At 45.8% G+C, this 221,980-nt stretch overlaps 6 protein-coding genes and 1 long non-coding RNA gene across 17 annotated transcripts; 5 read left to right on the forward strand and 2 right to left on the reverse strand.

Annotated features, from left to right (window-relative positions):
- The first annotated feature begins 31,613 nt into the window (after positions 1–31,613).
- On the forward strand, positions 31,614–63,506 carry FAM20B (FAM20B glycosaminoglycan xylosylkinase). 2 transcript variants are annotated; one of them, XM_068141412.1, is made up of 8 exons: positions 31,614–31,660; positions 40,718–41,244; positions 44,146–44,232; positions 47,376–47,485; positions 50,672–50,843; positions 54,879–55,070; positions 57,966–58,025; positions 59,732–63,506. In XM_068141412.1, the coding sequence occupies exons 2-8, from the start codon at positions 40,868–40,870 to the stop codon at positions 59,961–59,963; spliced, it is 1,230 nt and encodes a 409-aa protein (XP_067997513.1). In that variant the 5' UTR covers positions 31,614–31,660; positions 40,718–40,867; the 3' UTR covers positions 59,964–63,506. The 2 variants fall into 2 exon arrangements, with proteins under 2 accessions (XP_067997513.1, XP_067997514.1); XM_068141413.1 differs by lacking the exon at positions 31,614–31,660 and having other exon boundaries at positions 40,551–41,244.
- Positions 63,507–64,507: 1,001 nt separating this feature from the next.
- On the forward strand, positions 64,508–67,036 carry LOC137442177 (uncharacterized). The gene is made up of 3 exons (XR_010987605.1): positions 64,508–64,684; positions 65,631–65,931; positions 66,696–67,036. It is a non-coding gene; the product is annotated as an uncharacterized lncRNA (long non-coding RNA).
- A 1,248-nt stretch (positions 67,037–68,284) lies between these two features.
- Positions 68,285–75,910, forward strand: TOR3A (torsin family 3 member A). The gene is made up of 6 exons (XM_068141420.1): positions 68,285–68,861; positions 69,328–69,441; positions 70,386–70,651; positions 71,232–71,404; positions 73,045–73,169; positions 73,704–75,910. Exons 1-6 carry the CDS (start codon positions 68,537–68,539, stop codon positions 73,952–73,954), a joined length of 1,254 nt encoding a protein of 417 aa, XP_067997521.1. The 5' UTR covers positions 68,285–68,536; the 3' UTR covers positions 73,955–75,910.
- On the reverse strand, positions 71,289–127,353 carry ABL2 (ABL proto-oncogene 2, non-receptor tyrosine kinase). Of its 6 annotated transcripts, none has more exons than XM_068141415.1 (12): positions 126,980–127,353; positions 91,879–92,049; positions 90,374–90,669; positions 89,488–89,760; positions 88,601–88,685; positions 86,224–86,401; positions 85,479–85,663; positions 85,115–85,267; positions 84,915–85,004; positions 83,495–83,668; positions 81,257–82,965; positions 71,289–71,418 (listed from the first exon to the last, which is right to left on the reverse strand). In XM_068141415.1, the coding sequence occupies exons 1-11, from the start codon at positions 127,164–127,166 to the stop codon at positions 81,272–81,274; spliced, it is 3,486 nt and encodes a 1,161-aa protein (XP_067997516.1). In that variant the 5' UTR covers positions 127,167–127,353; the 3' UTR covers positions 71,289–71,418; positions 81,257–81,271. The 6 variants fall into 6 exon arrangements, with proteins under 6 accessions (XP_067997516.1, XP_067997518.1, XP_067997519.1 ...); XM_068141417.1 differs by lacking the exon at positions 71,289–71,418 and having other exon boundaries at positions 76,127–82,416; positions 82,732–82,965; XM_068141418.1 differs by lacking the exons at positions 71,289–71,418; positions 126,980–127,353 and adding an exon at positions 95,695–95,966 and having other exon boundaries at positions 76,127–82,416; positions 82,732–82,965.
- Positions 127,354–143,688: 16,335 nt separating this feature from the next.
- Positions 143,689–175,171, forward strand: SOAT1 (sterol O-acyltransferase 1). 3 transcript variants are annotated; one of them, XM_068141422.1, is made up of 16 exons: positions 143,689–143,779; positions 147,049–147,182; positions 155,536–155,594; positions 160,719–160,867; positions 160,971–161,030; positions 161,456–161,563; positions 163,627–163,909; positions 165,093–165,171; positions 165,746–165,827; positions 166,521–166,566; positions 167,536–167,665; positions 168,101–168,198; positions 168,656–168,754; positions 169,558–169,693; positions 170,511–170,656; positions 171,665–175,171. In XM_068141422.1, the coding sequence occupies exons 2-16, from the start codon at positions 147,059–147,061 to the stop codon at positions 171,719–171,721; spliced, it is 1,656 nt and encodes a 551-aa protein (XP_067997523.1). In that variant the 5' UTR covers positions 143,689–143,779; positions 147,049–147,058; the 3' UTR covers positions 171,722–175,171. The 3 variants fall into 3 exon arrangements, with proteins under 3 accessions (XP_067997523.1, XP_067997525.1, XP_067997524.1); XM_068141424.1 differs by lacking the exon at positions 143,689–143,779 and adding an exon at positions 144,906–144,960; XM_068141423.1 differs by lacking the exon at positions 143,689–143,779 and adding an exon at positions 145,453–145,639.
- On the forward strand, positions 174,969–188,743 carry AXDND1 (axonemal dynein light chain domain containing 1). The gene is made up of 12 exons (XM_068141653.1): positions 174,969–174,995; positions 178,817–178,846; positions 179,210–179,292; positions 180,008–180,010; positions 180,347–180,403; positions 180,525–180,630; positions 181,318–181,434; positions 181,914–182,059; positions 183,203–183,307; positions 185,247–185,367; positions 185,538–185,646; positions 188,538–188,743. Exons 1-11 carry the CDS (start codon positions 174,969–174,971, stop codon positions 185,550–185,552), a joined length of 810 nt encoding a protein of 269 aa, XP_067997754.1. The 3' UTR covers positions 185,553–185,646; positions 188,538–188,743.
- A 10,377-nt stretch (positions 188,744–199,120) lies between these two features.
- Positions 199,121–207,669, reverse strand: NPHS2 (NPHS2 stomatin family member, podocin). 3 transcript variants are annotated; one of them, XM_068141425.1, is made up of 8 exons: positions 207,387–207,669; positions 205,701–205,804; positions 204,765–204,837; positions 204,353–204,435; positions 203,292–203,530; positions 202,381–202,440; positions 201,305–201,383; positions 199,121–200,607 (listed from the first exon to the last, which is right to left on the reverse strand). In XM_068141425.1, the coding sequence occupies exons 1-8, from the start codon at positions 207,655–207,657 to the stop codon at positions 200,329–200,331; spliced, it is 1,188 nt and encodes a 395-aa protein (XP_067997526.1). In that variant the 5' UTR covers positions 207,658–207,669; the 3' UTR covers positions 199,121–200,328. The 3 variants fall into 3 exon arrangements, with proteins under 3 accessions (XP_067997526.1, XP_067997527.1, XP_067997528.1); XM_068141426.1 differs by having other exon boundaries at positions 199,122–200,607; positions 202,385–202,440; positions 203,327–203,530; XM_068141427.1 differs by having other exon boundaries at positions 200,345–200,607; positions 202,385–202,440.
- Positions 207,670–221,980: the final 14,311 nt, after the last annotated feature.

The following is a 221,980-nucleotide window of genomic DNA, read 5'->3' on the forward strand; positions in this document are numbered from 1 at the left end:
GGTTTCTCTGCCTCTCTCCACCACCCCCCCACCCCCGCGTTCTTTTTTCCCCTCCGTAATGGAACAATGTATTCAAGTGTATTTACAAAGAGAAAAAGAATGAAGTAGAATTTTGTACCTTCCTTTCTTCTTATTTACGGACTACTGATTTTTGAGGAAACATTTTGTTCTCAATAGCATAAAAAGAAACAATGAATTAACTGGTGATTTCTGGTTTCAGTTTTTGTTGTTGTTTGTTTTTAAAACTTCTTGTTAATCATCAGTTTCAGGCAAACAGGTTTTCTGGTGATCTGCTTTGTTACCTCAGACCCTGACTCCATTCTCTCAGGAAGGAGCCTGAGGCTGCAAGTTGAGAGGCAGAGTGAAGTGATTCTTGCTTCAGATGTCTCTCCTCAGAAAAGACTTTCTCTCCACTGTTTCAGTTGCATCTCTGTCTACAATAATGCTTCTGATTCCAGGTCTGGTGCTCGCCTCTCTTGGCGACATCATTAATCTGTGATTTTATCCTATACCTACTTAAGTGTTTAAGGACTGTAATACCTTCTTATCAAATCAAGCAACATATCAAGGACTACTTTGGCTTCTTCACTTATGACCTTGTTTCTTGGACCTCTGCTTACAGGAGAGGGCCACCAGTCTACAGAGTGAGCAGACAGGTGGGGGCAGGCACCTAATCTTACTTCCCAGCTGGAATGATTGTCATTGTCCTGCTGTCTTTCACCAGGTGCACATGCTAGTGAGTCCATCAGCTGAATGGTCTTGTTGAAATTGTAAGAAGCCTGAACTGCTGCCTTGGTTTTATTACTTCATCTATGTTCTTTTTTCTTTCTGCATGTGAAGGAACAAAAATGGGAGGAGAGGAGGGGGGCTTCACATCTGAGGGGGAAACAGAGAAACCAAACCAAAGATGCATAAAGTCAGCAAGCTGAAGAGGTGATCTTTTCCCATTTTTGTGTTAAGCTTAGTTTTTATAAGTGAGAACAGTGGGTAACAAAAATGCAAGTGAATGATATCCAGATGTAAGCAATATCATTTTGGCATGAACTGTGTGCATTGCTTGAACAGTGGGGAGATGGGTTTTGTAACAGCAAATAAATTGAATGCAGAAGACTGAATCCATGCTTCTAACTTGTAAGTAATTTTGCTAGTTTTCACCCAGCCTTATTACTGAAACATACATCCCTACACAGGTAACATTCCTTTTGCATGGGTTTTTACACCTTTCAGTTCCCTGTTTTTAGTTCAATTTGGTGCTTAAGGATGAAATGCAGATCCAGAGTAAACCCCACTGCTTGAGTCCCTGGACTGATGGAAGGCAGTGTTAGCTGCTGCCATGCACAACTAGCCTTTACTAAATGCCTTTACCTTGCTCTTTAGAAGAAACTGTTTGTATGCATGTGTGTAACATGACAGAAGAACATGTTGAGGACCTGATGAGAAGTTCCAGCATGTAAGATGTTGCAGTCTTTATTCTGAAACATTGAAGAAGTCCTGCTCAAAGGAAATCTGCAAAGGGAAAAATGAAAACTTCTTCTTTTTTTGTCTTTACAGATTCAAAAGGTGATTCTTTTCATGTGTAACAAAACACAAAAGGAGTCTATGCAATTTTTTCTTAAGTTAAAGAGAGACCTAGTACAAGAATACAACTAGCAGCAATGTAGTTATACATTTCTTTTTTTTTTTTTCAGGTAGGAAAATGTTTTGTTACGGAAAAGGAATAAGGAGCTGAACTGTTCTAAGGTCAAAGAATATAGCTAAACATTTCAATAATTCATTGTGTGTTGTTGATGGCATGTTACAGCCAAGGGTAAACTAAATTCTGACTTGTGTTGCTCAATGCCTGACTGTGCAGAATTCCCTTAATGTTTTAGAACTGTCTGGAATACAGAAAGCAGCTCATTCTGTAGGCAATATGTATGGAAATACAGTGAGCAGGCATGACAAGAGGGAGCCATTGCCTCATGCAGGAGAACTCCCAAAGTAGTGGCTTAGAATAAAATTTATGGCGTTGTGAATTGCTCAGTAGCATTGTGTGATGTAACTGGGAAGAGCCTATGCAAATGCTGAGTTCCCAACCACAGTGTGCTCTTTAAGAAGTATAAATAGGTATCTAAGATTTACTCAAAATGGGATAATTGTGATCTTTGTATTTCTTGATTTGGGGATATTTGCTATTAGCAAGATTTTATGAACTTTTGACCTGTGCTGCATATCCAAAATGAAGTGTATAGGCAGCTACTAAACCTCAGTCCCTCTCACCTCAGTAATCTGTTCCCCGTCAGTGTGGCATCTATCATGTTCCACCAGTGCTGCTTTTGTTTTAATACCTTGACTCTGATACTTAAGTCAGGGGTGTCAGAAGAAAGAGTACACCTACAGCATGCACATGGGGAGTGAACTTTTAGCAAGATATCTTCAGGCACTTAATGACTGGCTCATGATTAGCAAGTTTTATAGTTTCTTTATTTCATCCAATATGCTAATGGCTGTAATAATTGTCTCTGCTCATCTTTTTGTTTCCTGATGTAATCCATCAAAATGTATGTTAATGAAAATTAGAAGCCTTGTAATAATAAAAATACTTGAGATCACTGTTGAAAAAATATGTTTAACCCTTCTCCAGAAGCTTCCTTTTTAGTGTTGATTATTTCAGTAATCTGGATTACTGAACAGGCCCACAGTCAACACAGGTGAGAGCTGTAGGGACTTCTCAGGTAAGATTAAATTATAATTAAGAAAGTAAAATATACCATTGCCATTTCTAATGGTGTTTTGACCCAGAAGCCTTTGCTTGATAGCATGTGGGGATAACATGGGAGCTCTCAACAGCCCCACCTCCCATCACAGTATTAATGTTTTAAAGAGTGTGTAGCAGCTGAATGGCTCAGGAATTGCCTTGGTTGTTCTAGAAAGGATCCAGTTTTTGCATATTTGTCAGGAGTCATACACATCAATACACTCTGTAGCCAGCATGTTGCGTGCCCTGAAATGTATTGGGTGTAATGGCTTGGAGAGAGCAGATTCCACTGCACCTCTGGCATTCTTCAGTACTGAACCTCTTTGACACTCACTAGAAAAGTGCCAGATAGAAAATAAGTGTCATGTTCTCTAGAAAATTCTTTAGTGTAAGGGTTGTCAAGCCCTGTACAAGATGCCCAGGGAAGTGGTAGAATCATCATCCCAGGAAGGATTTCAAAGCTGTGTAGATGTGATGCTGAGGAACATGGTTTAGTGGTGACCTGGCAGTGCTGGGTCAATGGTTGTGCTTGATCTTAAAGGTCTCTTCCAGAATAAATGATAATATGATTCTATGATAGACTTGCTCTGTTTCAATTCAACCTAGAGTCTTCCCCTTTGTAGTCTCAGAATACTGCAGCTGCAGGGAAACAAGAATCCATTCTTGATGCCTCTTGCCTGCATCAAAGCTGCAGGAGAGTTGTGACTGTCAGTTGGAAGCAAGGTTGTACATAGAGCCTTTTGTATGAAGCTTGGATTTTTTTTATAAATCCCAAAATATTTGGGGAGCAGTCAGAGGGAGGGGAAATGTGCTACTTTCAGTCCTGTCCTAGAAAAATGTTTTTCAGAAGGGGGTCGAAGCTGTGCACGTAAGATGATACAAAGCAGAATCAATGTGGCATGAACACATGAGCTTAGAGCCAATGTGAAACATGCCCCAGGCTTTGAGTTAAATCTTGGTTTACATCTTGTCAGAAACATCTGCATATTATTACTTATTTTTGGGATTCAAAACACTTCATGTCATGTCTATACATGAGTTTATTGCACACAGCTTTGCCTTTAATTTGTGAGGTGTCAGAGTAAGGGAACTATTTCAGGGTAAGTGTATTTGCCATTTGCTTATCTGAGAATAGCTGCTAGGCATTGTGCAGAGACACAGCTTGCTTGCCACTATGCTGCCTAACAAATAGTCACTAAACAGCATCTTGCTTAAATCACATTCCTTGTGCTGCTGTTCTTCCAGTCACATCTGGCCAAAAGAGAGCTGTCAAATTAAGTGACTTGACGGTTTTAAGATTTCAGGGGAAAATGTTGCTCAGGAGTGTGGTGATGCCTCACTGCCCAGTTCTTAACATCAACAAGCAGGTAATTATATCTGCTCTCACCATGGGATTCATCAGTCGTTCTCAGAGCGCCTTACAAAGGAGACTGGACCCATCATACTGTCCTTGTGCTACAGATGGCAGAGAGGTAGTAAGTGTTATGTTGAGTGTGCAGTAGCAACAGTGCCAGGCTGGAGGTTAAACCAGATCTGAGGAGGCTATGTGCAGTGCACTTTCCAAGGGGTCATAAATGCATCAAGTAAGAACATGTCAGAGCACATCTGCCTCACTGTTTCTGGCAAAAGTATATGTATCTGCTATCCTAATTTCAATCATAGTTTCTGACACTGATGATGTGTGCAGGTAAAACCCATCGGTGGCCTAGCTGTGTTTGTTGGACAGTGAGACCAAGAAAAATGCTGGGCAAGCTAAATCACTTAAATCCTGGTACTGCCAGGGCTGTGGAGGGGTATGTGTGGAAGTGGAACCCCAGGGATTTCAGTGGGGCTCTGTGCAGACAAAACGGTCTCTTGCACTCAGGGAAGCTTAAAATATCAAATCCACTCCAAGAAGTCTCTAGACAATGGTTACTGAGCTAAAGATTTTCCAATAGCATCTTGGGGGAGGGGTGTCCCAAGAAGTGGTTTACTTAAGATTTGGATGACTGTGAGATAGCCTACTGGTCCTGTTAAGTCTTCTGCCAGCTTCCATAGGGGTAAGCTATCAATTCTCTTGCCATTTTGTTAGCATGGATGAAATGGTTCCCTCAAATTAAAAGCATAAGGAAAAAATGATTGATTAGGTCCAAGAATAAAAAGGAAAGTACACAAACCTCATCACTGAGACCCATATTAGCATCCCTTTCAAGAGTAAAAGGAGGTAAATCCTTCAAGTCTTACACATTTATTATTTTCTTACACATTTGTTATTTTCTGTAACTCAGTGCTTTGTGTTGCTTTTTGACCCCCTGAAGTGCTTCTTTTTCAGTAAACAAACAAATACAGTGTGGGGTTGTTTTTTCCTCCTGCTGTGCATGTATCAAGAGTTTCCAAAGGAGGCTTTTGGACTGGTTCAGCTTGACCTCACTGAGTTCTTCAATTAAGCTTGAGTTCCTTAATATATTGTTCTGCCTGTCAGATAATGGCATTGAATACTCTTACGATATCGACCTGGTTCCTTCTGTGTCAAGGATATGCAATGAAAATGTAAAGTAAGAATACAGTGCTGGCAAGCAGATGTTAGTTAGAGGGTAGAAAGGGTCTGCAGAGGGACCTCGACTGACTGGACAGATGGGCAGAGTCCAATGGGATGGCATTCAACAAGTCCAAGTGCCAGGTGCTGAACTTTGGCCACGGCAATCCCATGCAGAGCTACAGGCTGGGGTCGGAGTGGCTGGAGAGCTCCCAAACAGAGAGGGACCTGGGTGTGCTGATCGACAGCCGCCTGAATATGAGCCAGCAGTGTGCCCTGGTGGCCAAGAGGGCCAATGGCATCCTGGCCTGCATTAGGAATAGTGTGGCCAGCAGGAGCAGGGAAGTCATTGTGCCCCTGTACTCTGCTCTGGTTAGGCCGCACCTTGAGTACTGTGTCCAGTTCTGGGCCCCTCAGTTTAAGAAGGACATTGAAACACTTGAACGTGTCCAGAGAAGGGCAACAAGGCTGGGGAGAGGCCTTGAACACAAGCCCTATGAGGAGAGGCTGAGGGAGCTGGGATTGCTTAGCCTGGAGAAGAAGAGGCTCAGGGGTGACCTCATTGCCCTCTACAACTACCTGAGGGGTGGTTGTGGCCAGGAAGGGGTTGGTCTCTTCTCTCAGGCAACCAGCACCAGAACAAGGGGACACAGTCTCAAGCTGTGCCAGGGCAAGTTTAGACTCGAGGTGAGGAGAAAGTTCTTCACGGAGCGAGTCGTTCGTCATTGGAACGGGTTGCCCAGGGAGGTGGTTGAGTCACCATCCCTGGAGGTGTTCAAGAGGAGATTGGACGTGGCACTTGGTGCCATGGTCTAGTCATGGGGTCTGTGTTGATATGTTGGACTCGATGATCCTCGAGATCCTTTCCAACCTAAGTTATACTGTGATACTGTGAAGTAACAAATTGGATTAAGTCAATGCTGGTTTGCTTGTTAGTAACTAGATGAATTTTCACTTCTTATGGTTCATTTTATGAACCATACACTTCAGGCATCCAACACTTCATGTTTTCATGTCATGTTTACATCTACTTCATAATTCATTTTAGTATTTAAAAAATGTGTTATTCCCACCTTGTGAAATGGGAAGATGCTCTTTTACCTATATCTTGGAACTCAAAAAGTGGAAAAGAAACATCTAAAGAAAGAGGAAAATTGTCATGAGCAAACATGCATAAACTGGCTATAGATAAAAGACAGGCTTTGCGCCATCAAGGAGGGAAAGTTTCTGCTACAGCTTCTCAGAGGAACAGTGGGGAACCAGCCCCTAACTGGGGTGGGGGGAAGTTATGGGTGTTGATCAGATCATGAAAGAAATTATAATCCCACTTAAAACATGTCTGTAATACCATGAGACAGCACTTAGCAATGTAGGAAATCTCTTCTGGGCTGCAATCTCTTAGGAGCAGTCTCAGAGACTTAAGGTGCTTTAAAAAGGGGGGGCAGGGAAGAAAAAGTATGAATTCTAGTTTGTAAGCAGTACAAAATACTAATTTGAGCCCTGTTGTAGTGCAGGGACAACTATGTCTGAACATCAAAGAATGTGAGAGTTCAAATTCATAGAATACCAGGGTGGAGGATCATGAAGTCCAACCTGTCACCACAGATCTCATGACTAGACCATGGCACCAAGTGCCATGTCCAGTCTCCTCTTGAACGCCTCCAGGGATAGTGACTCCACCACCTCCCTGGGCAAGGTAAAGAAAGAAATAGGGAAGAGGTGAGGAGCATTTCAAACTTCAAGCTTGTAGGCTTTGCTCACAAAGACACAACTAAAATGTAGTGATGGTAATCAGAGGTCTCTTCCAACCTTAGTGATACTGTGAAGTGACCTCAAAAGATCATCCAATTCCAACGCCCCTGCCATGGACAGGGACACCTCACACTACATCAGGTTGCTCAGAGCCCCATCCAGCCTGGCCTTAAAAACTTCCAGAGGGGCTTCCACCACATCCCTAGGCAACCTGTTCCAGTGTCTCACTACCCTCGTGGTGATCCATCATCAACCTCTCAGGGTAAGAATATAGTTTAAATGACATAGCCAAGCACCCTGTCAAGCTGGGCCTTGAAGCTGTCTAATGCAGGGAAATCCACCACCTCCCTTGGGAGTTTATTCCAGTATGTAATAGTTCATTTAAATTGGAGTCTCAGCTACTCTGAAAATGCAAGTTTTAAAAATACAAGTTTCTCTGAGGTAGCTTCCCCAAAGATGGGCTCTGCTCCCTTTGGTCCCTTCGTTAGCATTAGGAGGTGGATCAGAACAACAGACAAACAGGGATTTTGGGGGTACATAAGTAATCACAGTATCACTTAGGTTGGAAAGGACCTCGAGGATCATCGAGTCACAAGCTAGGGAAAAATCTTCTTCTCATTTTCCCTAGAAGATCAAACTAAAGCTTTGAAATCATAACACGTTTTTTGTGGAAGCCCAAATTGAAGTCATATGAATCCAGGACTGTAAGGGCTCCATTAGCATGCATGGAAAGTGGGATTGGATCTCCAAAAGTATTGACTCTATGTCCCTTGCCCAAGGAATTTTTTATATTATTATTTTTTTTAGTTGAAAATTAAAGAAAACCCTGAAGTGGCTTTACAGTTAGCTGACAGTAACAGAACACTTTAATTTCCATTAAAGCTGACGCTGCCACACTCTTCACTTTAACTGGAAATAGTGTTCTGCTGATGTCACTGGTGTGCTTTATTTTCTCCAGTAAAAATATGTTTGTATTAGGGTGATTTTTGACAGGAAATCCCTGTGAATATGTTTGTCTTGGTGATCTGCTGCTGCTTTAGATGGAAATTGCTCTACCAGGCAGCTTGTGGGAGGATAAAACTTATTTTTTTCTTTTTTTGTTTAAATTCTGTCAGTTTAAATCCAATGTGCCCTGCTAGATAGTGGGATAAATGTGGTTTGTTTCTGCTTGGAAGCCTGTTCTGGGAAGAGGTGTCCCGTCCCAGTGCACAAAGGCTGTTTCTCATTTTGGTGGGGTTTTTTGGGGGGTGCTCTGGGGGTTTGGTTGTTTGGGGATTTTCTGTTTTGGTTTGTTATGGTTTTTTTTGACAGCAGTATCTATCTCTTCTGCTGGAACATGTCCATTAATGTGTATGAACAAATTTGGGATATCCTCTCTCCTACCTCGGACTTCTGATTCTCTTGTTTCCTTCCCCAGCCCTCAAAGAAGCCACACGGCTGTGCCAGGCTACCCCTCAGGACTGCTCTTGGGGATCCTTTTGGTCCCCATTTTATGCTCCATATTAGCAGTTACTGGATTAACATACACATTGTCCTCTATTTTTATGAGCCTTTCAGCAGAGGCCCTGTCATAGTCTGCTTCAAACCCTGCCCCTTCCATCTGCCTTGCAGCAGCTCTTTAGGCAAACCTCCCCCAGGCATTCAGGGAATAGGACAAAGTTATTTTTTCTGTTGCCATGAGAGTGAATACTGTTCCAGTATTTAAAGGGTGGCTACAAAGAAGGTGGAGACTCCATCTTTACAAGAATTCAAGTGGAAGAGAGGAGAGGTAATGAGTACAAGTTGCTTCTGGGGAGATCCCAATTGGACGTGAGAGGAAGCTTTTACACAATGAAAACAATCATTGGAATCAGCTCTCCTGGGAAGTGGTGGAGTCCTCAGCAATGGACACTTAAGATTCATCTGGACAGGGTGCTGGGCCATCTTGTCTAGACTGTGCTTTTGCCAAGAAAGGTTGGAAGCCTTGAAGTCTCTTCCGTCTTGGGATTCTATGATTCTAAATGTTTCATCAACGTGCAGTGGTCCTTAGTAGGACTATTCAGCAAAATGTTGGTACCTGTGTTTTGCAGCATTGTAAGAAATGTTACTAATCCTAACTTGGGGGGGGGGAGTAATTAAAAATAATCAAGTGGAGCACTTTCTTGAGAACAGTGATTTTAATGTTTGTTTGTTTTCATTGATACAACTGTCATCCAAAATGGGAATGCTGAGTGCTTTACAGATCATACATACTGTGTCCAGTTCTGGGCCCCTCAGTTTAGGAAAGATGTTGACTTGCTGGAATGTGCCCAGAGAAGGGCAACAAAGCTGGGGAGGGGTCTGGAGCGCAAGCCCTATGAGGAGAGGCTGAGGGAGTTGGGGTTGCTTAGCCTGGAGAAGAAGAGGCTCAGGGGAGACCTTATTGCTCTCTACAACTACCTGAAGGGAGGTTGTAGCCAGGCAGAGGTTGGTCTCTTCTCCCAGGCAACCAGCACCAGAACAAGAGGACGCAGTCTCAAGCTGTGCCAGGGGACGTTTAGGCTGGATGTTAGGAAGAAATTCTTCATAGAGAGAGTGATTGGGCATTGGAATGGGCTGCCCAGGAAGGTGGTGGAGTCGTCATCCCTGGAGGTGTTTAGGAAGAGACTTGATGGGGTGCTTGGTGCCATGGTTTAGTTGATTAGATGGTGTTGGGTGATGGGGTGGACATGATCTCAAAGGTCTCTTCCCACCTGATTTGGTCTATTCTATTCTGAGAAAGAGAAATAATTTTGGGCAGCTATCACGTCAGCCAACAGTAATCAACCAGTTTAACCAACACTGAGCAACCAGTCTACCCAACTCATAAAATACAGAACTTTGGGGTTTTAGAACATGCAAATCTTTCTGCCATAAAACAAAAAGCCCCATCCTGTTTAACCTGCTACTTCCTTTGTTTCTGCAAAGATGCCCTGTGGTTTTGGGTGATTTCAGTAGGCTTGACTTAGTTGCTCATCTTTCTGCTGAAAAGTGGTAGTTCCTGTGGTGGTAGTGTCCATAGCACAGCGTCAGAATTCAGTACTGATTGTGCCTTTCTGTCAGTGATTCAGAAGGTACCTCTCAATACTGTAGTGTTTGGAAGAGAGGCATATTTCTAAGAAGGGATTTTTTTCCCCATGCACTGGAAGCACTGTAAGAGCTGGGAAGTGTGAACTCCAGAAACATGTTTCTATAATAGCCTGTTGGTACTTGTCTCTAAATTAAAATTCAGGTGTTTTTTCTAGAGCTGCACTTCTGTTGCAGATGGCAAAATGACCTCCTTTTCTTCTTAATTTGAACTCTAGGAAAAGTGGAGGTGTACTTCCAAATGGGGTTTGTGCCAGTGCAGTATAGTTTCTGTGGGATCTCCTAGCTCTTCTCCAGGGGAACACTTTCTTTACTGCCCTCTATTTGATCACTGTTTCTGTTCCACTTTAAGTTCACAGTGACCAAACACAGCTTGCCACGTGCAGGTGGTGAGCTGGTGCAGGGTGATTGCATAAGGTGGGCTGTGAAGGCCCTGAAAATCCCATGCTGAAGACAGTTGTTTTTATTTATGTTTTGGTTTTTTATTGGGGGGGGAGTGGTTGGTTGTTCTGCTTACTGATCTCTTTCCTCTATTTTTTTGTTTGTTTGTTTTTGTTTGGTATTTTAAGGCTGGCTGTTCCATCATTTCAGATTGACATGATTAAGCAAAATCCCTCTTGAGATTCCTGATGATCCCCCTTCTGTTTTGTATTAACACTGAGAATATGTTTCTCTTTTGTTTGTGGTTCAGAGGCTTGCTTTTTTCCCCATTCCTGCCTGGGATTGTTCAAGAAATGTTGAACGGGGTGCTTAATGATTTCCAGTGCTTTCTCTTGACATTTTAGTTTTGGAGAATGAGCAATGCCTCCACTGGGGACTTCCCTTGCAGATCCACGTCTGAACAGCCAGGGCTGGCTTCCAAGAACATTAAATTCCAGCTGCTTTTCCATCCAAGGCAAGGTTAGTTTAGTATCCCCCTTCCTCCCTGTGACTTTACAGCAGGAGATATTCTAGCCAACGTATTCGTCATGTTTCTGAGCCTCCCTGCTGCTTGATTTATGCAGAGAAGAGTAGAGGGAGAGATTCCAGAGCTGTAGGCCGAGTGTGAGCTACCTGCAGGTGTGCAGCAGGGCATGGCAGCCTGGACACAACTACACTGGTTGGTCCCCACATGCAGACAAACAGAGCTGAGGTTGTACGCTGCGTGTTCTAAACACACAAACGTAGCAGTATCAGTGCTGTTTGAGTTGTGCAGATGAATGTAGTGATATGCATGGGAGCAGCATGGAGAGGCTGAGATGGAGTGAGGGATGCTGAAACCGAGTTGATTCTCACATCCCATAGTGTTTTCCCTGTTAATGAAAAGCAGCAGTGAAACTCTGGTGAGATACTGGATTCAGCTGCAGATAACAGTATGTAAAGCTTCAAGAAAACTCACATGACCTCTCTTCCTCGTTCCTCTGACTTCCATGTTGAGCACTTAATGCACTGTGAGGTGAAGTAAGTGACTTAGGTCTGTTTTCCTTTAAAAATAGGTTGTGCATACTCGGTGCCTGGCTTAACACTTCAAGAGACATGATTTTCTGTGGCATAATGGACTAAGTCTCTCGTGTCAACTGGGAGTTTGAGTATGTGGCACACTTGGAAACTGAGCCCATCCTGACCTATGCACTGGCAAAAGAGTAAATCCCAGCCTATCATTTGCTGCTTAAGCCTGAGATTTCTGCTTGCCTTTGTCCCCTGTGAGCAGGGTAAGACAGACCTCGTGTGCTCTTTTGGGGCTGGCTTCCCGTGTGCAGTTGCACGATGAAAGGCACCGCAGTGTTTTCAGAAGCCCCGAATGCAGGCAGTCTCCAGCTGGTAAAATTGTCATCCTTCACAGCCTCATTGAGCTGCGGAAATTTACCCAAGCAGAGGATCAGGTCCAGTGTACACAGCTGGGAACCAAGCTGAGCTCAGTAACTATCTGTGCTCAGTACTAAGCCCAAGCCAACTGGGTTGCACACAGATATTTCTCCTAGGTAGCAGCACAGGGATCAATGTCCTCTTGTTCACTGGTATCCATGTTGTCCCCTGTTCGCCTTTCCTTTCTAACCAAGCGATGCCTCACTGACCCCAAAAGGCATCTCAGATCAAAGCTGATCAACTTTTTCTGATGATTCAGAATAAAACCTTATTCCCTTACACTTCAACTTCTCCAACAGTGGTTAGAATTTGTTACATACCTTCTTCTTGTTTGTGAAAGATGTGTGGTGCTTGGTGTGAGTAGAGAACAGCAGATGATGTTTAGGGGTGGATATTCTTCATTGGTAGCACTACTGTAGGTGAGAAAATTTAGAGGGGGGTTTTGTTCAAGTCTTTTATTTTTCTGTGACTTGGTCGTGATTTTTCCCAAAGCTTGTCAACAGATGCATGGTTAAGAACCAAACCACTAAAATGCTTTAAAGTTGATCCTTTTACACCCCTGTGTATTCAGCTAGTATGGTAAAATGTTTTGGTTTTCTTTTTTTTCCTCCTTTTTTTTTTTTTTCTTCCTTTCCAGAGTCTATGAGATCACTCAAGTATGGAGACTTGGCAGCTTCTCTCTACATACAAAGACGGCTGTTTGAATGTCAGACTGAGTGTCTTTCTGGCTAAGGATAAATTATTTGGTGTGTTAAATGAGGATTTCTTGCTTTCTCTGGCATGAGCAGGGTTTGTATATTATCAGTGTCCCAGCATGATTTACACTGGGCTGCAGTTTTCTAACTTCTGGGGTTATTTTCATGCTATATTGCATAAAAGGACAGGTATTCCTTTTAAACAATTTGGTAATAGGAAGGATTGTAGTAGTGAGTGCATATGGTTGTAAGGCCAAGAAAAGGCACTGGAAACCAGAAAATAAACAGGAGTAAATCCAAAAGTAATGGTGGAATTTGAAAGACAAGGTGAATGATTGCTTGGGCTCAGCAGTCAGTATAGAACTGAACAGTCACCACAAACAATGTAATCAATGGAAAAATGTGAATAGAGAATTTCCTAAGCCTGAAAAAAACATTGGTGAAGACAGAATTTACATAAAGAAATGAATGAATGATGGTGGGCTGGTGGTAGGTTGATGGTAGGCTGAACATGAGCCTGCAGTGTGCCCAGGCAGCCAGGAGGGCCAATGGCATCCTGGCCTGCATCAAGAACAGTGTGGCCAGCAGGAGCAGGGAGGTCATTCTGCCCCTGTACACTGCACTGGTTAGGCCACACCTCGAGTACTGTGTCCAGTTCTGGGCCCCTCAGTTTAGGAAGGATGTTGACTTGCTGGAGCGTGTCCAGAGAAGGGCAACAAAGTTGGTGAGGGGCTTGGAACACAAGCCCTATGAGGAGAGGCTGAGGGAGCTGGGGCTGCTTAGCCTGGAGAAGAGGAGGCTCAGAGGTGACCTTATTGCTGTCTATAACTACCTGAAGGGGGCTTGTAGACAGGCAGAAGTTGGTCTCTTCTCCCAGGCAGCCAGCACCTAGCAGCCAGAACAAGAGGACACAGTCTCAGGCTGCGCCAGGGGAGGTTCAGGCTGGAGGTCAGGAGGAAGTTTTACACAGAGAGAGAATGGGAATGGGCTGCCTGGGGAGGTGGTGGAATCGCCGTCACTGGAGGTGTTCAGGAGGAGACTTGACAGGGTGCTTGGTTGCATGGGTTAGTTGATCAGGTGGTGTTGGATGATAGGTTGGACATGATGATCTTGAAGGTCTCTTCCAACCTAGTTTATTCTATTCTATTCTATTCTAAAAAAAATTGTTACTATACTTCTTAAATTCAGTTTTTGTATCCGAGTTGCATTAGGGAGAAAAGACAAACCCAACTGCTTCTAAAAGGAACTATCTACAGGGTTTGGTACTTGTGGCTATTGCCAGCTCAGAACATTGGTGCATTTTTTACCAGTGCATCCTGTTTCAGAGAGGCAATAGTATCACTGGTCTGGAAGTCTCTCTCTTGGCCAGAGGAGGCGCCATTTACAGGGTGATCTGCTGCTTGAAGCGTGTTGGGTTGCCAGGGTCAAGCGTGCCATCATCTGCACTCTGCAGAGGGTGAGTGCTCTGCCCTGCCGAACTGCTTGAAATGTCAAAGGGATGGAATAAATGCTTTGCTTTGCCCTTTTTTTTCCCTTTTTCTTATTTAATGACCATTACAGCTTGATTTATAACATCTGGGTCTAACTTGCAATAGTGTTACAAAAAGTAAAACATCTGTACATACAAGCCAGAAAAGATTAATAGAGGTTTAGTTGCTTCTAAATCCTCCGATATAGATTAACAGCATACACCACCTCTCTCTCTCTCTCTCTCTCCCTCTCTCTCTCTGTTCCTGTGTAAGTTAAAAAAGCAGCTAGTCCATCTCAACTGACATTTGTGATGCTATAAAACATAACTGCTCTGGTTTGGGCCCCTTTATTTGCACAGAGTGCAAATGACTGTCAGGAGATGTTCACCTATGTTTCTTAAACTGGCAAATCGCTTTGTCTTTCACAGAGATTGTACGTGTGCCACTCATGGTGCAGGGCTGGGCTTTTGTTGGGGGCAGTACTTGACAAATGCCAAAAGCAGAAGAATACAGCAAATACATATAGTTTCCTTATGCTGTTTGACTGATGTCTGGTTTCATTCTTCATATCAAAAGAAACCAAGATATTACTGTTAATTGCGAAGAGAGACACGTTGTTAAAGTCCTGTCCTTACCAAAGGAAAAAGTGTTCATCCTTTGGCTGTGTCAAAATCTGTGCACAAGAGCCTTCTGCCTTTTCTGATAGCTCAAGAGACTGGCAGAGCTCACTTCAGGCAAAGGACAGGACACTGTTCTGAACAGAGGAAATAGAACAGCATCTGGGTTAAGGTTAAAAAGGAATACAGCTCATGGGTTTGTGGTCATCCTCATGTTCTGCGGGGGGAGTTTCTTGACTGGGTTGGTCAACCAAAGGGTCTTTGGTTCCTATTTTGTCTCGCTGAAGCCCTTGTGTGGGCAGGACAGACTCAAAAAGAGGTGCTACTGAGCTGAGTGGCCTTGGCTTGGGATTACTGAGAGCCCTGAAGTTCAAGCCCAGGATTTCATTTTCTGATTGCATAACCAGCGTTGTGATAAAGTGCTGGAGTAGTATCTTGGCTTGTGTGTGTCAGTAGCTTGAACTGCTGCCTTTTCTTTTATTTCTTTTTTAGTAGCTGAAATTTCTTTAGCAGTTGTGTGGATTAATATCCACCATACAGTGTGTTGCAATTAAGTCAGTGTTGGAGGTTGAGAGATGAAAGATAAGCGAATGGGAAGGGAAAGAAAAATAGAGCAATGACCAAGAGCACTGCCAATAAGAACTTAAGAAACAACACCAAATGGCTGGCAAAGTACCTTGTGGCTTCTTTGATAGTCCCTCATCACAAGTAATAAAACACCTCTTGAGTTGTTCTTCACCTACTGGTTGTAAATCCTAATGTAAAGCTGCCTGTGTTTCCCAGAGTCCTGGGGACCTCACAAAAGCCTCTGCTCTCCCACAGTCCAGCTTGCCCAACACGTGGAGGAGCAAAACTGAAGGTGAGAAGAGTGGGAATCACTGAATTTCTGTCTCCTTCAAGGGAAAGAAGGGGAGATTTCAGTGTCATAGAGGTCTCCTGCCCAAATGTGTAGTCTGTGTTCCCTATTCTAAAACAAAAACACTAGCACATTCAGCTTTCCTTTACTTTTGCTCCAAATCATTGCAGCTGTGGTATGTATGAAGCTGTTACTGTTGTGTCTTTTTTAATGCGTTTTAAAATGTGCCTGGAGGTTTGGGGAATGTCTTATTTCTTTTATTTGTATTTTTTAATGCCTGCTGAAATGCTCTGCTGTTTATATTTAAGCAAAACCTCCAGCAGGAATGAATAAAATCAAAGAGCATCATAATCTTGAAAGGCAGATTGGAGCCTGACAGATAGGTCTGGCTGAAGGAGCCTTTTCACGAGGGACGGGGCAGGCAGGGGTTTCAGGAACAGAGAGCCCCTTTCCCTCCCTATCTCTCTGTGCACTCTTTTTCCCTGTCATCTCTCCTGCCTCACATCTATCTCCTCTGCGTGAAGCCCATATCAAAGCCAGGGTTTCAGCAACAGTGGCAAGTTTCACCAGCATCCAAAAAAAGTGAGTCTTGTTCAGCTGGGCAAGTTTGTCCAGCCCCTTGGCTGCTCTCTCCCTCTGGCTCTCCAAGAGCTGTCTTGCACTTGGAGAAGCTGCTCCTTCTGTTTTCCAGTGGAATATCTGATGAGATTTCAGTTTCCACACTATAATGCTCTTTAATTCCAGTGCAATTTTTAGCAGCCTGTTTTCACTCAAGAGTATGAGTAAACTCTGAGGGTGTTTTTTCCTTTTGTTAAACTCCTCGCATCAAGTTGACCTTGGTGTCACATCCTTGGCCAGGGGAATGCTTTTGGCTGCAAGCACCTGGGGTTTGGTAGGATTTCCTACCTTTATCCAGGACAGAATCCAACAAAGGAAGGCTCATTTCTCACTGTGCTTTCTCTATGCCCCTAGATTCCAAAAAAACTTGTGTAGCAGGGCCAGTCTTGCAGTGCATGTGATGGAAACGGTGTGGAAAAAGGAGATTCAATGCAAGGAAAAGTAGCTGGCAAGGGTGGAAGAATGAGTTTGTGTTTTATTTTGCTTTCTTGTGTCCTGCAGTGAAGACCCATGTGAATTTTGGAGAGAGGAAATTACAGGGATGGGGGGGTTGGTTTTTGTTTGTTTGGTGTTTTGGTTTGGGCTTTTGGTGGGTTGGTTTGTTTGGGTTTTGTTGTTGTGTGTGTGTGTTTGTTGTTTGTGTGTGTGTTTGTTGTCTTTTGGGGTAAGGTCCAAGGCTTTCTTGCCTCTTTTTTTTTTTTTTTTAATCCTGGAAATTTAGAGTCCTGGCTATCTGAGAGAACTCTGTAAAAGTTTCCAGCTACTGTTACCATGGGTTAGTGGTGGTGTTAGCATTAGCAGCAGCAGGGAGTCTGAGCTTAGATGAGACCACCAGTTTCTGGCATGTATTTACCATCATGTCAAATAGTTTTAACTGATTATAGAACAACCTATTGGGAGCTGTTAGGGCCTTGTTTATTATTAAGGTCATCTGCTGGTGTTGATCTACCAAGTGATATTTTTGGGTGTTTTTTTTTTCTTGCAGCAGGCATTTTATTCTGCTCAAATTTACTGTGGTAAATGAAGGATGCGGGTGATTTAATAACAGGCTTTAATTCAGGGGCTGGAAAGATGCCCCTTCACTGCTTTGCTCTGCAAAGCTTCTTACAAGGACAGTGGAAGAAAGAAGTCTTGATAGTCCTGCCAGCATGGGTTTAGATGGGGAGAGGAGAATATGAGCTTGTGTACTTCAACACACTTAATTTTTAACATCAGCCTGCTTATGGTCTCTGCTCCTGTCCCAGACCAGGCTGAAACCATCTAGCTGAAATCTTTCTTCTATGAGCTTTGCTTACATGACTCTTGGCCAAAGTTCAAGCCATTTCCCAAAAGCCTATCTTCCAGGAACAGCTTAGTGTTGGCTTTCAGGCAGGTGTAGAGATGTGTAGCAGAAGAGCAGTGTCTTCTGATTTACATGGTCTTTGTAGCGGGCCTGCAAAATGGTATTCGGTTGCATTTCAGACATCTCTTAATGCTAGGAGATTAAGCACAGCTGGAGCCATATTTTTGAATCTTGTCCATGGTATTTGCATCTGGTAGTTTCAGCTGATGGAGTCCTACTTACGGAACTGCTGAGGATCGAGATTATTTCCCTCATCTTTAAGCTAGCCTGTAATATTCTGATATGTTTTCAAAATCACAGAATCACCCAGGTTGGAAGAGACCTCAAAGATCATCAAGTCCAACCTGTCACCACAGACCTCATGACTAAACCATGGCACAAGTGCTACATCCAATCCCCTTTTGAACACCTCCAGGGATGGTGACTCCTCCACCTCCCTGGGCAGCACATTCCAATGGCGAACTCTCACGTTAGCTTGTGACATTTTCAGTTTCAGGTGGCTCATGTGTTGTTACTTCCACTTTTTTGAACATCAAACAAAACTAAGTGCACTACTCAAAAGTATTCTATGAAAGGTGGTTGTAGCCGGGAAGGGGTTGGTCTCTTCTCCCAAGCAACCAGCACCAGAACAAGGGGACACAGTCTCAAGCTGCACCAGGGGAGGTTTAGACTCAAGGTGAGGAGGAAGTTCTTCACTGAGAGAGTCATTTGTCATTGGAATGTGCTGCCCAAGGAGGTGGTGGAGTCACCATCCCTGGAGGTGTTCAAGAGGGGATTGGATGTGGCACTTGGTGCCATGGTCTCGTCATGGGGTCTGTGTTGATAGGTTGGACTCGATGATCCTCGAGGTCCTTTCCAACCTAAGTTATACTGTGATCTCAGGGCAGATGTGAGGACAGGAGGCAGTGACCCAGGGCAGCCTTTCCAGACTCTTCTATCATGTATTGAAGTAAAGAATAATCATTATCCAAATATCCTGCTTTTTTTGTATATATATAAAATAAACCAACAATCTCTGAACTGGTTTCATTAGTACACTGAAGTGGAAGGCATTTCTAGCTAAACATTTTAGTTCTTTTTTTATACTGCATTCTATGTCTTCCTTTTCTAGAGAATTATAAAACTCTAACAGTTCTCCAAGTGGTGAACTGTTTTGTCCTGTGACTGAATGCCTTTTCTCCAAGTACCTCTTGCTCTCCATGTTTCTGGCCATTAAACAAGATGTGTCCATTATGCTTCTATTTTTGTCATTCATTTTGAAAGTAAAGTGTATATATATATGAACAGCTGGTTTTACTGGCCTGAAGTTCTAAGCTGCCAAGGAACTTTCCAACTGATTTTAACTCTTGCATGCTTTAGTTATATCAAGAGTTCTTATTCAGTCGGGCTTGTCTGCTTGGTTTTTTTTCAGGCCAAACCCTTGGACTTGGAGCATCTCCTTTAGCTGAAGCAGCAAAACCAAATGGGAATGTCTGGGTTATTTCTGAGCTCCACTAAGGTGGATCCTTGTTCATGAAAGAAACAGACTGATGTCATGTTCAGCAGTGCAGGAGATGGGAGCACATTCTTACCACCTCAGCATACCCCAAGGGTAATATGGGCTAATGCCTCATTGCTTACTTCTGTTGTGAATAACTATGTGCATGTATATGTGCATATGGTGGGTGTGTGTGTGTGTGTTTGAAGAACTGCTTTTACAGGCTCCTAGAAGTAAAGAATTTTTAAAGGGAGTTTTTGTTTCTTCTGAATTTCTTTTTCAGTCTTTAATGAGTTCCCTTTGTGTTTTGCTGCAGAAGGTGAGGCTTTGGTCACAGACTTGTTCTGGAAGCTTTTGCTGTGCTTTACTTTGTGTTACTAGTGTTTCAAGATATTACCAAAGCTGGTAATATCTTTTGCTTGTTTATTTGTATGTTTTCCTTCCTTTTTACCTTTTCATACTGAAGAAACAGTGTAAAACATTCAGCATTTGTTTCCAGGTGATCTGTTCTTTTTCACCCTTCTCTTTCTCTCCCTCAAGATGGAGGCTCCTGCCATCCTTTGAGATGTCAGGAATTTTAGAAGAAGATTTATGCAGCAGCATAAAAAGGCATTAGACCCTGTAGTGAGGGTCAGACATCTGGTAGCAATGATTGTACACCTCAGTAAAGCAGCTTCCCTGAATGTATTTGAACATAGGAGAAATCTTTTGTGGCTAGCAAAGTGCTTAAAGATACACCCTGTATTCTGATCTTACCAGGTATACACTCTGTAAAACATGTATGGGAACAAACAAAGAAGTGAAATACAATTCTGTGTGGAAATGGGATTGAAGTCCTCATTTTCTCTCTGTCTTGACTCTAGCTGTAGAGAATAGCAGCCCCTCAGGTCTCTGGTAATGTAGTCTTCACCTCAAATAAGGGATTCTAAAATATTCAAGCTTCTCTCTCGTGAGGCTTCTCGTTTCCTATTTGTTTTTTGTTGCTAAGCAATGCATTTCTACCCCCAAACTTAAAATTTACAGCTCTCAAATTGTCATTCAGCCTTATTCTCCAAACCTCACATCTGTAATGGGTTTTCCATCTGCCAGTTTTCCCAGATTGCCCTATCCATCCTCAAGTCTGCAGAGGAAAAAGCCTTGTGGTTGAGGTTCTTTTATTTTTCCTTTTTTTTTAGCCTCCATCTGTAATTAATTTCTTGTAAAGCCACATCTGTCTGTTTGGGGCAGGGGAAGCAGGGATGGGGAGGTAAAAAGTGAAGTCACTCTCTCCCTTTCCCAGTAAAATGCAGAATTTGGCAAGTGTGATTGTAGTTCCTTGGGGCATTTTAGCCTCTCCTTCCACCCTCCAGCCCTCACCACCCCCTGCTCCAGCAGACAGTCAAACATCTTACGGGAGGGTGAAGTGCTGCTGTTGCTCACTGGTAGTCCTCCCACCTGTGTGGATCTTGTGGGTTTGGTCTAAGCTACAGCCCACATCTGACACCGCAGTGCTACTACTGGGGTTTGCTGCAAAAGCTGCTGGCATCCCTTGGAAAACTTCCTTCTGTCAATATTTGAATTTTCAAACCCCATACTAAATAGCTGCCATGATGTTTCTCTTTTAAAGACTTGAGAAACAGCCACAGCAGTCCCAGTCAATATTCCTTCCCCATCATCATCTAGTGCAGCTGTTCCATAAATGTTTTCATGTTCTGCAGACCACCAGGTAGCTTCAAGCAGGAGCAGGGCTTGCTGGGAGGTTCGTGGCCTACATGGTGCCCTGCTCTGCTGTGGTAGGGGAAAGCAGAAAGAACCAGCTGTCTCAGTCCAGCCACAAGAAACCCAAAGTGCAGCTATTACTGTGGACAGTCTTGGTGAAGGTCTGCAGGATGCTGTCTTGTTCTAGAGTTTCTCTGGGACATACAGTCTTGCTCCCTTTCCCCTCGAGAACTGCAGCTAGAGAAAATAGCCTCTTCCCCTGCCTCTGTGCTGGAAATAATTGGTGTTGATCTCAGAGCTTGGCCTTACACAAGGTCTTTATCACAGAATGGTGGGGGTTGGAAGGGACTTGTGAGGGTCATCTGGAACAGGAACAGGTTGTCCAGGGAGGTTGTGGAGTTCCCTTCTCTGGAGATTTTCAAGACCTGTCTGGATGCAATCTTGTGTTATCTGCCCTAGGTGATCCTGCTTTGGCAGAGGGGTTGGACTCGATCTTCAGAGGTCCCTTCCAACCTCTACCATTCTATGAATCTATGACAAAGGATGTCTTTTGCAGATACAAGTACACAATATGCTCCCCGTTTGTTGCCTGTCATTATAGTATCATAGTATCAGTCAGGGTTGGAAGGGACCACAAGGAACATCTAGTTCCAACCCCCCTGCCATGGGCAGGGACACCCCACACTAGATCAGGCTGGACAGAGCCTCATCCAGCCTGGTCTTAAACACCTCCAGGGATCGGGCCTCAACCACCTCCCTGGACAACCCATTCCAGGGCTTCACCACTCTCATGGGGAAGAACCTCCTCCTCACATCCAGCCTGAATCTCCCCACCTCCAGCTTCATTCCATTCCCCCTAGTCCTATCACTACCTGATATCCTGAGAAGTCCCTCCCCAGCCTTCCTGTAGGCTCCCTTCAGATACTGGAAGGCCACAATTAGGTCACCTGGGAGCCTTCTCTTCTGCAGACTGAACAGCCCCAACTCCTTCAGTCTGTCCTCATAGGAGAGGTGCTCCAGCCCTCTGCTCATCCTCGTGGCCCTTATCTGGACACCTTCCAGCACGTCCATATCCCTCTTGTAACAGGGGCTTCAGAACTGGAGGCAGTACTCCAGCTGGGGTCTCAGCAGAGTAGAGGGGGAGAATCACCTCCCTTGACCTGTTGGCCACACTTCTCTTGATGCAGCCCAGGATCTGATTGGCTTTCTGGGCTGCAAGTGCATCCTGAGAGCTCATGTTGAGCTTATAGAAGAACACACTTTTGAATATTGCTTTCAGGACAAGTTCCCTGGGATGACATCCTTAAAATGGGTAAGGAACTTCAGAATAACATGGTAAAGAGCTGAGATGCTGAGTAGTTAATAATCACAGAAACTTCTTGACCTAGGATTGAACCTAGGCTGAACATACAAGTGAGGTGTGCCTCCAGTCATTCTCCCAAAAATCCCAGGTTAGAAGGGGAGCTGTTGTATGAGTAGAAGTATTGTAGGAGGTAGGCTGGGCCAGTGGAAATTGAAGAAAGCTGTGGAGAATGGGAGCGTTGGTGCAGAGGAGTTCTGAGCAGAGCCCCTGCAGAAGAACTGAAGCTGGCTTGTGCGGTCACTTGGAGTACACAGGTCGGTGGGGATATTGTGTGTCGCACCACACAGCTGCCAGAGTACAGTGGGACCTTGTTTCAGCACAGCCATATTACTAACGTGTCTGGAAAATCATTTTTGGCAAGGGTCAACTTAAACAGCTTTATTTTGCCTCAGAGTCAGCTCTCCAATGGCTTTAAAACAGAATGGGTTGTAGCAGTCTCTGGAAGTGCTGGAGATGCTTGCTGGGGTGATGTATCTGTGGGGAAAGGACATACAGCCCTGCAGAGGTGCATGTGAAAGAGCTCTGGATCAGCTACTGAGAGAGCATCACCCAGTAAGACCTGGGAATTCTACCATCAGACTGGGGGCAGATTTGGAGTGGTGGATGTCAACCCAGTCTCAAATCTCTCTGAAAAGGTCTTGTTGTCCCCAGACCACCATCACTCTGTGTTTCTGTCTCCCATGTTAAGAAATTTAATTTTCATGCTGCTTATGGGGGGGAAAGGAAGATCTGTGCTACAGGCAGGCTACCGTGGCAGCAGCTTTCTGAGGAGCAGCCTCATCAAAATAATGTGAGAAAATTACTGATTCCAGTGTGAAATGACCCAAATTTGAAATAACACTGACACCCTGTGGAGATGTGTGGAGGGACAGTCTGCAGAGCTTGTTGATCCTTGTCCTGATAGTATCATAGTATCAGTCAGGGTTGGAAGGGACCACAAGGATCATCTAGTTCCAACCCCCCTGCCATGAGCAGGGACACCCCACACTAGATCAGGCTGGCCAGAGCCTCATCCAGCCTGGTCTTAAACACCTCCAGGGATGGGGCCTCAACCACCTCCTTGGACAACCCATTCCAGGGCTTCACCACTCTCATGGTGAAGAACTTCCTCCTCATGTCCAGGCTGAATCTCCCCACCTCCAGCTTCATTCCATTCCCCCTGATAACCACAGGCCAGTAATTAGATTCCTTCATGTCCTCTCTTAGAGAAAGCTAACTCTTTATTTCCCCATGAAGTGTTCATTCTTTTTTGAAGTCCAATTAAAGAATACAAATCCTTTATAACTTTTGTATTGCAAATATTATTATTTTATTTAATCTTGTAGCTAAACCCACAGAAGCTCATTTGCCAAAAAGAGGATGGAGAACATTCTACAAGATCTGAAGAATGTAGCTGTTATGGGTTGAGTTTCTCCCACAGAGCTTTCTTCTGCACAGCTAGAACCATTGGAGGGAGCTGCCCCATGCTGAGGTGAAGTCAGGATGCTAATCATTTCCCTTCCAGTCTGGACTATTGTTTCAAAAGGCAAGAGCAGAAAGGTTTGTTTGATTGCACATTTGCATTTTGAATATGCAGAACAACAGCTTTGTGGTTTGCCGGCTCTTGCTGCAAGACAATTAGTTGACAGGACTTAAAGGGGGCTTGTAAAAAAAGATGGGGACAGACATTTTAGCAGGGCCTGTTGTGACAGGAGAAGGGGTGATGGGTTTAAACTAAAAGAAGGAGATTTAGACTCGAGATAAGGAGATTTTACACCCAAGGGTGGTGAAACATTGGCATAGGCTGCCCAGAGTTGGTAGATGCATCATGCCTGGAACCATTCCAGGTCAGGTTGGACGGGGCTCTGAGCAACCTGATGTAGTTGACAATGTCCCTGCTCACGGCCAAAGGTTTGGACTAGATGACCTTTAAAGGTCCTTTCCAACCCAAACCATTCTCTGTTTCGATGATGACCATCAGGCTCTCAGAAGTGTGCCGTGAGATTTCTTACTCTGTGTCTCTCTCCTGTATTTACTTCTGGGTGGGAGAGCATCCCAGTTGAGAAGGGATGAGTTTCCCTTTTCATTCCAGTTGAGCACAAGGTTCCCATTTGCATGCAGTATTAAAGACCATAAAGAAGAGGTTGGTTATGGGGGAGGCTCCTGGTGATGTGAGTGCAGCCAGGCATTGCACAGGAGATTATAGCAGTCTGAGAGAACTCCTGTCTCTTCTATGCTGTCTGAAACACAGTGACCCCAAGCTTCAGAAGTGCACTGTTCACCTGGAGAATTGCCTGGTGTAATTAATTGTCTCTAAGAATGCTACCATGCTTAACTTTCTCATGTTTGTACTGCCTGCAGAGGGGAAAACTGAGCTGGATGCCTGAGCAGGGACAAAAATTAGTAGAAATGAGTTGTCATGTTGCTAGAGCTGTTTGCAAGGAGGACTTGTTTGGTTTTGTGGATCAGCAAGGCTGGATATGCTTAGTGCTATGTTGTGTTAAAGAATCAGTTCCCCACTGAAACAGTGATATTGGTATATCAGCCTTGTTGCTAGACCCAAGCTCTGCCTTTGGAGATTTTGCTTTCCAGCCTAAAGGATTCTTTACCATAGCATAACACTATCCAGCCTTGCTGACTCACAAAACCAGAGATGAATTCCTTGCAAACCATGTGACAACTCATTTCTACTCAGTTTTCTAGTTGTAACATGAACTAGAGGACTTCCTCTAGGATGGAAGCTCCAGTGCATCAAGGGCTTTTAAGTTACCATCTCACTTCTCCAAGTAATGGATATTTCAGGACATTGGCCAAATTGCAGCATGGTTTTACTTAACTAGCCAAGTTAACCCTCCCTGGAGCTCCATCCTTTCTGCTGAGATCAATATTTAACATGCTCTGCGAAGCTGCTGCGTGGGGGAGCAGTCAGCTGGCCGAGCAGTCACTTTGCTTTCAAGCAGGAGCCCTATCTCTGCCCTTGGTGAAGGGATTTCTGCACAGATCCAGCACCTCTCTTTGTAAAAAGCTTTCTGATGAAAAGTATTTATAGACACTTCAAAAATTCTTATGGATGGATCCAGTTTCCAGGAATGGAAATGCTCATGAAAATAGGATTGGATTAGATTTGACATGTGAATAGTTTAGCCCCAAAATAGCTGGGCTTGCTCTCTCACTGTCCCCGCCCCCAGAACCCCTCCTGGTTTTGCTCCAGATGCAGTAACTGCAGCCCTGCCAGCTGCATGTGGGTTAACATCTTACTGGTGCCATAGCTAAGCCAACTGAATCACTGCGTGGCAAGGGGTTGGAAGGGACCTCCAGCGATCATCTTGTCCAGCTCCTGCCTTGAGGGCTGCCATTCACCAAGGTTTATTTCCTTTTGGTTGTCTTCTGAATTTACTGCCACCAAACAGTACTACAGCCACCTTCTGTACAAATTCACCTTGTGTTCTGCCACAGGTATCTACAGCCCTGAAGGGAAACCATCAGGAGGATTATCTGTAAGGAAGTGTGTCAACTCTTGGCCATAGAGGACAAATTGCTCCTTTGAAATAGAAGTTAGGTAAGTTTGGGTGATGTCCCCCCTCAGCAGGAGAGGAATTGGAAGCCTTTTTCATGAAAGCTACTCTCTTTCAACCTATAGCTGTTGTGTAAGCAACCAAGCTGGGGTCAAGATTAAATATCTTAGGGAAAAGCTCCCCAGATTGGTTCTCAAGCCTGTTTAGGATGCTTGCTCTCTGACCCCTCCCAGAATGGCTGAGCACACCTTCAAATGGCTCACACGGAGAATGAAGGACTTCCATATTAGGAATCAGATAAAACAGTCACACAGATAAATACCTTTGTGATTCTGCTAACAGCCTGAAAAAGCAAGAGGAAGAATCATCCCTGCACAACTTGCTTGGTTTGCTCTAAAGTCAGCTAGCTATGATTTAAATAACTTCAATTATTTCAGGTTATTACACACAAAAGCCTGGCTGGCATGTTCTTGTGGTACAATGACTGGTTTCAGCCTCTCAGTTGAACAGGGTTTGGTTTGTTATGAGAAGCTTGAAAACATCATTGCTCTTAATCCAGTATCTCTAACACTTCCATTTTTCCTAGTAAGAAAGGGAAAATCTCTGTGCTTGGAGGTATTGCTCCTTTTCTTTGGCACCATCTTGCTCTGTGGGGTTTGTTTTCCAAGCAAAGCAGCCCCTCTCCTCCCTTTCATTTTCCCAGGCTGTGCTGAGCCCTCATCTTTTAACGAAGGCTCAGAATCATGCACACAGCTTTTATTCACTGGATTCTGCCTTCCAAAAATTGATTTTGGCCGTTGATGCTTCACAAAACAACTAAACCAGATTTGCAGTTTAGGTCAAAATTACTCTGAGTTTTCAGTCTTTCATTCCTGGCATGCAAAATGTGAGAGTATGGGAAACTGCCTTTAACTCCCTGGATTTTGTTTTTGCAGTGACTGGACTGACCATCTTGAAATGGCAGCTCCAATGAGATTTTAATGATCTCAAAATTCTCCATCTTCTCCTCACACAGCCTCTGGTGGGAGGGATGCAGAGGGTAGTACTTGATAATCCTACCCCAACCAATGTCTGGGCTTCATTTAACTGCCTTTTGGTTTGCTCTTCCAAGGGACCAGGACTCCTTCCCCTCACCACAATGAGGTTTGATCTGTAGTAAGCTGGCTGCTGCTCCACCCAGGGATGAGGCTGGAATTCAGTAGCTCCTGCACAGAAAAACAGGCAGCAGCAGGCATGGGACCATCAAAGGTAAATACACAGAGAGTGGCTGGTAGGGTGGCAGGGAGAATAAAATCAGCTGGTGCAATGCAAATGTGTACTGCTGTGCTGTTCCCTCAGCAGGCTTCCTGCTCAGGAGGAGAGGTGATGTCTCAGTGTTGCTGTCAGTGATGCTGTTTAACTTAGAGTGACATTTAAGAGCAATTAAGGAAGTTTAAATGTTAAATGTATGCCTTTGTCTTTCTTCTTACACACTGCTTAGGAGGAAAAAAATAACCCCACCAAATATTTAATTAGAAAAATTACAATCTAATTGTATAAATAAGACTGCCACTGCTATAAAAAGATTTTTAATCTCTTGGCTAACTGCTTTAACTTTATGCTTCAGGCTGTGGAGCTCTGTTAAAACACAAACACGTGTAGTTCCTTATTGTGACTCTTCTGCCCAGTGTTGTCTGGGGAACACTTGGGGGGAGTGTTTCCTAACCTGCCTCAGGCAAAATCACCCAGGGTAGCTCAAAGCACTAGTACCAACTAACCCTGCTGATTTTTCCCTGGAGCAGATTAGTGATGATGCAGAGCTGCTCAGAAATTTGGTGCTTGTGACTTACCAGGAGCCAGAGGATGTAGTAGATCTGGCTGGGTCTTGAAAAGGAGGTCTGTTGCTGTCCTTCCCTCTGGAAGGAGAGAGGAGAAAAGCACTGTTTGGCCTATCTGCTCCTTAGGTGCTATCAAACCTTTAGTCAACTGATTAGGTCACCTTGACTGGTTCATCATATGTCACACTTGCTTGGGAAACACATTGTTGAAAGCCCAGATCCCATCCTGATCATGGTAATAAGGAATCTGGCCTTTCTGATGATATACTGAGGGACTACTTTTCCACTCTCTAGTCACAGTGAAAGCTTACTTGTGGCACATTTCCACACAAGGTCACATTTCTTGTGACCTTGTGCCACAAGAAAGACATTGGGAGGAGGGGGGCCACTAGGTTGCGTTAGCCACCATACCGATGTGATGGGATGCAGCCAAGCCTGGCAAGACGGAGAAAACTCTGTGCTCCTCCACCCACTTGCCTCATCCTTCCCTGGGCTCTCATCTCTGCTGGTTCTGTTATTTCAGGTTCTTTCACCATTCCCTTTTCACAATATCCAAAAACTCCTCTTCAGAGGTAGGTCAAGCCTTTGATACTTGTCCTTCTCACCACTGCCTAGCAAGGAGAAATACAGCTCAGGGGAGCACTTATTTAGTTAAAGAGTTTCCATGTGAGAGCCTGTGCTTGATACCTGACCTTAGCATCACTCTGTCTGAAATGATTTCTGTAACCTTAGCTTGTTGTTTCCATTGGCACATGGTAATATTTTATATAGATACCTTCTGCAAAGAAATACTGCACATGCTTTGTTGGGTCTAAGTGGTGTTCTTGACTCAGGAATTCCTTTCTGTACTGTATAAATCTGCTTTCAGTCTGTCACCAGGATCACACACCTCTTGGAAAAGGAAGATCTGTGCAGCATCTGGTGACAGTGTGCATGCTGATTTAGAGCTTTCTCCTTCTGAGCACGCAGAGATTTTCCTGAAGCAGACAGAATCATTTAACAGCCTCTCTGGCTTGCTTCCCACACCAGTCCCAGCTTTTGAGACGGCCCTTTGACTGCTGTTCCCCAGTCAGACCTTGTTCTCCAGCCTGAGCTAGTCCTTGTTCCCATGACCTGCAGGTTTTTGTAGGCAGTTCCAGCTCCATCATCTCTCTTTCTTGATCTTCCTGGAGTCATTTGTCTCCTTGGCAAGGGTTAATGGAGCTCTTTTGCCTGTTGCCTTCTGAAGGTGATGGTACACCGTGACTAGCCTGCCTCCTTCTGGTCCCTTTACCATTCACCATCCCCAGCTCCTTAGCTTGTCTATAACCTAATCCACTTGGCTGCTTGCAGCTCTTACTGTTTCTACAGCTGTAGTCAAGTCCTCAGCATTTAAATATTAATGTGCTAATTAATAATGAAAACTATAATTGTAGTTAAGTTTAAAATTTAATTGGGTGAGAAGTTAGCAAAGCTGCAGTCCATAACAATGAAATGGAGCTATTAATACATATATATTTAAATACCTTTCCCTCTAGCAATAACATTGCACAAGAAAAGTATCCTGTGTGTGGATGTCTGTGAAGATGTTTGCTTAAAATCAGTCACTGTAGTTGGAAAAGACCTTTAAGATCATTGAGTCCACCTAACTCTACCAAGTCTGGTGCTAAACCATGTCCCTCAGCATGACATCTCTGCATCTTGGAAGCACCACTGGGGATAGGGATTCAATCACCTCCCTGGGGAGTCTGTTCCAGTGTTTGAGAGCCCTTTCAGTGAAGAAATTTCTTCTAATATCCACCCTAAACCTCCTCTGGTGCAACTTGAGGCCATTTCCTCTTGTTATATCACTTGTTACTAGGGAGAAGATACCACCACCCACCTTGCTCCAGCCTGGCTTAGGTAGTAGAGAGCGATAAGGCCTCCATTCAGCCTCCTTTACTCCAAAAACTTGGGCATGCCTGGAAGCTTGGAGCAGGAAGGCACAAAGTACTAGGCATGATTTTCATTTTTATTTTCAAAGGGGCTTTAAAAAGTCTCATTTAAAAAAAAAAGGTTTCATTCTGAGGCTTGAAAATTGAGGAAGGGAAAATTCCTGGAAAGAAATATATTTATTTTCCACTCCAGACAGGCCAGTCTGCAAATGCAGGATTTGTTGTAGTCTAAAGCAACTGAAGATATTTCATTCAACTACAGTTCTAAAGTCATAGCAAGCCAATGGTGGTAAAAATAGTGTTGTTAGGATGCCCAGTACCACACAAATCTGGGATGCTCCACACAGGAAATGTTAGATCCATGTGCAAGGTGAAAAATTCCCCACCAGACTCTGCCTTTTCCTCTTCAAGGGATGCCTTTCCACCACCACGGGAAGAAACTTTGACTTAGGGAGGAGTTTGTGGAAGCTGGACGGATGGATCAGGATGTAACAGTGGCATGTTTCACAACAAGCTCTCTGCTTTCCTAGAATTATAAAATCATTACAGTTGGAAAAGGTCTTTAAGATCATTGAGTCCAACCATTCCTGATCCAGGTACTCCCACCATACCTGTGATGAATGGAGCACCAGAGGAGGACAGCTGAGGGATGAAGCTGCTGCGTAGCAGCCTGCTTCCTCCACCATCAACTTCTGCATTGGAAATCTTGTGCTCTTCCTCATTGGAAGGGGGTAACAGAGGTCTTGTGCTTACTGCAGCTGAGTTGGCCTTTAGACCTATCTCATTTGCATCTCTCACCCTCGTGGGTAGGGAGTGCTTGGTGTAGGGACCATCTTCCAACTCTATATGCAAGAGACTCCTCTTCTGTTTCCCCCTAATAATAATAATGATGATGTTTAGTCTTCTGCAGCAGTGCAAAAAACCACAAGATGCAGTAGAGGGAGACCCAGATGGTGGGTAGAGTGTTGGCAAAGAACCACAGGATATGCACTCAAAAGATCTGATGAAGGGGGAAGGAGTGATCTTCCATGGAGAAGAGAAGGCTCTAGGGAGACCTTATACAGGCCTTCCCGTACCTGATGGGGGCCTGCAAGAAAGCTGCAGAGGGACTGTTTAAAGCTTGTAACACTAGGATAAGAAGCAATGGTTTTAAACTAGAGCAGGATAGCTTTAGATTGGACATTAAGAAGTTATTTACAATGAGAGTGATGGAACACTGGAACAGGCTGGAGGCATCCAAGGTCAGGCTTGATGGGACTCTAAGCAGCCAGACATATTTGGGGATGTCCCTGCTTTTACTGCAGAGGGGGCTTAGACCAAATGACCTCTAGAGAGCCCTTTTCAACCCAAACCATTTTATGGTTTGATAGACTAATTCTGGGCAGAAGTGGAAATAGGATGGAAAATTATCAGGATCAGCAAGTGGAGCAGAAATGATGGAGAAAGTGTTCTGGACAGAGAGGAGCTGTGAAGCAAGGGGATGTATAGTTTGTAGTTACAGAGTGTGTATATGGTGCCTGCACTAGCTCTGCTCTGTCAGCCACCACCTTTCTCACTGTAATATTTTTCTGAGAAAATTTCTGTGGTGACTCCTGCAGAGAGAAGTTGGAGAGGCACCAGCTGCACCTTTGCTGCCAGACTCCCAGTGCTGCCTGTTGAATTTTGTTGACAGCAGAGGACTAGTTTTGATTGGGAATGTGTGAAGGGCGAGGAGAGGGAAATAATAGATTATTTGATAATGAGCAAATTATTTTCATGCTATGGATCAATTTTTTGTGGTGGTACGTTGTTTAGGACTCTGATATATGTAGTATATTAGGTCTCTATGGTATATAGGGGGTATATATGGTATTTTAGGGCTATATGTTTTAATTTTCAGAAGCCAAATACCCCTGCCTCCTGTGGCCATAAGAGCCTTTCCCACAGACTCCTGTGCTGTACGCACCCAGAGCTGAGTATGTTTTACATACATTAAGAAACAATCCCCTGTCTCCTGATTTCACCCGCAACCCTTCGCTCCTTGCCCGCAGTACTACAGCACAACCCACGCGGTTGTTCGCCGGGCAGGATGGGGTTAAGGCCCGCTCCCCCACCCCTATTGGCCGCCTGGGGGAGGCGCTCCCTCCGCCGCTCTTATTGGAGGCTTGGGGCCGAGGGCGGCAGGAGGCAGCCTATGGGAGGGCGCGCCGCTCACCGTTGGGGAGGGCAAGCTTGCCGGCTGATTGGTGGCTGAGTGAAGCGGGGGAGGCGGGGCGGGCGGCAATTGGCCGCGGGGCGGGGGCAGGATGCCGGGCGGCACCATGTTGGGGAGCTGGCGGGGGCTGGCAGCGGCGCCGGCTGGGGCTATGGAGCTCGGGCAGCGGGTGGGGTGAGTGCGGCGCGGCGCGGGGGACGGGCCGGTGCAGACGGCGGCGGCGCTCCGGGGGGCGGTGGAGGACGAGGGAGGCCGCTCCTGCGCCTGCCTGCGTGGCTCGGCGGGGCGGCGGCACCTGAGGGGCGGGCACGCCCCTGCCGCCTCACCCTGCCCGGGGTACCGGCCTGGGGCGCTGGGAGACAGCCCGCCGCAAACAGCCCGACGCCTCCGTAGGGCACGGCGGCTGCGGGCCGGGCTCGCCTCCCGGGGTGGCTGTCGGGAGCCGGGCGTCCGCCGCCGCAGGGGCCGGGTCCTGCCTGAGGACACTCAAGGAGCGAAGCAGGGAGAGAGGGAAGAGCCGTTAGAACCGTTGCGACTCTTGGGCAGGAGCGCGGCTAGCCGCGCAGGTGCGCAGCTGCTCTGCCGGGCCCGGGCCTGGCGTGGCGGGAGCGGCGGCCTCCCGCCAGGCTGCCCCGCGGGAGGAGGAGCAGCAGGAGGCGGCGGGGGCGGGCTGCGCCCCTCGGAGGGCTCCCGCAGGTCTGGCCCCGATCCGGCCTGCGCGATGCTTCGCTCGACGGTAGCAAAGCAGGCAGAGATCCGGTGGCACGTAGGACAGAGTGGGTCCGAGCGGGTCTGCCTCACTGGCTTCCCTGTGTGGAAGGTCAGGTTCCTCAAATAACCTCCCGATTCATTCGTGGTCATTTCACGGTCATGGCTGTGGCAGATCTGAGTGTTTATTTGGGCTCTTAATTTCCTTCTCCTCCTGGACCCTTGCTTTCGGATGGGAGAACACCCCTGCACAGCTGTGAAGCCTCCTGCCTTTCTAACCATCTACTCGCACTCATGAATAGCTGTCTGCACAGCTCGCTAGCTCACAGAGCACCACTTGCAGCTTAGCAAAGGTCAATGTCTGGTTGTGTAAAATAAGATCTGTATTGTTGAGCAGAAGTGCTGACCACAGTTGCCAGAGCCATGGGTCTAACCATTTCTAAAGGATACCTGTATTCAGATCCTTTCTGGGTACAGATGTGTACAAGCAGTGCAGCTGGTTTGGTTTATGCTGGCTGAGACTCCAATCCCACAATATACATGCAAGCTTTAGGGTCTGAGCAGACAGCAAAAACTGTAAAATATAGAGTCTAGTCTTGGAGGGAGTTCCATATGAATAGACCCCACATGGTACTTATTTCAGAGCAGAGTGTTAGTGCTGTGGTCTTATTTTAAATTAAAATATGAGTCCATGCACCCCTTATGTCCTTAAGTCTGATCTACATAGTTGCAACAAGATTTGTCTCCTTTTGCAGCACAAAAATCTCAGGAGGGTGCAGTGGATTTTGTTTCCTTGCACACTAACAACATTGGCAGCTCAATTCTGATACCAAAATCTCTTGTCCCCTGGCTTAGTGTCTACTGCCTCTCTCCTTGGGAGTAGGGGAAATTGATTGGTGCTGTCTTACAACAGAGACAAACTCGTCATTGCTGCATGTTGGATGGGTATGGGGACCCTGTTTAGATTTCAGATGCTTGTATTGGGTATGAACTGGACAAACATAGGAGCATCAAGTCAAGAAGGAGCACTACAGAATTTTCTCCCTGCTTTAACTTCAAGTTGAACAGGGCTCCCATTTCTACCTTGCTTTTTTGTTGTTGTTTATCTGCCCTGCATAATCAAGTGGAACTAGAGTAACCAAGGAGGACAAGGAGGAGTTGTGCCCTCAGTAGTGAAACAAGTATGGGTTTGTTGTTTCTTGAGCAGATACCAGCAGCCTTCCCCTCAGTACCCCTGACTCTTGCCTGTGTCCCATACCATTCCACTTCATGGCAGGTTCAGTTCCTTCCTCCTTGCACAGTGCTTCTGGCTCCCTCTGTGTGCCAGCTGTGCTCATGCTGGTTGCCCAGATGGCCAAGGCGAGCAGACAACTGTTGAGCTAATGCTGCAGCCTTCCCCTCAGTGCTCCCCAGCTGCCCATACCCAATAAACACATAACTTCTTTCTTCAAAACATCTACTGTTCTCTCGGATGGGTTTAAAATTAGCCAAGGGATCCAGAAGCTTGCTGGTGAAAAGTGCGATTTATATGAACTTTGTTTCCACAAGAAACTGTGCTTGAAAGAAAGTCGTTCTGTGAGGAGAATTAACGAGACCTGGTTTCCTGACGACTTGTGTGCCACATCCTGCCTGTCTCCTACCACCCTCAGCTCCCCCATAGCTTCTCTCTTGCCAGTACTGCCCCCAGGTGCTGCCAGTGTCCTGATCTGCCACGTCTTTATGTGAGCAGCCAGCTGAGTCAGGTGTTCCTGTTTGCTGAGTGGTTGCAGCTGCTGGTAAAGATTGAGGACATACACTGAGTTGTCCTTGGCTTCTTGAGGCTTCTGTCCTCCAATTTGGCCAGTTGATTTTGTAAAGCTCATGGTAACAGATCTGGGAGAAATGAAGGTAATAGAGTCTAAAGTGAGTGTGGAATATAATGGGGCAAGGTGGACAGACAGCTATTTCATTTCTCTCCAGAAGATGTGTGAGAATATATCAGGTGACTTTCAGTTGCAGGCATAGATAATACGGTGCTTAAAATGTTTGTGATCTTTCGTATTTTATCTATACTGCAGCTCTCAAACAGGGATGCAGTTGTGCATATTGAAATGAAAGTTTGAGCACAGACACACAGATTCTGCCTGTAGATAGCTGGGGTTCAGCAGAAAAAGGGATGGGGAAGCAGCAGACAAATTTGCATGCAGCTTTGTGCACTGGGTTACTAAACTCTTACCCAAAGCAGGCAGCATACAGAGAGTGGAAGTGACAGAATGAGTCTGAAAAAGGTAGGCAGAGGTCTGTGGGAGCCTGCCTGTGAAAACTGAAGTAACAAGGCTTATGCAGAGAGGGGAAAAAGCATGAGCTACTGAGGAGCTGGCCAGAGAGGAGAGAACAGGGAGAAAGATTGATCTGCTGAGACTGAAGCACGTTTTGGAAAGAGAAAAATGTCATTACTGCAAATGCTGTTTCTCCAAGGCATCTTCCAGGATTTACTGGAAAACTTTTAAAGATCTTTTGATAAGAGATCCCCCAAAGGCACAGTGTATTTAGGAAGAGAAAAATGTGCTTTTAAACAGGAATTAGAGCATACTTAAGCATATTTATTTCAGATTGGCATTTGTTTGAGCTGTGACTTGTTTTCTGTACTTGTGCTGACGAACTAAACATTTGCCTGCCCTCAGACCTTATTTGTCATTTGGAGCATGACAAAATCCATGCAAATTGTGCACAAGTACTTTTGAGATTGTAGCTCTCTCTCTCTCTTTATGCTGCAAAAGTAAGATCATGATATGTGGCAGAGGGTTGATCTTGTGACTCCCAATAAAAGTTGTTTTCTAGGGTGTGGTTTTCTGCTAACCTTGTAGGCTGCTTATGGTCGCTGTCTTTTTCCTGCTGTTTGCACCAGGCATGCTTTTTGAACTGAGGTGGTGTTGTGTAGGTATGTAGTGCCAGTAAGTGTGCTTTAGTTAGGGTGTTTGTGTGCACAGTGACCCCACTGTCCTATTTGGAAGGCACTGTTATTTGAATATTGACTTGGAAAACCTGCTGAGAGTTCAGACCCAGCTGTAATGAGAGACAACATTGATTGGGACATAATCAGGTGGGAAAACCAAGAAGCATTTCTTATGCAAACTTGCCAGTTGACTACACAATGTAAAAGCTGGTCTAGATATTTCTTTCTGACTGTTTTATTTGCCACATTTATCGAGAGTAAGGTGAAATGGTAGACAAGGAACTGAGTTTTTTCTGTACTTTGTTGGCATAGAGACAGAGTTTTGGTGGTAAAGCAGCAAAACTCTTTGAATTATGACTTCTGCTTTGTAATAGGATCTGGAGATAATGCAAAGCAGAAGCTCAGGGGAAAAAAAGAAAAAAGGTAGAAGCCCAAACTCTTTTAGAGTTACCTGATTGTGGTAAGGGAACAGCAGCTGCTGCCCAGCAGCAGGGGGAAATGTGTATTGTTGTGGGACTGTAGGTATGCAGGGATTACTCTGTAATTGTATCACGTTACCCCTGGTCAGGTGCTTAAAATAAACTTGACTTCTGAAAACTTTATTTGGATTTTACTCCTCTGCTGCCTTCTGCTTCAAAGAGCATCTTCTGTTGTTTTGTGCACCCTGTATTTCCATGACTCTTCTGTATAAGTAAGTAGCAGTTCTGCCTCTTTGCCCCTTTTTGTAAAATATGAAGACCCTTACCCCGCCAGTTCTGCAACTACTTTTATTTTTGGGGTCTCCTGCCATTATTCCTGGGTTTATTTTTGTCATTTCCCTTTTGTTCCACAGAGTTCTGTTTACAGCTCACCCTAGTTTTGCCCTTTTAAAATTTCACAGAATCACCAAGGTTGGAAAAGACCTCAAAGATCATCGAGTCCAACCTGTCACCACAGACTTTATGAGTAGACCATGGCACCAAGTGCCACGTCCAATCTCCTCTTGAACACCTCCAGGGACGGTGACTCCACCACCTCCCTGGGCAGCACATTCCAATGGCTAACAACTGTCTCAGTGAAGAACTTTCTCCTCACCTCAAGCCTGAACTTCCCCTGGCACAGGTTGAGACTGTGTCCTCTTGTTCTGGTGCTGGTTGACTGGGAGATGAGACCAACCCCTTCCTGGCTACATCCAGCCTTCAGGTAGTTGTAGGCAGCAGTAAGGTCTCCCCTGAGCCTGCTCTTCTCCAGGCTGAACAATCCCTGGAGTTATTATTTTCTTTGTTTCTGTGGCCACCTTTCCCATTTCTGTCCTTGTTCCAGGACCAGCTTCATGCTTCCTAGTCCTCTTTTCCAGAAACTTGTCCTGTTCTTCAAATTACTCTCTTCCAAAACTGTGTAAGCGCTTTCTCAGAACACCTCAGCACTGTCACTTGTGCCATCTTCAGTTTAAAGCAATAAAGTTGAAGTTTTTGCTCTCCATGGTAGACTTCTTGATGAAGAGAATCATTTTTGTTGGCTCATGCAGCAAGGAGCAGAACGTTGGCACCTAAGGAGCAATGTGCAGGCACTGCAGCCAGCCTGTGAAATCGATTGCATAGCAACCTCAAGGGTGTTGTGGTGTTTGTTGGAGAGAAGCAGCTGATGACTCATTTTGCTAGATGTCAGTAAAAAGTCAGAGCCGACTCACCTGCTTAAAGCTGCAGAGAGCAAAAATCGGGGAGGAATGGGATGATTTGAGGAGAAATGTTTGGTGTGCATCGGTTGTTCGCTCGAGGGAATTACTGAAATGTCTCCCAGCAAATATTTACCTTTTTTTTTTTGTAAATTCCATCTACATCATTGCAGCTTTTCAGCCAAAGTTAGTTTCAGAGCTGTCAGAAAAGATTAAGTAAATGACCTTTAATTTAAGTGGTGGCTCTAGTTACACTCTCCCTTTCTCACCCCCATGAAGAATACTCGTGGAGAAAGTCAACATTCCTGAAAATCGGTGCAGGAAAGTGAGTGCCCAGCTTGAACTCCAAAGGTGTGAAATGTTTTTTTGTCGCATGTTGGCCAGCACTGGGCTGTGGGGCTTCCTTAGAATCTGTCTCACAATGAGCATTCTGAGATGAGCTGTGTTCTTCTGTGTAACCTCTTACTAACCCTGAGGGATTTTAAAAATGAGTGGCAGCAAATCTGCACAGCAGCAATGTCTAAGATGATTTAGAACTACTAGTTGTGAAGAGCTGCAATTCTGAAGTTACAGCATAAGGGTACAGTTTGGTACAGCCTGGTCTGCTTGGCTTGCTTGCTCAGATTTAAGAATAGTGATTACTCTTTATGGGTCTCCTTCTGGGTCTGCATTTGCAAGAGCAAGAGCTTTCAGGCCAGGTGAATCTGTGTCTTCTCTGTGTCTTCATTTCCATATGAACGTGTGATTTGTTGTCTTCAGCTATTAGCACAAGCACTTACTTTCCAGTAGATTCAAATCAGTGTCACATAGCTAACAGGGGACCGTGAAGCATCCCTGAAACCCGATAGCCTTCTTTCACTCCACCCTCTACCCTGGCTGGGGGGTTTATGTTGCTATCAGTGGTCGCTATTGAATCACATTTCAGTGTTAATTCACTGTCATTAGGAGACTTTCATTTTCAGTAGACAGGTTTTATAGGAAGTATTTAGGAGGCAAAATGGGTTTGGGTTTGTTGGTTTTTTGCGGTTGGGGTTTTGTTGGTTTGGGTTTGGTTTTTTTTTGTTTTGAGGGAAGGGCAAAACTTAGCTGTGAGTGGAGGTGAGACAATGACAGCAAAACTGTTCAGGTGGTAAACTGGGCTAAAAGCCCATTACCAGAGCGTGCAGCCTGTAAATTGAATGGTGCTGAACTTGATCACTGTGCTGAAAAGAGTGGTTTTGAAAATAGGGAGATATGACAGCAAATTTCCTTGTTCCACTTAGCGGGGCCTGTGTGGCTGTTTCTGAGTGGTTCAGCTGCTCATTTTTTGTTGGGCTGGCCTAGGCTGTAGTTTTACCTGCCTGTATAATCACTGATGCTGCTGCTAAGAGGAACACTTGTTCTTGACCTCATGGTGTACACACTTTTGAGATGCTTGTAGAACTGCTGAAGCTGCTGTGCTGCTACTGCAGATGTTAGGCAGAGGGTAGAAGGGCTCTGCAGAGGGACCTCGGCCGACTGGGCAGATGGGCAGAGTCCAGTGGGATGGCATTCAACACGTCCAAGTGCCAGGTGCTGCACTTTGGCCACGGCAATCCCATGCAGAGCTACAGACTGGGATCAGAATGGCTGGAGAGCTCCCAGACAGAGAGGGACCTGGGGGTGCTGGTTGACAGCCGCCTAAAAATGAGCCAGCAGTGTGCCCAGGTGGCCAAGAGGGCCAATGGCATCCTGGCCTGCATCAAGAATAGTGTGGCCAGCAGGAGCAGGGAGGTCATTGTGCCCCTGTACTCTGCTTTGGTTAGGCCACACCTTGAGTCCTGTGTCCAGTTCTGGGCCCCTCAGTTTAAGAAGGACATCGAAACACTTGAACGTGTCCAGAGAAGGGCAACAAGGCTGGGGAGAGGCCTTGAGCACAAGCCCTATGAGGAGAGGCTGAGGGAGCTGGGATTGTTTAGCCTGGAGAAGAGGAGGCTCAGGGGTGACCTCATTGCCCTCTACAACTACCCGAAAGGTGGTTGTAGCCAGGAAGGGGTTGGCCTCTTCTCCCAGGCAACCAGCACCAGACCAAGAGAACGCAGTCTCAAGCTGTGCCAGGGGAGGTTTATTTAGGCTTGAGGTGAGGAGAAAGTTCTTCACGGAGCGAGTCATTCGTCATTGGAATGGGTTGCCCAGGGAGGTGGTGGAGTCACCATCCCTGGAGGTGTTCAAGAGGAGATTGGACGTGGCACTTGGTGCCATGGTCTAGTCATGAGGTCTGTGGTGACAGGTTGGACTCGATGATCCTTGAGGTGTCTTCCAACCTTAGCGATACTGTGATACTGTGCAAGTCAGAGAGACAAGAGAGGGCAGTGTTCTGTACTCAGATGATACACTGTACCTTGGCTCAAACACTAATGATAGTAGGTAGTTCACACACAAACCAAAGGTGGTGGTTGATGTTTGGGTGGGTGGACAACCTGGATCTTTGAACTCCCTTGTAGCTGGGTTGTATGAACGGTAACACTGATAAGGAAAGGTGGGAGAGCCACGTAGCTAGGAGTCTGCTATAGATCTAATATAAATTTATTTAAGGGGCTGTGGAGTCATTCACAGGCTTGCACATGCTTTTTACCACTACTCTTACGCTCTGCCAAACCCGATTCTGCACTGATGACTTGCTCCAAGGATGAGCTGTACTGTCATCTATTCTGTGCCATGATTTTCATCTTCGGTGGAGAGGTACCTCAGTGATATGCTCAGGCCCCTCAGAACCACTGTGTTACCACCGTGACTTCTATAGGCAGGGTGCAAAGTTCACACAGGTGCTAAAGATGGCTGTGATCTGTGTTTGGCCAGCAAGTCCTAGTCTGGCAGTCCTTGGGTTGCTGCTGGTAAATTAGCTTAGCCTGTGCAGCTTGTTTTTCCCGTGACATAATTAATAATGACTGGTTAAATTGCATGAGAAGGCTCTTCTGTATTAGTCCTGCCGCAGCTCAGGGTGCCGTTTGTGATTTGCATGATTAGCGTAGCTTGTGCAAAGAGAAATCAGTTGGCTCTGTTTCTTGAGAGACATGCCTTAGTATCCATTTCCATTTTGGGTGTTGACTTGTTGAACTAATATTCTGAAGATGATTTCTGTCCACAAAATTGGAATGCACTTGATTAATTGTGTGTTATGTGCTCCTTATGCTCCCACTGTACCCAGGCTTGTCTTGCAGCCTGTTGTAAGCATAGAAACACAGCTGTGCTTTAACGGTGGTGTAGGTGAGGTTTCTGGGAAGAGGCAGTATTAGCATTTGGGTTGTTTTTCCCTTGTTAATTTGATGATGAGTTTACAGGTACTGTGCATATTGTTTGTGGTTTATCAAGTTGACTGCAGAGGAGACATACTTAACCACAAGGATGTCAGCATGTGCCACCCTTTGATTTCTCCTCCTCTTTTCTTTCTTGTTTCTTAAGAATGGGATAAAAAGATGGGTATATTATAATGGCAGCAATAAACAAATTTAAGTCTCTTTTGTCCTTATGTCTTGTCTCTTCAGGAAACGAGGCTGTGCAGCTCTTCACACCGCTTGTCAGATGTCAGGAAATCTACCTGGGAGCTCTCTCTTGAGGGACAGACACTTCCTTAAGAAACCAGAGGTCATGGGTTGTCTTGCTAATGGAGCAGTGTTAGTGAAATGAGAGCCATCAACTGAAGCTGCAGATTGCTGTAGAAGCCTTGCCCATGGTAGTTGGCAGCTGTGAGGATTTCAGTTGCAGAGAGATGCTATCAGGCAGTTTCCCTTTTCATGCAGAGCACTGAGAAGCTATAGGAGGACAGCGAACTCCATGAGTTTTCACAGCGGTGTTTGCGCTTTAGGGTACCAATGTACATAAATGCAGGCCTGTGTTCCAAGAATACACTTGGGTTTGAGTTTGGTGGGATGTGCAGGAATGCAGTTTCTAAGTTTGTGGTTTTGTTTGTTTGTAGGGGTACCAGAAGATGTTTCAGTGGTGACACCTCGCAATGCAAGTTATGAATGAAATTCATTAACTAACATCCCCTTGCTCACCCTGATCTCCAATAGACTTCCTGTAACGCTTGGAAGAAAGGGTCAGGGGAGAAGGGTTGAAGGGCACCATGAAGCTGAAGCAGCGAGTTGTGCTGTTGGCCATCCTCCTTGTCATCTTCATTTTCACAAAAGTTTTCCTCATTGACAACCTGGACACCTCGGCTGCCAACCGAGAGGACCAGCGCGCCTTCCACCGCATGATGGCAAGCCTCCACGTGGAACTGGATCCTCGGCTTGACCATACCCTGCAGTCCCCTTGGGAGATTGCAGCCCAGTGGGTGGTGCCCCGGGAGGTGTATCCCGAGGAGACACCTGAGCTAGGGGCTGTTATGCACGCCATGACAACCAAGAAGATAATAAAAGCTGATGTGGGATACAAAGGGACCCAACTGAAAGCTTTGCTAATACTTGAAGGAGGACAGAAGGTTGTCTTCAAACCCAAGAGGTGAGTATTCCCTTCAGTGACTGAAATAATAACTGCTTTGTGTGTTTATATTTTATCTCCATGTTGTTGCATTAATGTTGAAGTTACAAATCTACACATATATGGGAAGTCCACTTTGTTGTCTGAGAGACAAGACAGTATAGAGCCATGCTGTCCTCTAGTAACATGAGGTTGCTGTGCCAACTGTCTCTCAGGCTGTATAACTTTGATGCTCAAAACAGCCTGTCTTTAGGTGAAGAGAATAACCTCTGTGTTCAGTCCTGAGGGAATGTTGGTTGAACCTGAGGTTCATTCCAGATTGTGGAAGTGCAGGTTCTGGCAGTGTGGAGACAAGTCTTGCCTACTCTTTCTGTGTAAGGGTAACATCAAACTGTCATGAGAGAATGCTGTTCAAGAACAGGGAAGGACTGGAAGTTGACAGTGGTTTTAAAAGTAGATCTGTGTGTCTGACATAGCTGTGTGAAGATTGTAAAAGTGACTTGGTAGGTCAGAGTGGAAAGCCCCCGAGTTTACCATCTTCCAACAGTGAATGCTGGAGGAGCAACGTAAGAATGAGCAGATAGTAATACTTCCTTGGTGTGGCCTCTGTTTACAGAGATCTGCAGGGAAATTTGGCATGATGGAACATTTATGAAGAGTCTTGTGCACATCTGTAAAGCTTTTTGAACTGTTTGCCTTTGGGGAAAAGGAGAAGAAAGAAAGATGTCAAAAAGTAAGGCAGGTGTGTTTTGTGGAAGTGCATTGCAAATGTGAAGCATTGTCATCACATCTTTCTCCAAAGGATACCGGGTGGAGCGAGCATGAAGTTTTTCTGTCATGGTAATGAATGATTAGAGAATAAGGAGGAAAACACAGTCTTCCACTTCTTGAATTCTTGTTTCTGTATGGTCAATTACTGGTCTGACTGGAGCTTTGCTGTGGGGCTAGGCTGTGTTTAAGCACCGTGACCCTTTTACACAGAAGTGGTGGTATGACAGGCAGCTCGTCCAATAAAGGCAGTAACAAGGCATGGCATTTCTATAGTGCTTTCTGCATAAGTGAGGGCTGTAAAGTGTTTCACCAAGCATTAAATTGTGTGCCCATAATGGAATGTCTCTGTGCAGGCAAATGCAGTGACTCTGCTCCATCAAGGACATGTGAAGCTGGGAACATTTATGGGAGTGCTAGACAGTGTGGCCCTAGCCATACTGTAGACCTGTGTGACTACAGGGTAGCCAGGTTTGTAGGCAGGGTCTTGTTGTGTCATTCAAAGATAGCTTTTGACCTGGAAGATATGTCAAAGTTACTATTAAAGACCATTTGGAGAAAACTTACTGCTTGGGGAAGGATGGATTCTCTTGTTACCTTTTGCTCTAGAAAAGACTTTGGTTGCCTCTTGTGCATGGGAGCAAGAATTCAGTTGTGTTTGATCAGTAAGTTTTAGCTCTGCAGCTTTCAAAATGTGACCATGTTTTCAAAAGCCTCCTGTAAGTACATATAAAAAAGATCTGCCTTTGATGGTTCTGAGGGTCAACTGTCTCATTTCATAATGACTTGAAATTCTTTACAGTAAGAGTGGTGACACACTGAGACAGGTTGCCCAGGGAGGTTGTGGATGCTCCCACCCTGGAGGTGTTCAAGGCCAGGTTGGAGGAGTTCTTGAGCAACCTGGTCTAGTGGAAGGTGTCCCTGTCAATGCTGGGTGTTGGAACTGGATGATCTTTAAGGTCCCTTCCAACCCAACCCATTCTATGAATCTGTGAAATCCAGCCTTAGGTTACTAATGATTGGTAGTTGCTGCTATCACATACCAGTGCTATATGTGAAATACAGTGCTTGTTTGGTGTCAGTTCCAGTTTGGCAGGAATCTGTCACATCCTCCCCCTAAAAAACACTCCACACCATTCTGCCCTGGTTAATTCTCTTTTGAGCTGCCTTGCAAAGAAGTGAAAGCATTTACTCAGGCTGATGCAGTATCATCTTGCCCCGTATCTTCTCTGAGCAGGGTTAAAACATTGAATAAGAACACTGTGGCTTCTCTTGCAGTGTTGCTACTGCTACTTGAACCCTGAGCCCATTGGAAATGATTGAGTTTACAGAATTTGATGGGAATTACACACATAGATGGGAATGAGAAAATAGATAATCTAATTTGGCCTTACTTTATCTGAAAGTGTATGGCATTTCACACATTTGCTTGGTATTGATTGTGGTATTTTGTGCTCATTTGAAGCGTGCTTCTTGAGCAGTATCTAGACCTGATTCAAATGTCATGTATCTTGGAAATTTATGTTTGCCTTGAGTGTTCAAGAAACATCTATTATGAAAGGAAAAAAGAAAAAAGCAGCCCATCACTTCAATAAAATCTACCATTGTTGTTGTAAGGAGTGACTGATTTCTATTTCTTGCTCTTCATTGTAGCTTTTCTTCACCAGAATAAAAGCTCTTTTTGTACCCAGTATTGTCCTCAGGTTCATGCTGACTGATCTTCTAGCTACTAAAGGCTACATTTGGCATTTCTCCCACAATATCTGATGGTTATTTTCATGTTAAACCCCAAAATCAGTTGTGGAGTTGCTGCTTTCCAGCATAATTAATCCCCTGTTCTGTAGCTGGGTCTGTGCTCTGTTCTTGGATGTGCCTTGGTGAATGGTTGACTTAAAACTCATTAGTTTGAATGGCTGCTGCTTCCCAAGCTTTCGATGCCACTCTACAGTACTGACCTTTCCTCCTTATTTACCACTTCAACAGTCTGGATGCTGGCTTAATCTCATTAATACTTCTCTCTGTCCCATTGACAGTCATTTCTGAAGTGACCCAGGGTCTGGCTAACATAGCAGTGTTACTGCACTCGTTACTCTGCCCAGCAAAATGAATGGAAATCCTGCATAAATTGCTTCATTTGGCTTGTTTCCATTGCAGATATGCCAGGGATTATGTAGTGGAAGGAGAACCATACGCTGGCTACGACAGGCACAACGCAGAAGTGGCAGCCTTTCACTTGGACAGGTATGGAATTACTGAGTTGCCTGGTTTTGTTGTCTCTGCTCAGTGCTTTTTCCAGTTGGGGGAAAATTAATTCCTTGAAGAAGAGTCTTCAGATCTGAGCAATCTCTAACACCCCAATGCACCACATGGAAGCCAAAAAGAAAAGTCAGCTCTTTGGTGAAATTGCACCTCAAAGATCTGGGCAAGATTCTAGCATTTAAGAGTTTTGTGAGAAGCATGAAAAGGAGAATGAGCACTGAACTCACTGGTAGTTCATATCCTGTGGAAGGAGGAGCTCAGGCAGATCCTGCGGAGGAGTCTGAAATGCTGACTGTATGTGCTAAGTACATGTCCAGCACATGTCTAGCCTAACAGTTTAGTCTAGACTAAATATGGATCAGTGCATCCTGGAGGAAAAGCAGCTATTCATATATTAATTGTTCTGGGGAGTCCCCAGGTGGTTTTGTGGTCCTGAGCTGGTGGTGCAATTTGTAGAAGAAAAACAAAGCTCTACAGGATGTACAAAGAACAGGACAGAAAATTCAAACACAGAATGCTGAGAGTTACAAAACAGTCCTAGAGGTGTGGTTTCATCTAGATTAAACAAGCACAACCTTGGTCTCCTCATTGGAAGAGGAATGTGTTGTCAGGTAGGAGATTTCTGGAGATATTCAAAGATGAGCAACATTCTTGCATTTAGAGACTTAAAATGTTGGGAAAGGGAATAGGGAGGGACAAAGCTAAGGATAGAATGGTTGAATTGAAAATGAAGTTTCTCAATGGCTCATCATGGTGACTGAATCCATAGGTTGTAAGAGAGAGATGTTTGTAGTCCTGATTCATCTGTGGAACTCATTGCACAGGCAATGGAAATTAGTAATTTTAGGAAGGTTGTTGATAGAGGCTTCTCAAACACTGGAACAGGCTCCTTGGGGAGGTGGTTGAATCACCATCCCTGGAGGTGACACAGAGATGTGGTACTGAGGGACCTGGTTTAGCACTAGACTTGGTAGAGTTAGATGGTGGTTGCACTTCATGATCTTAAAGATATTTTCCAACCCAAACATTCTGTGATTCTGTAACTACTCGTGTCTATGCCCATTGCTGCTGTTGCAATCTTGAGGTGATGGGCCAAAATCAAGATATTTTAAGACCAATGAAAGATGATGCTGTTGTCCATTTGTGCTTTCAAGAAACACTTAGACTTCAGCTTCCCTGAAAAAGCAGTGATCAGTTACTGTGAAGCAACAATTCAGAGCCTCTTTTCAGTGTCCAAACTCCTCTTTCTTTCTGCTGTCTGCCTGCTTGTGGGTTTGTGCTTGTTTCTCTGGCCTTCCTCCTCTCTGTGTTCTTCAAGAATACCTAGCAGAAGCTACCTGCCCAGGTAACTTTACCATTTTTCTTTGTTTTGAATGGTGACAGTTACATATTTTGTCTGAGGATGCCATTGTTTCAAGAAGCATCTGAATCAGATGGGGAGACTGCACTGCCCAGGAGAGTGGCCTTTCACCTGTGGGCCTGAAAATACAGAGACAGGCTTTCCAGGTCTTAACTTCCTACTTATCTATTCAAGACAGCTGTGTTTTTCTAAGCTTTACATATCTCTCTGTTGGCTCTGAATTTTGTCTCTATGCATACATAATTTGTTCAGGCAGATATTTTGTGCTACCCTTTCTTAGATGTATTTTATACTTATGGAAGGGACATCACTGAATACCTAAAATAAATGCTATGCAGCTGTTAGAGTGGCTCTCCCTGTGGAATGTAGACTGTCCCATTTTTGGAAGGGACACTCTCTGCTCAGTCTCTTCTTCTAAAGACTACCAAAATGGTATCAAAAGTACATTAAGAGAGCTGAGGCTGATAGTGTATTTAAGGTTGTCCTCTTCCTTTAAGCACTTTAAAAATTCCTATTAGAATAGAATAGAATTAGACTAGAATAGCATTAACCAGGTTGGAAAAGACCTGCGAGATCGAGTCCAACCTATCATCCATCACTATCTAATCAACTAAACCCTGGCACCAAGCACCCCATCCAGTCTCTTCCTAAACACCTCCAATGATGGTGACTCCACCACCTCCCTGGGCAACCCATTCCAATGGGCAATCTCTCTTTCTATGAAGAACTTCTTCCTAACATCCAGCCTAAACCTCCCCTGGCACAGCTTGAGACTGTGTCCTCTTGTTCTGGTGCTGGTTGCCTGGGAGAAGAGACCAACCTCTGCCTGTCTACAACCTCCCTTCAGGTAGTTGTAGAGAGCAATAAGGTCTGCCCTGAGCCTCCTCTTCTCCAGGTTAAGCAACCCCAGCTCCCTCAGCCTCTCCTCTTATATAAGGGTTTGTGCTCCAAACCCCTCCCCAGCTTTGTTGCCCTTCTCTGGACATGTTCCAGCGACTCAACATCTTTCCTAAACTGAGGGGCCCAGAACTTAACACAGGACTCAAGGTGTGGCCTAACCAGTGCTGAGTATAGGGGCAGAATAACTTCCCTAAATTACAAATGCACAAGTAACTTTTTGGTCCCAGAGCAAAGGCTGTGGGAGTGGAACCTGGACCCTGTGACTGCAAGTTCTATGATTATTCTTCCCACCCTTTTTTTTTTCCTTCCCTTTCCCAGGCACTCGAGGCATTCAGTTTGCTTCTATCATTCTCTCTTCCCTTCTTTTGCCTCATGCCAAAGAAAATACCTCCTGGATTTGTTTACTTCCAAGTATAATTGAATTGTGCTTAAACATAACTTTTTAAGAAATAGTAATTCCCAGAAATTATAAATGATCTTTCCAGGTGACCAGCCCAAAGGAAGGCCATATGGTTACCCTTTCAGCCTGCATCCAAGACAGATGATGGATATTTCTGGTGTGAGCTCTCATTTCTGAGAGTTGGAGCATGGTGCATCCTGTGTTGCTCTGCTGCAAGTGCTCTAATGAATGAGCTAATGGCCAGTAAAGAAGTTTAACATCCAAGCACTTAAGAAAAATTCATTTCTTTACTTTGCCCTGGAGAAGAGAGGAGGTTGGTGCAGGATTTCAACTTCATTCTTGCTTCTCAACCGCCTCCATTTCAGACAGTGGCACAGGGAGAGTGGTTTTGCTTTGTTCTGGTTTAGCTCAGAGCTGTTGCCCGTGCTGCAAATTCTCCTGTTGTGTTTTCTCACCCCAAATTAGGATTCTGGGTTTCCGACGAGCTCCGCTGGTGGTTGGCAGGTTTGTGAATCTACGTACAGAGATCAGACCAGTAGCCACAGAGCAGCTTCTGGGTACCTTCATGACTGTGGGTAAGTGGATCCCATGGACTGTACAGCCCAGTGAAGAAAAAAGTTCATTTAATGAGGGGAGAAAGAGCTGTGGGAATCTGACAGGGTTATGGAACAGTTAACTGTGAGCAAAGCCCTTCTGCTTCTCCACTCCTTTTATTTATTATTATCATTATTTGAAATACTGAAATTACAGAATACAGAATTAACCAGGTTGGAAAGGACCTTCGAGATCATCGAGTCCAACCTAGCACCCAGCACCTGCTAAGCATAAAATATATATGAACTGTATATGGCCTGGATCAGGAACAGTCTGGCCAGCAGGAGCAGGGAGGTCATTCTGCCCCTGTACTCAGCACTGGTTAGGCCACACCTTGAGTCCTGTGTCCAGTTCTGGGCCCCTCAGTTTAGGAAAGATGATGAGTTGCTGGAAGGTGTCCAGAGAAGAGCAACAAAGCTGGGGAAGGGTTTGGAGCACAGCCCTGTGAGGAGAGGCTGAGGGAGCTGGGATTGCTTAGCCTGGAGAAGAGGAGGCTCAGGGGAGACCTTATTGCTGTCTACAACTACCTGAAGGGAGGTTGTAGCCAGGTGGGGGTTGGTCTCTTCTCCCAGGCAACCAGCACCAGAACAAGAGGACACAGTCTCAAGCTGCACCAGGGGAAGTTAGGCTGGATGTTAGGAAGAAATTCTTCCTAGAAAGAGAGATTGGCCATTGGAATGCACTGCCCAGGGAGGTGGTGGAGTCACCATCATTGGAGGTGTTTAAGAAGAGACTGGATGAGGCAGTTGGTGCTATGGTTTAGTTGATCAGATGGTGTTGGATGATAGGTTGGACTTGATGACCTCAAAGGTGTTTTCCAACCTGGTCTGGTCTGGTCTATTCTATTCTATGATACAGGAAGCTGGTAAGTCTCTTTCAGTGCCAAGAGGCCTCTTAATGCTTGTATAACCCGATTTGATGGGGGAGGAGGAGTTGCTTTTCTCCTCATTTTCCCTCCCTAAATCCTCTGTCTTCCCTCATGCTGCTGTTGGAGATGGGAATTCTGTATTTTGCTTTTAAAGTAAGACTTTTGTCATTGCTGTCAGAGGTGGTTAGAAAAATCTGTGATTAGACCTGAAAGGAAGAAAATGGAATTTTAGTTAACATGAACACAGTGGTGATTCGGGATAATACACAGGGCTGATGTATTGGTTGGTATTAGAGGTTATTTGTGCTCCATCAGAGTCTGCTGAGCATTCATAACAAAATGTGTCAGAACTTCTGCCTGTCGTTTATGGTAATAAAGCTGTGAAGGACACTTAAGGGGAATTAGTAATTTGAATTCCTACCAGGTGGTCATTAAGCACCAAGAAATGACTTATGCTGCAGCCTTAACTCCTTCAGGCTTTCATAAAATATCCAATTATTACCCTTTTTTGTTTTTGTTTTAAAGACTCTAGGGATGGTTGTTCATTATAGCTGATAAATATATGTGCCTGTGTTATATTTGTATTACAGGCACTGTTGGTAGCCTCACCTACTTAACACTTTCAGTTACAAGGTTTAACTTTCAGGTGAGAGTGGCCCTGGCTTGCCAAACTCCTTTTGCATTCAGGTTGGGTCTCTGCCTCAGGCAGACTTGGCTTTCTCTCATTTCAGCCAAGGTAACTAAGCAGTTTTTCTAGCAGAAATGCTGACTTGAAAAGTGTGGCTCCAGAAACGTTCACTGGAACCGCCTGTCCTGCAGAATGTGAATCAGAGAAGTGGCTGGGGCTGGGAAGAAGATTGTGGTCTCTTGTCAACCCCAAATTGGACCACATTTCTGGGGGTTTAAAGAAAAGATAATTGGTGCATACTCAGTGCACATTTGCACCAAGAATCTCAAAGACTTTTAGAATAGAATAGAATAGACCAGATCAGACCAGGTTGGAAGAGACCTTCAAGATCATCGTGTCCAACCTATCATCCAACACCACCTAATCAACTAACCCATGCAACCAAGCACCCTGTCAAGTCTCCTCCTGAACACCTCCAATGATGGTGATTCCACCACCTCCCCAGGCAGCCCATTCCAATGGGCAATCACTCTCTCTGAGTAAAACTTCCTCCTGACCTCCAGCCTGAACCTCCCCTGGCACAGCCTGAGAGTGTGTCCTCTTGTTCTGGTGCTGGCTGCCTGGGAGAAGAGACCAACCTCATCTAGACCTGTTTCACGCCATGGAAGAGAGACTTGCAGGACTTTCCACGTGTCTTAATGATCCTCACTGATGTCTTCCAGTTGTCTGATGGGTAGTGGGAGCACAGGAGCTGGGGCTGGATGGAGGACTGCAGATGAGTGCTGGTTGGCTATGGGATTGTGATGTGTAAGGGTGGAAAGTGATAAATACCTTTTTCAGGTGAGGCTCAGCCTGGTTTGAGGAGGATTTTTGGATGCAGAGCCAAAGGAAGAAAGGACAAAGAGCAAGTGGAATCATAAGGAAATGAGACATAGTTGAGGAATATTTTGGGAGAGCATCTCTTGAGTGCAGAACTGGAATTAACTAGGCTAGGGTCAAGCAAGGCAGGTTAGAAGTATGAAATAAGGTTAAGCTAAAAATGTTAATTTAGGCTGCTCATATCACTTTGTGCTATGGGTTAGATGGACCTCAATGGACTAAAGACTGCAGGGTTTCATTGTCCTCTGTGAGGAGAGACTCATGAAACTTCTGACAGATCTGGATTCCTAGATCACATAATGACAGCTTGTTTGTGTTTCCCCTGCCAAGTCAACTCAAGTAACTGAGACGTGTGTGGCAGGTCTCCAGACTCCAAATCCATTTTGGGTTCTGCTGAGTCTTTTTTAACTTGTCTCATTTTGGCCAACTTTTGAAAAAGAGTGGGAAATCTGACACATGAAATGTGGGATTTATCAAAACAGCAGTGCTAAGGTTGCACAGGCCTGGTCCTAAAGGCAGGGAAGGGACCACAGACTTGCTGATGGTACAAAGTGTTAATAAAACATTACAAAACATAATTACTCTCCTTTGAATATTGGTCTGTAATGTTACTTTGAATGAGTAGATACCTGTTTAATCTCTTGTGAGCCTCTCAGATGGGAAGCACGAGGTCAGGTAGAGTGAAATCCAATAGCCAGAAAGGCTCTGCTGCAACATGTTCCTGAGCTTCAGCTGGCATCCCTTGGATCAAGTTCTGCTCTTTTGATAGCTCTCTTTTATTTGCTTTTTAAGGTAATAACACCTGTTTCTATGGGAAGTGCTACTATTGTCGGGAAACAGAACCAGCTTGTGCAGATGGGGACATCATGGAAGGATCAGTGACTCTGTGGCTGCCAGATGTCTGGCCTCTTCAGAAACATCGGCACCCGTGGGGCAGGACCTACCGTGAAGGCAAACTTGCGAGGTATGAGGACGTGGTAGAGTTGTTACTTATCCTTGCTAATTTGTACTAGAATAACCCCTGCAATTCCATGCCTAGTTAAGGAGCAGCTGTTCTCAAAACCCAGGGTTTTGCCAGCAGCTTTCTTGATACAAGAGTAGAAGTCAAGAGGTCTAGGATGAGATTTAAATTAAAATGGGCAAGAAAGAAGTCTTCATGGTTCTCCATTATACAAAGTGCTGTCCTTTTCCTGTGTCTTGACTGAAACAGAACTCCACCTTGTAGTCACTCCAAGCTCTGGAAATCTTGGCTCTGGGTAAAGTAACTCTTCTCTTGTGGCACTAGACCTCCTTTTGATACTCTGCCTCTCTGTGGGCCACTGAAACAGGGTTGCACTGTGCTGTCTTTCACCAGACCAGATTTCATGGTCCCTGTAGAGGGTTTCAGGAGTTGTGGAACTTCTTTAGCTTAAGGAGGTAGGCAGTGAAAAGTTGTTCTTTGCCCTGAATACTATCACTATTTTGTGACCATGCACAGCATCTAAAGGATGCCTTTAGAGAAGGAGAAACATGTGATCTAGCAATCTTGTATGATGGATGTAACATCTCTTCAGGTTGGAGATCTTTTTCCACAGCTGGAGCAAATGTTTTTGAGCTCAGTAAATTTTTCCAAGTCTGTGTCTTGGAAAATAGATTAGAAAGAGATTCTTATTCCTTGATGTAAAATACCCATTGATTTCCAATGACATGATTGTTCTCAGAATCTCATCCAAAAAGTTTCATTGACTTGGTTCAGAGTATGAAATGTACAGTCTGAATTTTGAGCAGCAGATGTTCTCTCCTTTCCAACAGCTCAAAACCAGCTGTATTTAGTATGTGCTAATTTGCAGTAATTAATTTCTTGGGGATGTTTTGGGGTTTTTTTGACACTTTTTCATTCTGAACTGCCCACTTATGCAGGAGTTTATCCTGATACCTGTGCTGATCCCATAGTTGGTGTATTTTCATAGTATCATTCAGGGCTGGAAGGGACCACAAGGATCATCTAGTTCCAACTCCCCTGCCATGGGCAGGGACACCCCACACTAGATCAGGCTGGCCAGAGACTCATCCAGCCTGGGCTTAAACACCTTCAGGGATGGGGCCTCAGCCACCAACCTGAACAACCCATTCCAGGGCTTCACCACTCTCATGGGGAAGAACCTCCTCCTCACATCCAGCCTGAATCTCCCCACCTCCAGCTTCATTCCATTCCCCCTAGTCCTATCACTACCTGAGATCCTGAGAAGTCCTTCCCCAGCCTTCTTGTAGGCCCCCTTCAGATACTGGAAGGCCACAATGAGGTCACCTCGGTGCCTTCTCTTCTGCAGACTGAACAGCCCCAACTCCTTCAGTCTGTCCTCATAGGAGAGGTGCTCCAGCCCTCTGATCATCCTTGTGGCCCTTCTCTGGACACGTTCCAGCACGTCCATATCCCTCTTCTAATAGGGGCTCCAGAAGTGGATGCAGTACTCCAGGTGGGGTCTCACCAGAGCTGAGCAGAGGGGGAGGATCACCTCCCTTGACCTGCTAGCCACACTTCTCTTGATGCAGCCCAGGATCTGATTGGCTTTCCAGGCTGCAAGTGCAAACTGAGAGCTCATGCTGAGCTTCTCGTCCACCAGCACCCCCAAGTCTCTCCTCAGGGCTGCTTTCCAGCCAGTCACTGCCCAGCCTGGATTTGTGCCTAGGGTTGCCTCAACCCAGATGTAGGACCCTGCACTTGGTCTTGTTGAACCTCATGAGGTTGGCTTGTGCCCACCTCTCCAACCTGTCCAGGTCCTTCTGAATGGCCTCCCTTCCCTCCAGCCTGTCTGCTGCACCACACAGCTTGGTGTCATTTTACATCTGCACTTGTCTTTCCCTTGCTCTTGCCTCGTTCAGATGGGCTTACATGGCTCTGATTTACACCTTGCCACGTTGCGCTTTTCCCTTCGAGAGCACCAGGAGAATTAAATGTTCTGGGTGTCATGCTCTCCTTTTTCTGTGTCTGGTAATTACAGAAGAAATAACTCTGTAGCAAATATTTTATCCTGACCTAGCTGCTTCTACTATATCCCGAGTTGGCCTTGGGAACATAATTCATCTAGGCACATTAGTGTACGTAATTTTTAATGGCCATGTAACAGATTTAATCACTGACCTCTGACGTCCTTTGCTAACACAATATAAATTATCAGAAATAAATGTCAGAGAAAGGTCTATCTTGAAAGACTGAATGGGAAATGAGAAGAGAGAGCAGAGTGAATCTGGGAAATGGTTGCAAGGAGATTAAGTACTGATCTAAAGTAAAATGAGAGAAGGAGAAGCACTTGAGGGAGAGAGGGATGTAGCCTGAAAGAATTGTCTGGTGCAAGGAGTAGTAAGTACGTTCTTGAGGCTTTTGCCTTGTGGAGTTGTGCTGTGTATTGAATGTGAGTTGGGCCTTGATGCAAAATGCAAAGGGAAATAGAGACAGCATTGAGGAGTGTGACATAGTATCATAGTATCATTCAGGGTTGGAAGGGACCACAAGGATCATCTGGTTCCAACCCCCCTGCCATGGGCAGGGACACCTCACACTAGAGCAGGCTGGCCAGAGCCTCATCCAGCCTGGGCTTAAACACCTCCAGGGACGGGGCCTCGACCACCTCCCTGGACAACCTATTCCAGGGTTTCACCACTCTCATGGTGAAGAACCTCCTCCTCACATCCAGCCTGAATCTCCCCACCTCCAGCTTCATTCCATTCCCCCTAGTCCTATCACTACCTGAGATCCTGAGCAGTCCCTCCCCAGCCTTCCTGTAGGCCCCCTTCAGATACTGGAAGGCGACAATTAGGTCACCTCGGAGCCTTCTCTTCTGCAGACTGAACAGCCCCAACTCCTTCAGTCTGTCCTCATAGGAGAGGTGCTCCAGTAACAAACATGGTAACAAAAACATTTCAAAGGTAAATCTTTGACCACTCTGATTTGGATAACTGGAGAAAAGATGGGTATTGGGAGCCTAGGCCCCCGACCTCTAGAAGAGGAGGTGGGGTATGTGGCAGTTTAAATTCCTATCCTCTCCCTGCTTTTATGACTCTCTGCACTTTTGATCATGTCAAGTGAGTCTCTCCGGCTTGTGTTTCCTTCATTTCTGTTTCCCAGTCACAGATGGCTTAAGGCATTTCCAACTTAACTGCTGCTTTGTGAAAGATTGTTACAGTCCTTACGTGGAAGATATAATAGATGTATTTGTTATTTAGGCTGACAGATGGAAAGGATGTACACCAGAGATTTTGCTGTTTTGGTGGCAGTGTTGAATAGCTTTGAAAACTATAAAGAAGGAAATGAGTAAATGTAAAAGCCTAGCTTTAGAGAATTGAGACATGACATCCCATCCATGTTACCAGACCAGAAGTACAGGCCTAAGTTATGTGTAGGAGGAGAGGAGAAAGAGAAAAGAGAAGCTTGAAATCTTGCTGTGGAGAGGAATGTAAGATACTCTACAACTGTAGGGAGGAAGGAGACAACTGTGAGTGAAGAAGAATGAACACATGCAAGGCCCTGGTCCTCAAGACAGAGGAATTGGTTAGTAATCCTGATGACAGTGTTTGCAATAGAAAGAAAAAATGAAGAGGGTGGCTAGAAATCAAGACTGATGGAAGCAGGTCAAGGGGATAGAAATAGGCACAGTACTTGAAGTCCTCAGGAAGTTAAGGGAGGCGAGTCGTGACAGTAATCTTGCCGTGAGGCAGCTGAACCACTGCTGAGCTGTGAGCAGCAAGGAAGCAAACTCTGACCTTGTTTTCTGTGGGAGGATGATGCGCAACCTTGCACTGAAACTATAGCTTGCTCCATATGCCAGTGTGTTAATACAGGACTCACTCTTTCAGTAAAACACTTTTGGCTAGCTCGCTCTTCTTCATAGAGCCTCAAGTGCTGCACTTGATTTTTCTCTATGCACTCAGGAGTGATGAAGGGGCAGCTGTAAGTACTATTAGTATGCAATGATGGAGTATTCTTTGAAGATTTGATTAGGCTTCTCTTGATGACCCTCAGGTGGGAGTATGATGAAAGCTACTGTGATGCTGTGAAGAAGACTTCACCATATGACTCGGGCCCTCGTCTCCTCGATATCATTGACACCGCCATCTTTGACTATTTGATTGGGAACGCTGACCGGCACCACTATGAGAGTTTCCAGGATGATGAAGGAGCCAGCATGCTCATCCTCCTGGATAATGCCAAAAGGTGAGGATAGGGGAAATCCTGCTGGCCAGGCAGTGGTGAGCACAAGGGCACACATTTACATGCTCTGTGTCTCTCTGGTTTCCTTCTCTCACTGATTTTTTCATTAACACCTTTCGTGCTTAAAATCTAAAGCTTTCCTTCTTACCAAAAGTTACTCACCAAATATTAGGATCCTTCAAAGGCTGTGTGCTTACTTTGTGCTCTAGATACTATGAGTGCTTCAGGCAAAGTCTTACTCCCACTGCAGAAACTCCTAAATTAGCACAGCACAACCTTTTTACCCCAGGCAACTTTCGAAGGTTTGCTTGTGTCTCTCCTGCTATGCCCAGGAAAGGCTCTCCCTTTATGCTTTCAATTAATGGAAGTTTTGAAAGTAAGATTTAGTTATTTACCAGTGAGTATTGGTGAATATCAAAGTAAAAGCAGGTAAGTTCAAAGTGTGTTTCTGAGCACCTTGGCATTCCCTGCCTTCTAGATATGTCTCTGGCTTTAAAAGGTGGCGGGTTTAAATTGGAGATAGAAATCATACTGAAAGCAAAATAAGATGATTTCCTGAGTGTGGATGTTAACTCTTACTGAAACAAATCAAGCAGTAGTAACTGGGAGGAAATGATGAGAGGTTCTTGAGGCCAAGATTTACTATATGTGTTTAAAATGTGTGTTGTTCTGTCTTTGCTGTAGCTTTTGTTTGTTGACTGGTATAGTCAGTTAAAATATCTTAGTGAAGATACAGCCTTGATTAAATCATAATTCTAATTAATTCCAGTTAAATCCAATTCTGTGTCCCCCACTGCAAGAAGGACATTGAACTTTTGGAGTGTGTCCAGAGGGCGCCACAAAGATGATCAGAGGGCTGGAGAACCTCCCTTATAAGGACAGGCTGCAAGACTTGGGGCTGTTCAGCCTGGAGAAGTGAAGGCTCCAGGGGGACCTTGTTGCAGCTTTCCAGTACATGGCTGGGGCCTACAAGAAACTGGGGAGGGACTGTTCACAAAAGCTTGGTTGTGATAGAATGAGAGGAAATGAGTTGAAGCTTGAGAAGGGCAAATTTAGACTGGAGATTAGGAAGAAATTCTTTACAGTGAGGGTGGCGAGGCACTGGAATGGGTTTGCCAGGGAGGTTGTCAGTGCTTCCTCCCTGGAAGTGTTCAAGGCCAGGCTGGACAGGTGTTGGAGGTGAAGCTAGATGATCTTTAAGGTCCCTTCCAGCTCAAACCATTCTGTGATTCCATGATAACAATTGGCTTAACTTTTCTTAAAAGCAGAGGTGACCTATTTTATTTTCTTATGGTTTAGTCCAAAGATTGCCAAGTTTTTATTTTCTGAAGGGCACTGCCAACTGCAATGGCAAAGAGCTTCCCCTTCTATGGGTGGAGCAGCTTCAGATGGTTATCTCTGGCCATTGCCGTGCAAGCTTCACTCTGCAGCAGCTTTGCCTACCACTTGTGCAAAGTGTACACACCAGGTGACACCTCTCATCTAGACAGATCCTTGGAAGGCTCCAAGTTACCATTTCTTCCTCTGTTTGCCTTCTGTATAGTGGATTCCTTCCTCCTTTTGTTTCTAATTCATCTGCAGTGGCCAAGCTGAGTCTTTTGTCTTTATGCATCATCCTGCTCCTTCAGCTATGTCCGCAGGATGCCTTCCACCTTGGGACTGCTTCATTATTGCTGCTTTAGGTGAATTTGGCTGAAATTGCCTCTATAATGCTTTGGCAGTGTGCTAGGAGGAAGCTAATGTCTTAGTCACTGGAAGTGAGTATGAAGTTGAAGGTCATGTCAGACCTCTCACAGAATCACAGAAGCATTATGGTACGTGCTTAGGACATTATGAAAACATCCCGAGGGGGCTTTGCAGGCCAAGAGGAAAATTGTTTTCCTGAAAACTTCAGTAAAGTTCTTCTAGCTCATTTGAGAGCAGGGACAGCTTTTTCATAGAATCCTAGAATATCTCAAGTTGGAAGAGGGGGATTCATAAGGATTGAGTCCAATTCCCTACTCCTCACAGGACAATCTAAAACTAAACCATATGACTGTCATCCAGACTCTCCTTGGTGCTGTGACCACTTTCCTGGGGAGCTTAGTCCAGTTTTAAAGCTACTGGTAACAGAATTTTTTGAGCAGAGTAGTGCCAGACTCCTTGGGTAAGTTATCTTTATGGAGGAGAAAGTTCTTTGTGGAAAACACTGGAGATGTTTAAGAAGAGACTGGATGGGGCACTTGGTGCCATGGTTGAGTTGATTAGGTGGTGTTGGATGATAGGTTGGACTCGATGATCTCAAAGATCTTTTCCAACCTGATTAATTCTAATAACTTCTAATAAGGGGGATGAAACTGTAAAAAAAGCCAACCAAACAAACCAAAAAATCCAACCCAAACCAACACATGTTTAGATGAACCTTGAAATACTGTGAAATCCTTTTGGTAGACCTCCCTTGGAAAGAGTGAGCATGTTGTTCACTTGTGTCACCTGCTGATCACCTTAATTGTTGAAAGGAAGCTTGGCCATTTAAACCAGCACGTGGCTTCCCTGTCCAGCTGTGTCAGACAGGCACAAATCCTGCTCTCTTGTGTCTAGAATTCCAGTGATTCCTTTCCCCTGCTTCAGAACATGAGCTCAGTTCCTCTGAAGTCCATTTGTAAGGTGCCTTGGTCTGATAAAGAACTGACTACACTGGTGGTGTTTCCATTTACCTGGTACGTTAACTGATGCTGTTGAGAGTGATATCTGTAACTGGTCATGGCCTGTTTGTATTTTACTTGAGATAATGCCATCTGTTGGAGCATGAAATTGCCTAGTATTGATTATCTTTTTTACTCTTTACAAATCTGTTTAATGTTGAGATGAACAAGAGGAGTTCAACTGGTTCACTTGGGTTTAATTTTGCTTTTCCAGTTTTGGAAACCCTGCCCTGGATGAAAGAAGCATCTTGGCTCCTCTGTATCAGTGCTGCATGTAAGTGAAACGCAGGGATGCTGTTCACTTTACTTCAAGCATTTGCTGCCCTGCAGTTTGCTGTATAATTAAGTTTGAAGCAAGCTGAAAATGCTCGCTTGGGTACCTAGTACTTTACTTTTTTTGAGGTACTTTGTCTGGTTGATGTATTGTCACTGCTCAAGAAGCTGAGAAACACATTTTCATTAAGGTAGTAAATGAAATGGTAGGCTGTGGGAAACAGTCTGGCCTCCAGGTCACTGGTTCAATCTATCCTTAGTCAGTATGACAGGTACTTTGCATCTGCAGCTGTCTCCATCCAGCTCCTGCCGAACAAAAGTTCACATCACAGTTTGAGTTCTCCCTGACAAACTCAGGGCTCAACGTGTCTGGCAACTTAACTACCTTCATTTCCAAATGTTCTCTCTGAGCAAGAGTGCAACACTGCTCAGGGTGCTGCTTTCTAAGAGAAGTTTTGTAGGTTTTTGCAGGGTTTTGTTTCTGCTTAGGACTTATGAGCTGTGTTTTTGTTTGGTTTATTTTTAGAGGCTGTGGCTTAGTGATGTCTGTTTTCTGTGGCCTCTCCCTTGCAAGCCTTTGGTATTTCTTATTAGCAAACAGATAAAGGTACCAGGAAGGAAAACACTGACATATCCATTTCCTGCCTCTGTTACTTCAGGATACCATTAACTCCTTCAACCCTTCCAAATGAACCATTTAGCTGAGAGTTCCTTGAGTCTGTCCTTGGAGGGTTCTGTCTCCTGAGTTGTTTGGTGCCTGTGAAACGTGGGAGCTTGGCAGCAAGCCTGAGCTCTGTGCTGAACAAGGCTCGATGCATGACACCGGGCACTTGGCCTACATCCTGCAAGATTCTTGCAGATTCCATCTGGAGAACAATGAAAATAAATGATTTTCAAATGCCTTAGCTTTCCTACATTAATTTAAAATGTGTTTCTTGAGTTCCTGTTTTATGAGAATCTTTTAGAGCCTTTCTCATCTAGATTCTCCCAAGTGCAGACAGAAGAGGTTATGGAAGAGACTGCAGTTCCTGCTTTTCAGATACCCTTTTCTTTTCCCTGATACCAGCAAATGCCATGCAAGAATTTGTATGGGGAATTCTTTTAGCTATAGGTCTGTGACAAGACTTGCTTGTGTTGCTGGATTCTTTGGAGGCCATCAAAACTGAAGAGTTTAGACAAGTGGTGCTAAAACGAGAAAGATTGAGGGAGACTCTTAAGAGGCTTCACAGAACAAGACAGTTTAGATGGGCTGACATGATCAAATTCAGTGGCCAGTGAAGCAGAAAGGTTACTGCTGTATTCACTTCCTGGGAATTTCAGTCAGCTGACTGCTGTCTTTTTTGATTGATTATTGGTCAGTGATGCTCTTCCAGAGGGGATGTTTTTGCATTTAACAGCCAGGCTTCATTTTCTTTCCTTTTCAAACTGTGTGCTGGAGGCCTCAAGGCTGAACTTGCTGGCAGTTGAAAGTGTTCCTGTGTAACATAAGAATTTCATCACTGTGGATTCTTCTTTTCACCTTCAGTTGTCAGCTTTCACTTAGATACTGCATGTAATGCAGTTAAACCTGGACCATCCCCAGCCCACTTTCGCGGTGTGACTCCGTTCGTGATGGAACAGGCTCCCTCACGAGGGTGGCTTTGGTACTGCTGATGGCACTTCGGCCGGGCAGGCACGTGATGATGTGTTTGTTTGTTTCTTCTGCAGCATCCGGGTTTCCACCTGGAACAGGCTCAATTATCTGAAGAATGGAGTACTGAAGTCTGCCTTAAAAACTGCTATGTCGCATGACCCCATCTCACCAGTGCTTTCTGACCCTCATCTGGATGCTCTAGACCAGCGGCTTCTCAGCATTCTGGCTACAGTGAAGCAGTGCACAGACCAGTTTGGGCCAGATGTTGTGCTGGTGGAAGACAGGATGACACTGTCTCATTTGTAATGGTAGTGGAACACAGCTGGAACTCCTTTTTTACAAAGAAACAAACAAGTGATAGAGAAACAGCACAATCGGTTCAGAAAGGCTGTGGCCAAGATGGACTGAGATGAACAGGAAAGCTTTTGAGCCAGAGGAGCAGAGGTGACACTGGCTTTTCCCTTGGGCTGGCAGCAGTGAGAGGTGGGAAGCTGGAGTGTTGGATGGCTCAGTACCTCTAATGGCATCTTGGCCGTTGTGGTGTGTCCATTGCCGGCAGTGGACGCCGCACCAGATAAAGATGGCTGTTGGTGTTGGTGGAAGTGTGTGGAATACAGACACTAACTTGTGGACAGGGGGCGCAACAGGATGATCCTCTCCCCTTCTCTTTCCCCACACACTCCTGCGAGTTGTTGTCTGATTCAGGGTTGTAGATAATCAGCTGTGAGCTGGTTAGGTGTCTTACTGCTTCTTTAGAGGAAGAGGAAGTGGTGAATAAAATAATTATTAGACTTGAAGCGTTGTGCCACCCCCAGCCCAGGGGTGGGATCTTCTTCTGAATGCCATTAAGGGTGGGAGAGGGAAGCTCTGCTGCTCGCTTGTCTTTCCCGCCATAAAAGACTGGGGAAAGGGGTTTGCCTCTCATGAGATGCTTCAGTGTTTTTGCTGAAGTCCTATCAAAGATTTATCCACAGGGTTGGAGATTTAGGGGAGGACGTGGTGGTTATATAGCACTTGGTATACAATTGAGGGGTTAAAGTAAGTTTCCACACATCCTGTCACTGTTTTCCATTTATAAGGAATGTGACAAGGTCTGAGTAGAGAAAATAGCCTTGCAGTCCTGTGTCCGTGTTAACCAAATTTGTATTACATTTTAGTTGAGGAGGAGGAGAAGGACAGAGTCTGTCCTTCAGCAAGGTCATGCTGCTTACTGTATGTCCTATTTGAAGTGAGGCATCTGGGTGAATGGCACTGGGGAAGGAGGTGGTGTTTCGGAGCTTCCCCAGTAATCAACAGCTATGGCCAAGGCCCTGAGGACTGGAGAGAACCCTGGGCTGTGCTCATTCTTCTTCATCTCGTATGGAGAGAGCTTCCTGCTGCTTGATGTTATAACTACAGCTCAGTGCTGCTGTTTTGTGGACACCAGCAGGTTTTCAGTCCCATTGTCTGCCTGGCCTGGCTTGTGGCTGAGCTCTGACACTGTAAGCACTTCCAGTAAGTTTTATTCCTTCCCCAGCTGCTTCCTGCAACCCCCGCTGCAACGTTCTGACCGGGGTGGCCATTCTGGGGTCCTCACTCTTACTGGTATTGCCATAGATAAGAAAGAGGTCGAGTAAGCTGGCTTTTCAGGGGAGACCTGTAGCACTCATCTTGTGCTTGTCCTCTCATTCTTCAGCACTGTGCCCTCCTGCACTGGGGCTAAGCTTGTGGCCAAAAATCTTGTCCCGCTTGTGGTAGGTCTGAATCTGCCTTCAGAAGGGAAGCAGCTTCGTCGTTACGGTTCCAGATGAACAGCTTTGTATTGGTTTTCAGTGCAGACAGCATGGGCCTTAGAAGTAAGGCAAGAGCCCTCTTCCCAGAGGGGCTGTGTGTTACTAGACTGAGCAAGAGCAGCAAAATGTCAGTTTAAGATCTTTTCCTTGACTTGTCTGTCAAAACCTTTGCAGCTCTGCATCACTGTGACGGGAAGATGAAGAGCTGCTTCCTGTTCTTGCAGCTGCTGCCACACCTGATCAAAGAGGTGTTGCTGGGAGAGTTTCTTCTTTAAAATGCAGTTTTGTTTTGTTCAAGTCTTTTCTTGAAGACACTGCATGAGCAGAATATCTTGAAAGCAGAATGCAATTGTTTACCTGAAAGTGAATTTTGTGTTCTCCTAGGTCTCTTCTGGACTTGGCTACATCACAGAGTCTGGATGAAGTCTGGAGTTAAATTATTTGTGTTAGTAGTCAGGGCTGTAACTCCTAGCCAGCTTTTAGGACATTGGTGTTAAGCTAGCACCTGTTCATTGCTGCAGCTGGTAGTGCAACACAGGCTTTGGAAGCCATGGTCCTTCAGTGAGGTCATCCCACCAGCCTGGATTGTGCCTTGTGGGTTCCCTTTGGGCAGATGTGAATGTGCTCAGCTGAAGGGTGAGCATGAGCAAGAGCCACGCAAGGGCTGGTTGCCCTGGCCCCTCGCTGCCTGGCCTGGCCTGTCCCTTGGCTGGCAGTGGGATTGCATCAGCTGAGTGAGGTGTTGTTGGGAAGTAGCATGGCAGCAGCTGGGGTGGGCAGTGAACTCTTCCCTTCTGAAGCAGGAAAGGTTCACACTGAAGCACTCTGGCATAAACTGCTTGCCAGGAAATCAGAGAAGGGTTTAAGACAGAGGGGAGAGGGTGAAGCACATGGCAGCAACTTGCAGCATGTTTAAAAGGATGTTCTTCTCTTTGAGCTTAATCATGAGCACTTAATAGTTGGAGAAGGACCTACTGATCTTTGAAGCTTTGATTTGTGTTTGATGGCTCTTGATCATTTATGTTTGCTTTAGTAACAGATTCCAAAAAGAGTCTTTATGAATTTAAGTTAATGTTGAGGACTTGATCACAGGGCTCTAAGCTGAAGCTTGTGCCATCAGGTGGAACCTGGGGTAAGTTTTCCCCTGATATGAATGTCAAAAGATTTAAAGCAATGTATTGGTTTACTTGTGAACAAAGGGCATGAAGTCCTGCACCGTGAGTAGGAGGAAGAAAGAAACTGTTGCACTCTTCTGTCTTTTCTTCTTCTTTTGTTTTGTTTTGTTTGTTTGTTGTTTTGGTTTTTATGTTGTATTGATACTTCTGGTGACTGTAAACACCTCTGGAACGTGGTGTTTTGCAGCAGAGTAAGTTCCTCTCTTACCCACAATCAGGAAGACGTGATAATCTCTGGCATTTTGGCAGTGATTGTGGTTTTGCTTGACTACAGGACCCCGTGGAATTTCAAATGGTGTCTGCTGCAAAGGAAAGAAGCAGCAGCAGCCAGATGCAGACAGGGCCTGCCTGCCTCTGAAAGCAGTGTTACTTGTGAGGCAGGTGCTGTGCTCTGTCCATCAGGTCTTCATGACACCTTCTAATTCTCGTTCACTGTGCAGGCTGTAATGCTCTGGCTCCAGATGTTCCAGGAGGGTTGCGTTGTGGATGTTAGTGATATCAGAGCGCTCGAAGCACAGAAATCAAGAGCTAATTAAAAAAAGAGAGCATCATCAGCCATCTGCTATTTATCTCCTCCTTCCCAAGTCAGCAGTCAGGCTGGAGGAAGCACTGAAGTAGGCTCCCCTTCCAGCAGCTAATGAACTGGAGTGTCTTGCCAAACAAACTTCAACTGAAAATTACTAATTTATTGCGAAGGTAATTTATTTGCTGTGGCAGCTGGAGCAAGACGCTTGAAACAGACACCCCTCTTGGAGCTGTCAGAGCATTGCCCCTGGGAGCAGCTGCACAAATGGAGGTTGCTAATACAAAACCAGAACCCAATCATGACTTTCTCCTTGTATCCCCCAGGGTCAGGTTCTGCATAAAGCAACGTTGTGTGAATAAAAATTTTAATAAAGCAACACTGATGGATTGTTTAAGTCTTTCTCTCTCTCTCTCCTCTCTCTCTACTGTTCCAACATGTGGTGGGCTGGATGTTTAAAAGCTGCTTGATGTTTCACTGTTCTTCCTTTGCTAATAGTTGTCAATGGCTTTTTATTCCAGTCGTGTATCCAAGAATGGAGTCAAGTCTGCAGGCTGGTTGCAAGAGCCTTGCTGCTAAAGAAAGATGTGTTTCAGAAGTGTTGCAAAGAGGTGCAGAAGAGCAGACCTAGCTTGAAGTGGCCTTCAGAGAACAAATAGGTTTTGGTTTTCAAAGTTCATCTGCCAAGCCTCTAGGCTGTTTTCTTGATTGTGTCCCAGTAGGTTGGCTTTGTCCCACCAAGCAGGGGATGTATATTGGGTTGGCAGGAGAGGTATACAGAGTTGGCAGGTGTTTGTGGTTGGCTTTTATAAGCTTTTATTGAAGCTCTTTTATGGAGGTGGGGCAAGCAAACAGCCATCAAACTCTGTCTGCTTAGAGTGCAGGGTTTAATCTGGCTGTACCAGAGCTTCTTTTCCTAATAACCCACCTCACTGAATTTCAGAGGTGGTGCTCACAGTTCTCAATGTCAGGTATGTGGAAGCCAAGGAAGCCACCAGAAGCTGCTGCATACTTCTGAGGACATCATGAACTGCCTCATTTGACCTCATTGCCCTCTACAACTACCTGAAAGGTGGTTGTAGCCAGGAAGGGATTGGCCTCTTCTCCCAGGCAACCAGCACCAGAACAAGGGGACACAGTCTCAAGCTGTGCCAGGGGAGGTTTAGACTCGAGGTGAGGAGGAAGTTCTTCACCAAGCGAGTCGTTCGTCATTGGAACAGGCTGCCCAGGGAGGTGGTGGAGTCACCATCCCTGGAGGTGTTCAAGAGGAGATTGGACGTGGCACTTGGTGCCATGGTCTAGTCATGGGGTCTGTGTTGATAGGTTGGACTCGATGATCCTCGAGGTCCTTTCCAACCTAAGTGATACTGTGATACTGTGATATTCCCTACACAGCTCCTGGGGCCAGGACACCACCAAACCACTGTGCTGCTTCTGGAAGTGCAGAAGACTCTTTGACCTAACCTGTACCATCAGCATGTTGGTGTGAAGCACCTGCTGGTTTTATAAACTGGAGTCTCTCAGCTGAACCTTCGGACTTCAGCATTGCTGAATTTTGTAAGAGCTGGGTTTGGGAGTTTATTTTGGGTTTTTTTAGGGGGGAGGATGTTCTGGGGGTGGGGTTGTTTTTTTTTGGTCTCCTACCATTGTGTGGTGACAATAACATTTCATATCTTCCATCTCTATTTTTGAGGTGCCAATCTGCTCAGGAGCAGGGTGGGATTCTTGCTAGTGTATAAGCAGCTGAAGAACTTAGAGCAGCTACAGATGCTGTTAAGTTTGGAAAGGCTGAAATAGCCAGTTTGGAAAGCTGTTTTTGCAAGCACTCAGTTGTATTACTGCTGGGTAATTTTGGAGTGGTTTGCCTTAGTAACAGGGTGAGAATTCATGTGAATGGAAGATTCTAAAGTTTCTGATTATGTAATGAAGATAGTTTTACAGAAGAATGAACAGAAAGGGCTTTGAGCCAGTGGACACCCAGAGGGGTCTGAAAATCAGCACTTTCTCCAATTTCCTACACGTTTTTACTGATTTTTAAACATTGGCAATGAAAATAAGTTCTCAGTTCATAGATCCCAAGTGTGAGACTGATGCTGTGTTGAGTTTTTCTCTTTGGAGTCTCTCAGTATTTCTAAGAGATTGGGGATAGGACTTTGGGGGGTGGGACGGGAACTAAAGGAAGGAAGGTTAAGGATTCCTCTTACATTGTTTATTCCAGACCTTCCTTTTACTGAGTGGTTTAATCCATAGCTGTGTTACACTGAAGTGCTGGAGAGTCTCTGTCCTTCTGCCTTCTGTCAGAGTTCATTGATGGATGTGCAGAAGGAATTGCTATATGGAAACAGGGAAAATCACAGAAGGATGGATGTGTGGCATTGTCCTGCCCAGCGAATCATCTTGGCTGTAAAATCCTGGGCTAAAGGTTCCCCTGTACCAGGCTGTGTTGGGGTGCTGAATAAGCCAGGCTTAAACACATTTTCTTGGTCCTTTTTCTTCATTTTAGATGATCCCTGCACTGTAGGACCTGACTTGACCTAAAATCATGGATTTTTAATCAGATGGTTGCAGCTTACCAGGACTGCTTCAGAATAGCTAGCCACAAAGGTGAAAAGCCATGCAACCAGTATCATCACTGGGTCCTTCCAGCTACCTCTTCTGCAAGACTGTCAGCTGAAGATGAGCAAATACCATAGTGAGGGTTCGAGATCCCCCAGAGGAAGCAAAACCAGAGTGGGATATAATCCCAGAAAGATCTACCAGAGTATTGACTGCTGTGCTTCTCAGTTCCATCCTCCCCAAGTCAGGTATGAGCAGTTCTCAGTGTAGTGCACTAGGATCTCTTCCTGGAGCAGGGAGGTCGTTGTGCCCCTGTACTCAGCAGTGGTTAGGCCTCACCGCGAGTACTGTGTCCAGTTCTGGGCCCCTCAGTTTAGGAAGGATGTTGACTTGCTGGAACGAGTCCAGAGAAGAGCAACAAAGTTGGTGAGGGGCTTGGAACACAAGTCCTGTGAGGAGAGGCTGAGGGAGCTGGGGTTGCTTAGCCTGGAGAAGGAGGAGACTCAGGGGTGACCTTATTGCTCTCTACAACTACCTGAAGGGAGGTTGTAGACAGGCAGAGGATGGTCTCTTCTCCCAGGCAGCCATCACCAGAACAAGAGGACACAGTCTCAGGCTGCGCCAGGGGAGGTTCAGGCTGGAGGTCAGGAGGAAGTTTTACACAGAGAGAGTGATTGCCCATTGGAATGGACTGCCCAGGGAGGTGGTGGAATCCCCATCACTGGAGGTGTTCAGGAGGAGACTGGACAGGGTGCTTGGTTGCATGGTTTAGTTGATTAGGTGGTGGATGATAGGTTGGACATGATGATCTTGAAGGTCTCTTCCAACCCGGTCTGGTCTATTCTATTCTATTCCCTTTAATCTGTGGAGATGATGTCCTCCCTGGGGCCCACAATGGGAACTGAATTAAAGGGGAGTGATTCCTGCCCCACTTCAGTGCTTTGTTAACCTTAGAGCCAGGTCAGAGTAGTTGGCAGACTACTAAACAACCATTCTTGGTTTCCCCCTGCAGCTCTGAGGATGTGCTGCTGCCCTTGAGCAAAGTTGAGATGCCAGGAATCACACCACAGTTCCAGGGAGCTGCTGTTGGCCCACCAGTTGTTTTATCTCTCTGAATCTGCTTTATTTGAAACAGGGAAGCATCTGGTTTTTTGTACCAAGTCTTCCATTTTGATAAGCTGTCTTCAGTGAAAGCTCTTAGCCCAGGAGAGTGGAGTTTAAATATTGCAGCTATGAATGGTTTTTTATAAACGTCTACAAATGCTTCAATTCAGATGTTTCAGCTACTTTGCAGAAGGGCCAGCAGCAGTTTCATCTGCTGTGGCCACAGTCTGATTTTTAATTGGGTTTGGGGGAGGGTTGTTTGTTTGAGTGGGGTGGGTTGGGTTGATTTTGGTTTGTTGTGGGTTTTTTGTTAGGTTGGGGGGGTGGGGTTAGATTTGGTTCTCTCTAACTTACTGCAACTGGTGTTAAGGTATTAGCCCCACTGATTAGTCAGGAGTTGGTGAAGTCTATACCAGTACCTTAAAAGCCAATATGTAATATCTATAGCCACCTGTAGATGGTGATGCCCTCCACTCCATGCCTTGGCAGTGCTGGATCCCACTCTTCATCCACCTGGATGAGTGAATTGCCAGGCTGGATTTAGTATTTGTTGGTTTGTCTGTGAGTGGATCTGTCCTAATGCTCAGTAACTCGCAGAGGTTATTGCAGAGGTGTTAGTCTCCTGCAGTAAGCCAACAGCGGCTGCAGCTCAAAGTAAAATGCAAGTTGTAAGGGACTGACTTCTCATTTTCCCTTCCCTCCCCCCAGCAGAGTTGGTGTGCTCAGCAGGGCAGCACTTAGTGCTTTGGAGGGTTGAAGAGTTTCCCAAATCAAAGACGGGGTTGGCATAGGATCCCAGAATCTCCTGCCAAAGCAAAGCCGGGCACTGTGCTCACTGCTTCCCTGCACAGGAGGGGTTTATAGCATGCTGGAGAACCTGGGTGGTGGTGGTGGTGAGCTTAGTGGTGGTAAGGAGTCGTACCTCGTTTCTCATACACGATTTCGTGGTGGTTCTGTGCTAATCTAAACCTTTTTCTTGGCCTCTTGGGCAGAGCCCACCCTCCTGTGGTGCTGCTGGCTGTGCCGGTGCACGGAGGTGCACTTGTGTCCAAGAGTAGCACCTCTGGGGGCAGGTAAGTTGTGACACAGCCAGCCTGTCCCAGAGCCAGCAGCAAAACCGTTTCTCCTAGAGCTTTGGTTTAGTTGCTACACCACACAGCAGGCAGCAAGCAGGTGCTCAGGGCACGGCTCGGTGCAGATCCCGGCGCTGCCTCCTGCTCCCTTGTTTGTGCCTGTTTACTTTGTGTCCCTTCCGAAACGAGCCCTGAGCGCTGCGCCTGCCGGCGCTTCCTGCATTTCTGGCTGAGCCGCTGGGCTGCTTAACTCGTTGCTGTGCCGTGGTGGAGCAGAAGCTGCCTTGGGCAGCTCTCCATCCCGGCTGGAGCAAAAGGGCTGCTTTGCCTCTCTCCCCTTCCAGGGAGGGTTGGCGGGACATGAGGACAGGACAAGGTCCAGGTTTGTGCAGGGCAGAGGCCAGGCGGGTGCCGATGCCTGTTCTTCGGAACTAGGTCAGGTTTTGCAACGTGTTACCGGCAGGAGCCGTGCTGCGAGTCCGGTGGAGTCTGCTCGTGGGACAGGCGGGCGTGAGGCCGTCTCTAGCCTGGCTGTCACACCCACGCCACGACTCTTTCCTCGGCAACTCCAATCGTGGGCGGTCAGGAAGTGAGGTCACGGCTTGGGCCCTTTAAGGGGGGCCGGGAGCCGCGGACACCCAGAGGTGCCGGGGCAAGGGCTGCTCACCCTGCCGCCATGGGCCAGGACGCGCTGTGGCTCCCTCTGGGGCTGGCCTCCTGCCTGCTACTGCTGCTCCTGGGGGACTCTGGGGGCTTGGGGAGCCGAGGGACCCCACCAACACCACCGACTCCACAGACACGGGGGCCCTGGGAAGAGGAAAGGGGCCCCGTGACGGAGGTGGGACCGTGGGGCAGGGTGAGGTACGAAGCTGTGAAGAAGCACTTGGGAGCCGTGGGTGCTCTCTCCAAGCAGTACTGGCAGTATGTGGCATGCAAGGTGTGGCAGGAGGGCTGCAAAGAGGAGGAAGAAGAGGAAGAACGAGAGTCTAGTCATAGCCCAGGTAAGCAGCTTCCTCTCCCCCTCCTATTCTCCCATGCCCCAGAAACAGCAGAGAATCCCAATGCTCTGTGACCTCCAGCACAAGGCACTGTGCCCCCAGCTCGTTCCTGAGGGGCACTGCCCTGGGCATCTCCCTCCTTACTTGCAGGGTGCCCCTTACTTACAGGGGACTGTGCCCCCAGTTCCTTCCTGAGGGGCACTGCCCTGGGCATCTTCCTCCTTACTTACAGGGTACCCCTTACTACTCCAAGCATGTATGTGGGTGAGGGGAGTGTTCTTGCACCAGCCATGACTCTCCATGCCCACTTCAGCCAGCTGCTGCCTGTTAGGTGATTATTCCCCTCTGCAGCTGCCTGTGTCCCTGCACCTGCCAGGAGGGCAGCCCATAACTGGGCTCAGCTGTGCAGCTTCACAAAATAAAAAAGCCACTTGCTGCACTTCTCTGCTCAGACCACTGCCTTTTCCAGGCTGGAGCTTGCCTCTGGTGGGCCAGGATTACCTGGAGATCCTCTCTGCCTGGTACTGCAGCTTTGGCAAGTGCTGCGAGACAGGAGACTGCAGGATAGTCAACAACGTCACGGGTAGGTTCTGTGCTGTATCTGGGAGCCTCCAGCAGTGCTTGTCTCTGCTGCCTCTTGCTGTTGGTTTGTTTGAAGGGGGTTTTCTTTTTTCAAAACGTGGTTTAGCAAGGGATGTAAGCAGAGGGCATCTCTGAGCAGGGTGCTGAGCTGCTGAGAGGTCAAGGGGCTGAAACAAGTCCTGTTTTCCCTTATTCATTTGTAGCTCTGGACTGCAGAAGTTTGTTCCTCACTATACAGCATGTCTGTTCTGCTTTGCCACCAGTCCTGCTTTCATCCAGTAGCTCCCAGGCATAGGCAGTGGGATTCAAACTGGCCCAGTATCCAGCCTCAGGTCAGGAGGCTACACTGGGACCTGTCTGTATGCCCTGTGCAGATGTCTCTGCATTTTACTGGCTCTGAGACTTCTGCTATCCATACCCTCTGCTGGGAGCTCCTGAGGGCATTTGGGCTTCAGTGCTCTCCACAGTCACCAAACACCTCCTCCACTTCCCAAAGGAAAAAAGGAGTCAGTGGAAGGTGTGTGTCATCTGGTGCAGGCAGGGTGCAGGCAGACTCCCAGAATGGTGGGGTGGTGGGAAGGGACCTCTGGAGACCATCCAGTCCAACCTTCCTGCTAAAGCAGGGTCACCCACAGCAGGTTGCTCAGGATTGCCATGGGTTTGGAATCTCTTCAGAGGAGACTCCACAATCTCTCTGGGCAGCCTGTTCCAGGACTCCAGCACCCCCACAGTACAAAAGTTTTCCCTCCTGCCTGCCTCCTTCACTGGTACAGGCAGCCTGCCTCATTGACTTGAGGCTTTAATGCCACTTCAGACAGGCAGCCTCAACAGCAGGGGCCTATGGTCTTAGTGCCCTACCACATTTTCTCCTCTTATTCACATCTGCAGCAGCAGCTGAGCCTGCAAGTTCAAGGTGAGCAAGTTAGAGCTCTCCCTTTCCTACAGGGCTAGAAGCAGACCTCAATGGGCAGCTCCATGGGCAGCATTTGGCCAAAGAAATTGTGATCCGGGCAGTGCGAGGGCTCCTGCGCAGCCAGCGGCCGGAGAAGGCTCTGGTCCTCTCCTTCCATGGCTGGTCTGGCACAGGCAAGAACTTTGTGTCTCGGCTGGTGGCCAGCCACCTGTTCCAGGACGGGCTGAGGAGCGACTGTGTCAGGCTGTTCATCTCCCTCTTCCACTTCCCCCACCAGAAGTATGTGGACTCCTACAAGGTGAGAACCAACGACACAGCATTGTGCTGGGGATGCTCGCTGCGCTGGCTCTGGCTGGGACGGGGTTCCCTTCCCTCACAGCAGCCTGCAGGGGTTTGTGTTTTGGCTCTGTGATTGACACCCTCTTGGTACCACGCTGGTGCCTGGGCTGCTGCTGAGCAGTGCTTGCACAGCCGTAAGGCCTTCTCCCGCCATGCCCCTGCAAGAAGTTGGAAAGGGGACACACCAGGCAGCTGGCCTGACTGACCAGAGGCACATCCCATGCCACTTACCACCCTGCTCAGCAGTAAAGGCTGAGTGAGGTGGGTTTGGGGTAGGAAGCCATTGCTGGGCATCAGGCTGTGGGAGGTCACCTTTGTATCACTTGCTTTGATTTCTTCTTGCTCTTTCCTTCACTTATTAAACTGCCTTCATCTTGGCGCATTGTTTTTTCTTCCTTTTGCTCTTCCTATTCTCTGTCCCACAGGGTGGTTGGGGGCTGTGTGCTGCTTAGCTGTCAGCCAGGGTTAACCTGTGGGATCCGTGCTCTGGTGGAGTGACTGCTGCTGGCCTCCTCACACTCCTCTGTGCTGTCCTGCAGGCTCAGCTGAGGAAGCAGATAAGCGAGACTCTGCAGCTCTGCAAGCAGTCCCTGTTCATCTTTGATGAGGCAGAGAAACTTCATTTTGGCCTCCTGGATGCCATCAAGCCCTTCATGGCTCACGCTGACCCGGGCCAGGTGGATTACCGGAGATCCATCTTCCTCTTCCTCAGGTGATTTCTGGGCCCTGAAAGGGATGGGGAGGAACAGAGTGATGGGATTTATCCTGGGATGTAGAATATGAGTAGCTCAGGCTGCAGGGGAGGGTGAAGAGATGTCTCACTCCTCCAAGAGGTGATTGCCTGTCAGCTTTGCTTATGGATGTTGAATATCTTCCCTGGGTACAGGGCATTTGGAGAAGAAGTTGAGATGTAGCTTAGCTGGGCCACCTGAGCCAGAATCTAGGCTGTGAGACAAGGAACCAGTGAGAATCTGAGCTAATGTGGGGCCACACTGCACAGCTGAGCAGAGAGATCCTGTACTCCAGGGAGCAAAGCTGAAGGGGCAGGTCACGGTATGGAAAGTTCCTGTGTGATGTGGCATTGTTAGCTGGGCGTGGAAGGTGGGGAGTGGCTGCACACAGATGGGTCTGCTGTGCTGGGAGGGCTGATCCTGGCATCGGCTTATCCTGTGGTTTGGTTGGTTCCTTTCCCACCCAAAGGGAGGAAGGACATTTGCATGTGCACACCCCAGGAGCAGAGGGGAGCAGGGTGCACTCAGCTGCAGCAGTGTGTAATCCTGGGGATTTCATCATACTCTGTGGCAGTGTGACACTGACCTGCTGGAGCAGGGCTGGCTCTGCCCCAGGGCTCCTTTGGACACCTGGCTGATCCTGCCAGGTTTGGGGGATGGGGACGTGGTGGGGCTGGCTGCCTGTCCTCAGTCAGTGGCTCCTGTGGTCTGGGTTGGAGCAGAGTCAGGACAAGTTGTTTCCCTAGCCCCAAAAGGCAGCAGATGGGCAGCAGGCAGTGGTGGTGGCTTTTTAATTTTGCCTCCCATGAAGAGAAGGGAAAAGATGGGTGTGAGATCTGTGCCTCCCTGCCTCCCACCAACATGAGCTCTGCAGCCAGCTGCTTCCCCATATCACCACTTCACTGGCACTGGGGCACGATCTTGGACTATGTTCAAAGGTAAGGGGCTGCCCTGGGAGCCTCAAAGGCTATCAGGACCTCATGTTCCCCCACCATGGAGGGTGACCAGAGAAGTCCTTGTGTGGGAACTGCACTGTGTTGTCCCTTAGGCAGGGGATGCTTTGCCAGGTCCTGGGTTGCCACTTGCACCCCTGCCCTGGACCTTTACTTCTGATGGGACTCATGCCATGTGCTCTGCCCTCTGACTCGGACTTTCAGTGGTGGCTTGTTTGGAGTATAGCCAAGTGTCACCTGAGAGGCTGATGGCATCTCAACCAAGACAGGGACTAACATAGCTGCAGGATTCTGGCTCCTGGTCCCAGGGTTTGAGTTGGCAGGATGGAAGATGGCCTTTATAGATGCCTACAGAAAGTGCCTCTTTGGGAAGGAAACTGATTCCTGTGTGTGCTAATTCTGGTTCAATCCCATTCCCTGGAGCTGTTTAAAAGACAGAGATGGGATGCTGAGGGATGTGGTTTAGCACCATCCTTGGTAGAGTTAGGGAATGGTTGGATTCAATGATCTTAAAGGACTTTTCCAACCAGAACAATTGTACAGTTTGAGTGCTCCAAATGCTGATCCTGTGCAACAGATCCACTGCTGCTGTTGAAGCTGCTGTAGGGGAGGCTGCTGGCACCTACCTCTGGAGGCATGGTTGAGTGACTTCCTCTCTGTGCCCACAGCAATCTCGGTGGCAACACCATCAATGAGGTAGCCCTGGACTTCTGGAGAGCTGGCCGGGCACGGGAGGAGATCTCCATGGAATTCCTGGAGCCACGGCTGAAGCTGGAGCTGCAGGAAGCTGAAGGTAAGAGCTGGGCTTGCTTGTGGGATGTTGGGGGCAGCCTGCCCACACACCTGTCCCTCTGTGCCAGCTTGGGGCCTTGCTTACACAAGTCCCTTCCACCTTGTGTTGCACAAGGGTGTGCTATGGGACAAAGCTTCATTCCAACCCCACCCCTGACAGGTTATTTGCAATGTCAGCCCCTCCCTTCACCCACATGAGCAAGGCACCACAGGTGAGGGGGAGCTGGGAGTCCTCCATGTCCCTTTCAGCCCTGAAAATGGCCAGATTGTGAGAGGCCACCTGACACTGTAGGAAAGTATTGGGGCTTCTCTTGGCCTAGCTGAACAAGCCCTACTCATGCTCTGTGTTCAGACTTGGTGCTGGCCAGGTCTTTATGGTGGTCTCAGCCATCCTGAGACCCTTGTGTGTGTCTCCCACCACATGTGGCTGGATAGCCAGTGTGGCCCCCTCAGAGACACAAGCCTTGGCTCTTAGAAGGGAGAGTGGCTCTCAGATGAAGCTTCTGAAGGCACTTTGTCCTGTGCTTCGCCACAGAGAGCGGTTATGCCCGCAGCCACCTCCTGGAAGAGAACCTCATTGACTTCTTCGTGCCCTTCCTGCCCCTGGAGTACCACCACGTGAAGCTCTGCGCGCGAGACGCCTTCCTGGCCCGCAGGCTTCCGTACACCGAGGCGGCCCTCGATGAGGTGGCCAGGATGATGGTGTATGTGCCCAAAGAGGAGAAGCTTTTCTCTGCACAGGGCTGCAAATCGGTGTCCCAGCGCATCAACTACTTCCTTCCCTGAACACCCTGTGGGACACCGCCAGCGGTGAAGATGGTTCTGCACGCTTAGGAGCTGCTCTCCTTGCAGAGGGGTGGGTAAGCAGGTTACCCAGCCATGTGCTTGCCCCGGGACAGAGACTGAAGCCCCTGTTCATCTGAGGGCTGCTTGGAGGGAAGGAGGGGCACCCAGCCTGGCCATGCTGCTGGGACATGGGGACAGCCTGCATTTGGCCATGTTAAAAGCCAGCCTGGTGGCTTTTAAGTCCCTTCTTTTAGCAGGTAGTAACCTGAAGTAGTGATTGGGTTGTGCTGAGGGGGACTTTGTGTGACAGGAGTGAGGATGCCCAAGGCCTTGGTTTGTTAGTGTGTAGTGAAGGCCTTGGACAGACTGGTCCTGTGGAGACAGTCCAGCAGAAGCCATGTCCTCCTCATCCCTGTCCCCAGCTTTCTCAGAACTTTTGCTGGAATTTTTGTTTTCTCTCTGTTGCTCTCCTGCATTCACAAGGCCTCTGGTGCTTGGGGATGTGCACACCAGGATCATGGCAGGTGCAGGGAGGTCCCTGCACAGAGAAAGTGACTGACTGATCTCTTCTGGAGATGTCAAATCCATAGCCCTTCTCTTTGGAGCATCCCTCTCTCATGGGAGTCTTCCGTTGTATGGAAGCAGCTGCAGGGATGAGGTCAGCTTCTGCTGATAGTATGTTTTTATGCAGTTTGGCTAAGCATCACAGGAGGGTTTGGGATGGAAAGGACCTTGAATATCATCTAGCTCCAACCCCCCCAGTTTGGTGAAGAGCTTGTTTGCTTCACTGCAGAAAGAAAAAGGGGAGACTTAGTCCCCTTTCAAGGGCAAAAGGCAGGTGGGGGGGAGATGGCAGCTGAAGGAACAGGCTGTGGCTGAAGTTGGGGGTTCATGGGTGCAGTACACTTCAGAGGTTTTTCACTTTCTTCCAGTGAGTTTCATGCTGTGGGGCTTTTTTTGCCTGGCCTCAGCATTACTACAGCAAGGGGCTGTTTGCTGTCTGGGTACCTGCCAGGTGATAAAGTTATGTTACAGCAGGACCAAAAAATTTCAACAGTGTTGGAGGGACAGGTTTGTGACCTGTAGGTCCAAACTCCCTTCCAACACAGCTGGCCTGGGGGGGCGAGGGTGAAACGGCACACGCCAAGGACAGGGCTTAGCTGCCTGGACAGCCCACACATGGACCTTTGCTCTATTTTAAGCTCTGAACCTTGGTGCCAGCAATGAGCAGCACAACCTCTGGGAAAAGATTGACCAGATAGTCACTAGTCATGCAGACGTTGAGTTGGCGTTTCCCTCCGGGCACGCTGGCCATGTTATCTAATAAGGCTTCATAGTCCAAGGCAGGAGGATGAGCCAGCTGCTTTCTCACTGCTCATCTGATGCAAAGCCAGGTTAAACCTACCTCTTGTCTCTAGACTGGACCTTTGGGCCTGTGCCAGCACACACTGTTGTCAGGGCTGCCTGAAACTTGGTTTGTTGCTAATCTCTTCAGGGCAAGTGTTGAGCCTGAAGCTTTAGCCCAGGAAACATCACTCTGGGGACACGCCCGGGGAAAGGAGGATGCAGCCCCAAGCAGGACACCGCTTGGGCTGTGTTTTGTAACCAGGGCAGAGAGTTGAGGAAGTTGTTAGTTAGTTAACTGAGTGAGTTAAGTGGTTAGGATTTTTTCAAATAGAAAAGAATCTCCAGCTGTCCAGGTCAGACCATTGCTGCTTGGAGAGGGAGAGAGGGGGTCCTCGGGCTGGTGTCAGGCAGTTCTGTTCTCTAACAGAATAAGAAGCAGTGTTACCAACAAGGGCAACTATCACACCGATGCTACCAGCTCCTGTATGCTTGAAAAGCTTTTGGTTACAGAATCCCAGCAGCCAGAACTGCTCCCCTCACACCACCCCGGGGCAACACTGTGTGACTTCAAAGGCATAAATAAAGACCTTGCTCTTGTGTACAATCTGACACAGCTGAATGGTTTCCTTTTCAACAGGTGTATAATAATCTCTGGTTTTTTCACCCAAACGAACCAGTGAGTTAGTACTGAGCCCCTTCAGCTGTTCCTTGAGAGGGGGTGGGGGGAAAGCAGCAGGTACACAAACAGAGGTGGTGGTTTTGTTTTGTTTGGGTTGGGTGGTGGGGTGGTTTGGTTTTTTTTTTTGCCAATAAAATATTGCAACCTTTATTTAAAACAAAATGCAAATTGGCAAAACTTGGTGGAAGGACAGGCCACGAGGCCCTCCCCAGGGCCTTATTTACATCAAGTTTAACACTGTTCGCAGTTCACAGTCAGACAATAGTGAGAGAATTAAATTAGAAAAACAACCAAAATGTATTACAATAACAATTAAAACCCAAAAACAGTCAACAACACTGGTAGAGAGTGATTGGTGATTAACATGTTTCACTTGACTCCATTCCTGCCCCCACCCCCCCTCCCCGCCCCAAGGAGCTCACTACCGACACAAGCAGCGTGCCAAGCCGACTGGGCTTCACCCCACCGTGCACAACAGAGGTGTGGAAGAAAAGCCTCCTTTGGTACAGACAGTGCTCACTGTGTGGGTATCACAAATAACTCAGGTGTCCCACAGCTTCGGGCTTCCCACCACTAGGGAACAGGCTGAAGGGTCTGCTCTACACTATAGGGAGCTGGGGTACAAACCCAGTTGCTAGATGGAGCCACTTGCTGAAGGAGGAGGTTTCTGATCATGCTGTAGTCACTTCCTGCCAGCTACTGGTCAGCAGCAGGGCTGGGTTGAGTGTTTTAGAAGATAGCAGCCTGTGAGGTTTGCAGAAACAAGCTTTTGGATTCCTTAGCAATTGTCACAGCTGCTGCTGCCCCAAGAGCACTGACAAGCAGGCTGTGGAGCACCTTGCCAGGGCAGCCTGGCCTCAGGTAGGTGGAACAGATACCAGGGTCTGGATTTCCCTGTGGCTGTGTGGCACAACCCATCCCACCTGCTCACACCTGCTGCCCTTCAGGGGCTGCTCTGGTGACAGCACTTTCCATGAGGTTTAGTTCCTGCTGCTTCCAGAGCTGCGTCCATAAAACTTTGGCACGAGCACAGCTGATAGGCTGTCAGCGTGCCTGTACTTGTCTCACTGACCCAAGGCCAGTGGTGCTCAGGAGAAATGATCCACGTGAGGATGGGAGCAGACATTCTTCCCCTTCCCCACTGTCTTCTGCACCACTAAGACTGCTCCTTTCTGCTCTTCCAGTTGCTAAATTTGATGCAGTTCCAGGACCTAATGTACTAATTCAGCTTCCCCCTTGTCCACACTCATGATCCATGCGATTAAATGGAAGTGCTGCCCCTCAGAGGGCAGAGACACAACAATGGGGCTGGAAGAGTGGGTGGTGCAGGAAGGAGAAAGGATTGTCCCTGTGAGCCAGCCAACCCCACAGCAGCAGGGAACAAAGTGCCCCAACCTCAGCTCGCCCATGGGAGTGCATGCTTTGTGCTTGGCATTACCAGGCCCCACCCAATGCCAGCCCATGGTGAAGATGTCAGCTTCAAATTCCAGCCCATACTAGTGAAGTGAGAGAGCCTGGCCATAACTGCATCCTCTCCCCACATGGTCTTCTGCTGGTGGTGAGGAAACAACAGGAATTCATGCCTTGTCCCCTACCCTCAACAGTGGTGCCAGAGGTGCTCTTCACTGGGACAAATAAGGGGGCTCCACCAGCCTTATGTCACTTGGAACATACAATGCAAGGCTGAAAGCAAAGATGCTAAAGTAGAGACCTTTAAGGCTGAACAGAAAGACAAACCTAGAAAAAGGGAGAAGAAACAAAGGCAACTGTGGGAGAGTAGCTGTGGAAGGAAGAACAGCTCAACAATGACTGGCAGCCTTCCTTGGTACCATCCTTTTGCTATCCTGCCAGTTTGGGAATAAAACTGTTGGGCAGCAGAAGCAGCAGCAATTCTGCAGCCTCCTATTTAAGGGGGAGAAAAACCAGTGCAAAGTCAGCACCACCTACCATCCACCCACCTGATGAGACATGGGGTAAGAGCAGAGGAAACACTCCCCACAGGAGTGATGACAGGAAACCCCCAACTTCCACTGTTCTCTAGTTTTCCACCATAGGAGGGATCTGAACTGAATGTGCCTCTGTTGCCTACAGAGGTTGTGGAGTCTCCATCCCTGAAGAGCCTCACAAGCCTTTTAGACACAGTCCTGGGCAATGATTGTAGATGTCCCTGCTTGATCAGGGGAGTTGGACCAGATGACCTCCAGAGGTCCTGCCCTACCTTGGCCACCCTGTGTCTGTAGAATTAGATGGCTGCTCCAGCTGCATTAATATCCACTGCCCTGTCCCCCACTGCTCATCACCTCTGCCCTGGGTGAGGAGAAACCAGGTGGCATTTGAAAGGAAGTGGGGATGGCCTGTGGAGAGGAACCAGCCCTTTGCTGGGGCACAGTTAGTTTCTTCAGACAGGGCTGGAAGAGGGAACATGGAGTAGTTAGATGTTCCAGGAATCTCTTGCTTTTCAGTCCTTTTGCTGGAGCTTTTCCAGAAGACTGGCAGTCAGGAACAAAGGGGCTCCTTTCAAAATGCTCCACAGAACTGGAGTTACAGCCTTAAAATTGCCTGCTTACACCACCCTTCCCCTGACAGTCGCTTTGGTCTCCATCTGCTTGTCCTAGGCTGAGTGGTAGTAGGGTGATGAAACCAGGCAATTGTCTGCCAGGACAAACAGGACCTGCCCTCCTGCCCTGAAGAAAGCTCCCACACTGTTCAAATCCTGCTGGCTGTTTGACAAAGCCACGTGAAGCAACACTGCCAGCTGCCTTCCCTTTGCAGGTCACCTTTCCACAGGCAGCTCGTTCGGCAGGCAGCAATTCACACCTTCAATAAAAATGACTGCAGGAGATAAGGTTAAACCCTACAAGCCCTTGGTAAAGTCTACAAGATAATAGTTTGGAGCTCTGCCTCATGGCTGAGTGCTGCTGTGGAGGAGCCTCAGCACAGCTCTTCCCCTGAGAGCTATGGGAGAGCCAGGGCAAGCTGAAGGTCCTACTGCAGAACTTTGTTGGGTTGGCTGGGTACTGCTCAGGCTGTACTTGATGGGGTGCCTGGTTGCATGGTTTAGTTGATTAGGTGGTGTTGGATGATAGGTTGGATGCGATGATCTTGAAGGTCTCTTCCAACCTGGTTTATTCTATTCTATTCTACTTCCATTTCTCTCCACTCAGGTAGCAGCTCACTGGAGTAAAAGTGACTGGTGGGAATAATTAACTCTCTTTCCTGCCTGTCCGGTGGGGTGGAGGCACTGCTTGGCCTTCTCATTGCTTCACCTACTCAGGCAGTGAAGCTTATGTGGTCCACTCCACCTCGTGTACTGCTCACTGGTGCATGTTCCTGCATCGTGACACAGCTCTGTTTACCACAGACCTCAATGAAAATGAGGTTGCTCAGACACCAGCCTGTTCCTAAAGCTTCTCCAGGCTCCTGTCTCACTCCATGGAACAACCAAGGACTCTCACTGAGGCAGCCCTGCCAATTTCCAAGCACTAACAGGGCAATGCTCCTAGACAGCAAAGGAAGTGCCCATCTTCTAAGTTCACACCTGTGCCCCAGCTCACGTCTAAATGCTCCAACTAAAACCAGCACAGTTGCACTCAGACTGAGTTAAAAAGCATTTTAGTGAAAAAAAGAAAGATTTAAGGTGCAAAGCAAGTGAGATCCTCTATCATCACCAACAGTAAAGTGAGCAGCAGCATGCAGGGTAATGTGTGTTTGGATCAGGCCTCTTCCTCTCCTTAAGCAACAACTACTTGAGGTCTTCCTCCCTGCCAGTGCGTTTACACCTCAGGCGCTGTGCATACACACAGCAGACCAGCTTTTGGAGGCCACAACAGTCTGCAAACAGTGCTGGCACCAAGGAAGACAACTTCAGTGACACACCTGCTTTCATTCTGGGATTGTCAGTAGGCACCAGCCATCAGAGACCACAACCCAGCAGGAGCTCTCTGAGGCAGAGCCACCACATTTGTTGTCACATCTCGGGCCAAGGAGCCCACAGTTTATGTGCCTGTTCCCTACTCCACAGCACGAGATTCTGCCCTAGCCTTTAAAATGCATGAAAAGATGATGGCTGTGGCTGCAACCTCCCTGTGCTTACAGAGCTAGTCCAGCTTCCAGGGAAGCTGGAAGCCTGCAGGACCAGTAAGCACCAGAACAAACCCTAGGAAGCCATCAGTGAGGTTAGCGCTACACCGTGAGTGGGACAGGTCCAGGGAGCCCTACAGCAGTGAAGGCACGTGGCCGTACTTTGGTTCTCCAGCTGGCCCTGCAGCACTGTGACTGCTAGAGGAATGTGGAGAACAGCCAGAAGCTCTGCCTATCCTACCATGAGTCCTCCCAAGGATGAAACTGAACTGGGAAGTCAACCTGGTAACAAGTTAAAAACGATTTAGAGCTTAAAAAAGAGAAAACAACCAACCCACCCACCCCAATAACAAGACTGGCAAGTTGTGCAAGAGCCCCAAACTACTCACAAAAGACCATCAAGCAGCACCCATGCTAGACCACTAGGAACTGGTGTCAGCTGAGTGAAGGCTGTGTGGCGGGGAAAGGGTATTCCAGTGGTAAGTCTGCCCAGCATCCCTGACGCTTCCGCTACGACTACGATGAGAACGTGTGGTGGATGAGTGGGACAGGAGGGACAAAGGGACAGTTCATATATTAACTCATTTTGCAGTTCTCTTACAGCAGCAGCAGCGCTGTGGAAGTCAGCACCGTCTGGGCTAGTGCATCCGCTTCCAGCAGCTCTGAATGCTGTCAGTGCATTAGACCTTCCCCCAGCTGCACACTGCCTGCCCTCTCAGAGCTCCGAGAGCTCGGCAGTGGGCACCAGCGGAGCACCAGCGGAGCCCCAGGGCTTCTCCTTTGCCTTCTCAGAGGCCAAAGCATGCATTGGTGCAGCCAGGGGAGGATCAGTACAGCCAAGGGGCCTGCAGCCACTCCAGTACTCCAGCTATCACACATCAGAACACACTTCCCAGAGCAAGAACCTGCCACCGATTCTCCTGCCTCTCCAAGGGAGGAGCAAGGGCCTTTCTTCTCTTGCCACACCAAGCAGATCATCCTGACTAGGTAGGGACAAATCCTTGATGTTCTGCCCCTTACATCTTAACTCTACCCTCTCCATCCCCTTTTGTTTTTTATTGAGATGAACCTGTAAACGTGAGGAGAACTCAGTGATCTGAGGTACTTCACATACTCAAGTATCAGTCTTTCCTTTTGAAAGCATCAGTACGGAAAAAAGCCCCCCCCTCCCCTCTCCCCATGTGTGTTTCTCTTACCCAGATTGACAGTAGCTACCTTTGCACCACGTCGCTGATTTCTTGGACACAGGACAATAAGTTATTAAGGACGGGGTTTGCCCCAGGGACGCTAGCAGCTGTTGAGGACACCTGCAGCTCCTGCAGGCTGAGTTCCAGTTTGCTCACGGCTTCCCGGAAAGCAAATTTGTTGCGTGTATGCGGGATGCAGTCCACGTAGCCTGAGCAGTAATCCAGCAGCTGGTGCCCTGTGTCCACCAGCTGGCTGTTTGGTGTGGGCTCGGCGATGGCGCTGGAGAGAAGATCTGCGCACTCCAGCAGAGCCTCCTTGCTGATTTTGTCTGCGGAGATCTTCTCAGCTGCCTGTTTGGTCTTTCTTAGAGCTACTTTCGTGCCCGCCGTGCCGTTGGCCATTTTCACCGGGGAGGTGGAAGACGATGACAGAGGCACTTGAGGTGGAGGCATCACGGGCCTCCCAGATTTTCCACCAACAGGTGCTGCTGCTGCTGCCTTCTTACTCCCTTCGCTCGATTCCAGTCCGTGCTGTGCTCCCGCCGCATTGCTCAGCTCTTCTGCTGCATCTGAGCAGGCAGCAGGCTGTTGTAGGAGCCTCATCACTGGTGGTGGAGGTGGAGCACACTTTGGTTTTACCCGTCTGGGCCGGTCCCTGTCGCCGGAAGAAGTGACCTGATGCTCAGATAAGAGCTTAAATTTATTACCCTGAGAGTCTGTGCCAATGAGCTGCACGTCTGCTGGAGTGTGTTTGAGAGTGGGTGAGATTAGGACTGGCACTTTGTGGTTATGAGTGGTTGGAAGTATTGCTGCAGCCTTTACTGGAGATGACCACCCCAGTCTCTCGCCGTCGTCAAGAGCCCCTTGCCGTGAGCCACTGTTTTTTTCTTTGCCCTTAGGAGCTGCTACTAGCCCTGGACCCTCCTTCTCTTCCGAGCCAGAGGGGGTTCGGAAAGGGAGGGCTGTGGCACCCCTTGGCAAGAGTTTTGCTTTTGGTCTCTCTCTGGTCAAAGCAGGGCCTTCTTCAAACCTTTTGGGAAGCAGGTCATTGGCCCTCCCTGTGCTCTCATCAGGCTGAGAGGAGGTGGACACTGTCCGTTCCAGCTGGATTTTTGACCTCTGGGAATTTCTGGGAAGGGTCATTGCCATCCTATCCTGCTCTGGAAGCCCTGAGGACATGGAAGATGTAGAGTTTGACCTTGGAAAAGGCTTTGAAGCTTCTTCACTGCCAGCGGGTTTTCCTGCTCGTAACCCCAGTGTCTTTTTAATCAAGCGCGGTGTAAAGAAACCAGTGATGCCCGACCACCCACCGCCGGTGCTCACGCCCCCACCGCTGCTGCTACCAGTGCCATCATCAGTGTAGAAGGTCCTCTGCACAGCTCCCCCACCGTAGCATTTGGGTGACGCCAGGCTTGCGTCCTGCTGTGTGGGAGCAAAAGAGAACCCATCCACGTGCTGCAAGGAAGCAACAGATGAGAAGTTACCCGTGAGCTCGTATTTCTTATGGGGCTGGTTCTCCATCTCCCGGAAGGAGCTGCTGCGCTTGGGAGGTGTGGGAGCATTCCTCTTCTTCATGAAGGAGCTGAAGAAGCCACCTTTTCTGTCCCTGGTGAAAGTGGTCTCTTTGGCATCCTCCAACAGGCTGCTGGGAGACTTGTCCCTCTGCTTGCGAGGCAGCGCTGGGGACCCGCTTGTTGGCTGTGTGCTTCTGATAAAACCTAGACAGAAGAGACAAGTGTGAAGCTACAAAGCCAGGCTCCATTTCCACCTGTGTGTCCTGCAGTGGGCTTTACGGGCCTGCTCTATTTAGCTGCCCAGGTGCTGCAGAGAGAGCCTGAGAGAGGAAGTCAGCGCTTCCATTTTTCTGTAAGGCTGGTGTGCTTTTGAAGTCTTTTTACTTTTATTCCACTTCCGTATGCCTGATTTTTCTGTTGGCTGCACTCAGGAGGTCACTTAAGAGACTGCTGAGGGGAAAGTGAAGTTGCTCTGGCATTAAAAAACAAGCAGCAAAACTAAATTTTAAAGAAAAAATACAACAGGATTTGCTAGAGGAAGACTGAGCAAGCTGCAGTGTTTGCAACCTGCTAGTAAATAACCAGGCTGCTGCAGAGGCCAACAGGGACACAGCAGCACAAAGCACCTTCCTGTGTCACCTTGTGCTGTCCTCTTGTTCCTCTGGCCACTTACACCTGCAGCAAGCCTGTCCCAGAGCATGTGGCCTCACCGCAGCTGTCCCAGAGCCCATACCTGGTGCTGAGCTGGAGGCTGAGTGTTCCACAGTATCCTGCGTTCCTTCAATGTTCTCCTTGTTCTCTGCCTGCTTCTTCAGTGTTCTAGTCTTGGAGGGAAGCATGGGTAACCGGGGCAAGTAAGGAACTATGGATGAGGAGGAGGCTGTTCTTCCAAGCTCCTCTGCTACCTCTGTAAGGAAAGAAAAACACAAAGGGAGCAGTTAGAATAGAGAACAGCAGAGGAACAGAAAATCTGTGTCTTCACTGCAAACCCAAACTGGCAAGAAGAGATAGATAACTGAGAAATATGCAGGCTATGGATTTAGCTCCTCCTCAAATCCAGAGGCATTCAGGGCAAGATTTTCATAATGTTTTCAAACCCATGTACACCTTCATAAATGCAGCAAAAAACCCAGTGGTAGGATCTGTACAGGAGATCTCCTATGAACTCTGCTCTCTGCTGGGTTAAGGGTTGCTCACAAGCTAAATCCAGCACTTAATGTATTTGCCTCTCTTTTTAGTTAAGTTTCTTCCTGCTGCTGCTCCTGGCATCTCCCAAAAGTTGTGTCCTCCCTGGATCTGGATCTAAGCTGCTTTGCTGAGGCACAGTACTGCACCTCCCCATCAGAAATGAAGACTGTGTTTCCTTCCCAATGTCAACACAAGGTATGTGACTGAAAAAACAACAAGCCAGAAAAAACCTAACAGCCTCCTGCCCACACCCAGGTTGGCAGCTGTGCAAGGGCACTTGATGTGCCTGCTACAGATCCTCCTTGGTAGAGTTTGTTCTGGTGTGTTTTTAAATGTATCAGGGAAGTGGAAGGATCAGCTTCATATTTAACAAATTTAACAAAATTAAAATTAACAAATTTAGAAGCTTAGATATTTCTGCTTGTCTGCTGTCTAGTGTCACACTTCTCACCAGTATTGACCTCCTAAGTTGGTTACACTGGAGAGCTGAGTTGCACAGATTCCCTCCTAGAAGTAGCTAAGTAGAAAATCCAGAGATTAAGGCATGCTTTTTAAAAAATGAGGGCTGGCAGAATAATATTTCATTACTGAATTGCTGCAGTCAGCAAGGGATCATGACATGCATAATCTTTCTCTCAGCATCACTGACTTTTCTTGCTCTTCAGTCTGGGAAACAAGAGGCTTCCTCTACTAGAGGAGGCCATATTCTTTAGACTAACTCTCTGGCATCTTAGTGCTCCAATGAAACTCCACTGTCTCCTGCACTGCTTTACTGAAGTTTGAGTATTTGTGCAGCAAGAAAGAGAACATAACATTTACCCACTCATAGTCAAGAAACTGAGGAATGAAGCTTCCCAAGACTCTCCACTGCTGGCAGATGAGCCTTAAGGGCCTGTCCATAAGACACAGCACTCTGGGGATAACCTCCAGTACTGTTTCAGAAAGAAAGCAATAGTGACTCTCACCCTCTGAGATGCTTGAGTCATGGAACATAGTTTCAAAAGCCTGATGGGTCTCAGCAAAGGAAGGTCTGTCTGGTGGGTTCCACTTCCAGCCTGCAAGGTGAGAGAGCAGAGTAAATCTCAGTGCCTGAAACTGGTAGGAGATAAATTTTGATTCTGTCCAAGGAGGCAGCAAACACCCCAAACTGAAAGGAGATACTCACATGCCCTCATCAGTTCATAAACCTTTGGAGGGCACCCCTCTGGCTGTTCCATCCGATAGCCCTTTTCCAGCAGATCATACACCTGAGAGAGGTCAATGCCTGGGTATGGTGACATCCCATAGGTAGCAATTTCCCATAACAGCACCCCAAAGGCTGCAAAATGAGGAAAACACAATTGCTGGTCATAAGTCTTGCAGATATTTCAGGCCAGTCCAGGCGAAGATATCACAGGCTGTCAGTCTATGAAGTTGTGACCATCTCCTCCCCACATGTTTCTGCTCAGGCCAGAAAGCAAATTACTGTCTAGGCTGGCAAAGCACAGCAAAATGAAAAAGAGAAGGGCACTGAAGTGTAGCTTTCTTACCCCACACATCTGATTTGATTGAAAAGGTGTTATAGGCCAGGCTCTCAGGAGCTGTCCATTTGATTGGGAACTTGGCTCCAGCGTGAGCTGTGTAGGTATCTCCAGTCATAAGTCGACTTAAGCCAAAGTCAGCCACCTTCACCACATGATTTTCCCCAACTAAGCAGTTCCGTGCTGCCAGGTCCCTGTGCAAAAGGGAAAAGCACACTCCTTTAGTGGAGCACAAGCAGAGCTTTAAATGCAGTCTTGTGGTTGCATAGCCTGTCCCTCTCTTTTGGATCAGGAAGAACTCTAGTTTTACAGCAGACAAAAGCAGTATGAGCTTTGCTTTCAACAGTATCAAAAACTGAGTGGACTTATCTTAGAAGCAATAAGGTGAGAAGTTTGTTTCCTGAGAAAAGGATGAGATCAGCAGCTCATCACACATTGGTAACAGCTCTATGGTATGGCTTTACCTGACTGGATTAAAAGAGGGACTTGGATTTGACCACATCCTGCACATACATCAGGACAACACTAACCTTCAGAGCTGGCAGGCAGTTGTGCATGAGCTTTTAAGGTTGTTATGAAAATCATGGTATTGTAAGACAGTAGTGAAATCAGCACAGCCCATGGATAAGAAATCAGCACAGCCCATGGATAAGCTAGTGTGAGCTCTGGACGAAACCACCCTAAAAGGAGGAATTCCTAGGCCTATTCATCATGGCCATCTGAAACTGTACCAGCTCAATGTGGCTTCACCTACCTATGAATAAAGTTCTTCTTCTCCAGGTATTCCATAGCAGAGGATATCTGAGTGGCCATGTAGAGCAGCACAACAGCACTCACTTCCTCTCGGTTGCACTCCCGCAGATAGTCTAGCAGGTTCCCAAACGGCATGTACTCTGTCACGATGTAAAAGGGTGGCTCCAGGGTACAGACACCTAGGAGTGTGGAGGACAGGACATGTGAATAAAGCTTCTTTTCCTTCCCTGCCTTACCATTACTCCTCATTTAATATCAATTTGTTGCATTTCATACTGTGAGCTTTCCTCTGAGCAGTGAAGACCCAGATCTATGCAGCCCAACTTTCAGTACTTCTGTCTGTCTCTTCATCCACTTTACAGACAGAGAGAAACATGTCTGTAGGGGTGACAGAGCACTAGAACAGGCTGTCCAGAGAGGTTGCGTAGTCTCCTCCTCTGGAAGCTTTCAAGACCAGTCTGGATGTGTTCCTGTGTGACTTGACCTAGGTGATCCTTCCTTGGCAGGGAGGTTGGACTAGATGATATCTGGAGATCCCTTCCAACCCTTACCATTCTATAATCTTATGTTGTTATGGGTTGAGTTTAACCTGCTGCTGATATTCAATACCATGCTGCCATCAGGCCAGCTTCAAAATTAAAAGTGCTGGCTGGAGCAGTCTCATGGGGCTTGAAGTTCAGTCTCCTGTTTGCGTTGCTGCTATCAGATTCAAGGTTTGGGGTGTTGGTCTTTTCTGCTGGGTGGGCTGTGGGTCAGGGGGTGAGGGAGTGCATTGGCTTCTGCTGCTGCTTCTGCATTTTGCTGTACTATTCTGCAAACAGGCTAAGGTAATTGTGCATCTTATCACCTCATTAAATTCTCTTTATCTCAGCCCAGAGGTTTTTTGAGTTAATTTCCCTCCTGTCTGTAGAGATAGTGGCTTGTGGGAGCAGGCTCTGTTAACCCAGGACATGTCTATTAAGGAACTGCTATTCGTATGTAATATACACGAAGGGCCAGTTCTGTTCTTCAGAGGGTTACAGAACGAAATAGGAATTACTTTCAACACATGATTTGCTTTTCTTCCCTTTCCTTCCTTCACAAAGCTAAGGAGTGGCCAACTGGAGGTAGGTACCAGTCAACTGGCAAGACTGAAACGTCACGACAGAGCAATGCAAAGCACTCCCATGTGTGCTAGCTGGGTAAGTGATCAGCACGGTGGGACCTGCTCCTAAGGCCATGTTCTTACACATTCCTCACATGACTACTTGCTACAGTCATTGTAAGTACGTACAAAGTATGTAGTAGTGGAGAAGAAGTGCAACAGGACACTCGTGCCACAGCTCTGTGAGCATCCACTGCAGTGCTGCTGAAAGCCTGTTGGTACTTTTACACAGAGTAAAACACAGCGACACTGTGCATCAGAGAGAGCAAAAAAGCATCTCTCTGATGAGAAATCTTGCAGCCTCTGCTCCTGGAACCAGACAGGGCTGGGCAGACACTTCACCTGTGCCCAGTTTTTAAATGGGTACAGAATGGTTGCCATTATTAAAAGTCTTCACATTCTTCTCGTTTCTCCTTTCATCCTAGGCTTTGCTCCTGAAAGCAGCCAAAGTCCAGAGGCAATTAAACACCAGTAAAGGTTTAGGGTGCCACCTCCAGAAGCTTTGTAAATGTAGAACTAACAGCTATGCAGACTATTCAGCAGTGGTCACCATATCATGCATTTGTCAGGGCCCAGCCAAGCTGGAGAGCCTGAAGATGTCTGCCATCCATGTGCTGTTTGATCTGACTTGCATCTCCACTGTCTGAAGCTCATGTGCTTATTTGGTGATATACAGGGTCCTTTACAGCAGCAGCTATCTGGTTGTCATCTGCTTCATTAGGGACTGATTTGTTCTGTTCAGTGCAGCTTTTTCTGCCAGTGTCTCTGATTTGAGAATTGTGAAGATCAGTCTTTATTTTGCTTCCAATCAAACCTTTTTCTTTCAATTTCCTTATACTTTTTTTTTTTTCCCTAAAATGAGTCACCAAAATAATTCTGTAAATCTGAATTAACACAGCAGAGAAGGCATCTGACCCTGGAAACTGAACCCTGGAGCACATCTAAGGCCAAGGGCACAAACTAAGAGGAGGCTGGTCTTGCAGACTTTTATATAATGCCTTAACAGCAAAGCTGTCTACTAATGGAAGTGACTACATTTGATGTTTTATTTAAAATGTCTCTTAGCTCCAATACCACATAAAGGAGTAAGCTGTCAAAAATCCCACCCCATAACCTGACCTGATTCCAAAAGTTATATAAATACAGGAAAATCTGCCATTGCTTTTGGAATAAGACAGATTTCATTTTGGTGGAAACCCAAGCAAGAACAGAAAAAGCAAGGAATTTCACTGACCTAACAGCTGTACTAGATTTGGGTGCTTGATCTCCTTCATCACAGCAGCTTCTTTCAAGAACTCTTCCACCTCCATGGTATCTTCCTAGATAAAGAGAGAGGCAAAAGAAGGGAAAAACTTATTCTCACACCCAAGGTCTGCTTAACACCACATATTCTCATCTCCATTCTGTTGATTTGTTGTTTTTTACCAAAACAAGCTCTAACAGCCCTGAAAAGCTGTCTGGCTGACCTGCAGCATGACCAAGTAGATGTGTAGTACCCAGAAAGCATGAGGCTCTCCTATTTGGTAGCCAGTGTGGCTACATCAGAGCAGTTGTAGCTGGTGAGAGGAAGAGAAGCTGATTTTTTTTTTCCCCCCCAGGAGTAGGGGAGAGGTTGTGGAAGATATTTCCAGCACCTTTGATTTGGTAAAGCTTCCACAAGCTTTCTGAGGGAAGGGAAGTGGGCTTGGTAACCATTTCTAGAGATCTGACCAGGATATTCCTGCAGGAGCTTGCTGGACCAAAACTCCAGGATGTTCCTAAACCACATGCACTGCTGCAAGTTTGATGTTTCAAAAGCAAACATTGTTTGCTACTCTTAAGCTGCTTAGGTTGCCCAGGGAAGTGGTGGAATCCTTATCCCCAGAAGGATTCAAAAGATGTGTAGATGTGGTGCTAAGGACATTATTTAGTGATGGACTTGTCAGTGCTGGATTAATGACTTGACCTCACAGGTCTCTTCCAACCCAGTTTTGTGATTCAAGCATGGATTTTATGCAGATCAGCACACTCCACTTTCTGATACTCATATCATCAGGTGCTATAACTGAGAGTGTTACCACTTCCTTACCCTCATCATAAATGGTGACTAAATGAACTGCAAGTAACAATCTGAAATCTCACCTTTAATGTCTTCACAGCTACCGTGAGGTTGTATCTCTTCCAGACACCAACGTACACTTCGCCATACTGCCCTCCCCCAAGTTTGTGCTTCATGGTGATGTCAGTCCGCTCCATCTCCCACTTGTCATGGATGGGGGACACTCCATAGACAGTGGGCTTATTGCACTTGGGTGCTGGGTAATGCAAAGTTGTCACCAGTCCATCTGCTACCGTTGAGTGATGGTGCACTAGCTCTGCTAGCGTGCTGAAACGGCTTTCTGCAGTCACATATACCTGTGGGGAACAAGCCAGGAACCTGCTTAAATGAAGGCAGCTGGAAGCTCTCAGTAACACTGGAAAACTGCTACAGCAAAAGCATTCTAGCAGGTTTAAAAAACCCAAAAGGTAAAAGAAAGACTTTGGAGTCTTTGTTCTCATGTTGCTGGGCAAATTAATATTAATCTGTGGAATTTTTATCTACAGAAAGCAGTTAGATCTAAGCCATTGCTTGAGAGCAGAGCTGGCTCCTGCCTTCTGCTTTTTACAAGACCAAAAACTGGGACTCTTGTAGCTAAGCACAGGCCAGCTTCAACACCTCACACTGCTATTTGATCAAGGTTTCAAAATGTTGATCAAAACTGCTAGCTTACAGAGCTCTCCTTGCTCCAAGTGGATGAATGGGAAGCAGCTTTGCTCCCTAGCTGCTTTCAGTAGTGTCTGCACTTCTTCCCAAGTGGTGCTCAGTGAGTTCCCACCCAACTCTTGGCATACATGTTCCTTTTTCACATTAGTCAACCAGCGGACCTCTCCTCTCTCACATACACCCCTCAGTCTGCAACTTGGGATTCTGTACCACCTCTTAACACCTTCATTGCTTCCCTCCACAGCATTATCCAGAGATCCTTACCTTTCCATCTGAGGTGGTATTGATCCTGTAGTGGTAAACACGCCCTTCGTACCTGAGCGAGATGGACAGCTGCCCTGGGCTGCTCTCGCTCTCACGAACCAGGAAGCTGCCATTGATGAGACTGCTCAACAGATACTCTGCTGCACTGCGTGACACCGGCCCATGGTACCACGAGTGCTTTTCCAGGCTGTTCACTGGTGTGATGTAGTTGCTTGGGACCCAGCCCTGCCCGTTCTTTGAGCGTACCTCACTCCATTCACCATTCTGGTTGTAACCCAGGACTCGCAACTTCTCACCTGGCACCAGATAGAAAAGAACAGCAAAATAAGCACTACTTAACAACACAAATCTGCAGAGGCAAGCTCATAACTGAACTGCTACATATGAAACAGGAGTAGAGAAGGGATCATGCCCCTGTACTTGGCACTGGTGAGGCCACAACTGGAATACTGGGTTCAGGTTTCGGCCCTTCACTACAAGAAAGGTATTATAGGTGCTGGAATGTGTGCAGAGAAGGGCAACAAAGCTGGTGACGGGTCTAGAGAACAGGTCTGGTGAGGAGTGGCTGAGAGAATTGGGATTGTTTAGTCTGGAGAAGAGGAGGCTGAGGGGAGACCTCATTGCTCTCTACAACTATATGAAAGGAGGCTGGAATGAGGTGGGTGTCAGTCTCTTCTCTCTACTATCAAGTGATAGGATGAGAGAAAACAGCCTGAAATTGTGCCAGGGGAGGGTTAGATTGGATATCAACAAAAATTTATTTATGAAAAGTCAGGCATTGGAACAGGCTGCCCAGGGAAGTGGTGGAGTCACCATTCCTGGAGATGTTCATGAAATATGTAGACATGGCACTTTGGGACATGGTTTAATGGCTATGGGGTGTTAAATTGATAGTGGGACTCAATTATCTTAAAGGTCTTTTCCAACCAACACAATTCTATGATTCTGTAAGTATTTATGACAAAAGACTGAGGACACCATTCCCTAATTCACTGCACTGTGACTGATAAACTCAAAAAGCTTTCTGTAGTCCAGCTTTTTAGACTGGAAAGACCTTTTTGCCTTGGAGGGATGAGATTTGTGTCCCTGAAGCCTTAAATGACACACGACTGAAAACGCTTCTGCAGCAGGTCGTATCTGCTAAATGTACTAAACAGAGACAAAACCATCTTGGGGCAATTTTTAATTGCTGATTTGACCCAGTTGAAAGTGCTGAATTCTGTTATCATCAATAATGTTTTTCCTCTGCCCCTTTCCAAAATAGGGGTGATGATTTGGAGAGCCTAGGATGGGAACAGCCAGTGTTGCAAAAACTGATGTCTGTACGGGGAGAACTGCCCAGCAGGTGTCTCTCCAACACAAGCGAGAGAGCAAACGGCTGCTTATCATCACCAGTTTAGGGAATCATCTTCTTTCATTGCTCCCACAGGACCAGCAGAAGGATTCTGCTGCTTGCTGCAACTCAGTTTTCACTCCAGTAGCTGCTTTGCAATTCCCAGCCTTACCTTTGGTGATGCTGAGCGTGTTGTCACCGCTCGCTACAAAATCGTAAAGTGCAACAAAGAGATTGGGATCGCTCTCAGTGGCTCCGAGCAGGTTCTCCTTGGAGCTCCATCTGATGGCTTCATTCAGTGCCTGGGGTTCAACGTCGCAACCATAGGGGCGGTGCAAGGCCTCTGAAAGAGCAGAAGAGGAAATAACCTTTTGTACCACTGCAAGCAGATCAAAACCCACCACAGAGCAGAAGGAAGCTCTTACTGCACAATGTGCAGGAAAGGGAACATCAGGTCTGTACATCCTAGATCAGTGCTTTTCAATCCCTGCTTTGCTGACTCTTACTTCTACAGGTTACTTCTAACAGGGCCTGGAGAAGGTGACTAATTGCCTATATATCAAGTAGCATGCTATGTATATAACATTTATTATATTGTAGATACTGCTATTTATGTAAACCTTTATTTGAAGGCATTTAAGCATAGAGAAGATATGCTTGGTGAGAGCAGTAGATAAAAGCACAGATCAAAAAAGAGTGAGAAACTAAAAGTGCTTTTTAATTAGGTGAAGTACTGAAGGAAACCTTTTGACACTTAAGTGTTCTGGGTTATGTCTTTATTGCTTTTGTGGCTGCAGCAGACAGGCTGGATCTGAAACTGATGTTAGAAACATAGGTGAGACAGACTAAACTGTGACACAAATGAGACCTACTGGCTTGGACAGTAACTGATGCAGTGTTAGCAGGAATGGTGGTGACTTGTAAACCATTTCAAGATTGTGTGAATAAGAGTTTGGAGACTGTCACGGACAGACAGCAGTAAGGGTGATGCTGAGTATCTAGCAGCAGTGTTTCTGAATACCCAGGCAGTTCTATTTTTCTGTTTCAAATGACAACTGATGCAAACTTCATAGTACAAGAGAGTGGGAGGAGAAATCAGACTTCATTTATAGACAAAAGAAAGAAGTCTCCATAGTTCCTGTGATGATGAAAAACAAACCTAAATACACTGGTGTTTTGGAAAGAACTGTAATAAAGAGCAGAAATGTCTGACAACTTCATAGTGGTGCTATGCCAAGACTTTCTAACCCATAGAGAGGTTGCCCAGAAACAGACTTCAATAGTAAGATAAGAGAAAGAGTGATGATGTGGTTTCACACGTGGGCTGCTCAAGGGGGTAAATAAATATGAAGGCATAAATATTTTTTCTGCTGACACAACTGACTCCAGTTCCCATCCCAAGATATATACTTCTGAATTCTCTTGCAGAACTTACATATGGAAGTGTACACTGTAAAAACATTTCATCAAACGCACTAAGCATGTAAAGTCCTCTTTAAATGATCTTTGCTTTTGGCCCACTTCTGACAGGCTGAGAAGTCAGGCTCAGGATGTCTTTAAGCAGACCACTGCCAAAGAATGTGTGCATGGAACTATCCCCTTCTCCACACTCTCATGAGATTGACATTTGAGAGGAGAACTAGTCTGTGAGGCACTTTCAGAGTAAACAAAGAGCTGAAATGCAGTAGAGGATGGGAAAACTGGGAAGTCACCGAGACACAAAACAGGAAGAGGCCTGTGCCAAGTAATAGGCAAACGTATGCCAAATCCGTGTCACAGGACAGAGCTGGAGCCTGGAAGAGGAGGATGTAACGGGGGTTCCCAGCATCCACATGGAATTTTTCAACTGTATTGTAGGTACATGAGAAAGTGAATGGTTGAGGTTTGCCCTGTTTTGGTTTTAAATGTGTGGCCTAGTGGGGTTTGTTTGCATTTCTGGTAATTATTCAGTTATCCTGCTTGCATAACCAGCTCATCTTGCAGTTACTGAAGAGCCTGCCTCCTGACTCTTGCCAAAGGAGCCCTCCAAGCAGTAACAGAAGTGACTAGAGATGAATCTACCAAGATGTCACTTCTTTGAATTCATTGTCTGCAGATGCAGTATTTGCATACACTTCTTGTTCCTAACTAACAACTGCCATTAGTTTTGCAATACACTAACCCATCAGACTGGGTGCTGCCATGGAAAAGAGGAGAAACCTCGGTGCCTGCTCAGCTACCTACATTAGAGCATGGCCAACATCCCACTGCCATTTTTTTAGGGCTGGGTGGGGGCATATCCATGTCCAGTTGTTCAGCAGCACAAAGGACCACCAGTTCCATCTCTCTTTATGGAGTAAAAATACATATTTAATTAAATAACACATCTTTATACTCCTATGGTGACTTGTGTTAGAGAAATGTTTCAGTGCCTTGAGCAAAGTCACTCAGCAAATGTGCTATACAAGAAATATGACTTACACATCTCTGCTGAGGAGCAAACCTAAAAGCAAGGCAGTGTTTCCCATAAATGTCACACCTTTCAGCTCCAAAATACCTTAATGGTGCTTAAGCAACTTCCTACTTCTAATTACCTATCTGCCAAAATGTGAAAGGTTTTAAACAAAACTAGATGCATTTGTTGTAAATCAAAGCATATTTGAAGTTTCTTTCTCATGCCAGAGCAGCTCTTGAACTGAAAATACAGACAGCACAGGGTGAAGCATTTAGCAGGTACTTGCTGGGTAAGCCTGAAGCAGCCCAGTACCGGCTCAGCCTTAGAACTGCTGCAGCAAATGCTATGACCAGCCAACCCTGACCAGGCTGAGCCCAGCAGCAGGCACTTTGGCCAAGGCAAAACCAGCAGAAATGCCACCTGCTGCTGAGTGCTGAGCAGCTCTGCCCACACAAAACCATTTGTGGTGTGGTGCTGGATCACCAGCAAGGACTAGAAAGAAGATGTGGGACTACCACCAGTTCCTCAGGAATGCCTGGGAGGCTGGCACATGTTCTTAACACACACTTTATGAAAAAAAAGGGAAAAAAAAAAAAAGCCAGCAGAAGTTAATGTTTGATGAGAAGCTTCAATCACTTAGCTACAGTGCTTACCTAAAAATCACATTACCTAAAAATCAACTGCTTTTAAGAGTTCAAGTCTCACTAACTTCCTTCACTTTCATCTTTAGAGTGACTTGGATGCTTAAGTAACTGTAAAGCTTACCTGATCTCTACCAAAAGAGAATTTATCAGGATACAAAAGTACTTATTGCAGATTATTATTGCATAACAACCTATGCTGCTCAGTCTGGTGTGGGATCTATAGCATACAATATGTAAGGATATGGAAAGTCAGTGAAACATGATTGCATACAATTCAGTAGGATAACCACAGCATATCACAAATAATACTCCTCCAACTGAATAGGCTGCAAGCTCTATTCACACCAAGAGTAAGGAAATGAGTTGGGAAATTCAGGTTTGTATCAGCTCCTTTTAAGGGCTAACCACAAATCATGTATCACTACCACAATTTCCTATACAATGGAAAAGTTACATCATCATGTAGTGTACAAGTAATCCACGGTCAGGAGAAGAGGTTATGCTTCATCCATCTCCTTCCTTTGCTTTATTCCCACAATACAATTTGCTTCTCTCCGGATATGAATGCTTTTCCTACTCAGCAACACATAAGGGGTGTTTTGTCTCCCACCCTCTGCTGCCAACACTGCAATTACTAAGTTCTCTGGTCCAAGAGCTTAAATTTGAGAGTCACCTCAAGTGCTGAAGTGGTCTCTACTTCTGAAACATATATCTATGTAACTGCTCATTAAAATGAAACATTTCAATAGTACAAAATCCCAGATAAAAGCAGCCAGTCTCAGTCCTGCCCCTGGCTGGACTCGTACTACAAGACAAACACAGACCTGAAAGGATCCACATCCTCCTTGAAGCACTCAGAGAAGAAAAAGAGGAAAGGTCTAGCACAGCATTACATCCCTGAACACCGTACCTGTGAAACTCACACCAGGCTCAGAGGTTTCCTCGCCAAGGCAGCAGAGCAGCTTGCCCTCTTTGCCATAGCTGCTAGACTGGAAGAGGACCGTCCCCATCATCATCCTGTGCTTTGCAGCAAGCAGAAGAGGCTGCTTGACCCAAGAAGTCCTGAGATGCTCCTACCAGCACAAATGCCACCACGTGCAGACGACCCCCACTCCCAAGTCTGGTGGCCAATGAAAACGTAAGTGCTGCTGAGCAGATGAAGGAGAGACTGGGAAAAATCAAGCTGTGGGTTAATGTGGTCATTAGCTGGAAGTGAGGGTGGAGCTTCCCAGGGAGTGCTGAACAAACAGAGGATGTGGGGACTGGATTGCAAGTTGAAACAATTTTGAGATGAGCTATAAAGACAGAGTTTTATTCCACTAACAGTTAGGCAACAAAGTGTTTGGGAAGAAAGCAAACAGTTTCCTTGGAGAAATTCCTCTCTACAAATTGCACAACAGATCACCCATTAAGAGGCCGCCCAGCCTGATTCATTTTTCCACTCCACATACCATTGCTGGTGCCATTGCTACGTGAATCACCAGGAAACGTGTTAGTGAAAATACACATCCAAGAGATGTGCAAGCACTGAGCAAGGAACCACTCCTGGATGTCCCAGGACTTCAGAAAGAAACAGAAAGTAAGGGCAGTGCAGTCTCTCAGGCTGACCTGTGTGATTTATTAAGATTCATGGCAGCTCTCTGAAAGGACACTGTCAAATTACCCTTTAAATAAATACAGGATTTGTTTGATGAATTCCTCAAAGCCCTACTTTTCTAGCAAAGGCTGCATGGTTTATAGCAGAGCAGGTTTCTCCTAACGTGGCCAAGGAAGGGTTAAGGAACAAGGCATCAGCATGGCAGCCTCACACCTGGGAAGGCGGTGGGCCTGCAGAGGGGTATAAAAGGGAGCAGGGAAAGGGAAGTCAGTGAGTTGGTCTTTGCAGGGAGAGAGAAGCTGCTGCAGAAGCCCACCAAGACAAGCCACCAGCATTTCTACAATCCGTAAACTCCACTGTCCTGAGAGAAAGGCAGCTGCCCCAGGTGATGAAGATCACACTAAAGGTAAGGAAGGAATGAGCAACCTGGCTTATTCCAAATATTTGTATTTTTAAAGGCTATGGCTGTGGAAATTATATAACTGTGGAGATGTTGTGGTAATGAGGAGCTCCCCATGGGGCCTGTGATGTGAGTTCCTCTGTTACCATCACCTAACAGGTAGAAAGAGTAACTAGACAAAGAAAATGCCTTTAGATACCTACACACTGTTGTCTTCCCAAGCTTTTGACAAGTAGGTGACCTTCTTTCCTTCTCCAAAACCAAGCTCAGTCAATACTGCAGCCTACCACCCAGCAGTCAAGAATTGAGATGCTTTTACTGAAGAGCTCCTAGGCTTTTATTTATTTTTTGGTTTTGCCTCTTGCAGATTGTTGGTTTTTTCCCTCTATTATGTGCTCTGAGTACTCCTAACTACACTGGTACTAACCTTTGTCTACCAATTAATACCTAAAGCACAAGCAGAATTTGTAGTGAAAGCACAGCTTCATATTCAGAAACAGGTAGAAAACAAACTTTTCAGGTGGGTCTGAAATAGTACCAGAAAATGGCCAGCTAGGTATGTATTTGTGACCATTAGCCTGAGCTGTAATAGTAAAGGTAGTTAACAACCAAGTGACTTTTTAGTTAAAGCACAACAGATTAGTAATTGTTGTCTCTGGAATGAAGAAGCATCAACAGAAAGTCAGGTTAGATTAATAATGTAACCTGCAAATAGCTCTCCTGACCCTTTCAATTTTAGCCTCTGTGAGAAGAGATCCTTAGCCAAAGCCTAAAGGCTGGTCTGTTAACGAGCTCCTGACAGCAACCCACTAAGGCCAGCACTGCATTATGGACAAGGAACCGTTTGGCTGTAAGCTTCCTGCAACAGGCAATTCTCTGCCTCAATCCTTCCAGCTGCTCATCTGGAGGTGTTTCTCATTGGGAAGGACCTGGGGTATCCCCCCACAGTGTGTCGTAAGGTCCTGTCAAGTGCAGACAGGCAGAATAAAATCAGGCATCTTTCTAGCTTCTTTTACAACTGCTTTTCCTAGACAGTTTTTTCACACTGGGTCACCACCTTGACACCTGCATCCTGTTCCTATTCCCTTCACAATAACTGCACACTATAAAAATCTTCATTCTGCTCTACTCAGCTTCCTCGGTGGAAGAATCCACCTTGCAGGCACAGCAGCTCTTCCCTGCTCTTTGGATCATTCCCTGTGGTACCCTTCAAAGTTGCTTCCTGAGAGTGATTACCCCTCCTGTACAACTTAAGATTGTTCATTGAGAAGCATTTCTTGACTTCTTCCAGTGGTGGGGAAAAGTGGAAGGCAAGGAAATCTTGCTGACTGTGCTGCTTTGAAATGCACAGACCAGGGAACAATAGAAAAAATATTACCCTCTGAATTTATGAACCAACTGACGAAACAAAAGCATGTGTACGTGGAAATACAGCTCTGCAAAGGATTTGGTATTGCTGGCAGCAGGCCAAAGTAACTTGTTTGTCAAGGGAAGGGAGACAAAGAAGGGGTTATAGGGTAAATGCTGGTCACTGCATACATTCTCCACCTGGTGTCTTAGCATTTTACATCAAAAAATCACAGGCTGCAACTCTGTGTATACAGAGTTGTATACAGCCTCCTGTCTTCTGCCTTTACACATGCCCCCCCGTTCACAAAGGGACACCTTTGTGCAAGGCCACCAAGATCCCTGCATCTGCCACAATCTTTCACCTTGATTTTCAAACTATAAATATCCATACACAGACTCATTCCATATGCTTGCTTTTAAGATTACCAAATAATAGCCATTGGTCAACTGAGAGCACAGAAGACAGCCCACAAGTAGCTAATGGCTGTTAGTACAACTGGTATTTTCCACTGTATCTTTACATTACTAGACTTCAACATCTTTAACCAGCTTGCCAGTGGGAGGATTTCTCCCTTAATGAATACAAGGAAACAAAATTGATAACACAGCAGCAAGTTGGTTTCCTATTTTGCTGACATGATTGGAACAGTATCAACTTCTACAGTAGCTTTGTTTCTGAAGCCAAGTCTCAGCACTTCCTACTAACCCAAAAATACTCAAGGCAAACTACATACTGAAAAGCAAACCAAGGCTGAACAGACCAAGTTCCCGCTGTCTAATAATGTGGTAGCATGGAAGCAGGCCTATGAACTTTCTTAACCCTTTACCAGACTTCAGCCCTTACCTAAATGGACCACCTAGTCTTTCTGCTGACATGTGTGGCCATGAAAAACACCAGTGTAAAAGGGTCAGACAGCTCACAGATGGCTTTGGTAAAACGCAGGCAACCTAACCAAATGCCATTCTAAGGTGTTCCTCTCCTGCAAGCAACCAGATGCTTAATGAAGTGGTTTGCTTGAGCTAAGCACAGATCCCTGCTTAGTCTTTGGGCCTCCCACAGAGTGGTGCAAGGTTTAAGCACTGTAAACAACCCACTGGGTAAAGCCAAGAAACACAGCTCCGAGCCAAGAACTCGGGATGGGCAAGGAATAGGTTTCTATTTATGGTACCAGACTGGGTGAGACAGAGTAGGAGGAGACTTCAGTCAGTGACAAAATTGCATCATGAACAGCTCATATCATATAAAAAGAAACGTGTCAAGCCAAGCTGGTAGCACTGTCTTGCTTCAATTATTAAAATCTGAAATCTAATAAAAGTGATCTTTGGTATCAAAGATAGACAGAGAGAGAAAAAACTAAAAGCTCTCCACACCTCACCCCTTCAGAGCAGATTTATTTTGCAACATGATAAACTGCTGCATATGATATTCCCATGCACTTGTTTATTGGTTCAAGTGGTTGGTCTTCACTTAGAAGATGTGCTTTCTGGCTAACTTTATATAAAAATCAAAGGGAAGACATGGTTTAGGGTTGTGCTGTTGCTCATTTTAATTGCTAGGGCAGACAAACTGACCTCAACAGATTTAGTTACAGCACTGTATGAAGTATTTGATGCTTTGTCTACCTGAACATTACGAGAGGTGAGGTTTGTTAAGAATTAATGAAAAACCCAAATAAATCAATGCTGATAGAAGGAACTGCCTGTCCTGTTTTCAGTGGCTCTAGCTATCCTCCCCTTTTGTTATCAGTGCTATCACACAGAGGTGTCTCTCATTTCTCTGCTCAGGTGTCAGTGACACGTATACCATTTCCCAATCTAATGCAGCACTTCTCAACTCAGTTCTGGTGAAGAAGTATCTTTTTGGTGCAGAATCCAGTGTGAATAAAATCAAGCTTAATTTAAGTATCAATCTGAAAGTCTGCATTCATTCCTTGTTGAATGCAAGATGCTGAAATCTCTTCACAGATCAACAGCTGTATGGGCTGTAAGTAAAAAACCTTCTACCAAAGCACTTGGTAGCACTGCTGTTCTAAGAGAGAATGTCAAAGCAGATGAATTATTGATGATCTGCAGTACAAACTGGCACACTACCTCTTAAGATTTTTCTGTCCTTACAGAACTTTGGCAGGGAAGTGATTCTGGGATAATTGCAGCTAGCAAAATGATGTGGGTTTTTAGATGTTCATGGGTGGGTTTTTTTTGGGGGGGTTGTTTGGTTGGTTTAGAAAAACCCAAAACACTTTAAGGTGAGGAATTCACATGAGCACAGAAGACCTGGACCTAACAGTTAAAAGGCACGACAGGATGTTTCCTGGCACAGGTACTGCAAATAGTCAGAAGCATCAGAATCCAACTACCAATTTGATTTCTTTTTTCAATTGTGCTTTAATTGTGAAAACCCAAAAGCCAACAGCACAACAGTTAATTCCTCAAGTGCATGAGATTTTAATGCAATTTAAAAACAAACAGGTATAACTATAACCTCTGAAAATTCCTGAGTATCAAAGTGTTTGCTCTCTTAATTACTAAGGATTTGCTCAGCTCCTATCTAGCCAGTCAGCTTTGCAAGGCAATTGCTGTTACTTAGAAACAAGCAGAGAGACCACCAGCTCTAGATGCTATTACCTACCTCTTTCCATTGAGTACTGAGGTGATGAAGTTCCAGTCTTTGTTCCTCTGAATTCTGCCTATAGTGGACAGTAACTACTCCCACAATGAGTTTTAGGGAAAGGAAGGGTCACTTGGATTTTAGGTTATTAGGAAACTGCATACATTTAGATCAAAAGTCTGTTTGACATTCTTCCTCTGTTGAGGTAAGTTCCAGTAAGCCTCTCCAGTATGAAGAGTACGGAGGATTAGGTCACCCAGTCCTTCTCCAGGAAAGGAGGGATGGCCAAACATTGTGACAGCTTACAGCAAGTCATTAAACACTTTTTTTAATCAGTACTTTGGGAAAGAAGTTGCTTGATGTGGATTACACTTCACTCCAACCAAATTCCTGAGGAGTCATTAATGTTAGCCAGATCAAAGTCAAGATATTATCTACTCCTGAGCAAATCAAATGAAAACCTGTTTACTCACAGGGTTAAGACAAATATTTGAAGTAAGAGCTCTTCTGCAAAAAGACTACTTGAAAAATAGTGGCTCAACCAAGTCCTAGGCAAGCCAGAAACATCTACAATAACGCAGTTGAGCTGATGAGAGGTTTGCTTTGCAGGCATAAAGCACTAACTGATCAGACCTTTGAGCTGACGTTGACATAAATGTCCAAGCTGCCTTTCAGGTGACATAATCACATCTTATTAGAAGCCTTACAGTATTAGGCACCCTCCTTAGACTCAGCACCTGGAACAATGACCACATTAAACTGTTTCTCAGCTGGCTTGCTGAGATTTATTTTTAGCCTGTCTAGTTAAGAGGGAAAACACGGAAAGAGAGGTTAGAGACTAACTCACTGACTTGTAATCTCAGAGGTGAAAGAAAATGTCAATCTAACAGCCCAAGTATGAGCTGATGCCACATCTTGAGGCTCAAGTAATTATTTTTGCATGTGCCTTGGCCAGGCAGCACTACTTACCTTTTGGAGGATATTCAGAGGGCAGAGCTCCCCAGGTGAGCTGGTACAGCTTCACTTTCCAGTACATGAGTTTAATCTTTTAACAGAATCCCAAAATGCCTGTTAGTGCAGATGTGGCTTCTCAGTTCCATCCACCTACACTGAACATGTAGCAATTGCCAAAGCTACACTGTAGTTCTGGTTTAAAAAAAAAATTATAATAAAATGATTCTCTAGCTAAAAATAGATCCAAACTGTCAACCTCACTTGTCAGTAACCAATATGCTGTTCACGCCACCGTTCACAGCCATTTTCTTCTCTTGAACAAAGAAGGGGTTTCCTTTTAAAAAATATTTACTTCATTTGACTAAAACACTCTTGTGATCTTGCCTCCTTTGAAATATATTTGTCCTAGAAAATAAACCAGCATTTCCTTTCCTCCAAGAAAAGCCAAGCCTTAGCATGAACGCTTGCCCAAAAATTGCATGCTGGCTTGTTAACTTCAGAACCAGGGAAAACTCTTACTGTGGATGCTTGTCAGGAGATCCCCAGCTAGCCCTGGCTGAAGGAGCTTTAGTTGTCTTGCTCCCTCCCAGTCCTATGGGCTGGTGGATTTTTTGGGGGGGGCAGTGTGAGCACACACGTATGAAGTCAGAGAAGCAAATCCATGGCACTAAACTTAGCTGCTGGCTGCTGCGCCACTTCCCGTTGGCAAAACCCAGACACTTGTAATTGGCTCTGCTGCCCAGACAAGGGGCTCCATTCACCAGCGCCACTTCCAACAGCTGCTGAACAACCAGGGTAACCTGAACCCCAGCCTCAGCAGCAGGAGAATTCCTAGCTCAGCACCCACTGCTCTGCAGTTTCAGCCTGTGTTACTGCATTTGCCTTTTCATATCTGTTCAGCCCTTGTGTGCCTAACTCCAGCATTAAGACAAGAATGGACTCACTGAAACAACACTTTTGGAAAATCCTTTCTGGGTTATGACAGAATTAATCCAGCTTTGAAGGAAAAGACATTACACTAAGACTGGGCAAGTTCAATATTGCTGTTCCAGAAGTAATTAAAGCTTACAAAAAAAAGTCACTGTTTGACATGTTGGTGTCATATAAAATCAGCTTTCTTACAAAGGAGGAGAACTGTAAATGAACGGATTAAGAGGTTGAGTAAGTGATGCTGATCCGGATTGAAAATGCTTATAAAGCTTAGGTTTGTGGTGGGTATTGTTTAGCAGATCTGGTATTTTTGGACTGAAGAAAAAGTGTTTTAAAAATAATTAACTGAAGAGAGGTAAGAGTAGCCAATATGTTCAGTGTGAAGGAAGTGTATGCAGATAAGATACAAACATGCCTTTTATGTACATCCACAACAGCAGTGGTGGCACCTAGGTTCAAATTAGGCACCGAGATTATTTTGTCTTAAGAAGTACTTCTTGATAGTTAACATCAAAACTACAGAACATTTAAAGGAAGTGTGATAGGAAAAACAAGTCCTGCCTCTCTGATTTAGCAAAACACTTAAGAATGTCAAAAGCAAGTCAGCAGCTAGTTGACAACTGGCATTCCTCTGGCCTGTAACCAACAACCAGACTGGGCCACTCGCCGTCCGGCATCCTGTTGTCACCGGTGCCAGCAGAGGCTGTCTGGGGAAAGGGTAATCATATTATTCCAGAATCCTTCCCAAAGCTCCAACATGTTAAAGCTCAAGGTCCTTCTGAGACAGAGCCAGTGGCTTCTTCCCTGACTTTGTGTAGTTGCTGTCTGAGGGAACACAGACTGAACTCCCCACACAAACAACATCCTGCTGCGATGTGATCAACAGCTCAACTGCACCTTGTAGAACGAAGAATAGGCTTTTGCTTCTTTAGAACACGGTATCTGCTGGTTTCATTGGATGCTTCTCAGCCTTTACAGTGGCAAAACCTGAATGGCCACTACCTGTTGGTGCTTTCCCTGCCACTTGTGACTTTATCTTGTTCTAACTCAGTCACCACTCTTCCAGGCTGAATTTTCACTTGGGCAGTCTGATGATGTCCTTTAATAGTCTTCCTCTGAGCTTTTTCTAGCTCTACCATGCACGCCTCCAGACGACAGATCAGGATTACATGCAGTATTCAAACCATAGCTTTTCACAGGGACAGAACTATCGATTTTTCTTTTCTTAATACTCTGCTTCTTGGACTAGAATTCTAAGTTCTCTCACAATACTCTCTTATTACAGGACAAATATTTATTTCTATAGTTGCAGCAGTCAGCTCAGAGCTAAATACCTCATGGGAAAATAAACCATTTTCATCTAAGTGCCACCTTCCATGTGTTTCCACTAAGTGTGGTACCACTCCAACGGGCAACCTCCTGCAATTCTTGAGTCAGCTGCTGTCTCTGCCGCCTTTAACTCAGTTAGCAACATTACCATTTTGCTGTTTATAGAATAGAATTAACCAGGTTGGAAAAGACCCTTGAGTCCAATCTATTGCCCAACACTATCTAATCAACTAAACCATGGCACCAAGCAACCCATCCAGTCTCTTCTTAAACACCTCCAGTGATGGTGACTCCGCCACATCCCCAGGCAGCCAATTCCAATGGCCAATCACTCTTTCTGTGAAGAATTTCTTCCTAACATCCAGCCTAAACCTCCCCTGGTGCAGCTTGAGACTGTGTCCTCTTGTTCTGGTGCTGGTTGCCTGGGAGAAGAGACCAAGCCCCTCCTGGCTACAACCTTCCTTCAGGTAATTGTAGATAGCAATAAGGTCTCCCCTGAGCCTCCTCTTCTCCAGGCTAAGCAACCCCAGCTCCCTCAGTCTCGCCTCATAGGGCTTGCGCTCCAAACCCCTCCCCAGCTTTGTTGCCCTTCTCTGGACACATTTCTTCTTCACATCATTTGGCACAGCCTGAGAGCAGCTTTTCACTAAACAGGTGAACTGAAGGTTAGAGAGTAAAAGACATTTCCTTTACTCCTATTTGAGCTGCTTCATTTTTTAGCACCTTTTTGATAAAGAAAAGCATTAATGAGTTCCATGAAGTCATATACTATGAGTGCTTAGTGAAGTGTATGATCAGATATTGATATGGTGAGGAGCATTTAGGGGAAAAAAAGACCAAAATGACTTTGCAAAGGAAACTGTTGAACTATAAGGGTAGTTAAAGAAGGTATAATTGCCTCCAGGGAGAAACACTGCAGGAGATGGAAAACCTGAATATGCCTGGATGCAAACAGAGCAGAAACATCCTGTAGATGATGGAATTTTTTTTTCTACTCATTTGTTTTCAGAGCAGTAAAGAAAAGCAAACAAAGTACAAAGGTGTGGAATTTAGTGACTTCATTCCCCAGAAATATCAAATCAGATTTTTTTGGTATTTCAAATGCAAAGAAAAGGCTTTGATTTGCCTTAGGGTAGCAGTGACAGAATCTAATCCATAGACAAATAAACACCATAAAGGAGGTAACTACAATTCCAGATTTATCTAACAATTTCATAGACTTACACAATTGTTTGGGTTGGAAAAGACCTTTAAGATCATGGAGTTGTATGGATTTATCTCGGACCAGAAAGGGTTGTGAGGCAATCTTGACTAAATCAAATCCTGTTTTACTGAACTGGTACCACAAAACCTATTCTGGAATAAGGAGACAGAGACACAAGCTATACTATAAGAGTAAGGCAGGCTTTCCAAGACTGGATGATGCCCAGCAACTTAAAAGCATGCTAAGATCAGCAGTGAAAGGAGAAGAAACAAATGCTGCCTCCAAACCCTTAAAGTGCAGATGCTGTAAAAACAAAGTATAGACAAGTGTTCTTTTGGTCTGCTTCAATTAAGTTCATTTGAGTGCTAGTCCTTCCATTTTAATCAAATGTAGTCCTCTTGTGATCTGATTTTCATCATGTGCTCAGAAGTTTTTGAACAGAAAACGACAAGGAAAGTATGCATTCCCTTCTAAAACAGATCCAGCAATTCATTCTTGTCAATTGCTCACCACACAATTACTTGACTAATTTTTCCTCTTCAGAGGGTGAGGCAATAACTCAATGTTGACGCAGTCAGGGAGTAAGACCCACTGCTGGTTATTTAAAGAGCCTTCCTCCCACTTAATTCTGACATAGCTGTCTGAGACATCTCTCCTGCTGCCAGTATTTGTGGTGGTACAACTGGGATGCTCAGAGGATTGGTCAGTATATTGTCAGCTGTTTCAAACTGAAGGCTGCTTGAGCCTCTATTACTGTTTCTGCCTTTGGGTGCCACCACCCCCAGTGCTTAATTTACTCTGTATACTATATATATTCTGAGGGAGGAAGGAAGAGGGAAAGTAGTGGAAATTCCCAGTGGGAGGTCTAACACTGCAGCTCACTCAGCAGTGTGTTTCCTCTCTTTCTGTAAAGTACTGGTTAGCTCCTAAATTGCAACTATCTTCAGCATCAGTTTCCGTGGATGTAGACATGCACAGAAACTGCCATTCAAGGTGATGAGTTATCACTGATACATCTATGCACAAGACAAAAATATCTTTAAAATATATAAGTCGGAGAAATCAAGCCATTCATATAGGTCACAGAACTTGCAGCCCATGGGAGGTATTGCAGAGGCTGGAAAAGACCTCTAAGATAGAGTCTGGCCATCAACCTAACACCACCATGGCCATTAAACCATGTCCCAAAGTGCCATCTCTTGAATGTCTACAGGGACAGTGATTCCACCACCTCCCTGGGCAGCCTATTCCAATGCCTGACCCCTCTTTCAGGAAAGAAATTTTTCCTCTGGTGAAATTTTAGGCCATTTCCTCTCATTCTATCACCTGATACCAGGGAGAAGAGAGCAGCTTGCACCTCACTGCAACCTCCTCTCAGGGATTTGTAGAGAGCAAAAAGAATGGGGAAATCAGTGAAGTACAAAATGCCTTAACCTAAACTAGAAATTAAGCTCTCTAACAAAAGACATCAGCTGCATCCAGTTTCATGGCAAGATTTTTGTCAGCTGTGCCACTGTACTTGCTTTGAGGAAGGTGCATAAAACTGCTGCTTAATTTAGGAGTGCTGGTTTATGGAATGTAATTTTGAACTGGAGACTGAAGTCTAACCGTTCCATCCAATCTCATTCTTGGAACATTCCCACATCTTCTGGTTCAAAAGTCTTATGAAATTAAGGGGTTCTTTTGTAATTTGCCAGAGTTCCACCTCATTCCTCTTTCCTCCCACTCCACAGAACAACATTCCCAGTTGTTGCTGGCCTGTATAGGCTGTCAGGACAGCTGACTGCTTGGATTACACAAGGCTATATTGTATCTCCTTAAGAACCACCCAACTAAGTGCTTCCTTTGGGACCAGGGCTCACGACTGGGCTTTACCAGCACACCAGGTGCCCTCTTGAAGCTGGGAATTCCAAACCAACAGGCAGTCCTGCAAATGCTCCTCTCAAAATCATCCTCTTGAGCCCTTAAGGTATCAACATACTTCAAATCAGATATTTGAGTAACTAAAGGTATGGTGAACTTGCATTCAGTTCAGACACTGACCCTTAAGCAAAGGGACAGAACACTGTCTTGTGCCTTTTGTCCAGGTACTGGAAACTAAAGCAGCTCTGGCTTAGGAGAGGATTTTTCAGTTAAATCTCTACTATTTACAGGAGTTACCTGTGCCAGTCCTGTATTTAAATGTTTCAAAAGTAACTAACTCTCCTCAAAGCAGCAGTTAGGAAGTAAAACATTTACCATGCCATGTAGCTACTGTTTTTAGCCAAGTGCTTCTCTGTCTCATCCTTAGGGAGACACTTTACTTACAGTAACTCTAAGACAGTTGCTGCCAGCTTCTTGAGATGCCACTAAAACCCTGCCTTTAAGGGAATTTCTCTATTGAAATTCCATGCTGTTGTGACATGGGTACTTTTTCAGAGGAATCTGAGGGTTAAGTAACTGGAGGGAAAGTACAAGACATGCCCTAGCTCAAGAGCTGTTACTTGGCTAGCAGCAGAGTATCCACAAGTGGATACAGTTAGCTTCAGATGTCGATTTAAAATGGGTCTTTCAGCTCAGAAGGACTTCATAGAATCAGAAGGTAATTAATATTTGGAAGTTTATTTGAAGGGTCTTTAGAGTTAATGACATGTTTCCTGCTCATCTACATCACTGCCAGAAAGTCTTCCCACTCCTTTCAAGCTACTTTAAGCACTTAAAGCCAGTATCACTGTGTGCTACATGGACTGCTTAGAAGTAACAACTTCCTGGATAGGTTATACAACTCAGTAGATGCCAAAACTATCAAGAAGTGAGGCAAGGAAAGATGCTTATATGGATGCACTACTGCTTTGAGATCTAAGGCTCTTGCAGTCTCAGATGAACCATGCAAACACAATGTTAATTTCTTTGTAAAACACAATGTTAATGTGGAAAAACTGAAACAAGAACTGAATGTTAGAAACCTGTAAGAATTCAGCACATACAAGTTTGTCCAGCAAGGATCAGGAAGGTTCAGCAGAGATTCTGGGGCAAACCATCCCTTAAGGTTATGCTTTCATTAATAATGGTAGATTGCCTGTGCACCCAAAAAAGAAACCCCCTGAAGCACCCACAAAGACAAAGTACTGGTGAGGATGAACAGCACACAAATCCATGAGTGGAATATAAAGGTGAAAGGTGAGTGAATACCTAGTGGAGATATGCACTGAGTACAAAAATCTTTTTCACTAATACCAGTAAATTAAACACAAAGTCACACCTCAGGTTCTGGAGCCAGAAAAGCTGGGTAAAGGCAAACACCACATTGTCACAGTGAAATACACCACACAGAGATCATTCCGTCAAAGGACTGACTAATACAGGTTGGCATGTTCTCTTATTAGTAACAGCAAAAGTGACTGTTTAGTAAAACTTCCATGTTGAGCATCATGTCTTATTAAAATGCAGCAAGAGATTACCAGTGTAAAAACTTAATGCCTAACTGCTAGAGAAACTGGCTAGCAGTTTTATTCACGGAACAGAGACTCTTCTGGCAAAATACCGGTCAAATAATCCATTTGTTGATCCAACTTTAAGTTCACACCTTGTTCAACTTGAAGGACAGCCAGCCTTTTCCTTTAGCTGTTGGTCTCACCAACTCAATGACAGAGATAAAGAGCTGCTATTCACAGGCACTGTTTATAACCAGCTTTTAATTCAAGGCATACATGTGTAGCGTGGTAGAAAGACAGTAAGTAAGGCCAAGAACTCAACAAGCACTTACATAAGCTGTATGTTAAAAAACACTACCCTCAAACTAGGTAAGAGGTGATTCTATTCTTAGAAACTTGGGGAAGCAACATCTTCTGAAGAGATAGTGCCTTTGAGTTAACTCACTTCTTAATGTCAGATATTCTGAAAGGACAGATTTCAGGGGCTCATTTCAGACAGCAGCCTTGCTAAAGAGATACAACACTGAGTGTCTGTATAGCCTATTTGAGTTGGGGTGGGGTTCTTGCTTGTTTGGGTTTTTTTTCAGTAGTCTTAAACCAGGCTAATCAAAGTGCTGTCCCTGGCACAAGAGACAACCACTGAACTATTTTACTAAGGTTTTGAAGGTGCAGACCAAGCATGTGGCTAAGTGAACCCATCAGGCAGCTGCTGCCAGATGGGAGGTTGTTTTCCCCCACTTGCAGCTGCCTCCTTTGCTTCTTGTATTATCACACCCACATTCATCTCATGTCAGGAAACCAAACAAGCACTTCAAAGTCTTCAGTTGGGTTATCTCCCTGGGCTGGCTCACCACAGGACTAGAAGAGAACCACTACTGGTAAAGGACCATGGTGGGAGGGACAAGCTTCTCTCTTGACAAGTTTTCATCAATTCAGGTGTAATCATATTGTAACTCAGATGACCAGGATTCATCATTCTCTTGCAGCTGTTACCCTGTAAGGGTTTCTTTTGAGATTAGGTATTTTCTACTCATAACCCTCTCCATCTAGGCAAAAACACTAATGCAAGTACTGTTACTCTGAAAATCCCCGGTGAATCCCTTGGGAGTTGTTTTGTAATTATTTGTAACGGATTTCAGGCTCCTGGCACTGCTTCTGCTGGCCCATTAAGGGGAAATTGCAACTGACCCAACAGGCACACGCTCCAGCAGCAGGACTGAAACTACATGACTCACCCAGTCAAAACACATGGAATGCAATGATTTTACATCTAAAGGGCAGGGCTTCTTAGGTAATAACAGGTACAAGGGCATTATGGAGAAACTGACAATCTTGGCTTTGTTCTCAACACGACAGCAGCTGCTGTAATCTAAGACAAATACATAAAATGCAGGTCATTCCTTTAAACTGGGGAGGAAAAATACTCAGATCTGGGTGTGGAGGTCTCAAACCCATTTTATTGGGCACTCTGCCAATGTTATGGAAGCAGTATATCATGTGAGGGTGGTAGCTCAGTGCTAGGGAAGTAGTATATCATGTAAGGGTGGTAGCTCAGGGTACCACTGAGCCACTTCTCAAGCCAATAATACAACTGGAAAACCAGCATGTCCAGAAAAAAAAGTGCAACCTGGGCAGGAGAAAGAGGAAGGAGAACTAAGAGCGTGCTGGCAGTGCATAGAAAAACACTATGGTCTATATGAGCACTATTTACATTTAGAGGGACATGGCATCCACACAGTTTCAGAACACCAGAACGCCACCTCTAATAAAAAAGAGGTTAGCATTATCTTGACAGTTTGAATGGGGATATGAAGCCCTCACAATCATCATTACAGGCTTAGGGAAAGAAACACTTCAAAGAGCTCTTTGCCCTAAATGAGACTCACTAACTGAGCACTCTGCAGCTGTTGAGATTCGTCTCCTGGGTTTTGTCTGGAGATTTGGGGTGGGGATCACTGTTGAGAACACGGACCCTGGCAGACATGAATGCTAACTGAGCAGCTGTCTTTAGAGGCATGCTGCTGAAAGGACTCAGAATTCCTTCTCAGAGGCAAGGCCTGAGATGGGCAGTCATATTTTTTTCACTTTTAAAATTGCATGTGTGCTAACATACAAAGTTGAGAGTGAACACATGATGTTTGGTGACGTGCCTGACACCAGGGTGAATATTTCATCCCAAACAGTAGTGTATTTCCAAATCTAGATAACTGCTCTCCAGACCTCTGACAAGATGCAAAGTTGGGTTTTTTTTTTCCCAATGAGGATCCAAATTCTAATAAGATATATTTCCAAGCCCTCTAACAGGTAACCATCCAGCCTACTCAGACATACATAACTAAACAAAACCCACAATTTTTGCTGAAACACTGTTAGTAATTTAAGTAGAAGAGAGAAGAACAATGCACTGGATCCCATGTTTCTGCTGAGGGCATACCTGCTTTATGGGTGACTGCCCTCACTAGTGCTAACCATGCTGTACTCTTCACCAGCAGCAAATGCTTATTCTTGCATGTATTAAATTCACAGCCTACAGAACATTCACAGTCAGGGCATGCTAATGGTATGAGTTGATACTACAGGAGCTATTTTTGTAGCACTTGATATATCAAGTGCCTCCACTGTTTTGATATTTTATTCTCTTCACAGTCCCCCAGAGTTGGGTAAAATTTGTACTATGCAGAAGAAGGTCTGAAGCAAAGAAACAATGTCATTTGCTCAGTATTAGACTGGAAGCTATGGCAGAGCAGAAATCAAACTTGTGTTGATGATGAGCCTTCCTTCCTGAATTGCAATACTTGCAGCTCCCCTCACAAAAATCCTTAAAGTATCTAACTAATGGCTAAATTTCCAATATAAAGACCTATAATAGTCTCAAGCTGTGCCAGGGCAAGTTTAGGCTCAAGGTGAGGAGAAAGTTCTTCACAGAGAGAGTTGTTAGCCATTGGAATGTGCTGCCCAGGGAGGTGGTGGAGTCACCATCCCTGGAGCTGTTCAAAAAGGGACTGGATGTGGCACTTGAAGCCATGGTTTAGTAGTTGTGAGGTCTTGGGTGACAGGTTGGACTTGATGATCTTTGAGGTCTTTTCCAACCTTACTGATTCTATGATTCTATGTTCTATAACACTCTGAAAACAGCTGCTGTCTCAACTACTGATGTTCTCTAAGCAAACAACTAGCTTCCTCACACTAATGAAGTAGGATCAAAACAAGTAGCTTTAAGTTCATCCATCGAAAAAAGGAAGGAAATCTGTCATAGTGCACAGCATAATAGAGAGCCTCGACAGTCAAACTCAGGGAAGAGGCATGTCCCTGTGGAAGGGGACCTGTGACAGTAGCTCTGCTAGAGACCTGCTGCATAAACCACCCTGTGTATTCATGTCTCTTGCTTATCTGTCTGATAAAACACTGTCTTCCTTTTCTAAACTTACTGCTCCCCCAGTGGGGAAAAAATGACTAAATAGCTAACTACTACAGAAAATATGTTGTTTGGTTTTTTTAACTGCAGGGATTTTTACTCATGCCAACACCTCATCTTTGTAATACTTTAAAGATGGTACCTTCATGGGGAGAAACCACCTTTCACAACTCCTGCATGTCTGTATTTCTAGTTTTAGAGCTGACTTACTTTGCCTATCAAAGGCAAAGAATTTAGGAATAAAATGTTTCCCTGATAGCCAAGTCAGATAGGTGATGCACAATGGCTTTCTATCTCATAGTCAGAACAGATATGACTCCAAATAAAAATACAGGCAGCTGAGTAAGCATGCTAAATGCTCACAGGAAATGAAATAGTTCTTATTCATCACCACCATCAATTCCTGGACATCCAATTCTGTTTCCCTTATAGCCTCAGTCAACTTCATCTCACACAGTATCCACCATGGAATGACAACACTCAGGATCACTATCTGATTTCTAAGAGCACACTGAGCAATCCCCAGAAGGGGAACTTTCAGTTTGATATAAACCACTGTACCACACCAGTTCACTCTATATACTAAAGGCTGCTTCTGTAATAGCTTTTATGGTTCAAAAATTGCAAGCCCACCTCCCCATAGGCTCAGGGGGTGGAGCTCAGGGGGTAACCGTGTGATGGAGTGTTTTAATCAATCTGTAGGAGGAAATAATGGATGGATGGATGTAACAAAGCCAGGTGCCAAGCCCTGAAATGGACATAAGATCTCAATCTCTTAAATAAGGAAAGTGCAGGGGAGAAAAAGGACAGCTACAACATACCAGAAGTCATGCCTTTGCTTTTGAACAGATTTTCCTATCTCCTTCTAGAAGTCTGTCACTTGTTTCTTTCATGTGGCTATTCTCTAGTATTAATGGGAATGAGAAGTGACCCTCAGAACAACACGAATGCATCCCAATTAGTACAGCAAGCCCACAGCTGAGCAGTCAGTGAGGAACACCACAGGAGTGTCAGGTGATCTTATTTTCAGGTTTGGGATCTCTGCAGAGATCCTATCTCTCAGCCAACAACCCTACTGCATGAACACTTATTGTAATTCACTTTGTATTGCTCCTCTACTGCGAACAACCAAAGACAGTACACAAGTTTGCTGTAGCTTCAACCTCTTTATGGATGCTTGATAGATAACATTCAGCAAATCATAGTGCTTTGAGCTTCCATTTCAAGGCAAGTTAAACACTTAAAAGCTAACCTTCTTTCAGACCTATTACCATGCCACAAGTGTTTTACAACACAGGCTAGAACCACAACAAACACGTTTCTCCAACAGCCTGCAGGATGAGACAAGAGTGCATGACTGAACATTTAGCCTGCAGATAGCTTTGCTGGGTGTGTTTATGCAAAAGTTAAGTCTAAACATCTCCATAAAACAAGCAAGCATCACTGTCACTTTACAGATGAGAAGTGTCCAGAAGCCATGAGAAGTGACTTCTACTTTGAGGGCTCAGATTACCTCACAGATGTATCAGATTTAATGCCTCTTCATGCACACTCATACACCAACAAGCTGCAAAACCTCTTACTGGCAGATAACCTTATCTAGGATAAATCCCAACAGGAACAAAACTACTAAATAGAAAGCACTTCAGCTCTTAAAGGCAAAAGCAGCATAAATGTATATTCCCTTTAAGACTGCTAGATATGTCTTTTGATGTGCAGATCTTGCCTGCCTTCGTACTCCAAAAGTTACTTAAAACACTCCTCACTGTAGCAGTAATGCTGGAAAAACAACCACCAAAACCCGTCTACTTTCCCTAACAGAACGACCTTTTATTAGCAATGGATAAAGTCAAAGCATTGTAGCACCCTCTCGTGGTAGCCTACAAATAATGTTCTCTATGTGCAATTCCAATTGATCCTTTTCCCTTCTTACTTTAAAACTCAGTTTCCTGTGTGCTCCCAGGCTCCTCAGCTCACAGCAGTTGTTCAGCCCAGCATGAGGCTGTGCTCTTTCATACTCGCCTGCTCCCCGCCGACAGCATGCCGCATGTTTCAAAGCCTTGCTTCCCTGATCCAACATCACATGGTGAGCTTTGTGTCGAGAGGGGAAGGCAGAAGAAAGCAGAAAGGCTGGCTGAGAGGTTTCTCCTAGTCAAGTGCTGCTCTTGTTGGAGAACGCAATACTCAGTGGCAATGCCACATGTATACCAGCTGCAGGGTAGCTCTGGAACAGCTGATGCACAGCAGAAATGTGCTCATAATCAGCACCTGGGGAAGTACTTCCTCCATGTGTAAAGTAAGAAAACTGGCCCAGCTCACCTGAGTCTAACCAGCCTGTAATTCTGTCACCTTCAGGCATGCCAGTCTCCACAGCCCACAGCACAAGTGAGTGTAATAGCAGAGCTAAGGCCATCCACCTGTGGTGAGGCTGGTGTGAAAGGCCAGCTGAGCATTATCCTAGAGCTAGGCAGCACCTAAAGCAGTGACATACTTTTCTTCCAACCCCTAAAATGAGGAAGACTTTTTATTTAGCAGCAACACTATCAAGGCACACAGAAAATGTTGCTGCACCTGCACCACCATGGTACAAGCTTGTGTGCTAATGGAAAGACACATACTGTGCATCTTATTCAAATTTAGCTTAACCACTTGACAGAGAAAAGAGATGGAAGCCACAGAGGCTTAGTCACATCAAAATAAAAAAGAATTAGAACTTCTGTAGAAGGCCACAGACAAGCTTAGCTCTGACAGGCTTAAGCATGTGGCCTATTTCAGCTTCTCAAAGCATATCTATGCTTCAAACTAGGTGCCAAAGTGCAAGAATTACAAAGCAACTAAATGACTGATGTAGAAGGCAGTGCCCCTATTTAAACATTTTTGGCCTCTAAGAAGTTGAATGTATTTAATCATGACAACCCCCCCAAAAAGAAACCCAAACAAAAACAACAAAAAACTTTCTGACCAAACAGATTTAATACTGCTATGTCAAAAGCGAGAATTAAAGCTGCCAAATTTCTCTTTCACAGGATACCTACAGCAGGCTACTCAAGTCTTCATTTAAACATTTTTGCACATCATCCTAAGCCATTTAATTTGGGGGGAAAAATATTAAAAGTGGGCCAGTTTTTCTTTCATACTTCAGATCAGACTCAAATTTATTAGATTAGCTCAGAAAAACTACATCTCAGTTTCTTCTAATATGAAAAATCATCTCCTTCCTCACAGCTATTTTGCAAACCTTAATATACGCCATTTGGGGTTTTTTTGAGATACTGAATAACTATAACTTGAAATATTGCACTGCAAGACACTATATACCACTTTCCTATTTATTCTAAGGATTTTTTTGTAGACAAAGCCTTTTTTAGTTGATAAAACACCTCTGCTTTCTCTGTTTACCCTTGGATCTTCAAAAAGAAGCCATAAATCAAAACTAAGTAAACCAAACAAATGCCATCCTGAATAACAAGCATTTATGATTAGTGGAGAAGTATTCTGCTGTGCTTCACTGGGTAACTGGGCCAGAGCACAGGTTTCACACTGCTATCAATTATAAAAGTGCTGCTCATCCCTCACCAAGTTGTACATAGCTCCCTGCCTTAAAAAGAATCAAAAAGACAAACCCTACTCACCTTCCTAGTCAGGAGAAAGCACTAAAAGGATCTGCAGAGAGCTGGCTCTCGCTGTTACACATGCTACTGCCACAAATGATAATGCTCATCATGGCTTACTTGACAGTAACAATTCAGTCAGTAACACACACAAAAGAAGACAGGCTTGAAAACAAAGCAGAACTGAGTGACATCACCATAAACTGATCAAAGAAACTACTTTCAGAGCATTTGTTCAAGGGCTCGCCTGTGCCACAGAATTAGCTTTCATCAAGGTGTGATTCTAAGAGTAACTTTACCAAGGCTTGGCTCTATTAATATCAATAGTAGTCTAAACAGCATATATAGTACATACAGCAACTTAAAGCTAAGGTTTAAAGAACCTGTTATTTTAACTTTGGTATCTTAAATTGGAGCCCAAGAGCTGCCAATTTTCAGACTGAATTTAATTTGCTGGTCTGTAGATGAAAAATAAATAAACAAATAAAAAATCAATTTATAGGAAAAGAGTAACCACAAATGGGCTCCCAGACAAAGGATGATGCTACTCTTCCACTTGTACTGAAGTGGATGGTGGGCATAAAGAGAGCTTTACAATCCAAACCTATAATCTAATTAAAAACTGCACTGAACACAAGCAGTGAGAAAATCCATGCTCATGCAGTCCAGCTCTGGCTAGTGAAAGCTTGAGTTATGTGTAATGGAGGAAGGAAACTATGCCACTATTTCAAAAGCTCTTCAAGGCTATTCAGATCTCTAAGTGGAGCCTATTCCACTCTTCCTAGAGAGGTAACTTGTATCCCTTTTGAAAAATTGTGCACAGACAGACTTTCTTTTTATTGCTAAACAGTCACCACAGTTTCATTAATCGGCAAGTTCTGACATGTTAGATTGCTGCGCCGGTTGTAACCCTTAAAAAAATATTTCTTTTCAGATGCCTTCAAGGCTAATCTAAATAATTATTAAGTAAAGTAAATTTCAGAGGTATTAGAATAGCTCTATCTTGTCTCCACTTCTGCTCTTGGCTTTTCTAGGCAGCAACACAAAATTGATATTCTCATCAGTTGCGCAGCCTCCCACAGGCTTCTGAATAGCAGCAGTAAAACTGAACAGTCTCATCAGCTCCCTGGCAGTGCTGGTTAGCAAAATGAACCCTGAGCAGCACGGGCTTTGAAATCATCTTGATGATCTGAGCTGACTCTCTAAGCTAAGGAAGGGCTCATTGTATTAAGTGACACTCCAGCTTGGGGTTGAAACTGGAACATACAAATGCTTTTGGGTTTTGTCTAGAAAACAGATCCATGCTCTGCAAACACCTTTTAAAGCCCTGATGTTAAGGGTAAAGGTGGGAGGTAACACTAATCTTCTTGGATGTAACAATATGTAAACAAGGTTCTAGGCTTGGCCCTTTTGGAGGGTATACAGATTTGTCACAAGGAAGTGTTTCTCCATATAATTCCTTTGTTTTGGTATGCCTACTGTATGGTCACTTCATCACTGGAGGTGTTTATAAAGAGACTGGATAAGGCACTTAGTGCCATGGTTTAGTTGATTAGGTGGTGTTGGATGATAGGTTGGACTCGATCTTGAAGGTCTTTTCCAACCTGATTAATTCTGTATTCTGTCACCTTGGAATGTGAAAACCAGAGACATTTCATGCTACACACCACCACAATTCTAGACATTGGTATCATTCCTTAGAACGAGAAGCAAGCCTGACACCTGTTTAAAAATTAGCCATGGTGCTGAGCACATTTAACCCACAACAAAAGTAATTAATGGTGTCTTAAGTCAACCCACAGTAAATCCCCCATGTGAACTCTAAAGAGTACATATGTGCATTCACTATTCAATTGTACTCGATTCTACCTCTGGTAAGAATAGAGCAAGAGGAGGAAATATTGGTGCTGGGTTTTTCCTTCCACTTGTTTGTGCTCCAGGAGCTTGGGACTCATCTTTTTGTGTCTAGTATCAGTCATTTGCTGCATCAGCTCTGAAGCAGTCAGGCAGGTGGACTAGGTGATTATTATAAGCTCCTTCCAACTGAAGCAATCTATTCTATGTGGAGAAGCCCCCCAACCAGTATGCTGCCCATTATAGGGACATTGGTCAATAAGCTGCTTCTAACATATCATCAATCAGTTTGGAAGGTCCACCTGTCTCATTCAACAATCATTAGATATACCCAAGACTGTACTTCTAAAACATCATCTCCAAAGCTGACCAGTCAAAATACAATTTCCAGAGTACAGAAATGCACTACTAGAGAGAAGATGCAAGATAATATTTTACTCTTTTCTTTTCTTCCAGTCTTTCCCTATTCCTGTTGTCTTCTCTCCAGCATTAGCTGCCTTTCTGGAGCTACTGTCTCCATAGTTGTTCATCCTACATATACTAATTGAGATGACAACAAATAGGAAGAGCAGAGACAAACCTGACACTTTGAAATTGGGATTCTCATAAGAAAAAGGAAGAAGACTGAGAGGAGCATAGGGTCACAAATCCAGACTGTTCTCATCCTCCTATCCTCTAATTTGATCCCAACAAGAGCAGAAGATTCCTTTACCATGCCCTATGCAGCTTATGACAAGAATGAGATAGAATCATTTAATTTGGAAAAGACCTGTAGGATCATTGGGTCTGAACATCAACCTAACACCACCATTGCCATTCAACCATGTCCAAGACCCTGCTTCACACTATAATTTTACCTCCATTTCACTGATTTAAGATGTTTCACTTTAAATAACAAACACTAGACAAACCAGGGAAGCACCCTAAATCCTAACCAGTAACATTAAGTTAAAGGAGGAAGGGATGCAGAACTGTCCCGTTGAAAATGGGGGTTTCCTCATTGAAGAGCTACTTTTCTTACTTAACTGTAGTCCAAATTCTCACATCACTGTTGTCACAGAATATTAGGGGTTGGAAAGGATCTTCAGAGTTCATCAGGTCTAATCCCTCTGCCAAAGAATACTTTCAAATCAACATAAATGAAACTCCAAGTTTTTTATCACACACAATTCTTTTTAATGGAAGTATTGTAGTAGGATTAAGATCCAAAGCGCAACATTTTGGAAGGAAGGACAAGGGGGAAGGAATTTCTTGAAGTTCAGTTTTAAAAGACACGTGCTCCAGCAGGAGTAGGGAAGTGATTGTACCCCTGTACTCTGCATTGGTCAGGCTGCACCTTGAGTACTGTGTCCAGTTCTGGGCCTCTCAGTTTAGGAAGGACATCGAGACACTTGAACGCGTCCAGAGAAGGGCAACAAGGCTGGGAAGAGGCCTTGAGCACAAGCCCTATGAGGAGAGGCTGAGGGAGCTGGGATTGTTTAGCCTGGAGAAGAGGAGGCTCAGGGGTGACCTTATTGCCCTCTACAACTACCTGAGGGGTGGTTGTAGCCAGGAAGGGGTTGGTCTCTTGAGGTGAGGAGAAAGTTCTTCACCGAGCGAGTCATTCGTCATTGGAATGGGCTGCCCAGGGAGGTGGTGGAGTCACCATCCCTGGAGGTGTTCAAGAGGGGATTGGACATGGCACTTGGTGCCAGGGTCTAGTCATGAGGTCTGTGGAGACAGGATGGACTCTATGATCCTCGAGGTCTCTTCCAACCTTAGTGAAACTGTGATATTGTGTTTAAATAGCCTTAAAAGAGCACTAGAAGATTGAAATGAAAACAATTCCTGGTGAAGCATTTCTGAGCATAGTACCATAGTATCTCTCAGGGTTGGAAGGGACCACAAGGATCATCTACTTCCAACCCCCCTGCCATGGGCAGGGACACCTCACACTAGATCAGGCTGGCCAGAGCCTCATCCAGCCTGGCTTAAACACCTCTAGGGAGGGGGCCTCAACCACCTCCCTGGACAACCCATTCCAGGGCTTCACCACTCTCATGGTGAAGAACTTCCTCCTCACATCCAGCCTGAATCTCCCCACCTCCAGCTTCATTCCATTCCCCCTAGTCCTATCACTACCTGAGATCCTGGTCTTCCCCTCAAAAAACACCACCTAAATTATTTTTGAACTGTTTTTTGCAATTCCTGTGCGGATACTGGAAGCCACCTATTAGCAAGTTAATTTATACACAGCTGCAGACCAACAATCATACAGGGAGATGCACATGTCTTCCTAGAAAGCCCACAAAGTGCATGAAACTTCCTGAGCAGATATGGGTAACACAAATAAGCTTTGTTGTGGTTTATAGTGTTACCAACAGGAAGCCTCAATGGTTTTGTAAATCACTTATTCTAGAGAGAGAAATCTCAATGGATAACACCAAGACCGACCTTTAAAATAAAGTATTTCATAACCACGGGACCAGAGGAATGTCAGGGATGATGATGCAGTAGTGGTGAGAGAACCATTACTTCAGCCCAGTAGGTCAACTCTGTTACCCCATTTGGCCCAAGCTTTTGCTTCTTTCCTGCTCTGTTGAGGGACAGAGAGATTGCTAGTGGTCTGAACAACTAGAAGAAGTAGTTCTTTACCAGTAACTACTTTTCTGAATGCTTCCAAGATGGCTACTTTGCAGAGCCACCTGCAAAGCCAGTCACACTACACCTCCTCAGCTTTGTGTCATCCCTGATTACACACTGTAGAAAGAACTACTAACGGTTTGGCAGGCAGTGATTTAGAATATCAAACTCAGAAACTTTAGTCTGTGGTCATCCATCCTTGGGTGAAAACAAACTCACCAAGACACTAAGCAAAACCTAAATGTATTACTTCTAATAATTCTGACCTGCATCCCTGCTGGAACAAGTACAAACTGCTGTTTCTTGTTTTATATTAGTTGGACTTGAACATAGTTTCCTACGAGCCCGAACGAGTCAGCTGTCAGCAGTATTGACAAGACAGTTTACACATAATAAGTATATGGAAACATTAAGTTGTGACAACCAGGAGAAATGGGCCAGAATAAATCACCCTAGGGCTGGTCTAGCTTTATCCATGAAACAAAGATCTCTAAAGTATCATTTGACTTCACTAGACTGGCCTGCTTTAAGAACAAACAAATGTAACATATGCTGAAGTAAGTGGGTCACAGAACGGGTCACTTCTCCAGAACACCAGTGCAAACACCATCTCAAGCCTACTGTCCCAGAATCTGTAAGCAGTACCAGCCATAAAATATTCCTGAAGCCAACTCTGCTACAGCATCTTTAGGAGACAATCCAACGATCTTCCAGCTCCAATCATGCGAGCTGTCAGTCTTGCTAGATTAAAAGCTACTAAAAAGGTAGATTTAAGCCACTTGTGAGAATTCGCTTTTGTGTCCAACAACTTACACGTTCCCTTTCCACCAATTTGTTCACTTGGCTATGTCCCTGTTTAAAAAAAAAATAAAATAAAAATAAAAATCCCACTTTTTTTTTTTTCCCCCCTCCAAACACTGCACTTGGGAGCAAGAGCAAGTTTGTGAAATATTGCTAGAACAACTTGTACTACACCATCTGCTACATGTGGAGACTGAGAAACCAAGGATCTGTCTGGGCTCTGAAATTTAAGTTAGTTCTGACTAATATCTTTTGAGGTAACTTCATTTCAGTCTTCTCTTCCTCATGCTGTGTTCACAGCCTGTGTGAACTGCATGCTGCATGGGGGTAGGAACTGGCTGGACGGCTGAGCCCAGAGATTGGTGGTGAATGGTGCCGCATCCAGCTGGTGTCCAGTCACTAGTGGTGTGTCCCAAGGATCAGTGCTGGGGCTCATGCTCTTTAATATAGTTGTTGATGATCTGGATGAGGGCATTGAGTCCATCATCAGTAAATTTGCAGATGACACCAAGCTGGGGGCAGGAGTTGATCTGCTGGAGGGTAGAGAGGCTCTGCAGAGGGACCTCAACAAGCTGGACAGATGGGCAGAATCCAAGGGCATGAGATTTAACATATCCAAGTGCTGGGTTCTGCACATTGGCCACAACAACCCCATGAAGTGCTACAGGCTGGGGTCAGAGAGGCTGGAGAGCAGCCAGGCAGAGAGGGACCTGGGGGTACTGGTCAATGGTAGGCTAAACACGGGCCTGCAGTGTGCCCAGGTGGCCAAGAAGGCAAATGGCATCCTGGCCTGCATCAGGAACAGTGTGGCCAGCAGGAGCAGAGAGGTCATTCTGCCCCTGTACACTGCACTAGTTAGGCTGCACCTTGAGTAGTGTCCAGTTCTGGGCCTCTCAGTTTAGGAAAGATGTTGAGTTGCTGGACCATGTCCAGAGAAGGGCAACAAAGTTGGTGAGGGGCTTGGAACACAAGCCCTGTGAGGAGAGACTGAGGGAGCTGGGGTTGCTTAACCTGGAGAAGAGGAGGCTCAGGGGAGACCTTATTGCTGCCTACAACTACCTGAAGGGAGGTTGTAGCCAGGTGGGGGTTGGTCTCTTCTCCCAGGCAACCAGCACCAGAACAAGAGGACACAGTCTCAAGCTGCACCAGGGGAGGTTTAGGCTGGATGTTAGGAAGAAATTCTTCACAGAGAGAGTGATTGCCCATTGGAATGTGCTGCCTGGGGAGGTGGTGGAGTCACCATCATTGGAGGTGTTTAGGAGGAGACTTGATAGGGTGCTTGGTTGCATGGGTTAGTTGATTAGGTGGTGTTGGATGATGGGTTGGACATGATGATTGAAGGTCTCTTCCAATCTGGCTTATTCTATTCTAAAAGTACATAGGAAATGATAAACCAGGAATTAAAACAGATGAATACAGATAGTCTATTGTCCCATCCATTGAGCTGGTAGAGCCCTCTCATTTGTGAAATCCAGTATGCAAAAATCCCAACTTAAAACAAGGTATAAAAACAAATACAGAATGTAACTGGATCTGCATGAATAATTTAGATATCATGAAGAATGATGTCATACAGAACACACCTCTAATTTCATATTCTGCAGATGTTCCCCTAGACACTTAGCTGAACTAGCCTTTATTCCCCAAATAATTAGTTAAAGTTATTTATACATTGTGGTCCCACAAGATTTCTGATTTACAGTACAAAGAGCCAGGCACTGAATACAGTGATTATATTCCATCTGCATAGGGCATTTACTGACAGGAAAGTCTGCAGGCAAGTAGCTCTGGCCCGAGCTCCCTGCATTTCACTGGGATGAAAAATAAAGAGCATTTTAGGCAGCCCACAAAGTGCAGTTGTTAAACTGACCCTATATTCTCTCCTTCTTTCCATTTTCCTGCTCCAGCCCTCCAGTTTCCCTGAATTTCAAAGGGATAGTGTTATTTACGCTTCTTCCTATTTTAGAATGTTTTTATCATGTGGCATAGCACTCCAGCTGCCCTAGGGGAGCTTTAATGATAATTTTATTTTTAAAAGTATAGGCTTATCTTGCTTGACCTTGATGCACATAGCAAAAGGTTGCTAAACTCCTCCTCTAGAAAACAAAACAGGGAACAAATGTCCTGTGCCTGTTGGATCAAAAGCTCAAGAGTGGCAGAGCCTTCCAATACCCCGAAATATATCACCAAGGCAACTGCAGCAGTACTGCAAACAGGTATCTCAGAGGCTTCCCAGCCAGGATTTAAATAATCTGACTTCCCTGCAGTATGCTTTCTACAACACTCAGCAAGTCTTTCTGGAGATGAAAGGCATGCTCACGCCATTCCAAAGAGTATCTTGGTACGGGAGGCAGTTATCGCTGCTCTTCAGAATGAAAATTAGCACACGTCACTGCTGAGAGGTCGTACGAGGAGCCGAGTAGAGCCTGTGCAACTTGCATGTAAATTGTTGGTTGTCATCAGTTGTACCCCATCCCTCAGACTAAGAAGGTATCTTACTTCTCTGTCCCTTCTCTGAAAGGGAAAGCATGCTCATCCTGAAAAGGCACCAAGTATTTCTTCTCATTTCTGATCACACTGAACTGTAAGACTTTGATCCTAACCAGTGTTTACTACAGCTTCTCCCTCTTGAGCTGTTGTCCCTGCAGTACCAGTCAATTCTGACACTGTGTACGTGGGAACACTAGTGTCCAAAAGAGCCTTCTATTTACATTCTTCCTTTCTAGTACACTGCTAGCAACCAACATGCTTCACGATCCATTGCTTGAATTTATACATCACAGATTATGTGCTAGGAACCCTCACAACACGGTCATTTGAAGGGCTGATTTCAAAAGGCTGCAAAATACACAAAGCTCTTGCACCTTACAGGGCTCTGCTCCAAATAACACCAGTATGCCAACTTGCTTACAACTCCTCTGCCCAGCTTCACAGCAGTGCTCACAGAGTTCAATACCACAGTGAGCTGAATCCCTGAGGAGTCTAGGTGTCCTCATGATGGAATAGTGAGGTGCCATGATACAGCTTTCCTTGTTCTTTGCATAACCCAGAAAACATCTCCAAACTCCTTGCCTCTTTCAAAAGTTGATCCTAAGGTAGGTAGTGCCTGTGTGTCTATAGTGCTTCTCCTACACCACTGTAACACAGCAAACACACTTGTGACAAACTGGTGCAACTCAATCTCTCAAATTTTGAAGGGTAATTTCACTTCAAGTTTGTTGTGTGAAAGTGCTTGACTGAATTTTGGTAGCCTAGCACAAGAGATTTTACATTTTATCAATTTGTCACAAGCTGTTCTTCAAAATCCTGTAGCAAAGTGTGTCTGAGGCTGAAAACCTTGGTTACTTCCATCCTTTCCATGAAGAATCCCTCAAAACTAACTTGTCAGGAGTTAGTAAATGTTGATCCCCCAGCACAGTGTAGTATGAAATCTGACAATGTGAGCTGAGGCAGGGACTCATACCTGCTAAGATCTAGTACATACAATAGGTTGTATTCCTCACATCAATGAATATATCAAGGAGAGACAAGGAAGGGAGATAAAGTCACTCATCCTTAGACTGGCTTGGTATAGTCACTGATCCAGGAGTGCTCTCCCCATCAGTTTTCACACACTGTGAATACATGTCCTAGAGACAGGATGGAAGGCTCAGGTTCAGAAAGGCCTAAAAAAGAGAAATCTGGATCAAGTAATATCAGAAGCAACCAAAATGTCTCAGCGAAAGCTAGCAGAATGCCAGGTAAAGTAAAACAGGGTAAGAAGGTTAGTAAACGAAAAATAACAGTAGAAGCTGAGACAAAAAGTCTCTTGGACAAGGGGAGTCAGGATAGCCCTTCCCTTCTCTGAGAAGGGAACTCTTTGTTACTGACCAAGCCAAGCATTAAATGCGTACCAAACTTTGGCATTTGGTACAAATTATTAAGAGTGAGTTGTTCACCAAGTTCTAGTACAATGTTCTGGGGAACAGTTTAACACACCTGAGGTATTCACTAAGATGGGATAGGAGTCTGAAACCTACCCTGAAAACTCTCAAAAACTAGATTGCCAAATAACCCCACTCCTTTTACATAAGCTAAAGGAATAAAAAGCCGTATCTTATTTTCAATAGACACATCTGCCTTTGCAGTCTGCAAAGAAAGTAACAAAGGCAACAAAAACCTAAGCAAAACAATAGCCATTAGTTTCACCACTGAAGCAGATAACCTAAGCAATACAAATAGCCATTATTCTAAAAGATACAATTACTAGTATCACAGAGAAATGTCCTTCTGATATGTCACTGAACAGTTTAATTTAGAGTGTGTTGACTTTCCAGGCTCATTCTTGTTCCCAGGTCTAGGGAAGACAGAGCAGAAGGTCTGGCTGAGCACATAATTTGTCTATTTGCTGTGCATGCATGCTTAAGAAAGCCTTTTCTCTCCACTTCCCTGCTACAGTTTAGTAGGGAGGAGCCAAAAGGATTTCTTCAGGATGTTGTACTAAATTACTACTAAAATATGCAGTAATATATGAAAAGATACACTTGAGTCATTCCCAGCTGTGTTTTTCTGAAGCTATTACACGTCCTCATACACTATACTGTACTTCCCACAAATGTCCTTTCTGTCCTTGCCTTGTGATAGTCATCTTGGTACCAAAACATGAAAAGACTGACAGTTTGTCATCAGCAGGAGTGTTCTTGCCTGCTAAGTCATGCTGATCAGTCTACACAGCAGTTTTGCTCTACTGCTAAAGACTTAAGACTTCAGCATGCCAGAAGGAGGCTTGGAGCGTAACTTCAGAGATCTGATCCTGACACTGTGAACTTACAGTATTAAGTCTATTTCGTACTAATTTTTCTGCCAAAGTGCCATTTAAAGTACAAGAGCATAACATGAAGTTGATGATAGTTTGGTTGAAAGATGCATTAGGATAGTAATCCTTGGGTTTAATTCTACTAATAGCAGCTCAGGCATTTCAGCAAGCATGGAGTTCTGTTTTGGCTTTAAAGTTGATACTGCTCCCTGAACTTAAAAGCTGTGATAACACTGAGATTTTTAAGAACCAGATTTAGTCCTGCACTCTTGTTTTGATAGATACTTATGTGTCAGCAGTTACAGCAGATGATATTTACATTTAGACTGCTGTTTGCATGTTTCTTAATCTTTTTTGCCTATGCTCATTCTGTTGAGCACAGAAAAAAAATACATATAGTCAGAGGCAGCTTTGCTCTATAAACACCAACATTTCTCTTCACCTAGAGCCAAACTACACAAGCTCTCCATAGCATACTCAGTACTGGAGGATCAATGATGTATCTATTCTCAATGTGCTTGTTAAGGCAAGACAGGTTTCTGTTGATCATACCTTCCAAAACTTGTGCATTAAGATGTTGCCAAATAAGATACAATTAAAAAAATAAACAAGAAAACCCCACCATAGTCATTAGGGGGGAGTTGAAGTTGTGGGGGTCCCTCTAGGAGTGATTTCAGAAACTAATCATGTTGCATTAAGCAGTTCTGGAATCACTGTGCAGAAAGAATAGAAATGGACAGGCAAAAACTTAACCAAGAATCATATGGCAGCTGTGACAGTCTAGTCAAAATCATTTACTCTGCCAGGAGCTATACAGCCAACAGAGATTTCTAGATCTAGAAGGGCAAGTTATAAGCGCCTCAGTAAACAGAAAGACAAAGCACATGTAAGGTTTACCTTTGTAAACAAAACCAGGGCTTAGGAACCGCTGCAGTGACAGCTACCAAGCGCTGTAAGTTTTGATTCTCGGCGGTGCCACCTCCCTCCCGCTGTGGATGGCAGGGATTCCCGGTCCCCAGCTCCGGGGGAAGTTTCTCCGGCCCCGACCTCGCTGCCAGGCTCCAGGCTGGGCCGAGGCCACCATCCCCGGGGACGTGGCAGCAGCGGCGGGGACTGCCCCGCTCTCCATCGACTCCCGCAGCTCTCCCCTCCCCCAGTTAAGCCAACAACAACAAAAGCGGGAGGGAGGGGAGGAAGGGGGATCGTGCCCCTTCTTCCCGAGCCCCACACCCGACCCTCTACCGGGGTCACCCCCCCCTCGCCGCCCCAGCCCCTCCCGCCCGGCAGCACGGCCCCCGGCCCGGCCCCTCACCGTGCTGAGTGAAGATATTGAAGCCTCCCTCGGCGGTGCGCCCGGCCGCCTCCCGCCGGCGGCCCGCCGGCCTGGCCGCGTTGCTCCCCCGTAGTCCCCGCGGCTGCTGCTGTTGCTGCTGAGGCGGCGGCGGCTGGTGCTGGAGCCCGACGCCCGGCTCCCCGACGCGGCCCACCTGCTGCCCCATCGCCGCGCTCCCGGCCGCGGCCCGCAGCTCACATGCCGCCGCTGCCTCCGCTCCCCGGCCCGGCAGGCGGGCTCCCGCTCCTCCCCCCCAGAGCGGCCCAGCCCGGCGGCTCCCGCCCGCCTCGCCGGCCCCCGCGGCGCTCCGGCCTGGGACTCACGGACTCGCCCCCTCAGCCCCCGCCGCCATCTTAAACCACAGAGCGCCGGGAGAGAGGGGAATAGAGCGGCTCCCGCAGCCACCTCCGGTCCTCCGAGGGAGGCCGCCCACCCCGCCCCCGGCACGCACAGCCACAGATCGCCGCACGCCGTGGTGACACTCGGTGGCACTGCGGCCGGGTTGTGGCGGGGACGTGCACGGGCTGAAGTGCCAGACCCCCCTCACTTGCCACACTGTGCCCTCGGAGGGACCTCTTATTTTGGCCATAATTTAAGGCCAGGAGCGGGTAACCCGACCAAAGGCCACGGCCCCAGAGCTGCCCTGCTTATGACAAAGCTGAGCCTGGTCCCGGTCCCCGTGTCCACGCCTGCCCTGTGGGCCAAAGGTGGGCTGCTTCATTTACAAACCCACGCAGGCATGTGGTATGAAGCCAGGGTGAAGAATCCCACTGTGGAAGGGAGCTGTGGTAGGCCTGTCTTGAGCTATACACGTCCTCCTCCGTGGCCCACCAGGGCAAACTCCCCAGGCTCCCACTGGGACCTGCTCTTCTGGCTAAGGGTGTGGAGGAAGTGGAAGACACTGCTGTGTGAATAACATCAGGTGTGTTAGTGGCCAGGCGTGGTTGTCAGTAGCATCTTGTAGCTGAATGTGCAGTCTACCCTGTAACTAAGTGGTAACCTCTCATCGTTCAGCTTGTGTAATAGTAGCATAAAGCTCTCCAAGCCAAAGCAGGAAGGAGGAGATTGCATCCTGAAAGAAGAAAGATGTTGCTGTTTGTAGATTAGGGGACCTAGGCACTTGGAATTATTTTAGCTGTCAATGCTAACTACTATGCCATAGAATCATCAAATGGTTTGGATTGAAAGGGACCTGTGAGGGTCCAAGCCCCCTTCAGTGAGCAGGAACATCCTCAACCAGAGTCCAAGCCAACCTCATCTGGAATGTTTCCAGGGATGGGGCATCTACCACTTCTCTGGGCAACCTGGGCTACTGTTTCACCACCCTCACTGTAAAAAGTTTCTTCCTTGTCTTTAGTCTCCCTCTTATAATTTAAAACCATCACCCCTTGTCCTGTCAAAAGGCCCTGCTCAAAAGTCTGTCCCCATATTTCTTAGAGGCTCCTTTAAATACTGAAAGGCCACAAGAAGGTCTTCTGGAGTTTTCTCCAGGTTGAACAACCCCAACTCTCTCAGCCTGTCCTCACAGCAGAGGGGTTCCACCTCTTGCATCATTGTTGTGACCTCTTCTGGCCCTGCTCCAACGAGTCCACATCTCTCATGCACAGAGAACTCTAGAGCTGCACCCAGCACGGCAGGTGGGGTCTCAGCAGCATGAAGCAGCGGGGCAGAATCCACTCCCTCCACCTGCTGCCCATGCTGCTGGGTATGCAGACCAGGACACGGCTGGGTCTGGGGTGAGAGCACACGTTTCCAGCTCATGTCCAGCTTTTCATCTACCAGTACTCCCAAGCCCTTCTCTGCAGGGCTGCTCTACATCCCTTCATCCCCCAACCTATGTTGCAGCAGTACTTTGGCAATACTGCTTCATCATGGATGAGCCATAGTGCCAATCACTTCAGATGCTCTCACCACATCACTGAGAACTGACATGAAAGTGACAAATTTGCTTGGTAACACTCAGAGCCAGCCAGCTTTCAAGGAACCTCAGCATCCTGTGAATAGAACAATCTTTGTGTGGCTCTCCTGGGGTGGGAAAGTGAGAAGAAACTCCTTTGTGGGCTCCATGAAAGTCAGCTTTCTTGCATGAAATTCATAGCAATAGGAATTCTAAGGAATTCTGCCTTTCAAGGGTCAAGAGGTGCTACCAAAATGCTACACATACTGTCACATGCATTCAAACTAAGCCCTGCTGCAATAATAATTATGTCTTAAAATATGGGTGGCTTATCCTGCTGACAAAGGCTGGAGTAAATGGGAATGAGGAGCATGTGGAGCCAGAAATGCCTTATGTCACTAAATTAATGGACTAAGGACAGCAGGGAAATTAGGAATTACAGACAGGCTCACTAATGACACACAACAAAACAGTTCTTAAAATAGTGCAGGGAACATCTGGGGTGTTGCATAGGATATGCATTGCCAAGTACAGAGCCTGCTGTGGACATGGTTATGTGTATATGAGCAGAGGATTTCCTTGCAGGATGGACAGTCCCAGGCAGAACTGGCCCACATGAGTAAACACTGCAGTGGAGAGATTTCCTGGTCTCATTCCAGCTAGAATTTGCAGCATTTGGCATTTGTAAGTGGTTTGCCTTGTAAACAAAATATATGTTCTCTGGAGGCTGTAGAGAGACAACAAACACAGAAGTACCTCGTGCCATTTGCAGTTGCAATGTGGAATAAAACCACTCTTTAAAATTCAGCAGAAGTGCTATTTTTCTTTCCTAATGTCTTTTACTCCCTGATCCTAAAGAACTATCCAGAGGAAGCCATTAGCATTTTAAAAGATGCCAGTGTCAAGAGACTATTATAATAATTGCACTAAGGAGAATTGGCTTTAAACACTCTTCTTATTCCTCAGACCTCATGAAATCCCTCATTCTCTCTACCAGCAGCTCGTGCACACGTAGCATCTTGCTGTGGGTGACGTTACTGTCTGACTGTATGGAACTTGTCTGACATACAGAAACATCTGACCTGGGGATGGAGTCAGGCATGGGCTTTCTAAAAAGGCCTGTTGCAGGGGGAGGAGGACAGCAGCATGGTTGCCATATGCTATGGTATAATAGTATTTATTTTAAAAGCTTGCAAACCAGTGGCCCAGCCTTTGCTGTCTGTGTGCTAAACAAGCCCTACCCTCAGACTGTACCTGGCTTGGCCCTCCCAACAACATCATTTGCATAGTATCATATAAACAGAAGATGGCAAGCCTTGGCTGGTGGCCTCTCTTCTAGAAGAGCAATGGGGATATAAAAAAAGTAACTCCCCAACCTGCAAATGACTCTTTGCTACTGACTCACTGTGACACGGAGCCACACCATTCTTTATCGTTAACACAGGGGCTACTCAGTGTTTACTTCACAGAGTGTCAGGGTTATTAACCATGCAAAGAGTACAAAGTGCTTTGAGGAGGTGGAATCTGTATCAATGCTATTATTATCAGATATTATCAGCCTATAATCAGTAGGATTAGGAATAAGTTGGTTTTGTCAGAAGGTAATTTCTTTTGAAGAGGTCTGGCACTGTGCACTAATGAAGCATCAGAACAGTTACTGTCCTCCTGGCAAGTCTGGGTTTCCAGTCAATCTACTGCCTCCTGAGCTGTTCAAGTGAGGGATGAAAAGGACCAAGGAACAAAGGCAGGATTGAGGTTACAGTAATATACCTGACAAGAAATGTGCTATTTCTAGAAACACTTCTGAAACAACTTTAAATATTCACCTTATGTCCATTTCTTGAAGCTTCTTCTAAGCACTGATAATTCATTGTCCCAACATCCACTGTGCTCCAAAAATCACACATGAATTGCTGGCTAAGCCATCTTACATTCTCTGCGTTATATGTCACGAGCGTGCTGCTGTCATCTGCCTGAAGTACAGGTTCTGTGCCAGAAGGTGGCTGTGGACAAATTGGAGAATCCTGAGTCTAAGTGTTGAGTCATCTGGACATTTTCTCTATGTAACTTAGGAAAAAATAACAAACAGTTCTCTTTTGATGGTTTGCATATTAATTCTAGGAGTAATCTCTCAGCTCATATACCTTCTGTATATCAAAGCTCCACAAACAGATTTGTGTTAAACATTTGTGTGGTGTTTAGGACATGGATGGTATTTTTTAAGGTACCTGTTAAGTGCCTTGAACAACAGCAGTCTGATTGAGGTATCTGGAGAGTTCTCAAGAGTGAAGGATACATATGCATAATGTGTCAGGATTTTCATGCTTTTATTGCAATACCTGAACAAGTTGTGAAGCTCAGGGCAGCTCCAACTCCCCTGAGACGTCTGCAAAGGCCATGTGTAATGTCCACTAGATGGCTCATGGCGTTGGTAATCAGAGTCCCTGAACACCCTGGACTTCACCTGTGTGCATGAAAATCAGCCAGCCACCTCTTAGCCCAAACAGGGGAGTTTCAGGGAAAGGTAATTAAAAAAAAAAAGGAAAAGATTGTTATATCTGATAAAGTTACTCTGCAATAAACGTTGAAAGCTTGTAAGTGCTGAGCTATTTGAAGGCAGAATGCCATTTCTTGGTGCGACATGTACCAGCATTCACCCTTTCATCTCTGATTGACAGCTCTTAAAATGTACTGTCTGTACAGAGCTTTTGTGGCACAATAGGTAGTGTTTCAGTGTTGCCTTCAAAGTTATTTTGAATCATTACTATGATTTTAAATTAGAATTTAAATACAGCTCATGGAGGACAGCTTGGAGTACTCACAGACTTGTTCAGTGGGAGTCTGTGAACACAAATTCTTTCTGGGAAAGTGTGGATTCCTGACAGATTTTTCCCAGCAGCATAGATGGGTTTATGTGCAGCCCTCAACAGATGAAATGTCCTTGGTTAATAACTGTTCTTTCTTCCACCACAGCTAAAATAAAAACTCCACACAGCCCCACTCCCCCAAACACTATATCCCACCACTCAAGTCAAACCTTTTGGATGAGACCAACCATTTGTTATCTCTTTGATGCTGCTTCATTCAAGTGACTCTTCTGTACTAGTCTACACATTGGCTCCTATCAGGAAAGTGAGCAAAGAAGGGCTCTCTATAGAGGGTGGAAAGGGGCTGGGTACGTAGAGGAAAAGATGAGTGTGTCTGGGTGCAGAGACAGCCAGCTCACTACAGAGTCTCAGGCATCCTGATTCTGCCTTTATTTGGTCCCGAGTTTTTGCGTTAGGCATCCTGTGTAACAGGATCACAACTGTGTATGTGTCTAATAAACAGCAACACATCTAGTGTGCTGAGATTATACCCAGTGTGCTATAACCCATAACCCTTTTCACAGCCTCCATCAGAGTAAAGCCAGAATAAGCAGATTATAGGACTTCTTCAGGAATTGTTTTCCTGACTGATGTATTTCTGTAAGTACTACAGCTGCACCACCCTTCCCAAGCATCTGTTTAAGGCACAGAAGGCTGAAGAAGGGTGTGCTATTAAGAACACTAAGAATGTTGTTTGTTTGCCTTTTTTTCCGTGGAAAATGTTGCCTGCACCAAACAAAAATGATGACAAGTCTCTACATCTGCTGGGAATTGCAAATTAGTACTCAGCTTGCACAGCATAATCACTGATAAAGTACATTTGCTGAGGTAATACGAGGTCCCTCGACAGTGCTGGTGATGATTCAGGCTTTCAGGCATTCATCTGCAGGTGGGTCAATAGGACTTCTGCCACTAGAGTTCCAGAGTTGCATTAATTCTTGTTTAGGAGCCTATGTTTTTTGGTTCCTAATCTGAAATCTTACCAGCAGTTTGGACAGCGCAGGGGTTGTTTAGTTTGCAGATGGAAGATTTTCCTCCTGCATTTTCTGTTTTCCCTCCCTGAGAGGTTTGCAGCCAAAGAGCTAACATTTAGATAAGGGTTCGCAAACAGTTCAGAGTGCAATGTTATACTGTAGTACTTCCATCAGTGCCTCTGAGACCAACATCATCCCACCTTAAATTCCTCTGATGACTGCTATATTTGAACTAGAATAATCACCATGAGAGCCCATAACAAAATCAAGGCTACATTAGCCAGAAAACAAATAAAATGTAAATCCTTGATTTTCTAAGATGGGCAGCTAAAGGAAGACAGAATTAGAATAATTGAATTATTTAGGTTGGAAAAAGCCATTAAAACTCTGGATTTAGGAGTGCTCCCTTTCCATGCTCTTTATTTCATGTGCTGGTTTCCCCTTACAGCTCCATCACCTCCCTCTTCTTGCCTCCTCACCCTGTCATTCACACTCAGAGTGCTTTGCCATCCAGCGAGTTCCCAACACCTTCCCTTTTCTAAATCATACTGAAAACCATGTCTGCTAAAGTTGCCCTTGTTACAGTAATTAATCTCTTTGTGATTGCCCTGCTGGCGTTGTTTTGAGAGGTACACACTCCTGAATTTAGTCTTTGACCTTGAAAGGAAGCCTGAGGGTCCGTTGGGGTCACAGAGCAGGTTTGGTCCTCTGTGTTATAAATTTAGGATGGAATGGATTCAGCCTTGCTCTTCACTGCTTTGGTAAATGCCCACATGCCCTCGCCTTGGATGGTGTCATGCTCTATGCAATGGTCCTAAATAATTAAATCACTTTTAAACGTCAAAGTTTGGCCTGAACTATTGTTTCATTGTACAAAATCTGGACAGATTCTTCTTTGGCAGGCTTTTTTATTTAATTATGCAAGAACTGTAAGTGATCACATTATCTTCCAGATGACATTGTGCTCCTTCCTCATGCAGTTATATAGTATTAAATAGCCATGCTTTTCAGCTTCCAGCTCTAATGTTATTTCTTTAAAGAATGCTCAGCAGCATGAAACAGCTCCAAAGGAAAATGTAATTGTGCGAGTGATGCAGGAGAAAGCATCAGGGGGTTGCGAGGTGTTTCTGTGAACACATGTATGCGTGTGTACAGAGTAGACTGGTACCCAAGAGAGCAGCAGATACATTTGTAATCAAATCTCACTTAAATGTAAAACTTGGTCCTTCTGTTAAGCATGCAAATATTTTTGTTTGCTTTGCAAATTCTGCCTCTCTGCTCATTACCAAACCTTTCAGAAAAGGCGTAAGCCCAAATCTTCCTCTGATCAGGCTCTTAATGTGTTTTGTGTGGTCTTTATTTAGACTGTAAACTTGCTGAAGTAGGAAATGTCTTATAAAAAAACAACTACACTGTCTCATTTCACATCCAAATTCTTCTCCCGTACCAGCTGTGTGTGTTTGCCTAGCAGCAAGTCTTCTGTTAATGAATGACTTGTTCTCATTAGCTTGTCAGGCTGGATATGTAGCTCGTAGTTCCCACTCACATAGAACTGTGCTCCTTCCCTTGTAGCTTCTGGTGAATCAGACAATGAGATATACAAAGCCTTGTGTCTCTGAGCCTGACCTTTGTGCCTGTAATCATTAACTAACACCCACTGCCAGAATAAAGTAACTAGCTGCCGGTTAAATGTATTTAACATAAGCAGAATCTGATGAACTGCGTGTGTAGGGATTGTTGCAGGCTTTACCATCGACTGCCACTGCCAAGCCTTCTTTAAAAGAGGGGAAAATTAATTCCCTGACCAATAGAGATAGAGCAGTTTTACTTTATACATTTGTTTTATAAAGCTGAGGTCCAGAGTGAATTCTCTGACACCTCAGAGGTTTTTAAAATGAAGCCTGAAGCAGCCTCATCTAACTTTGAATCTGGCTGTGCTTCGAGCAGGAGACTGGACTAGATGGGCTCCAATGATCCCTGCCAACTTTAATTCTTATTCTAATAAAAGCTGAGTTCATCTGCAGGTTTCCTCCATTCAGAGCGTTAATTAGGACTCTGTCCTCTAACTAGGCCAAAAAACTCATAGGAAGAGAATATTTCTGGAACCTCTGTCTCTTCTGTCCGATTTGCGTAAAATTGGCCAACAGGTTCAAATGTTACTGGGAGGTAAAAGACAGCTGGGGCAGACAGACAGACATTCCCTTCCCCCCACACATAGGACAACTGTGTAAGCTTCCCCCCCCCACCCCCCCCCCCAAGAAAACCTTTCTTCCCTGTATGTTTTTGCAGAAAACTTGTCAAGTGTGCATCTAATGAGGCCTGAAGTCATGCTCCCTACTCCCAGCTGCAGCCAACCTGAAATAATACCTCCCCAGAGCCAAGAGCGCATTTCATACAGCTGAGGCATTTACTGTGCAATCCCAACTATGCGGAGAAGTTGAGACACTTAGAGTGAAACCCGGGCATCTTCTTTCTGCTAGTCAGAGCTCATAGCCCTGTGCTGACACGGGCGCGCGTGTAAGTCTGCCTGGTGCCGTGGCTGTCTCTGGCAGCAGACATGGCAGTGTGTCTGCTACCTCTCCATGTCCGCCTCAGCTTTCTCATACCCGAGAGTGACAGAAAGGGGAATTTGACCTCAGCGTGCTAGAGCCCGCCTGGCTGTCTGCCTTTCCCTTTTTGTCTGCTCTTTCTTAGGATGCAGTCACACTACAAAATTACCTTGAGTCATCTGTCTTGGAAGTTTTTCCCATGGGTTTCTTGTGATAAAGGGCAGACTAGGCACGTTAATCATCTGTGCTGTGAGAAGAGATGCTGATATGATGTGAATCCACTGTGGGCTGTACATGTCTCTTAAGAGTTCTGTCTACCTGAGCCAACTTCACATCCCTTCCCCAACATCTCTCCTCAAATTCTACAGCTTCAGTTCACAAAGCTTGCCTGATCAGCCAAGAGACTTCTTTAGCTGCCATGGCAGCAGATGATTTGGTTGCTCTTTCTCCCCGTTTGCAGAGAACACACCTATCTTCCTCTGCTTGTGACGGCCCTGGAAAACATGACTTCTGTGTTCCTGGGAAAGATCTTCAGAGTGCTTCTATTTTCTGCCTCACAGGGAAGCAGAAACTGTGAAATTATCATCATCCTCTGTTTGTATGTTCCCTGAAGCTGTCTGTTGACTGCACAGTCTGAAATAGAGATCTGGCCTCAGGGATTTGCTAATGATGCATTCAGTCTCAGCATGGCACATGCTCATTCCTGGGGAGTTACTGAGTTAGCATTTATAGTTCCACACTTTGAGTAGATGAAACCCTCTGATTTTCCCTCAACACTGAGGTCTTGTGTGTTGGATTCTCTTCTTATGACAGCTTACTTGGAAAGCCACCAGAAAGCTTTCAGCCTGGATCTTTCCTCCTAAAATCATAGACTACAGTAGCATCATGTCAGTGGTTCTTCCACAACTTGGTGCCTGATCAGCAGGCCATGGGAAAATTAAGTCTTGCTAGATACACTTCCCAAACGATACAGCAAAGACTTCTGCAGTGAAGATGGGTGATTGTCATTGTGGGCACTAGAAGTCTTTTGTAGCTGGATGAATAGGCTCATGAATAGAAAGCAAGGAGCTGGCAGTTGGTGAGGAAAGTACAAGTGGAGAAGCTGTGGGGAGTGGGCACTGCTGGTCATTTTGATGATGCTAACGTGAGCCTCCACTGCAGAGAAATGGCGGTGGGAAAGGATGAAGTGAATTCACTTACCTGGCTTTCTGGTTGCTTTGTCAATTCATGTTTCTCCAGCCACTTTATGCAATGAAGGTATATTTTTGTGTGTGTGGGCAAGGGTTGAACTAACAGGAACAGTTTTACTATATTTCATATTAACTTGCTGGTGAAGACAAGACCTCTCTTGCGTGACCTACATGCCTGAACTTAGAATCCCTCTCCTGGGCCTGCCATCTTCAGATTTAAATCCTTTAAACAAGTTCAAGTTTTCATCTCCTCATCCATATTTCCAAAGCATGTAAGCCTCAAGGCACTAGGCCAACAACGGAATAGTGCTGAGCACAAAGATGGTTTTGTAACCACATCAGCTCAGCCCAATGCAGATCAACTGCAGCAAACTCTGCAGATCGCTTCACCTCCTTGTGCAGTTCCATTATAACCTCTCGGTTTTGCTAGTGCTCAGCTGATAGCAAAAGCTCTTTCAGCTTTGTAACTCTGACTTTTCTTTTTTTCCACTTTCAGTGAAATGCTGTTGAGAGCTGCCAGAGGCTCAGCTGTGACATAGATCTATCTGAATTCAGAGTTTTGGAAGTGTTCCTTCATGCCTGTCATCTCCTTCAGTAAGTACTGCATTGTACCAAGTCTGTACATTCTTTACTGCTCGACTTGTTGCTATGGCCAGAGGTGCCAAGTTCCAATCCAATTCTTTTGGAAGACCAGACAAAAATCTGGATTTTCTTTCTTTCTACTCTGCTCAAGCTCCTGGCATGTACAATGTGATCTCTTACCACCACCCAAAATTCTTTCCAAGGCAGGAAAGTTGGAAGCTACTGCCCTCTCCAGTCTCCCAACTTGTATAACCAGCAGCAGTCCATCCTTGGCCTGAATCATTGTGGCAGAGAAGCAAACACAGGGATGGATTCCCTCTCTAGGCAGGAGTTTCTAAACTCAGGAAGGAAGAAGCAGAAACGAACAGATGGGAATGGCCTTGATCAGAGAATAGGGACGTTTTTGGCAGGGGAGCTACGAAGGCATGGTGCTGTCAGTCTGTATGGAGCTTAGGAAAGGCTCTCGCAGAAGGGAGAGCAGCAGGATGCGCTGCCTCATCACCATGGAAACAGCCAAAGAGCTGGCTGGGCAGATTTAGAAATGTCTCCTGCTTGGGACTACTTTTGGTAGATGTCATCCTTGCAGAGATTGAAACAAGTTGGGAAAGAGGAAATGTCCAACACTGAAAGCTGAAAACATGTTTTCTTAGTCTACAACAAAGAGTGACTATTCCATGGCTTTACAAACATAGGTGTTATCCTCTGAGAAATATGTCCTGTGTTTGATGGGGAATTTCGCCCCCCCCCCCGCCATGTCCTCATAGTTTTGGGGGGGTCTTTCATTTCAAAATTCAACCACTTTTGGCATTATGATTCTAGCTGCCATTTTGATGCTCCTAGATTTCTCCATGGTGTTCTTCAAGTGCTTTTCAAGCACACTGGCTTACATACACGACATTTCTCTGTCAGATCCCTCCTTGATGGCCCTAAGATCTCATAGGCCTTCAGAGAGACTGATCTCTTCTCACCATAGCACCTCAATGGTTTTTTTCTCCCAACACCTTTCAAATCCAATGCCTTTCCCATAGCCTCACAATGTTGCTGTTGAAGACAGTCTAAAAGATTAGCTAAAATAAATAAATAAATACATAAATAAATACAGCTTGTGTATGAAAGCCCTGCCCTCTACAGCTGGGGAGTTGAGAAAGCCCTGCATTGCTCCCATATTAGAAAAGTGAATAAGAGCACAGAGAAAGTTATTAGTCCCCATAACCTGCACTTTGCAAAGTACATAATAGCCAGGACTGCATGATGACCTGCTAACAACCATCTTGGGATTTATCCTGAACCATAAACACCAATTCTCTCCCACATGGATCAGCAGTGAGAGTGCTTGTATTGTAACAAACAAATAGAAGGCAATGACATAATTTCTGTTCCATTCCTCCTCTACTCTGCCCTAGTGAGGCCACATCTGAAGTCCAGTTCAGGGTTAAAGAGAGACAGGGAACTACTGGAGTCTCCAGTGGAAGCTACAAAGATGCTGAGAGGACTGGAGCATCTCTTGCAAGGAGAGGCTGAGAGACCTGGACCTGGAGCTGTTTAGATTGGAGAAGAGCCAGCTGAGGAGGGGATCTTATCAAGGCTGTATCAATATCTAATGGGTGGGTGTCAAGAAGATGGGCTCAGACTCTTTTCAGTGATGCCCAGTGATAGGACATGGGGCAATGTGCACAAACTGAAACACAGGAGATTCCATCTGAACATAAGGAGAAAACAACTTCCCTGTGATGGTGCCAGAGCCCTGGAGCAGGCAGCCCAGAGAGGTCATGGAGTCTCTTCTGGAGAGATTCCAAACCTGCCTGGACATCCTGATTCTGGGTAACCTGCTCTGAGTGCCCCTGCTTTAGCAGGGGGGTTGGACTAGCTCTCCAGAGGTTTCTTCAAACTCCCACCAAGCTGGGGTTCTGTGATTCTATGAAATGGTAGAAAATGCTGTCTTACACTGTTTTCTCCTAAGTACCTAAGCAGCTATGGGGAGAGGAATGGCAAACCATTTTGTGCTTATTCAGGAAAAAGAGAATGCTTATCTTAATGCACAGAAGCCACAGAAGCCTTGTCATTAAACTAGGTATGAAATATCTACTCTTCCACCTGCTGTGTCTTACCTTCACATGGAAGGGTCCCAGCTGTGTAGCACAGCTGGCAATCTGTGGAGTCACAAGGAACATGTACAGTTGCTACTGTAGGAATGGGAAGGAGATGCTGGCCAAGTTCAGTCCTGCGTTTCCACAAAAATATTTAGAAAGCCCTTACACACAGGAGAGTCAGCACTAGTAACTAGGTCTGTTTGCTCTGGAACTGATCTCTGAAATTGCTCTTCCAGGGCTGGCTGCACATGTATTGCTGTATGCTCCTGCTGAAACAACTTGAGAGACCTTCTCTTTGAGGCCGTCCAATGTTTTCATGCAATATTAATAAGCAGCAGAACACACTGCAAAATAAATCTGAGAGTGGTTTGAGCTACTGTCACAATGAGAATGATGATAATGTATCATGTGGTTGGGACCCAGAGGAAATTCTTTCTGAGACTAGCAGAAGGAGAAAGCTGTTGTGTCACAGAGTTTCAGAAAACACAGTCTAGCTCAACAGGGTTAGACAGAAGTTACACCTATATGGATTTGATACCTTTCATGATTTGGTGGTTAGCCAGGTTAGAAGCATCTTTTTCTTTTTAAATCCACTGAAGAAATAACCTCCCTGATTTAAACAAACCAACCAACCAACCCCTGACTATTACACCAGTCCAGGTGGCAAGATTCATTCTATATTACTTCAAGGTGGTAGGGAAAGGAAAAACGTTTTGTTCCTCAAAGAATAAAGGAGGTTTCCCTTTTCAGCAACGGAAGCATAGCAATTAAGTTAGCTGTTGCATCTCCTGCTTGGTCGTGGCAAGAAGCTCAACCCGTGAACTTCTGAGCTTGGAGAGGAAGTCAGCAACTTGAGGGCTGTCAGAAGGTCCTCTCTTTTAAAGGATGATTTCAGTTCATTAGCAAAAAGTGATGTTAGAGTAAGGATACCACTGCCCATGCTGAGAGCGATGCAATTGTTTCTTTCTGACTGTTTCATCTGCTGCCAAAACCAGCGACTTCATCACTGGGTAAGTAACTGTGCAAAGAATTGCTCACCAAAGTTGGGAGTTTTATTCCTGCTGCTTCCATCCTTCTTCTAATGTTTGCTGATCTGAATCTCTTTCCCCAAATATTTTGAAAACTCCACACCTCATACAAAGTAAAGAGGAGCAAGGGTGATTACATGCAACAATCTCTGACAGGATGATAGCAGGGACTGTGAAAACTTCCACTGAAGTTTTTTAAAAAGCAATCTTCATGATTTATAAAACACTTCATGCATCTTCAGCAAATTGATATGTGCTGGAGCCAGTTTTCAGTTTTCCTGCCAAAACTCAGTCATGCATTATCAAGTCAGGCTGAAGTCTTCCACAGCTTCTGGAATATACTTTTAAAAATTATTTTCTAACTGCAGCACTTGCTTAGCTAAGTTTTGGCCTCTATTTTACAGCCACGCCATTTTTTTTTTCCAGGTTATGCAAACCCAGAAGCTCATTCACTGTTACATTTATAACCAGCTTTGCATCATAGACCCAACATTACTGTCACTTTGTTATTTTGTGTTTTAATAGGAACAAACGTGATGCCTGCAACAACATTTTTAACCACTTGAGGGTGCTCTTTCATTTAGACATTAGGATGCTGCTACTGCGCATACATGGAAGAACTATAAACCATATAATTAAATAGCTTATTATAGGACATACTACACTTTACTCAAAAATGTGAAAGTGTTAAGGCTCTCAGGTGACTGACTTTAAGGCCCAGATAGAAATTTTAAAGGAATTAATCATTCTAGTCAGTAAATGCAGGCATCAGAAACAGCCACAGCTACTTGCTCCCTGCGCTGACTGGCACTAAAAATCTTAAAATAGAAATTTGAGTTGCACAGAATTAAAAGTAGGCAGCATTAATCACATCTGTTCTGCAGCAGTGCCAAAAAAATGACAGGAAGGAACAGGACCAGGCACAGATTTTATATAGGGGTTGTGAAAGCCTCAGAGCTCTGCCTGTCTCCCCTGCTGACTCCACAGCACTGGAGGCCATGCAGCTGCCTCCGCAGTGCCTCCCTTGGGCTGCACAGCCCCCACCAGTCATCGTTTGGGTGTATCTCTCCATCCTGGAAGCAAGCAAGATAGCAATAAAGAAAGAGGGGAAACAAGCAGTGTTGCATTAAGTCAAGTTGCTGCTTGACACTGGGTAGGTGAGAGCCAATGAGGCTGAAGCAGAAAGTTGGGGTGTTAGAGCCACGGATTCCTATGTCAACTAGTGGGAACAACCACACAGTGATTCAGCCAGGGGTGCTCAGGGGTGGTTGTGATGAGGCAATTGTTGAGCAACACAACCCATAAGATTAATTTAAAACATTAATGTAGAAAATTAAGGTAGAAAATCAAGATTGTAGGCACTGTGGTGACAAACGAGTAAATAACGTAGCTGATGAAACCGTGCAGCAGTTTGGGCTGGTGAAGACAACAGCAGATGATAGGCATCAATGTCAGGAAGCAGAGGTAGAAATACCTTCTTCCAATTTACTTTTTAAAGGATGAGAAGAAAAGTTAACAAGAGTGGTCACTTTGAATTTCACCCTCAGTGAGCTGCAGGTAGATAGCCTCTAAACTAAAGGGAGGGCAGGCTGTGAAAAATCCCTGTTGGGAAAGAGTGAGGGACCAGACAGGGAGCTCAGTGCCTATTGCACCATGCTGCTTTGGCCTGGGAGATTTGTCAAGAGGTGTTAATAAAATCTAGTGTCACTTATCCACTGCCTCTTTAAGGCAAAATAAGAAAAGCAACTTTGCTTCTGCTAAAGTTATCTCATTTTCCTACCACTCTGAGTCAGTGCTTTTGCCAGTTTGGTGAACAGTTTCATCAACAGCTCGTTGAGCTTTGGGAAACTATTGCAGGTTTGGGGTTTGCATGTTTATTTTTATTTTTCCACTTGCTCACCCAGCCAATGCTGGCACCACAAGGCTCTTCTGTGTAAAGTGCTAGCACAGCATTTTCAGCATGAGGGCACCAGTGATCTTGTATAGCCTGATGAGAATATCTCTAAGCAGCAGTGAGCAAAAATTGACCTCTTAAGAATGGGGGCAAAGGTATTTGAAAACTCCTGGTGCTATCACATATGCAGCTATTTGCATGTCAGCAATGATAGGATCTGTATTTTTTAATTTTTCCTATTAAGCAGCATGAGAGAGGGGTGATGGGGTAATAGCACAAACACACATTGCCAGCTGAATCCACTCCAGACCTTTTCACTCAGTGGGTCTGCTCTGAGTCCCCCCCGATTACCTGAAACCACTTTTGAATAGTTCACAGCAGAGGTAAACATTGAAAACTGTGTCTTGGCTATGTGTTGGTCCAAACAAATGTTTTGTTAACAGGTCTGGTAAGGCGAAGTGTGATAGAAATGCTTTAATACCTCATCCTAGCTTTGTACCTTGGTTTGGGAAACCTTTTTCACAGTGCACATATCATTCAGAGCACAACCCTGAAGCTGTGAGAAGGAAAGACATGTACTTGCCAGTAGGAAATTAGTGGCTTAGTTCTCCTGACTTCAGGAAAGCTTTCCCATTTACGTGGTGAAATAGAGCTGCTGAGAGGTTACTAGAGTTTGTTTGCTGGTGACGTGTTCCTGTGACTCACCAGCCATCACGAGCCTGTCTCCATCTGAAGAAAGAGAGAAAGCAAGGGTACAAACTCCAGCCTTTCACCCCGCTTTGACCCTCTGGACCACAGGCTAAGACTGGAAGACCTCATCAGCCAGGCCTCCTTCTTGCCCCTCCCTTACTGGTGAACTGCAGCTCATGTTCCCAGGGCAAAACTTGTGAACACCACCTTCCCACAAAAACCCTTCTTCTTGGGGGCCAGGGGCTGATACTCAAGTCAGCAAGCCATCCATTTTTATTTACCTTTAAAAACATTTGCCCTCATTCCTGTAAAGCTGTTTCGAAGAACCACGCTGGGGAGGTTGCATATTTGTACGGAGCACAGAAGGAAGAGCCTGTTGAGCAACCCTTGTGTTCCCTCTGAAGGACGAGGACAGATAATGCCAATGGGTTCTCCGGGCCTCCTAGCCTTGACTTCTGTGTCATCCCAGTTCCTTGAAACAAGTTTTCCATGTCTGTGGAAGCGCGGGGGTTACTCACGGCAAGGGCAGGCCTGCTGGTGGTTGCTGACTAAACCAGCCCAGGACTTGGGGCGGATGGTCGGTCACAACCAATCCCCTACCTCCAGGAGTCCGAGAATGGGGATAAGGTGGCAGTGGGCTGCCCCGACCCGCCAGGACGCCTGACAGGAAAGCTGAGGTGAGGGGGCGCAGGGTAGAGGCGCCGATCCCACTGCGCGTGAACTGCGCTGGAGGGGCGAGAGAGCGGGGGGCCGCGCGCCCCCCACGTGCGCCTCACGTGCCACCGCCCCCATCCTCCCTCGTCCTCCCCCACTCCTCCGAACCGCGCGCACCCTCCCTCGTGGAACGCCTCCTAGCCAATAGGCGACGGAGCTGCCGCTGACCCCCCGCCCCCCTCCTCCCTCCGCGCTGTGACGTGCGCGAGCCCCGGGAAGAGGCCCCGCGAAGAGGGCGCGCGAGCGCAGGCGGGAAGCGGTCGCGGGGAGCCAGCTCGCGGCGGCATCGGCTGGTCGCTCTAAGGTGACGCTCCCGGCGGGGTGCGGGCGGGAGAGAGAGAGAGCGAATGGGACACGGCTCCGGCCCCAGCTTCAGCCTCAGCCTGGCCGGCTCGGCGCAGGGGGACCACTCCGGCGGCGGCTCTAGGCCAGGCCCGCCGCCAGCGGTGCTGCCGCGACGGGGGGGAAAGCTCAGTCTGGGGGTCTTTTCGCGGGGCTCTGCCACTGGGGGTAGCGGGACAGAGGCCTCCGGGCTGAGGCTTGAGGAGTGGAGCGGGGGTAGGGTCTAGGCGCTAGTAGCGGGCCCCACCGCCTGACACTTCGGCCGGTGTTCCCAGGAGTTAGCGGAGAGAGGAACTAGCTTTGTGGTCTGGGTTGTGGCAGGCACCTCGGCAGGGCTTTAAGGAGTTTTCGTTGTTACCTGCAGGTTTAGTTGGTTTCGCCCAGCTGAATGTTTTTTGCACGTTGCGGGTGAGCTGTGGAATGACCTTAACTTTGTTTTGATACGTCCCTGGTTCGTGGAGAGCTCGGTTGGTACCACGGATGCAGCACGCCGGCTGTGCTGGTTAACGTTATGCCCAAGGGCCGAAGGAAACCCTTGGAGATTGGAAGGTGTTGGGGATAAGGTTGATACATAGCAAAGCGGTTCCTCAGGTGGAAGATGTGCCCTCACTGTGCTGCCAAGCCTTTTGAAATGCAAAGATGTGCTTCCTATAGGGTGTTGCTTTTCACCTGAGGCGCGCTTGTAATTAACGAGCGTTTCGAAAGGGAAGATGGAGAAACTCAGGGTTTCTGAGACCATTTGCAAGTACTGTAAATGCTTGTAAAATCAGGGCGTTTCTGTTGGGAAATCTGATAATGGGACTCGTTTGTGGTTCTAGATGTCGTGCAAGTACCCAGAGCCGGGAGAAAGAAGTGACTGTTTACTAATGGCGAGGAGTAATTACCCCTTTTGTGAAGGGAATAATGAGCGTTTTGGAGTTATTCTGGCATTGTGTCGTGATTGATTTAGTTCTAGCAGAGATTAGAGGGAAGGTCTGATGCCATCTTAACGCACTGATGTGCTGATAGTTGCTTAGGTACAATGATATTGTACCTCTTCCTATGGAAACTAGAGTAGGAAAATAATTGCTTCATAGATTTCCCCTATCACAGTTCTTGTTTCCGTGTATAAAAGGCTTTCCTGTGATCACCTACCTGAATTGAGTGAGTCTTTGAAGTTAATGGCTTTAACTGGTTTTGTTGGGTTGTTTGTTTCTTTTTTTTTTTTCTCCTATACTTTTCCTTCCCCTCATCCTGAAACTTATTTTTAACTTCTTTCTGTTAGCCTTTCAGTGAGGTACTCTAACCACTCTGCACTGGAGAGGAAGTGCCTTCACCCTTGTAAGAAAATGAAAGATGTCCTGAGAAAAGCATCAAACTTGTGGTCCTCTGTTAGAGCTGGAAAATATGCACCTTTTAAGGACAGATGTGACTTACAAGACCAACTAAACTTCTATCAGGTGTCAGGGGAGAGGCTCACTAGTGGCCCAAGGAGTAGCCTGTTAGTGTATTCATTTATAAGGCAGCTTGAGTTCCACCTCCACTGCTCTGTAGAATCTGTTATGTGATCAGCTATTCATTCTTATCGTTTGATTGGGATTTGGGTATCTTCTTGTGTAAGGGGAGAAAGATTAAAATGCTTTCCTGTCCAGGATCTCCATAGAGCTGTAAGCCTCAGGTGGACAAAACAGTCTGTTGCTCTTGTGTGGTACAGCTGTGCCTATACCTGGAACCTTCTGGTGGGAAACCTGGGAAGTGGAAGGAAGAAGTCTTCGTGATGGTAACTGGCTTATGTTCAAAGGCAAGAGGATTATTCAGGAGAGTTGCAGCAGTAACAGAGCTGGTAGGAAGTGGCTATGTCCTGCAGCTACCGTTCTGTGACAGTGAGCATAGTTACTGTACGAAGATCTTTCTGTTCCTCATGGAAATGCATTTTGCTTTATGATAGTATGAGCTGTCAGATGTTGTACAAAGCCCAGCTGGGAGGCTTGTTGTTTTTATGATTTTTTTTTTTGTAGTCTGTACACCTGGCTCTTGCGACAGAGAGACCTAGGAGGGGCAGTGCTGCAAGAAATGGATTTGGTGATTGAATTAATGATTTGTTGTTTGGTGTTGCAATAGGCTTCCCCCCACATGCTGTGATACCCAAAAGGAGAATGTGAGACTGTACTATTAGGACAAACACAGCAAGCTGAGTTCTGAAAATGTCTTATCATAAGTCTTGCTCCCCTCTTGCAGAAGTGCCAGCCTCTGTATTCTGAGGAAATTCATACTTAAAGGATTATGTTCTGTCTTAGTCTTTCTACAAGTGCATGAGTTTTCTCCTCCCCATCTCCAACAGCTCGTCTGGCATGTGCATTCTGCTCACTAGCACCATAGCACATGTCTGTTTAAGAGCTTGTGCCAAGGTGGAAATAAAAAAAAGGATCAAAAAGGAGAAGTGTTAGTTTGGAAATGGGGATTTCTGCAAGTCTGGTTCTGAAAATTGCCCTTGGTTCTAGCCGCATCTCTGAGAGCTTCTTGAGCTGGATTTCATGGAGTTTGCTGGAATGTCGCCCGTTAGAATGTCCTTCTCCCCTTCTTATTAGCGGAGTTTTCTGTTTTCAGCCTGGCTGTGGTGGTTCAGATGTTCCCTGCTTAGCTCTGGCCCTGGCAGTGATCTTTGTCATCAAATACGGCATACTTCAAACCTAATTCTTCCTGTTTTTTCCCATGGTTTGCAGTGCAGCCATTGTCTGGCCAAGCAGAGTACAAGGATCTGTAGAGGAAACAGCTCTCAGTAAGAGTTGAAAACTTGACAGGAAGGGGCTTGGCTCAGGCAAAATAATGCCAGTGATTCTGCAGAGTAAACCTGCCAGGTCACTTGGAAGACAAACTTTGCTGTCTGACTATCAGAAAACATCTGCAAGGCCTTTTTGGCCTTTTAAGGACTTCATAAAGGCCTAAGTCATTGTAAATACTTGTAAGGTTTGCAAGGAGGAGGGAGCTGTGGGAAGATATTTTGGTAGTGGTGAGGAAACTTGCTTGGTTACTTTGTTCCTTTACTGTTTGTAGTAAGAGAGAGGAAGTGTGATCCACAGTAAATGACTGATACAAGTGTATGCTTAATTTCCCTTGCCCTTGCTCTGAATTCATAATGAAGGGAAGAAAGCCTAGCCTGAGTGTGAAGAAAGCTGTGTAAGTTTATTATTGAACAATATAAATAAGGTTTTGTCATTAATTACCTGCTATCTTTTTTTTTTTGTGCTCTAGCCAGGTAACAATGGCAGGTGAAGACTGTGTAAGAAAACGCCAGTCTGGCTCCACTACAACTTGCAAGACCCCTGACAATGAAGAAAAGCAGAGGAGACAGGACAGTGAGAGGTCATTTCAAAACTCAAGCAATGGTGAGACTCTTTTACTTGGGACTAGGTGTTTATCTTCTGAGGTGTCCTTTTTAGCTCATGGCTCTTGCCTTTTTGCTCTTTCATTTGTTTCTGCTCATAGAAATTCTGCCAAGGTGGAGTTTCCAGTCTGCCAGCTGCACTACTTCAGCAGGTTTACCTTTAGAACTTTCTCCCAGGGGCTGTGCACTGCAATGCTTGCAGGGCTCTGGAGTGAATAAAGTGCTGCACTGTCAACAGGACAAACGTGTGATGAGGAGAAGATGCTGTAAATGATGCAAATGCATCTTGACAGCAATTTTGAGTAATCCTAGTAAATACTTTTTCTGGAGTCTTCATCTTGCTTCTTTTACAAGCTTTTTGAGGACATGGCTCCCTCAGCATTGAGCAAAATGATCTTTAACATATCAGGCTAAGACGGTGTGTCTGTTATGAGAGATAGATGTAGGTAGGATGCTACAAAGTGATTATCTGCTGCCATGGGGCTTTGTTAAAGTCCAAACAGCTTTTTCTATCCAGTCTCAACATTGGCTGCCATAAAATAGAAAAATAAACACTTTGGTTTGTATTTGTTGATGTTGTGGGTACTTTAAAAGTTAAGTGGCTTGTAGCTGGCTTTGTGGAAGGGTCACTGCTGCCTGTCTTCTGTGCCTTGAGTTGCAGGGACAGTTGTGTGGTGGTATGAATGCTTTTGCCTGTGAGCTCTGTGGACACTGTGATTGTCTCTCATTTCTGGGTTATGCCATACCACATTCCAGCCCAGTGGCCAGGAGGTTAACTGTGGAATTGCAGCTTGTTTTCTTTCTCCTCAGAAGATAGAATAAGCAAAAAGCTAAACTAGTTTATCACAATGTTCCAAACCCCTGGTGATAGTGACTCAAGGACACAATTCTTACTAGAATGCTTCTGAATGTTGTCACTATTTTGTTGTACTTTCAACTTAAATGAGTTGGAGCAAACTTAAGACAAGTGAGATTTTTGCAAAACATATCTTGGGGAGAAAGCCATCCCACATCTTACACACTCAGCATCAAGATGCTACAGTGTAAAGAGAATGTTGCCAGACAGGGGGTCAGCAGCCTCATGATGAGTAGAGAAAAGGGATTTTAAACTGCTGGTGGTACCATTACTTTAATTGAATCAAATGAGACTGTTCCTTAATACTGTTTTTTTAAGATGATATGGTGTTGATGGCTACTGGAAAGCAGTTGTGATGGGTTTAGAAGTAGACACCTGTCTTTCTATCTATGGAAACACCTTAACTGTTACACATGAATTGGAGTTCTTTCAAGCTTGTGGGTAAAAAATAAATACAGCAGTAATAATTGGCACTTGGTAGGTGGGTGTGCCTGCCTCTAAAAGCCTTCCTTTTTAATCCCTCAGATGTGACATGATGTCACTGCAGGTGAGGTACTGTGGGTGCATAGCAAGTAAACATTCTGGGGCAGATTCACTGATCTCTTGAAAGTGTATGTGTGTCTAGTGGGTTGGCTGAGAACAATGTACCATTTTTTAATGCAGTGCAAACTGAAGGAAGGACAGCAGGGAGGAATCCTGGTTAGCTAAGAACAGGTGCCTCTTACTTTCCGGAGCTGCTGTCAGTTCAGCCAGCAGAAGTGTCACAAAGGCTTCAGTGTTACCAGCTGGGAGGTAGGAGGTATGCATCTGATACCTAACCATGCTACAGGCCCAGGAGGAAGATGAATCCCTCTGGTCAGGAATGTCTCTTTACAGCAGGGTTAGATCAGCATCTTTGGGGTGCAAAGGTCAAAGCCTTCCAAAGCTGAAGTGTTGATGTGTTCCAGATAGTGGCCTCTTCATGTAGTCCAGCATGCTTGTGTAAGAAGGTAGGACTTTCTGTGACAGCTCAGCTGAGGTGGAAGAATTTCTCAAAAGGAGTAGCCACAGACTTCTTTTCTCCTTCTTTTGTCCTGGCTATTTGCTTCTGAATAGCTGTTTCTAAGGCATTAATCCTGATGGTACAAAGACAGCATGAGGCTAATGATCTGCTGTCTGGCAACATCCTTTTTATACTGCAGCATCTTAACACTGGGTGCTGTGTAGAATTTTAGACAAGATGCATGTTTACTGCTTCTCTACTAAGATTCTAGCCAGGTCAAGGCATGTCTTGTATGCAAGTAAATATCATAGAGTCTTTGGGGCAATTATTTCTGTAGCAAAACTAAATTGCTAATGTGATTTTCCACCTTTGATCCTCCCGGATTAGCAAACACAATCTGCTTTTTAACTTAAGAGTTAATGTGTCATGGGCCAATTGACTTGTCTCCAGAAGTGTGTGAACTTTCCACAGAAACTTCTAGGCCATTAATCTTTTCTTTCATTAAAGCTCAGATGTATTGACTGATATGAAATGGCCTAGAGGAGTAATTTTAATCCATATGTTTTCTTCAGAGCTACATGAAGTTTGACTCTTCGTGTAGTTTAGGCTTTTTTTTTCCTTGCATCATCAGTTCTGCAGAAAATTGCTTCATTGCTTAGTGAGTTCTAAGACCTAATACTTTGTACTTGAGTATTCCCAAATTTATAGCAGTGTGGGGATATCCATAGCCAAAAGAATTCTCCTGTCCCTTGATGTTTTTGTGTCTTGTAATCATTCAGTCTGCAATTTCAGTTTGACAGAGTGGCTGAACTTCAGCCTCATATATCACTTCTCCACCTTAAAGCAGCTCCAGTATCGTAATTAAACAACTCATTTGGTCCTGACATAGTTACCAGGTGATCTAGGCAGCAAAAATCTCCTGTCAAAACCTGGTCTTCCTTAATGAGATTAGTATTACATGTTTTCAGCTGGAGCTACATAAAGATACACAAAACTGTTCTGCTTAATGAGAGTAATACTGGCCAGCACCAGCTGCAGGAAAACACCTGGAATGAGCATAATACAAACTGCAAGGGCAGATCTTAAAAGGTTAGAAAGGACATAGCTTTAAAGCATGGATCTGAGTGCCTCTAAAATGCTAAGATTTCCAATCAAACCAGTAAACCAATGGGTTTGGAATCTGCTGTTGCTTCCTCAGAAACTAGAAAAGGATTAGAAGTGTCTTTGGAGACTGGCCTGCAAACAAGCTGTGTGGCATATCTGTGTTTGGCATGAGTTAAGCCTGTTTGGTAATGCTGATCTTCGAAAGGGCTTGTTATCTTCCAGTGAAGAGGTTACTCTTGATCATTCTCAGTGCAGAAGTTCATGGTGCTGCATGAATTGTGTGCGCCTACTGATGGGTGGAGGAGGGAACTCCAAAACAGGGAGCAATTTGGAAAGCTTTGTTTGCTGTCTGACTCACAGCAGTAAGTGTTCATTGTATCAGCAGGCTGTTTCTTACAGATTAGTGCCTCTGACATTAGGCTGCATGAATGGAGTGTCTTGGATGTGTTGCCGGGAGGTGGATCGAACAGAGCTGTCTTGTCTAAGGCTGGACTCTGGTAATTGTAAGCTCTCTCATGCAACCTGTGGGTCAGGTAAAGGCTGAGCAGCAGTTTGTGAAGAGCTTGTAGACATGGTAGAATGACATAAAGAATGCTGGTATTTCCTACTGCTAGGGAAGAGGCTCTTTGGGTGCCACATCCCTGCAGAAATTACTTTTTAAACTGAACTTATTGCCCAGCTGCGTGAAGTTAGCTGTGGTCTATGCATTCTTTAAGCAGATCAGCTGAACTCTGGCAGCAGTCTAGTCATAAATTTCCTCTATGTGCTGAGCGGACAAATGAATTGCCACAAGAATATGGCTTACTAGCATCAAATTATTAATGTATCTTGTATTATACCAGACATGGAAGTCTTGCCCTCTTTACAGTAGCCTGGTGCTAGGCTGACTTTAATATGGCTTTTTCGTCAGATAACATCAGGTTTTCTTTGAATCCAAACATCTGACCATAATGAAATCCTTCTGCCTATGTTGCTTTAACCTCTTGAGTGGTAAGCTGACTGATGAAGAAATAATGAAGACAGTATTTTTAAACTCTTACAGAAGATTTGGTACAGTTTGTGTCTGTGGATTCCCATGAAGATCATGAATCTCTACTGACATCCTTAGGGGAAAATGTTTCTGAGCTGTGAGTGGTGTGGTTGTTTCCTCAACAAGAAGTGACAAACTGGTGGTGTGCTTTTCCTAGCTTTTCTGCAAAGAAGCATTTTTGTCTTGAATGCTATGCAGGGATTCTGATAGCAAGAGTCTCCCAGGGTTGTCCTTACTGCTCAATAATAAGCTGATTGCTACATTGCCATAACAGTTTGAGTGGCAACGGCTTGGACTGCTGGGCTGCAGGCAGCTTCTGTGGCTGGTGAAGTTGCTGCAGGCTGGAACGGTAACGCTGCACGCAAGCCACAACTTCACTCAAATGACTTATTCCCACTTGTGCCCTTGGTGGTAATTGTGGAGTATAGCAGTTAAATAAATGAATACCTTTTGACACAGTTAATTTTGGAGAACTTGCTTAATGGATTGTGGGCTATGTCTTAAGTGGAAGCTGTTTTTGTTGGATCCCAGGCTGCAACACTAACAGATCACATGAATGGGATGCTTTTTCCAGATCAGTGACATTAGAGGTGACTAATGTGTACAAGAGCAGGCTGTAGAAGGAACAATGGGATCCTTCAAGGTAGCTGGTACATCTTTTGTAATGCCTAGGTTGCTTAAGTTTTTTTAACAATAAAAAGCTTTCTCAATGTTCAGGTGATCTTTTAGTAGCCTGGTTTCCTTTGGAAACAAAGCTTAACATTTAAATTGCTCGTGTTTTATTTCTGAATTGTGAACCTGCTTGAGATTTAGGTTGTGCACACATGTCACACCCTGTAACAATCAGTTTCTACAAGCACAAGATAAGTGCTCAACTAAAGATCTTGTCAATGTATTTGCTGATGGGAAGGGAAGATAATTCCCATTAAGTTGTCTTTCTCCATCGCTGAAGAAGAAGAGGCTGAAGGGAGACTCAATCCTACAACTCCCCCAAAAGGAGGTTATAGTGAGATGTGTGTTGGTCTCTTCTACTTAGTAACAAGTGATAGGAAGAGAGGAGATGGTTTGAAGTTGCACCAGAGGAGGTTTAGATTGGATATTAGAAGAAGGTCCTTTGCTGAAACAGTTCTCGAACACTGAAACAGGCTTCCCAGGGAGGTGCTTGAATCACCATCCCTGGAGGTATTTAAAAGACTTGATGTGGTGCTGAGGGACATGGTTTAGCACCAGGATTGGTAGAGTTAGGTAATTGTTGGACTTGATCTTGATGGTCTTTTCCAGCCAAAACAATTCTAAGATTTTATGTTACAGCTTCTCCCCATGAGCAAAGCTCTTTCAAAGCAAACCCTGCATCAGCCTTCTGTGACTTTTGCTACAACTTCATCCAAGTCTTCAAAGATTTTCTTCCTTACAGCTTTAAATAAGGAAGCCATTCCTTATTTAAGGACTTCCCTCCAATAACCTTCCTGCTTCTTATACTTCATCTTCTTAAGACATGTCCCATCTTTTACATGCTAAAATGTGCTTGCTTGTTTTGTGCATTTTTGTATTGATGTTGCAGTGCCAAGGCGCTACAGAGGGATCCAGTAGTTTTCAGTGTCAGAAGAGAAAGATTTGGACTTCTCAGCAGTGCTCAATTCCTTTTAGACTCCAAATCATGTGATGATTTTCTTCTTGAATGACCTCACAGAACATGAGCAGCAGCTTGCACAACAGGAGAGGAATGATTCAGGAAGATGAGTTATTTGTTCTCTAGTATCTGCCTTCTGCTGCTGCTTGAATTTATGGGACGATGCAACTCTGCAGAATGAATTGGTTTGGGATGGGTTTTCTTCTACAAGAAAGGCAGAAACAAGCTTACAGGTCTTCTTACTTTGTTGTATGAAACATACACTGAAGACAGGGAGATCCTAATTTATTTTTTTAAGCCTTTTTTAAGAATTTCTAGTGTAGTCTGTGCACACATGCTGGTGTGAGTGAATAAAGTGATAGGGGGAGCACTGTGCACAACTTAGCAATTACATCAGCAGGTCAGAGACTGGTCTTGCTTCCTGTCCAACCATTAAAGCTGTACATTAGGTTTCTGTAAAGCTATAGCCATCTTTAAGGCCTTGTAAATAAAAAAGGTGTGTGTGTGTGGGGGGTATTTCCACAGTGAGCTGCTCTTGGGTAGTTGTTTAACTGTGGCTTCAAATACAAGATCTGCCAGGAAATACATGGTCAAAGCAGTAGCTATTTATTTTTAGCTTGGCTTACAAAAGAAAGAGTGCAATCCCTTAAGTCTCGTGTGTCCTGTCCTCTTTGGCTGTGTTGGATGGCTTTGTGTAAACTTAAGAATCTTGAAGACTGGCAGCTGGATAAGAGAGACAAATCCTTACCTTTTTGTAGGAAAAGGTTAGCTGTGCTGAGCAGAGCTCAGCAGCTCTGGTCTGCTTGCCAGCAGATAAGCACAAGATGGTTCTCAGTGTGGTGGTAATGCAGAGCTGTGAACACAGTTGCAGAGTGATGAGCCATTGAGGTGAAGGTGTCACAGTTCTGCCTGTGGAACAACTAGATTATGATTTTTAAATTAACTTAGGGAGAGGGCAGGAGAATCCATCTGTGACCATCAAGCCACATGGACTGAGTGGGGTGAGGGACTCTGCTAGTAATCTTACACTTTCTCTAGAGTTATTTTCTAAACTGCTGCTGTTTATCAAGTGTAACAGCAAGATGAGCTTAAATGCTGAGGTGGGTTGTTTGGGTTTTTTTCCCATCTTGGAGGTGAGGTGCTTAGCAACCAGGAATTCTGTTTTTGTAGAAATGGGTCTTTGCATGCAGCCAAAAATTCATGGTGTTAAGGCTGCTAAGCAGTGGGCTGGTGTTACTGGTCTGTTTGTAGGTCTATGGCTTGTGCAGCAGTTTTTATTGACAGAAAAGGATCTTCCTGTGTAAGTGGGAGCATAGTTTCATTGGAGATAGTTTCTTGTTTCATTTATCTCCAGTTAAGTCCAGTATGGGAGTCATATCTGAAGCAGGTCTATTTAAACTTCTCTCAGCTGGTTGCTTGTAAGAGCACCTTCAGACTAGCACACATCACTGAAGCACTTGCTTCTGTTAAAAACCACACATGGTGCATTTTGTATGCATAGGCTCCACACTTTTTGAGAGGACAACAGGAGGCTGCACTATGAACTGTGATACTACTGTGAAATCTGTCGTCTTGTCACACAGCAGCACACCACCTCTACTGCAAATCTGTTAGCTCATACTTCGGTGGCAATGTTGCTAGAGAATTGATTCAGTATCCACTCTGTCTAAAAGTGTTTGTGTGCTAGATACTGAACATGACAGTTGTGATGCCAGCCATTGTGTTACTGTGTAAGGTGCAGTGGTAGCTGTAATTACCAAAGGACATGCACAAGGCAAGGTTTGTTGCTGTCTTTTCACCCTTACTGGTATTTTGGCGGGGGTGGATATTGCCACTTATATCTTGCCTTTCCTTCATATGCATGGCTTTCTATATAATGTCATCTTCTGTGCTGTCCTTCCTGTTGAAGTGAAGCACCAGCTTGTTTGCTAGCGCTCTACAACCTGCTGACAAACCTTGTCTTAAAACTCAACTAGTTGGAAATTACCTATTTGTGTATTTTTCTGCTTGATGTGATAGAGGCATCTCAGGTGTATGTAGTTCTGTATGCAAAAGAAAAGTGCTATTTAAGGCTTTACATATGAGCCAATGGTATTAGCAACAAAGTCAGAAGATGTTCATGGCATGGTTAGACCTGACTTGTTTGCTCAGCAATGACATATACGGAGGAACACCGTGGGACTGATGTCTAGTACTCCTCCTAAGGGATGACAGGAGTGGGAGTAGTCAGGTTTGAACACCTGAATAACTTTCCACCTTGCATTTTAGCTTGTCTTCAGAGCTGCTTACTTTATTTGGCAGATAATGGTGACCTGACTGCCTTGTCTACTGGCAATGTGCAGACCGCCAGGCAACCTAATCTTATGTTTGGTTCACTCTGCCCGAGATAAAGCTCTGATAAAAGATCAGCGTACTTGGTTATGACCTTCTGAGAGTTGTTCTGATTGCTGCTTCAAGGCTGAATATGTTTAGGGACCTTGGGAAGACTTGCAGAGTTGCTGATGCAAAATAAAGCTTTTGAAAATCTAGCATGTTGTCAGCTGTTTACTGCCTGATAGTTCTGAATGGCTGTCCAAAATACTTGGTCATAGCTTATGAATTTCCTGTAGCTTAGGTTTGAATTTCCTGGGACCTTATAATAAGTCAGAAGCACTAGTAAAAAATCAGTAACTGAGCTACTTTCTCTGTTGTCAGACATGCAACTTGCATCACTGAAATTGCAACTGTTAATTTTTTTGCTTTCCTTCCTTAGGCTGGGTTGATGTCGACCATGTGATAACAAGGAAAATGCAGCTAATAGCAGAAGCTGAGGTAAATATGCTCTAATGCTTGCTTGTGGGGAGGAGTGGGATAATTGACCCTGAGTGTCCTTGGAGAATCCTAGAACACAAATAGCCCTCTTCAGACATAGCTTGAGTGCAGTGACTTTTATGCAGCCTTCTTTCTCTCCTCTTCTGACTTCACATAAGAGCAGTGACATTATTAAATGCAGTTCTGCCTTCCTTCACCCCCATAGGTTGAAGTCCAAAGATAAGAGTGAACTTTGAGGCCTTTAAATAAACTTCCCTCACTACTAGCTTTTGGCAGTGTGATTATGAGCCAGCCTGCTTGCATATTTAGTCTTTGAAATGCTCTGTGTCCTGCTAACCTTTGAATAAAGGGTAGTAAATAGTCAGTATCCCCCAGCTTCTCTTGCCCTGGCAGTGGAGATGACATCATCCTGAGCCTTGGTCCCATTCTTCTTGCCAGTGAGCAATATCCTCAAAGAAAATAGCACTGGGTATTTCTTCTGTCATTTTCATCTGTGTGGGCTGCCATTGTCTTAGCTTATGTTAAGGTGATTTATGCTCAAATTAAGCAAAGTTGGCTAACAGGGAGTTGCACCCTCCTTGTTAACCATTGTTCTGTAGCACTCGTGTTCTCCAGGGCAAATCGTCCTGCACTCTTGCTTCATTTTATTGCAGAGAATTCAATGGTAAAGATGAAGTAATCTAAGTGTGTCACCCCTTCATGAATATTAAGGGAGTGGCTACTTTCAATAATAGAGAAAATACCATGCACCATGGAGATGTTTTCCTAGTTAAAAGTTGGTGGGTTTTTCACTTCTGTAAGCGGTGTGTAAGTTAAAAGACGTAACTAAAGCATATTTAAATGTCTTCTGCAAAGGATGTACTGCTTGTTGTGCTGAAACTCCTAAAATTCAGTACATAGAAAAAAATAGTGAGCTCTGATTTGTATTTTGTACATGGTCTGAATGATTCTTACAGAGGACATGACAGAGCAAGCCTTGTATCTTTTCTCAGACAAAATTACTGCCAGTCACTGTGTTGGCAACAGATGCTTGCAGTAGAAAGCTTTGACTGTTAAGCACATGTAGCTTTTTAAGTTCCAGGGAACACTAGCTGGTTGCAAGGGGACAGCTTGATCTTGGATTTCTTTCTTCAGGAATGTCTCGTTTCTAAGTTATTTTCTGGCCACCAACTTTGAGACACTTATAGCAAGAGAATTGCCTACCAAGAGAATTGTAGAAAACCAGCAGTGGCACTTAAATTGCTGAAGTTGCTCCCAAAACATGGGGAGTTCAGGTTTTTAAACTCTTGAGGTTTTGCACATTTCTTTAACATACTTCAAAGCTACAACAATAACTATGTGGCTGAGTAAAAACACTCCATCTGCTGCAAAATTCCTGGATTGCCTGGTCCTTTTTGTTGTGTGACCAGTGAATAAAGACTTGGATTGCAGGTTACCTTTTAGGTGATAGGTATCTGAGGTGTAGACAGATGCTTGACTTCGGGAAAGGGCTGATCATGGACAACTCCCACTGGTTTAAATAGGAATTGTATAGGTGCTAGGTGTTGTTCATGCACCTGCAGTCCAGTCAGAAAATCTAGGTCTTTGTTCATCCTAAACTGCACTGAGAATGATGTTTTCTGTCACTTGGTCAGGGCTGGATGTTGTCCTGTTTCTGTAACTGAAATGACTACATCTGTTAGATGGAGTGAAGCACTGAGGAACTTCTCTCTGTAAAGTAAGACACAGGATTACATCCCCCATATTTCTCAGACTTCTCATCAATTATTGGTCATTGTCTAGCTGACACTTCCCCCCCCCACTTCTGATTTTGTAATGATCTGATTCTTTTGTTTAAAATTTAATGACAGCTGGAAGGATCTGTCCTGTGCCTTGCCTGAGACTTCAAGCATACTTTAGCAAACTCTTGGTTAACTGTTCTGTATTGGGAAAAGCTGCAAGGAGGCTGTCTCTGCATCCATGCCCTGTTATAGTGAAGACTAGTGGGAGATGTTCTTTTAAACTTCATTTCTTTGGTGTGTGGGTGGGATGCCCTTGCCTTAGTGAGCACTACCAGTTACTCTGGCAATTGCTCCAGTAGATTGCCCTTGAATGGCAGTAATGATTAATAATAGAGCACAGTATGTTGTGCAGTTGTGTTGTCTGGAATTGGTTACTGTAGAGTCTGTGATCTAGTTTTATTTAGTGAGAACTCATGCTCTGCTCTCCCAATCCAAATGCATACATGTATGGCTGTCAACCCTGGAGGGTTCTGTTAGGTGGAGGCAGTATCAGCAGAGTGCTAAACAAGGGAAAGAGGTAGTTTAAGGAGATAATTTCTGTTAAAGTCTTCCTGAGAGAATAGGCTGAAAAATGGGGAGGGACTGGGGGGGGAAGACAGGGTTTGGGTAGGAATGAATAGTGCTTTGTTTGCCATGGAAATTTGAGCCTTCCAAGAGGAGCAGGAATTTCTATATGATTTTCTTGGTTAGGGGTATGTGGATGCATGCTTGTAAAAGCAGGCTGTGCCAGAGAGCATGAGTGTTGTCTTTTAGGAGTTGTAGTTCCAAAGTACTCACTGGTTTGGGCTTTTCTTCTCCTGTTTTTAAAGGAACAAGTCCATGTTTCTTGCAGAAACAACCCTCTGCTCTGCAAATTTCTAAGCAATATCTAAGAGCAGCCAGATTGTAAGACTTTCTGTTTTCTTAAGTAGGGGTGAAGCTTGTTTATTCTATACTGGCAGCTGCCAAATAGGGGAGAAATGTTTTTATTATATTAAATATTAATCATCTTCTAATGCAGCTTCTGTTTAAAGAGATCTCTCTGGATCTGACCACTGTGAAACACAAGGATTGTAGAGTTCTGATGTGTTTTGATTTCAGGGTCTTCTGCTCTTGTGGGCTCACTTCACATTGTCCTATATTCCCTGCCAGAGTGTTATACTTGCTTACTTGGCTGTTGTCACATCAAACAATAGTGTTTTTGTAAGAAAACATAATCTGTTAACATTTTGTTAGCTTGCAAGCTTAGCTTAGTTTCTTTGGGGATCTACTGTATAAAGCCAATTGAAGTGTGCTTGGAAAATGAAGGCCATATGACAAGTGTCCATCAGTGGAAACAGATTCCTTAAAACACAGCCATGGAAAGAGGTCTATGTAAGAGACAAATCTGTCACTGTTGCAGCTTAGAACTATGAGCTCCTGTTTTCCTGGATTTTTCTTGTTAAAACTTATGCCTGTTCCTTTTTCTCAAAACCAGTGCTGCTCAAAGCCTTGTGGTTCAGGAGCTCAGGAGATAATTTTCAGCCATGCCTCATCACTAGGCTCAGGCATTGGGAAAACCATTTGGTGTCGGGACCTGAAACTAAGGAACTAAATTCTCAGAAGTCTTGTGAAGTGCCAGAGGTCTTAGGATGTTTAGATTCCCTAAGTTCCCACTGAAACAGTTGCCTTTTGCTTTGCTTGAGAGAATTAATTTTGCCTGCTTTTTTCTAGTCAATAACACCTTACACTGTGCAAATCACAAGATCCTCTCTTTATATAAAGAGTAAGAGAATTTGCACCATAATCAAAAACTGTTCAGCATATCACTCTCTACAGAACAGAATAACTTTAAACATTTTATTGTGAAGAGTCTTCTAAATGCATCTAGTTTTAAAAACTCTGCCTCAGGTGGGAGAGATGAGGTCTTTGGAAGTTTGTTTTGAGACTAAATAGCAGATCCAGCAGATGGCAAGTGCAGGAAAGGATTACATATGCTAGTCTTCAGACAGACAAAAGGGAGAACATCTTGGCATTTTACAATCTGTCTTTTGAAGATGAATTATAGTCCTTGTCTGGATAACTTATTTATTATTGAGAGTGTTAAGTAATGTGATGATTTTTCAGGTAAAGCAAGCAACCTTAGAGTCTAGGGTAGCCCATACAACTAGGCTGAAAATGGTACAACTTTGTCCCAACTGCCTGTAACAAAGAGGATAACCTGTATAAAGCTGTCTGAAGAAAAGAGTGTGGGGGTGATTCAACAGGGCTATTTGATCCCCTGAATTCTTGAACTTCAGTCTTGCTGCTACCACTTTTGTCTCTCTCACTGCTTAGTCTTAATCCTTAGCCGTGTGTTTTGTTGCTCTACTGATAATTTTTCTGCGCATTCTGTAATTTCTGTGAAACATCAAAAGTTTCATCCAAAACCTGGTAGCAGTTGAAGGGTAAATTTGGTTGTCCTTCCTGCAGTCTTCTCACTGACTGCTTTAATGCATGAGAAGGACATCGAAACACTTGAACGTGTCCAGAGAGGGGCAACGAGGCTGGTGAGAGGCCTTGAGCACAAGCCCTGTGAGGAGAGGCTGAGGGAGCTGAGATTGTTTGGCCTGGAGAGGAGGAGGCTCAGGGGTGACCTTTTTGCCCTCTACAACTACCTGAAAGGTGTTTGTAGCCAGGAAGGGGTTGGTCTCTTCGCCCAGGCAACCAGCGCCGGAACAAGGGGACACAGTCTCAAGCTGCACCAGGGGAGGTTTAGACTCGAGGTGAGGAGAACGTTCTTCACCAAGCGAGTTGTTAGTCATTGGAATGTGCTGCCCAGGGAGGTGGTGGAGTCACCATCCCTGGAGGCATTCAAGAGGGGATTGGATGTGGCACTTGGTGCCATGGTCTAGTCATGAGGTCTGTGGTGATGGGTTGGACTCGATGATCCTCGAGGTCTCTTCCAACCTTAGTGATACTGTGGTACTGTGATACTGTAACATCGATGGGGATTGCTTAGCTACAAGTACAAAAAGGTCCATACTGCTTCCAATGACACTAGATGGGCTAAAAAGTAAATCTTGTTTATACTTGTTTTGTATGCTAAGGATGTAATTCTGGTTTAAAAAAATAGAAAAGTATGAAGTTTAGCTCAAGTTTCTTGGCACCATGAAGTAACCAAAGTACCCATTGCTGCAGACTTACATATAAATGAAGATCAGTGTGTTTGTTTTGGTCCTCTGTGTTGCACATTACTCAAAGTTGGCTCCAGCTGTTGGCAAATAGTACAGGAATGTCCTGCTCTGAGATAGAAAGGAATGTAAATATTAGAAATTACATAAATCTTTTATGAAAATGTATCCAGAGAGTTAAACAACTTTCTGCTCTGTTTTCACTCTGTCAGCAGTTGAAGCCAGTTTTCATGAAGGAGGTGGACAGCCACTTCACGGAGTTTGTGAACAGTTTGGTGGCAAAATCGGCACTCTTGGATTCCTCATCTTCAGCCTCCCTCTTCCCAGCTTCCAGCTCAGAGAAGGAGCTGTACAAAGCCAAGTAAGTTAGTTTTAAATTGTTCCTATAACCTTGTGACAGGTTTCCTTGGTTTCTTGGAAGGTTTACTTCCTTTCCCGTCTCAAATGTTCTCCTCTGTTTGCAGGACCTTGAGGGCCCCTCCAGAACATGGGAAGATCTTTACTGCCAGAAGGTCCTTATTGGAGTGAGTAACATTGCATTTTCTGTTAAATTGACTGAAAAGGCTATTGATATCAAACTTGCTAGCCTTTGCTTCTGAGGTACTCTTCCCACCACCCCCCATGTATGTTCAGACCCCTGTGGGCTGATCTGTTTAAGCTCCTCTGTTTTTTCCTAAAACATCTTTACTACAGCTTGCAGGCTTCCATAAGTGGTAAACCTTAATTACAATCTTCCCAGAACCACTGAGATAATGGCTAATCATTCTTTCTGTAAGGATAAACCAAGGAGGTGTTTGTGCAGACTGACAGCCAAATTGTATGTTAACTTCAGTCTTTTGAATTGGGATGGCAATGATGTCACCTTACAGTGAAACACTTTGAGAGCTGACATACTGGAGTTTTGCTGTGATGTACAAATGGCCTGATAGCATTTGCATCTCTCTCTCAGTGAGCTGTTTGAAGTGAGTCACATCAGGACAATCTACCACATGTTCATTGCTCTTCTCATCGTCTTCATCCTCAGCACACTTCTAGTAGACTTCATTGATGAAGGAAGGTAAGAATGCTTTGGAAAGTCATGGGCCAGGGTTGGAAAATGCTTGCTTCTGTAGCACCAGATGTACATGAAGCTTCAGAAGGGTGCAGAGGGAAAGGGGGAATCCTTCATAGAATTGTAGAATAATAGAATCATTTTGGTTGGAAGAGACCTATAAGATCAAGTCCAACTGTTAACCCAGCACTGCAAAGTCACCACTAAACTGTCCCTCAGCACAACATCTACATGGCTTTAAATCCCTCCAGCATGGGGTTTCCACCACTTCCCTGTGCAACTTGTTACAGGGCTTGACAGCCCTTTCTGTGAACTTTTTTTTCCTGATATCCAACCTGAACCTCCCCTGACACAACTTGAGGCCATTTTCTCTTGTCCTATGGCTTGTAACTTGGGGGAAGAGACTGTCACCCACCTTCCTACAACCTCCTTTCAGGTGGTTGTAGAAACTGGTGAGGCCTCCCCTGAGCCTGGAAGGGGAGGTTTCAATTTGACATACTTAAAATATGTGCTGGAATTCCTTTCAAAGGGGATATGGCCATTTCAGATTGGATAGCTAGATACTAGGAAGATCCTGCAGGTTGGTGTATTCTGTGGGGATGATGGACAGCACAGTTCAGCCTTAGTTCATCACAAGACTGACAAAAGGAGGGAGGTCATCACTGCATGTGGTCTATCTATTTCAGTTGAAAATCTTTAATCAAATGGTAGTTTTCAGCCACTCATATTACTTGGAGGAGGACTCTAGAAAAACTTTAAAATACTTGGGCAGCTCTCTTCAAAACTGCCAGTTCTGGCATGCTGTACTTGTGCTTAAGTAAAAATAGAACTTTTTGTTTTTCCTGGAAAAAAGAAAAATCTCAGGGATACTGACACAGCCTCTCTTTAAGATTGTGCTTTGCAGGTAGCCAGTTCTGAACAAGGTTGTGAAAGACTGCTTTCCTAACACTTGCTTGTTGCTTTAAATAGCATCTTTTTGGCAAGCTCCACTTCATGTACACAAGTAGGATTACGTGTTTATCTTGCTGATTATCTGATCTTCAGTGTACAAAACTGGAGCTGTATCTTGATGATAATCATGGTGCCTCCTGACTAGGTGTAAGAGCAGACTGGTGTACTGTTGAATATTGTTTATCTGTTTCTAAACTAATCATGTATGAATGTTGGGAGGAGAGCTTTCAATAGGGCTACATTCTCTGCTTAATTAATTAAACAAAATAAAATCATGGCTGGATTTGATAGTTCAGATCCAGTTTGCAGCTGTGTCTCCATATGAGAACAAATCAATTGTGTTGATGTGCTCTATACTACCTTCTCTTCTGACCTTGATTTAGAAGAGCTGCTTACACATAGGAGCAAGCTCTTGTGACTTTGATAGCCAGTAAGGTTGAACATTCTTTATGTCCTTGTGTTTTAAGCTTGACTATAGTTGTGAGTACCTAATGCACGCTACTTGGACATCTTTGGACTGACCATCTAATGAGCCTAAGCCTTTTGGTTGACCTCTAAACTGAATCCATGTGGAATGCCTACTGATTTCACAAAGCAGAATTAAACTAAGTTTAAGTGCTGGATGTTAAAATACCTCACGCCTATAGAGGTGAGGGAAAAAACCTCTTTAGATATTAAACTCCTGGGAAGAACTAATTCTTAACATAATAGTGATGATGTCCTGGGAGAGTTCCACAGTCTTTTGGACCCTGGTTCAACAGTGTATCGTTTAGTCATGTGCTTGTTCTTAGCAGGGATGAGCTTGAACATACGCTTTAAAGCACATGCTGATCTTAAAGATGTGCTTAAGCTCTGTGGGATTTGAAGGTAAGCTGTGCTTGACAGCATTGATGGCACAAGTCCTTCATTTCTTATTTCCTAGTGTGCTTGTGGGTAGTCACCTAAACCTTCTACACACAGCCCTCTGCTTCTGAGATGAAAATTGCCACAGTTGCTTCTCTGTGTACTGTCAGACAGTTATGATCTGGAAGCTATGCTTTTTCAGGTTGCTTAGTGAAGTAGAAGTACTTGTAATGAAACAACACACTGACTATTGTCTCTTTCCTTGCACCCTCTAGGCTGGTCCTAGGATTTGATCTCTTGGTCTTTGTTTTTGGAAAGTTCCCAGTTGTCTTCTGTACTTGGCTGTGCATGTTCTGTGCCACCGTTATCGTTCCATACAACCTTTTCGTCTGGTGGGCCCAAGGCTATGGCAGTTCCTCCCATCGTGTGATCCACTCTTTCTTCTATGGGATGTTGTTCACACTCTTCCAAACAGTTGGGCTTGGATTTGGACCAACCTATGTTGCTATATCATACGCCTTGCCCCCAGCTTCCCGGTTTATTGTAATACTGGAACAGGTAGGTCCCTACCCAGTGTTGTTGGATAGATTAAACCTTGGTTTCCCTAAGGAGTCAAATGCTGCTAAATTAAGCCAGGACTGTCAATGGAGTTTGTCTTTGACTTCAAGACAGATTTAGAAGCAGTGAGTCTAATGAGGAAAAATCCGATACCAACCTTCATTTTGACCTGCAAATTGCATAGATTTTTACCTATATCAAGGCTGAAATTCTATTTATTTCTAGTTATCTTGCAAATGCTAAATGCATAAACCACATTTTAAGAACCTGTTGTGCTGTAATTCACAAGGAAGTTGTAATGTTCCTGTTTAAAAAAAAAGAGAGGGAAGACAAATACATAGTCAACAAGTGGTTCCTGTTTCTGTTTCCAAGAAGCAGCTGTCTTTGTCTTCTAGTTAGAACTTTATTCAAAGGGGAATTTTCTTTGGGGAAAAGGACCAGGAGAGGGCAAGAGGGTGAAGGACTGGTCAGACCATCAGGTTTAAACAAGGATGGTCAGAGATGAGTGTGGGCTTAAAGAATTAACTGTGGACTAGATGTCCTTTTGGTCCTTTGCTCATTCAGTATCAGTAAGGTTGGAAGAGACCTCAAAGGTCATAGAGTCCAACCTGTCACCACAGACCTCATGACTAGAGTAGGGAGGACACTACTGCCCACTGCAGGCTTGAACTCACAACCTTCCCATTCAGGGTCTTATGCACTACCAACTGAGCCACATGCTGTATAAACCAAAAAACCTGCTGACAGCTGTGGACTACTTATGTGGGGCACTACCTTATTCAAACCTGCTAGAACACACCTAACTTCAAAGAGTCAATTTCAAGACTGTAACATACAGATCCATTGAAATGGATAGGCTGGGGGGGTTTCCTTCTGTTTTAACTTTCATGTTAATTGGTTAGTGACTTGCTGGTGTTATTCAGTGCCCTTGTGTATGCTGTGGTCTTGTGAGTGTAACGAGATCTGTTTTGACTCTCCTGAGCCATGATTACTGCATGTGTCACCTTGCAGTGTTTTAAATACAGGCTTGTGGGTAGAGGAAGCAGCAGCCCTTCCATTTTCAAAGAGGTAAACTGGAGAGAAACCGAGGTGTTGAAAGGTGGTGTCTTAAAATGCTTGATCCAATTTTACTGGTAAGCTGGGAAATTGAGTGTATTAAACTGCTATTCTCTTGGCCTTACAGGTTCGTCTAGTTATGAAGGCTCATTCATTCATCCGAGAGAATGTCCCCAGAGTCCTGTCCTCTGTAAAGGACAAATCCAGTGAGTAACTTGCCCTGTGTTTGTTTTTTAACAGCAGTGGGTAACCAGTTCTTGTTTTCCCTCCCTTACTTTGAACTGCCCTCAAGAATTGGAGAGGTAGGATTTGAGTAGGAGGCTTTGGATGGGCAGATGATAAGGATTTAGGCTGATCCTCAGCATCATAGTTTCAGCCTAAACCTTTTCATGTGGTAACAGTCAATAACCTAGGCTGTTGTTCAGGTCTAAGTCATCTCTGTGTCGTAAGTCTTGCTTCAGCAGGACTCCTTATTTCCACTTTTATGAGCAAAAAGTGTGTAGAGTCTGCCTGTATGCCCCCAGTTCAGTGCTCTAGTTGAGACGATAGCTCTCACAGAAGCTCTTTCAGCCAGACGTGACCTGTTAGTCAACTTCACTTGTTAGCCGTGCTGCACGATGTGGTGATCCTATCCGATAGGTTTAGCTTTATTCTCTGCAAATCCCATGCCTTTAGTTCCAGACTGAGGTTTTCTGAGGTTAGAAGAGTTGTATGTAACTGAACTGTCAGTAAGCAAAAAGATTGCAGTGTGTCCTATTTTTTTATTTCCCCCTTTTCCAGGCACAGTACCTATTCCCAGAATTTCTCAGTACCTGTACTTCCTCTTTGCTCCCACCCTCATCTACAGAGACAGCTATCCCAGGTAACGTGAGCAACACCAAATCAACACTCAAGTAGCCTAAAAACTGAACTAGGTTAAGCATCTCTGGATGCAATCCATTCAGTTTGAGTTGCAGTTTCCATAAAGATGTGGTTAAGGCAGAAATCTGCCAAGGGCAGGACTTGATCATGAAAACTTGCTCTAACACCAGTATTTATTTAGCTTTACAGTGCTGGTTTTATTAGTTTGGGAAGTGCATTTGAAGTGTAACAAATTAAGAACTTAGTACTGAATGGCCAGCAATACACAGTTCCTGCACTGTTGGTTTACATGGTGCTAACAAGCAGCCCTGGCTCTTGAGTTTGAGGAGGCAGGCGGAAGCCTTTAAAACTGGGAACTTCCAGACTTTTCTGTGCTTTGCTGGGTTGCATTTTGACAGTGTCAAGTCAGCAGTCCTTTATGTGACTACTGGGCAGATCACCACCTCCTACCTAATTGCATAATGCTGCCCTCCAGATACATCTCCATTTATGGAATTGCCATCATTGTCCTTCTGAAAATGAGAACTCAGCAATTTCAGAAGTCATCTCTTAGATAGCAGGAGATTAAGAATTCTGGAATTCAAACCCCGGGTTTTTATCACAGTATAGATCAGCAAAATCAGTAAGTGAAAGGAGGTTTCTGCTGCTCTGAGGTTTTGGCTAGGTAAGATATCACATGTGCTCTTTTTCCTAGGAATCCCACGATAAGATGGGGCTATGTCGCTACCAAGTTTGCACAGGTGAGTAGTGATCTGTCTGAGGAATGCAGCCTCAGAGATCATCCAAACTGTTCCTGAACAGTTTTCCCTTTGGCATTAAATTGTTGTTTACTTGGTTTGGGCTCACCAGCAAAGAATACTATGTTTTAGTGGCTTTCTTTACACTGCTGTTGTATTGTGGTGCACTGGCACAGCTACCTGTCTGCAAGTATTCAGACCAGTTTTGAAATGATGAGACCTGGACTCCAAATCTTCATGGCTTATTGGAGCTTTAGGCTGACCTGATCTCCACTCTCCTGAAAGTGAGCCTTAATAACTTCTCATGGATGTGTTTCCAGTAATGGCTTTGTGTGATTGAAACTTTTACTGACACACAATGTATTCATGTTTCAAACAGCAAAACAATAAGACAGAAGAAAAGGTGAGGCATGAAAAGGCCTTTGGCTGCTTGCTCTTTGACAAAACAGGGTGCAAAGCACACATCTGGCTTGCAGCAGTAAAGAGTATTTAAAGCAGTGGCTTGCATTTTGACCTCAGCTTCCAGAAAGTGAGTTCATGAGCTAGAGAAGGGCTGAGGTGGCTTGATCTATAATTATCTCATTTGAGATAAAAGAAAATTTAAGCTTTATTAGTAGATTTAACTGCAACAAATATTTTTTCAATTATTCCTGGAAGTAAATAGTACCTAGGTCACAGGGTACTTCCCCACTTACATCAGCATGAACCTTTTGTGTCATAACTTCTGAGTTTCTAGATCTAGGAGAAACTTAGAGATGCTGCAGTAGGATAAACAAGTTAATTTTGCGCCTGGATGTCAATGTTACGCAGTTGTGTGGCTTACTTTCAGCCTGGACCCTTAGGGAAGTTTATTAGCAGTGGTGTGAAATAGATTGTTTTGACTTGGTAGCTGCTGCTTCTGTCCTAGAGCTGGCAATTGGCAATGTGTTAATAGTGCATTTCTGTAACAGAGGTTTTACATTTTTGTTCCAGGTGCTTGGATCACTTTTCTATGCCTACTACATCTTTGTGAGACTCTGCATTCCTCAGTTCCGCAACAGCAGTCAAGAAACCTTCAATCTTCGAGGGCTGGTCCTCTGCATTTTCAATTCTATTCTGCCAGGTAAGACTTGGAGTCATGAATGACTGTTACCCTTATGGAAGAGGTGGAAGGGAGGGGAAACCCTTCATATGAGATGTATTTATGACTTGAAAATATCAGAGAATTGTCAGGAACCTCAAAGGTTATCCAACCCCCCCTGCCATGGAGGTGTTGTGAACAGGCTTCAGAGTCATGGTGTTAAACTTTAGGACAAGCAGTAGAAAATAAAAGCTTGTGTGTTAATGTGACAGTCTTCAAAGTTGAGTCCTAGGCTCTGGCAGCTTTGCTGTTTTCCTCTGGGGCAGACATGGTCTGGTCTGGTGAGAAACTGCAATGCTTGTGCTTTTTTTATATAGGCAGCACAAAGCTGTCCATGCCTGTATTGACTGTATTTCATATTCCTGCTTATAGCTGAGAATAAAAACACTACAATATTTGCTTCTGCCTTGTTTCTAGGTGTCCTGATTCTCTTCCTGGTTTTCTTTGCCTTCCTTCACTGTTGGCTCAACGCGTTTGCTGAGATGATGCGCTTTGCAGACAGGATGTTCTATAAGGTAAGAAGCAGGAGTTACGAAGCTTCTAAGAGTCATTTTCCTAAAGGAAAGAGGAAGAAGCTGAAAAATCACTGTTCTGCCAAATGAAGCATCCACAGAGCTTTGTTTGCTTTATGCTGTTAAGGCTTAAGTTTGTTTGCTGTGCTGTACGACAGACCTGACTTCCTGGCAGCCTGAATTGTTTTTTGGGTAGCATGCCCTGTGCATGAACAATCAGCCATCAGACCTGATAGCTCTGTTAGCACTGGTTTTATTCCATTATCATCCTAGCCAGTGGTGTTTGTGATAAAACAGAACTTTTATGTACAGAGTAGAATCATGAAAGTGCAGTGGAATGCATTATTTTATGGTGCAGCTCGTAATATTAGCTTGGTATTACTTTTCAACTTTATATCCAAGAGACCTGTAGGATGTTTTATGCTTAATTATGTGTATCTTCTTTGAACTGTGCTTTCAGGACTGGTGGAACTCCACTTCCTATGCTAACTACTACCGAACCTGGAACGTGGTAGTTCATGACTGGCTCTATTACTATGCCTACAGGGACTTCCTTTGGGTGAGTAACAAGCAGCTGTGTTCTCTTTGGTGATTAAACATTTAACCGCTGAGTAAGACGGTGCATCTGTGAAGATGCAGCATCACTGTCCATTGAGGAGCACAAAAATGTGTTGTCTCAGCTGTTGCAGGCATCCACTGTGCTTTTTAGAGATCTGCTGCTCATTTTCAAATCCTTACCAAATGAAAACATGTCTGAGACACAGGAGTGTAACAATTGACTCAACAGTCTGAAGTCATGTTGCACTGGCTTGATGAGCTGTGATAGATATTTCATGAGTGTGCTCAACCTGAATACTTATGCAGGAGACCAGAAATGTGCCTGAAGAAAAGTACCTAAAAATCTGAGTGCTGTAAGGCACTCAGAATTTCATGTATGCTTCTTGGCTGGGGCAGGCACAGGTTGGAAGGGACCTCTGGAGATCACCTAGTCCAGCCTCCCAGCTGACGCAGGCTTGCGCAGTGCAGGTTGCTCAGGATCGCAACATCCATGGGGGGTATTGAAAGTCTCCAGAGAAGAACACTCCACAACCCCTCCAGGTAGCCCCTTCCAGTGCCCTGGCACCCTTACAGGAAAGAAGTTTTTCCCCATTGTGCTCATTGCCTGTTGTCCTGTTGCTAAGCACCATTGAAGAGTTTGGCCCCATCCTCTTGACACTCACTCTTTAGATGCTTAGAAGCATTGATAAGATCCTGATCTGATTCTTAACTCTCGTGGGGAAAAAAATACAGACAACATTGAAGCAACCCAACTAAAACCACAGCAGAATAGCCTATAATAGTTTGCATTCTTCTCTCTTCCAGTTTTTTGGTAAGAAGTTCAAGGCAGCAGCTATGCTGTCTGTCTTCACAGTGTCAGCTGCTGTGCATGAATATGTTCTGAGCATCTGCTTCGGCTTCTTCTATCCAGTTCTCTTTTGCTTGTTCATGTGCTTTGGAAGTAAGTTCCCAGGAAGAGAGTATGTGAATGGGTTGTGGAGTTTGTGGGGTTTGTTTGGTTTGTTGGTGGTTTTTTTAAACAAGCATGGTTTGCCCTTCTGCTAATGATACCAGTTATTCAATAGGCACCAAAAGACAGGACTTGTCTAAAAGTGCAAATTGTGGGTCCAAACTTTGTGAATGTATTTTTGCAGCTAAATAGCTCAGTAGATGAATATATATATACACATGTACTAGGTCTGCAAGCCTGGGATTGGTGGAGAAGAAGCAAGCTATATATGATACACTGTTGTTCATGTGACATTGTACATATTTTAATAGAACTGCTTCCTCTAAGCCTTTGTTGAATTGCTGTATGTCAGCAGACTGGAAGTCTTCCTCTTTAAAGTCATAGTGTAGGACAGCTATTGCTTTGCTGCTGCTCTGAGAAAGAGAGCTCACTTAGAAGTTAGAGCTCTGGCATTTTGTTTGGGGTTTTGAGTTAAGAATGTGTTAGAGGGCTCTAATAAACTCAAGGCCGTGTCTGCCAGCATATCTTGGTCACTAGCATAACACAAACAGTATTGATCCCCAGAGGCATGCAGCTGGGACAGCTTGTTGGCAAACTTATTGGAAGTAAATGTCAGCATCATCTTGTAGTATTTTGTCTATTGCCAAGCATAATCTGATTTTCTTGCACTTACACTGACCTCACTGTGTAGCTGTGTTGCTGTAGAGATGGAGTGAATGGAGGGAAAGATCCAATGAAATAAGTTGATCTTTGATTCTTTAATCCTGAGGATTTTTTGAGCAATGCTTCTCATCTCACCCCTTTCCAGTGCTCTTCAACTTCATCCTTAATGACCGTCGGAAAGGGCCCATCTGGAACGTGATCATGTGGACTTCCCTCTTCCTGGGCCAAGGTGTCATCATTTGCCTCTACAGCCAGGAGTGGTACGCCCGCCAGTACTGCCCAACAGAAAATGTACGTGACTGACCACTGCTGTGGGATACTGACCACGTGGATGGCTTGTCCTTTCTTGCTGTGGGGACAGGGCAGAAGTTAATGGCATGGGACTCTGGCAGTGAGCTGAGTTCCTTAGTGTAGAAACTGTAGAGAATCTAGGAAAGCTTTTTCGAAGAGAAGTGCTTTCATTAGTGTTTCCTGTGCTGATAGTGTTTCACTACTTGAAACTGAGGGTGTTTTCCCCCCATCTGTGAGGACAGAAGCCACTGCTTGAGAGCACTCTTGGCCATTCAGGCTGCATGAATGGAGCTGCAGCATTTGGCCAAGGAGGTCAGGAGAAACTTATCTTGAAGGCCCACAAAAGCCAAGCTATTGTTCCTCTCTAAGGCCAGAGTGGGTACCAGTGAGGATTGGTGGCCTATAAATGGTCAGTTTGGGATTCTGTCAGGGTTTCTCATTTTCTTGGTTTATGCAGAACCAGATTATGTTCTACATAAAACTACTTCTTGTCCTAGTATCCTTGGGCAAACTCTTATTTTAAAGTGTTGATTCTCTTTGATTAGAATACAATAGACCAGGTTGGAAGAGACCTTCAAGGTCATTGTGTCCAACCTATCATCCAACACTATTTAATCAACTAAACCATGGCACCAAGCACCCTATCAAGTCTCCTCCTAAACACCTCTAGTGATGGCAACTCCACCACCTCCCTGGGCAGCCCATTTCAATGGGCAATCACTCTCTCTCTAAAGAATGCCACTGTAAAGGACTGGCTTCTTGGTACAGTATGCTACTAGATGCAGCAGTAACCTGATGTCTTGGAACTGGGGGTAAGGTGGGTGGCAGGCAATGGACTTGTGGCTGTAGCTACTCTTCCACACACTGCTTAGTGGGTATAAGAGTGGGACCGCAGGATGTGAACATGTGGTTTGATCTTTCCAGTTAGGGAGGCTTGTCTTCAGCAGACTGCAGCACAGCTGGTGCTGTTGGCCTAGGACTCACTTTCTGCCTTTCCATGTTTTGCAGCCTATGTTCCTGGACTACTTAAAACCACGCTCGTGGTCGTGTCATATGAAGATGTAGAAGTGCTATGCTCTGGCTGTGAGATCACAGATCGGAGCTGTCCTCCAAGCGTTTGGACCGACGTCTTAACTCATCGTGGACTTTTTATAAGGGAACTTGTGCCTCCTGATTATTGGGGAGAAGCTGTGTTTTGGGTTTTTTCTAAACATTACTGAGGCAAACCAGTTGACCTGGATTGCAGCAGGCTTCATAGGCAGCATCTACTGCGTGCTGTTCCACTTCGAGCCATTTCCATGCCAGTAAAACATTGAGCTGAAGGTGGAATCTACTGGAATCCTACTCATCCAGGGATCCCCCAAAGTTGCTGCTCTCCTGGACAACAGATAGTCTAGTCAGATTTGCTGAAAGCTCATTGTTGGCAGCCGTCCATCTTCCTGAGACATCCTCTTGCAATGTTTTCCTCCTTTTTGGTGATGGATGTCTACAAAACTTCTCTTTTTATTTTTTTTGGTGATCCTGTCTGCTGCTATGATGCAGACAAGTGGCAGAGCAACAAGATACTTGCCTCCTTGCTCTGAAAATAGCCAAAGTTATTTCTTGACGGCTCTGAACTGCGTTCAATGTATGTGGGCTGCCTGCAAATTCAAAATGAGCACAGGAAGAGGAGAGGGTCACTTGTGGCTGCATTGGAAAGTGGGGTGCAGAAGCAGGGCACTGTGTGTGCAGTCTCTCTGTGATTTTGTTTTCTTTTTACACTGAAAATGTTATCTCTGTATTCATGAAGTTCCCAGCTGATTTATAGCATTTTTGTTCTCTGAAGGCCCTTGTGACTAGAGGAATAGTTTTTCTTCTAGCTCTTCCTTTCTCCTGCTCCAGATAATCAATTCTTTTGGCACAATTAACTTGTAGAAGAGCTTTTGCCTTAATTTGGCAAGGGCTTGAAGGTGTGCAAGTTGTTAAGGCTTGCTTTGGTGCAAAAGGTGCAAAATACTACAACAGAGCACATTCTCCTCTGAAGTGGCTGAATCCAGTTCAGTATTCCGTCACATCTTGGTGCCTCTTGCCCACCTGAGTTATGGCAGCTCCTAATGCTGTCGATGGGAAGTGAGAGTTGACCCGATGGCTGAAGCCAGAGCTACTTTTTCATCTTCCTGTCTCTGCTCTGGTGTCAGTGGGGATTTCAGGTGAAGACCAGTCTCTTAGGTGTTGCCCTCCTCTTTCTGGAGAGGTAGGACACCCTCCTGTGCACTCTGCTGAAGGAAGAAGCATTTATGTGACTTTGGTGTTTCAGTATCTGTTTGTTGGGCAGAGCCCCATCAGTTTCCTTGTTCTGTCAGATGCTAAGCACAAATGGGAACTTACAGTTTCTGGGTATGTATCTCTCCAGTTTTACTGGAACTGCAGCTGCTGTGACTGGAGAGGGTGGGGAACCTGGTGGAGGTACCTTGACTTTGGCCCACAGCGCTTTGTGAATTACTCAAATGTTCTTTACTGGCTGTTTTCAGTAACAGCTTTTCCTACAGCCAAGTGTTGTATACCAGCAGTATTGGGGCTGTTGATGGGCTTCCCTCCCAGCCCATTTTAGACTATCCTTTGGGCCTCTATTTTTGCTAACCTAAGTGAAAACTAATTTTGTGAAAGCTAGGTGATACTTGAACTCTTCCAGGTTTTCAGTTCTGTGTAGGAAGGAATCTTGTTCTTGCATTGTGTCAGGTCAAATTTGCCAAATACGATGTTTTCCTGTGTGGCTCTCCTCTGGAGACATCTGCTAAAACCTATTGCCAGCAACAGTTGAGATAATTGCAGAGAAAGGGCTTCATGTGTGTACTCAAACTTGGCAGTATTAGTGTATAAAATCCTGGGAATAACGTGGTTTGCTTTCACCTCATGCAGTTTGATTAATCCTACATCTTTCACTGTACCTTTTGTAGGAGGAAGGGACAGAATTGCTGGAGCAACTAAGCTTAAAAAACCAAACACAATACTCACCTCTTGGCCAAACAACTTTGTCACCTCCTTAGTACAGGATGAAATTCATTCTGGTACTTACTAGCTGTGGTGCTCAAAATGCTCATGTGCAACTGTAACTGCGCTCAAACAGGGTGTCATGGATTGGGTCTTGTCACCTTGATGCCTGTGTCAGGTCTTGTTGCTCTCTGTGTTCTCAACAGGAAATGAAATCTTGGCACTTTGTGCTGAGTTTTGGTGTTTTCCTTGCAGCTGGCACTGCCCTATTCCCAATAAAGAAAAGAACATCCATCAGCATTTACTGTGTCAGCATCCTCAGTGTTTGAAGCCTGAGGGCTTGAGCATCTGGCCAGCAGAAGGCAACCAGAGAGGGATGTTCAGCTGCTGGAGCTAGTCTTAGTTTTGGACAGGTTGATGTTTCCAGCCTTGTAGATCAAGGCATCTGGCATCTGTGCTGTCAGGGCATTAACAATTAGGATTACTTTCAATTCCATGAGTGCTTTGCTTTTGTAATTGTGTTTGAATGTGGGCTTATTTTCATCTTTTTTTCTAAAGAGTACTGGAGGGGAAATACCAAGTCTTTTGCACATTGCTTGTTTCATTAGAGCCAATTATGCCATGTCTGTTTGAGTTTTCTTAGGCTGTGAGTGCCAGAGCTGGCAGTATGGTGTTCCAGTCAATAATGAGGATGCTGAGGTTCACAACCTGCCCTTTACAAGTTCTTACTAATGGTATATAAATATATATGTACTGTTTTTCTGTGGTTCCTTCCAACACAAGAACTGGGCAGCTTGCTTCCATGGTAACTCCCTCAGCTTTGAGGTGGGAAGCCTCCAGCTTTAGAATGTGGCAGCCGGTACAGCTGCAGCTCCTTGCTCAGTAACATCACAAAGATCAATATTATCATGGTGAAATGTGTCCTGGTTTTCACACAGACCAGTTTGTTCTGAGGAGGACTGAACCTGTGCAGTCTTCGTGCCTAGCACATCCTTTCTGTTGGGGTGTTCCAGCCCTCAGAGCAATCCTGCATCTGAGCTGCTCACCGCACTCCCATGACAGCTGAGCAAGGCGTGTGCTATGTGCTGAGGTGGGATGGGGGAGGGAAATCCTGCTGTATTTAATAGGAGGTTGTGTGATTCAATCCACCTGCTGAAGGAGAACCGAACTGCCAGATCTGCCACCTTCTGAATGTAGATAGGCTGGAAGGACAGCAGGCCAGCCTGAGCTGTGAGCAAGTCCACGTGCTCTGCAGCAGCAGGGTGGTGAACTGGCTTCTGCAGTACCTCTGAGCCAGCCGCGTTCAGCCTCCACTCTTCTCCCTGGCTCCCAAGAAGTCGTCATGGCCCCTTCACCTGTGCTGGCAGAGGTGTGTGAGCGGAGCTGCCGCACTGCGTGCCCCAGCCCTGGCACCAGCAGGTCCCTGTATGCATCCTGTGCCGTATTCTGTCATGCAGAAGAGCTGTCTAGAATCTACTGTATTACAGCAGTTGAAATATATTTTGCTATTAGGGGAGGAAAACAAATTTGCCTTGGCCTGTTTCTTTCTTCTCTGAGGAGCCTAATGGGGAGTGGGGGAGGTGGTGGCAGTGGGGCATGGTGGCTGTAGGAGGGGAAAGGGGAGTTGGGCTGGGTAAGAAATGTTGGGGTTGTTCTGAGAAGGTGGCTCCTGTGGGGAGATGTGTGGGTCAGAGCCTCATGGGGCTCTGGAGGGAGGACCTAGAACGTGGGGGAGAGTCCTGTGTTTCCATGGTGATGGAGCCAGGGAGGAGCTGCCTGGCAGGTAATTACAGAAGGCCCCTCTGCTGCTCCCTGTATGGGGAGGGGGGAGTTGGGCCTCCCTTTGGGGGTCTGGAGGCTGCAAGCCAGTGGATGTGGGGTAGCCTGAGGCTGCCTGTGCCTCTCAGCTCTGAGGAGACACAACCCTCCTGGATGGGGCAACAAGTCTTTCTATTTCCAAGGGCATGGAGGGGAGAGGGATGGAGGCAGCCATTTTGTGCCTGAAGGCACTGTGCAAGACAGCTGGAGGGTGAGGGGAGAGCTCTGTGGCTGTGGAGGAAGAAAGTTTCACACACGCCCTTCATCAGGTCTTAAAAAGGAGCAGGAAATACCAGCTAAGGGTCTTTGGGGTTTCACCAGCCACCCCATCTCTGTAAAAGCAGAGGATGTCTTTGGAAGTGGTGGAGAGGAACACAGAGAAGGGGTTGATAGAAACTGGTCTGTTCCAAGAGCTAATCTCTCCTGACTTAATGCATATTAAATTAGAGCAACAGCCAAATGTGGGTGACTTTTGCCTTTATTTTGGGCCTGAAAAGGGTTTGTGTGCCAAGAACTTAATGTGATGTTTTCCAGCTGTGTACTACATGCTACAAAGTCTGTGTCCTTAAACTGCAGCTGCTACAGAACAGTGCCATTAATTTTCTCATCCTTTCTGGCAAGAATATCCTGTCCAGCCAAACAGAGCTGTTAAAGGGGGGGGAAAAGTTCTCTTTTGTCAGAAGTTTGTAGCAAACCTTTGTACTTTCTTTCCAAGAAGAAAGCAAGGCAAACTACCTGGCAAGATTCCTTCTAGGTTATACCTACACCCACAAGCATGTATCTGAAGGCAAGGGAATGTAGTTAACCTAATTGGAAACCATGGACCAAGAGGACACAGCTGATAAGGAGACCAAAAAGTTCTAATGCCAAGAGCACTTTATGAAGAGCAATATATTTCAGCCAAGGCTAGGTGGGGGGGGGGGGGGGGGGGGAAGTCTTCAGATGAGAATTCATGGAGATTATGAAACTAATGGAAATAGGGTTGGGGCTTTTTGTTGGTAAATTAGTAGATACTGGTAAGAAGAAAAGGTGGTAGCAATTTGAGACAAACATAGTTAAATCTCTGGCACAGTTAGATGTAGAAAAGCAGCAGTTGTTGTTAATGTAGTCTGTAGGTGGGAAAAAAACAAGCCACCCCCACGGAGGATGTAGCAAAACATGAGGGGCTTTGTCCAAACTGACATACCCAGTTATCTGGCAGGAGGGTTATTTTGGACAATAAATCATAGCAAGCTGTTAACACTCTGAACTATAAATGAATTCTTCCAGATAATTTGCTATTTGCAAATTTCCTTGGATAAGCATTAAAAGAAAGGTTCACCTTGCCCACAACTGGAGCGCCAGTTCCTGGACCCAAAGCTGATGGAAGGCAATGCAGCAGTGACTCATGAGCAGGCTGGGTCAGCAAGGACCAGGCAGGTAGGGCTGGGCTGGAGGCTGCAGGGTTTGTACAGCTGGCACTCTTGTCATTTCAGCTTCCCTTTAGCAGCAGGATCCAACCTTCCAGCTCCCCTGTAGCAGCAGGACGCTTGTCTGCATTAAGTTCTGCCTTTATCAGGCAAGTTCTGGTATTGTAGGGCATTCTCTACAGAAAGTCAACTGCTGGCAGTCCATAAGAAGGAAATTTGCTGTACAGAAACATGCAGATTTTCATTGTTTGAAGTGTCCCTTGGTGTCTGTGTACCTGAAAGCTTGGCACAATTGTTTGACCAGCACTTTATCTCCCATAGGCAGAAGGTAATTGTTCTAGGCTTTACTGGTGATCTAACAACTACTAAAACCCGCATTAGCTGCCTGTGTTTTAGATAGAGTTGATCCTGCTTTAGGGTAAGGGAGTGAACATCTTGTGGTTTCTCTCAGCACAAAGTATTGTGGCTTTGCTTTCTCTCACCAGCAGAATAAATGCTGTTGACATGGCTGTAACATGCTATTTTTCCAGAGATCCTCAGCCTGAAGGGTGCCTCAAAGGTGCTTGACTGCATCAGGCTGGTTTCTTCCTCCCTGGAGCATAGTTTTGTTCCTGAAGAGGTTTTCCAAAGCCTGGCCTGTACCAGCAAGTCTCTCTACAACCCGGAGTACTTACAGTCCCTTCAAAGCACCAAAACCTCAGTGAGTTTCAGTGAGTATATTTTCATCTTCTGACTTTTCCTGTTCAGAACCATTCCACTCAGCCTGACAGGGTGCTGGGCCATCTCATTTAAACCTAGAAAGGTTGGACCAGAGATCCTCGAGGTTCCTAGCATTCTATGATCTCTTTGCTGGGAGCACATGTCCATTCCCTGGACTGAGAGAAAGTTTCCCAACCTCATAAGACAGACATTTTTCTGACCACATATTTGATGCAGATCAACAGGCTGCCTTCTAGTCCCTGCAAAACATTCTTGTACTCTGGTGCTCCTGTGAAGCCATTGCTGAGGCTGTTTTGTCTACATCAGTTTCTTTAGCCCCAAGACAGAAATAGTGATTGGAGTTTCATTAAGACAGCCACCTTGACCTTTCCAACTCCATGGTATGTTTGGTGGTAAGAAGTGACAGCCATGTGTGCCTAGTCTGCAGGGCTGCCTGCAAACCCCAGATCGGCTTTGGCATTATCCTCATTGTCGGACCGAGTTCAGACACCTGACAGACCACCCTGTCAGTTTGACAGGCGCTGGAAGGTAAGCAAAGAAGGGATAAGAAGCCCAGGGAGATGGAAGGACACTGAGAACACAGAGCTAGAGCTCTCTCTTGGCCTTTTTTATGAAAGGTGGCTATGCTGCCTGAAGTGGCTGGATGAACGGACCAGCTGTCATGTCCCAGTTTGGGCTGGAGAGATCTGAGAGAAAGATGTTTTGGGAATAATAAATAAAAGGCTTGCTAAATAAGCAGTTCTGGGAACCATCCTTCCAAGGGATGCCAGGCTGTCAGGGATGCTCTGTGATCCATGATTAAGAAAAGAAGCTCTTCTGGCTTTAATGGACTTAGCAGGGAAGAGCTTTACACTTCTCTGTAAATAAGCGACACTTAACAGTGGAAGGGAGTGAAAAACATTTTGCTCTTTATTGGATTTTAGGTATGTGTGTGACAGGGATTGGCAACAGGCATGAAAAATGAATAGGCAACAGCAGGTTAATCTGCCTAAAATACATTATCTCATCCATTTTTTTCTGTGCCAGGGGAAGGAGTCCTGGCTGTAAGCTGAGCAGCACAAACCTGTGCATGGTTTAGGCCAGCAGTAAGGGAACAGCAGGCTGTCTGTAGGGTGGATTGGTGAGCGACATCTCCTCTGTTTCAGGGATAGCTCTTACTAGTGTCATACTGCAACTAGCCAAGAAGCTAAGAAAGCAATGACTGGCAGAAGCTCCTTTTTCTGAGGGTCATCATGACTGGCAGGGGAGCCGTGGTACAGTCCCACATATTTCTGTGAGTTCAGGTGGTTTTGTGTCTGTCACTAACTGGGAGAAGGGAGGTCCTCCCATGTGTTCCCACTTTACCTTGTTCCAAAAACTCATCAAATCTTTCTTGCAGCTCCAGTCCCCCAGCTCTCCTGCTGCAGTTCAGTGTTAGTTGTTTTACTCTGCTGTTGAGTGTAGATTGTTTCTGTCCAACTCTGGACGTGTGGAGCAGCAAAGGGAAAAGCAGTGTGAAGAGCCACTGGATGAGCCTTGCTCTCCTGGCTGCCAAACCAGTGTCCTCTTTGGGAGGGAACTGGGAGTTTGTGCACACATTTTTATGCTGGTATCTTTTTACACTGATGTTTCATGCTCCCTCTCTTTCTGTCCCTAGAGAGCAAGCCTAGCAGACAGTCTGGTTCCCAAGGAATTTCATGTTGTGAAGAACAGGGGAGTTTTGCCCTTGAAGTACTTTGAGTGAGTGGTTTCTACTCTGCAAAGGTTTGTTCTCAGTCGCTTAGAGGCGGGGGGGGATCAAGTGATGAGGAGCTGAGGATGCTGCCCAGTACACCTCTACCTGTTGGGAGACTGAGAGTATCAAAGGGGTGGCTCTGCAAATCCCACACTACAAGCAGGCCATAATGAACCCTGCAGAGCAAGGTGACCCTCCACTTCTTCGTCCCTGCTGCTGTGGGGTGGCTAACAAAACATTTCTTGTGCTCAAGGACTGCACCTTGAGAACATTAATAGTTGGACATGAATGTAGAACCTGAAGTCTGATTTGATTCCTTGAAGCAACTTTCAGAAGCACTTTGATGCTTTAGAAAAAAAAGGATAAGGATTAGTTTCTGTGTTTCTCTTTTAGAATTGCTTTCTGCCATGAGGCTGGGCAGGCCCTGGGTGGCTCTCAGTTTCAGTTTAGAGCTGCTAGCATTTTAATCTGACCTCTCTGGGGCGGTTTTATGTTTTGTTTATTTGAAATTCAAATTTTGCAGTTGTTCAGGCTGTGAGTTTTGGATTGAGTTTGCCAAGCCTTGCTCAAAATAAAACCAAAAAAAACCCCACTGAGACCTTGTCATTGTTCAGAGATTAAAATACTAAGATTAGGAGTGAAATCCTCCCAGCTTCTTTGCCAACATGATGCAACAAAACATTATCGTATGTCAATGGTCTCCTGTGATCAGCCTCTGAGTGGGTGTGATGTTGGATATGTGATGCCTTTCTGACCCCACCAATAACTTTTAAAGCAATTGGTCACTTCTTATCTAAGTACCATGAGAGGTCTTACAGGGAGAAGGTTCCTACAACATTTCTCTTGTTAGCAACAAGAAGGAAATCCAGCTAGGGGAACAGCAGCAGGATGTCCAATTCTCACACTAGGCTTTGGAAGCTCCCACGGAAGAGCAGCCCTGTATACCTTCTTTGTCTTTCTAACCTTCATAAGGACAAAAAGGTTGAAGGAGAGAGCAGGATGCCTGAGTTATCACTGGAAGGACTGCTTTGTAATCAAGTTCTCACATTTGTGTTTCAGTAAATGCACCACACTGCTTGAGGACTGGGAAAAGAAGCTAAGACTGTTCCCATCCATGTAAGTACAACTCCACACACAGCTCTTGCTGGGGAAAAAAAACCCAAACCAGCTATTTGAATTTGATTTCCTGAGAAATTATCATAATATGCTGTACGGAAGAATGTCTTTGCTCTGTCAGGAGACCTTCTGGGAGGTTAGAGGTTATCCAGCTGATGGAGATGATGGACAGCATGTTGGAAAAAGCTGAAGTAGACAAGCTCATCAGAAGAATAGGACCTTCACAGGTGGATAACTTGCTTGTACCCAGAAAAAGAAGATGCTGTTTTCTTTGGTGTTTATCCCTGCTGTGCTTAAGGTGCCTGCTAGAAGGTAGTTTCTGCCCAAGTCAGCTGTTTGTAGGCCCTGTAACAATCAGAGGCTTTCCTCTCCTGAGCTTCTCTTCATCTTTGATGAACCAAGAGTTATCTTGCAGGTGCAGGAAGTTACATTTCTGGCAAAACTGCCAGAAAGGAATGCCTTTGGCAGCGTTACTGTGGGAGAATGAAGGCAATAGCTGCCTCATCGCTTTATTGGAGGTAGGCTGCTGTGTTACAAAATGGGCCACTGCAGACCTTCATCCACCTGAAAAACACATGTCAAAGAACATCTGTACCTTGCTTTGCTTTATTTTCTGTCATTCTTCCATGGTCATGGGGAAGGATTGCTGAAAAGTGTAGAGAGGGAACTCCAACTGGATTTAGCAGAGAAGCTCCCATGGATGTTGATGACAGAGTAGTCAGGATAGTGCATAACATGTTTAAAAACAAACCTAAATGCATGCAGGGCAGCTCTTGCCCTTCCCCTTTCTACTTTTGGTGGTGTTTTGTTCTTAAAGGGAAACTTGCTTCCAAAAATAAAAGGTATCTGTACCAAAGGAGATACAGGCTGGCCAGGCTCCTCAAGGCTGTAATCTTTCTTGCCTGTTTCGCTAGCTGCACCACATGCTGGAGCAGATGAAGGCAGGGCAGAACATCTACAACATTGTTTTCCATGAGCTGATTCAACAGGTCAGTGTGGACTGTGTGGAGGGAGGACAGCTCCTTTCAAAGCACAGCTCATGATGAACCAATCCTTAATCCCCCTCTTGATTTGTGGCTGTGAGCTCTCAAGAGCAACATTAGCTGTCGCAGGTTGTTCCTGATGTCTGTGCCCAGCAAAGTTAGCCCATAATGACGGGGCTGGTGTGAGGTCTGATGCAAGAAATTAACTTTGATTTTTTTCCCCACCTAGTTAACAAGCTGGGCTAACAAGCCTCTGTTAGGTAACCTGGAGCTGGAAGTCAGTGTCACTGTCACAACACTTGACAGTGTGGGCGTCTTGTTGGTGTCACAGCCAATGGAAGTTCTCACTGGGAGCATAGCTGCTGCTCCCCCCAGAGCCAGATTACCACTTAGTAGCAATTAAATTGTTCCAGAGTGCTTGAAATCCCCAGGTCAAACCCTGCAGAGATTGCCTTCTAGACAGCAGAGGGTTTTCAGATGGTGTAAGAGACATCTGTGCTTTTAGGTACATTGTTCAATCCTTTTACTGCAGGCAGAGGTATGTGCACCTCATGGAGTGGATTCCTGAACAAATGAAGGCCCTCTACAAAAAAATGATGGCACAGCAGCTGGTCAACAGGCACATTACAGAAGAGCTACTCTATTTTAAAGATTCCATGGGACAGTGTCCCAGGTTGAAGCAGATTCTCTCTTGCCTCCCACCAGGGCAGAAAAAAAAGGAGACACACACAAATGGATTGCAGAAGTGATGGGAAGTTTAAATGGAAAAGCAGTGAATGTTTTGCAGAGAGCTACAAAAGCAGTGACAAAAGAAACCCAAAGCATACAGAGTCCCTTACAGCACGCCCAGAAGCATCCCAGCATTTCCCTTCTCCCTACCTGAGGGCATACCCAAAACCCCCAGGGCTCTTTCTTCCCCCCCTCCACTGTTAGGCTAATCTCAGCTGGCCAGATCTGAAATTGCCCTTCCCCCTTCTCCGCCAGGCCTAAGAAGCCTTGAGATAACTCCCCTTCCATTACCAGATAGGGAGCATCTCCCACAGGGGCAGCAAGGGAAGAAAGGGGAAGTGTAAGACCTTGCTGATAGATTTATAGGGACCAGGACATTATGGGAATGAAATACACTATTTCCTGTGTCCACCCACTGGGCTGGACCCTTGGGACACCAAAGGTTCACCCTGTGTGGCAGCAGCAGGAGGCACCCAGTCTAAACTACTGCAGACCAGCTGGCCAGGTCTGAATCCTGCCTGATCCTAAGAAATTGTCTTTGTGCCATAGGCTTAGTCCATTGTTTTGGTTTTTTTTTTGTGTTATTTTTTTTGTTCAGATAGAATAGAATTAACCAGGAAAAGACCTTTGAGATCATCAGGTCCAACCCATCATCCAACACTATCTAATCAACTCAACCAACTATCTAATCAACTCTTCCTAAACACTTCCAGTGGTGGTGACTCCACCACCTCCCTGGGCAGCCCATAATCCTCCTCTCCTAGGAGCAGGAAGACAGGGTTATGATTTGAAGCAAAGCCACAGGAACCACACTTCAGTCTTCTCATGCTCTCACTGCACTCTCTCAGTGCCAAATAAAGTCAAAGCTGCCTCCTTAGCATATGTAGGGCCATTGACGGGGAACTGCACAGAAGGGTTGTTGGAGCAACATATGTGGATGGGAAGAGGAGGTCTTCAAGATGCCTTTGTCCTCTACAGTGAGATGATTGTGCTAGAGGCAGAGAGCTCTGCATGATGAGGACACCAGTCTGTGCTTGGCAAAGTAGAGACCTTTGGGTTGGGCTAAGTTGCACTAAAGCTGTTTCAGTGAGCTGTGTGAGGTACAACAGCATGACCACAAGGTGACCAAAAAAGCAGAAAAAGCTCAAGAGGCTCTATCTGCAGCCTTGCAGGAAGAGGAGGTGGATACCAAGTAAGTCACTTTCAAAGCTGAGGTGGAGAGGTTTCTGCAGTGTGCTGGTATCATTCTCTTAGAGCCTGGAAGGAGAAGTGAGGACTGGTTTCCTTCAGGCAAAACATTTCTAGTTTAAGTCATGAAGGTTGCATTTGTTGCTCAGGTGCTGGCATTCCACTTTTCTTCATCCCTCATTGACAACCAGAGAGCATGCAGCTCTGAACTTCTGAAGGGTCTGTGAACATAGTTTCATAGTTTCATAGTTTCATTCAGGGTTGGAAGGGACCACAAGGATCATCTAGTTCCAACCCCCCTGCCATGGGCAGGGACACCCCACACTAGATCAGCCTGGACAGAGCCTCATCCAGCCTGCTCTTAAACACCCCCAGGGACGGGGCCTCGACCACCTCCCTGGACAACCCATTCCAGGGTTTCACCACTCTCGTGGTGAAGAACCTCCTCCTCACATCCAGCCTGAATCTCCCCACCTCCAGCTTCATTCCATTCCCCCTAGTCCTATCACTACCTGAGATCCTGAGAAGTCCTTCCCCAGCCTTCCTGTAGGCCCCCTTCAGATACTGGAAGGCGACAATTAGGTCTCCTCAGAGCCTTCTCTTCTGCAGACTGTACAGCCCCAACTCCTTCAGTCTGTCCTCATAGGAGAGGTGCTCCAGCCCTCTGATCATCCTCGTGGCCCTTCTCTGGACACGTTCCAGCACCTCCACATCCCTCTTGTAATAGGGGCTCCAGAACTGGACACAGTACTCCAGGTGGGGTCTCACCAGGGCTGAGTAGAGGGGGAGGATCACCTCCCTCGACCCGCTAGCCACACTTCTCCTGATGCAGCCCAGGATCTGATTGGCTTTGCGGGCTGCAAGTGCACACTGAGAGCTCATGTTGAGCTTTTTGTCCACCAGCACCCCCAAGTCTCTCTCCTCAGGGCTACCCTCCAGCCAGTCACTGCCCAGCCTGTATTTGTGCCTGGGATTGCCTCGACCCAGATGCAGGACCCTGCACTTGCTCTTATTGAACTTCATGAGGTTGGCCTGTGCCCACCTCTCCAGCCTGTCCAGGTCCCTCTGGATGGCCTCCCTTCCCTCCAGCGTGTCTGCTGCACCACACAGCTTGGTGTCATCAGCAAACTCGCTGAGGGTGCACTCAATGCCACTGTCCATGTCACTGACAAAGATGTTGAATAAGACAGGTCCCAGGACTGATCCCTGAGGGACTCCACTTGTCACTGGCCTCCACTGGGACATGGAGCCATTGACAGCCACTCTTTGGGTGCGACCATCAAGCCAGTTCCTTATCCATCTAGTGGTCCACCCATCAAACCCATGTGTCACCAGTTTGGAGACCAGGATGTGGCGTGGGACAGTGTCAAAGGCTTTGCTCAGGTCCAGGTAAATGACATCAGTTGCTCGCCCCTCATCTATTAATTTTGTCACCTGCTCATAGAAGGCCACCAGGTTGGTCAGGCAGGATTTGCCCTTGGCAAAGCCATGCTGACTGTTCCCAATCACCTCTTCACTATTCTTTTGAGCGAGTAGTGACTCCAGGAGGATCTGTTCCATGATCTCAGATACCCAAGAAATCAGGGATTTAGGTGGCTGGTATCAGAATGGTGAGAGAGCAGGTACACAGATTTAATTACAGGAATTTTGTGTCGCAAAGAAAACAGCTCACCTAGTCCAAGCAGAGATCTGTATTCATGCTAATTGGATGCTTGCAATGGGAACATCACCAGAAGGTGGTTGTAGGAAATCAGGGAGAAGGACCTGTGGGTGTGGTAGGAACTCAGGGAGAAGGACCTGTGAATTTACAGGCTGTGTGGGACATGACTGAGGAAGGACAAAGAAAGAGGAAAGAGCTCAGAGAAGTTTTAGGAATTGGGAGGAAGACAGAGACTGTGAATGAGAATCACAGGTGCACATATTCCATTCTCTTTCCCTTTCAGCCTTTTAGAAGAGTTTTGGGAGTTATATGAGCTCCAGAGAAGAAGTCTGGAAGAGCAAATTCTGCTGGCAGCCCAAGAGAGAGACATTTGGAGCTCAGCTGCCTATGATCTGGCTCTGAAGGTAGGTGCAAGAGATCAGTTGTATGTTGCAAGGTATAAATAATCATAGCTAGCAGTCTTGTTGCAAGGGCAGATTTCATCCCAAAGAACACTTCTATTCAATACAATAGGGTAGTAACACATCTCATACCTGTCCTGGCCTTGTTTCCTGAGGTCTGCTGTTTTTTGCAGGAGTGTTGTTTTTAAATGGAAACCAGTTAATTTACACATCATTTTTGTGTATGGATCTCCAGATTCCACACAGGAAGAACTTCTATGAAGTTAATGTTTCTATTCAGAGGTAGGTTCAACTAAAAAGCTTCCTATTCCTCAAAGTTTAGACTATTGTAGTGTAGAATATCCTCACACTTCCTCACAAATTATCACTATTGGTTAATTCTGTGCTTTTTTGTTTATGTATCTCCCTTGTTTGTGATCTTCTTTTTTCCCTATTTAATTTCCACTGCCTTTTTCCTTCTCTCTGTCCATTCCTTCTCTGTGAAATCAAAACAGATCCAGTGTAATTTTGGCCTCACAGGTATAGGGCTGCATGGACTCTCAGGAGCGTACGAGCAACAAGGAGTTGAGCACTCAGTTCTGGCATGCCCAGGGAGGGTGAGGCACTCTAGTCCTCTCTTAAAGGGTTAGTGAGGGTTGTGCTGTGGAATTGCAGACATTTCCCAGATCTCTGATATGTGCAAATCTTAAAATAGCCAGGGCAGAGGGAGAATTCCTCCCACTCAGATCCAATAATCACAGCAGTCCCTTTTCCCACCCTTACGTCCAACAGGACACAGGAGACCTGGCTGATCTGCAGGAAGAGACTGAGCAGTTCAGCAGAGAAGCAGAAACCCAGCAGAGAAGCAGAAACCCAGCAGAGAAGCAGAAACCCAGCAGAGAATCTGGGTCATGTTGGAGTCAAAATAGAGTGCTCTGAGGAGGTCAGCCAGGGAAAACTGCAAATTGCCCACAACAGCCTCAACAAGTGGCTTCAGTTCTTCCACAGCAGTGGAAGACTTGTGAGTGGCCCAGGGGGACTGGGGGTGGCAGTCAGCTCCCTCAGCCTTTACCACATGACAACAGATCTCACTGGCCTGCTTCATAGCTTACACAGACTTTCAGGTGCAGTGAGGCTTGGTGTAATTTGCATGCTCCTCACTGCTCTACTTTTCTGTTTGGTACATATTTTGATAACCATATCCCTAACAATAACTCTGAGGAGAAGCTGTGGGTTTGTGGTGGAATTCAGGAGGATAGTACCCTCCTGCTGTGAGCCAGTGTTCTTTTTGCAGCTGTCACTGCTGCAGCAGAATTCTTCTTTTTGTTTTGGCTCATTTTAACTTGAGTGCACACGCTTTGATGCTTCAATAGAGCATTCAGTCCTTTCATATACAGACGAAAAAGGAGGCTCTGAGAGACGTGAGGTTTCCAAAGTCACCTGATATGCTAAGGTGATAGTATTTTGCAGGGTTTTTATTAGTTCATTGTCATATGTTAAATAAAAATAGAGAATGCAGAAGTGCACACACTGTGTGCATTAACAAGAGACATCACTTGGTAGATTCCAATCATGGAGTTAATCTCTGAATTTTCAATATGTGCTTGAATTTGGTTTTCATCTTTCCTGGAAGTGACATTTTCGTAACTGACACCCAGTGTTTGTCTTACACTGAGTGGGAGAGGGAAAAAAATCCCTGGTTGAGTAGGGCCTGGTGGGTTTCTTTTTCAATTTACAGTGACTATCACAACTGTGATATTAAACAAGGGATATTGTGATGTGTGGAATATGTCTTTACTCTTGGTTTTACACTGGCTACTGAAGGAGTTTGTTTCCCTCAGCTCTCATCCCTTGTCTCCCTCAGCTCTCATCCCTTGTCTCCCTCAGCTCTCATCCCTTGTCTCCCTCAGCTCTCATCCCTTGTCTCCCTCAGCTCTCATCCCTTGTCTCCCTCAGCTCTCATCCCTTGTCTCCCTCAGCTCTCATCCCTTGTCTCCCTCAGCTCTCATCCCTTGTCTCCCTCAGCTCTCATCCCTTGTCTCCCTCAGCTCTCATCCCTTGTCTCCCTCAGCTCTCATCCCTTGTCTCCCTCAGCTCTCATCCCTTGTCTCCCTCAGCTCTCATCCCTCGTCTCCCTCAGCTCTCATCCCTCGTCTCCCTCAGCTCTCATCCCTCGTCTCCCTCAGCTCTCATCCCTCGTCTCCCTCAGCTCTCATCCCTCGTCTCCCTCAGCTCTCATCCCTCGTCTCCCTCAGCTCTCATCCCTCGTCTCCCTCAGCTCTCATCCCTCGTCTCCCTCAGCTCTCATCCCTCGTCTCCCTCAGCTCTCATCCCTCGTCTCCCTCAGCTCTCATCCCTCGTCTCCCTCAGCTCTCATCCCTCGTCTCCCTCAGCTCTCATCCCTCGTCTCCCTCAGCTCTCATCCCTCGTCTCCCTCAGCTCTCATCCCTCGTCTCCCTCAGCTCTCATCCCTCGTCTCCCTCAGCTCTCATCCCTCGTCTCCCTCAGCTCTCATCCCTCGTCTCCCTCAGCTCTCATCCCTCGTCTCCCTCAGCTCTCATCCCTCGTCTCCCTCAGCTCTCATCCCTCGTCTCCCTCAGCTCTCATCCCTCGTCTCCCTCAGCTCTCATCCCTCGTCTCCCTCAGCTCTCATCCCTCGTCTCCCTCAGCTCTCATCCCTCGTCTCCCTCAGCTCTGCTCCTTTCCAATGAATCAAAAGCTACTGGATGAAACACTGCAAGATATCAAGAACTTGATAAATATAAGACTTTAAGGGGTTGGACACCTTTTTGAGTTGTAGCTGCACAGCAAGTTTCCCTGTGTTAGTTGAGCCCCATTGATCATCTATGACTATAACAAATGTGAGTGAAAACACATCAGCTCAACCTTGTGTGCTGAAGCTTAAGAGGAGTCTCCACATGAGAAGTTATAATTGATCAATACTATGATTCAGCCAGTGCATTAAACTTAGTTGTGCATCTGAACACTCTCTGACTGACAGCTCTGGTGACAGATAGATGACATTAATTCTTAGAAGCACTCAGAACTGTCACCAATAGGTTCCAAATTTACTGTGCTATCTGCTCACAGTGATGCCTTTATCCTCGCTGATTCCTCACACTTCTCTTACCTGATTTCCATCACCTTTCTGTTGCAGCCAAGGGAGCAAAGCAAGCTTGCTACTTTTCTTTCAGATGCTGAAAGAAAACCTGGAACAGTATGGAGGGGAGGTGCTCCTAAGAAAGATGGAAAGTCTGAGGAGTGCTGCCAGCCTGCAGGAGCACTGGATGGAGCTGGGACGAATGGAACTTTGCTGGAGCGTTGCCTCTGCAGCATGCTGCTCTGGAAGAAATAAACCAAAGGGCATGGGAGCTCTACCAGCAATACAATATAAGGATAAGTGGGAATAATGGTAAGGAATGATCAGTTCTGCAGCTACAAAATCACAGAATGGTGGGGGTTGGAAGTGACCTATGGGAGATCATCCAGTCCAACCCCCCTGCTAAAGCAGGTTTACCTTGGCCAGGGTGCTCAGGATTGCATCCAGACAGGTTTTGAAAGTATCCAGAGAAAGAGACTCTGTAACCTTTCTGGGCAGCCTGTTCCAGTGCTCTGGCACCCTGAAAGTAAAGTTTCCCCTTATGTTTAAGTGAAACTGTGTCCTATTTGTGCCTGCTGCCCTTTGTCCTATTGCTGGGCACCAATGAAAAGAGCCCAGCTCCTTCCTCTTGACCTCCACCCTTTAGATTTTTATATGTATTAGTAAGATGCTCTCTCAGCCTGCTCTTCTCCAGGCTAAACAGCCCTAGGTATCAGCCCTTCCTCCTAAGTGAGATGATCCAGTCTCCTAATTGCCTTGTGGCTCTCCCTTGCATGCTCTTCAGTAGTTCTTTCTCCTGAACTGGATATAGTACTCCACATATGACTTGACCAGAGCAGAGCAGGAAGAGAACCTCACAGGCTGCTGGCTACCCTCTTCTTAATGCACCCCAGAATACCACTGGGCTACGTGGTCATGAAGGCACACTGCTTGCTTGTGGTGAACTGATCCACTAGCACTCTCAGGCCCCTTACAGAGCTGCTGGAAGCAGGTCAACCCCTAATCTCTACTGGTGCAGGGTTATTCCTCCCTAGTCACAATACTCCCTGCTTGCCCTTGTTGTACCTCATGAGGTTAACCTCTGCCCAAGTCTCCAGCCTCTGCAAGCCTCGCTGAATAGCAGTGCAGCCTGACAGGGAGTAAGCTCAGTTCAGTCTTTCCTTGGGTATACATGGAAAGTAACAGGTAATAAGCAAACACTTAACATAATTTGTACTGATCTTTTCCAAAGCTAAAGTATGACCCTCAGATGCATGCTGGGAATCAAGATCATTCAAGGGATAAACTCCAAGAAACTGGATTCTCAATCACCCACAAATATATCTGAGTTTTCCAGTGCGGTAGAGTGGAAAGAACAGGCCATGCAGGCAGGATACAGGGAGGGTCTGTGGCATGTTTACAGGGAGTGTGGATGGTTTGTGATTATGTGGATACTTATGGGAAAGAAAATCAATGTCAAAGGAAAGAATGGATGTTGAAAATGTAAAGTAAAACATCACTCTGAAGATCATTAACCAGATACCACTGTCTCAGAGGGTAATACTTCGTTGTTGTTGTTGCCTTATGACTAATGCAAAGTTATCTTACTCTAGGTACTAAATTGTCCTGATAATAAAATATGTAAACAAATGTTTTCTTTGCTGATATGAAGTTATCATGTCCTGTGTAAGATAACAAACAATTGCTGGGTAATTTGCAACTAGCCTTCCCAACCTTTGCCTCTGCAAGAACTTCGCTCATTTCACAGGATGTTAGGGCTTGGAAGGGACCTCCAGAGATCACTGAGTCCTGCCCTACTGCCAGAGCAGGACCATAGAGTCTAGTGCAGGTTGCACAGGAATGCATCCAGATGGGTCTTGAAAGTCTCCAGAGGAGACTCCACAACCTCTCTGGGCAGCCTCTTCCACTGCTCTGTGATCCTCACAGTGAAGAAGTTCCTCCTCATGTTGAGGTGGAACCTCCTGTGCTGTAGTTTATACCCATTACCCCTTGTCCTATCACAGGGATTTCTGTTTCATGATGGCTTTTGAACTAATTTTATTTCCTTTTAGCAGACCAAAGCTAAACTAAACATGTGCTGTCAGAAGCTGCTACTCACGTTTGCTAAGCTGCTTCTCATGCTGTCATCTTATTCTTTCACTCATGGTTATCCTGTGCTTTTCCCCATATTACCTTATGCTACATGTTATGTGGCTCAGTTGGTAGCACATCAGACCCTTAATGGGAAGGTTGTGAGTTCAAGCCTGCAGTGGGCAGTAGTGTCCTCTCTAGTCATGAGGTCTGTGGTGACAGGTTGGACTCGTTGATCTTTGAGGTCTCTTCCAACCTTAGTAATACTGAATATGTTATATTTCAACCTACTGAAGAAGCTGAGATAGAAGGATAAATCTGTCTATCCTAAGAAAAAGCTAGAGGAGATAAATATTCCCTGTAGTTCTTATTAGAAAGTAAGAGGAGGAAAAAAAAGGAGGAACAGGGCCATAACATGACCAGACAGCAGCAGGGCAAAAACTTAGCAGCAGATTGTCAGAAGCCTCAATAGTCATGATCTGAACAAAGGGCACAGCTCAAACATCTGATCCCAAATTGCTTCAGCTAGTGAAGTCCAGAGAAAGGGATTTTAGCTTATTTTCACCAAGGCTTTGGAAAGTGGACCACAGGGAAAAACATTCTCTTGATACATAACATGGCAGTGTTTTTTGAATGGGTTGGATTCATTTTTGCATTGCAACCTAATGGCCTTTGGGTAGAAAAGACAAGGTGTCCCTTCTCTTTGCATTGCACCTCTGGTAAGAAACAGTGAAAATGAAAGGTATTATAAAGAATAGGTAAGAGACAATACTGAGAATGTGGTGATTTTGTCCTGTAAGGCAATGGCACTCAGTTACATGAAGTAGTTCTCAATTACCTGAAGTATTTGCTGTCTTCTAAGATGTGGCTATCTGATCTCAGGCAGCATGTGGCAGAAATACAAGGGGTTTGGTATTTGATAACAAGGATTAGGGATGCAGAGAAAACAATGAGATGTGAGATTGCTTTAGGCAGGAAATATAAGAAAGGTTTTATACAAAATCTGTAAGGTTTGCCTTGATGTCTTTGCTTTTATTCAGTCTTTCTTTATTGCTCCATATGCTTGCAGGAATATGATGGTTTGACTCTGTAATTGGCACTTGGGGTTAGATTGACCTATCCAGTGAGCTCCAATTAGCTCTTCTCTTTTGCTGAGAATTTGATAAAGTTTGTAAGATTAATGCAATGACATAGAATCACAGAATGTTACAGGTTGGAAGGGACCTCAAAAGATCATCCAGTCCAAGCCCCCTTCCAGAGCAGTATCACCTATACCAGACCAGGTGGGTCTTGAATATCTCCAGAGAGGGAGTCTCCACAACACCCCTGGACAGCTTGTTCCAGTGTTCCATCACCCAACAGCCTTCCCAAAGCAAGCCACTATTTAAAAAGGATTTAGAATACTGTGTAAGGTCTAACATAGAGTCGTAGGATAGAATAATTGAATCAACAAGGTTGGAAAAGACCTCAAAGATCATCAACGTGGTCAAACCATGTCCTTTTGGGACCCAGCTTTCTTCTCTGCTCTTAAGATTATGCTGCATGGCAGGGAAACTTGAGTAATATTATTCCTGCTTCTGGTCTATAAAAAATTATGCATGGTTGTGGAGATCCTATTGTGTGCTTCAAAAAGGCTCCACTGTGGAGGGTAACTTCCTCCTGTTCTTACCAATCTGAGCATGCCCAGACTGCTTCCCTTCTAAACCAGGGGAGAAGTTAGCCAGTCCTACCCCACAGCTGTATGAAACAGATCCATGCATCAAAACCATGGAAATATTACCAAAATTGTCATCACCTATATGTGCTTAATAGGCCATCTTTACTATAAGATGTCAGAGGGGCCAGAATCTCACCAGGGTTGAAAGAAAGCTTAAACGTTGTATATTAGCAGCAATCCTTGCTACATTTCAAGCATATTCCCTAACAGAGAACATCCATCAGCATGTGACAGATGAGTGAACAAACAAGTAATTTGCTTCCTTGTCCAGGCATTTTGCACATCTGTGCATGCTGTATGACCTACATCTTTGAAGAATTAAGTTGTAATTGCAAAACTGTTCCAAGAAGAGTTGTATCAAGCCTCTATGTTATGAGGCAGCCAAATCTGCCAAGGCAAGAAGGAAAGCTAGGGTTTCAAATCAAGCTAATTTTCTTTCAGGCTGCTTTGAATCAAGTGCTTACTAAACAGCTCCTTCTCAGTCCTGAGTAAAGCCAGTTCCCACACAGGCTGTTCGTCCCTCTTGGCATCCCTCTCTTGAGCTTGGCTTTGTTTTTGTTGGCTGAAAGAACTGTAATCAAAGGATTGAGTTTTTTTCCCCCCTGCAGGCACAGCCAGGTTTTTGACAGCTTTGGTGAAGAGTATGGAAGACTGGTTATTCAAGGTGCAAAAGCTGAAGCGAGGTTCTGGCACGCACAAAGCTGAGCTGTGGCCATTTTATCACAAGATTCCTGTGTGGCTGGCCGAGGTGGATGCAGTGATGAGCTCTATAGGCTCCAGCCAGTTGCATGAAGCTGAGGGTGATGATAAGCGACACTTCCCGTAAGGACAGAGGTGTTAGTAGTGCCTGGGTTGGCCTTGCATGTTAAACTGCACTTGTAATAAAAGAGAGATGTTCTTTTGTGGGGACCCTGGTGCAGGAAACTGGCAATGGGATAAATGTGACCAGCTAAAGTGTTAAAATGATTGTCAGCTGCCTTTAATTTGCTTTGCTTTGGCAATATCTGTGGAAACAGTGGCTTCAACAGCACTCCTGGAACATCACTGTATCCCTCAGAACTGCCACCTGCTTTGGAAATCTTCACATTTGAAGAAAACCCAAAATACATGATTCATTTGCAGTCAGATTTGTGGGAGCTTTTTTTCCCTTGTGGTCCACCCTTTTGTCTTTGGTAAATCTCATCAGGAAAGAAATGACTTGCTGGGCACGTGCATAACAACGTGTATGTAAAAAAATTACTTGCACCTGCCAAGCTCGCCCACAGCTCTAGCATTAATGATGCCTGTGTCACGTTTCCAGCATGTGCTGTACTAAAAGCTGGTGTTCCCCCTGAGCTGGGAAGCAAGGAGATCCTCAGATCTCTTTCCAGTGCCTGCAGGGCACTACAAGAAAGCTGGGAAGGCACTTATTTACAACAGCTTGTAGTGGTAGGATGAGAGAGGAATGGCTGTAAGGTTGAAGAGGGAAGATTTAGACTGGACATAAGGATGAAATTCTCTACAGTGAGGATGGTGAGACAGTGGAAGAAGTTGCCCTGGGAGGTTGTGGCTGCTCCCACCCTGGAGGTATCATAGTATCAGTCCGGGTTGGAAGGGACCACAAGGATCAGCTAGTTCCAACCCCCCTGCCATGCGCAGGGACACCCCACACTAGATCAGGCTGGCCAGAGCCTCGTCCAGCCTTGTCTTAAATGCCTCCAGGGACAGGGCCTCAACCACCTCCTTGGACAACCCATTCCAGGGCTTCACCACTCTCATGGTGAAGAACCTCCTCCTCACATCCAGCCTGAATCTCCCCACCTCCAGCTTCATTCCATTCCCCCTAGTCCTATCACTACCTGATATCCTGAGAAGTAAAAGCTAGGCTGGATGAGGCATTGAGCAACCTGGTCTAGTGGAAGGTATCCCTGCCCATGGCAGGGGCTGGTTGGACTGGATGATCTTTAAGGTCCATTGCAACCAAAACCGTTCTATGATCTATTAATCTGGTGCACTAGAGGTCACCTTGTCTCTGGATTTCTTTGTGGTGTTTTTTTTTTTTTCAAGGTGGTACCTGGAAAAATTTTTTCAGATGATTCAGCAGTGAGTTCTGTCTGTGAATTATGAGGTCAAGAGGAACATCACATGTCTTGATGGAAAAAGTTAAGTGCAAGCTTGAAACTGTGTCTGGCATTCAACTTTTCCTTTAATTTCTGTTTGGCCAAGCCACAGCTGTGAGAAATGCTGCTTGCTCCTTCAACACCTCCTTTCCCAGCTGAGTTGAGTTATGGCTTTTATTTTTCAGCCAAAGGAGTGGAAGAGAACTCTAAAAATAGCTGTAAGGTTTCCTGTAGAGTGCTTGAACACAATTTTATCATGTCATCTTTAGCAAGCATCTCCTCTGGAGTCACATTGATATTTCCCCTTTCAGAGAGCTGTTGTGGCTGCTGGCTCCCTGTGGATTTACTACTTTCTCCCAGGATTGTGCATTAGAGGCTCTCATCATTCATTTGTTTTAAATGTTCTTTAAGTGTGATGTGTGGTTTCTGGTTTGTTGTGGAATTCTGGAGAAGAGAAAGTGCCACACAGCTGATAAGAAGCCTATGATCCTAAACAAAAGCTGGGAAAAGGGCAGATCCATGATGATAGGAGAAGAAACGGCAGCAAGTCGCCCTAAGAAGTTTAGATGTAGAAAATTCTTCACTGAAAGGGTTCTCAAACACTGGAACAAGCTCCCTAGGGAGGTGGTTGATTTCCCATCCCTGGAGGCGTTGAAAAGATCACACAAAGAAGGGCAAGGTCAGAAGAAAAATATTCTGAACCCTCTCCCAACTTCAGAGAGGAAAGAAATCTTTGAGAATGCCTGATTTGTACCCAGTTTAGTGCTGGACCTTCTCCTCCTGGGCACAGGATAAAGAGGAGAGCCAAAGAGTCTAACCTCTTTGTCAGAGACCAGGAAGGAAGGCTTTTAACATGATTCTAGGTCAGGGCAGAAAGACCTGCTGAAGATGGTCTGATTTGAAGAAAAACTCATTTTGTCTGGCATACAACACAGTGTCTATGTCTATGAGATCACTGCAATCAACCCTTTCTTCCTTGTGAGTGTTCCCTCTTACAGTAAGATGATCATCCGGTTTTGAGGTAGAAAATAAGTGATGTTTCATGTCCCTTCGCTCTGAGGCCACAGACCTTCTATTTATAGTACAGGACACTCTTCTTGTTTCCAGGCTTTATTTGACTCCTGATGACCTATTGATCTTGCCCATTTGGTGCGGCATTGGGTACCTCTGGTTGCATGTTTGTTGTGGATGAAATAATTTCCTCATGTCCTCTCTCAAGTGAATCCAGGCACATACAAGATGTGGAGAAGGAGAAAGAATGGGAATGTAAACTTTTTTTCCCCCTTAGCCCTTCAGTGTATCTGTCTGTTTACCTGTTTCTTTGCCATCAAAGTTAGTATGTTCTTTAAGAATGTGATACCTTGGGCACCTTTTTACTCCGTGGTATTTTTTATTGGCTTTGGTTTGTTGTTTTGTTTTTCATTCAGAAAAATACTTCCAAGAAGGAGTCTCAGAAGTTGGGTCCTGCTCAAGTCCTGAAGCTTCTGCCTGTGACCAGTCCAAGTGACCCAGAAAAAGATTATATTGAAGAGCAATACTGCCTGAGTATTTTCTTCTGTATGCATTCATAGTAGCATCTTGTCACCAGCCTACTGCCTTACTCCTCACCCACTGCCCCAAAATCTCTGTGCCATGTCAGTATGTATGCTGTTCTTCTAGCTGACTCTACCTCTTCCACATCTATCTTGCTCATCCTCTACCTCCTCACACAGCTCTAATGTTTTACATCTTGTCTCCCTTGTAACACCATTGCTACCTAAACATTTTCCTACCCACATCCCTCCTTTCCATGCATTCTCCTTCTCCCCTTGCCTTGTGCTTGCCTCCAATTGTTTATCAATCGCTTCTTGCTGCTTCATCTCATTTTGCCTCATCCCTGTTGGATAATGTAGGTTTGCACCTTTCCTCTCATGTCAAGGGTTGTGGTTTTTTTCTCAGTGCCAGCATGATGGGTTATGTATCTGATTACAGGTACCTCGTTCGTCTCCTGGGCTTCAGGTGATTCAGTTACCAGCTGACTGGTTAGGAAGAAATAGTACAGAATTGTAAGGACACATTTTTGTTTGCCTTTGAATCTTCTTCTTTTAAAGTTTTGTCCTTCTTTCAGAAAGCACAAGCAGCCTAAAGCTGTGCAAGATCCCCAAGGCCTTTCTCAAATTGTTGCCACCAGAGAAGTGTTGGTGATCAGGGTCATGAAATCAGGCTTCAGGTGATGCCAGTTCACTTGCTCAGTGCACTGGGATGGTATTTAAATACTCCAGCTCCCTGTGATTTCTGTTTGGCATCTGAGCCCCCTGGCTCCCCATCTGCAGTACTCCTACAACTTCAACTGGCCAAACTACCTAGTGAGGCAGCCACCAGGGATCAAAGTCTCTGCCAAGTCTGCAACCTGGGGCAGTCTTAGTTATATAGCTCTGCAAGGCCAGCAGAGCTGCCTGGGTCTTGTGTGACTCTAGTTTGACCAAAGTCTCAGCTTGGAAGAGCAGGCAGTGAAACTGTCAGGGATCACATCAGCTCAGACAACCCTTGCCAGATCCCTTGGAGTAAATTCTATTTTGGGAGCATCATATATCACTGGCTCTGAAGTACATTTTTAAATGATGTTTTCTTTCTACAAGGTTTTTGAATGTAACATCTCCTGAGGGTAGAAGGCCAAGTTTCTGCCAGTTCTGTGTATATAAAAGAGAAGATCCTGCAGGAACAAGACATGCTCTTTGGAACTGAGGATGCTCTTAGCTATAATTTGCCTTTTCTGTAACTTCAGAAAAGTTCCAAGTTTGAAAAAGCTGTGCCTGGCTTCTGCAGCTGTGAGTGCAGACAGACAATGTGTGTGCCCTGACATTGTGCCATATGTCTCTTGAGAATCATTCCTGGGCTAACTGTTGTTCCTTTGAGACATTATCTGTAGTATTATTGGTCCTTACTGTGACAAGGGATCTTGGTCTGGATGGATCACTTTACCCACAGTTAGAAATGCAGCCAGAGAAGTGTTCAGAGAAAGGACCATCTGCAGTTCACTCTGTGTAAGACTACGCCCTTTTGCCCTAGGTTGGGAAGCAGGACCCTGTTCCAAACAACCAACCAGAAACAGGACCCTGTTCCAAACAAACAACCAGAAACAGCCTTAAAGAAGACACTACTCACATTCACCAGTGGACTACAGTGCTGTTCCACTTCCCAGAGCTACTTTTCCATGAGTGGGTCACTACTGACATCTATCATGGACACACAAGGAGGAGCCATAGCTATTCTGCCACCCTCTCCTGGAGGGGTTCTAGTGGCAGAGTGATTTAGATGTGAAGTTCTACCTAGAGCTCAGATGCTTCTGTGATCACTGAGAAGTTCACAGGTGTGATTTTCCCACCTCCCAGCCACTTGTGAGGAGACTGCTTTCCTGGGTGTCCTTACTGTAGAAAGGATAGTAAGTACTTGTAAAGCAAGTGTTACAGGAGTACCAGGCTTTGAGAAGAGGACTCCAGGGAGCTAAAGTGGCTGGTTAAACACAGAATGTCTGGCACTTAGTAGAAGTGGGACCCTGGTCATTTGCAGCAGTATTAAGCTGTTCTCATGACACCACTGCACTTAAGAGCAGTATTACTGATGATATGTGCCAATGTGTGCAAGCTTTACCAGCAGATAACCAGCAGGAGCTAGTGGTTGGTCAATCTGTGCTATACACCTGCATGATAGCCAAATCCTGTGGGGGCAATTAGGAGAAGGGTCACAAAGTGCCATCTCCAGCAGATGAATGTGGGTCCTGGAAATGGCTGTGTATGAAAGGCCTGTTTTGAAGCAAGAGGAGATGCTGCAGGTCAAGTAGAAGAGCAGGAGCAGAGCTGACATCCATCCAAAGGGCACCAGGATCAGAGAAACTAAGTGCAGTGATACTTCCTTTGATGGTGCCTCATATCATCACAGAATACCAGCTTGGAAGAGACCTCAAGGCTCATCTGCCCCAAACTTTCTTGGCAAAAACATGGTCTAGACAAGATGGCCTTGTCCCTGTCTAGCCAAATCTTAGAAGTGTCCAATGCTTTGTTGGGGAACATCTCTGCCAAGGGAAAGGATTGCAGTATCTTTAGGTTCCAATGGTCATTTCAAACAGCTTTTTTTCAGAAAAGACATATAGGAGTTTGGAGGATTATGAGAGTTTAGAGGACTCTCTCTGTTCTTTCCCTGTGTGTGGTGGTTACAAAGGCAGCTGTAGCAGAAGTATTACTATTCCCAGAGGCCTCAGTTGGCTCTGCCTCAGCAGTGCTGGATTCCCAGTTGCCAGCCCAATGGGAGTTGGTTAAACAGATCACCTCTAAAACGCTTAGAGATGTCCACAAACTCAGACCTTGTCCTGCCTCTCCACCCAGTGGAAGCCAGCAGCAGCACAGCCTGCTTGTCCTCTTATTGCTCTCTACAGCTACCTGAAGGGAGGTTGCAGACAGGCAGAGGTTGGTCTCTTCTCCCAGGCAACCAGCACCAGAACAAGAGGACACAGTCTCAGGCTGCACCAGGGGAGGTTTAGGCTGGAGGTTAGGAGGAGAGAGTGATTGCCCATTGGAATGGGCAGTCTCCATCACTGGAGGTGTTCAGGAGGAGGCTTGATAGGGTGCTTGGTTGCATGGTTCAGTTGATTAGGTGGTGTTGGATGATAGGTTGGACATGATGATCTTGAAGGTCTCTTCCAACCTGGTCTGGTTTGGTCTAATTCTATTCTATTCTATTCTATTCTATTCTATTCTATTCTATTCTATTCTATTCTATTCTATTCTATTCTATTCTATTCTATTCTATTCTATTCTATTCTATTCTATTCTATTCTATTCTCTGCACAGGGAATGTGTCAGCCTTAAAGCCTGCTCTTTCCTCCTCTTCCTTTTCCTCCTGTTTTAGAGCTAGGACTAAGCACCTTGGTTGCCTGTGTACGTATGTGCTTATGGCTGATGACTGAAATCTTGTATCCAGGCCTGTGCCCTGGGATCCAGCTCATTCCTTCATTCCAGAATCACCAGGCTGGCGACACCTGCCAACCTGCCTGGGTTCCCCCTCCCCCATTGTTGGACTCCCACCTTTTTCTGCCTAGCTGTTCAGTTTTGGGACACGAGGCATTTAAGTACGTAGGGGCAGGTTTGTCATGCCTGCTGGGATGGGTCAGAATAGGAGGGAGTCTCTCCTCCCCTTCTGCTCTGCCCTAGTGAGACCACATCTGGAGTATTGTGTCCAGTTCTGTGCTCTCCAGTTCAAGAGGGACAGGAAAATATCAGAGTCCAATGGAGGGCTATGAGCATGATTAAGGGACTGGAACACATCTTACAAAGAAAGGCTGAGAGACCTGGAGCTGTTCAGCCTGGAGAAGACTGAAAGGAGATATTATTAATGTTTATATACATCTTAAGGGTGGGTAGGTGTCAAGAAGGGGCCAGTCTCTTATCAGTGGTGCCCTGTGATAGGATGAGAGGCAATGGACACAAACTGGAACACAGGAAGTTCGTCCTCAACACGAGGCAAAACTTCTATACTATAAGGGTGATGGAGCACTGGAGCAGGCTGCCTGGAAAGATTGTGGAGCCTCTTTCTCTGGAGACTTTCATGACCCAACTGGATGTATTCCTGTGTGGCCTGCCCTAGGTGATACTGCTTTGGCAGGGGGGGTGGACTAGATGACATTTGGAGGTCCCTTCCAACCCCTAACATTCTATGATTCTGTGATAGATCAGACTCCAGGGACCAAGATCTAGGGGGGGTGCACCTGGCCCTGTGAAAGGGAAGGGACACCATCCCATTTCCCTTAACGCACTGCTCACCTGCCAGCTGCATTGTGCTCTGTATTTGTCCTTCTCCAAAACAAGCAGAGGCTTTTTTTTTCCACGTACAATCTGCTTTATATTACAGGCCTGGACTGCCTCTCCTCCTGCCTCCAGACCAGGATCTGCTGGTGGGCTGCTTTCTTGGTCCCCTCTGAGCAAAGCTGGCCAGGAGTGGTTTGGCAACCGTTTCTGGGACAGCTCTTAGAGCATGGGTGAGTCCTTCTTGTCTTTGGGGATTTCTGGGAGCTTTGTGGCATCTGTGAGGAGGCTGGTCACTGTTGGAGGACTGTGGGTAGCTGGAGAGATGAGGTTCATGGCATCCAAAGGCAAGGGCAAGATGAAAGCAGCAGGTTTCTCTGCAGTAAGGGAGTGCAGTGCATGGAGACAACGGAGTTGAGCAGCAGCAGGGGCACTAGACAGGATCTCAGCTGCCATCCGCAGGGACTCAGAAGCAGCCTTTTCCCCCTCAGCAGCAATAACCTGCCAAACAGAGGATTAAAGATGATTTCTGTGACACTGGGAATAAGGGGCAACAGACTGCTCCTTAAAGAGGGAGGTTGCCACCATAAAATTCCCAGGGCTGGCGTGATTGTGACATTCCAGCTCTCTGAAGACCACCACACTAGGCCTCTTGATGCTCCCCAAAGTTCAGGACTTCATGTCTAACTTATTTTTACCAAACCCACTAGGGCTCCCAGTTGATCATACCCTTGCTGCAAAAGCATGGGAGTGGGCAGGCCCAGGCTTGTGCAAAGGGTACTGAATACCAAACTTTTGAGAAGCTCAGCTCAATGCATAGAGACCAGCCCAGACTGAGCAAGATGCAGGGTACATGACAATGGTGGCAGCCCTGCACTGGGCTCCTAGAGGAGAGTGAAACACTGAGGAAGAGGTCCCCATGGTGGTTGCTGTGGGTTCAGGGATAATCCCAAACATCTTTGATGTGTCTTTCTGTCCTTCACATCCACCATATAGCAGATCTGGCACTCTGCTGGGCTGACCCAGATTTTTGCTGCAGCTCCCCTTGATATACACAGCTCTTGAAAAGGAATTAGAGGAAACCTCTCTTTCCAGAGCTGTGCTTCAGCAGCATGTCTTGGAGAACTCAAACCAGGAGGTGGGAAAGGGAAAGGAGGATGCTTTGGAAGGAGATCAGGAGTATTCAGAACTGACATACCCGCACTTTGGCCTGTCTCTGGGCCTCTGCTTCCACAGCCAGGGACTGCTGGACCTCTGCAGGCAGCTGCACGTTGTTGCTGTGGTGGTAAAGCACAGGGATTAGCTGGGCTCTGGGTTCTCCAAGCAGCGCTGGATGGTCAATCTGAGGATTGGACTGGGCTCATCAGTCAGTCCCTTGTCTCAGCCTTTCAGTGGGTTTTATGATATTCACAAAAATGCTTTTAGCATCCACGGTGTGCTTAAAAGCTCTACTTGAGATGCCTGCCCCACATACAAAATCCCATTCACAGAGCTTTAATCATACCCAGTTAGCCTCTACTGCAAGATAAGGGCACACTGGCATGGCAGTGAGACCTCCTGGCTGAGAACCAAAATAGCTAGAAAGGAACAGGGGCTTTGGACCAAAGCAGTCACCACGTAGCTCACAAAACTTGGGTGGTTTTTGGTTGTTTTGGGTTTTTATTTTCATTTGGTTTGTTGTTGTTTCTGAGTGTCTCTTTCTGTGTGTCTTAATTTAGCCTTTTACCTTCATTCCCATCCTTTTCCACACTGGTTTTCTAGTGACCAGGCTTGCATGATCACTAGACGACAGAGAGACCTCATCTCTGTGTCTCTGAGGCTTTAAGTCTAAGCCCTCTTTGTAAGACAGCAGAGAACTTGCTAGCAGCTGCTTTCAGGACAGGCACAGAAATGGACTTCTCAACCTTTCTGCATGGGCTTCTGAGTGATGAGCCCATCCTTACCAGTGCTAGGACCTCAGAGTCTTTAGAGTGGGACACGGGATTCAGTGCCTGCTGCTCCTCTTGGTCTACCAGAATTGGTTGCAAACTCTGCCTACAGCAGCAGTAAAATGCTGTAAAAGGCTGTCAGTGCAGTAGCAAGCACAGTCTTCACACATGAAAGTTTTGACACAGAGGCTGAAAGGAGCAGGGAAAACAGGAAGGTGAGAGATGAGGCTCTGCCTTCTGCAGAATAGCTGGAGGAAGAGATCCAGAGGCAAAGCAGGAAGAGGAGCAGGCAGTAGTGAGCAGGGCAAAAGGGCCAGGCAAGTTCCCCTCTACCAGCATTTCCTACCTACATTTCTGTTCTCTCCACTTTGATTCCCCAGCAGCCTGTGACAGCATCCAAAGCCACCTGTGAAGAGGAACACTTTTAGAGCATGGGGAGATCACCAACAGCACTGGCTTTGACAGGTTGATGGCTGGACTCTGTGATCTTAGAGGTTGTTTCCAAATGAAACAATTCTATGTTTCTATAAGGAAAAGCTTTTGAGGGCGCTGGAGCACTGGACCAGGCTACCCAGAGAGGTTGAGGAGTCATCTTCTCAGGAGTCTGGACATGTTCCTGTGCAACCTGTTCTAGGTGACTCTGCTTTAGGGTGGACTAGATGATTTCCAGAGGTCCCTTCCAACCCCTACCAGTCTGATTCTGTGAAGGCAGTTAACTGTGGGCTTTTGTGTGCTGTTGTGTGAGTCCCCTCAGAAATACTACTTCATAATTTTCTATGTGTGTTTTTGCCAGGAGTTTAGCATGATTTAACCAGGCTATACTGGGTCAGGTGTGGAACCAGTTCAGGTCCATAGGAAACATTCAGTTCTGGACCAGTATCCCCACATATGTGTTGTTTACAGAGAACTGCTGCTGGAGATCCCACATACATTGAGTTTGTGGCAACCTGATCAGACTGCAGAATACATTTCTTGTGAGAGTCTCCTCCCTGGGGTAAGTGCTGAAGCAAAGGTATCACACACACTGGTAAAGCTGGTCCCAGTGGTTCCTTCATGCCTCTCACACCATCCTGTCTGCCTCCCGTGGGGCCCACACTGTGTATCCTTCCTCTACAGTGATCAGAGTCAAAAAACACAGAAGAAAACCCTCCCATGTCTATGTGAAGGAGATGCATTGTTACTGCACCCTTCTGCAAGCTAATGCCTGTGGTTTTCAGGGACTGATTGCCTGAGCTCCATTGTGAAGCCTCGGTTTACCCCTTGCTCTGCTGTCTCCTGCCCTCTGGAAGCACCTTTATCTCCTGGCTGATGGTCTTCCTGTCCAAGAGAAGTTCAGAGAAGGCTCGATGTGCCAGGAGACGCTTTGTGGTGGTCTGCACCAGCAGCTGGATGGCACTGGAGATGCTGGTCAGGGTGGTGAGGAGAAGAGAGGCATTCTCCAACCGGTAGTAGCAGACAGCATCGATCTCCAAGGTAACCATGTCTTTGGTCACTACCTAAGCAGAAGACATTCGGGGAGATGGAGCTGGTTCTGACATCTCTAAGTCAGCACAGAAAAGCACACAATTAAGAGAATAGTGAAGACTCTCTGGATGGTTATATCTTTGTTTCCACTTCTGCTATTGACTGCACCATATAACCTCTGGATCATGGTTCCCTGAGCAGCATCTTTGTGTCTGTCTCTTCAGTACAGCTCTTGAGACAGGGACTGTGAGTATGTAGTCATCCTGCTCCAAGAGGATAGGCTGTATCCTGAGCTGTACGCTCACTCACTGTATCTCCAGAAGGAAACCTGCTGTATGCCATAGAGGTGAGCTTGGAGATGCCACCAGACAAAGACTGTCCCACAGGCAATGCAGTAGCACAGACCACATCCCTCAAAAGGAGAGGAGCAGCTGTGGCTAGGGAGGTTTGTGGGTTCAAGGTTTAGAAACAAGGGTTCAGCCCTTTCTTCTGCCCAAGTAGTAGAGTGCCACACTTACATTGTTTTAAGATCGTAGTTTAAGTTCCTGTTCCTGCTGCTCCTCAGTGTGGTGGATAAAAACCATGGTCCAGCATCTCTGGCCCTGCTACACCCCACTGGTGTATGTTGCCAGTGAATCATGTCAAACCAAATGAGATTAAAGGCAGCAATTTTTAAATAGAAGAGAATTGACTGTGGTGATTTTTTTTTCCCCCCTACATTTTTTGAGGTGTTATGGTTACTTTGAAATGTCTCTTTCAAACTTTTATGTGCAGAGATGAAGGCTGGAAGCATAAGGAAAGTGTAACTTTAAAAAGATCCAAAAATTAATGTAGAGGGGAGGTGTCAGCCATACCTGATGGAAGGGGATCTCTAGGGTTTTCAGGCGGAGGTCTACCTTGTGATATGTGTCCAGGCAGGGAAGGAAAAAGAAAAGACCTGTGGAAGGAGGAGAAAAGGAGGAAGAGAAACTGGTGAGAGAAAGGAAGAGAAACTGGTGATCATCAGAATCACACAAATTGCCTTTCCTGCTTGGGAGAGTTTGGCATGCACAGCTACAAAGGAGCAGCAACAGATAGGCCCAAATTCTGAGGTTACTTCTGTGCTGGGAAAAGCCATTAGAAGATACTGGCCCTTAAGAGGAAGGGAACAAAGACATCCCATCTCCTGTCCAGCCATGCCTGCTTGGAGGGCACCAGTATGTGAGCTTTGGTAGAGCAAGAAGAAGAGGAGTGATGTGGCTGAGGGGAGCTTGGTAAACACCTTACCAGGTCCTCTGGCTCTGCCAGGAAGGAGATGTCCAAGTCGGAAAACGATGGCTCTCTCATACTCCCTCACCACCTGCAGAGGGAAACAAAAGCTAGGCTGGAGAGGAAGGTGTAGGACTGGGGAAAGGGATCTCACACCTCAGTTGTGGAGTCACCACAGCTAGTGGAGTCACCTGTCACCACCAAGTCCCTTTACATTTATCCAGGTCCCTTACCAAGGTCTCCCTTTATAAGCGGAGAACCTGGCCCAGAATTGCTGCCTAGCCTTGTGCCTGAGTAGCATTTGAGCAGGCCTGTGACAGACCAAGGTTTGGTGGGTAGCTTGTGTAAGAGCTGCCCAGGGTTTCCAAGCATGAGACCAGCATTTTGCTTCCTTACAGCTTGCCTAGACTTCAACACTCTGAGTTAAATTTTGGTTGTCCACCTCCCACAGAACCATGTGTGTGTGTGCTCGCAAATGTAAAATCTGAGCCATGCTACTGACACTCTTGTGGAGAACAAGATGCATGTGAAATTCCCTGGGAATCAAAATCTGCTTCCTTGTAGCCGTGCTATAAATCTGAGAAAAGAGGAGAAAGAGGTGGGGCATAAAAAGATATTAAATAACAGACCAATCTCTTAAATGTTTTTAAGTCCAAACCAATTTACCTTGTTTTTTTCAGTGCAGCCATCTCTGGGCTGAGTAGGCTGAAGATGGTGTTTTTAAAAGGGGTAACCTAAGCCCTTGCCTTGCTGGTACTGCAGGCTGTGGTTGGAGCCCTCTGTGGCAGCAACATGTCAGGAGGCAAAATTAACCAGAAGCTAAAGTTATGCAAGTAGAGCCCTGGACCAAAAAAACTTTATGCTCATGCCTGACAATTGTGGAATGAGTGGGCTGTGTACACCCACATCAGGCACCAAATACTAAACCCAGAGAGGCCTCATGACTAGTCTCACCTTCATGCAGAACCAGATAGAAATGGGGAAGGTCACTATCACGAACAGAAAAGACAAGATGGTCAGAAGCCACTCACAGATGCCCAGACCTGGAGACTTTACACCTAGGGAGAAATCCAACATGACTGTGTTAGAAGAGGACTGATGGCTAGACAAATGCCTACACAAATCAGCTTCAGGGTTGTCCTTTGCCTAGATTTGGTGTAGATGGAACATTTGTCTCTCTGTGGAGGTGTGTTAAAGAATATTCCTTGCCCCGGGTGGCCAGGAGCTGCAGGATGGACTGATAGATTTTTGTCTCTGTTTTACTGTCAGAAATTGATCCACGCTTTGTTATAGTAGCTTGATGAGAAAGCAGCCTTCAATTTCAAGACCTGTGCCTGCCAAACAGTGTTGTAAGTTTTGGCATGGGAAACCTATTAGATGAGCTGGACTGGCAGAAGCTTATCTGGGAAGGTAAACTTTCTCTTTACTACTAGCCTATCAATCAAAATCAGTTTTCCACATGCACGACTTCAAGTGCCTTTTTCTATCAAAGTATCTTAGGTCTGTTTGCAACAGGGGTTTAGTTGCACCCCATCTATCTAATGCAGTGGGACCAAGCCACTGATGTTTCTGAAATCTCCCTGTTCTCTACAGCATTGACATTAACATACTGGAGGCTGACTGAGCTCATCACCCTCAGATGAATATTACCTTCTACATCCCCCCAGAGTAACTGTGGGTCATCTTGCTTTGGCTGCCCTTTGTTGTTCTTCTGCCTGAGGGAAAATCCACAGGTAGGTCAAGGAAATTGATAGATTACTCTGAGTGTACCTTGGTCCAGAGGCTGGACCATGTTTTCCTGCAGTGAAATTAGCATCCCTTCTGCTTTGGATCCCTTCTAGCCCTTCCATCCCTGTCCCTTTGCCTTTGGACCTCTAGGACCAGGTCCTGGGGGAGGTTCAGATTCCAAGAATGTGTGAGGACTACAGCTCCACAGCACCACTCACTAGCTGGGATTTCTGTGATTAAGGCAGAATAGACATCTATGAAAATTTTAGTTCCCAGAGAAACAGGAGCAAGTCTGAGCTTTTGTGTCACTCCTGGGGCTGCAGAGCTGCTGGCATCGAAGCAGTGGTGCTGGCTTCTGTAATGCACATCTGCCGTGTCTGTAGTAATTCTGGGTCCAAAGAGGCCCAACCATCTTGCCAAAAGATTACTGATGCTCCATCCTATCAGGACAGGCTGAGAATCTGCCTAACAAACACGTGGCCTGGAGAGAAGCTGCTCTTGAAGGTTACTCAGAAGGGGAGCTATGAGTGCGCACCTTAAGTGCAGCTCTTCTCTGCAGTGCAGTCTGTTCGGCTATGACCTGGCATTAAGGCTGATCCCATCCACCTGAAAACAGGCAAGTGAGAAAAGGAAGAGAATAGAGCAAGAACAGAACTGGGGAGTGGCACCTGAAGCATGAAGGATGCTGGGGATGCAACTGCTTGTTACAAAGCCCATTGCTGTGCTATCAGCCAGTGCTGATCAGCCTGGACTGACTGCAGGAGACTGGAGTCTCCTCTCCTGAGGATAACTACGCATCTCTGCAAGGTGGGTGTGATGACACTCACCTTGCAGATAGCAGAGCTGTACTGTGACCCAGGCAGAGCCAAAAGGCCCATAGCTTTCTGGCCCCTTTCTTTCTGTCAGTCATACCTTCCTCTTGCCGCTCGCTGTCCAGCAATGCCATTGCCTCCATTTCTTCGTCAGATACCACGTCATCCACATCCACCACTGTGGATGTGTGCACCCTGCCATCAGCCCCTGCGGTGCTCTTGATCTCCTTTGCTTTCTCCTGCTTTGTCTCTCCCTTTCCTTTGCTGGTTTCTCTGCTGCTCTTCTCTCGTTTGCTCTGTGTAGCGGGGGACTCTCTGCGTCTCCTGTGAGACTCTCTGGAAGTGCTCCGAGGCCTCTTATCCATCCTCATCTGCACCGAGGAGCATGCAGCTGCCTGTGGGCGTAGGATGAGTTTGTGCTTGAATTTATTGCTGCAGGCAAGGGAGGAGGGAAGGGGAGGCGTCACATTAAGGTTTGTTTCAAGTTTGTCACAGGCTTGTCAGGCCTAATAGACAGCAAAGTCAGCAGCTGTTTTCCAGCTGCTCTGCTCTCATCCCACACTGCTGTGGAGATGGGAAGGAAGCTTAGACTTGGACAGGGTAGACTCCGGGGTGGATTCTGTTTTAATCTTCCTGCCTTTGGAAATTTAGTAGATGCTTTCTGCAAAGCTGTTGAAAAACAATCTAAATGTAGATATCAGATGTGTCTCCAAAGCCTTCACAGAGGGAGAGTGGCCCAGAGCAATAAACAGCAGGGCAAAAACCCCTTACTTGTGAGACCAGTGAAGAGGACATTTGTGGAGAGCAGCTGGGTGAGTAGTACTTCTGCTCTCTAGAAACCTTTGGGTTGGCACAGTGGTGGGATCCTGGCTGCAAACACTCTCTCACAGGTCACCTCATGATTTAACAGCAGGGGGAAATTTGCTGGTCTCAGTTCAGCCATCAGTACAAAGCATGGAGGCCACTGCAGGGCTGGAGGTGTGGAATCTGTCTTCTAAATTGCCAAAAGAGTTTGTGCTTCAATACCTTTGTGGTTTTCCACATTAGGAGTGTGGCAGAACAAACATAAGAGCTTTGTCTTTTCATGGTGTACAGCCTCAGGTGACACCTGCAGAAAACCCCACAAGAAACATTTCTAAAGTGCTTTGAAGTCACCAATTGTAGTCAAACAAACAAACAAAAACAAACCACCACCTGGCTGGAAAGTATGCTACAGCAAGACAATGCTGGAACATAAAGTGGTGACTTCTCCATCAAGGGGCTGGTGCTGAGCTCAGGGATGCACAGTCTCTGGTGTGGAGGAGCAGATGGAGGGATCTGGGAGGCTGGCTGGGGAGGTGCTGCTCTTGTTTTGTCACAGATTCCTATTTTATTGAAGACTTGCGGCCCACATGGAGTCAGGATATTGCAGGCAGGGGGGAGAGGAGCACCAGCTCCCTGCTTTCTCTTCTCTGACATGCTGGGTGCCTTGTCAGCAGGTCACTGGAGAGGAGGAGGAAAGTTGGATGGAAATGGAATGTAATTAATAAATTTGTAAGGTGACTGCATTTACTTTGGAAGTGCTCCAGAGACCATTTTCATTTTGTGGATATCACTTGTCCAGTGTGGGGCAGGGGCAGATGGTCTCTAGCTGCTGAAAGAGTAGGTGGTGTTTTAAGGAACAGCAGCAAGCAGTGGCTCAGGTCTAGTTTCAGCTGTGCAGGGTGGCCATGATTGGCAAACCTCTCCCTCTACACGTCCTGGGCTTCTGATCCACCTTGGAGCTGGTGACAGACATACTCAAAGTTATCAAAGTCTGTGCTTATGAGAAAATAACTTTTATCCTCAAAGACAAGGTTTTGTTTCCTTGCAGGTGCAGAAATTGTTTGGAACCCCATGTTGGTATGAAGTGATGCTCCAAAACAAGGATGTGTAGGATGGATTCCCAGAGCTGTAGATCACTTCCCTCTATTTTTTTTCCCCCCTCTCATATCTCTCTGTTTAATTTCTTAGGTTTGATGTTTCTTCCCACGTTTTGATGGACCTTTTAACTGTTGTTTTGCTCTCACCTTCTGAAAATGTCACCTGGGCTTCCAGTTATTTTTATACATGTTGCACTCTGTGCTTGGATTAGAAACTGAATTTGTGGGTACACTGGAACAGGTAACCATTGCTTGTCCTCTTGATGCAGACTACAAAACCAGGGATGGAGCATCTCAGGAGGCAGCTGTTCCAAGGGAGAGAGTTAACTGGAAGTGTTCTACAGGTTGTTGTGACTTTTTTGTGTGATAGAAGGGATGTTTAGCTCATTCAGAGTATGGACTTTCTGGCTGTGAGTGCAGACTGGAATTTGTAGCCATTGCTCAATTCCTGCCATCTCAACTCTGCCATTTGGTTGGACTTTGAAACGTTTGGTTATTTTTTCCCTTTAGTAATGTGTTTTTAGGAAGGGATGGAAAAGAACAGCACAGAACAGCACAAACTGCCAAACCTGTTTGTGCCCCCTCTATTTTTCTCTTTTGAAAGTCTTTAGGCCTTCCTTATCCCAGGAAAATCTTCTTACCAAGAGTTATATCCTCTGCCAACCTTCTCTTGTGGCTGTACACAACTGCATGATTGAGGCATATAGGTAAGGAAAGACCTCCAGGAGTTCTTACTTTGGTGTTTTGTGTACTAATGAACTTGAAAGCCTGGGACTGCAGTTGGACTCTCTGCTGCACTTCACAAAACCCACCCTCTGAAAACTTTTGGCAGGCTGTTCTGATCCTTTAGAGAAATTTTAGTTTGGGTTGTTGAAGTTTACAGGCAATCTCCCTTCCCCCTTGTGGGAAGGGTGAACAAGAGAGGATATAGAATAGAACAGAATAAACCAGGTTGGAAGAAATCTTTGAGATCACCATGTTCAACCCACCATCCCACACCACCTAATCAACTAAACCATGGCACCAAGCACCCCAGCAAGTCTCCTCCTGAACACCTCCAGTGATGGTGACTCCACCACCTCCTTGGGCAGCACATTCCAATGGGCAATCACTCTCTCTGTGAAGAACTTCTTCCTAACATCCAGCCTAAACCTCCCCTGGTGCAGCTTGAGACTGTGTCCTCTTGTTCTGGTGCTGGTTGCCTGGGAGAAGAGACCACCCCCCTCCTGGCTACAACCTCCCTTCAGGTAGTTGTAGAGAGCAATAAGGTCTCCCCTGAGCCTCCTCTTCTCCAGGCTAAGCAGCCCCAGCTCCCTCAGCCTCTCCTCACAGGGCTTGTGCTCCAAACCCCTCCCCAGCTTTGCTACCCTTCTCTGGACATGTTCCAGCAACTCAACATCTTTCCTAAACTGAGGGGCCCAGAACTGGTCCAGGTAGCCCTAAATTTTTGTTCCTATGTATCACAAAGGGAACCTGTTTCAACATTCTAGCAAGGCAAGTCTTGGGAAATACTTGTACAACTAATATTTGACATAAAGCCTCCAATTTGCTATTTTGGTTTTAAAACTCTCTGAAGAGGAGGAGAGCAGGTTGGAACGTGTTAGTTGGGTATGCAGCAAGCAGTTGTTCATTGGGATGCTGCTGGGCAGAGGCGAGAGATGCAATCAGAACCTCACCCTGCTGCAAATATCCAAGTGCATGGTCACGACAGACTATTAGAAGTACTGTGATGACCAAGGCCATAATGTTAGTAACTTGTAAAGCAGTCATTTTACCTAGGCTGTGATAAAGCCACCTGCACTTCTGGGCCAGAAAAACTCTGTACCACAGAATCACCAAGGTTGGAAGAGACCTCAAAGATCATCAAGTCCAACCTGTCACCATAGACCTCAGGACTAAACCATGGCACCAAGTGCCCCATCCAATCCCCTCTTGAACACCTCCAGGGATGGTGACTCCACCACCTCCCCGGGCAGCCCATTCCAATGATGAATGACTCTCTCAGTGAAGAAATTTCTCCTCACCTCGAGCCTAAACTTCTCCTGGTGCAGCTCAAGACTATGTCCTCTTGTTCTGGTGCTGGTTGCCTGGGAGAAGAGACCAACCCCCTCCTGGCTACAACCACCCTTCAGGTTGTAAGCTGCATTTCTTGGATGCTAATGGCTTTGCACTCTTGACACATCATCTGAATGGAAGGACACAAACCAGCAACACCAGTGACATTTTTTCCTCTGTGCTGACTTAAACATCAACTCTAGTCCCTCTCTCTCTATGGCTATCCCTAAAGCTTGAGTTAAATTTGTATTCTTAAGCAAAAATGCAGAGGGACTTCCTCTGACTCAGTTCCCACTCCCTCGCAGAGACTCCGTCATTTGTTCTGTGTGGGGTTGCTGAGAGGTGAGCCAGCTGTTAATTCTTTCTGAAGACACAATGATTTGTATCTCGTAATGACCTGCCACTCTTTTCAGCTTGCTCTGCAAGAGAGAAGGTGCCCTTTGGCCAAGGTTGGGAGTAATTAGTGTTTTATTTAATTTCACTCTAAATCATCCAGTTGCTGACATTTCAGCTCTTTGTGGACTTCGACAGATAATGGAATGGCCTCAAATTGTGCCAGGGGAGGTTTAGATTGGCTATTAGGAAAAAAAATTCTTCACTGAAACATGGTCAGGCATTGAAACAGGCTGCCCAAGGAGGTGGTGGAGTCACCATCCCTGGAGGTTCTCAGAAAACATGGGAACATGGCAGTTGGGAACACGGTTTAGTGGTGGTGTTGGGTTAATGTTTGGACTCGATGATCTCAGAGGTGTTTTCCAACAGGAGTAATTCTATGATTCTGTGATAAGAAAGGTCAGGGCATCTAATGAACTGAGTGTGCACTAATCACACCTTCCCCTGAGTGGTTTTACACATGTCTGCAGGCACCTCATTTTCTTGGAGAGCCCTCAATGCCTGCTGCCTTACACAAGTTCAGTGGAAGAGTTTGACACCGCCTACTCGCCACAAACTGAAGAAATGAGCCAAGGTGACCCTGAACAGAGTGAAAGATTTTCCAACAAGACCCCCACGTCCTCCCCTGCCTGTCCCCGGGCTGGAGGAGCTGCCACCCTGTCCCTGCTGCTGCCGGGTCACTCACTGCTAGGTGGCAGCCGAGGCCAGCTCTCGGCAGCTCAGCTCCTTTCAGCCTAAAACTCGGCTCTGGGTGCTCGGGAGGGAGAGGGAGGTGAGGAGATGGAGAAGATCCTGCTGGGTGGGGAGCATCCCCATGCCTGGCTGGGGCTGCCTCCATCCCCGCTCCGTGCCTGAGGGATGGAGGATCCTGTGGTTGCCTGGAGACTGGGGACTGGAGACTGAGGCTCTGGCCAGCCTGATCTGGTGTGGGATGTCTCTGTCCGTGGCAGGGGGGTTGGAACTAGATGATCCTTGTGGTCCCTTCCAACCCTGACTGATACTATGATACTACTATGACTTTTGGGTATGGGTCTCACCGCTGCTCAGGGAAATTGGGGATGGGGAGATGCTGCAGAGGTCTTGAAGGGGAAGGTGTGGACACTGGAGCTTACATGTGTGCAAAAAAAGTGTTAAATTAGGGTAATGAAGCCGGTGAAATGTCTGGAGAACAATTCTACAATTCTTAGGAGGAGTGGCTGAGCGACTTGAGGTTGTTTAGTCTGAAAAAAAAGGAGGCTGAGAGGAGACCTCATTGCTCTCTGCACCGAAAAGGAGGTTGGAGTGAGGTGGGAGTCGATCTCTTCTCCCTAGTATCAAGTGATAGAGCAAGATGAAGTTTCTCCAAGGGGAGGTTTAGGTTGGCTATTATGAAAAAATGTCTTGACTGAGAAAGTGGTCAGGCATTGGAGCAGGCTGCCCAGAGATGTTAAATGCCATGTCCACACATTTCTTTCAGGACATGTTTTAGTGGTCATGGTGGTGTTAGGTCTATGGTTGGACTCAGTGATCTTAGAGGTCATTTCCAACCAAAACAATTCTATCATTCTATAATTAGGACCTCCCCTTTGACTTGGGAGCTCCCTAATCTGTCAGAATCATTAAAGTTGGAAAAGACCTCTAGAAGCATCAAGTCCAACCATCAATCTAACACTGCCATGGTCACTAAACCATTAAACCAGGAAACTACATCCCAGAGTGATGGAGCTGGGCTGTTACCACTGCACCTCACTGTTTTTTCCACCCTCTCCCTGGGTACCTGTTGGAGGGGGTCTATAGGGCTTTGCTGTGATCCTGTGTACCCTTTTTGATGCCTAACTTGTCAGGATCTTCTTTTTTTGTACCATTTTTGCCATTCACATGTCCACAAATGCTTGATTAGTTTTCCACACTCTTTCCATCAAAGTAAAAGGTGGGTGAAGAACTGACCCTTAACCTTAAGCCTGGACCCCCTCCAGCACCCGAAGGACAGAAAACCCACCTGGAGCCACTCCCCTGCTCCAGGGTGACCTGGGCTGATCTTCCCAGCCATGCAGTGGCATATCCATTCCCAGAGCAGCTCAGATCACATTTCTCATGCCTGGCAGGTCCCTATTTGTACATTTCTTGCTTAAGGCAGTGGGAAAAAGAGAGAGACACCTTGGGGACTAGAAAGCGATGCTGCATTCCTGTCCCTGCTCCAGGTCATTGCCACTCTGCTCCCGGGTGGTGGGGAAGGAGAGGCGCCTGTGCCAGACATTGAGAGGGAAAAGAGTTCGGAGGGACTCAAACACAGATGTTTGATGTAAAAGGAAGATGTTCTGCCCTGCAACAGTCCTGTCTGTGCAGATGTCAGGCAGCTGGAGAGGACATCCTCCTCAAGAAGCATCTCCATGTGTCACTAGAAGCTCTTTCACTGAACCTTCCAGTGTGGGTACCCCTTGTACCAGGCTGTGCGTGCAAAGAGCTCCCACTCCTCCAGAGGAGAGCAGCTTGCAGTGGAGCTGCTTTGGCCCCTGTTTCCACCCTCCCCATAGCTATGGGGCAGGCCTGCTCTGCTGGCAGGAGTTATGGACTGGGAGTTTTCCCACAGGAGAGGACTGGAATGTTTAGAGCAAATTAAAAATTGAAAGGCGGCGCAGCTTTGCAGCTCTCCCTAAAAGCTGGGGGTAAGCAACACACCAGCGAGGTGTGCCCTCCAGGGATTTGCTAATGGACTCGGGTGATGTGTGGGGTCTGGGAGGGAGCCCTCTAGGTGGAGAGAGGTGGGGCAGGCAGCCCTCCTCCCTGCTGGGCTGGAGGGAAGCAGGAGCTGTCACTTTGGTGACGGAAACCCTTTGCTGGGTATGTATCTCTTGCCTTTTTTCTGAGAGCCTCTCTCCCTGCTGACCACTGACAGGCATCCCTGTGTTCTTTGCTGTGCTCCTGCTGGCAGCTGACATTACTCTGCATTTTCCCAGCTTTGTTAAATTGCTGTGCAACAAAAAAAAATCCATATTTCCAGGTAGAACATGTGGTTTGTCCTGGAGAAAGGATCCAGGCTGCCCGTGCAGGCTGGGGTGGGTGCTGGGGGTGCTGCCTGTCAGGGCTTCTCAGCAGCCATTTCCTGAATCCCTCTGGTGCTTTCTGCTCTGTTCAGTGTTTGTTCCCCAGCAAAGGAGAGGTGGTTGCAGGTCTGTGTCCTGCTTGGGAATGCTGACAACCTCCATGCCCAGCTTAAACTCTAGGTGAACCTGCTGTGGTGCTGGGAGTTAAACCAGGTGATCTCCAGAGGCCCCTTCCAATCTCTATCATTCTGTGAAACATGGGGTCCTCTTGGATGAGGTCAGGCATGTGAGATCAGAGCTGGAGCTAGACAAGCTTGAGAAGGACTCCAGGGGCTCCAGCAGCCCCACAGTGCAGGGGGGTGGGTTTGGGAAGGGTAAGGAGTGGTGCTCAGGCAGAGATTTTGGGGTTGGGGGAATATGGAAGAGTTTCTGCCTGTGAGCAGCTGTCTGGCTGTGGCAGTCATCAGGTGCTTTGAGTTCTAAACGGGCTGTCAGGAAGTATTTGGCTGGTGGGGAGGAGGCTGGAAAATGACAGCTCACTTTGGGATGAGCAAAGTGCTGCAGGGGCAGCCAAACACCCCCCTCCCAGTGCACAGCTGGGCTCGGCTAGAGCTGAGGCTGGGATACCTGAGCTGCATGCCAGGGACATGGGGTGGCCCCTGAGGTGACTGCTCTCACTGTGGCCGCTGCTGTCTCAGCGTGGTTGAAATTTTCCAGATGGCTGCACCAGCTCATCCCCTCCTACTCCTCTGTACTTTTGGGTAGACCCATGTTTTTCAAAGAGAGGTTCAATTCAGCAAGTCATTTGGGCTTAAAAACCAAAATTGAGTGCTTCTGACCCAAAAAACATTTGTCTTTTTATTTTTAGGTTATTTTTTTTTTCAGATGGAAATTGAATCTTTTCCTGGCTTGGGAAGGATAAAGGTGCACTCAAGCTTGCATCAGATTGCTTCACTTGACCCATGAGTAAAGGCTTTTCTTTCCTCTGACCTGGAAGGATTTCTTTTTCTTTCCATTTGGTAAGAAAAAGGGAAAAGCCAGTTCTCAGTACAGGTCACTGCAAAAGAAGGGCTGGAGCTGGAGCTAGCTTTTCAGCCTGAGCACTGTGCCAAAACCCATCAGCTCTTCCCACCGCTCCCAGGAGTTTTTGCCCTTTTCTCGCCGTGAAAAGCTCCACTTCCCCCTGTCTCACTGAAAGCAGCCTCTGGCTGCTGGGTTTTGGATGAGCAGGGGTGGGAGCAGTGCTTCTGCCTTGCTGGCTTTTTGGAGGGTGACTGAGCAGCCACCCCTGGTATGGTTCGTGCAAGCTAACTACCCATCTCTGCAGAAGCCCATCTAGGTGGGTTTGGAGGAGATGCTGCGATACTCCTGCTGGTGGGAACACCTGGGGCAGCAGCACTGCTGTAGCATTCGTTGGGTGGGAAGTGTGGTCAACATTGCATTTTAGTTGAACCAAGGTTGTTCTAGGGTGAACTGTGCTTGGTGCCAGCTGCAAGGGTCTGTGTGCACCTTGTCCTGCAGCTATAGGGGATGAGGTGTCCTACTGAGCATCCACCTGTATCCCAGTGAGTCCTCCCATCTCCTCTCCTATCCATGTCTCAGTCCCATCTGCTTGGGTGTTGTTTCCAGTACTACTGGCAGGACTCAGAGGGAGAAGGGGTGGGTTTTGTGAGTGCTGTGTGGTGTCTTCATTTCATAGGTGGCAAAAGGAAGGGGTGAGCAGTGCGTGATGTGGGCTGCTCTGCATCCAAAGTTTAGAGACATAGAAGTACGAGCCTATGGGGACTGGTTGGAGCTGGGGCTGTTGTTGATGGAAACCCTACACCGGTGCTACTGTGGAGGTGGAGATTGGCAGAGCAAGCAAAGAGGGCTTGGGATGGGCAAGGCTATCCCCTCCTGCTGCTCTCACCCTGTGTGTGTGTGGGTTCCTCATCCCTCCCTGCTTGCCAGGAGGTTTCTTTTCTGGTTCAGCTCTTCCAAGGCAGAAACTGATTGCAGAGGGGTTACGATCTCACTTGTGCTTTTAATCCCACTGCTGTCAAGCTCCATTAGGAGGTTTGGCATCATCTCACTACCTCTGGGGCTGGGCTGCCGCTTGCTAGCCTGAAATGAGGACAAGCCTGGGCTACACTGGAGTTGGCAGGGGTTGGAGAAGCAGGGATGGGATGCTTCAGGAACCATCACTGCCCCTGCTGCCCTCCCCATCTCTTCCAGCCATTGGAGGGGCTGCAAGGAAAACACCTCATTTTGGTGGCCTGGTCACTTTGGGAGCAGGATGAAGTGGAGCTGGAGTGTAAGAAAGTTGCCATACCCCAGGTACTGAGGGTGTTTGAAAACCTGTCAGCACTGCAGCCTCAGCCCGTGCTCCAGGAGCGTGGCTGTACTTTGGTAACCTGATGGTGACCTCCTCCTGCTTCCCTGGCAGCACGTGTGGCTGTGGGCATGCTGTGTGCAGCCAGGCATCCCTCCCTGCGCTGCTACGTGCAGCTCCCAGTGCCTCCACGGGAGGTGAAGCGGCTGGAGAAGGTGATTGTGGGAAAGGGAGCTAATGGGCCAGAAAGTGGGGATGAGCATCCTTCCCAGCCTTCCAAAATGGACAACATGGTAGTGGAAGGTCACTCCTGTGAGCACCTCCTGGGATTTCCACGTTGCAAACATTTTTCAGCCATTGGAATAATCTCCTTTAAGATTCAGCTGGACAGAGTGCTGGTTATCTTTTCTAGACCCCAGTTTAGCCAAGAAAGGTTGGACCAGGTGATCCTTGAGGTCACTTCCAATCTGGTACTCCATCATTCTGTGATTTTCAGGGTGCCAGCATTCAGGCACACATGCTGCAGAGAGTCTGGGAGCTGCCCTAGGACCAGGTCATCCCATGGTTGCTTTCTTGAGCTTGTTCACAGTAGTTTTGCATCTCCATCTGCCCACAGGCTTGCAGCTACCTGGTAAGGAGCTGACATATGACAAGAACATGAAAAAGGGCAGGAAACACGTGATTACAGGGAGCTGGAACCCTAATGGTGCATGGGGGCGGGCTGGCTGGTCATCAGGCTGACATCTTAATTTTACCCAACCTCTTTGCCAGCTGTGCCCAAGGAGAGTTGCCCTTGGCAGACTCTGACATGCTGATTAGGGCCAGAGCATGGCTCTGAAAGGCTCCTGTACAGCTAGGGAGCCTGGGGAGGGCTCTGCTGCAAAAGAAAAGAGAGGATAAAACCTTCCTGCCTCCACAGTGGTAGCCTTCAATTCTGTTCTGTGCTGGTGCTGGTCAAGTTGGCATCTGTGGACTCTCGAGCTGTTCTCTGGCCCGCAAAATGAGCTTGGCTTCATTTCCTTGTTTGCCCCATACTGCCATGCTGCTGATCCCCAGGAAGATGCTTTGACTGATCTGCAAAGTTTGCATTACCAGGAGCCTGTAGGAGTGGTGGGATTGCAAGCTCTAGGTGAGTGGCTGGATTTGATGATCTCGAAGGTCTCTTCCAACCTCAACAATTCCATGATTCTAAGTGGTGGATGTACATGGGGTAAGTTCATTCTTGGCTGGAAGGAGTTAATTTTCTGCTCTGTCTGCCTGCCCTTCCCACTCCCCTGAGCATCACCTGTGCTGGGACCATAGGCTGTGCAGTGGGCTTGTTCCCATGGCTGGTATTGGTCCTGCTTGGAGCCATGTGAAGAGCAGGTCCCACGGGGCATGTTTTCCCTAGAACCCAATGCCACGGCCCTGCCCACAGCGATCGATGAGCCTCTGCCAAGCCAAGCAGGGCTGTGGCTTGGCAGGCACAGAGACCCTCAGCTGATCGATGCCTGAGGAAGTCCCTGGCTCAGGTGAGAGCCAGCTGGCATCACCTCCCTGTTGCCCCCTCTTCCCTAACCAGGGGCTTCTTCCCCTAACTGGGAGCTTTTCCATGGTCACAGCAAAACCCCCTGGACTTCTTTGCCTTGCTGGAGAGCCCAGGTTGCTTACACAGTGCAGTGTCTCCTTTCTGGTGCTGGGAAAAACTGCTCAGCTCCATCAAATATTTAGGCTTCATGATTGTGGGAGAGCAAAAGGAGAGACGTGGCTTGTGGCACACAGTACTGATGGGGAGAGTGGTGGCCCTTTCCCTGTGGAGCCATCACATTGGCTTCCTCATGGGTACTGGGCAAGAAAACCAAGAGGGTTTTTTTCTGATTTCTCCAAGTTTTCCATGGGAACTGCCATTCTCAGAGCCATCCCTGTGGATACATCTGGTGATTCTGCCTCAGATGTTCCCCCTCCCCCCTTTCCCCTGGGCCAAACTTGCCCAGACCCCCTGCTCCCTTTTCATGGCTCGAGCTATATCTCCTTGAGGAGTGAACCTGGAGGGATGAGTTCACCCAGCTCAGGACAGACATCTCAATTTGGGGCTGAAAAAGTAACTTTTTTTCTTGTATCTTGACTATTTCGAGGTAAGGCAAAGTGTATCCACAGCCCTTGGCAGGGCTCAGGAGCACATGGACAAAGCTCCACCTTGTGCACTTGCAACTAAACAAGGAAAATAACAAAGAGCAGCCAACACCTCCTGAACTTAAATCACAGCATGGGGGGAAAAAAACTCTCTCTCCTGACCTGAAAAAGTCCTTACTGGGGAGGCTGGAAGAACCTGTTATACATGCATCCAGATGCTTTGGTGTGGGGGCTGGACTTGGTGATCCTTGGAGGTCCTGTCCAACCCCTGCCTTTCTAGGATCCTACACACTGGGCAGCTGGGATGCTTTCTGGGTGCCTTGCTTCGACCATGCTTGTGATGCTTGTGGTTCCAAGGGCCCCTCAGCACCAGGAATGTGCAAGGCTTGTGCACCCCAAGGGCCGTATTGATTTCCCCTCAGTAGTTTCAGGTGTTGGCTTTGGGTCCCTTCCTGCTCTCACACTGCTTCCTGTGCCCCTGGGATGGAGATACTGTTCCAGCTCAAGGTGGAAAGGTGAAGTGGCTCTTGCTCCCGGGTGGATGTTCTGGGAATGTGATGGGTTAATACTGTGCTGCTTAATTACAGCACAAGGCTGTAAACCCCCAGCCAGGGAGCAGGGGGAGGGGAGGGGGAAATATTCCTTGTGTCTCTGGCTGTAAAACACATGAGAGCTGAGCTTTAATGACATTTATCTTCATTTGGGAAGGAGACAGAATAACTCTTGCCTAACGACATTAGCCAAGGCTGGTTCCGCCTCTCTTCCAGTGCAGACAGATGCCACCACGGTGGGCAGCCCTGCCTGTGTCCCATCCTGTCTCCTGTGCAGCATGGGCAGTCCTGGCCCTCAGCATCCACGTTGGAGCTTCCAGGTGGTTGTGTGTAATGGAGAAGGATGCTCTTATGGGGAACATGGCCTCCACTGATTAGCTCTCCTGGCAAAACAACCACCACACCCGTGGTCTTCAGGCACTATAGCAGGTCTCTTCTCCAGCCCACTGGGATGGGGAGCCTCTGCAGTCTCCTAAACATCTCAGATTTGGGGGTGTTCAGCTGCACAGAGACCTCCTGTTACACTGATGCATGTGTGATACTTGGGTTGCACAATGGGTGCATTGCTGGGATAATTAGGAGAGGTTGGAGCTGATGGGCAGCTCCTGCTGTCTGTTTCTGGTGTGGCTGGGTTTGTTTTCCAGTGCTTGGGTGGGCAAAAGCAAACCCACCAAGGTGTGCAATGAGTAATCCACATCGGGCAGGAGTGTGCTGTGGAGGGAACAGTAGTGCATGGTCTCTAACTTCCCCTAAACCCCCTCAGGCAACAGGCAGGCTTGGGAGCCTGCAGGAAGATGCTCCGAGGGCCATGTTTGAACAGAAGAAAAGTGTGCTGAGGGCACCCCAGCATCATGCTGAGACACTCTGTGCATGCTCCTACCCTCCAACCAGAGACACAGGAGAACTGCAGGATACTCTGCCAGACTCCCAAGGTATTTGACATGGACTAATGTCCTGGTTTACAGCTCTAGACCCCTGTCCTTGAATACACAAGGTGACTAGATAGCTTCAAACCCATAAGGAGAGGACTGGACACTGGTGGGGACAGCATTTTGCACTGTCAGGCTTTTTGTGATTGATAGAACCGCTATGGGCTCTGCTAAATACAAAAACGCAAACAAGATCCAGCATAGAATGAAATAAATTCCAATGCCAGCAGCTGCAGATTCAGTTTCTGAGCATCCTCCAGCATCAGCGTTTCGGGATGGTGGCAGTGCTTGCTTGAACAGGAAGGGAATTATTGATGTGCTGAAGCATGGAGGTGTAAGGTGTGATAACACAAGGGCACCTGTGAGCGCTGGACATCAGGCATGGTCCACATCTCTGCAGCCTGGCTCTGTCCATGTGTGGAGGTCTTTCAGGGTTTGCACATGCAGGTATCACTCTAGAAGGACCTGAAAGAGACTCTGCTGTGTTGTTACTTAGCTGAGTTTTCACCCTCACAGCTAAGGGAGTGAAGTGTCAGTGTGCAGTAGGTGTGAAGCCTGTGGGCTTAGATTTTTTACAAGAGAGGAAAACCAGGAGGGAATAAAAGTGGTTTATGGTTTTGTTTTAAAACTAGTCAGTAAAATCCCTCTCAGCACTGGGAAAAAGGATTCTCATAAAACTCACACCAGCTTCCCAGGCTGATAGGAATTGAGCTGCAACACTTAGAAGCTCTCATGTAATTGTACATGTGGGTACTGCAATGTCTGAGGGCTGCAGAGGGTGAGATTCTGCCAGGCTTATGATCCCTGTGTTCCCAGGGTACTGGTGCACCCGGGGCTGAGCGAGCTGGGTGCCAAAATGCCAGCAAGGCCGGGTTGCTTTGCAGGTGCTTTGGGTTTCTCTTGTTCCAAAAGAAACTGTAACAAGAACTTCAAAAATATTTTGGATCCAACTGCTGCTCAATGTTCCAGCAGTGTTAACCCCAAACACACCATCTGGGCTTTCTCAAACCATGTGTTTTATTTAAAACTACGCTGACTGAAAAGAACAACTTAGTGTTTCATTTTCTTCCCTGCTGTGGAGCATCTGGTGCTCCTGTCTCCCAGCTTTTCCCAGCCCCTGTGATGGAGGAAGTCCCTCCTTTTTGTGTTCTCTTTGGTCACCCATGTGCTCCTTTAAAAAGTAATGAAATGACAATAGGAAACAGGGCTTGGGGGGAAGAAATGAGATGAAATCTCACAAGCTGATAACTCGGCTCACCAGAGTGATGCTGTTTCACATTCTCTTTGTCGTGCTCTTCAGCAGCACCAGCCTGCTTTGGACCAGAGCCACAGAGGTGGAGGAGGAGCACAAGCTGCATCTGGGCAATCTCAGGCCAGTATTAGCCAAGTGACTCCTTCATCCCAAAGAAACTCCACATC

This window comes from Melanerpes formicivorus, unplaced genomic scaffold (genome assembly GCF_026170545.1).
Source record: "Melanerpes formicivorus ecotype bairdi unplaced genomic scaffold, bMelFor1.0.p_v2 SCAF_7, whole genome shotgun sequence".
NCBI lineage: Eukaryota > Metazoa > Chordata > Aves > Piciformes > Picidae > Melanerpes > Melanerpes formicivorus.

Excerpts from the sequence above, each read along its gene's own strand:
- FAM20B (XM_068141412.1), top strand. The coding sequence starts at position 40,868 with ATGAAGCTGAAGCAGCGAGTTGTGCTGTTGGCCATCCTCCTTGTCATC. Across the intron at positions 44,233-47,375 it reads GCAGCCTTTCACTTGGACAG|GATTCTGGGTTTCCGACGAG; the intron begins GTATGGAATTAC and ends ACCCCAAATTAG. Across the intron at positions 50,844-54,878 it reads CGTGAAGGCAAACTTGCGAG|GTGGGAGTATGATGAAAGCT; the intron begins GTATGAGGACGT and ends GATGACCCTCAG.
- ABL2 (XM_068141415.1), bottom strand. The coding sequence starts at position 127,166 with ATGGGGCAGCAGGTGGGCCGCGTCGGGGAGCCGGGCGTCGGGCTCCAG. Across the intron at positions 86,402-88,600 it reads AAATCTAGTACAGCTGTTAG|GTGTCTGTACCCTGGAGCCA; the intron begins GTCAGTGAAATT and ends CCACACTCCTAG. Across the intron at positions 85,268-85,478 it reads AATCAAATCAGATGTGTGGG|CCTTTGGGGTGCTGTTATGG; the intron begins GTAAGAAAGCTA and ends CTCATTTTGCAG.
- AXDND1 (XM_068141653.1), top strand. The coding sequence starts at position 174,969 with ATGGCCCCTTCACCTGTGCTGGCAGAG. Across the intron at positions 178,847-179,209 it reads GTACAGTCCCACATATTTCT|AGAGCAAGCCTAGCAGACAG; the intron begins GTGAGTTCAGGT and ends TTCTGTCCCTAG. Across the intron at positions 180,404-180,524 it reads CTAAGACTGTTCCCATCCAT|GAGACCTTCTGGGAGGTTAG; the intron begins GTAAGTACAACT and ends TTGCTCTGTCAG.
- TOR3A (XM_068141420.1), top strand. The coding sequence starts at position 68,537 with ATGGGCCAGGACGCGCTGTGGCTCCCTCTGGGGCTGGCCTCCTGCCTG. Across the intron at positions 70,652-71,231 it reads AGTATGTGGACTCCTACAAG|GCTCAGCTGAGGAAGCAGAT; the intron begins GTGAGAACCAAC and ends GCTGTCCTGCAG. Across the intron at positions 71,405-73,044 it reads TCCATCTTCCTCTTCCTCAG|CAATCTCGGTGGCAACACCA; the intron begins GTGATTTCTGGG and ends CTGTGCCCACAG.
- SOAT1 (XM_068141422.1), top strand. The coding sequence starts at position 147,059 with ATGGCAGGTGAAGACTGTGTAAGAAAACGCCAGTCTGGCTCCACTACA. Across the intron at positions 147,183-155,535 it reads ATTTCAAAACTCAAGCAATG|GCTGGGTTGATGTCGACCAT; the intron begins GTGAGACTCTTT and ends TTCCTTCCTTAG. Across the intron at positions 161,564-163,626 it reads GACTTCATTGATGAAGGAAG|GCTGGTCCTAGGATTTGATC; the intron begins GTAAGAATGCTT and ends TGCACCCTCTAG.
- NPHS2 (XM_068141425.1), bottom strand. The coding sequence starts at position 207,657 with ATGAGGATGGATAAGAGGCCTCGGAGCACTTCCAGAGAGTCTCACAGG. Across the intron at positions 203,531-204,352 it reads TAGAGATCCCCTTCCATCAG|GTAGTGACCAAAGACATGGT; the intron begins GTATGGCTGACA and ends TCTTCTGCTTAG. Across the intron at positions 201,384-202,380 it reads TGGAGAGAACAGAAATGTAG|CAACAACGTGCAGCTGCCTG; the intron begins GTAGGAAATGCT and ends TTACCACCACAG.